The sequence below is a fragment of the Cimex lectularius genome, unplaced genomic scaffold (genome assembly GCF_000648675.2).
Source record: "Cimex lectularius strain Harlan isolate CLEC.00 unplaced genomic scaffold, Clec_2.1 scaffold77, whole genome shotgun sequence".
NCBI lineage: Eukaryota > Metazoa > Arthropoda > Insecta > Hemiptera > Cimicidae > Cimex > Cimex lectularius.
This window is the reverse complement of record NW_019392836.1, coordinates 274,772-544,999: the sequence shown is the minus strand read 5'-3', so window position 1 is coordinate 544,999 and position 270,228 is coordinate 274,772. Positions and strand designations below refer to the sequence as shown.

The 270,228-nt window shown below is 35.1% G+C and overlaps 2 protein-coding genes and 2 non-coding genes across 9 annotated transcripts; 2 read left to right on the top strand and 2 right to left on the bottom strand.

Annotated features, from left to right (window-relative positions):
• Positions 1-36,900: 36,900 nt before the first annotated feature.
• On the bottom strand, positions 36,901-167,739 carry LOC106669170 (protein vein). 3 transcript variants are annotated; one of them, XM_014398473.2, is made up of 7 exons: positions 166,399-167,739; positions 61,455-61,617; positions 52,694-52,842; positions 43,245-43,350; positions 39,882-39,940; positions 37,437-37,547; positions 36,901-37,238 (listed from the first exon to the last, which is right to left on the bottom strand). In XM_014398473.2, the coding sequence occupies exons 1-6, from the start codon at positions 166,988-166,990 to the stop codon at positions 37,489-37,491; spliced, it is 1,128 nt and encodes a 375-aa protein (XP_014253959.1). In that variant the 5' UTR covers positions 166,991-167,739; the 3' UTR covers positions 36,901-37,238; positions 37,437-37,488. The 3 variants fall into 3 exon arrangements, with proteins under 3 accessions (XP_014253959.1, XP_014253963.1, XP_014253958.1); XM_014398477.2 differs by lacking the exon at positions 37,437-37,547; XM_014398472.2 differs by lacking the exons at positions 36,901-37,238; positions 37,437-37,547 and having other exon boundaries at positions 38,760-39,940.
• On the top strand, positions 113,740-234,242 carry LOC106669169 (vitamin K-dependent gamma-carboxylase). 4 transcript variants are annotated; one of them, XM_014398470.2, is made up of 12 exons: positions 113,740-114,459; positions 221,813-221,981; positions 222,033-222,188; positions 222,241-222,406; positions 222,460-222,645; positions 222,700-222,863; positions 222,921-223,079; positions 224,010-224,125; positions 224,182-224,313; positions 224,380-224,500; positions 224,560-224,775; positions 233,817-234,242. In XM_014398470.2, the coding sequence occupies exons 2-12, from the start codon at positions 221,822-221,824 to the stop codon at positions 234,188-234,190; spliced, it is 1,950 nt and encodes a 649-aa protein (XP_014253956.1). In that variant the 5' UTR covers positions 113,740-114,459; positions 221,813-221,821; the 3' UTR covers positions 234,191-234,242. The 4 variants fall into 4 exon arrangements, with proteins under 4 accessions (XP_014253956.1, XP_014253955.1, XP_024084360.1 ...); XM_014398469.2 differs by lacking the exon at positions 113,740-114,459 and adding an exon at positions 219,514-219,643; XM_024228592.1 differs by lacking the exon at positions 113,740-114,459 and adding an exon at positions 219,514-219,643 and having other exon boundaries at positions 221,800-221,981.
• Positions 185,129-185,201, top strand: Trnas-acu. The gene has a single exon. It is a non-coding gene; the product is annotated as a tRNA-Ser (tRNA).
• Trnai-aau lies at positions 225,451-225,523 on the bottom strand. Its single transcript has one exon. It is a non-coding gene; the product is annotated as a tRNA-Ile (tRNA).
• Positions 234,243-270,228: the final 35,986 nt, after the last annotated feature.

Below are 270,228 nucleotides of genomic sequence, written 5' to 3'. Positions count from 1 at the left end.
ATGTATTTGTTAAATTTAAATAATGTTTGTAAATACCAGGCCCTGAAGATGATCTCAATAAAGATCGAAACGTTGGCACGATAAAGAAAATGTTTTTCTGAAACCTACATCATACCAGACCGCATCTCCCGATTTCTGAATAATAAACCAAAATCCATGATTCTCAATTTTCAGAAAATAATGTCGAAATTCTAAAGCCTGAAATTTTATGGAACCGGTTTATTCTACCCAAGAAATGTACTTCAATTTAATAAATGGTCCGAAAAACGGTCTCTACGCTTGATTAGTAAAGTTTAATGATTGAAGCAATTGTTTACTTACTACTTATACTAACAGATAAATTGTATAAATTGATAGATGTCGTTTTTTTATTCAAAAATTGTAAATGCTTAAAAGTCCGCCGCTAATAGAGCAATTGTTGATATTTTTCCAAAACTATTATTTTTCTGTATGTACAGAGAAAAAGTTTGAAATAAACAGATAACTTTCCAAAAAGACTATTTGCATGTGTATATACAGAGGAAAAGAGATTGTTCGAAAAATAACTATGAAATTGGAAAAAACAAAATGTAAATCATTCTGACATAAAAGTTCTCGAATTGACGAAAAACAGAGGTATAGTTTGGATGTAAACCAACAACAATTAAAAAGGTATTATATCACTGTATGTAAGATGGAAAGGCAATCAGATTTCAAATCAATTTCAAAAAAATATGCCGTGCACTTCAAAATCAGGTAATCCCATGGGACCAGTTTCATCCTTTGCAAAAAAGGTTGTAGTTTAATTTCAAAAATATTTCTAAAAAAATGGTCCGAAAAACGGTCACAACCATTGGCTAATTAAGTACCACATTCAAATGGCTAAAAATTCGCCGTTAATCAATTGTTGTTTTATCACTAAAGCCATTTTGGGGCGCAACGCGTCTTTTGATTCGCCAGCGCAGAACGGGGGTGGTTTTACGTGGGTGGGAGCGTATGCGGTCTACCCCTGGGAGCAACGTTCCATCCACCTCGGCCTAATATGTTCCGCGATAGCGAGATTATCGATCTGGGAAAACAGGATCTACATATAGGTAGATAACTTGAGGAGGCAATTGCCCTGGGACGTGTTAGACCTTATATATCAAAAGGGGTGGGTTCACCCCTTGAATTTATTGCCGCCGACAGTATCGCGAGGCAGCGATTCTGAACATATTAGCGGGAAGGAATATTCAAACATGCTTGTGTTAGAAATTCTGTAATATTTAATACAAAAATTCAAACCTATCGAAACGTTTTGGTAAAAAAACCCTAAAGAACAACAATTTGTATTTCAAAACATAACGTTTTGATCTAATCACCAATTTGTACAGCATCAGATGACCACTGAGGTTGATACATAACAGACGATGTTTAACAACTTATCTAAGGATTTTTTTAGGTTCTTTAACGTGTCGGGATGTTTGATCCTACATGTCAATGACGGTATATTCTATAGTGAGGATTAGCAATGCCACTAGTAGAATTGAGCTGACAAGCCAGGATATTTGTAAATTAGTAGGTGAGTATGAAAAAAGCAAACTTTGGTTTTTCCTCCCTGCAGAAACTATAACCTATCCCTTCCTTAGACCATTCAACAGACCTTCAATAATCAAAACTTTTACAACAAAGAAGCAGTAGGTTTGCTGTATGTTTATTGGATGTTTTCTAACATACGTCGTGCCATTTTATATGCAAAAGGATATTTGGGGAATCGAGGTCTGGTGTACATTAAAAAGAAACCTTTAGTTTCCTCCTCTTTGCAGAAATAAAATATAATCTGTCTATTACTTTGACCAATCTCTTTTCCTGCTTTGGTGCAGCAGCTCGGATAAAAGTCATTGCCAAACTAACTTCACGTTTTAGTCCCACTTGACGAAGTCGTCTGTCAGCACCACCCTCGGTGTTCAGTAATTTTCTCGTAACGGATCATTTATCTGTATATCCTTAAGATGCTTGGTCGTCAAAATACATAAAACGATTTTTCTGAGGACTTTGTCGATTTAATCGGATAGTATCATCACACTGTTTAGCGCTTTCCGTATTAGTCTTGCCGAAGTGAGCAACACTAAGGAAAAGAGGTGTAGATTGGTCCTGGAAAGATATTAACGTATAAGATAGGACGAATTATACTCCCTTGGCTAGTTGAATTACATAGATGGGAAATAACATGGGAATAGTAACATTCTTAGGATTAGTGAAGTACGAGGTGGGATGCTCTTCAGCATCAATAAGATGCCGCGGAGGTAAGCGCTAATGAACTGAGCTTATGAACGAACTAGGTCAAGTAAGGCACACGCGCAATCCTATTTCTTGTGAATTTCTTCATACGGTCTGCGGGAGTTCTGTAATGTCTTCACATTGCGCCATCTGATGCTTGATGGACCGAGTCGGTTACGACCAAGTTAAAAATAGTGATGATGACTATTAGATTACTGCATTGTGGAGTCAAAAGTCTTAGTACTAAGTGATGTGATAAAAGCGTTTTGACGTCAGTTTCTCAAGCATTTTACTCATTGAACAAAGGAAAAACAAATCAATCAATGTCAAATTAATTTTCTTTATATATTGATGGATCTGTTTCTAGAATTTTTTCCTTTTGGTATATTTTGATTCCAAGTGTTGGACAAAAGGGGTTTGAAAACTGTCCTCCCTGCTAAACTGTATGTTAATCGCGCTCGTCTCCGCTGTCCGTTGGACAATCGGCCCAAATCGCCGGCCAGAGGAAAAGGTGTGAATGTGCAAATGTTTGAATTAATCAGCCCCCGGCCCGTTCTGTTAATAACCGGGTTTCGTCAGCGAACGGCAAACCGGCCGGCATATGCAAGTGGAAAAGACACGGTGTTGAAATTAGCTCGGGCAATTCAAATGTGTCATTATGATAATTTTATAACGTTTGTTGATGGTTTTCCGCCCATGCCGTTTATCCAACTCTGTTTCAGCAAAATCTCGCCTATGCTACTCGTTTAGGCTGTCCGATCGTTAATCCCCGGCGTTGACTAGTGATTATGGCCGAACATCTCCAGTCCCGGCTTTTTTTCTCACGGCCCTTCCATAAATTAAGTCCTGAACAATTCCTCCGTTTAAATATTCCATCTGTAATATAAACATTTTTCAATTCTCTGCGCCTCCTCGAACCGTTTTGTGTTCGTCTGACAGATATCTTCAGTAATAGGGTGTAGGTTAGCATATAGAGGGGTAGGCGTGGCAGCCCTCGGGCTATCTGTAATAGGAACTGGCACGGAGATTGAGCTACCCTTCAGCTGTTCCGCAACAGGAAACAATCCCACTTATCCCCAATATCCACGGTGTAGGTCGCCTGCGACGGAAGACGAAACTAAAAAAGCTCGAACGTTTCTATCCTGTTTTAGAGGATCGAACTTATTACGCAAGTATTAACAATTTTTCTTTTAGAAAAAAATGCCGTTAAACTAACACTTCAATAAAAAATCATATTTGCTTATTTGTATATACTCTGCAGGTATAAGAGTGAAATAGATAGCTTATGTACAAGAACCTGTTGACCTTTGACTTGTTGACAATTATTGATGAAGTGGAGCGCAAATTTTAGATTTGTCTGAAATGATAGGCCATTTGACTATCCAGCGGTATCGAGACACAAGAGTGAATACTGGGTGACAAGAATTTGTCTGCCGAAGGGATAGACAACCAATAATATGTATGATACGGTTCCATACTCTTAGAAACTGCTACTTCACTATTTCTGAAGTGACCCAGGAATTTTGAATGTTGCACGACCCTTTAGTGCCGAAACTGCTTGAAGGAAAGTTGCAGAAATGGATTTACACCCTAGAAGTCAAGAAAGCGCTTAGCAGAAATCAACAACGCGCTCGTGACAGAACCCAGCATTTGTCCAAAACGGAATATATGTTTTAATAAGCGTCTCCTTCATTCCACAGATGGACGTTCTCAAAGGGTCGACTTTATCGAAGAGGTGATAGAGGGCTAAAGTACCGGCAATACTGCAAGAGCGCCTGAAGAAGATGAACGATTCTTGATTTTAGCAGATCTAACTGGGCTAAGTTCAGATTCATTCCTAACAACAATGATAATCTCCTCTCTAAACCACAACACAATTTCTAAATTGAAGATGATGGTAAAAGGTTTACCAGCTTGCATATTCATCCTCATTTAAGCTTTGCAATCTGCTGAGAGTACTCAAAATTATTATGTTATTCTCACATACGACTTTCAGTTCAAAAACAGCATAAAAGATGTTTTTTCAAAAACACAGGTCTCGCGATCTCAAGACATTACATAACCCCCTAATAACAATAATCCTGCAGTACTCCAGTCATCTCAAACAACATTGCTGCACACTGACCAAGAAAAGTCATATTCTCAAAAATCTACCACAAAAATAAAACGTCCTAAATCCTCAATCGTTACTTGCATCTTGAAACGTGGTATGTCTTCACCTGACTCAAACAGTAATTGACCTCTTAACTTACTTAGCTCTGTCAGCAAGATTTGAGTTACTCATCCGCTCTGATGTCACCATAAACAAAAACTAGACAAGATATTAGATGACTTGACGCTAGCTTTTAATGTAAGGATACATGTTGGCATTTCATTGATGTACGAAAAGCCTTTGACATTTGACATTGTTCGGCAAAATGGTATAGTCAGAAGGATGATGAAATATAACTTCACTCCACCCTCTAAAAAAAAGGTGTAATGTTGTGAACTGAAACAAATATCTTGGGGTAGTGATGGACCGTAAATTCACCTTTACTCCTCATGTTAATGATAAAGTTAACAAGGGGGGCAAAGCATCCGCGTACTTACCCCACTGCTTTGTCCCCAGTCCAGGCTGTAACTGACTTAAAAAAGCAGCTGTACAGGATGATGGTCTGGCCAATATTCCTTATGCCTGCTCCTCTAGAAGTCTCAAATGCAGCGCTAACCTCGCCAGGGTAAAGGTGTGTGATAGCAATGAGTTTACACCCCAGAAGTCCAGACAAAAGTCCACTGGTGCGACGCTTACCAGAAATCACCATCAGGTTTGCCTTGAACTGACGAGAGTACGCCAACGTTAGTCCAAAACTGAATAGAGAAGGATGTCTTTAGAGAAGTCTTGTTCTCTCCATTCCCCAGACAAGCGTTTTTCGGTTTATCGAAGAGGAGGAGAGTACATTTTGCCATGATGCGATTTTGTCAGGGGGTATGGAATTGTTTCAGTGATGGCACGTCTTTGGAGGCTAAAATGTGATGCCATACGAACGTTTTATCTATGAATAATTTTTATTTACGCAGGAAAAAGGATAATAACGGTGGCGTATTAGTATCCGTATCCTTTGATGGTCCTTATCTTTACCTTAATGGAACGGGGCGTCTTACAAGATGGCGATGTAATCTTTGTGAAACCTTATCTGATCTAAAGTTGCTTCAATAGAAGTTTGGGATGTATAACAATTGGTTACTAATCTAATCATCAGAAAGCTAAAAAGATAAGAGTTGTGGTAAAAGCGAGAGGCAGACCAGGATGATAGGTAACAACCAAATTACAGGTTCATCACCCCGCAAACCATACTGAGACATATTACCAAAAAAATTAAGTTAAAGTGTGTGGTGTTTAGTGATAGTTAATTAATGATTATTTGATTATAATGATTTTGAATCATCTCACGATCTCCAAATAATCATTACGTTAAAGGCTCATCATTAATTATATCAGAGCTAAGTTAAAGCGAATCTAGAAATCTGTTATAGATGTCATGTTTTGGTTGGACGTGGTACCCTCAAAAAATTATTTTCTGAAAATGGCACTGAGAAGATTAAATGGTAATCCAAGGGGATGTTTTAAAAACAATCGGGGTAAATTACGACAACCCCCTTCCCCGTCGGTTTTGAATAGAGAATGGGCGAGGCCTCTTCCTATTGATGACATTTAAAACACATTACCCCGTCCCCTCCTTCCGGTGTGCATCAGATATTAGGGTCGGTGTTTCCCGTTAGTTACAAGTTTAGGCAAATATAATTGCGGCTTCACCCGCCCAAGGCGTCTGCTGGGATTGAAAATGCAAAAGAGGCCAAGGTAATGGGGAGCTAACCGACACCAAAACACAACTCAATTTCCACCCCCGAAACGTCGCCCCTCTCACACCCCCTATTGTGCTCCGACATCTAATTTTTCCGCCAAATTACTCCCACTCTGCCTAAGTTTAACCCCGATAGCGTTTCCTTTTCACGGGCATTAAGGATCGGACGGTTAAACGATTCGGTCCCGCCTCTTGAGCTGGCATTATTACCTGCTTATTTTCCTTTGATCAAAAAGAAAATTCAATGACAGAGGACTAGAATGCCCGTATGATATATCTATGTCGATATACATCAATATATTACTTCTAATTCAATAACTAATTGTGCCTTATTAAAAATACAACTATAGCCAAAGAGGAAAGAAAAAAATAGGTCGGTTTATGAATTATTTGTATTTTAGTTCATATTTAAACTGTCCAATTCAACTGTCATATCTCGATGTAGTGATTTTTATTCACATCTCCGGATGGTCCTCCGTGAAAGAGAGAATACATAAACACCTTCCTTCTGCTAGAGTGCCTGTATATGCACCTGTCCTAAATCTAGCATTGACCAATGTCTGTAGAACAAACCTAACCATCCCTAACCAAAGTCATTATTAAAAAAAATTGTAATAATAATTTTATGATGTTTTTAAATATTTTGCAGGCGAATTTGGCTTCTGCGGCATCTGCATGAAGAGAATAAATATTTGACTTTATTAGTATAACTGTGTGGTTAAAATAATGTGTGGTTAGTAAAAATGGAAACGTTGGCACGATAAAGAAAATGTTTTTCTGAAACCTACCTCACACTAGACCGCATCTCACGATTTCTGAATAATTAGTATAACTGTTATTTTGCCAGGCTCGACAATCGACTGAGTTCTCTATGTACCTCTCAGGCTGTCAACGACTTAATAAACATAAGTTAATAAACGTTACTTAATAAACTTCTTTTAGATCAAAATATTTCTTGCATTGAGACTTAGAAAACGTAATATTATTACTAGACTTAAATTCTGCTGACTTGAAAAACAAAATAGATTAAATTTTCATGTTCTGTACACTAAGTTTCAAATTAAAGAGTCTCCTCACTAGTTAAATGTTACTTGATTTATTATTATATTTTTTCTTTTGCTACTTTATTATATAGTTGGTCCTATTTAACAAAAGTGCTAATTTGAATTGATTTAAAATAGTAATGTAATGTATGGCTGAGTTGAAAAATTAGTCACGAATGGGACTCAGACCCACGACCTCCGGCTGGTTTCGAGTTTTTGCTTCTGGATTTTCGTCTGCAAAGCTAGTCAAACATCACTTATAACTAATTGTGCCTTGTTACAAATACAACTATAGCCAAAGAGGAAAGAAAAAAAGTAGGCCGGTTTATAAATTATTTGTATTTTATTTCATATTTAAACCGTCCAACCTCAGTGAACATGAAACGGAGTCCCATAGCTGTTTTTTTATTTTAGGGGAGCAGGCCAACTCATATTTGTCGCATTTTTCATCCCATGCGGACCATGCTCAGAATTTATTGTTTTCGTACAATTTCTTTGCGCAGTCGAACGACGCTTTAAAGCCTTCTGATTTCAACAAGTCTGTCGGAGAAAACAACCATTTGAGAACAATGCTTTCAAAGTATTTTCCCGGCGTTGGGCATGTTTCATGGCCGCATATTTAGTTTGATATCTAAACGGATAAAATAATTTTAAAAAAATCATAGCGCATTAGCACTATAAATTATAAATTTGACCTGGAAAATGCCGTAGTACGTAAAACTGCTGGCGGTGGGTTTGAGTGCTAATTGAGATTTGAAGTTACTTGCACCTTCTGCGATGCAAACCCCTTAAACACAAAATCAATGCATGGACATAATGAAATCACGCCATTAAATACGATGTACTCTTGCTGGTTTGAAATATTTCCATGTGGAATATATTTCAGGAATTTGGTGGTTTCCACATAAAACCACGCTTGAGTGGTCTGTCGGCATTTCGCCGTATTCAGTGTTTGGTCTGAGTGATTCCTTTGAAGTAATGGTAATAAACGATCTGGCTTCTTAGGCAATTCATTTGGTTATGCGTTCAGTGGACAGACACATTAACGATGGCGAAAAACCAAAACCCGGTAAAATTAATCACCCCGCAGACGACATGAAGAAACCTCACAATACGTATTTCGCAGAGTTCATGTTTTGTAATTGCATTGTTTTAGAATATAATATGCATACAGACATATCAATTGGAGATGTTGGTACGATTTACTCAGAATTAAAGACAAATTCATTTTGGACCAAAAAGCTTCACTTACACCTATTAAGAATTTCGGGATACAATATCTTGACGTCGCCGCATAACTCCACATTGTGTTGACGGAAGGTGAGGAGAATGTCACCCAAATCGTGTTGATGTTTCGGGCCACTGAGGAGTCGATCGTTTAATGAATGACCAGAAATATCGGGAGTGGAAGCGTTGAATACCACACGCAATTTAGTGGAAGAGGAACTTTCTTTCAGTACGCAGTGGTGCTGCATTATGTAGTTAGAGGAGGCCGGTGCAGTATAAAATAAGATAAGTGAAATCATAAACTAACGGTCACTAAACACCCCACGTTTTTCTAAACCTACGTCACACCAGACCGTGATCTCGCGATCTCAAAATAATTATTAACATAATTGTTTACCACTTTTATCAATAGATAAACAGTATAATTTGTTTGCTTTATTTATTATTTTAATAAATTAAGTTATTAAGTAATTTTGTACTTGTAAATTTTGAAATTTTATTTACCTGGGACTTGTGTAGTTACGCAATAAAAATTTTTGATAGAATTAAAATATTGTTTAAGTTTGATAAATAGTTATGAAGTTGTGACAGAGTTAATTAGTCTTAACTATTACGATGTGCGACGAAAAAGTTAAGAAAACCGGATAAAGACAACAAAAGAGATTGATGGCCAACCGACGTCGGCGCGAGCGGGCGTGACACGAGGATCAAGTTATACTAGGATGTTTTAGGGGTTTTCTCGTCTTGAACTGCCCTAGAATCTTTGAGCAAACGAAAAAAAAATAGGACACTTGGATGGAAATAAGACGAACACTTCTGATGTGTATGTGAAGTAATAACTCAAGTAACGTTCCACTATACTCACAGTGCATATTATAATGGCCAAGCAGAGATGTTAGCAATATCTGAAGCACGATCTGATCCATAAATTTCTCTGAACAATGCCAGATTTTTGCTGAACAAACCACAAATAGAACGTGTAGATGTTTTCATACGGTTTTATGGCTAATTGATTTAATTTGTAAGCTTTTATCTCTTATGCAAATATACGTGGTTCATTTAATGGCTTTTCTACTAGTTGAAAATCGTTAAAGAAATTATTATCTGCTTTCGCAAAGTTCTGGAAGCGGTGAAAACCGAGGGTCGGACGATAAACATTTGGATTTTTACAGCCCAACTTCGAACGTTTACGCTTGTTTTAATTACAACAGGCTATTAACTCGGAATCAATGTAATTGAGATTGTCAACAAAACAACCACATTTCTCATTTTTAATTCCTCATATTTTAATTTTGTTTCATCTATCTTTAAACAACAAAAGAACTGAAGGCGTTGATTCATTTCATCTAGGAGAGTCGTGTCGGATTTGATCAAGGAAATAAAAGGGTTCTGTGAAGTAAAAGAGATTTTACACAGATTAAGCAATCCCCGAACACAAAGCAGCTTCTAAACCACAATAACATAATTAACAATAAAATAACAAATGGCAACGATGTGGCCAGAATGGAAAAGCTTCGTAGCAATTTTCCTGACCAATTAATAATCTACCATATAACAAACTAATTGCATAAATGTTTGAAAATATATTTCATCTGAAATATTTTTGTTTCTTGATTGAATATAGTCGAGATTCTCACTCGCTCTTTGTCTCTCTCCATTTCTTTTTTGTAATTTTCGTTTAATCGTTGTTTTGAAAAACTCCAATCTATCCCTCTTTCTCTCTCTCTCTCTCTCTCTCTCTCTCTCTCTCTCTCTCTCTCTCTCTCTCTCTCTCTCTATCTATCTATCTATCTATCTCTCTCTCTCTTTATTTCACACTATCTTTCTTTCACTTTGTGATTCTCTTTATCATTTTTCTTTTTGTCAGGCAGACTCAATTTGTCTCTCTTATTTATCTTTATTTCTTTTTTACAATCGCTCTCTCTCTCTCTCTCACTCGCTCTCTCTCTCTCTCTCTCTCTCTCTCTCTCTCTCTCTCTCTCTCTCCCTTTATTTCACACTATCTTTTTACATTTTGTCTATCTCTTTATCATTCTTCTTTTTGTCTGGCAGACTCAATTTGTATCTCTTATTTATCTCTATCTCTTTTTGTACAATCGCTCTCTCTCTCTCTCTCTCTCTCATCCCTTTTTGCGTTACTTTCCTTTTCTCTTTTCGTTTTTAAAATCCAATTTTTCCCTATACATTTGCTTTTGTGTTTCACTTCTTTTCTCTACTTCCTTTAAATTATTTTAGCAAACAACGTATCGATAAAAATATTTTGGTATCCATTGTTTTTGGATAAAGTTTTAATTGTTTGTAATACTTTTTATAATTAGGGGGGTGTTAATGGGAGTTTCGACATACGGTCTATGAGCAAAATAAATCTAGCAGCATGGATGTGAAGAATCAGCTATCATGGTTTTAAGTGTTACATGTGTGTTTTATTAAGAAGCGAATTCAATTGTAACTGGCAAGCTGTCGACCTATTTTAAGGTCATAATCAGGGCAAAACATTAAATATCTACAAATTGACATAATTAAATTTTTCGCAGAATTTATTTGAAGACCAGCTCAGACTAAACATTGCCAAGGACTCAGTGGTTTTATAGAATCCGTTGCTGTGGGTTTTGTCTACTTTAATTAGGCTATTTGTTATGGGCACTTTTAAGTCTAAAATGTTAAAACAACCTTTTTTTATTTGTTTAGAATGTAAAATCTATATTAGGGTGTAAAGAATCTATCAGTGAAAGAAATTCTTTTTGTTCCTGTAGGGTTCCGGACCATATACATAAAAGTCGTCATAGCTTTCCAAAAGACCATATATTTAATTTTTTTGATATTTGATTTAAGCAGAATTTTTTTCAAAATGATTCATGAATATTTCGGCACAGAGTGGGGTTGATGAAAATCTTTTTATGTCGTAATATTATTACTAAATTCACAATAATTATACTGTACAATATTACTGTCGATTAAGATAGTCTAGCCAATGTTTTTCTATGTATGACTATTTTGTGTTATAGGGTGTTAAGAAAAATTATTTGGTATCTTTTCTTAGTATACTTGTATGAGAATGTAATAAATTAGCATCGTGTTAATTCACAAGTTAATAAAATGCCTATAAACATGTGTCAAACAGACACACTTATAATTACAATAGTTAATTGTTTTTGATATGTTTATTGTTCATCTGCTTTGGTATTTCCTTGTGTTCGTTTATTAGTTGTTTTAAGTAATTACCCAGTGGGACAAGAAATTCATGTTTTATTTACAGTAAGAACGTCCTAAAGGGTAATAAATCAAAATATCATTTCCAAGTAATTGATGAGAGGGTAAACAAACTCGTTGTAAGACCGTCGCTCATGCGGGGTGAGTGTATGTGACCAAGGGGGTGCGCATTTCCATAACTTTGGCCGCCATATTGCCTTGGCCCGAGGCAAGATTGTATCCAATACAAAAGCTACCTCTCCTTGACCACATAAGGGACCGGCTCTGGATCCCGGCCAATATATTCACCCCAGTCCAAAAATCACCCTGTATATAAACTCCCTTATGAATATACAAGCCGGCCCCAAGGCTACTTATTGGCCGAATGATGCGAAAACTCATAACCACCCTTCCCTATCTCGGTGGTGTTATAAAAACCGGGGCGATATTATTTACGGCCCCTCCTTGATAATGTCATTCCGTGTTTATCGATTCCTGTTTTTCTTTTCATTAGAGGATTTCCACTGATTGTCATTTATTAGGGTTTTTAAAATAAAAATAAAAGTTACAAAAATTCTTAAATTGTCACTCATTCTGAAAGGACAAAAAGGATCTCAAGTTATTAATGTGTGGTGATTAGTGACCGTTAATCGATAATTATTCAGAAGTCGTGAGATGCGCTCTGGTGTGATGTAGGTTTCAAAAAAGCATTTTCTTTATCGTGCCAACGTTTCGATCTTTATTGAGATCAAAGAGTTCAAATTCAATATAGATAACATACATATATCACATTACATTCCACACATCAAATATTTTTCACATAGTCTAATTATCCAACAATTTAGCTTTCCTTTCTCTATTTATCCCTTTCTATGTACTCCTGAAAGGATAATCTGGCCGAACCATTACCAACATATTTTTTCCCTTCGTCGACTCTTTTCACCTCAAAGAAGCCGACGCCTTTTACAAAAATGTCTTTTCTATACCGACTTCCTTCCCCACCCCTTTAAAATACAACATATATAAACATAAAACAGCAATATCTCACTGGCACTCTCAACACGACACGCAAGAATGGCACAATTGCACAGAAGACGAACACTTTGAGTGAGTAGAAATACTTTGATTGAATATTAAAAAAAAAATATATATTTTGCATTGTATAAATTCACTTTTCCACAACCTAAATGTGTTTGTTAAATGTAAACAATGTTTGTAAATCCCAGGCCCTGAAGATGATCTCAATAAAGATCGAAACGTTGGCACGATAAAGAAAATGTCTTTCTTAACATATGTCACACCAGACCGTATCTCATGATCTCTAAATAATCATTATTGACTTATTTCACGTGCCGTGTTTCACTCTGTTCTTTTTTATATGATTATTTATATTTTTTATTATTGACGCTCCTACTCTCTACAAGCTATTTAAGTTTGATTCCATGAGTGTTCATTATTCCATTTATTTATTTTTTATTAAAAAAAAGAAAGAAAGTGAAATTCGCTACATTGAAACTGTTTTTGAAATTACAATGTTCTCTCCAAAGGTAAAAATTAAAAAAATCTCTAAAAACAATACTTCCTTATTCCATACATTTGGAATAATACGTTGGCTAGTCATGTTTACTAGATAGAAATTTAACGTAAACAAATAAAAATAGATAAAAAAGGAGTGAGTAAGTGAGTGAGTGAGTGAGAGAGAGAGAGAGAGAGAGAGAGAGAGAGAGAGAGAGAGAGAGAGAGTGTGTGTGTGTGATCGTAAAAAAGGAAGAGAGTGGATCAGAGAAAAAGAGAATGAAAGGGAACTTGTAAAAAAAGGGAATGTTGGAAATAATAGAAAAAAAGAGTAATAGCGATAAACCGTGTACAGTTCTGTTAGAAATAAAGGGTAAAATACAGAGCTAAATTAATAGTTAGTATTGTAATTTGTGTGTTTATGACATTTTTGTTATATGTGTATTAATTAACAAGAGGAGCTAAATAGAAAAATACGTAGTTAGATAACACGACGAGTTGCAGAAGGCCTTGTGGCCGCCTCTTTTATCCCTATCCCTATATTCCTAGATAAGTAGATGAATACATGGACAAAGAAAATGATAATTTACAACGATCAACGTGGTACCAATGTCTTGCATAATCATAACACCAGGAGAAATCTATTACAATATTTGACAGGAAAATGAAATGAATCTTTATAATTTTTACCAAAAGCTGCGTATATTTATTTTTTTAAATATATTTAAATGTAGATGAATCAAACTTGAAATACTATTGTACCATAAAAACATGAGGATTTAAAATTTAAAAATACGATTTTTTTTTTTACAAGGCTGATTACGTTGATATATTGACGATAATAGTCTGTTGTAATTAAAACAAGCGTAAACAAACATAATATTGCCGTAAAAATCTAAATATTCATTGTCCGACCCTCAGTTTTCACCGCTTCCAGAACTTTACGAAAAATGTGCCATAATTTCTCTAACGATTTTCAACCAGTACAATTATATAAACTACACGGCGTATTTTATTGTGACTATAAAGTTTACTGCGTGGCCAAGGAACTGAACGGTTCTGGGGATCTTCTGAGGAATTGAAGTGGCCGGATTATAAAACGGGAAATCCGAATTATAGCTCGTATATGTTATGGTAGTTTAGGAGGAGCTGTTATGTGCAGGGAGATTGCTTAGTATTAATCTAAGTGAAATCCCCTCTCAGCTTCTACAGATCTCTCAATATTTTCTTGATCCAATCCAATATAAGCCTAATATTCCAGGGGGATTAAAATTACTAACGCCTTCAAATTAACGCCGTTCATGTTTAAAAAAGAATATTGCACCATTTGAATATATATGTTAAAAATAAATATTACCTTGCATAAAGAAAAAAGAAAAAGTCTCAATTAATTATACTTTTTCATCTCAACCAAGACCTTAGATAAAAAGTATAATTAATTGAAATTCACTAGTTTTCGTGGTCCGCTTGACCAAAAAATACCTTTCAATTAATTAATACCTATTTAAGGTATTGGTTGAGATAAAAAAGTCAGTATCACAAGCTGGATTCGAACCCACGACCTTCGGCTAAATACGCCGCTGCTCTACCACTTGAGCTATCGTGACTTCGATCCACTCGGACACCAACTTCCCATCTCAACCTCATCTAATTAATTCATTGAAATAATTAATACGGTCAATTATGACTGCTAAATAAATAAAGATCAGAAAATGTTATAAGATTTTATATTAAACCGCAAACGTAACTGTGAACAGGACCCCCGGAAATATAAACTTTTTAATCTTCAAAGGAATACACCGATCAACTCTTTCCGCTGCAGGTAAATTCTTAAGGTACTTAAGAAAACTTGGCGCAAGTCGAATGAAGTACCGGTGTACAATAAAAACAGGTATAATAAGGACTAGGTTTTTAGTTCAAGTGCAATTTATTAAAATTTCTGACCCTCTTGATTCCTCTCTCTCCTGCTCACTCTTTCTCTCTCTCTGTCTCTCTCTCTCTCTCTCACTCACTCACTCTCTCTTTCTCTCTCTCTCTCTCTCTCTCTCTCTCTCTCTCTCTCTCTCTNCCCTGAAGATGATCTCAATAAAAGATCGAAACGTTGGCACGATAAAGAAAATGTTTTTCTGAAACCTACATCACACCCGACCGCATCTCGCGATATCTGAATAATTATTTGTAACTTTACCTTCTTTTTGTACTCGCACTCTCTCTCTTTTTACATCTGTTTTCATTATTATTCTATCTAGCAGACTAGAAAAGTCTAGTCAATGATTATTTGCAGATCGTGAGATGCGGTCTTGTGTGATGTAGGTTTAGAAAAACATTTTCTTTATTGTACTTACGTTTCGACCTTTATTTATACTATCTTCAGGGCTCAAAGTATGTGTTTTCTTTGTAGATGTGTCACGGTTGTGTTTCGTGTTACGAGTCTAGTCAATGTTTTATTACGAAAATATAGAATAAGGAATATGGTTTTTAGTGAAGTTTAGATGACTGGTTGATAATTTAGTTGTTGTAGATTCTATTGTAACTTCAAAAACGGTTTCATTGTAGCAAATTGAACTTTCTTTGCATTTATTTCTTAAAAAAATAAAAAAACTGTATCGAATCAGGCTTAAATGGCCAGTAGAGAGTAGGAGCGTTAATAATAAAAAATATAAATAAACGAATAAAAAAGAACGTAGTGATACATGGCTTAGGAGAAATAAAACCCATTTTTGGACTTTTTCGCTTATTCTCTATCTCACATCTTCTTTTTAAACTCCCTCTCCCTCACTCTCTTCCTTTATAATATTTCTTACTTTATCTTGCGTTTTTACATCTCTCTTTCTCTCTCACTCTCTCTCTTTTTCTTTCTTTCTTTCATACCGTTTCATTTCTTTCCTTCTCACGCTCTCTCTTCCTTTTTTAACTACTTCTCCTCTAACTCCCTTCCTTTATATTTTTCCCACCTTTCTCTTCCTTTTTTACAATCTCTCTCTCTCTCTCTCTCTCTCTCTCTCTCACTCTCTCTCACTCACTCTCACTCACGCACACCCACACACACACACGCACTGATCTTTAAACTGATTTTATCGAAGAACTTCATTGGAGAAGTCTTTTGTGATTTTTTGATAAACCTTTTTTTATCTAATCCACAGTTTTTACTAGTCCAAAAAATTAACCCCTGGCAAATCTACAGTTACGCAAAAAAAAGCTAAAATCATGAAATTTAAATAGCTATTTTATCTAAGGGTGTACGAAAATTTTTTGACTTAAGCTTCAATGAGCGAGGAGTAATTAATTCCTACATGCAGAGTTCAGGTTTGACTTGATTTTTGTCCCTGTAGTCATACTTGTAAAATTGGCCAAAGTCTTGGCACATAGATTAGAAAGATAGATATTAGATAATCTAATCATTAACATACATTTCACAAGATTATTTGACTTAAAATGTAGAATTTATTTAAAAGTCAATTTTTCACTTCTACTTTTTTATTGGAATAACGTTTCATTCAACCTTTACATTTTTCATTTTCAGGCAAATCTGATCTGGACTTATCTCGGCGTTATTGACCGCCGCCCACCCCCGGTGGGTCCCTTTTAAATAACCCGTTATTATATTATTTTGGCAAAAGCTGTATAAAGTTGTCAGAGATGGCGGGGATTTGTTAGGGAGTAATGTGTCGCCGAGGCGGCTATCAGAAAACCATTGCCGGGTATCGTGCCACGCCCGCTCCATCTGCGGACACGATAAGACACCGCGGAATCAATTCAGACCCTGTTTTTGCATGCGTCATTGAACCGATGATTTACAGGGAGGCCACTCCGGAGAGTTTATCTCCAGGCCGCGAGAAATAACAAAAATGTTCAACTTTCCATGTTTAAAAGGCGCTCTTTTTTACCCAAATCTTCTAATTTTCCCTTCGCAACATCCCACTAGCGAATGTGAACAAACGGCAATTCAACGACCTTATACAAACTAATAAAACTGACTAAACAGCAAATAAAATTGTAAGAACGATATTGAATAACCATCAAAGAATGTGTCCATGATACAACGTTTAACTTATAACCATATAAAATATCAAATAAAATCACTATTTCTTAGCCTTCAAGGTCTAATAATATACTAAACATAAGGATTTTTTTAAATTATAATAATTTTCTGTGAGATTTCTCCATGGGGTATTCGTAGTGATAACCTAAGTGTTGGTAGTTTCCGTGGTCTGCCTACTGTATTGAATCTGTCTGATTTTTAAAAAATCCAGTATCTTTTATAAGAGCGTGCGGAGTGAAGTGCATATAATCGGTATTATCTTTCCTTATCAGTACCTTGGGTAGATTTTTTTCTTTTTTGGTTGAGGGAGAAAGTGAAAGTGAAAGTGAAAGTGAGAGAGAGAGAGAGGGAGTGAGAGAGAGAGAAAGTAGAAGACCAAGCAAACAGAGACAGATTGAGTGAGAAATTTAAAACATGGAGAGAGTGGCACATAGACAGGGTTTGTAAAAAAGAATAGTATTGTATTAAAAGAGAGAAAGAGGAAGAGAGCAAAGGATGATGATGAGATTTCTCTAGTTGGTTAGGGCGAGAAGCCGAAATACATTTGATAGATGAAAAGAGAAAAGACAGGCGACTAAACGGTAGAAATCTTTTAAATCAGAGACTCGTCAGCTTTCAGATCCAAGCAGAATATCTCACAAGATTATCATTAAAGTTTTGGTCTGGGTGCCGATGAACATGCGTTTTGGCATTGCGCATATAAATCCTTAAATGGAGTTCCTCACTGAAGATGGAGCAATGCCGAAACGGGTTTGAGTAATTCAAAAATCCGCCAGTGTAGACCTAAGGCAGACCCCCAACTGTATATCACCAGAGCAATTTTTAATGCTTTAAAATGTTTATTCGGAGATCGTAAGGGACTCTCAACACGATTCACAAGAATGAAACAATTACGCAGAAAACAAACACTTTGAGCCCTGAAGATTATCTCAATAAGATCGAAACGTTGGCACGATAAAGAAAATGTTTTTCTAAACCTACGTCCCACCAGATCGCATCTCACGATTTCCGAATAATTTGGTTAATGTTTACTGTTAAAATATTATAGCGGTTGCCTATTTTTTGAGTGGATTTTAAAACTAATGGCGTGCTGATAATTCATTCCATAACAACGTTAAATCAAAAACATTTGCAACTAGAAAATATCTCTCGGAAAGATTATCATGAGTTTGATTGTTTTTGACTGTCTGATTTCGAGAAAATGATACGCGTATGACAGCGAGGCTAGGCGGACCAAAACGATCGGAAACAAACAAACTCTCAACCTGCAGATCCCACGAGGAAATCCCACAGATTATAATTGTTCTATTTTTTCCTTCAGGCAGATTTATTTACGATTTATCCTATAGTACTGTTTAGTATTTGTCTGCCTATTGTTGCAGTTTTGGTCTATCAGACGGCGGGAAGCGTAAAATGATATTACAGACGACAACAGTGACGGACCAAGTAGGCGGACCAAAATGCTAGAAAACCACAAACACCGGTCGTAAATCATGCAGTCGTCAAGAGGAAATCTCTTTAGATTCTCTATTTGAGTTTTTTTATCACAAGACGGACTTCAAAAATATATCCCACAGTATTTTTTACCTTTTCGGATCCTTCTTTGAATATTCTGGCTATTTGGATCTGTCAGACGGCGAGAACTGTAAAATTATAATACAGACGGCGAGGATGGACTAAAATATGAGAAACTGTCACTCACAGGTTCGTCATCCTGCACACCTAAGAGCAAATTTCCTGAAGATAGGTAGACTAAATTAATGATATACTACTGAAGGCAAAGAAATCCAATTCTTAATGTTTTTAAATTTCAACAACTACCTTGCTTGTATCTTGGTGGGCACATTTGATTGTTTTATTTGCACGAGGCACAGTTTGGTTTATGATTTACTGTGAAATACTACAGGGTTTATATATTTTCTGACTGATTAGTAAAAATGACTGAGGACTGATCTGCTGAAGATTCCAGATTTATTGTAGATAAATATCACTTGCATGTTTAAAAAAATTACAGTTTTAAAAAATTTTATTATACGTTTTCAACCCCTGAAAAAGTAAACCGATAAATCAGTAAAACGCCATGTCGAAACAGGGTTGGCGGGGTTGGGTCACATAAGGTCAGGGAGGCGCCGCAGACGGTCCACAAACTTTAAATTACACTGTTGGCAATAGCGGACCGCAGATTGGCGTCGACGCCAACAATCCCCGCCTGCCAACGAGCCACAATCAAATAGTTGTTTGTATTTTCGCGACCCGCTCTCGAGGGGAGCCAAAAACCCCAATATGGAGAGATTCGGGGTAAAAAAAACCAACAGACTTTCGATTTGAACGGCGGCAATTGTTTGCAACATATCATGTAAAAAAAGTTAAGACATATCTACTTTCGCATATACTAAAATGAAAAGACTGATATAAATATATCGTACAAATGACCACGTTATTACACGTAATAATGTTTATTTTAAAAAGAGTATTTAAAGAAAAAGAGTATTTAAAGAATATAATAAATTTGATTATTTGAAGATCGTGAGATGCGGTCTTGTGTGATGTAGGTTTAGAAAAACATTTTCTTTATTGTGCCAACGTTTCAATCTTTATTTAGATCATCTTCAGCGTCTGGGATTTACAAACGTTGTTTGGATTATACAAATACATATAAGATGTGAGAATGAATTTATACAATGTTATAAGCAATATAGAAATTTTAGGTTTATTCAAAGTATTTGTACTCACTCAAAGTGTGTGTTTTGTTTAGATGTGTTTGTGTAGATGTGTCGTGTTGTGAGTGTTAGTAAGTCACTAAATACTATACATAAATAATTTATACAATATGCGGGTGATGATGTTATGGGCTCCATCCAATTTTTTTAATGAAAGCAAATTGAAAAATAAATAAAAACCCGTATTTCGTGGTTTCTGATGTACTTTATTTTTGCTAATGCAGATTGATTTTTCTCTAAATATTGCAGAATACACCAACCAACTTTTATTTCAAATGGGTCCCTATAATTTTTTTCACATTTTTGATAGTGTTTAGTCACTTGGAAACATTAAACAAATTTGTTGAAGTCGTGATGAACGGTCAAGAATCAGGTAATTTAGAAAAACACTTTTTTTCATTTTTTTTGCCAAAGTTTCGACCTTTATTCGGTCTTCTTCAGGGCCTGGGCTCGTTACAAAATATATGTTGATTGGAAAAATACAATTTAAGGTGTAAATATAAATTTTGAACCAAGATTTCATACCCAGATAAAGTGTGGTGCTATTCTTGTGGTGTCATATTGTTGCGTTGTGTCTTGACCGCTCCTCACAACTTCAACAAATTGTGAAACAACAGATCACAAAGAAACACAAACTTTTGTTTAAGTAGGACATGCCTTTCAAAATTTATGCTCAATTTTGTGTGAAAAACAAAAATTGTATTTCTAAATTACCTATAGTTTAAAGAAACTGTCAAACTGGGCACCATCACTGGCTACCCAAGCCGAAGTTCTGGTCATCCAAGCTCAGCTTGCAGCTGTCCGATTTAAAAAAATCGTTTTTTGATGTTTTGACGAGACTAAACACTATCTGAAGTATAGACAAGTAATAGGGCCCCATTTGAAAACAGAAAGTTTATTTAGAGGCAAAAAAATCAGTAAGTATTCGCCAAAATACCAGAAACCATGAAATAGTGCATTTTTATTTTTTTAATTTGCCTTCAATAAAAAACGTGGGAGGAGCACATAACGCCGTCACCTGCATATTGTACCTGTATATACATCATAATAATAAGAGTACTGACAGGGTTTTCTAGGAACCACACAAGGAACGTATTGTTTAATATTTTCTTTGGTGTTTGATCAGCCTTCTCAGTTTAAATATACTTTCCTAAAGGTAGATCGGGGATGAGGCCAGGAAGACAGAAACAACATTTATTTCCTTGTCGAGCTTTCGGCAGAATATATCGCCTTCATCAGGACTTCGAAAAAAAATCGTTATATTATATGAACAGGTACATGTGTGTAGATAACGGATAGCCGGTGAGTTCCTGAGGTTCCATGTCTTCCCAACTCGACGGAAACTACAGCGAACGGCTTCATCGCTTTACGTTGAACTCTATGGCGAGCTCCTGACATGTTTGACTCGAATCAAGTTGTACAGCTTACTTTAATTGTCGTCATTCAAGACAGAAGGTCTACCAGACTGTGGTTCCATTCGTTCCCCGGGTTCCCAGAAGCAAATTTTTTGAACAATTGTTGGGCAGTGCGCTCCCTCGTTGTTTTATCACTTAACAAAGTGGAAAGTTTACGACCATCCTATTACCTAAAATTCATAAATAAGAACAAAGCTATCAATTTTGAAGCCTGAGAAAGAAAATATTTTATAATTTTCGATGAACTGTTCAAGACACTTTGTCTTTATGACCCTTAACCTTCCTATTTAAATAGAAACGTTGATTAACGCTAATAAAACAATGTCAAATGAAAAACCGCACTTTATTTTCTGGTTACCTCGTAGTTAAGTTAAAATCACTGGCTGGTCGTATTTGTTTGCTATGAAGGATTGTACAATGATCGATCCATAGTTCTTTTTATTCATTTCAAAGTATTTTTTTTAACCCTTCGGGGTGCCGGTGTTTTTGAAAAAAAGCTCATTTGTAAGTATGACGGGTTCAAATGCGGGCCGCTGGATTCGAACCTGGGACCTTTACCTTTAAGCTTAGTACGCACTGAGATTCTTTGTATCGATTCATGTTGCGGGACAGAATCGGGACTGCTAGATTCATAGTTGCGATGCAGCCCCGACTCTGCTCCGCGACAAAGAACCGTGTCCAGACCAAGATTCAGTTCACATTCATCAGTGCCTGCGAAAATGACGGAGGAACTAACTCTCGCAGAAATTTCCCTTGTTCTTTTTTGCATTGTACGTAGTGAATCCAATCGGAGGTGCATTAAAAACGCCCAAAAATATAGTGGGTTCAACAAATATTTCTCAGCGGGAATCAGCACGGGAAAAATCTTTTGGACACGTTGAGATTAAATGATGGCGCAGGGTTCAGAAATTTTTTGAGGATGTCGCCGACCGATTTCGAAACCGTTTTAATGAAAGTTGGAGGTCAAATTTCCAAGAAAGATACCAACTTAGGGAATCTATCTCTCCGGCCAACAGATTAGCTGCCACTCTCCAGTTCCTAGCGAGTGGAGACTCGTATATAAGCCTCATATACACCTTCAGGAATTCAAAACAAACGGAACTGTCCTTTTTTAAAGTGTGTATTTTTTTTCAATTTCGGAGACGGAAACACAGAATTTTTGGGCTAAACTGTTCAATGTTTGGCTTTTCAATTCCCGATTTCTGTATTCCGTGAATGATACATCCCACAAACACCGATGGGAATGTATGTCTTCAATAAACTATAAAGTCAACTCGGTACTCCACAACATACCTTTAATACAAGACATCAAAATCTTCAAGAAAACACTCAATAGAAAGGCAACTAAACAAAAAGCAAGAGCGCTTGTTCCGATTCACCTCCGCACTGTCAAATGTTGCGCAACATTGAGTCAAAGAATCCCAAATCGGTGGGATTCAAAAGAGTATGAAAATGCTAGCCCGCAATACACCAGATTCGTCGCTGCCCGGACTCTCAGTGCGTACTAGACCTTTACAGTGATGAGCGCCGTGTCAACGCCTACCGTTGCAGCCACCAACGCCCACTAAAAAAAAATTATTATCTAATGTAATGCTGATTATAGTTGGTAGTGATATTAAAAAGTAATAGATATGGGTTTCTGGCAGTGGCATGTAAAGAACGTGCCCGTTCATTATCTGTTAAACCTCCGGTGGGCCGGGGGCCGGTGTAAAAAACCCTTTGGGCTTGAAATGTGGGACGATTAAACTAACTGCTGTTTTGATGACGATGCTAATTTAATATCTGCGGATTGTCCGCCGTTGCGGGCCAAGTGGAGCGGATTTAACCACAATCAGGGCCCCCGAGGGACACCTAGACGGGTCATTAGCGGCCGATGCGGAGCAAGCACTTTTTTGTCAATCTTGCCTGGGCTCATTTGATTAAATCGATGAATTATCGGCGAGGCCGCCCCTGCCCCGGGAAGCCAGTTAATTCTCAGCTCCTGGCAGAGCTAATGTGCTTATCGACAACCGCATATTTACAGGATGGACGCGGCAGAGTTATATGGCGGAAAGAGATGCCGTACAATGTCGGGTTTATTGCTCCGGCGACGTCCGCCCAATTTCAATCCATTAAGTTGCAAAATCTGAATTATTAACTAGTCATCAGAATAAACAGTCTTTTATTCGAATGTCTGTCCGATTATCCGTTAAACACAACAGATTAGCTTTTTGGAGACAACCGCTATGCAAAATTACAAAATGTTACTCAGCCTTTCAACGTTTACTTCTCCCAAATAAAAAAAATCCACATTCCGTAGAATTGGGTGGTGTTTAGTGACCGGTTGCCAATGATTATTTGGAAATCGTGAGATGCGGTCTGGTGTGACGTAGATTTTAGAAAAACATTTTCTTTTATGTTTTTCAACGTTTCGATCTTTATTGAGATCATCTTCAGGGTCTGGGATTTATAAACATTGTTTAAATTATACAAATACATGTAGGATGTGAAAAAAATGAATTTATACAATGCTAGAATTTTTAAATTCAATCGAAGTATTTGTACTCACTCAAAGTGTTTTCTGTGTAGATGTGTCATTATTGTGTTTCGTGTTGAGAGTGCCGGTGAGATATTGATGTTTTATGTTTATATACGTTGGATTTTGAAGGGGTGGGGAAGGAAGTCAGGATAAAAAGATATTTTTATATGAGGAGTGGGCTTCTCTGAGGTGAAAGGAGCCGACAATGGGAACAATGGTTCGGCCTGATTATCCTTTCAGTATTATATAGACGGGAATAATTAGGGAAAGGAAAGCCAAATTGTTGAAGAATAACACTATGTAGAAGTGTTTTGATCTGTGGAATGTGATGATTGTTTTATATGTTATATTATATGTTTTGTGTGATGTGATGATGATATATGTATCGATATTGAATTTGATTAATTAAAAAGTTACGTTTATGTTTGTTTTGTTCTGTGTGTAATATTTTCGGATTGTTGAAGTCGAAATTGTGTTGGTGTTAAACCCACAACATGAACACCTGTGACCGGTATGAAATCCCAGGCCCTGAAGATGATCTTAATAAAGAAAACGTTGGCACAATAAAGAAAATGTTTTTCTAAAACCTAAGACCGCATCTCACGATCTCCAAATAATAATTCAGTAGAATTTTCTTCCAATTTCATATTACAGTAATCACAAGAACCGAAATGCAGATATTTCATTTATTCAGCCTTTAAAAATACAATCTAACAACCACTTAGGATAAACACGTACTTCATACAGGTTTATATTTTATAATAAAAACCTTCTCGCAAATGTCATACGGGTACAACAACAGGAACTATTTGCAGACAATTGATCTTCAAAATTTATTAACTGAGCCAATGAAAGCATCACAACAATCTATCAAGACTTGCATTTTTATCACAAACGGTATGTAGCGCCACTCTTCAATGCTATATCTACTTTTATTCGAACAGTAAAACAAATTTTTTAGTTAGGCCTGTTTTACACCAGTGTAAATCTTAATGAATAAAAATTACTTTGTATCATTACTTAGTGTGATACGTATTAGTAACTTAATTACATTATTTAGTTGGACAATCGAACGAATACCTCAAACATCAGATATACATTTTTAGAAGAAATAGTGGTTTCCAAGGTAGAAAACAGCAAAGATCAACAGATCCTCAAATTTTACTACATTGTTTAGCTTATTTTAAAACGAGTACAAATACTCTGATTGAGCCTAATATTTTTATCATTGTATAAATTCATTTTTTCACATCTTACATGTATTTGTATAATTTAAACAAAGTTATAAATCCCAGGCCCTAATGATGATCTCAATAAAGATCGAAACGTTGGCACTATAAAGAAAATGTTTTTCTAAAACCTACGTCACACCAGACCGCATCTCACGATCTCCGAGTAATCATTAATTCACCACATATCATTTTATAATGAGTACACTCACATAGTTATCATACGGATGTAATAGATATTATGTGGGTGTAATATACTGCGACCTTTAAGAATTATTGTATCATATCTTACGGATAAACTATAAAAACTATCGCTGAAGAATTGTTAACATTTCTGATGGCGGTTTTATCGAATTGTATTAAGCATAAGTTCTTTTTGTGTTAAAACCGATTCAACATGAGTTCTTAAAGGACGGAAAGGAAAGTTTTATGGAAAAGCTGCATTAGACATACGGAAAAACTACAAGATCCGCCGCTAAAACATGGAATGCAATTGAATCTCATGAAAATGCAGGTCAATTCTTCTAACCTAGATGACATAGCTTTACGGTCTAAAAAAATTGATATCCAGTAGTCATTAATGTACAAATACATGGATGCAAAATATTTATGAACTCACAATTTAAAATTATTTACATTTTTTAATTTCCCTGCTTAAAGTTGTACTATTTCAGCATCTAGTGCTGATCGGTCTCAACTATCCTCAAACTTGTGACCGTAATATACGTTTAATTTTTTTTTTTCAGTTTAAGTTGCATAGAAATTCTGGTTTGTTAAAGTATTTACTTTTTTATGAAGGTACATTTAAAACACGTAAATAAACATGGTTTTTTAAATTACATTAATATATTATTTATAACTGCAGATATTCTATTAGGAGAATTTACCCAGTGACTACACTCTTTCACCCTGAAATCTCGTCATTCTTCACTTGTAAGGACTCGGGGCCACTTTTGCTTCAATCGTCTTGAAGGTTCCTCTGGGAGGGTTAGATGTGATAATTGTCGTACTTTTTATACACAGATTATTGTAGACGCTTATTATATCACGAAATGTTTTACATCGGGTTTTGGTGACGTCATGTACAAATGGGATGTGAATGTCGTTATGAATAATATGATTTGAAGCATAAAAATGAACATTTATAATTTGATGGAGAATTTTCGACTCAATAGATTGAAGATGTTGGGAATTGGAATCCTCGGTCGAGCCCCTCTACCCCCAGGAATAATATTCAGTTATGAGCAATAATCCTGGGAAAAGTATTTTTTCTAAAATTTAGGCAAGGGTAGTCCTATAGGAGATTCATCGGCCTATAGGAACTAGGACGATCTTATCTTGGCTTGTAAATCATTTTAATTATTGAGTATTTCCATTATAATTGAAAAACTTAATCCTCATTACTACGTTGTATACGAAAGAAAAGTAAACTTATGTCGGGCAAATTTTGTTACATTTCTGTTGTAGTTAAATCATATACTGAAGCTTTTTGCGGTGGAGATTAGATGTGTCTGATGGAGTAAATGTTTTAGGAGGAGAAGAGAGTTGTAAGGGGATATTCAAGTCGTGTTCAATGTTATGCTGGTGATTCTGGTCAAGTTGCTCTGAAATCAATTTAGCTATGCCGAAATTGGATTTGGCCCAAGGGTTATCAGAATGATGGGGGAGTGTGGTCCTTATATCGCAGGATCTTACGGGTACAGTAACGCAAGGATTTGTCTGTTTTATTAAGCGACATAGTGTATTGTTTGTACAGTTCAGCCCTACATTTGGCCAGTTCTTGTTTAAGTTTTCTCGTCAGTTGGTTCATCCGCCGGTTTATACTTTCATGGAGGGTACGTTTAACTTATGTTCTCCCCTTATATTTTTTCATTGTTTTGCGAAAAACCCCGAGGCGTGTAAAATTTTTTCTAGTATCCCATGAGCCAAAAACCTATGATCTAACTCTCTAGAATAGCGGGACACGAATAGGATTAACAATTTCAAATGGTAAGATACTCATGTACATTGTTTCACAGGTTTTGATGCTAAATCCAATGGAGCAAACGATCAACTTTTTTCAAGTCATTTTCAAAAAACTATTTCCCAACCTTGTTTTTCGATTTTTTTTTCTTTTTCAACTTCGTCAATAATTTCTGGGTGTAGATTATCAAAGCGCGGGAATTTCGCTCCACAAATACAGATTTAAAGGAAGTAGTGGTGGCCAAAGTGTTATTTAAATTTTTTATATTGATATATATTTTTTATTTATGTCTGGGGATTTTTTCCGAAATCACCCCAAAAAATATATTGAAGGAACAAAATTAAACTCACCCTGTATATTAAAAAAATATTATACAGATTAGTGTGTATAAAGAGAAATGTTTATGATTTATTAGCCATGCTATGTTTTCTAGGCAATTTTTGTAGTCGGGTTCTATGTAGGTCTTTAGATACAAATCTGGCCCTCCGAGTCGGATACAATCGTGTACAACTGTTTGATGAAATTTGATCATTAGCTTGAGGCAAGAGCTTATCAAAGATCTAGAGCAATTAATTTGTTGACAATTAAAATTAAGTTTATGATTGGTTGAAGAAAAACAATGTTCGAAAATAGGTTCTTGCCAATATCTTGAGAACAGTTGTTCCAAATTAAAATCCATTTGATTCAGCGTTAAAAAATCCTTCCAAAAAATGTTTTTGTGTATCTTGCTATTAGTTAAGCACAATCATATTCGGGTATCCTGTAGAGTTAGGTCAACAATTTTTGGTCCATGAGAAACTAGAAATAAGTTTACGTATCTCGAGTTTTTTCCTTATATAATGTAAATGTTATGAAACAGCCCAGCCTGTCAATTTTATATTTAAAAATGAATGAATGAAAAATAGAATGAGTCCCAGAACAGATCCCTGAGGTACATCTATTTTCACGTATTGTAATTACCAAGAATCTATGCCTGTATTTACACTTTGTTTTCTGTTTAATAGGTAAGATGGAAGGAAATTGAGCCATCAAACAATCCATACTTACCACTTTTTATTATTGTAGAAAGGGGTATGAAACAGAATCAAACGCTTTACTAGGATCTAAAAACAAAGCAATACTATAAAGACCTCTTTCAAAACATTCCGAAATGTAATTCAAAACATCTTGTTTACACTGCCATATGGTGATTGAGATCTAAAGGGCTGAAATTTCGACAATGCATTCCTATAATGACATGGATGATGGATATCCGCTAACAAAGGATTTTTTGCAATTCCATCCCTAAGGGGGTCATATGGATGATTTTTTACCACATATAGACCGAAGTGAACTGAAGAAGAGAAGAATTTGAGAAGTGAGACATTATATTAGAACGCCAAAATAACCCTCTGCATCGCATTAGAAAGGTAAATTATAACTGAGTCCCATGGACGAAGTCGCGGGTAAAAGCTAGTTATGCACATCAGCTTTGTCGCCCTTCTTTTACAGACGTGGAACGACTTCAGACATTATTGAAAAATACCAAAATTAAGAGTTCAAATTCGACCGTCAGTAGAACATTTATAACTACTTCCTGCCGTCCTAGACGGTTCAGCAATTTTCTTTTTACGAAACTATCAGTCGAAAACAATCTTAAATTTAATAATTATCATTTTTTAGTTTCCTCCTGAAGATATTGGATCTATTCTCGTCTAAATGGATTTTGATAAAATTCAAGACTGTTGGGTGTTAAATTTTATTTTCGATCTTTTGGTTTTGTTTTCTTACCTGTTACAATTTATATTTAAAGATGTGCTGAATATATGTTAATAAGATGCGGTTGCACATACACTCACATACGCTCTTACACACGGAAAACAAGCTCACCAAAACAAGAACATCAAACACTCAACGGCGAAGATATCGAATCCTCCCCCACTGTTCCTGTCCACAGAAACCGAAAGGAAGAGTACAACGACCTGGCAAAAAACACATCCGCCGATTAGGAGGCAGAGAGCAGAAAGTTTGTGGACAAACCGGAGGAAATAGGAAGAATGTGTCTGTAATGACAGATTTGAAGACCACGCAACTTTCAAAAATCAGCACTATGTTAACCTGGAATTCCTTAACACTTTTATTTTTTATAAAATAATCAGAAATTGTATTTAAAAAAATGACTTTTCGATTTAGAAATTTAGGCCAAATCTTAGAGGATTAAGAATTTTTTATCTTGTTCAAGAAAAAAGGTTGAAGTTTATCCAGTGTTCAAATTCAATGGCATTTGGACGTTTTGTCTGTTAGCTATTAATGTTAAATTTGGTTTTAAAAAAATGTTTGACTTGTTAAGTATGATCGAAATATTATGAAATCAATCACGTAATCATCTTTTGTCGGTTATACTTGAGTATTTTGGGCTGAACACACGCCGGTAGCCAATTTTGACCAATTTAGCACCAATTCTGGCCATTAAAAGGAAGCAGGTTGCAGCGAACTTGGTGGAAATTTGAACCAAACTGTGGTCCGCCTAGCGTCGCTGATTTTTATTTGGATTTTTTTTTTATAAAGTGTAACCACAGGGATTTCCTCTCTGTTATACTTATGGGTTTGCAGAATGGTCGAGAAGGACTACACTGCAGTACTAATTCTTGCCAATAAGAATGAAGTTGGTGGAAAAATCAAAATGAGGCCCGCCTAACGAGACGCTGATTTTTACCAGATTTTTTGATTGACGATTTCGACCAATTTAATGCCAATTCTTGTCAATAAAAAGGAAATAAATTGCATCGAACTTGGTGGAGATTTCAACCAAACACTGGTCCGCCTACGTTCCCCCGATTTTTTGTTTTACATCTGTGGTGGTTAATGGCCGTTAGTAAAGGATTATTCGGAGAGATCGTGAGATGCGGTCTGGTGGAACGAAGGTTTAGAAAAACATTATCTTTATCGTGCCAAAATTTCGATCTTTACTGAGATCATCTTCAAGGCCTGGGATTTATAAACATTGTTTAAATTACATATACAAATACATGTAAGATGTGAAAAAATGAATTTATACAATGATAGAAATATTAGACTCAATCAGAGTATTTGTACTCGTTTTAAAATAAGCTAAACAATGTAGTAAAATTTGAGGGTCTGTTGATCTTTGCTGTTTTCTACCTTGGGAACCACTATTTCTTCTAAAAATGTATATCTGATGTTTGCGGTATTCGTTCGATAGTTTTAGATTTTAAAAAAATGAATATATACCATGATAGAAAACTTTAGATTTAAAAAAAGAGAATGCATTTATACAATGGTAGAAAAAAATTTTGGATTAAAAAAAGGGAATTTATACAATAATAGAAAATTTTAGATTTTTTTTGCTCTAAATGTGTAACCGCATGGTTTTCCTCTCTTATAAACTTGAGGGTTTTGAGCAGAAAGATCGGGTAAAACTATTTTGACCCATTTAGTATCAATATATGCCAATAAAAATGAAATAAAGTGCATCGAACTTGGTGGAGATTTCAACCAAACTATATTACCTAACTACACTGATTTGTACATGGATTTTTTTTGTTCTAAATGTGTAACGACATGGTTTTCCTCTCTTTTATACTTGACCGTTTTGAGCTTTCATGGACATGGACGATTTCGACCAATTTAGTGCCAATAATTGCCAATGAAAACGAAATAAATTGCTTCGAACTTGGCTGGGATTTGACTTGTGGTCCGCCTAACTTTGCTGATTTTTACACGATTTTTTTTGCTCTAAATGTGTAACCGCATGGTTTTCCTCTCTTATATACTTGATGATTTTGAGCAGAAAGATCACGGAAGACTATTTTGACCAATTTGGTCCGTCTAACATCGCTGATTTTGATCTTATAAGGGTAAGAACATCCTTTAGCAGCTCTATACAAGAAATTAACTTAAATATTAATATATAACAAAAACACTTACTTGTTCATTTGGTTGTCAACTTACAAAAGGATGAACTGTGCAGTTATTCACATAAAAGTATTTAAGAAAGTATTAAAAGTGTTAAAAAAAGGATGTAAGTCGTTACAGCTCTAAAAACTGCCAGTAGTAACCTGCTTTTACCGCTCGTTCTCCAGTGTTGCCATAAGGAGACTGACCTAATGATTTTCATTTATGTTTTTGCTTGACTTGCAGCGATCTTTACCGTCTTCGGTTAATTATCTAAGATTAATCAAATAACACAGAGTTAAAAAGATTAAATCTGATTGACTGTACGTCAGATTTGATAGTATTTTAAAAATAATTGAACAAATAAAGAAGGCCATGTTTTTATGCCATGCGCTGTGGCAGCTTCCCTGGCATTTTAACTATGCCAGAAACTCGGTGAGAATGGCCTGAGAATGGTGCGAAACATTTTTCGGGAGTGTCAACGACAGGAGAATAAAGCTCGAGGAGAGCTTACATTCTCAAAGTGGTGCTTGCCAGAGAAGGTAGGTTGTGCCAGTTGTCGGCCCACCAAAGTCATACTAAGTTTTTACATTTAAAAATACAATTTTTTGTTTTCATTTATAGGTTAACTTTGTTAAAAGTTACAAAAAAAGAAGCTTTCATGAAGACTGGTAAGTTGAAACTCCTTTATATTAAAGTTTTTATCAACCGATTTTCAAATTCGCAATATTTCTAAAATCAAACGGATTTGATGATTTCACAAATTAAAATTTAGGTTACCATTTGAAAAACAAAAATTACATTTTTGAAATTAGAAAAATAAAAAACCCTGTATTTATTGAAATTTTTGAAATTAGAGTTTATGCTAAGAAAAATACTGTTTAATTTTTCTTCCTAGATGTAGGGAACAACCTGTACATAAATAATTAATTCTAACACACTAATCAGTTCAAATACTAATGCCACAATACAAATACAAAATAAATTACACTTTATTTTAAATCAGGGCCTTTAACAATCGGGGTCTCTTCCTTTTTGTTCCATGTTTCTTTTTCTTGTTTTCAGTATTAGAAGTATCGACCACTTTTTCCCTCAGGAACACTTCGGATCAACATATCATCTTGATGAAGAAAGCAAAGTCAGTTCTTACTGCTTTCGACCTATTTTAAGGTCATCATCATCATGGCAAAACAACCTTAACTATGTCTACAGATTGACATATTTAAGTTTTTACAGTTATCTCAAATTTTCTTGAAGGCTGACTCATTCCCAGCATTGCCAAGGACTGTAAAAATATTGCCATATCTACCATATCTCTGACTCCAATGCAACTGTATGCACTTTTTATGTTACTTGAGATAAATGACAGAAAGACGCCATGTGTCCTGTATTTTAGAAGGAACCACCTCTGGAAATACTGTAACTGTGCTTGGCTGTAATTGGGACTGAGTCGGTAATAAAAATTTAAAAAATTAAAATTGACATTTTTTACAACAATTTTAAATTTCCTTGAAGACCAACTCACTCCCAACATTGCCAAGGACTGTATCAAACTCCTGTTACGCTATAAAGTAGCGACAATGTTGGGACTGAGTTGGTCTTCAAGGAAATTTAAAATCGCCTGTAAAAAACTAAAATATGTCAATGTGTAAACATATTTAAGTTCGTTAGCCCTATTGATATCCTTAAAATAGGTCTAAAGCTTGGCAGTAACAACTGAATTTGCTTTCTTTTCCAAGACTGTACCTTGATCCTGAGTGTTTGGCTCTTTCTTGTGATAGATATGTTTATTTTTCTTGAAATTTTTACAACACCCTCATTCCATTTTTTAAATTGGCTGTCTCTTTTTTTTTGCTTCATGCAACATGCACTGTTTCCATCTGAGGGTTATTACATTTTTTCACGTGATATCTAGGGGACTTTGTATCATCACCCTCTGCTACATGTAATCACTTTTCTGCTGCACTTTTTGTGATCCAAGTTGGTCCCCTACAGTAGCCAAGTGGTCAGTGTGATAGACTCTTGGCTCTAAACCTTGCAGTCATGGATCTGATTCCCACCGTCGCCCCTGGCCCCTTTTTTTCACTCATTCCAAATTTGTGCCCCCATATAATAAGACTAGAATTACAATATCTTTGCAGTGCTTTTCTTTATTTTTTACACTTATTATTTTGTACCTAGACGTAGCACAAGCTTTATAAACTTAAGCATTTACTACCCACTCCTTATTATCTTACCCTGAAATCCTACTGACAGCTACTTCAGAGTGAGGTGCAGCAATGAGTACTCGGAAGACAATAGATACAAGTTCCTGATTACATCACCAGCCCCACTATCCACAACATTCCTTTTGTCAATGAACTCATCCATTCCCCATTCCAAAAGTTTCATGGCAACCTCTGGGTCTCTCCTAACCCTACTGCCTGAGCCCTCTCTACACATTGCCATTCCGAGAACCACCAAGTTGTCTTAATTGATGGTGGCCTCAAGACTTCCTTGCGCCTTAATCCCTCACACTGAGTGCCAGCATCATCTTTCATATCTGTCAACAAACATTTCGTTCATACATTCTAAATCTAAGACCGAGTTCTGACCCCAGACTGCCAACATTAATGGTGATTCTGGAGAAACTATGGAAAGTGCGTATTTTAAGGATTGATCCATGGAGATCATCCTTAAAAATTGATGTGTCAATTGGCAGTATAATTTTTAATTTTTTACTCTCAACCAGTTCCAATGAACAGTTGACTCGCCATTTTTCGACCCTCTGTCCAAAGGCAGTAAGCTCCTTACCATTTAACTTCTATAGTTTCTTGAGATATAATATTTACAAATTACAGGGTCTGTGCCCTTCAATTTTTCACAAATTGTACAATCCATCATGTCAACATTTAATTTAAAACTAAAGTTAATTACATTTTTAGTAGAAGGCTAAATCAAAATGATTTCAAATTTTGAATCATGAGGTTTTGTTGTTATCCATTTTTTAGCCTTTAGAGTCAGTTTATTTTTATTAGCAAGCCCAGTTGAAAGTTTGAATAGTAAAAATAACTGAGAAAAACAAGGTTTTTATCACAGAGAGAATAAGAAACAAATCAACGTACATATAACTTGCTTAAAACATACAAGTGTGTTTCTGCTTGACAGAAAATTAAATAGTTCCAGTTCTATATCTTAGTAATTATTAATTGAAATTTTGTATAAAAAAATTAATGCTAGCACTACTAATAATGATGAGAAGGATACTAGAAAGCAAGGGGTTTGGTATTCCCAAGCATTGCACACTTTTGGCTTATTGTACATTTCGTAATTCCTTAGTTCAGTTTAATTTACTCGATTCTTCTTTTATGAAGTAGTAGGTCATTGCTGCAATTCTTTTTCCCTGGTCATTTTGTAAAAAATGCCAATACTTTCACTGCATATTTCTATTGCATGTTCCAATGAAGTAGTAAAAGTGTAACAAGATTATACATTTAAATAATCGTTTTGCTGATTCAGCATTTTAATCTGTTTGGTACATATGGTCAATTTTTGTACTTGCAACAAAATTAAGATATCAAAGTAACGATGCCAATTACTGATTTGGCAGTTGCGCTGGGTATGGAGCATAGCCAAGGTGATTTGGAAGGTTTAATTAAAACCCTCCTAATTTTCTTATTTATTTGAATGTCTAAGGAAAGCAAAAGGCAAAGGAACCTTAAGGTCTAATTTTGTAATGTACAATTTTTTTACAGTTGAACATTGCTGATTATTCTTCACTTATCTGCATCCACCTTATTAACCTCAAACTTAGTTTGATACTTATATAAACTTAACCATTTTTTTAATGGTTATCAAAATGTTCTGTTTCTTGTGCTTTTATCAGTACACTCAAGCAATAACAAAGGTTAATGAATCTTATCCATTTTAAACATTTCAAATTCATTTAAATGATGTAAGATATGACAAAATGAATGGTTATGCACATAAGCTTGATTATTGATGTACAAGCTTATAAATTTTATTATGGATTTTTCAATATACTTCTCTCTATCTCTTTATCTCCTTCTCGCTTTCCATATGTGACTTTTCCACATCGCAGTGGTTGAGTGGTGAGGTCAGACTCTTATTTGCCTAGCTGTATTGGGTTTAAATCCGTTAATTTTTAATTTGGACCTCTGATTTGCGACATACAATGGGTAGTTGGACTGGTAGGCTTCTTTTATAGGAATTATTTATTTACAATTTCATAACAATTTCTGTCATTTCTACCTAAACTTACTTCGCTTAATATTGCAGTATTATCTAGTTATTTGAGGAAAAAAGGGGATAAAATCATTACATGATGACAAAACAACAATAATATGACATACATGGCTTTCTGACCGGTGTTTCATTATTAACTTTATAAACTTCATTATGGAACCAGTCTCAAAGTCGGACTGGCCAACAAGCATGAAGACCATGCCCCCAGCGACAAGCGACGGATGCAATACTATATAAACCCTGCTCAGACTAAATGACAGACAGTTCTTCACTGAAGATGGCATAATGCCGAAACACGTTTGAATAACTCAAACAAAACAACCGAGCGAGTGAAGACAGACCCAGTAGTGCCCATGTGCTGGTTCAACACACTTATAAATGGGCTTTTTCACCAAAACACCGGCACCCTGAGGGTTCATATAACATCATAGTTGAAATGCCCATACTAAATATAAATAAATAAATAAATATATATATATATATATATATATAATATTATATATATATTATATTATATATATATATATTTTTTTTTTTGGTGCCAAGATGTAGGAACAAGAGGTAATCAAAGAGGAGATATGTTTTCAAGACAATTATGTCGTTTATTTCAATAAACGAGAAATATAAAAGAAATAATAAATATACATGGGATACATATATTACAAAGTATAGAATTCTTATTTACTACATTGACAATTTTCATTGAATCGTTTTCCTAGATTTTGTATTAATGTGTTGTTTGTCATATAATATTGTTATTGCAATAAGTCGTGCCTATCCACATTTCCAAACTATAATTAATCAAATATTATTTGTTTTATTAATGACTATTATATTTTTCTGTATTACTTGTATTTAAATTTGTAAATTCACTATTTCTACAACAATTCTAACTGTTTTTGGACTAGATATTGCTAGAAGCAATGACTTAATGAATACACTTCATTTTAAGCGATTACAATATAAATATAATAATTTACACAATTGCTTAAAATGAGTGAAATAATATACACTAAAATATACAAATATTTAATATATCTATATATCTACAAATGTTTTTCCTCTCTTTCGCCATACGTAGGAACATAAAGTAACACTTATAACAGGATAAGTATGTAAATTTTTCCATATCCTATCATTATTGTAAATAAATTTTTTGTTTTAAAAAAGTCATATACTTGAGAAATGAGCGCTCCACAATTTTCAATTTCCTATGCTATTTTAAAATCATTTTAAGAAAACACTGGTCTATAAACTAAACCTAACATCTTGCCTGACAAAAAGGCAGATTTTTTCTTTTTAATAATTGATTTATTTTCAAGAGAATGATTTCAACAGTTTGTTGTTGTTTATAAAACAGTGATTCAAATAGTTAGAACAATTTAAAAAATATATATATCAATACAGACATAATTATAAGTCCTATCAATTTGTCCATTATCGTCTATTTCAGCCTTTGCAATATTACATCAACAATTAACATCTATAAACATAAAAAAAAATACAAATAGCACCAATGATTTTACATTTATATTTCTCTTTAAACAAAGCACCAGTTAGTGTATACTAATTTAATTAATTAATTAATGTTTTTTAAAGAGAGCATTCTTTCCTTATAAGCACTGGTTAATTTTTACTAAATTAGTAAACAACTATTTTAAATTTATTATATTATCTTTTTTTTTCAAATCTCTAAGGAATTTAGTTCTAAAAATCTATTAAAAATAAATTACATCATGAACTTTAATTTTGTAAATTCCACAATGTTAAATATTTAACAACACTACTTACACAAAAAGAAGGGGAAAAGGGTGGCATGTTAAAATTGAAAATAACTAAAATACTCATCCAGTCTTAACAAAATCATAAATATACTTATAAAAAATACAATTATAGCCTCAACATTAATACAACCAGTTTTGTTTTCATGATAATAATTTAAAAAAATAAGAAACAGGGATTTGTTCTCTAAATGGTGAAAAACACTGAAAATATGCAAAGGGAGGGAAAGACTGAAGCAACGACAAGAACCTGAATTTTATAAGCGCAACACAGACAGAAAAAGTCGAAGCAGTGGTACAGTGTAGATTTTCAATTCCGCTGCAATACAGTCTCCGCATACAATTCAGCAGAGCCATTTAAAATATCACCGAAATATCTGGAAAAAAACAAGTGATCAGTTTTGTTTTTCCCTTGCTTATTAATAAACAATTAAAGAAATTCAACAATGAAAAACAGTATCGGGCCTTGATTTCCCTATTCTTTTAAAATATACACATGCAAGGGGGTCTCCACTTTTTTTTTTAAACTAAAAAAAATCAATCGTTAAAAAAATTTTACTTTAAAAAGTATGTACCTTTTTAGTTTATACTCATAGTCCTAACATGTCTATCTTTGTTTGATAATTTTTAGTTGAAAGTCATGATTCGAGTTGGGGGCCCCCTCTCCCACGACTCCGGGCTGGAATCTGCACAAAAAAAAAAAAAACCCAACTTTTCTCTGCAAGTCCAGACAAGTTAGCAATTATTTCTAAATTGTTATTAACCAAAAGCCTGTTATTTACAAAAAAACAATGATTGTACAAATCCAAAAACTGTGGTCTTGATTTTTTTTTTTTTTTTTGTACAAATCGGCCTTTGATTTAGAACTTAAGTGGTTTTCGTTACAGTCGTGTTAGGTTTTTGTGTGTTAGAAATGAACTTTTTCCTTTATATTTATAATAATAAAATGTACAAAGCTTTAGCAAGGTTAGCCAATGTTAGTTGAATAAAACAAAATTATAAACAAAAAAGGCCCAAACCGTTTTACTTGGAATTATTATATTTTTAATAAATAAAAAAAACTGCTTAACAAAAAATAAAATAAAATAAAAAATAGACAAACTTTAGAGAAGGAAAAGAAATCATCAGAAAATTAAAAACAATAATATTGTTAATAAAAAATGTTACATAAATCCATCTCACAACATATCATTTTTTAAAATTAAATAGTAACATAATGCTTTGAAAATGAGTTGGTAGGGCCTAATTTGTTGGGTGGTTAGTGGTACAACCAAGTATGAACTTATATTTGAGAGAAAATTGAAGAACGAAAGATATTCCAAGCCTAATCCCACACAGTTACTCTATTTACACACTACAAAAATCTATATTATCCTACAGTTAAAAAAAGGTATTAAAAAAAATAAAAAAGGGGTTAAGTCTGAAGGGTAGGAGGAATAGTGACAAACATACATTGTTAAGCTTCTTCCCTCATCCTTCCATTCCATCCTGAATCTCCAGCTTTGCCATCATCCTTAGCGATTAATTTCAGTTCCTTGTCAGATCTAAACGCCAGTGAATCTGCCAAACTTGGAATGCGCCAAAGGCTTTTACTGTTATTGTGTGAAGTTTTTTTAACTACTTTTTTTGTGTGCTTTTAAATTTGTTTATTGATGTAGGTAAATAAAAATGTGGGACCTTTTGCCCTGAATTGGCATTTACTCTTTATTACTGCCATTTTTGTTAACGTATATTAGTCAATTTGGAATGGAAAATTTCATTTAATAATAGACAAGATTAATTGTTGTGAGTTGGATTTATTTTTGTTTCTTTTAAAAAATAAAATGGATTTTTTTAAATACAATTTTATATTGGAAAAAAAAGAATTGATGTACAAAATAAAAATAAAAAAATAAATAAATAAAAGAAGCCAAATAAATAATCGTTCACTATCTACAAAAAATTTAAGATTTATTTTCTGTTAATTTCTCCTCCTTCTGTCAGGCCTTCACCAATTAATAAAAAGCGGTTTATAATGATAAAAACCAAAATAAATAAATAAAAAAGACATAATCCTATTTAACATGCAAATTAATACTTGGGCATCTCCCTGTTCCATTTTATTTCCAAGACGATTTACAATATTCATTACAACAACTCGATAGTGAACGATTATAAATTTATATGCATAAATAATTAAAATTTTGACAATTCCGAGGTACGTTTCAGTTGATCCAAATAAAAATAGTCACAATTCATTGTTATACTGAAAGTTAATTTAGACCCTGAAAGTTAATCGAGACGCTTTCTCTTCATATATGAATTTAATTACAAATACAAGATAATCAGTATTAGGAACTATGTTACGGAAAATACATTAATACTAAATAATTTACAATTATATGAAACTTTAATTACATATTCAAATTAATAAATTAAACACTGTACACATGACTACTAACGTATTAACAAGATTTATTTTTCTTTATTATTATCAATTGGCGAACCCTAAATGAGAAATGCCTTTGGCTTATTTACACTGAAACAAATCATTTCTCCTTGTTGTAAACTATACACATATTGCACTTCAGTCTGAAGATAATACGAGTATACAGAATGTCACTTCGATTATACTCTTAAGTCAAGTAAAAATGGAGAGCAAAAAAAGTCTAGAAAAACCTACAAGTTGAAATAAATACCATTATAATGTGGTAAATATATAAATATATGTTATATTTAATTGAAAAACTTTTCTTATATGCAAACGAAGCAAGAAAAGATTATTGCTACATAAATTAAGACTGTCTTATCTTTGGCTGAGAATAAAAACATTTGTTTTAATTTACACCACGTCTCCTCCTTCTATCATAAAAAAAAGTAAAAAGGCAGTTTTGACATGAATTTTCAATTGCAAATTTATTATTTTTGTGTGCGGAATCCTTGTCCAATTTTTCAATTACACAATCTATTTGTTTTTACTTAGCAATAATAGGAGGAGGAAATGCCCAGTTTGCAGAAGTAGGTCATAGGCCTATACATACTACTGCGATTGTAGACATCTTTGCTCTCGCACCTCTGCCCCTTGAATCCTTCAGCGCACCTGAAAAAAAAATCTGTGCTAGAGTTCCATAAAAAAATCATAAATTTATTTAAGTTAAATGATTCAATGAAAAACTATTTACTACTAATAAATAGTAATTTGATTGTTACTGAACATCCTGGTCTGATTATCCTCTAGAATGATCGGTGAGGACCGAAAATCGAAAAATTTAATTAAAGGGTCATCCCCCCCCCAACATAGAGAAATTGCATCAAGATAAAAAGTAAGAAATTTTTATTTAAGCTATAAGGTGATTGTTTAAGTGAAGAAAGATAAAGCGTGCTAAGTATGAACATATTATTTTTATCCCTCTTGTACAGGGGAATATAAAATCTATATAGAAGCTGGAAGAGATGCATGAAGTATTTGTTTAAATGTGAATGATAAGTCTTTATCTGAGGAATGCCAGTAGTACAGTTACATTTACATGAGAGGTCCAACAATGCTCCCTTGTGGGACAATAGCTTGGGATAGATAGGGAATATCACTATGAGGTAACATTAGATTTTTTAGCCCAGTTTTTATGTCCACATAAGAGCTTGAAGAACTCTGTGAAGTATATTGAAGTATAATTTGAAATATATTGCTATATAGTGGGAAGTATTTTGTTGTTGTGAATAGTAAGTCTTGTACCTGTAGTTCACTTATGTCAGTTTAAGTTGCATATATCCATGCCAACCTTTTCTTCTATATAAGGTCTCAATTATTTGACAAGATCTGCCACAGGAAATGAATTGATTTAGATAATCAGGCAAGGAGTATTTTACGTTTAAGGGTAAAGGACAAATATTGGTGTCAGGTTCTAAGGAAGGGGGTCCTGGAGGGATCAGACTGCTAGGAAAGAAACAAGGTTTGTAGAGAGGATTGAAACGTAGTGGACCTAGGTATATAAAAAAAGGAGCAACAATTTTTCTTAGGACATTTAATTGGAATTTTTGAAAGAAAGTTTGGATGCTTCGTTGACCCCCAAGTTCACGAGTCCACATAAGTTTGAGAGCCATGTTTATCAATCATTTATAGTTTAGTGGAAGTTTGTTTAGCTTGTTACACTTAAGTTTTGGTGAAGTATGTTGTGAAATTCTGTTAAAGTGAATAGGTGGTATGAGGAGTTAATGTATTGCCACTTTGTTCCATTTTTAATTTTCCACTTTTTGCAAAACATGTTGAGGCAATGCAAATGGTTTAGATGGTTTCTGAATATGGTGAAGGGACCATTATGCAAAGAAAGGATTGCTGGAAATTAGTGGAATGCTCTAGGAGGATATGAATGTCAGCAGTATGTACTTGTAAAGGATAGGCTCAAGAATGCTTCCTTGTGGGTCTCCAATTTATGAAAAATATGGGTAACACTATGCCCTGTCTAACTCTGAAATAACGGTCAAGCAGGTTTGATTTTAGGATAGGTAGTTGGGTGGATGCCCTTCAGCTTCCATGGAGGTTCAGTGCCTTGTCAAAGCATTGAGAAATATTAGTAGTATATATTGTGCAAAAGAGAGGTCCAAGAATGCTCTCTTGTGGGATGGCTTTCTAATTCCAGAGAAGGCCTAGGTGCTCTATAGAAGACTTGAGGAATGTCAGTTGTACATATCATGTAAAGGATTAGTCCAACAATGCTCTCTATTTTCTATTTTGATTTCTGATTTCTACCTCAGAAGTAACGATGAGGCAGGTACAATTATAGAATTAAGAATTAAGTGTGGGTATGATGACCTTTAGCTTACACAGAAGGCTCGGATGCCCTGTTGAAGGCATTGAGGAATGTCAACAGTATATATCATGTTAAGGAGAGGCTCAAGGATGCTCCATTGGAGGCACCAGCATAGTGGATATCGCTATGTCTAACTCTGAAGTAACAATCGGAAAGGAATGATTTTAGGATAATTTTATGCCATTCAACTTCCACAGGAAGCCAGGGTGCCTTGTTGAAGGCTTGAGAAATGCTAGCAGTATATATTGTGAGGAGGAAGAAACAGCTACTCATATCTTCTTCGAATGTGAAGTAACCACTCAATGAAGACATAACAAGGGATTGATGGAAAAATACAATAAGGGAGAAGGCTGCAGTGCTTAGGGAATATAAACCCCTCACTTCATATATTGTGTAAAGGAGAGGTTCAAAAATGTTCCCTTGTGGGATACCAGTTTAGAAAAAACCGGGAACATTGCTAAGCGTTGACTAATTTTGAAGTAGTGGTTACATGTATGATTTTCAATTAGGTAGAAGGTGTTGGATATGATGACCTTTAGCTTACACCGGGTGCCCTGTTGAAGGCTTGAGCAATGTCAGAGAGCACACTCAGAAAACACTTCTTCTGTTCAAGGGATGGAATGATGTCCACAACTAAATGAACATTGATGGACTGCCGAATCTAAGGTCCTAAATCTAAACTGGTGACTCAGGATTATTAATTGTGTTTCAATGATAGGGTACAGCCATACAAAATACTGACAGAGAGGTAGGATGAAGGAAGGTTGACAGATTTGGTTGGTTTACGGAGAAGAATGATAGAGGAAAATTTCCAAAAGGCTTTAAGAGGGAAAGAAAGTGGTAAAAATTTTTGTTCTATTTCATTTCCGTGGAGATGGTTATGGATGTCGCTGTAGAGTGGGAAGATGGTCAAAAAAACTTTTTTTCTTCTTTGGACATGGACCTATCATACTTTTATATTAAAAATCAGAGATAAAGCCAATTTGAAATAAAAGAATTACTCAGTTCCTTCTTTGAAACTGTTATTCATAATTAAAACGTTTACAAATATGATTTAAAATTATATAAATCGTTTGTTTTATAGTAAATATATGCTAGATATATAAATACAATTAAGCCCTCTTGAATTCAATGAAAAGTGATTATGCAGACCCAACCCGACTACATAAAAATTAACGATTTTTCTGGTTGCTTTGCGTAGGCAAAAGAAAAAATATATATAAGGCTGATTCTTCTTTCCCGAGGGTCGTGTTTATAAACTTGAATAAGTTTTCCAAGACGGGGCGGGCCAGAACGGAATTAGGGGCAAGGCAACTAATATAAGGGGGTTGGAAAATAACATAAAATGCTATCGTAAAAAGAAGAAAAAAGGAGGCAGACGAAATACATTAAATGGAACTAGTGAGGTCAACGGCCGCTTTTCTCGCTTTCCGCGGCCTCCAGAGTTGCGGACTTGTTTTTTCCCGTCTCTTCCCGAGCAAACAGACCGTAAAAGAAATGCCCTTCTACATGGGGTTTTGTATCAGGGAGCGAAGGTGATTTATGCGACCGAAGTTTTCCCGATGAAACCGTGTGGTTTGGCGTTTTTCAACTTACTGGCAGACGAGCTCTCCGACTGTATCGTAAAATGTACACGTCCCTCCGTTCAGGCAGTACTGTTCTATAGGGCACACCCCTCCAACAAGCGGCCACAGCGTCGTTGCTGAAACAATAGAAGTCATATAGAAAAACTATTTTAGAAATACATTCATAATCAGAAATAGGGGTTTAATAATAAAGACCCACAAAATACATAACTTAGCCTTACAAAAATCAAGCGTAACCCTCTATATTTGGTTTTTAAATAGTTCTAATTTAAGAAAAGTTTTAGTTAAAACGATGGAATTTGGAATTTTGGATTACCAGTTAAGTTAATCTAATGACCCAGGACCTTCTTAGCCAATTGGACTTCTTGACCAAATCTTAGGTAGTTAAATAAAAGGCAGAAAGATGTCTTCTTAGTTGGGTCTGTGCGTTATTTTGACACTTCATTCCATGACGATGTTCAAAACGTTCAATGACTTCAGTTCAAGTGTTCTTGTAAAAAAAATTGGCATATATCAGATAGGTCACATTGTACCGTTTATGAACTAACTGGTTCGAGTTCAACAATCGTACAACTCGTTGCGGTACTTTTTTTTGAAACAAGACTATTTAGGAAACTTTACGTGACGGTTTCTTTCTTTTTTCTCTCGCACTTCCTAGGGAGAATTTGCTTTAATTATAGAACGTCTCTCGGCTAAAGTAACGGTAAGCCGGGAGTCGGAAAATAAAAGAAGAGCGTCGTCGAATCGTCTTAATTAGTGCTGATACGAGATTCATATCGCGGATGGCTTGAGATAGAGACAGAGAGAGGTCGAGTTTCGGATCGCGAAAGCACAATGACTTGTCCTTTTAATGGACGGCTAACCCGTTGTTTTACTTCCATTATTTATCTATTGTGTTCCTGTGGCCATTCAAACCATGGTAATAGATCTGCACAGCTGAGATCAACCGGCATTGTAACGGCGGACGCCTTTGATCGGTTTTCATCTCCGTTCGGTCTTCATATTTCCGTGATCCAATCGCAAGACGGAGTCAATAAAATCGTAAGTGTTCGTCAGTGGTCGGAGAAGACTCGGCACTTAACTCGGCTGATTCTATAAAAGAAGCTGCCTATTAATAGAAGCATTGATATGTAGGGAGTGGTATTTTTAGACTGAGAAAGGGTTGCCGATTAATATAAACCCTTTAAAGTTAAAAACCGTCTGCCCCGAGAAGTCAAAACGTTTATAAAAGAAGCCCTTTGTACAATTATCGCTTTATCGTTTTTATGACGCTCATAAATCAAAATTTCCTCCCCCGAGGAAGTGCACTTTTATCGTTGTTTGCCACTTTATCACCTTTATAAACTCTTGTTATCTCAGTCTTAGGAATTTCCGATTCCGCAGTTGGCAAGAAGCGAGCTTTTGTTACTAAGCCGTATTTCAAAAAAGTACAATTTCTCTTTGTTTCGCCCTTTAGTCGAACGAATATTTTCTTCCTGGTGTGTATTCAAATATTGACCGACCCTTACCAAACAAGATTACAGAAATTTATACGAACACTCCATTTTCAGCAGTATAGAGGAAAAAATGTGCTACTTCAAACAACTAACTGCTTAACAAAATGTAGAACACAACTTACTGGTTGAGGAATATGTATTTAGTTTTTTCCGTCAAATGAATCCTTTTTAACATCAAAATAACCATTTTTAATGTCAAAATTAACCCTTTTTGCCATAAATTAACCATTTTATTTAAAATCGATACATTTAACTTTAAATTAACCCTTTTTTAAATTTTAAATTAACTCTTCCTTTTGACCATTAAAAAACTTAGGAGATAATTATGTAAAATACAATTTCTAAATTAATGATAATTTAATTAATAATTCCTAAATTGGGCTTCTAGAAGACCATATAAAAATTAACGACAATTAAAATTAAAAATTAAGTATAAAAATAAAGTATTCTTCTTTAAATTAAAGAATTTAAAAAAATGAAATTGGTTCTTATCTAAAATACAAGATAACATTTAATACAATTTAAATTAAAATTAAATAAAATCAAATATAAAAAGAACGGATTATTTAAATTTGAGAATTGGAAGTATGAAATGCGTTCTTATCAAAAATCCACATAAAATTTAATACAATTCAAAATAAAGGATTCTTTTTTTGATTTGAGAAGAAATAAATAAAATGTGTTCTTATCTCAAATACCACGTACAAAATCTAATAAAATTAAAATTAAAAATGATTATGAAATATAAGAATAAAATATCTTCTCTATTTTGTGAATTTAAAAAATTTATAAATATATGTACACGTAAAATGGAATATCTAAAATAAATTAAAATTTATATAAGACTGAATATAAAAACAAATAAATGATTCTTCTATTAATTCGAAAATAATTTAAAATATAAAATAATTGGCCTATAAAATAATTTATGTTTACAAAACTTCTCATGTTAAAAGAAGAATCCTTTTATTCTTGTATTTAATTGTATATAATTTTTAATTTTATTTCATTGCACGCATTAAAATTCATTAAAGAAATCGTTAATTTGAATAAAATGGTTAATTTGATATAAAAATGGTTAATATGAAGTTAAAAAAGGTAATTTAGAAATTTAAAACAATTAAGATTAAAAAAGGTTAATCTGACGGAAAAAAGCTATAGAAGGATTTTCTTCTGATTCAACTAGGGTAAATTTTATATTTAATGTTGCCTTTCTCTTCTTTTTACTGATTTAACCCATATCAAAAATTAATGACCCAACGAGTTCAAATTTGCAAAATAAAACCCATATTATTGCTTAAAAAGTATGAAAGTTTTTTTCTATTTCACCCGTATTAATTTCAACTAAGGTTTCTTTTATGTAGCTTATTCTTTCTTTTACCAATACTGGCCTAAACCATATCAACTTATAATCTGTTTGTAATCCTCCAAAATCTGAAACCTCCTAAAGAACGAGCGAGACTGAGCGGACCTACAGTGGAAAATTGCACTCCACGAAAATTTCCAATTTTGAAGAGAAAATTATACTGCTACTGAAACGAAGTAGCCTAAGTAAGATTTTTTTAAATTTCCTCTTTAAAACAAGTTCTGTTTCAACTAAACGTAAACTATATCAACGTACATTCTGTTACGAATGACCCTATGAGTTGAAGGTTGTAAAATCAAAATTCAATCCTCTAAAGAACAAGCGAGACCAAGCGGAATTGGAAAGCGCTACTCCACGAACAGACCATTTTGTCCTTAATTAAACCAATTTTTTATTAGCGTAGGAGTATAGCAAATATAGGAATATAGCAGGAACTGCCATGATGGGGATTTATTGCTTGAAAATCTAGAAAAAATTATTCAACAATAACAAAATAATTATTCCCTCTGATACTGACGTTTCTACTTATTTAAACTCGTTTCAGTTAAACTTTTCCATTTTAACTTAAAACATATGGATCATCAAGTTTTAATCTGTTATGATAAAAGTTTAACCTTCCAAAATCATAAAATACATATCAAAATAGCGAGACTATGCGGACCATGAGGTTTCTCAAATAGGGCGATACTGACGTAAAATGATAACTTCTATATGAAATGTTTTTAAATAAACATGTAAGTTGAAAGTACGTGAAATCAATACAACATAGATGATAGTTGGGTCCGTACGTGCGAGCTGTTTTATAAAAAAAAATGTTTCTATTCATATTTCTTCTTTATGTACAAATACTGGAAAATAAGTCTACTTTCGGGCTAACTTTCCAAAATAAACCTTGACTCATATTGTTTTAAGGGATGTTATGACACAAAGCCAAAACATCTGACGAAGAGCCATCATTAATCATCGTCTCAGGACTATTCTTATAAAGAAGAAAATATTCTAAGTACTATTTTTCTTCATGGCACCCAGTTTTACCAATTTTGGAGCCTTTTCATGGTCATTACCATTGAGTGTCAAGTTTAAAGGGTCAGAACTGAAAACAATTAGGATAGAAGCGAATGATGGAACTTTAAAAGTTCGTCGGAAAGCCGAGAACATGCCTTAAGTTACCGAAATGGTGATTCTATAACTTTCGCGCCTGTATTTTAAATATACCTTGGTAAAAAAGGCCCACTAAAATTAACCGGACCGGTCCGGGAGTTTCTTTATTCATGAAGTTGAAGTTATTCTTACAATCGAAGAGAGCGGCCTCATCAATTTAATGTTTTGTCACGAAGCCAAAACGACAGGCCACCTAATTTACTTCCCCCGCTGGAGTGACGGATATATGGACTTCTTATATCCATTTCAACATATCCGCTCCTCTTTTGTGCCCTTTTGAATGACTGTACGATTTTCTTTTCAAAAATGCGACCCGTGAAATTCAATCCCTTGTGTTCGTTAATCTGTTTGATATCAAGGGTTAATCTGTTTTTTAAACACGCATTTCATAAAAGACCTTTCACCTCTTCGAGAATAGTATTCAAAACACCAAATTAAACACAAAAATGACAAATATTAACAATAAACAAAGGATCTGGAAAACAAACATCCCATTAAAGGAAATAATATTGATAGCATAACTATTATAATGTGCTTGTAATATCAGATCAAAATCCATAAATTATTTCTTAATCTTGCAAGGTCTCATACACACTCATAAAGAACAAACGACAAAACTGTGCTCCATGAACGGACCACTTTATCCTAATAGACACAGAGATTTATACTCACAGGTTTTTAACATTTAGCAGTAAAAATACAAAACTATGCTGCTACTAACACAACTAACTCCTTATAAAGTTTTCAACTAAGGTATATTTGGTCAATTTTATGTGGCTTGTTCCTTCTTTTTTTGGAAATCAAAACTAGTTTAAACTAAATGAACCTACTTTTGTGCGTGATACCATGAGATTAAACGTGCAAAATCGAAAACTAATCTCATGAAAAAGGAGCGAGACGAAACGGATCTACATCGGAAAGCGTTGCTTCACAACAGATCATTAACTCAAATGAACCCTTTTTAACTTTAAATTAACCTTTTATATTTAATTTACATTAATACGTTTAAATTCAAATTAACACTTTCTTTAAACCATAAAAATATAGGATGTTGTATGTAATAAACTTAAAAATGATAAACAATTAAATATAAATTCTTTTTTTTAATTTGAGATGCATATAAAAATTGGCTTAACTAAGGATAAATTGGTCTGTTCGTGGAGTAAAGCTTTCCGATGTTGGTCCGCTTAGTCTCGCTCGTTCTTTAGGAAAACGGGGTTTCGATTTTGCAAACTTCAACTCGTAGGGTCAATCACAAGAGTATGTAAGCTGATATAGTTTAAGTTTAATTGTAACAAAACGAAATGAAAACGACGAAATTAGGCGGATCAGAAGAAAATTCATTATCTTAAGTAGTAAGTCACGTAAGTAGTAAGTCATTTTGGTTATATTTTATATTTAATTTCAAAGTTGGAAATTGAAAATCTGCGATAATTGTTTTAGGTGAAAAAGGTTTGTTCGTGGAGTGCAATTTTCCACTGTAGTTCTGTTCACTCTCGCTCCTTCTTCAGATAGTATCAGATTTTGCGAATTTAAACTTCTACGATCATTTACAACACAAGAAAACTATTAAAACTTTTCCGAGTTGAACCGGAAAAACAATCTTCTATATCTTTTTTCCGTCAAATTAACATATTTTTTTAGTGTTTTTCTTTTCAAATTTATCTTTTTTACCTTCAAATTATTAATTTCTTAAGAGTTCAAATTATTAATTTCTTAAGAGTTCGAATTAACCTTTTCCCTTCGGAGGTGCTCTACTTCTTGTACAATGGCAAAAGATTAAAGACAAAAAAAAGTTGGTGCCCGAGTGGATGAAGTCACGGTAGCTCAAGTGGTAGAGCAGCGGCGTTTTGGCCTAAGGTCGTGGGTTCGAATCCCGCTCGTGACACTGACTTTTTTATCTCAACCAATATCTTACTTAAAGATTAATTAATTGAAAAGAATTTATTTGGTCAATCGGACCCCACGAACCTAATCGATTTATTTTTTATTTCAATTGCAATTAGTTTTCATATGGACCTCTAAGAGTCTGTTTTAGGGAAGTGTATACTATTATCAATTAAATAATTATTAGTTTAATGAATTGACTCAATACAGTGAGTACATAAAAGATTGCTTCCTACCATTTCGAAAACACCCTGGTTCCCTCTTAAAAAAGCGACATGCTGGATTATGGTGAGGCTTAGATCCAACCAAGGTGTGTGTAAATAATAATAATAAAAAAGAGAAATCAAGTACAAGATGAAATGTGCACGTGAGGTAGTATTGAAACATTGGAACACATAATTATTGTATGTCCACTCTACGAACAGAAACGTAGGAAGATGCTGTGCAATGTTAAAAAATTTATGGGAAATATGGTAGAATACGGGAATATCATAACACATAAGCTCCTGTTGGGGGGGGGGGTGTTCTCTGCAATACTTTTTGATTGGTATAAGCAGGACGGTGTAATTTCGCTTATGTGGGGATGCGTAGTTGCAGTTGTTATATTGTTAATTGACAGTATTACTATGGTGAGGGTTAATTTATCTTCAAATGAACAGTTAGTTTGAAATTAAAATTGGCCATTTGAAAATGTTAAGTAGAAGTACATATTTCTGTAGTGCAGTTTAATAAATTCACTGGTTCGAACAACGAAACTTTTAGAAAACAAGATGCAATTTCGAAAATGTCCAAACCAAATTGGTCCATTTACGTCTTATTTATCCATTATATAATAAACTTGTTTAATTTTTTGATATATGAAGTTTAAAAAAAAAGACTTTAAAAAAGAAATCGTACTGAAAAACTTTTGACCGACCTTATCACAAGCCAGGCGCTATTTTTGCGCACAGACCTCAATCGGCCAATATATAGGTGTTAAAATGTATGCATGGTTTTTGACACATTTCTCATGCATAATTGGAGAAATCTCAGCACAAGTCGAAATGATCAGGTGAGGGAGCTGTCTCTTCTTAATTAGGGACTAAGTGAGGTGCTTCTGAGTGTTGGGTTTCAATGTTGCTCCTAAGGCAAGTCAAGTCTCTGGCATGTGCCGACCACCGCCTAAAATAAACCTAGGCCGACACTACACCATTTTATACATCAATGCCAATTCTCTCTCTCTCTCTCTTTCTCTCTCTCTCTCTCTCTCTCTCTCTCTCTCTCTCTTTCTCNCTCTCTCTCTCTCTCTCTCTCTCTCTCTCTCTCTCTCTCTCTCTCTCTCCCTCTCTCGTCTGACCAATTTTTTCTTTTGTCGAGAACGATGCACTGAGCTGGCGATGCACATGTAGAAAAATTTGAAATTAACAGTAAAATTAATCATATAAAAATACAGAACAATGAAAATTTCAGTTTTCTTTCTTGTACAAAATGGTCGAAAATAAGATTAACTTTTCCCAAAATTAGAGCTTTTTTAAAATTCATTATTTCTCCTGGCGACCCTATTATAAATGTATATTTAAAAACAAAATTCTATTAATTTACCCCAATCATCGAAAAGTAACACTGTAAATGGCCGAATGGCAAAAAGAGTGTGACGACCATCCCATCGAGGATAGGCAGGCCATAATAATCGAAAACGACCAAAGAACTCCATAAATTTAAAATTAATCAATGTTTATACAGGCGAGGAAATCGACATCGGATAATTTTGTCTTTTAAACATCAACATGAATCTGTAAAAAAATAAATGATGGCAGTGAACAGAAAATATTGGGTGATTTATAAATTTCAAGTTCCTTTATTAGTAGAATTGAGAAAAAAGCTGAAATACGTCAAAGAGTAGGAAAACTTGAAAGACTGTGCAAACGAATGATATTATTAGCGGCAGTCATTTGTAGAATAGGATCGTTTAAACGTTAGTTGTTTCATTTGATGAGTCTGAAGCTTTTTTGAGTTTTTCAGCCAGTGTTCCACGTAGTCTTTAATCAAAATTGAGCCAGTGGGCGGCTTGTGAGGGATTCCGTCAGATCAGGGCGCCACTTCTTGTAAATAAACAGACCGGCGGAGAGGTCGAAGAGGGCTGAGGGAAACCAGACGAGAGGAGCAGAATGAGTCAACCCTTTGACACCGTGCCAAAATATTTTGGTTGAGACCTCGACTTGGCATAGGAGACGTCTGTTTACCCACGGAACAGTGCTTACATAAGGGAAAGCAGCGGCTGGGAACCGGTGGACAATGAGTCCTTCCTGGCCAAAGTGACTGCTAACCCGTGAAAACACCTGCCGCGGCAGAGCCACTGTACAAGAAAACAGGCGGAGGCCTTCACGCTGCACAGTCGCTTTTTTGTTTGCGGCCCAACACAAATTAAACATCTCAGTGTGCGGAGGCAGGCTGTTCTTCACGGTTTGTTCCGACTCGTTCCGACGGGCGGAAAATATAAAAAAAATTGGGGCTAATAGCTCTTCGGGTTAAATTCAGCTAGTGGTATGATACGAAGAAATATGCTCATGCGGAACCTATTGACATTCCAAAATATGCACCTGCTCTCTCTCAATAATCACACCATCGTTTCATCCTAGAATAAGCAACAGATCATTAATTCCCAAAGAATATGGATATAACCATCAATAATGATCTGAATTGACCATACTCTTCTTTCTTGCCCACTCATGATCTCACTCTATGGTATACATATATACCTACTTATTTCTTCATTTCTGAATATATCTACCGTTCTCATTACGTCCCTCACTAATTAAATAATTTCCTGTCTATCTTTTTTCCATAAATCTAACTTTCTGTCTACTTATCACGTTTGCCATTTTATGCAATCACACTCCCCCTCCTCTCTCTTTGTGCACTTTTTTGCCTTCCGTCACTATTTAACTATCTGTAAATGCCAAGTCTTCATCCTTTTACCCTACCTACCTATGTACCTACCTATCTATGAATCTATCTGCCCACATCACCATTTCCCTTTTTTTGCACTTCATCACCATCAACCTGGGCCCTCTCATCTCGCAAATTTCAATCAATATTACGTCCAAATCTTTGAGGATGTGCAAATTCCAGTCAAGTCGTTACATCCAGGTCGTTCAGTAAAACCCAAGAACGGGTTTGTCATTTGGTCTGTGAATTGAAAAAGGGTTCGTTCGAAGTTGACTGTGAGTAACACAATATTCTGAGATCTCGTAACACAATCGGTTCGGGAAGCGGGACGGGGCAGAGTTTAAACAATAATCTAGCTTTTGTGGCTTCACGGATCACTTGATGGTTTTCTGATTAAAGGGTGGAAAGCCAGCCGGTTGCTTTACCGTCCCGCTCGGCTTGCTCGTCCCGACAAAGAAATGGTCCACGCGACCGTGCGCTCTAATGACGCGTGGCGGCAGGTGTTCCGAAGCCCATACCGCCACCGTTGTTGGGCCATTACGTAATTACAAAGTCTAATATTAGCCTTCTAATTCCATCGGGGCGAATTGTTTGAAATACCCTCTGACAAAATGTACTCACTGTTGTCCGTGGGAGGGTTGTTCGGCTGGGCGGAGACGGTTACGGTGGCCCAGGACGAGGAGATCGCTCCGTTCACGCTGGTCGCTCGGCATTCGTACCGGCCTGCGTCCTCCACCCTGACTTTTGGAATCACCAGCGAAGACCTCTTTCTGCAAGAAAAACAAATCAAAACTTACTACAAGAGTAAACAAAATCATGAACATTTTTTTAACATTAGTGTGAAAAAGTGATTCAAATATGTAACAACGTAACGCAGAGAAAATAAAAAGTAAAAAAACGTCGAAGAGAAGAGATAAAGCAAACGAGGGAGGAAAAAAAGAAAAAATACAACTTATATTTGAATAGACAAATAAATAATTAAGAGATCTGGTGAATTTGACCTAAAAATGTTGATGGCTAAATAAATGGATATTCAGATTAAGAGATAAAAAGGCAAATTGTGAGAAAACAGATTCTGAGTATAAGTAGAAAATTAGGTAGCTTGATATATTGGTTAATTAATTGATTCAATTCAGTGAGTAGTAAAGTAGGCAGATAAATAATTGAATTATCGAAACTATAAGTCGATTATAAAAATTAAAACTGGGGGGCTTCGGTGGCCGCAACGGTTTAGGCGTTGACACGGCGCTCATTACTGTAAGGTAAAGGTCCAGGGTTCGAATCCAGCGGCCCTACGAATAGGCTTTTTATCAAAAATACCGGCACCGTGTGGGTTGATACGACCTCTGATGTTGCGAACCCTCGTAAAAAAGTAAAAACATAAATAAATAAGCAAAATATATTTTTTGTAAACTGTCCGAATTTGCCTAAAACTGTCACTATTCGTCAATTCATTTGCAAATCAAGCATAAACAAGGATCGTATGTTTAAAAAAGTGATCCCTCTTCCGCTAGGTCCCAAAGGCAAAAAGAAAGCCTTATCGGCCCATAAAAATTCCTGTCCATACGGCCGGGGAAGGCGGATGAAATAGGAGCAGAGTGCGTGATGTGCTTATGGTAATGCGTGAGGTCGGAAGTGTGTTGTAGATGGCAGGGAGGTGCATCCCGAAACACCTGTAGCCAGCCACCTGCCGTTGCACCTTGCACCGCACGATTTACCGGACACGCTTTTAACACTAATCTCTCGCTTATCCCCCTTCCTTTCACATCCAACCCTAGTAATCTCCATATAATTTGACCATTTTTACCCAATGTAAACGCCATTTTAATATAATTAACTTTTCTTTTATTATTGTAAAGAGTGTTTCGAAAAATATCAGATGAATCGAATAAACATTCTAGGATTCCAAGTCCAACACAATTAGAGAAATAAATCCAGCGTTCAAAAAATTCAGCTGAAAATTCCCAGTGGGATTTTTCCCACAGTTTGTCACAAGGTTAAAAAGAGGGAGATCGTATGAGAAAAATAAACAATTAGAGTGTGTATTACAAATGATAATTGCTTCTATAATTTTAATTAACGTCTTCTCCCCTTTTATTCACGACGTGAAGACACTTTTGTAGTCTAAGTGTTAGAGATTAATTTATTTGCCATTAATTTTAGCCAATAAATAAAATTTTTCAAAAGTTAAGTAAAAATTGACCAAAAAATTAAATTACGTAAAAGTAAATTTAATGGCTTTTTGAGCCTTCCTTGAAAAATGCACCTAAAATAAAAAAATCAATTGTTGTTCATATTATAAAATAATATTCCATACGTCGTATATAGATAGGCTCAAAAAGCGAGTAGGCTAAACCGGCACAGCTGATGTGTAATGCGGTGTTTGCGACCTGAAAGCTTATAAGGCAAAGGGGACTTCGAATTTCATAAATCATTCCAAGTGGAGGAGAAATGTCAAACGTTTCCGGTAAAGGGAAAATTTAAGAACTGTCCACCGACCCATATTATAGACAAAGAGAGAGGGGAGAGAGACGGAGGGAGAGTGAGAGAGAGAGAGAGAGAGAGAGAGAGAGAGAGAGAGAGAGAGAGAGAGAGAGAGAGAGAGAAAAGAGAGAGAGAGAGTGATAGGTAGGGAGGGAACGAAAGATTAATGTAATTAACGGTTGCCTTATTACATATTTGTATAAAGTACGTATAAAATGCCTGATTTATTCAACCGGCGACTATTCTATACACGGTTCTGCAAACGTCAGTACATTAAACTCTCCCGGTAATGGCGTTGTCCGATAGGGTTAAGTGACTTCAATACCTCACTGCATCTCACAGGTGGTAATGTCCATCTGAGATGTTTGTTTTGTTTTTAGAAATTAATTATCTTTCACTTTTTCCATCTTTGCTGAAAATAGAGTTAAAAAGTTAACTTTGTAAAACCTTCGGGTAAAAATATATATTTTATACAGAAAACACGTTTTTTTAATAACAAATTTGCGTAGAACAAGCCGTCGAAATTATTCAATTTTGATCTACTTAATATATAAAAAATTCATTTTTAGTAAAATTTAAACACAAAAAAACTCCACTTTAGCAACTAGAGTTTATCTTGGAAGAATTTAGTTTAAATAACAGTCATCTCCGCCGGGAAAACACCACCTTTGTTTTTGTTAAACGAGAGCTCATAATATTTTTTTCTACATTTGCCGTTATAGCCATCGTTGACGATCCGAAAAAGGCATCCATGATTGGCCATGTGGTTAAGTTGAACATTAAGTCGACAGGTGTAAAGCTTAAGGGAGCTTGAACTCCTCTTATTAGAATTATTGGCTGCATCACAGGTAGTCACAGTTAATGATAGTATATCAAGTTGTCGAAGATTTACAAACAAAAAAAAACACTTCACGGAGTGATCTACCATGTCAGACCACCTGGTACTGCTTGTAATTGGTGTTAGGCCAATTAACTCTGAAAAAGTACACAATTACAAGATGTTGAAGACGAAACATTTAACAAACTCAGCATGTGTTTTATAAATTGGAAGGCCCATTGGCAACGTGTGCACAATAAGAAAGATGATGACAATTTCAGCTTGAATGGTTTAAGAAAAGAACAAGCCAACGTACCACATGAAATTTGAGTATGTTAGCTTTCTGTAAGTCTTATTTGTCAATAATCGATCATTCAAGCCTTAAGGCTAGAATAAAATGTAATACGATACTATTCATTCTTTGAGTTAAAAATTGAATACAAAGATTATGAAGTATTAATAACGTCAATTTTTGTATACATGAATAACAGATCGGAAAATTTTACCTCCAGAGCGGCAATTTTCTTATATCAATTGATTTTGTTTTAAATGCCAAATTTTTTGTTACTATGGTTCCAACAAAATCAAGTATCGGCTGTTATCTGGTTGTAAACACATCAGCACATTGTTTACACATCCGTACTAGATTCAATAATTAATTATTATTCAAAAGTTATAAGTGGCTTGTGTTACTATTTTCTAGTGTGAGACGATTCTTAAAAAGTTGCTTTTATTACTATCAACCTAATGCTCATTCCAAGTTTGGTGTTACTATTAGACAATTCTTAAAAAAAACCAAGTATGCTTAATTGCGTGTATTGCTAAGAAATCAAGTAGTTGCTTTTATAGTAACGAACCCACGTGTTAGCTACTTGTTTGTTTTAGTAGCAACTTTTGTTTTTAAGATAGCCGAAGAATGTAATTGGTTCGTGTCACTGTATATACAAATTTTGTTGTTATTCTGCTGCATTTTTTCTAATATGAGATAGTTCTTAAGAAACCAAAATATAAGTTGCTTTTATTGCTATGAACCCAAGAATTAGCCACTTGTTTGTTTTATCAATTTATTATTTTTAAGAGAACCTAAGAATAAGCGGTTTGGATCAATGTAAACACATTTTTTTTTTATATCTGCTGCTTCTTTTATGTTGTGAGATGATTCTCAAAACAAGTATAAGTTTTTTTTTTATTACTATGAACCTAAGTATGTGTTTATTTTAATGGGTTATTTAATCTACTGCCTGGTTTCTATTATGGGATGATTCTTAAAAAAACCAAGTATATGTAAGCAGTTTGTTGCTAAGCAAGTATAAGCTGTTTGTTTTCTTAGTAACAACTGATCTTTTTCAAAAAGACCAATGGTAAAATGCCTTGTGTAACTGTAATCACAAATTTGGTTTGTTCAAATTGTCGCTTATTTTCTGGTATGGGATGTTTTCTACTAAAACCAAGTATGAGTACTTATGCTGCTAAGAAGCCAAGAAGGATAAGCAGGTTATTTTCTTTGTAGCAATTTTTTTCCTGACAATCCAAGTATAAAATGGCTTGTGTCACTGTGAACATGAATTTGGGTTGTTCAATTTGCTTTTTATTTTCTGGTATTGAATGTTTCCTAATAAAACGAAGTATGAGTAACTTTTGGTGCTAAGAACTCAAGTGCAAGCTGCTAGTTTTCCAATATTCTATTCTTTTATAGAAAATATTTAGTTATTCGTGATGCAACAAGCACAATTTTTTCAGGAAAAGACAAATTTAAATGTTTTAATATCTGTTGATCCTTTAGAAAAACAAATTGTTTATGCTTCAGATAACACAACTATCAATTACTTGTTTTCCTCTATCAGCTGATTTTAATTATCAGCTATGGGTTAAAACTTCTTTTTTAATTTTTTTATTACATTTATTTGGTATTTACAACTACAAGTGATGTATTAAGTAAATATGTTCGTACATGTTGAATTATCATTGGAGGCTCTTGTAGGAGAAGTTTCATTTTTATAAATTCAAGTTTTTTTAACCTTAGCTGGTGGTCTTTTATCAACGGATCCTTTTCAAGTGAATTGTGAATCCAACTATGTGGCTTATGTGTGTTGATTAGTGACCGTTAATCGATAATTATTCAGAAATCATGAGATGCGGTCTGGTGTGATGTAGGTTTCAGAAAAACATTTTCTTTGTCGTGCCAACGTTTCGATCTTTATTGAGATCATCTTCAGAGCCTGGGATTTACAACCATTGTTTACATTTAACAAATACATTTAGGATGTGGAAAAGTAGAAATACTTTGATAGAATATAAAAAAGTATATTTTGCATTTTATAAATTCACTTTTCCACATCCTAAATGTATTTGTTAAATGTAAACAATGTTTGTAAATCCCAAGCCCTGAAGATGATCTCAATAAAGATCGAAACGTTGGCAAGATAAAGAAAATGTTTTTCTGAAACCTACATCACACCAGACCGCATCTCGCGATTTCTGAATAATTATGTGGCTTATGTTTACCATAATCAAATATCAGCTGATGGTTTTTTCGAATATAGAACTTCGAATAAAATATGAGCAAATTGAGTTAAGAAGAATTGAATTACTGGAACTTTTACCCTAAGGCCGCTGGATTCTAGCAATAACGGACAGGTTATATGATAGATAGGCGTAGAATATCGTATCCTAAAATATGCTAGTGGAAGATAGGAAAATCAACGCGCGATATTTTGAAATTGATGCCCGAACAATAAAAGGAATTGATTTATAGCCAGTGCAGGGGTCATGGGTTTGATGGGAAGCGTAGTTATGGATATTAGGAGCCAATAAAGAAGGCGTCGGGGTTTATTATTTATTCATTACTTTAATAATGATCTCGCTGATGATCTAACAGATGCGTCAGACCCGCTGACAACGAGACCGGAGGAATATTTCAGCCGGCGAGATTCGTTCTAGGCAATGACTCACGGGCCTGTTTAACGTGGGAAACAGAAGCCCATTCAAACGCCTCCGGCCTGTTTTTCAAGCTTTTTAAATGTCCATTTTTCCACCTGGAAGGATTTTTCTTAAAAGGGGCGACATTTGTCTTCCATTGTGCCCGTTTTTCCAGGCCGTGGCAACCGTTTCACGCCTCCGATCGCCCCGGGAGCAGAGTTCTCGACGAACCCTTTGATCCAGGGTTTCTATATAATTGTCGCTTTTTATTAATGACATTCACGGTATTCCCACGGTTTGTTACGTGTACCTTGAATAAAAAATTCTAACTCTTGGATAAAATGTCTATACATGGAACATTAAGCTTCAGATTAATAGGTCAGAAAATCTACCGAGAAAAACCCAGATATATCAAAAAATTTTGTTTTGTAGCAAACACAAGTACAAATTGTTTATATAACTGCCAATACAAGTACTAGCTAATTGTTTAGTAAAAACCAAGGGTTAAATAGAAGGAACATGTGCACCAGAGGAAACCTTCTCTGACCATGAAAAAATAAAACTAGTTATGATTTGTTGTCTTTACAATCGCTTTTATAAGCTGTAAACTGGTTTTAATAAATTAATAAGCTTAAAAAAATGTATGTACATCCAAATGAAATATTGTTAAAAACCTAACTGCTTGATAACTTATTAAATGGATTTAACAGTGTGTGGAAAAAATTTACTGAGCCTTAAAAACAGAATAAACAAATGTACATAAATTGGCGTGTAATGAACGATGATGATTTGTCCGACGGAGCAGAAGGATGTATGGAAAAGTAGCTTTGTTTATATTTTAGGATTGAATGAGGATTTGAACTTTTATGTAACTTGACCTCTCAGGCCCGCATATTCTCGTTGGTTTTTCTCTTTAAATCACGGTTTACATTTAATAGGCCGAATTGGGGAAACTATGGCTGACAGACTAAATAAACGAGAATATTTCTATTTTCAGTATTAGAATTATCACTACTTCCTTATTTACGAACTCTCTGGATCAAGGTATGTTCTTGAAGAAAAAGAAAGCAAATTTAGTTGCTTATTCCAAGCTTTCGATCTATTTTAAGGTAATCATCAGGGCTTATATTAATTTCATATTATGAAAAACATTTATACAATTGATTTAACAATCAATATAACTATATAGAACTGTGACCGTTAGTCAATGATTATTCGGAGATCGAGAGATGCGCTTGGTGTGACGTAAGTCTTAGAAAAACATTTTCTTTATCGTGTCAACGTTTCGATCTTTATTGAGATCATCTTCAGGGCCTGGGATTTATAAATATCGTTTAAATTTTACAAATATATGTAGTATTTGAAAAAATGAATTTATACAATGCTAGAAATTTTAGAATAAAAAAATAAATAAAATGAATTCATACAAGGCTAGAAAATTTTGATTAAAAAAATGAATTTATACAATGCTAGAAATTTTAGATTAAAATAAATAAAATGAATTTATACAATGCTAGAAAAATTGAGATTTAAACAATGCTAGAAAATTTTAGATTAAAAAAATGAATTTATACAATGCTAGAAATTTTAGATTAAAATAAATAAATAAAATGAATTTATACAATGCTAGAAAAGTTTACATTAAAAAAAATGAATTTATACAATGCTAGAAACTTTTAGATTAAAAAAATGAATTAATACAATGCTAGAAATTTTTAGAATAAAAAAAATTATACAATGTTAGAAAATTTTAGATTCAATCAGTATTTGTACTACTTTTTTAATCTATCATTTTTAACAATTTAATATATCATTTTTTTAATCTACAATCTTCTAACATTGTATAAATTCATTTTACTTATTTATTTTATTCAATTTATTTTTTTAATCTCAAATTTCTAGCATTGTATAAATTCATTTTTTCACATCCTCCATGCATTTGTAAAATTTAAACAATGTTTATAAATCCCAGGCCCTGAAGATGATTTCAATAAAGATCTAAACACTGGCACGATAAAGAAAATGTTTTTCTAAAAGCATAATTATATAGAACATACAAGACAACCTTAACTATGTCTACAGATTGACATATTTAAGTTACAGGCGATCTCAAATTTTCTGTAAGACCGATTCAGTACCAATATTGCCAAGGACTGTAACAGACACACAGGTTTTCGTATAGAGAATGTCCAATCCAATAAATACATTGGCCAAACCAAATAAATAATAAAAAATAGATTTTATGGTCATGTTTCTGATTGTGATAATAAATCCAGAAATGGTATCGAACTATAAAAACAATCAATATGAAGTAAGCATAAATTTGACTTTTCGAATGTTGAAATAATTGACAAAGAATCTCAATTATTCAGAAGAAGAATAAAAAAGATTCTACATACTAAAATGGTACATTCAAACAGATACTATGGACATAAGTTCAATTTATGAAGGTCTTATTAATTTTTAAAAGAGGTCTTTGTTAACAAGAGGAGGACCTCCGGGATAAGGTTTCTATACTGTTCAGTCCTTGGCAATATTGGATCTGAATCGGCCTTCAGGGAAATTTGAGATCGCCTGTAAAAAAGTCAATCTGTAGGCATATTTAAGGTTGTTTTGTAAGTTCTATACAATATTGATAGAATCAACTGCACACATATGTTTTTCATAAAGTGAAATTAACATAAGTCCTGACGATGCCTTATAAAGGCCGAATGCTTGTCATTAGAAACTAAATTTGCTTTCTTCTTCTTTTAGGCCATACTTTGGTCCTGAGTGTTCGTAAACAAGGAAGGCCAAAATGATCATGGAGTCACCTAGTTTCATAACGTCGCAGACATAATTAAAATTCACAAAAAATGTTATACATCCATTAAATACATTATTTATTTACGAAAATCGGTATTTTTTCCTCTTTTAAAGGGGTTTCCTTTAAGATCATTTTTAAAAAACCCTGAGCATTTTCATATTGGCGCGGATTTAGCGGTTTTTCCGAGATCAAACACTTTAAAGGGTGGTTTATTTTCGTCAGAGAACGGCCCCGCCGGGTTTTCCCCCCGCGCCTTTTGAAGATCGAAACCCAAACAAATTTGTGCCATCAAAGCTTGGAAGAGGACGCGAAACATTTTCACCGGGAAAAAAAACAGGAAAAGAAAGAGTACTCACTTCTTAAACTGGATCCTCGAGGCCCTCGAGGCGTTGACAGGGTTCCCGTCCTTGTACCAGGATACGGCAGGAAGCGGGTTTCCTTTAGATCGACAGACTAACCGCAGTCTATCCTTAACTTTAACTTTCGTGTCCTTCAGGCCTGATATACTCGCTGGCCTCACTGGAAAAAAAGAAAAACAAACAAAAACATTAGAACATTTGTCAAATGAGAAAAATGTTGAAACGTGAGGAATATTTTGGATTTTTCCCAGGATGAAACTTGGTGGTTCATTTACAAACAAATATCCCTTCTATCTTCTTTTTTTAATTAAAAAGTATAAAAAGTGTTAATACGGGTTGAACTAAAATCCAAATAATTAAAAATTAAACTAAAAACTAAACAGAAGAAATGGATTAGGGCGACATCTACGAAGACGATACAAAAGATAGATATATACGCTAAAAAATTGTCAGTAAGATTAGGAACATAATAGAACAGAAATCTGAAAAACAGTAGGAGCAGGTTATCGGCACGTTTTGGGACGAATTCCAAAAGTATAATAACAAGAAAGAAGATGACTGTCATGAAAAAACTTCTAGTGCTGCAATAATACTTGTTTCTTCCAAATTTTCTTTCTTTCTCTCTACGACCGTCTTTAGCCACATACTTTCTGCCTTTGTGTGTATACCTCTAGCTTTCCCTTTTAACCTGTCTTTTTCTCACAGTCCTTCTCTTCTCTGCCTGTCTGTTTGTCTGTCTATCTGTCTGTCAGTCAGTGTCTGTCTGTCTGTCTGTCTCTCTTTCTTTCTCCCACTCTCTTTTTTTCACATTCTCTCACTATCCGCTCTCCTTTTTTTTATCATTTTCTTTATCTCTCCAATCGTCCCTCTGTATATCTCACTTTCCTCTCCCATTCTCTTCCCCTCTTTTTTCACATTCTCCCACTCTCCGCTCTCCCTTTATATATATATATATATATATATATATATATATATATATATATATATATATCACTATCTCCCTCTTCTTTTTCTCTTTCTCAAGCTTTCTTTCTTCTTTAACTCTTTCTCTCTCTCACTCTCTCTCTCGCTCTCGCTCCCTGATACACGTTCTCGGGCAAACACACAGGCAAACGACTATCAGACTGCCATTACGATGGTATAGAATGGTTTTTGTTTTACTGTGTGTCATGATTGATGATTTCGAATCGTTGCTTTGGCCCCATGATAATCTTAGTAGTGAATTTAAAAAAATGAAAAAGGATGGAATTGGCAAACATGTTAAGAATGTAAGGTTTGCCATGAAGGAGAAAAAGGTCAGGTATTTTGAAATAAGGAGATCTCGATAGGGTAAGAGAATTTATGAGGACATAACTTGTCAGATGAAGACATTAAAGAAGCCTTTTATCAAATGGGAGTGGGCTTTCTTTTATTCGTTTTTATCTCGAGAGCAATATAAACAGTGTGCTCGAGCGGTGAATGTCAGAAATGTTCAGTAGTGTCGCGTGGCTCCAATTATGGGAGTATTCCCGGTCATGTCCGAATTCTCCGGAAGCCTCAAAGGCAAAAACGTCTGTAGTTGGGGAGTGTACAAAGTTGTCGTTTACGGTTGATATTTGATATAATGGGACGGACCAGATGCCACGGATTGTTCCAGTCTCATTTACAAGGACCACGGACACTCCATGTTCTCACTTATTGGGTGTTTATTCTAATTTGACATAAACATTCATTCTGGTGGCTCCAACCGGTCTTTCGTCGCTCTTTGGTTGCATACCGCGATTTTACCCCCAGGCCAGTTTCAAAATTTTTTAATCTCTTTGTAGTTTTACAAGGGAGTTAACGCGCCCACCCATGGATTCACATTACAATTTATTATACCGGAGCAGTTCAACCGAAAAACTACTGCTGCAAGGCACCTCATAATTATGTAAGCATGTGAAAGAATGTTTAAAATCGTGGGACAATATTCTTACATGAACTTGAACATTTAAACAAAACATTAAACATAGGTAGCAAGCCGAGAAAACTCTAGATGATTATCGGTTAATTCGTCATGGACGATGACAGACAAACCTTACTCGTGTGTTTAATAATAACAACATACTTTACTTATCGATTACCACTTTAAACTTTATATTATAGGATGTAACTCTTTTATCAATATTATAGCAAATATTAATATTGAATGTAACAAGAAGAACACAGTCAGTGATAATGAAATAATATCGAAATTTCTTAAGAGTTTTTCAGGGAAATTAAGAAATAGAAAAATACGGATTGCATGAAAGAAAGTTGTAAAGAGGCAACAACAAGCCTGAACAAGTAGATTTGTTAAGCGATATAAGTACAAGTAAGCAACAGTTACATCAAAACGTAAAAACCCTCCTTCCTTTAATTTTTAAGTGCTTCCTTTTGAAAAAGCACAGACCATAAATCGACTCGCCACGGTGGTAACGGCACCGATGACAGGGCGAAGAAAGCGTAAAACATCATTGTGACCGGGTTCGTAGGGAAATTATTGACAAAAAGAGTACGACTCCTTGCTCGTCCAAGCGGACGAAAACGCTATTAACCATTAGGGAATAAAGAAAAAAATACCCATTCATAATGATAAAATAAAGACATATAACACATGCACAGAACCAACACTCATACAAACGTACACAAAAAATAACAGACATATGGACACAGGGTCTTGAATAAAAACAAACTCACGAAAAGATTGTTAGGCACGTAAGTGGCTGAAACATGGACTAACTTTTGCGTGGAAAAAAACCATATCATCATCATCATCAGAATTTCTTTCTCTCTCTCTCTCTCTCTCTCTCTCTCTCTCTCTCTCTCTCTCTTCACACACACACACACACACACACACACACACACACACACACACACACACACTTTATATTTCTCCCACTCCTTTGTTGTTTAATTAAAACTTTGCAACGAAAGTAAGAAGCTGAGAATCAAATTTTTCATTCTCTTTCTCACTCTCTTTATCTCTCTCTCTCTCTTTACCACTCTGAAACACACAAACAAGTTTGCTAGTGAATTTTGACGAACAGGCATTTATTGGCATGGTAATCAGAGCGTGCCAGAACTCCCAGGGAGTTTGAACGACATTTGGTGAAGTCGTTGACATTTCCCGTCGAGAGACACACTCATCCGGCTGACCCAATTAAAATAGTATCATAAAACGTGCGCGTATGCTCGGCCCGGGCTCACATAACATTAAAAAACAACACCGGCCTGGTGGGGATCCGCAAAAACGAAAAACCTCGCTTCCTAAGCGCCTGACCACACACAACGGAATCTCCGTTTCCCCAGACCTGCCCCCTTCTTCCTTTACTGCTGAACAACGTCCAAGAGAGGACAAGGTGTTGTTTTTTAAATCTACATTCCGCGGCGGAAATTCGCGGATAGCCATCGTGCTATGAACCACTCGATCAGACAATCAGGAAGGACGAGTCCAGAGCTATTGGGAAATCTATTGTTTTCCCCTTGCCTTATCTCCCAACTGTTTGGAAGAGTTACGCAAGGCTTGTCACGATAAAAATTTTAAGCCGCTATTGTCCGGATCGGACTGCGACACCAGATTTGGTGAAATATTTATATAATAATCGAAGGTAAAAGAAGAAATACTTTGTCAAATCTTATAAAAGATAATTACTGTAACAAGGTCGAGAGGTGTTGAACCTACTGTCTGATCGTCTCCTGTGCGCCTATTTTTGCATGTTCTATAGTATATAATAGTTAATAACGTGAAATAGGGCAGCCATGACAAATATCAACATGTAGAATTTGAATAAAAATCTATTTATACATATTGTTTCACTAGAAAAAAACTCAGCGAGAAAAACGCCCGTCTCTCATTTCATCGTTACAAATGTCAGTAGGATTCTTCTTATTTCGCTTTGTATTCCACCAATTTATTTGAATTGAAGCCGTTTCAAGGATCGAGGGTATCGAAAGAAAAAAATACACTCGGTGTGAACGCGTAATCGGTCTCTGTGGTCGTGCTGCGGTCGCCCCGGTGAAGCAAAACCCACGAAAATTTGGAAAATGCGACACCGATATGGGTTTTACGACTGTAAGGCATTTGTGCAAAGAGCTGAAGAATTGCTGGGAGAGTAAGACTTTTCATACTCGATATTAACTAAAATCTACATTGAGAACCTGTTCTTGTAGCTGTTAATTGTTCATTCAAAACAACGGGACTTAAAATATGCATTGCTTCTTTTTCACATTTGTCAACTTTCCGACTCAATAAAAGTACCTAATGTTAGGACAAAACGAGCAGGGATTAAACATTCTAAACCATAGCACTAGAGATAATCAATAATGATCCAACAAGAAATTAAAGAAAGATGGGCCGTTTCTTTCTTACCAGTTGTAGTAAAAATTAGGTACAGTTATGAAAGTCAAACAAATTTTACCAACGATGAAAGTGCCGACAAACACACACAAAAAAGAACAGATTAAAATAAATAAATAAAAAGCAGACATCTACAAAACCACTGATCGACAGACACCAATAAAAAACATATACCTATGGGAAAATTGAAGTCACAGACTTAAGGCAGATATTGAACAAAGCATTTATTCACAACTAACAAAACTATATAAACGCGAAAACAAACAACGCATAATTTTACTTAAACACAAACAAAACACACATATTCAAACAAATACAGATTCAAGGCAGACAAACTGACGGACACGTAGATCAAAAAGAGACACACACATGTAAAAAAGATGACAGACAGCAAAACATTTACTCACAAACGACATATAAGAAAATTAAACATATAAATATTACTTATAAATACGCACAAACATAAAAACAGTATACAGTTTTTTTTTTCAAACATTGTTTCTCCGTCCAGAATTTCAAGACTTAACCATTTCTTTCTCACACTGGCAAGCTTTCGACATACAGCTAAGAAGTACACCTAAGACATACACCAATATCCCGAGTCATTATACCGCTTAAAGTTTAATTTAAGCAGTTCCATGTATCGATTTTGAATCAAAACGTAACTGGCTATTTAAATACCTTTACAATTGTCCTCAAAATCCAATTCTCGATAAAATAAGAAATTATGATTTTATTTAATTTTATTGCAACATGTATTCTTATAAATCATAGGTAAAAGCTCTATTATTTCATGAAAGAACGTGGGAATTCATTGTATTGAATTCCACCCCACACCTGCACCATATAACAAACTGATGTCTGGGCTGTTCTAAAAAGTGTCATTTTAGAGATAAACGATATTTTTGGTTATTAAAAAAGGTGTGCCACGAAGTATGGTCCTTGATTGGCTTTGTTCAGTTTCTCTTTAAGACTGTTTACCAGCGAAATTTTGGAAGTCAAAGTAACCCCTGGGTTTTTGTATTTACCTTTAATTTAACACTTTTTGCTCTCAAATTAACAACCCTTTTGCATCAGATCAACTTGTTTTAATTTCAAATAGTCCTTTCATACTTTCAAATAACTTTTGTTAAATTTCAAAATATTTTTTTTTAAATTTCAAATTAACTCTTTTTTACGTTTGAATTAAACTTTTTTAATTTCAAATTAACTTTTGTTATTATAACGTGTTAATTTTAATAAGAAAAAGGTTAATATGAGGTTAAAGACGGCTAATTTGACAATATAAAGGATTAATTTGAGATTGTTTCAAATATAAAATAATTAGGCTCTTAAAAACCCAAATTTCTTACATTTTTCAAATTAAAATGATCTAAATATCTTTTATTCTTATGAACTATTTGAATACAATTATTTGAATAATTTTTGTAAATTATTAATGCTAATTGTAACTAATTTTCACAGATTTTTAAAAGGCCAATTATTTTAGATTAAAAAATCTTAACTTAAAATTAGAAGAATTTGTCTTTTCATGTAATTTTGTATAATTTTTAATTTTGAAAGTAATTAATTTTCATATGATCTGCTAAGAGCCCAAGTATTTTATATTTAAAAAAATTCAAATATACAGGAATTTCGCTTTTCACGCCTCTAATTCACACAATCTCTCAACTCCTTTTAATCCTTTAACTAACTTAAAACAAAGACTAATACAAAAACATAAACACACAAAAATAAACTGACGTAATATTGACAAATAGCCCGTGAAGAACAAGTCTCATTCGTATAAACGAAAAAATACAAATACACCTACAAAAACAGGTTCACAATGTCAAAAAAAAGTACTGGATAAATTATTTTCAAATAATAATACATGGGGCCAATTGTGTGAAAAGGCAAATCGTAAAATTTTTAACGAACTTGAATCCTTAATTCAACCACAATTAGCAAAGAAAACACAGATGATACAAAAGATCACAAATAGAAAACCCGTTTAGAAGGGTCAATTCTCTTTCTCGACATGCCCAGGGAAAAATCCGCCTACCTTTTGTCGGTTGGCAAAATTCGAAATTGCTAAATCACGATCCGCCGGTAAGCTTGGTATAACCACAAATCCATTTTTCCAGGCTTGTCAAGTTGAATTGATTCGATCATAGTTTTTCCGCGACATTCGATACTCGAACGACGGCGGCCACATTTGATGGGGGCCGACTCCTGGACACTAAACAGTGTGTGGGGTCTGCTTTGCGGTTCAGCCTGAAGAGCAAAACAAAGGCGCAGACTAGAATTAACGAAACGTGAAAAAGCCAAAAGAAATTTCATTATTTCTTCACATTATTCATTATTAGAAGGCTTCAGAGCTTGTTTATCGAAACGTTAAAAAACTATAACAAACTCAACGAGTTTAAATTAATCGTAAAACAGATCAAACGTTACTTCTAAATAAAATAAAACTCTTCTAGAAACCACTATTGGACACAGCACCTAGTCAACAAAAAATATGCTTGTTTTTTCTTGTTGAATACAGAATGAATTGACAGTAGTTTATATTTTTAAAAAGTTCATGTTATAAAGTTGCCGAGGAGAGTATTGAAGATCAAGCGCGCCACATTGCAGGAAGAAGTATGCATACATATGTATGTATTATTCCAAGGCAAATTTGTACAATAATAATAAGCGCTATAAAGACAAGTAAATGTGATAATAACTGTCCAATATTGTTACTAAGCGGTTTGTTTATTTGAACATAAATTCTGCATTACCCCGGACATTGATGGATCCAAATATGACATGTATTTTATAAATATCAATATTATTTAGCCGTTTTATATGAAAATTGATCAAAATTTAAGTTGTTATTTTTACTCACATTTATTATACTGGACCCGTTTAAACTCGCTGTTTATATTTGACACTCGGCGAACCTTTGACAAATTCCATGAACTAAGATATAATATTTTTCATTCAAATTATTTAAATAATATGAGGCTTTGGTTCATCTAAACTCGCTGTTTATGCTGGAAATCCATCAACATGTGTCTTGCCCCTTGCCAAAATATGCCTCTTTTTTTTTTTAAATTGTGTTTTATTCAAAACGTATGATGGTCCGCTTCTTTTTTTTATTCTTTCAAATCAGTGAACAATTTACACTTCAAGAGAAATCTGTGACACCAATGAATCAAATAAAAAAATTATATCTCTTGCATGTAATTCTGAGATTCATCAAAATTTGTCCCCCCACACAAAAAAATCGATTTAATTTTTCCAAAAAATAGTAATTATGATATTGATTATTCGAAATGAAAGCTGGTCCGTTGGTTCTCGCTGTTTATTTTCGAGATCTAGCGCATAACGGAGCAAGAAGAGTTGGCAAATCAACAAAACACTGCACAGCCCAGAAACGCTTGTATATATTTTACTATTTCTGAGATATTTGTTTGTAATCGGATGGACTAAAGAAAATGTGTAAAAAGTAAAAAAAAAATTCTGCGAACTGACCAAATAGATGTATAGAATCGGACAATTTTCACGAAATTATATCTTTTTATAGATATCTATATACATAGTCGTCCGTCTTTGTAATTACATAAATCGTTCTATTTTAATATTAAATCTTTTTTCCGTTATTTTACTATGTAGGCACCTAGTCCGTCTATTCTGGAGAAAAAGGAAACAGTCTCTTGTGATGCCTTGAACTTTGTAATTTTTAAAAAATAGTTTATCTTTTCCCAATATTTTGATTAATGATTATTCGGAGATCGCGAGATGCGGTCTGGTGTGACGTAGGTTTTAGAAAAACATTTTCTTTATCGTACCAATGTTTCGATCTTTATTGTGGTCATCTTCAGGGCTCAGTGTTTGCTTTCCGTGTAGGTGTGTCATTCTTGGTTATCGTGTTGAGATGAGTGACGACAGCCAAGAATGACACATCTATACGGAAAACAAATACTTTGAGCCGTGAAGGTGATCTCAATATAGATCGAAACGTTGTCACGATAAAGAAAATGTTTTTCTAAAACCTACGTCACACCAGACCGCATCTCACGATCTCCGAATAATCATTAGCGAACGGTCACTAAACACCACATATTTTGACTAATATATAATGCCAGTCTATTCTCGCTGGTTATTCGGAAAACTCCCAGGGAACATAGCAAAGTCCTTAGACTCTTGCAGATAGCAACTTTTTGTGAAACCTTTTTTCTCCTTATGTAAGTAAATATTATAAATAAGTATAACAAAATGACATTTTTTGCAATTGTGTTATTTTACTTATATATGTACATGCTTTTTTATAAGGCAATTATAACACAACAAGGGCATGGTTGGGCAAAAATATGTTTATTAATGGATAAACAAGAATGATTTATAAGTGCAGATAGAAGGTGAAAAGTGATAAGCAATCTATTAATTCCTCTGTCAGTATAGACAAAACCGATTTGAATATATTATCAACTTCTGGGGGTTTAATTAAAGGAACAGGGCTCTACGGGCCATCCAGTATTAATTAAAATCGAATAGATGGAACTTAAAAGCCTAGATGGAGAAAGAAAAACAGTTCGGTCGGTTCGGTTCAGGAACGGGAAAGAGAGACAGAGGCCGAAGAGCTTGTGTGGCCGGTAAAAAAGAATAAAAGCCGAGTACATAACTCGAACCATGGGAGATTTAGACATAAGACATTATGCGCTGGCATAAAGACGGCCGGTGGCTCCTCCCTCACTCTATCTCACGGTCTCTCTCACTCTCTCTCTCTTCTTCCAACTCTACCTCGTCCACCGACGGTCCCGGCCTCCCACAAATGCGGGCAAATTTACGACGGATACTTGTTTGGTTTTGTCTCGGCTCTCAGTGCAAATTGAGCAGTCAGCGCTGGTTTGTGATGCCGCCCTAAGCACCATTATCATCCTCCTGTAATAAACCATAGCCGCTCTGCCCCACAGATCGCCAAACACGCCCACCCCACAAAGGATAAATGAAAACCTTATTAAATTCCTTCTACCACACGTTCCTCAACCCTTCTCATTCTCTCTGAAATATCTATCTACATAAAAAAAAATAATTTTATATTCGTTAAATATACCATAACTCTACGATTATAAACGTGAGTTTAATTGAAGAAAATTGATAAAGTGAATGAAAGATAAACACAGAACTTTTCCATCATAGCTGTCCAATTAGTGGATGATCAATTCTAATGAAACCACTAATTGCTAACAGTCTTCTCAGACCACCCAGAGAACTGCTGAGAAAAGTCAGTCTCAATTTACATTTTGGTACACTAAGAAGCCAAACAAGAATAAAAACAACTAACCTAGACGCGAAATACTATTTTCAAAAGGGTTACAACTATTCAATATTGCAAAATTGATCCGACCTGCTCTTAGAAATTTACAATGTTGAGTTATGACTAAATTAAGTTCATGAACGGACTTCAGCTGAGAAATTAGCTAGAAGCCTTTAGAATTTGTTGTAATACCAATATATAAATAATTATATATCAGCCCTTTTTTTAACATATACCATTCAAATTTTAAGTTTATATAGCACCAACCAAGCTGACAACAAGTGAATTAATTAAAATTAAATAATCCATCTATTTTACACAAAATCTGCCAAGCCACGATTTGTCCGAAATTGGGAATTTTCAAAAGCTTGAATCATCAACATATTTCATTAAGTGACGATGTGGCTGAAAATAGTAATAGGGGGCGTCGGTAAGGTAAAGGTCCCGGGTTCGAATCCAGCAGCCATGCATTCGAACCCGACATACTTACAAATGCCATATAATACCAGTTACATTAAAAATGATAAAAAATTGGTTAATGTTAAAAAAAACTGTCTAATAACAATTCCAGCTTTCCCTATACTGTAGGTGGTAACAAAAAGGGTTAAAATTAAATATTGTGCTATTTATCAATCTTCGTGTAAATTTCCAATTTTGTTTCCAAAAAGATACAATACCTGAAACAGACAGGCATTCTGCAATAGGCCAGCATAAACTAAACAAAAAAGCGTTAAAATAAAAGAGTTTTTTCCACAATAGCTGCCAAGCAAAAAAATAAAAGAGCGATAAGAGTAAGCAACAGATAAATTAGGTACTACAGTGGCATAGTGACCAGCTACTAGACCGGAAAAAGTTATAATGAAAAAATTTCTTTTTCCGCAATAGCTACCTTGTCTAAAAGATTCAAGATTCAGCCAGGTTTTGGCTGAAACAACAACAGTATTATAGTGCAGCAGAGAAATTAAGTTAAAACATGATTATTTAGAGATCGTGAGATGCGGTGTGGTCTAATGTAGGTTTCACAATCTCTAAATAATCTATAAATAATTAACGGTCACTAAATACTACATGCTTAAGTTAACACTGACATACACTCTGCAATATGACCAGTTTAAACTAGATGAAAAACATCAGGTTGGTAAGAAAAAAGGATAAAATTATAAAATTGGTCAACTTCAGACAGTTGTACTGCATCCCTCTTCTAATCCACTTGATCTCATTAGCCCTAAATCTTTCCAGATATATATACAATCTGCCGTTGTAACATAAGCTAGTTTGATTAAATTGTTTATATGTTTATTACGAAGAAGTAGATTAATGTTGTGAAAGATTTTATTTATTTAATAATTTCCGGAGACCTTGAATTCGCCTAGGGAAAATTTCCTCGAAGAGGAAGAAAGCAACCCCGCCGCGTAGGGTCACATATTAAATGTCGTACTCGCGAACGACGAAATTGCCCTGTAACGAGATTGAATTTTCTTAAATTACAACGTCCTTGTACTTGATAAATAGATATCTAGGGCAACCCTATACTGTGAACCCCCCACAGAGACCAGCATTTCACAATTTCCACCCCTCTATGACTTGTTACCGCTGTTGGAGACGCTATAGAAAATTTGAGGCAATCGACATTCAATGGGCTTGTTTACTATTCGAGTCGTTACTGGTACAATTTCTTTTTGACGAAAATTACAGGTGACATTTACATACTAATTTTAATCATGGCACGCTAAGATTTTGAGTAAATCTTTTGGTATGTTCTTAGATTATAGTGAAATCTTTTGTAGCCGATGAATTTTCTGGATAAAAATTGTTTCCTTAATGGAGATTTGTTTAAAGCTTCAAAATTTCGTTGTAGGTTCAGAAGGGGTACATCCTCACTTGTACACACTGTGGGTAAAACTTTCCCTGGTCATTGTTAAATACAATGCAACATCTCTCGATTTCTTATTATAAATTTCACTAGAAAGCTCAAGAAGGGTGGCCAAATGGGAAATATTCAGAAATTTCACTGAGAAAATATTTTTGAGAGCCATAATCATGATTTTACAGACTCGTTCTTTTATTAAAATTTCTCAAGAACTTGGAATTGGTCAAAAAGAGATGGTAAACACACACTAAACGATAAATGTCCCAGAACGGAAAAAACACAGATCAGTTATTAGATTTGATTATGATTGATGTTTACAGAAAAAAATTAATATAAAACCGACTAAATTCTTTTTATAATGATATAACTTTTTTTATATCCTCAACCATGTTATACATATTAACGGTAGAACCATCTACAATTTTTAGAACATAACGTTCAACATGTCTATTGTGGAATAGATAAATCGTACCCGGCGCGTTTGAGGAATGTAACCCAATGGAAATAAATTGTCGCAAGTTGTTTACTGTAAAACAAATATCCCTTCAACACGGTATTAACCGTCACAATCTTTATATGCTCAAATATGGTCAGCGTCGCGCATAAATTCCCTCTCGATTTATTGCCGGGGCGATCACATTGTGGTGATAATTAATCCCCCCTAAGGAAATATTATTAAGGATGCTAAACAAGAAGAATGACCCTTGTCCGAGAGACTAGTCCTCGGGACGGTCTATCTCCCGGGATACTTTTAGGACCTTTGGCTTACATCCAAACTCCCCGACTTAGCCTGATCGTGGATGGTTAATTATCCGTTGATTAATTTTTTATTCTATTCTCCCATTGGTCAAATAATTTGAAGCCTCCAAATTTGTTTTGACACTAAATCAATTTTTTAATTAATACAAATTAATTACTTTATGCTCTAAAGTGTTGTTGATTGTGTCTCACTTAAGAAAATTTATCTTTCCACTGTTGAAATTAGATAAAAATTAGTTTTCAAATTTAATATTTTTTATTTGCAAAGCAATTTGTAAAATTGGGACCATTTGGTCATACAAGAGATCAGCATCGACCAGCTGGTGAGAAAGACAAGAGAAAAAATGAGAAAAGAAGTAAAGAAGGAAAATAGCCAAATAAGTGCTATGACACATTGAAATCTTGAACGTAGTTTTCATTCGTTAATATGTAAGCCATCACGTATATTAAACTATTAAGACAACAAAAAGAAGAATAAGGAAGCCATTTAGATTCTTTTGGTGAACCTCTGGGAAGAATACAAAAGTCACTAAGGACACAATTCTCAGAGAAATCACGCTTATGACTGAATAAAATCCTAATTAATATGGTAGAAAGAACCAGCAATAAACGCTCACGACAGCAAGGGAAAAATCTATATTGTAATACAAAAAAAACGTTGTAGAAAAGGTCCAGTTTGGGCAAAAGTCATATGAAAGCTATGGTTTTTCATGAGCATGTTTATTAAAGTCGTAGCCAGAACCCATAAACGCTTACTACACCAAAACAATTAATATGGTACCTGCTTTTTTGCATAATGATTCATCACTCAAAAGCCCATCAAGGGCATGTATAATTACTATATATATCACGAAGACAACTTGACCAATAAACGCTTAAGATAGCCAGGAGGAGGAAGAATTTATTGTTTCTTCTGATTTTAAGCACAAATTTAAATGAAATTAACGCCAACATGACCAATAAACGCTTAAGACACAAGAAAAATTAAAAACCTTGTTGACTGCTCTTTTACAAAAGATAACATTTTAAGATTAACGTGAAAGCCAAACTAGTGTAACTTTTGCGGAAGGTATAGTTATATTTCATGAGGATGTTTGTTAATATGGAAGCCAACGTAACCAATAAACGCTTAGGACACTAAAAGAACTATAAACCTTGTTGATTGATCTTTCTTCTTTTAGAAAAGATAAACATAGGATGAAGATGACAGCCAATCTAGTGTAAACTAATTGCAGAAGCTATGGTTGTTTCATGTGATGTTAGCAATATGGAAGCCAAGGTAACCAATCAACGCTTAAGACTTAAGAAATACTACAAATCTGACTTTTCCCTGCTTGAGTTTGGAGGAGGAAATGGAACTGCTATGGTATACAATATTGCTCCAAAATTTAAAAAAACAAATATGGTGATTAGTTTATTGTGAGTGATTATGCGTAGTAAACGAGATTAGCGGGGGTGAGCTGTCAATTCAGGCATGAAGACTGTAGAAAAAGGCAATACGAAGAATGTTGCAAAGAGTATGCAGGTCAATGCATTCCCCACTCCCATGGCGATTATGTATATTAATAAACTCTCATGTTGATGTCCACCGCCGGCAGACCTTGCTTGTAGAAACAATGTTGAAATTCTCCAGGGAGCGACTTCATTTGGTCATTCCTAATCAGTTGCCTTATCCGGACCAGTGGTATTGTGTCCCTTTCTCCGCGCCGCACTCGAAGAAAGAAAAAAACGCCGGCATCCCTTCGGAATGTCGATTTAACAATGCCGAAACGGCCACCGCTTCACGTCTCGATTGACTGACGCGACACTAAACGTCTCCCGAGCATAAAACACACCTCGGCTCCCTTATAAAATTCAAATAAATCCCCTTTTAGTTAACCCGATCTGGACTTTGTAGAAAGAAACTTTCGCCGGCGAATTCCGATCACTTCTTAATTGCTTCGAAGGGCAGGGCGTGCTATAAATTATTGGACGGCGACCCTTTCTTTCGGCCGCTTGTATCCCCTCGCGATTAAATTTGGCAAACACGTTTGTAAAACGCACAAATATAATCCTATAGCTCTAAATAAAAACCTGGGCGTGTCTCGAAAACATACATGATTTATGAGGTCTTAAGAAATGAAAATTTAGATGGATATAGACGAATTTAATGAGCACCATTCTTTTATATGTGTATTGAGTATGTGATTATATATTATATTTTGGTAAATGTATATTTAATGTTATTACTATATGTTATTAATTACAAATTCAACCTCCCGACACGGCGAATACTATGAAATGCGTGTGACTGACAAAACTAGGTTCCAACAAAGAATGGGAACGAGAGGGAATCACCTCTTTTAAGAATGGCACCATCCTTTGGTACACAGATGGATCTAGAACACAGGAGCAGGAGTATTTGGTCCTGGAACCAAATACTCAGAACCCATGGAAAAAACACCACTATCTTCCAAGCTGAGATTCACGCAATCGAAAGATGTACCCAACTCAAGCTGAATAAAGGGTAGAAAAACAAGAATATAGCTATCATGTCACATGGCCAAGCAGCCTTCAAAGCACTAAGCTCAATATCATTAGTTCAAGTATGGTGCTGAACTGCAAAACCAAATTAAACATATTAGGTACGCAGAACAGTCAGCCTCTGCTGGGTCCTAGTATACATGGGAGTGGAGGGCAACGAGAAAGCGGACACCCTTGCAAGGCAAGGAGCTGCTACACCGCTGACAGGACCTGAACCCTTCTGTTACAAAAAGAAATTGGAATCACTCACTGGACACAGGCAATTCAAGAATCTTTTAACCAATTTCGGAAGAAAAGAAATTACAGAACGTGTCAAGGGAAGCAGGAACAAACTGCGAATCCTACTAGGATTCTTAACAGGACACTGCAAGCTAAATGGATACTTAAAGAAGATTGGAATAATCCAAGACGGCGCGTGCAGATTCTGCAAAGCGGCAGAGGTGACACCAACACATCTACTGCCAGACTGAGGAGCTACACTTGCCCGCAGGAGGAAGTGTTTTGGGATGTATAATGTGACCATAGAAGAGGTTCAACCTCTGAAACCGGGCAATTAATTATTAATCAAGTTTCTTGATGAAATAGGACTCACCTATGTGCTTTAGGCAGAGAACGGGGGATACAATAACTCTTAAAGGGTGCAGTATACTACATCCCGAATATTACATCTACATCTACAACTGACAAAACCCGCAAGTAACAACCTATTGACCATAATGATCGGAGGTAATAGCTTCATATTCCTGCTGTCCTACAATCAGTCATTGCCGATCGTTATTTAAGTCATTTAAATTTTTAATTTAAAATATTTCGTTTTATATATTACTGACTCGACGAGTGAGGAAGTGGAAATTTTAAAAAGTGCAAGACAAATAAAACAAACTGTGTTAGTCAGACCAGAAAACCGGAAATTACCAAACTAAAGGTTTATCAACCACCAACCCTCCAAAGTAAATCTCATAATTTAATATCAGTGGGAGATCGTGAGGTGCGGTCTGGTGTGACGTAGGTTGTTTGATAAAAACGTTTTCTTTATCATGCCAACGTTTCGATCTTTGTGTGTGGTGTTTAGTGACCATTAGCTAATGATTATTTGGAGGTCGTGAGGTGCTCTCTGGTGTGACGTAGGTTTTAGAGAAACATTTTCTTTATCATGCCAACGTTTCGATCTTTATTGAGATCATCATCAGAGCTCAAAGTGTTTGTTTTCCGTGTAGATGTGTCATTGTTGTGTGTCGTGTTGAGAGTGCCAAAGGGAACTATCATCATGATCTAAACTTCAATACTGCTACTTTTCAATCGCGCGCGCGCGCGCGTGTGTGTGTGGTGTGTGTGATTGAATAAGTAATCTGTGAAAATATATTAAAACCTGAATCACGAAATTTTGAAAGATTTATTTTCTGCCAACATTTTTTGCTTTCGAATATGAAAAAAATGGCAAGCCCCCAAATATTCTTGAACTCTATTCATAACATTGCACAGTTTATATTTCATAATATGATAAGGGTAAGTTAAGAACGGCCCTTAAATAAGGTCGTACTTCCTTGTTTGGTAAAATGTTTGGTGGTAAAATATTTGAGAAACCCAAATGTGACCCTAACACGAAACCTTTATTATTAAGTCTATGGCCAGGGAGACAATAAAAACTAGAAAATAATAGACGCTTATTATCGTTTGTAGGGAAACCGCCAGGCATCTGTTCTTTTGTGCTCATAATAACCCAAATCAACAGAAAGTATTGGTGAAGGGGGAAAAAGGTGGAGTGGGCGCGTGCTTCGGCGTCCATTAGCGGATAATAAGAGAGCTGCATCTGCTGCGTGTCTCGGGAGCCAACTGGGCCGTTTTGATGGCCTTCCTATTTGCCTCTTTGGACATATTCACGCCAAGAATAACAGACGAAAGGAAAGAGAAGAACAACGTTCCACTGTTGGCCCATTGCAAATTAGCCTTATGGAAATAAACAAGCCGGGATATTAATTCGTTTTAAACAAGGGTGTCAATTTTCTTTTAAGAGGAATGCTATTAACATGTGATGATGATGATAGGGATGGATCCTAGGAGGTTTGTGCTCCCCCAGGATCTGCATCCTTCTGGCTCATTGTACCTTCTTAGTTCCCTAGTTCAGTGCAATCGACTCAATCCTTCTTCTCTTTGTCGCTGCTACAATTTCATTTTTTGGATTTTTTTTGTATCCTAGGTAATGTCTCCATTGAGCCGTTGCTTCGCATTCGAAGATGATATGGGTGCTGAATGTGTCCATGTTATGTAGATGTTTCTTCAGATGACAGTCACAGGTTAATAATCCTATCACTCCTCTAAGTCTAGCCCTCTCCAATTGCATCAGTGAGTTTGCCAGTCTTGGTGAGGGTGGTTTTAGCGTATGCTTACTGTGTCTAGCGCCCCTAGCGTTCATCCACTTCTCTTTTTTTATCCATTCTGTGATGGAGGACTCTGAAATTGTTTTTTATCTCAAGCTTAGTTTCAGGACTTATGTATGGTCTTTCAGATCCTCCTGTGATCAGTGTGTCTGCTTTGTCGTTACTCAAAATTCCTTTTGTCCTGGCACCCTAGATATCAGGTTGTTGGATTTCCCCAGGTTTTGGATCATGACTATTTTTGATGTTATTTTTTACACGTTAATGCTTTAGTAGCCGCTTGGCTATCCGATCTTATGGGTTTTTATGCCAATATAACCTCTTTTACGATTTTCTAGTGCACAAGCATTGATGGCATGTATTTCTGTTTGAAAGAAAGAAATGTACTTCCCTAATGAGTTTGATTTCTCACATTTTGTTTATTAACTTGTAAAACCATGATTATAAAAACCAAAAGACAAATTAAATATTGATATATATATGACTGAAGATCTTCAGTCTTTCTATGGAATATAATATCGAAAAATAAATGTTAATATACAATTTCTCTTTTGCTTTTTATCATCGTACGTTTACAAGTTAATAAACAAAAATGTGAGAAATCAAACTCTCACTATGTAATATATATATANTACTTCTATTCTTATGTATATATATATATATATATATATATATACATAAAATACGATATTGTAAGAAATTGAACGCCAATTTTTTTTGTATTTTTATGTATTTGCCTACGATTGATAATCGTTAAAAAAATTAATTAAAAACAATAATTAAATAAAAACAGCGAAAGATAATAGGTTACGGTGGCGTGAGGAAAGTTGAAGGTTGAAAAAGGTAGAAAGATAAACAGACATATAAATAGACATATGCAAAGATATAAACGTAACGAAAAGGATCAACAAGAATAAGAAAACACGGATTGCCATACAAATAAAATCAAAATCCCGATGTTTTATTACTACGTTTTTCTGTTATTATACAGAAATAATCACTAAATATATAGAGTCATACATTAAGATAAAATTCCCTCTGCTTTTCCCCCTTTCATCCATGCTTGATACCTAGAGACCTCAGCGCCAATTAATTTCATTTATGACAAAGAAGTCACGGTGGCTTTTTGGCAAAGGGAAAAGGAGTTAAAAAAAGCAAAAAGTTATTTCGATAATATAATCTCTTTTGAGGGACACGCCAAATATTAATGCTGTCACGTTGTGCTTCCTTGTTTCTAAGCATCAACGTAAAAAATAAATATTTATTGAATAGTCAGTAAAACATAAAATTTTTTATCCCCCTCAGTAAGATATACAAGATGAACACTAATACAATATTTATTATCTTGGAAAATTTCTAAACTGTTTGGTTAGTTTGGCTGTTCAGGGTTAAACCTCCTTTTTTGAGAGATAAATTGAATTCTTTAAAATCTTATTATAAAAATATATTACATAATTTCATGTGTGGTCTCATTCTTGTTGTTCAAGAGGTCTTCAAGTGACACAGATAGAAATGGTCCGATTAGCAATGAACGTAACAGGGGTAGTTAACAATAAAGAGTAACGAGCCTGTTGAGGATGCAAGTCGCCCCAGAAAACCGGTTTTAAAAGAATCCCAATGATGTTAGTTACCCAGAGTAATTATGACAACGTTTCACACTATACTAACTCAGGCAACAATTGAATTCCCTCATAGCCACTTCCCAAACTATTCTTATTTTCATAGTTTCAACAATGGGGGCCATTGTTAGCCGGGTTCACATTGCTTCCAGAGCGGGTTTTCTACGGCAGAACCGCCAATTAGAACTTATAGAAAATAATTTTCAAAAACGGTTCTCTGCCAAAAAAAAACAACAAACAAAATGATTTTCAACAAAACTACCTCCATGTACAGAAAGATAAAGTTAAATCCCAGAATTGCAAGTATAATTTACTATCTTATACGTAATATGTACTATAGTAAAAAATCAATTATATATCTCATTAAATTATGGTATTCACATTGGTGAAAGTATTTTAGCCTCAACCTGAATGAAAGAAATCAATTCTTTGATAAAAGTTATGTTTAGGATAGTGAATAAGATGGGAGACATAGTAAGGAGTTTGGAGGATTCTACTGAGTACTTTTCATTGGAAAACTAGGATTCGTTGGATGTCAGATGGCTGGGTGGCACCTCAAAGTTCTTCTCCGTAGATCCATATAGGTCGAAGTAATGTTTTGCAATTTAGTTCTTGTCGCTTGAGTCTTGTATGAGGATCTCACGTCAGTATCCCGTCAAAGTATAGCCCTAGCTATTTTATTTCGGTAGTAGTCGGTAGTTATTTATTTTTAACGTTCAGCCGTGGGAATGGCTGTTTGTTTACCGTGAACGTAAATGGGGTGCATTTGTCCTCGTTTAGTTTTTCCCTGTTTTCCGCCAGAATTTAGGAGATAAAATTGCAGTATCGTCCGCATAGGTAAGGATGGATTTGCAGGCCAGTAGTATGAATTGTAAATAGGATGGGACCAGGAATGTTCCTTTGTGAGAGATCGGCCTGGCTTTCGAAAACTCGTTGCCAAATCTTACAAAATCATCACCATGTTGATACTCGCTGTATGCTCCATCTTACATGAAAGTCGTTTCAACCTAAGCAACAGTGCCTAGACTTGAATTAATCATCGAGCTAAAATCACAATGTGAAATTAATATAGGCCCTGATGATGACCTTAAAATGCGACGAAAGATTGGTTTGATTGAAAGATTTAGAAATCATGCTTTTTGCTTGCTTACCGAGATCCAGATTATTCTTTACTTTTATATTATTTCATAAATTTCTTTTTTACTATTGTTTTGTTGTATACATTAACTTCCGGAAGACAGAATTTTCCATACTGAACAATACTTAAATTGTATAGTTAACATTTTAATCACTTTTGTAACAGTGACTAAATAAATTCTAAGTTGCCAAAGTATTTCTCTTCTTAATTGATATTTGACAATAATAGTAAACATTTGATGAATATCAACCCTTTCATGAAGTTTACATTAAAAAAAAAGTGAAATATGTCTCATCTTGGCCATAAAAAGAAAAAATGCATTTTGATTGATTTTAAATTTCCACAAGTTTTTATTTACAACAATTGCGTTGTTTTAGCATCTTTCGTATTAAGTTAAGGAAAAACATGTGCCCTATTGATTTGCATTGAAACACATTTGCCCCAATATCTTGTCAAAGTAAAACTCTCCGACCAAATCTGTCGATATATGGAGTTGAGCAGACTTTCTTGAGCTAGCAACACGTCTGACGCTCCTTTCTTTGAAATCTTGTCAGTCCGGAGTATGACTATTGTCAGGGACAGTAAGCAATTTGTACAAAAATTATTCGAAAGAAATCTGCGTAATTAGGTACAGGCAGATATACAAAAAAAAAGTAAAAGAAAGAGTCACCGCACAGAAGATAGCAAGAGAGGTTGCCAGGTTTCACACTGATCATCGGCTGCCTGTTCTTGCTGAGATTTTCCTTTCAGACTTTTGTACTGACATTGCGACATCTTTAGTGGTTTATCAAAAAATCTCAAACGACGATTGGTTGTTGAATTTTTAAATGAACCGAGATGTTTCGGAAGAAAATTATTTGAATTAATTCTAGTCTGATTCTGTATGACAAACTGGTTGCACCTGGCTTTTAACCTCTATTAATTATCAATTTATTATACTATTTTTTATTCCTTTACTATAAAAATTCGATCCTGCGTTACATTATAGGTTGACAGGAAGACTCGCGCCTCATCAGCACCGTCCATTAGCAGGATTTATTGCAGATTTAGGTCGTGATGGTGGACCCCGTCCCCCGGGGTACTTGCTATTCCAGTCACTCATCTCACTCCGAGCCCCATAAAAGAGAGCATTCCTCCTGGACTCCTTGCAGCTTCAGCCTTTTGAACATGGAGAAACAAGAATCCACACGGACACACACACAACGATCTTGACAGACTGACTGACTTTTGACAAGGGCGCTCCCCGCAATCCTAAACGGGCACCGCGCGCGGTACAGCAGAACGAAATCCTTTTTTTCAACATCTTTTCAGCCAATTATTGCAGAATATAATCAATCGGTGGGTTCTTTCTGGAAAGAAATTGGGACTTTTAAGTTAAACACTTCGTCTTCTTGTCGGTACTTCATGAATGAAAAAACATTCAGGTTTGAATCGTAAAAACCAACGTTTTACCCTCTAGAGGTTTCTCCTGCGTGTTCATTCTTTGGAATATATTGAAAATTTATTTCTGATTTACCCAATTAAGGCCAATAATAAAAGTCACATGAAGTATATCCAAATGTAACACGAAATTCTATCAGTTTTCTGTTAATTTTCCTTATCCTGCTTCATGTTACTGTTGACATTTCCTACATTTTCTTTCATGTATCAATACAAATACAAACAGTACAAATTCACTAGTATTAGATGGACCCCCATAACAGATGCTCGCATCTTTGTCGATAAGCAAAGTTTCCACTCGGTTTTCGATTTACAGTAAATTTCTCTTCAGTATCGTAATGTTTTTTGCGAAAAAATGGACCATGCAAATCCTATTTTTTGCGTCATACAACTCCGCTAGAAGACATAATTCTTTAAAAAAATAGTCAAAAATAGAATACATAAACCAAGAACTTAGAATATAGAATTGATTAAGGTTTTTAGTTGAGATGAAAAAAAGTCAATGGCACGAGCGGGATTGGTCAAGCAGACCACGAAATTAGTGAATTTAGAATATAGAATTAGTTTCTACTAAAAAACAAAACAAAAAACTACCAGCTGGCCCTTAAGTTCGCGTGAACAAAAGCAAGTGTTCATTGTGCTAGAAACTGGAACTGCAAACTGCAGCAACTCACACTTTTTTATGAAGTATCATTTCATATTAGAAATGTAGCAGCAGATTAAAAACAAAATTTGTGTTTATTAGTTATTCAGATATCGTGAGATCTCTCTACACATTTGTGTTTATGTTGACATAAAACATCTAAAGTGCGTTCTCTTGAAAAAATAAGTTGCTACTAAAACAGGCTTGGTTTACTCCAATAAAAGCCATTCATATTTTGCTTAGTACCAATAGAATTAACTCATTGGGGGGTTCATATCTGGGTTGATTTATATTTTTGGGTTCATTTAATCTTAATACACCAACAGAAAAACAGACCGGGGCCAAACGGATATTATCAATCGAAAAACTTTGAAAATCTATGGGCTTACATATCAAGTTACCTGGAAAAGGAAAAATGCCAACTACCAGCCAAACAATGATGATTTACATAAAGGGGAGATTTTCAATCGAGAAGTTCAATTTATAACAAACAGAGACGCTACAATTTATCTTTTGAATAAAGAATAAATAGTAACAATAAAAATTTTATATATTGGGACAAAGAACTATATATTAAAGAACGACCTGTCGTCATTTATGAGCTTTAACCTTCCCCGGTAAATAAATATGGAAGACAGTAATAAGCGAACTTTAAATAAATTCTCAATATAAATGGAAAATTTTGAATTTAGACTTCCACTCGCGTTTTAAGCACAAAAATTAGACCAGAAATAGTTTAGTCAGATCGGACTGCTATAAATTTTGATTTACCTTTGAAAAGCATGAGTAATATCTTCTGAACCGGAATAGATCCGATATGTTTCGTGTGAAGTATGATTTTTACTGGGTTTACTATCTTTTTCAAACCTAAGTGGTAAATGTTCATGATCAGTTTGGAATTAGATGAAAAATACATAAAAATGAAGTACAGCTGGTTCCTTTTATGCAGGTGAATGAGAGTAATTTATTTACGCAGGAACGGTTAATTGACTAAGTGAGGACGAGGCACAGGACAACCTTTCAATATTTAGATCATTTTATATTAACGAGACTCAAAAGTATGTTAGGAATTTTGCGAATAGACTTGCTAATCGGTTTGTCAAAGAACCAAAATAGCCCATCTACGAGGGCCAGTTTGAACTGAATAATTAAGTTCAATGTCCTAAGATTAATAAAAATTTACGACTCAAAAATATATAACATGTAAATATTTATTCAATACCAATTTTATGACGTAGACGAGGGGAAAATGAATATTTATTATACTAATAAGGGGTTTGTTGACGATAAATTAGCCATTACAGGTAGCGGAGAGGCCTAATGGCGGCGTGTTTCGGCCGGCCTAGGTTCGGCTGGTGGTTTTTCTATCCGCCGCTCTAACCATTAAGTATTCAATCAATATGTTAATAAGAAGTCCTCTTAATTACAGAAGCCCGTCGAGGCATATCCGACTGTAAATAATCCATCTGTCTCCAGGAGTAAAGGGGAGACATTAGCCAAGCATTAGTGGAAGGTAGTGGAAGGTACCTTCAAGGAAAAAGAAAAAGGGGGATCATTGGAAATCCTAGTAAAGAGAAAGGAAACTAACGGTATGAAAGATTGTCAAAGCAATATTTCAAAATTTGCACATTTATTCAACTATAAAATTTTAAAAAATTAACAAGACGGTCATTAGAAAGTGCCATATCGTTCATCAAACGATTCCATCTTGATTCTATTTTTTTATTAAATCAAAGGAATAAAATTTCTCGGTAGGATTTTTTTCTCGAAATCGATGTATTCCATGTTGAATTATGCTGGGTGGTCTGCGAGTCGATGAACTGTTAATAGAGGCTTGATCGAAACCGATCATCTCTGGTCCGTCTCCTTTCGCTGTTAATTGTAGAGTGAGACACGTTTCCGATTAGCGCTCTGTTCAGTGAGTTTCTGACCTAATAAAACCATAATAACTGTACAAACTGTATCTAAACTTTCTTGACGAAAAAGTATCTCTCAGCAGACGAAATAACACAGTTAGCATGGCAACATAGTCAAGCCATGAAAACCTGATACTTTATTAAATCAAGCAGTTTTCTATAGACGTTTTTTACTGTTAGTTTAGATATCGTGAAAATATCCAATCGCGTGGATTAATTTGCTGAACAACCACGAGGTCTTTAGTGACCCTTTTTGTACCACCTTTGAAAAAGAGCGGTTTATCTGGGAACACGTTCTGAACAGTTGGTTAAATTTTGTATCATAACTCGACTCTCTTCCATTTTGTCGAGCGAGCGGAAACGTAGATGAGTTCCAGCCTCAGGCAGACACACAGACAGCTGTCCCGGCCACAAAAGAAACCAGATCAATACCGGCCGACAATACTTCACCGGCCAAACAGCTGACACCGAAGCCTACTCAAATAGGCCCAAACGAAACGGAAAAGCCCATTATGGATTATTCCCCAAAGCTCCCCATTTGTTGTCACTTTAAACTATATTGACAAAGGGGAGAGTGAATGGAGTCCTCAAAGGGCCCAGTGGCAAAAGTAGCGGAAAATCGCCCCATTTAACACCGGACCGGTCCCTCCAGGGTTATTTACAACCCTTCTGCTTCAATTCTTCTGGCCAAATATTTTTAAACTGCCCGGTATAATCTGATTTTTCGAATGGGGTGGAACACAAATGGGGAAAAGCGACAACGGATTGTTTTCGAACAGGTTATCGCTAAACTAAAAGGATCCAAATCCAAATTAGAAATTAGAAAAAATAAAACATATAAATCAAATTTAAAAAATTAAATCGTGAAATTTGACGTTAAATTATCGTCAGGGATTTAGGATAGGAAAGCCTGACTCTTCCTTCTTGTGCCAAAATTGAGATTAATGATGATAGCTTCTTTTCTAATAGCAAAAAAATTGTAATCTATAATAATCAAATTCCCACGTTTAAATCCTAGTCCATAAATCAATAAGCAATTTATACATGAACACATGTTAATTTCTAGTGCACATAATCAAAGATTTCTTCCTATTAACTTTGTGTATATGTGTGTGCGTTTTTTTTTTAAGTTTAAGTTAACGTCCTTAACAACCCGTCGATTTTGAAAAGAAATCGAATATAAAATATACAGCGTATTATAAATATAATACACAGCCGATAACAATATAAACGTGCAAACGCAAAAGATACAACATACGCGTTTGTAACAATTTGCAGTACACTTATATACACAAACGAAACAAAATTTTATAAACAAGACAAACCTACTTACAAACATAGGACGAGAGAGAGAGAGAGAGAGAGAGAGAGAGAGAGAGAGAGAGAGAGAGAGAGAGTGAGTGAGAGAGTGAGTGAGAGAGAACTGAACTGATTTTTTATTTTTTATGTGTACTAATTTAGGACAATACTGCCCTCTATTACAATTATGCACACTGCATTAGGTGCTAATGTTTTCTCATATTTCTTAGATTCATTATAAGTATAAATTATTTTTAATTGATATAACATTTCTTTTTTTGTTAAATTCAATAGTGAAAAATGATATACATAAAACGAATTCAATTCTACTTAATGAACATGCATTATTTTATATTTAAATTTTTTGTTTTATAAATAATAAAATCAGTTCGATTTTTATTACCTACTATTAATTTAAACATTTATTTTTCAAGTTAGTTGATCTTCTTTTTATTTTTTTGTAATCAAATTAATATTGTGTGGTGTTTATTGACCGTTACTCACATCGTCTCTTTTTTCACATCCTACATGTATTTGTAAAATTTATACATTGATTATTGGGAAATCGTGAGATGCGGTCTGGTGTGAAGTAGGTTTCAGAAAAACATTTTCTTTATCGTGCCAACGTTTCGATCTTTATTGAGATCATCTTCAGGGCTCAAAGTGTTTGTTTTCTGCGTAATTGTGCCATTGTTGCGTGTTATGTTGAGAGTCTCAACGCATGACATTATATTATTATATTACAGTAATATTATCAATTACACTAACATTTACGTGTTTAGATGTACGTTTTTGAGTTCTGAGATTAACTAATAATTTTTATTCATATGATACCAAAGCCAAAAGAACACACGCAAATATTTAACATTTCTTCTTTTTATACCTGTCTTTCTCAAAAAAATATTTAATTATTGCTATGTTCAGTGAATCTGGAGCTAAAGTTGCCTTGAAGGTCCACCTTTCGTAAATGATGGTCATTAATTTCTATTCCTTGAAGGTTGTTTAGGTTAACTAGGCGCGTGATCTATAAAAGATCGATTGAAAATTGACGCTTTGTGTTTTCTAATCAAGTAAATGTTTTGAGAATCGTGTGTTATGATTGTGGATATAAATAGAAAATAGATAGAGGGGGTGAGCGGGTGAGACAGAAAGAAGATAGGTAGAATGAGAGAATGAGAGTGAATGAATATAGTTTTATTGATAAAATCTCGCAAATTCCGGTCGCAAATGGCCTCTATTACAATTATAAACAGAAGCTCTTTCATTTAAAATTTAAGGTATTTAAAGATAAAAAGAAGAGAGAAAAAAAGAGATGGAGAGAATGAGAGTGAGAGTGAGCGAGAAAGTTTGTACAGAAAAATATCCAATTCAGTTACTTAATATCGTTACAAACAGCTTAAATGTGAACTTTTTGTTGGAGCCAGTGCAAAATATGTCAAATTCAATCTCGAAAATATGCCATTTACTAATAAATCTTATTCTCAAAATCTCAGATAATTTAAATTCATCTCAAGGGTTCGGTGCGATGCTTATCATTAAGTTATTGTATAGTACATAAACAAATTTCTTTATTTTGGCAGAAAAACTAACCAAACGCTAATTTAAACACTAATAAAAAAAATTTAATAGTTGTTTTTCGTGTTTACTCTTACTGTAAACCATATATCAATGTTTTTAAATGTACTAATCTGATCGGTTTCTGGGATAAAATCTTTTAACAAGGCTGACTATTCCTATTTGATTTACGTAGATCTCACGATTGAGTAATATACCTTTTAAATTTATTTGTATGAAAATGTTCTATGCACATTTTATTATATATGGAACGGTTATTACGATAATAAAGAGACGATTTTGAACCCTGATGTACTTTATTGGACTTCTATTATCAAGAAGGTTTATTATTAATAAAATGTTAAAAAATAATAGTTGGACCATTGGTATATGATGATGAATTGTTTATTTAGGTGTATAAATAAATCATGGAATAAGATTTTCGTTATATAACTTTGAATATGTAATTCAATTGAAAGCTATTCGCAAAAGGGTCATTATGTACTTAGCCAGGGAGGTGAAATTGGCTCGAAAAGAAGAAAGAAAAAAAGCTGTACACAGAAAGTTCAACAACTTAAGCTTCCCTTCATCCAATCCATTACTCAACGAGATAATGTTAAATTGCCGGGATTGACATTATGTAACAATTTAATCTGGCGACCTCGTTTGGAGCGGCTTTGAAATTCTTCGGCCCGATATGCCCGGCCGCAACTGTAAACATTCCATCCTACGACTTCTTTTCCTCGTTTTTATTCCGTTTTACATAATGACATGACTTTGTGTACAAAACTGCGTTTTAGGCATGTTTATTTTCCATGGGGGGTACAAAAAATGTAAAAAAGTTAGAAATGACGACTGGGATGCAAATGTTCAGGTTTTTTTCTCGAGCCCGGTTATGCATTTACCAATCTCCAGTCTATTGATGCCGTTCAACCTTGTAATCGACGCCTTTTTCCCTAAGGACCGCTGTAAAATATAGGATTATACAGAAAATACTGGCCACATGAGGGAGAGAGACGCATACGTTGGCAAAATGATTAAAAATCACAGCGGGCTAGACATCAGTAACTATTCAATCATATTACCGAAATTGGCAAGGCTGATGTATTATTTAGTTACCAATATATCAAAATTTAACAAGGTGGTAGATCGGCTACAACGATCACAAAGAAGAACAAAAGCAAAACAAGTAAAAATTAGAAGATTTCCAACAGGTTCATAAACCAAAAACAAAGAAAAAAATGGTGACTGACTATGGGTGCCAGAAGAATTATCGCTAGGTAAAATAATATTTAGAATAAACTCAGGCATCATCCAAACACATTTTTTCTTCAATAATGATAAATATAAGGTAATATAATTAAATATGATTATTTGAAGGTCGTGAGATGCCTGGTACGTAGGTTTTAGAAAAATATTTTCTTTATTGTGCCAACGTTTCGGTATTTATTGAGATCATCTTCAGGGCAATAAGTGTTAGTTTTCCGTGTAGATGTGCCATTCTTGTGTATCGTGGCACACTCAACAAGGCACACAAGAATGACACATCTACTCGGAAAACAAACACTTTGAGCCGTGATGATGATCTCAATAAAGATCGAAACGTTGCCATGTTAAAGAAAATGTTTTTCTAAAACCTACGTCACACCAGACAGCACCTCACGACCTCCAAATAATCATTAGCTAATGGTCACTAAACACCACACACAAAGATCGAAACGTTGGCATGATAAAGAAAACGTTTTTATCAAACAACCTACGTCACACCAGACCGCACCTCACGATCTCCCACTGATATTAAATTATGAGATTTACTTTGGAGGGTTGGTGGTTGATAAACCTTTAGTTTGGTCATTTCCGGTTTTCTTGTCTGACTAAGACAGTTTGTTTTGTTTGTCTTCCACTTTTTAAAATTTCCACTTCCTCAATTGTCAAGTCAGTAATATATAACACGAAATATATTAATTTAAAAATTTAAATGACTTATATAACGATTGTAGATGTGACATTCTTGTCTGTCGGGTTGAGAGTGCCCATAATTAAAAAATATCTTAAAGGGTAAAAATATTTATGCATTTACTCACAATACAACTTATTCAGCCCAAAAATAAACTTACCTGAAACAAAAACAACAAATTTCATTAAACTTAATATCCGAGAGATAGAGTTAGATAAATAGATGGTCATATAGACAGGGAGAGATGGAGATAGATATGGATGAATAGGGAAGGAGAAAGGGGTGAAAGAGAGTGAGAGAGAAAAATTGTAAAGTAAAATTTTTAATAAATTACATTTTATTAATTAAAAAACTATTTGAAATGAAATTTCCAGTTTAATAAATAAATAANGATATCACGATTTTCCGACGCCAGGACGTGATATCTTTCAAAATCGATAAAAAGCGAAATTACTCTGAAATGGTTGAGAATCGGACCATGGACAATATGAACTTTTTTGTTCATTTTAGGGTGAAGAATCTACTGGAGAAGTTTGTAGCACGAGTAGCAATTCACCCTGTATATATATATATATATATATAAATAATAAATGCATTGAATTATTTTTTTAATTTTAAAGGAGAAAAATATTTACGCATATATCTAATCTATCTATTGGTGTAATTGTCTAGGCATAATTGTGTTCTTCGAAGTTTTCAAGAAAAAGTCCAAAATAAAAAAATAATATCAGGAAAAAGTGCGAGAACGCTGATTGACTGTCATCAGCCGTAAAACAGATAATTTAGCTACTGATTTATTTTGGATTGATTTTTCGCTTAAACCACCGGAAGGTGGAAATAGACGGTCCAGGAATGATCGATTATGATTTATCGGCAGTGGGTTGTATATTTGCAAAACCGCATATTCCGAAAGTCCATTAGGTATGGTGAAAGATAGTGCAGGAAGGAAAAAATAAATAAAGATAGATGCCAAATAAAGATAGTGGCCACGGATAACCGACAAGCTTTGAAGACAATAGCTGATATGATATTCAAAAAGATCTAGTAGGTAATAAGAACGTATAATAATAAATCGTAAAAGGCTGGATTTATTTATAGCAAGTCCCACGAAGTATAAATATCGAGAAAAGGCGTACCCAGTGATGATCAGTATGATCAAAACGTTGGTATTAATTAACCAGTTTATTGCGTATTATGAAACTTAAATGGTTATTTTAGAACGGATAATTGTTGGTTTGAAATGCTGTTATGCCGTTATTTCAAAACGGTCTTTTAACTGAACTATGCTGAGGGTTTAAACGTCTTCTCATATTTACAGCCCTTGAAGTGAGTGAAAACTGTCTTTTAAGGGGATTCATTTACCTCAAAACGGATGAGTTATTTCTAGTAAGTTTTCCTGGCAAGGAGGAGAAAACATCTTAAAATAAAATAGCATTGTAAAGTTGAGGGAGGTGGGATGCTTCGCATTTATAAATAGACACAGGGGCGGGGAAGACTTGAGTAATTAGGGTTGATGGTCCGGGGAGGACTGCGTGGCCCGATCTCGAGGTGTTGATTTCCATGAAATGTAACATATGGCCACGCGGCATATGTCCCCTGGGGTGCCATGCTGGTAAAAAGGTCGGAATTGGAAAAGCGGCGCCTAAATACTAAACATAGACGTTGAGCGCCACCCCCAGAAATCCAAACACGGGGTGACAAGTGGTATCCTATATGAGGATGACGTGGCCGAAAGTCAACACTTGGCTATCGGTCGAACAAACAAATCTGCCGGAGAGAAGAGATTACCTTCGAACAAATTGGGCTTTACTAACAGTACGAGGCACGATAAACAAACAAAAGTACAATACTTACTATAAAGTATTGCAATAACTAATTTTACAAATTAATTAATGTTTCTTCCTACCATAGTATTAGTAAGTAATTCCTACCAATAAACCCGGTGATAAAAAAAATAACCGTAATATTCTAACAGAATATTGTTTATTGTAGTTTAGCTATAAGTGAATTTTTTATACATCTTACTATCTGTGACTAACTCTCGTGCACTCTCTTCTAGTCTTTTTCTTTTCTTACTCCTTATTAGGAGTGTTTTTGTTCCTCTTTCGTTTTCATTATTTTAATCTTTTTCTTTACTTCTGTCTGCGATACTCTCTCCGTCCCTGGGCCTCTCTCTCTCACTCACTCTCTCCCTTTCTCCTCACTCACTCTATTTCTTTCTCAACACCTGCAATTTTTCGTTCCTTTTCATTTTTTTTCTTCGCAACACTTTCTCCCTCTCCCTCACTCTCGCTTTTTTTCTCGAACTCACCCTTTGTATTTTTTCGTTCATTTTCTCTTTTCTTTTGTTTTGTACTCTCATTCTCTCTTTCTGTCTCCTCCCCCTCACCCCTCACTCGCTCTCTCCCCCCCTATCTCTTTTTCTATATATCTCTATTTATTTAATCTATCAATCTGTTATCTGTCTCTCTTTCTCCTTTTCACCCTCTTTCGTTTTAATTTTCTTAATTTCGTACTTTCTGCTTACAACTCAATCTGTCACTTTTTCTCTTTCATTGCTTTTGTTTTTCTCTTTCATGGCTTTTGTTTGTCTTTTTTCTTTTATTTATCTTCATGTATGCGAGTCATAAATAACAAGACATAGGGATTGTTAAAAAGACTTCCAAGACGTGGTTAAAAAGCTTAGAATCCTTTATTTGAAGAAAACGCCCACTTTTGTCTGAAGATTTTCAAGGCTAGAGTGTCGAGATGGTGTGGATTCACGTTTGGACTGACAGTGAATCGCTTTCAATTTTACTGCATTTAAATTTTTTTAACAGCGAAAAAAATCAGTGAAATTTCTGAATTCCTTCTTTAGTCGGCGTAAGTTTGGCCAAACAGATATTAAAATATGTTGCATTTCTATAATGACAAAGAGTTAACCTTTAGCGTAATACCTGTGACATTATAAATTTCCATCCTGATCAGAAATTCACAAGTGGATACTGACATTAGTGACATGTCGTCATATCAAAATCGAGAGGGTTATTCATTAAATCGATAATAATCACGAAAACGATTTGACAATATTCTGCATTCTAACTGAATAGGCTAATTTTTCTAAGACGTAATAACCCGTTAAACTGGTGTAATGTCGGTATAATTTCTTTTAGATAATTTATCGGTTTATGACTGCCATTTGCGTTCAGAATCGTTGTAAGTAGAATTTTTTAATAATTCACTCTCCGGACTTTTTTCTACGGTAGATGGACGTTAGACGTGTTTTAGTTGATTTGACGCGTGAAGACAAGAATGATCAATGATGGTTCCACCGTTGATTATCACCTATCAAACCTCTCGTGAATTTTTATCGAAGTGGTCTCCCAGTCGGGGTAATTTGCTTTTTGATATCTTTGACAGGCAACACTGACAAACCAAACTATTTCAAGAATTAATTACTGTGAAAATGATTTAGTATAATGTAGGACATCAGCAGTCTTTCTGTCTGAACCTGTCAGGTGTACGGTAAGTAATTTTTCTCCATTAGGCCAAATTTATCGACTGTTTTGGTTTTTATTGGTTATAAATTATATAAAACGAACCCAAATGTGAATTTTGAAACAAACAAGTCCCATATAAGATTTGAAGGTTATATCAATCTTTTTCATATATATTTATTTTTTACGGCGTTTTTTATCGAATAACGACTGGCCGTGTTTTGACAACGATGTCGATTTTTTACCGGTCATGATTCAATGATCGACAAAGTAAAAGGAACGAGATATCGAGGAGTGAATGACATTTAAGCCAGGCGACCGTGATTAAAGGAAGAACAATTGTCGCGTGGGACGGCCGACTAACGAGGAGGGTGGCCCGATCCCCGTCCGCGCGATTCCGACGGCATTCCTGCCTATTATTTAGCGATAACCCGAAGCACAACTGGACTCCAGCTGCTGGAACGCTTCCGAAATTGCTTATTTAGAGAGATAAAATATGAAATAAATTCGAGACCGTCTGAGGTCAAATGACAATGTCCGAGGGAAAGTGTCGTCTGCCCACCCTTCACGAATCTGATATGGCTACTTTGTCATTTGGTATTGACAGAATTAATTTTGTGGAACCAACGGACCAATTAAATAATGCCAATAATTACTATCTAAGATAACTTAAACTTTTATGTCCGCGATAAGAATCTAATAAGTCAACCATATCTTGATCAACTAGATAAAGGACAAGATTAAGCAGATAAGAACAGAATTTAAATAAATGACAAGATACTAGTCAATAGTTTTTCAGATATTCATAGCAAACTATCAACCATTTATTCGAAAAGTCTCCAAAGGATAAGTCCAATGTGACGGATGAGGTCAATCACTTCAAAAACTAAAGATCAATAAGACTAGCTGCAAAAAAAAACCTGGCATCAGTTTGCAACGAGGAAAATAGACCATGGTAATGAAGGATGAAAATACAACGAAACATGGAACAGAACTGTATGAATATTCTATAAGCGTCAAACGTAATAAATTACATAAAACTCCTTCTCTTTTATCGGTTGTTTTTATAATAATTTTGATGAGAATTTTCGTGAACTGTATAACTCATTTTATTGCCGGTACTTCATGTTCAATGCAGGTACACTTTTTCGAGGCTCAAGGGGAGCTGGGACCAGCTAGGAGGAAAACAAATAGTGGTAATGACGAAAAGTCAAAAAATAAGCAAATGGACTCTTGGGGTATATCCTATTAGCGCACGTATAAAATGCTCTCTAGCCATGTCAAAACCTAAAGATGAGAAGACAGCCAAGACAAATACTACTTATCTAGAAGCAAAATTGAACAGTAAACCCCTGAGATCAGTTTGCACCGAGGATAAATGGATCTTTGTAATGACAGGATGAGAAGAAAACAAAACATGGGACAGATGGCCTACAGGAATATCTTTTAAGTAGAGGAGTATAAAAGGCTCTCCAGCCACTTCAGAAATTAAAACGCGATAAATCTAGTCACCAAAATTGAACAGTAAACATATTAAGACCAGTTTGCAGCGAGGGCATATGGATCCTGGTAATGGCAGGTTGCAAAAGTACCAAAACATGGGATTTCACTGTTGGAATATCATATACGGAGAAATAGAGAAATAGAGAGAGAGGTGTAAAAGGCTCCTTAGCCACAATAAATTAAAACTCGATAAATTGTACTGTGAAAACCTCAGATCAGAATGCTCCTAGGACTTATGCATCCTGGTAATGGCAGGTTGAGAAAACATTAAAACATGGTGAAATATCCTATAAGCAGTGGCACATAAGGCACCTCAGCCACCTCTAAAACTAAGAGTAAAAATCAGTTTGCACCGATCATAGGTCATGATAATGACAGGTTGAGAAACCATCAAAAGATGGGACAGATGTTCGATTGAAATATCCTAATTGAAATATATATTTAAGTACAATCCAGAAGTAGGTATAGAAGGTTCGTTGTACAGAACATGAATTAAAACTCGATAAAACTATTTAAAAACTGAGCAGTAAAAACTTAAAAACAGTCTGCACTGAGGTCATATGAATAAAGACAAGATGTTAAAAATTCTAACATAGCATAGATGGACTACTGGAATATCCTAAAAGTACAACATAAAAAACTTCTCGTCCTCTAAACTGGAGAAATCAAGGCGCAAAATTGAACAGTAGAAACTTGAGATCAGGCTGCTCTGATGTCAGGTCGTTCGACATTAAGTGCTACTTAAATAAGTTGAGATTTTAATTATTTTTTTCTGTATTAATCACACAAAGGAGTTAAAGAATGAAGCAAACTGGCTACGAAGTGGCAGCATCTGCTTGTTCGGTCTCAGTGAAATTTGAGACGGTCCGTTCATACCCGTTAAAGGGGCAGATGTATTGCGGGGAATTATACACTTTGTTGTTGTAATCAGTGTTGTCCGTGCGTGGAAACGGGTCATTTCACAATCACGGCCTCAGACTCGAAGAAGTCTTGAAATGCAATTAACCACACCAGATAAGATCTGTGGGAATACTTAGCACACACACTAATGGATGCTTACCAACTGTTCCATATCTCCACCGCACCCGCCCTTATTCCTTAAACAGTTGGCCCTGGGGTCTAATGTTTCTAAAGAATTTCTTTTCTTTTTTTTTTTCTTTATTTTGAAATAATTTCCGCCGATTTGGAACGACCGCCCGCAGGAGCGGTGCTCTATTGAAATCCGAGCAGGTATAGGAGAGAGAGTGGGAACATCATAAATCCTCCCGAGGTGATATTAATCCCTTCCTTTCGGCCGCCTAAGTCCCCGGCAATAAGACGAAAGCACGACTCACTCCGTATAAAAAGGAACCCGAGAAACTCACCCAAACATTAACAGCCTTAAATACACAAATGACCTTTTTTACATTCTTAGAACGACTGATTTGTACTGGAGTACGATACGGCCCGGAGGACTGTTTCTTAACACTAGCTAAACTAAATACTATTGACCAAAAAATCATATATTTATCGTTCAAAACAGCAAAAAGTGCAACACTCACTTCGTACAAAATAGAACCTGAGAAACCCACCCAAACATTCACAGTATTAATACACAAATGACAGTTTGTTTACATTTTAGAAAACTTGACTTGTACTAGAATCGATCCGGCCCGTAGGGGGGGGGGCGCTAGCAAAAATTTTCATAACAATCAGTTATTTTACTTTAAATAGACACATAAAATGAATGAAAATAGCAAAAAGTGCAGGAATAACTCTGTACAAAATCGAACCTTAGACACGCACGAAAACATTGATAGCTTTAAATACGCAAATGAAATTTTGTTTAAATTCTTAGAACGTTTGCTTATCTACATTGTAAAACCATTTATTATTTTAACAAAATTATTATATTTAAGGTTGCATAAACATACAATATAAACAAAATTGGCAAAAAGTACACGACTCACTCCGTGCAAAAAAGAACCTGAGAAATCACCTAATCATTAGCAGGCTTAAATACATAAATGAAATTTCATTACAATCATAGAACGCTTAATTTGTACAATAGTAGGATCCGGCCCGGAGGACCATTTTTTAACGCTAGCGTAACTAATTATTATTTACAAATAATGAACTTAACGTTAACTTAAAATAGCTAAAAGTGCAGTACTCACTCCATACAAAATGGAACCTGAGAAACCCTCCCAAACATTAACAGTATTAAATACACAAATGAAAATGTGTTTACATTCTTACGAAGCTTGATTTGTACTAGAATACAATCCGGCCAGGAGGACCGTTTCTTAACGCTAGCAAAACTAATCATTATTTTTCATAACAATCATATATTTACCTTAAATATTCACATAAAATAAATAAAAATAGCACATACAAATATACTACTTCTTTGGGGAAAAAGAAACACACAAACCACATCGAAATAGAAGTTTGACTCATAAGCTGCCGATATATATCTGTCTCATTTATTTCAAAATGACTAAACAGTCAATGTCACATTTTTAATTAATATAATAGCAAATTCTTCCATTTATTATTTGATAAAATTTAATTTCTTTGTTATGTTTCAGGTAAGTTAGAAAACTGAAATATCTATTTGAACCGATTGTGAGTAAATTCTATACATTTATTTGTTATATTTTATAGTCAGTAGATGGGTTTACCCTGATTGTATCTTCCTTCCTGTCTGATCAACATAACATTCTTTCTTCTCATTATCGGTTTTTCTATCCCTTCTATTTTACATTTTTTGCTTTACAACATTACCTTTACCGCCCAGCTAGTTTAAAATAACCTTGTAAAATATTAGCAAACCGTAATTTTTGACCGCATGCCTAAATTCATTTGTGGACGTCCTGCTTTGAAGGTTCTAGACTAAAGAAGTTACGTGTATAGTTTTCTTGACGCTTATCGTACCATTTTATCACTTTTATACACTTTGTTCTTTAATTACCAGTCTAAACAGTGCGTTTTGTTTTTTAAGAGATACTCGGAATTTATGCCTAGCTAAATTTGTCATATAGCTTTGGTTCTTTTATTTACGTTTAGTTTACAATACGACACTTTAGGGGGTTATCCTATACGTCTAATTTAAAAAGTCCCTATTACCGAAAGCCTCATTCTCAATTGTATTCCAACCTTAACTTTTTAGGTTCCTTCAACCCTTGACAATTTTTTTTTACACCAGACCGCATCTCAAGTTTTCTGAATAATCCTTGACAATTTTATTCCATAATTTCTATCCGACTGTAAATTTGATTCTAGCAATGAAAAACGTTGAAAACCCCCTGAAATTATTTGTTTGTAACCTTAAAAATACAAAATCACATAGAACATAAACTTTTACGAGTTCAAAATTTCTTGTGTACAGATTAAGTAAGAATTTTTGGTTCTGTAAATACTGCCGGATTTGGCGTTGAAAAGTTGCCTCTACAAATGAGCTTTAAAGATATGTGCTTAATTTTTCCGAAGGCAGTTACAACCCACCTAAAATTATCATTATTTTGTTAGAAGTTTGATTTTTCGATTCCAAACTGTTTTAAAAAAAATAGACACAAAGATTTTGAAACTTCCATTAAAAAATAATTAAAGTAATAAAAAATAAACAATAAAAACTTTTTGTTATCAAATAGAATAAACATATGAAAAAACAAAAAGCTTCTTAAGATAAACGATCTCAGACTTGCATTCTTCAAGAAGGTGTAAATTTTGAAATTTTATTTTGTAAACCTTTGTTTGTTACAATTAGAAACTGATCACTTTCTTAGATTTGTCAATGCTATTTTGATCGGTATAACAAAATACTGTAATATAAATATTTCATGAGATACGAAGGGCTTTATTTTTTATTTATTTTATTTTATTTTTTTTTTTAGTGGGGCTTCCGACATCTAGGTCATTTGAGCCACCAACTAAGTTTATATTCTATTTACCCTTTCAAACACTACATTCATACAAATAAATACATTCATACACATAAATACATCCATACAGTACACTCATTCCGTTTGGTCAGTGGAGTACTTGATATTCCTCCACCGACCCTATACTCGAACCTTTATTATTTATATTCAATTTATCACGGCTTCCATCAGCATTGACTTTTTTAAAGTTCTGCCAAGACCATTATATTTTATTAAAATTGAGAAAAATTGACGTAACCTGAAAAGTGTCAATACAATAACCAGACATTGGCCAATAGGTACTTTTTAGTCCAATTTGATATGTAGAGTACCCGTCTTAAGTATTGACGGATCTTCACGGCCACTGTATATTATTAGATCGTACACTAAAGATGGCGTAACGAAAAATCCGAAAAACGAAACAATGATCTGAGAAACCTGAATTGAGATTATCAAATTGTTTTTATCCGTGTTGTCTGTTATTTTTCATTTAATTTAAGTTCTTTTGAACATTATGAGTTTATGAGAAATATTTAATTATTATTGCTCTGTTTATCGTAAATACCGTTTTGGTATATTCATTTTATCATGGCTTCCATCAGTATTGACTTTTTCAAAGATCTGCCAAGGCCATTATATTTTATTATTATTTCCTTCGTAAGGCAGACTTTTGAATAAATAAACATGCAGAAATTAACAAAACTTTCTTTTTCGAAATATTGCTTTGCAGTTTCAACTTCTTTTTGAATTTTTGCCATGTTAGTTTTTCATTTTTCTTTTTCTCACCGCGACTATTACATTTACATCTAGTTTTTCACGTAGATCATGCTTCGTTTTTGTTTTGTGGAAGAACTTGTTCTTTTTAGACTTGTCTTTTAATCAATTATCAGAGGGGGAGGATTGTACTATCATGTCGGTCAGGGTGGCTTGATTATATCCATCAACGGCCGACGAGGTCTCCAGAGCCGCCTGGACAAAGAAAACAGTAATTTTCTTAAACTTCTCTTAAGGCCACTTTTAAAAAGTACTCCGCCGGCTCGGGGCACGATCCCAGGGGTTAAGGGGCATTAGTTGCCTTGGTTTTTGTCGCGGATGGGAAACAATGAAGCCGGTAATTTGCCGTCGTACCCGGATGTAAATGAGTTAGTTGCATGTCGACTGGACACACCGGGAGTCCTACATTATAATGCCTGATGAAATATTTGAGGCCAGGCCTATTCTTCTCCCATGCCCTCTGTCCACTCCCCCACCCGGGTGGCTCGGCTGACCACCCATATTGCCTAGGACCGCTCACCGGGTTACACCGTCCTGCACCTCGGCAAATATTTATTTTTATTGCGTCCTCAGACGGTTTTCTTTGTCTAAATCCGAGGTCCGCCCTGATGTCGATATCGGCTCGGCGGTATCGCTTTCAGATTAAGTATTGCCGAGTAGGCGTCTGAGCTTCGATTGCGCAATCCTTTCCCTTTTAAATGGCTATCTGCCGCCTTTGAAAATCCAATATGTTACCCGTGGAGGGAGGACGAGTTCGTTACCCGTTCCGGATAAAATATGCGAAAAAAAAGTTGGGACTATCTTCGTAGAACGAGGCCCGCTGATTGAGACTAATATATGGTCCGTCAACATTCCTCTTTGTTCTTATTCTCACGCAGGGACCGTATCATATGTATAGTGGCTAATCTTTTGATAATGTGTCGAGAGGAAGGGGATTATTGGTAACGGGAATCGGCAGTCTAAACAAAACTGACCTTGGGTCCGTCTATTCTCGCAATGTTAAAAAACAGGTTCAAACATTTATTAGGTGATAAGCGCCTGTCGGGGTTTGCCCTAGCCAGCCGGTTCCGATCATTCGTAATAGCGTAGGCATTCCACCTTCACCCAAAAAAAGTACTACGAGTAACCAAAGAATTTTTCAGGGCCCCTACAAATAAACATTTGTACAACACCAACTGCTAGTTGATTACAGCCAAAGAAACTTGTTATCAGTATTCTAAAAAAACCAGGCTCCTGGTGATGACAGAAAAGTCTGCATTGCAACCGGAATACGTATAGGCAAAAAAACTAAAGAAAAAGTGTTTTCATATATTAGTTGGATTAACACTTACAGGATTTCAAATAGTCCATCTGTCCCATGTTTGATGTTTACTCAAGTGTCTTTCGGGGATTCTCGATGCTAATTACACGGTTTTACTGTTCAATTTCGAGACTAGATTTATCAAGTTTTAGTTTCTCTAGTGGCTTAGAGCTTTTTATAACCTTTACAGTAAGAATATTTCAGAAGTCTAGTAGTTCCATGTTTTGGTATTTTGGCAGCCTGCTATTACCAGGATCCATATGTCCTTGCTGCAAATTGATCTCAGGTGTTTACTGTCCAACTTTGATGACTATATTTATCACGTTTTTGGTTTGTGGGAAGGATAAAGTGCCTTTTATAACCTGTACTTATAGGATAAATACGTTTTTCTGTATCCTCATTACCAGGAGGTCCTTATTCCCGTAGTTACTTCCGAGCTCCAACGAGCCTTGAAAAGGAAGAAATTTTTGTTCAATGCTTTGTTGTCTTCTCATCCTGTCATTACCAAGCTCCATGTCCTCGCAGCAAACTGATCTTAGGTTTTGTACTATGCAATTTCCCGACTAGACATATCGATTTTTATTTTTTGTGGAGGCTGAGGAACCTTTAACACCTCTCACATTATACGGTATTCCTTTAGTCCATTTGTTCCATGTTGAGGTTTCTTCATTACGCGAACCAGAGAACTTTTATGACCCCCTAAGAATAAATATACAAACCGCCAGTTGGCTACAGCCAGTGAAGTGAAATTTTCAATATAGTCCACGGACCAATACTAACCAAGAATCTTTCGTAAAGAAGTTATCTTTTTATTTACAATATCATCTCATAGACTCTTGCAAAACAGCTAAAGTTATCCTATTCCAAAGGCAGAGAATGTTCGTACAGTACCCACAAACTAATCCTGTATGCTTAATCTACACAATTGCTAAAATAAGACGAAAAATAATCCTTGCCGGACTAGAAGAATTCTCTAAACATAATAATATTAGGAGTGCCTTGCCTTGGCCTCTTACAGGGAGCGAGTAGGCATGACACTCGATATAAAGACAGTCCTTCGGCAAGAGAGTAAGTTGTTAGGCCTCATGTTTTTAAAGAAAACGAGGTCACTTTTTTTGACTTGCTATTTCTGTTGATTTAGCTGGGCGTACTCTTGATAAAATAGATCTTTAGTCTCGTTTGTTGTGTAAGATCGTACAAATTAATTTATAATGCTCGTTTCTCTAAATCGCTTGGATACTCTGATCAAAAATTTTCCTAATTTTGGTCTTTTGTGTGACGATGGGAATCAGTCGTCTCCATTGTTCTGGTGCTGTCTTGGAAGATAATACCACGATACACATTTCGTCTTTTGTTGTACTCTTGTCTTACACGATCTACTGGGCAACGTGAGGATTTCGGTAACGCGAGTTGGCTGACTGACGGAAACTGATATCTGGTGTTTGTATTTTTGCAGATATATCATTAAAGACAAATAAAGTTAGAAACGTCATTTATATAGTGTGAGAAAGATTTCCATTCAGAGTTAAAAGTGTTAGAATTTTTTTGTGTATGTGATATAAATAAAGATGAAACAAAAAGCAGATCGAGAAAAATTTATGATTATTGCTATGCCGTCTGTTCAACATCAACCGTGCCAGAACGTAAGGTTGATGGGCATAAAAATAACTGTTTACCTGAAATATCAGAATTTCAGTTCAAACGAAAAGAAATGTATGGGTAGTAAAATTGTTGAAAATTAATCTGCATAGGATTCAGTAGATGTAGAGCATAGTTTAATACAATATAGATAATAATAGTGTCACACTGGCATTGGGAGATGTAGAACAGGTCTTCCCGTGGGCATTATAAATATTGGCACCACCACCAGTTTAATTTTAGATTGCAAAACTGAAGAAATTCTCTCTAGTTTTTCCACACTTCTTTCCCTCCGGTTCTCATTAATAATTAAGACACCCTGTGATCCCATAAACAGAGCCGATAAAGGCGTCTAAACAGTCTCCCTCCCTCTTGCCGTCGTCGTGGACCGCGGGGGAAATTAATGGAATTGTAAAAAGCCCTGTACAATAGATGGTTAATACGAACTTTATTGTGGGATTGTCTCGGTGGGAGTCCTCCGGAAAACTTCCCGGTGGGGCCCCACCTTGATTGAGACATAAAACAAGTTATTTCACACGACCTGTCTTCATGTTTTTGCTGAGCTGGCTTCCCTTGTCGCCTAGCGGACTTTCGGTACGATGTAAATATGTTGCGAATAATTTTCATCTTATACAATAAAAGTTCAATTGTGCTGCTGATTATTTATTTCGGTGACTTTGCAATTATGCATGTTTTCTCTGTCATCACAATGAGGCCAGTGCACCAGATCTTGTCTGCATAGACGAGGGAGGGTGTATGGCCATCTGTACCACGGGGTAACTTAAATGTTCCAAATTAGTCCAAAGTTACACTGGGAATGGTTTCGTGGTGGTACGTGGTGAGGGATGCCCCTGGCGGGAACTTAGACAGAGGCCGTCTTCTACTTGTGACCTTCGTGCAGCTTACTTATGGCCATCGTTATACACCCGGCCTCACGGGATACAGTGGACCGGACGACAGCGTATAGGCGTTGAGGACTCGATGATTATGCTGAACAGTCCCTCGAATGCGTGAGTAAGCGGACGGAAACGGGTAGTGAATCGGTTTCTCCTACTCTAGTATGGTTTGCATTGTTGTGCGTATGACCGGCATGTGTCCACCCTTGGGGAAGCGAAGGATCGGACCACCTAGGCTGAGCCTATGGCGTCCCTCGAATGCGCATGGCATGTGTAGGCTGAGCTCGAAAGGAGATTTTTACAGGGTGCTCATCTAGGGGGTGGTTAGCAATTCTTAAAACAAAACCGCGTCCGGGGCGGATCCGGAAGTTTCTACGCTTGGGAAGCCCCAATACTCTGGGAGATAGAGTGGCCTTCTCTATCTAGGGAGTGCGCGGGAGAGCAGGCTGATGTATTTCGGCTTGTTAGCCCTTTGCGCGCGGCATACGACCCGATGCACAATGCGGGCCCGACTATTCGGAGTGGTTGTTTTGGCCCTTAGAGGCTGGGACGCCTCTACACCAATGCTGCGGTGGTAACACTCTTCAGTCGTATGCGGAGGTGCGTCAGCTCTCATCTTGAGAATCAAAACGTCCGATAAGGCCGAATAGGCCAGGTGCGGACGCTAAAGCTCCTCAAGTCTTGCGACGACGAGTACTCGGGAAAGACATGTCATCACAATGATCCTTATGTCCACCCTGCAAATTGATTGTGTTTACTGTTCCATTTTACAACTATTTTTATCGTTTAAGATTTGCCATATTTAACCTGAAAAGAAAATCAAGATTTTCAACCTTGACTCAATATATTTGCCTAAGAAAACGATCGCCTGGCGACATTCGTCACGTTTCATAAATTAATATCCACCTTTTTATAAAGAAAGTTCTACTAAAAATTTACTTACATATATGACTTGGCAATTCTAAAATGGATAGCTATGCCCAACTGGCTCATGTTTCTAAGTTTACAACCTATCATTACCAAAAACCATATGACTTCAGTGCAGACTATCTCGGGTTTTTACTGTTCAGTTTTGTGACTAGGTTCCTCCAGGCTAGAGGATGATAGGCCTATTACAGTCGAACTTACTGGATAATCCAATATGCCATCTTTGCGACATTTCGATGTTTTAACAACTTGACATTATCCAAATCCATACACAGGTTCCTCAAGAAGAACAAGAGGAAGCCATTGGACAAAACAACATAAACGGTCTTTTTATATAGTACTTCTAACTTTTCAAATAGAAAAAGAGATATGACAAGGCACAGATAAAAACAAATAGAGATAATGCAACAACTTGGCCAAACTGAGAACTAATCATCCAAACGCCATATACAAGAATAAAACGACTATATTAAAAATATAAAAAAATACTTGTGAAATACTATCAGCAGTTTGATCGTTTCTGGTAGGCTAATTTTTGTTGAACGTTTTGGTCAAGCGAGTCCTCGGCCATCTTCTGTGAATCTCATGGATGGATGCGCATCAACTAAAAATGGCGAAATTCAGCACAAAGCTTCCTAAACCCAGCGTGAAGGGTCTGACCAGTTTGATCATAAGAGAACAAACCGATGAATATTTTTCTTAGATACTTTGATTAGAATTAACTATCCACGGCCTAGTTATTATAATTAGAGCGTAAAAAGATTATAGATTTCTTGGTTATATCTAAAAAACGGCTATAAAAATCAAAAACGTCCTGTCAAAGGATACCGGTTAAGGGTGGCCGATGATTTCTACAAATTCTCCACGGCCAAGGTGAAAATTGGCAAAGGCCGATAAATAATCCATATACGGATTACACTATTCAAATAAGGCCGGTTCGTAACGGGTCAGGTGTCGTATAAGTCAGGACCATGATTTACAGTATAGCTCCGGGCACTAGGCCTTTTATACAATACTGATCTCTCTATTAGCTTCGAGCTGATCCTGGATTAGGACTGACATTTATTTTTGTCCGGGCTTGAACGTAGAACTAAGAAATGGAAAAGGATTTAGGTGAAAAATGTTATAGTAAAGTAATCATCGAAGAGAAGAAAAATATGGCAAAGTGGAGAAATTGATGAAATTACACAGAGAAATGGAAGGGGGATAAATCAATCGCATGCAAAAAGACCTTCAGGAAATGTCAACCCATAGTCAATGTACATTTTATCCATCATGACAATAAACATGCAAACCTTTCACCAAAATATTAAGAAATAAGAATTTTACCTTGGCTGAAACCAAACCAAATCAATCGCAGGCCAGAAAACCTTCAAACGTTTTTGATATACTTAGTTGAATTTCTTTGGTAAAAATCTTCCGGGAACCCATAACAGTAGTTAAGGCAAGTTTTGTTTTATCCACTATATGAGGTGTTTAGTGACCGTTAGCCAGTGATTATTTGGAGATCGTGAGGTGCGGTCTGGTGTGACGTAGGTTTTAGAAAAACACGTTTCGATCTTTATTGAGATCATCTTCAGTGCTCAAAGTGTTTGTTTTTCGTTTAAATCTGTCATTCTTGTGTATCGTGTTGAAATCCATTGTGACAGTAAGCATCCAAATCTTTCGATAATATCTTACGAAATAAGAATGTTATCCTGATGAAACAACAGCATATCAATCGCAGGCCAAAAAACTTTAAAAATTATTTGTTACACTTGAACTTCTTTTGGTAAAAATTTTCAGCAAACCTACAAAGGTTTGTGCTTTATTCGATATGACAATAAACTTTCTAAACATTCACAATACCACGTTATTTTGGCGAGACATCAAATCAATCGCAGGCCAGAAAACATTCAACACATCTACACAGAAAAACAAACACTTTGAGCCGTGATGATGATATCAATAAAGATCGAAACGTTGACATGATAAAGAAAATGTTTTTCTAAAAGCTTCGTCACACCAGATCGCCTCTCACAATCTCCAAATAATGTACGTATTTTGTTGAAACGTTTTCGATAACTATAAAAATCTGCCTTTGTTTTATTCATTATGGCAATAAACAACCAAAACATTTGCCAATATCTGAAGAAATAAAAATGTTGTATTGGCGAAACGTCAGCAAATCAATCGCAGGCTAGCTAACCTACTAAATTATTTGATAATGTATGTACTATATTGTTGGGTCGACAAACATCACGTTATCATCGCCAGCCCTCTGAGCTTTAAGGGAAAATTCATCGTTTATTTTTTCCTTTAGAATTTTCTTTTCTTTCACACATCTTTGTCACTGACTCTGCCATATTTTGTCTCCTGTTTTCTTAGTTCGCTAGTTTACGTCAGGTTGTCAAGATACTATTAAAATGACAAGAAAATAAAAACACCTAACACATCAAGATTTTCACCCTTCCCACCCCAATAAATAGGATAATAATTAGCAAGATAATTATGTTAAAGTTTCGTTAAGCAATTTTTCGTCTAACAGGTAACAAATTTGGGTTTTTTAAAATTAAAATATATGTGTTGTGTTTAGTGACCGTTAGTTAATGATTATTTGGAGATCGTGAGATGCGGTCTGGTGTGACGTAAGTTTTAGAAAAACATTTTCTTTATCGTGCCAACGTTTCGATCTTTATTGGGAACTTCTTCATGTCCTGGGATTTTATAAACATTGTTTAAATCCCAGGCCCTGAAGAAGTTCCCAATAAAGATCGAAACGTTGGCACGATAAAGAAAATGTTTTTCTCAAACTTACGTCACACCAGACCGCATCTCACGATCTCCAAATAATTATTAAAATATATATTACTCATACCTTAATAGTAAGAAAAAATCCTCTTGCTATGAAACTACCCACCCACACAGACCTAAAAATTCCTTTTATCATGTCAAGTTTCATAAAACTGAAATAAAACTGAATATTACTAATGCCTTAATAGTAAGAAAAAATCCTTCATGCTCCAGTTTGTGACAATCGTATTTACGTAACAGACCTAACAACTCTCCCAGCCACAAAAATCCTCAAATTCAGAACACTCATCCTCATGAATTCCCTCAAACCTTCCTTATGGAAGTGACACAATTTCTTTATTAAATAGGCATAGTATGCATCATTGGAGTACTGCCAATGGGTTATTTTTCTTATCTTCTTTTTAATTGTATTTTTTAATAAGAAAATGAAAGTAGTTATAAGTCTGGGTCAGCAAGACAGTCCCTTCTTTGAGAAGAGTTTGTGAAAATTACACTAGTATGTAAAGTTTTTTCTCGAGGCGGTAAAAAGTAAAATAAAGATGGTTTGTACTACTAATTTCTGTACTGCCGTTTTGGTAAGTTTGCCCTTGTGACAAGGCTGGCATGTTGTAATCTAACGGTATAAATTTGAAATTTCGGGTTGTTATGTCAGTTAAATTCGTGGTTCCAAACGGAATCCTCTGTGATTTAATCTTTTCTTATTAAACTGCTAATTGATGTATAATAAGTGAAGTTTCCCCTAATTCAAGCCTACTCCTGAGTGAGTTTTCGTTTTTCTTTAGTCACAGACGGAAATTAATGTAATTTTCGGTACGTTTAATAAGGGGCATTAAAAGTTTATTCCATGAATAATTTATAGGCTGATCTCTAAATGCATACTCGCGTAGGAGCTCTCACATATCATTCGGGCCGCGGCCGACAGACACGGCCATCAGTAGGAAAAGTCTTGAAAAGTCTAGAGGACTACGAATTCCGGCAGGCCGTAAAAGTTAACTACGGACTCTTGATTAATGTAATAACAGGTCATTACAGAGCGATCCTCTTCTGTGACAATTAACGATAAATATTTAGACGACGGGAATCGCCGGAATTCCACGGCAGGTGACTCAGATCGTCGATTCGAGCCCGGGCAGCCCGGAGATGTTTAATTGTACGGTGCCGCCGATGGGTTATCTGTCACATTGAGATGCATTGTAATTTCATAATAACAGGCTACGGAGTGGGACAAATGTGCCTGGCTGATGTCACTCCCGGCCGCAATCATCCCGGCACCGGCTTTACATCCTCGAAAAACAAGGCCGGGGGTCGTAAAGCAGTCGGGATTACCGGTAAACATTTACATCATCCTCCGATGGGATGCGACATTCGCCCGCATTTAAAATCCACCGTTTACTGAACTTTACATCCAATCACAGTTAATTATCTATTTAGGGTTCTGACTCGGCACTACGGTCTGAGGTTTATTTAAAGTTTCCCTCCCCTCGCTCGAGCGATACGCAACATTTATCATATTAATGTGCCATGCACAAAGCAAGGTCAGACAACCCGGTGGCCGCTTATAAATACGTACAGAGACGCCGAAACGTAAATCGTTTTCCTTCTTAACTGGAATTCCTCAATCTTGTCGCTACATGGGAGCCTCCAACTCCGAGGAGACGCTAAGCCGATAAAGTTCTTATATGTAAATCAGCCGACGCGATTTGGCTTACAAGACCGACGACAATAATTTCACTCCATTTACAACTTAACTCCTTCTCAGACCTTGTTCGTATAGACAAGGTCTACATTTCAATTATCACTCATCTACCATTTCATCCTTTGTCACTGTTTTCTGAAGACAAGGCACAATAATCTCCTTGTATCGATCTTAATCCGTTTCAAGATTTGGGCAAATAAAATGTTAGCAGACCCACGCATTTTCAACTTGACTGCCAAGCAACAAAAGCAATAGACACGATATGTAAAAGGCATGATTGACAAAGTAACAAAATCTGAAGAGACGAAACGTGTCTGATAGAGCTAAATAACAGACACAGGCAGGCAAAACATGATGTTTTTCGTTCGACCACCCCTACTTAACGGTTAGCAATCTTAAACCCAGCGATAGAGGGTTTAGGTGAAAATCAGCCTCAATCTCTTCACTGACAGTTCACATTATACTACAAATGTATTATAGTATAAATAGCCTACCCTATACATAGTGGCTCGTGAACAGACTTTGATTGTCCAGACGGTTATTCTACATGACAAATTGTATGAAAGAAGGGGTATTCACGATGTTTGTAAGATTAACTCGTGTTAACGCGAATAGAGAAATGTCCAGTAAGATCGTGAACAATCCTTCTTTTCTTAGCATGTTAAACATTAATTTTTCCGTAACGCTGCGCGTGGCAATTGGTAGAACCAAAAATAAAGCTACAACAGTCCTTGAAGACTTGTTGTGGTTTGTTATGGTTTTGTTTTGTGTTAAATTGTAAGATGGCAGAAGTTAATAAAAAAGGAAAATTAATCAACTCTTTCATTCAAAATGCTATCTATGCACTCGAAAAGTACTCACAAATGACACGCTTCAATAGATGCCGGCATACCTAACTTGTATCCTAACCTCTAACTTCCTACAATTTTTTAGGATAGGGGATGTATCTACTTGAATGAGAGTATAAGGACAGGTCAGAAATTAATAAAAGAAATGTATTGATCTGATTTAATTAATGAGTATTTGAAAATAAAAATACGTGTAAACAAAAAATAGCTGTTAAATTCATGGCTGCCATGTTGGTTGCCTACGCCCTAACGGATAGCAATGTGACTGACTACATTTTCGGCCATCTAAGATTGGCTCTGGCCTGTTAGATCGAGAATGTTAACTAGCCGATTCTAACAAGTTTACGTCATCATTTTTCTCGATCTAACAGGACCTAACAGAGTAAACAGGGTTAACACAAAGATGGTGAATACCACTAGAGTCTTTATTGTCCAAAGTCTGATTCTCAATTGTATTCGAGATATTTCACTTTTCGGGTAGATTCAACCTTTCACAGCTTTATTCCATAAAGGCTCCTTGTAAAATGTTAATCTTACTGTAAATTTGAATAAACCATTGGAAAAATAAGTGACAACGCCATAGATTCATTTGTTTTCATCAGTATTACTTTAAGCAAAGAAAATTCAAAATCAAGTCACTCTTAACACGACACACAAGAATGACACAAAAACATTTTCTTTATCGTGCCAACGTTTCGATCATTATTGAGATCATCTTCAGGGCTCAAAGTGTTTGTTTCCATGTAAACAAAATTGTACAGGGTATTTTATTACAAGCGACCCGTTTATACACAAAAAAATCTACAATTCTGGCACTCTTTCCCGAAAATAATGGGATTACAATATTACATGTGCATTCACCTGGTTGTCCATCAAAAGTATGGAGATTTCAACTTTAAATTTCAAAGAGAAGAGTCAAGGGACTCAGTCAGCCTTAAATTTCTGGCAGAAGCAGTGGCCAGCTGCAAAAATTTATGTTGAATCTATTGTAACTTATTAATGTTTGATGTGTTACTGAAATTACGTGCTGGACACGCATATAACATCGGCATACAGACTGTCAACTGAGCAAAGGAAAAAGTAGCCATATTACCGCTTGGCCTTTGACTATAAGATTGTTTATGTGTGGACCAAAATTGAAATTTGAGTCGAGTGTTATACACATATACGTTTCTATACATATGTAGGTATTGGTCCTTGAACCAATTAACAGACTTTTCCCCAAGTGAAATATTGTGGGATAGCTGAGGCCTACGTTTAGTGAAAACAATGCAGCTCATTTTGGATGTATTAATTTTTACCTTCCATCTAGTTAAAAAAAAATTAAAAACTATCCTGTAGGAGGGACATTCGTATTATAAACAAATACTAAAGTTTATATAATTTATCTATTTTATTTACAAAGAATTTAAAACCAATTGTTGTCTTTGCTGTATGAAACTGTACGTCAAATTTATTTTAATTTTGTATATATGTATTGTCAATACTTTGCATGTTTTATTCTCTTCTTAGGGTGAAGAGAATGTTGAGAATGTTTCGTTCCCAAAGGAAAAAAAAGAAATTTAATTACTATGGACCCTATCCCACCTTTATCTGCATTCCTGACTGCTCTATATGATACCTTCCTTTCTGGGTCCGATTGTTCTTGCAGTGCCTAAGTTTTGACAGAGACATATATGGCTACGTATTTGATAATCTTCGCCGATGAACTGTAAATAAATTAAAGTTAATATTTTTAGTATATAAGGATGATACTGCGAAGGTTTATGGTGCGGGCGTTAAAGAACGCGTCCGACTTAAACAATCGCGGAAAAAAATGTATTTCGAAAGTTATTTTATTGCGTTAACAACGGAGTAAAAGTAAAAGTTAGTTTCCCACATTAGCTATTCAGTACAATGACAAGTAATCTTCAATTTATAAACATCTCGGAGCGGTTCCCAGGGCGGTATTAGGCGGTCAATAATTAAGAAGCTACCAATGATGAAATCAATTTTCTAAACTACACACCGAGGAAGCACCCCGACCGCATTCCAAAGACTTCCTTTTAATTATACGCATTATCATATATTTATACGTGGAGCAGTACATCAGCCTTAATTTGGGAGCCGACTTGTGCTACAGCTCAATCCCTGTCCCGGACGGCGTTACCACTTTTATCTTTTACCCTGTAACCATCATTACCCTATTCTACGGATCATTCATCATTGCGTTTCCGCTTCCTCGAAACGATTTTCATAGTACCGGGAAGAACGGACACGCCCGGGTTATAAACTCGGTGTGAAGTGGGTAAGTGTGCTTCCCATTTTAGGAGTCCGCGAGACCACGGACAAGGCTAGTCGGCCGTATAGGATTTACGGAAATTCCTAGTCCAATAAGGGCAAAACCCACCGTAAATTATAATACATTAACCTAATCATGAGCTATTATGATTTCAAAGACCCCCTGGTTTTTTTATACACTCCACTACAGTTCTATCAGCATCTTTTATATTATCTCAGTTAACGGTCAGTAGTTAACACCAAATGATTAATTTTTCTTCACAAACAAGAGCAGTACAATTACAGAGAATCGGTGAGTTTCTTTGATTAATGTATATATAACACTGTGCAAATACAAATGGGTTTTACACAAAGATGGAGGTTTTCCAGACAGTCTTGATTTTACAACCTCCAATTATAAAGTAATCCAAGTATTTAGTAAACGTGGGAAAAACACGATGACGACAGATTTATGTGCAAAGAAAGAAATCTTCGTGGGACTCTCTTTCTCCATGACTTATTTGGGAAACAATGAGGAAATGACAAAACCTAGCCACTTTCAGCCTAGCTGTTGATATATAGCACATCGACCAAGAATAAATATACAATTTTGACTGAAAAAATTAAGTAAATTTTTATAATTCTTTGGTATAATCATAATTAGTGAGATTTTCAATTTGCTCCAGATCTCACTAACGATCATATTATAATATCCATTTTTTTAAATAATTAAAGTGATCTACAGATATGCAAAAAAAAAGCATAAAAGGGGGTTAGTTCTTCCCTAAGTACATACCAAATGAACGTACACTTAGGTACGGAATGTAGGTGGGTGTTGGGCGTGGTGTGTACGGTATTTATAGAACTATAAAGTAAAGAGGAATAAAGATAACAATTTTAGTGTGTGTGGTTTGTGCGTATGCGCATGGTTGTGTGGGGGGTTTACCCATCCATTCTCTATCCATATATCTATTTAACTATCCATGCCTCTCTCTCACCTTCTTTATGGATTTCTATTTGTTACGTAAGTGCATCTTCTATCCAAAATATCTAAATTTACGATAAATATATGTCAATCTGTCTATAAATACATTTTGCCTAGTATATCGTTCCATTCAACGAGCTACTGCCTGATTTATGCCTGGGAGAGAGGTCCCTAAATCCTATGGGATTTGGTAAAAAGCCTTAAGCCTAACGAGGAGCTCGAGACGATGATGGAGATTGAACAAAAGAAAAAAATTGTTCCACTGCGCAAGGTCATAAAGAAGCTGATTTATGGTATCCTAAACCATCATTGTTCACTACGTAACTTTAATGAAATTGAAGGATAATAATATTCGTGTAGTTTATTGCAATGTTCTAGTTTAATGTTGCCCCCATATATCTCCACATTACAAACAATTATATCAAACTGTATTTAGACAGGGAGAAATGTCTAAGTACTCTTCCATCAGGTGCTCGATAATAGTGCTAGTTATGCTGACTGAGCCCAGGATGTAAAGAGCCCAGTTATGCGAAATGTTTCGTTTTTTTTTCGAGAATCTTGACCTCCTGAGTCGTCTACAGCTTGACATAAATAATAAGGAAAAATCTTTACACCGGCTTTAAGTGTAGCGAGATATCGCCATTAGAGATAGACATCGCGGGTTATTAACCCTAGGTTGTCCTCCAGGTACTTGGCTTTTATTTACGCGTTATTTATGATGCAGTAAATAACAATTGCCGGGGGTTTGGAAACCTTGTACGTTCCGATCGCGGACATCTGTGGGACGGCCTGGGACCTCTGCCGGGGGGTCCCGGGGGAATAAATCAAACTCGAGGCGGCCGAAAACACGTTGTGAGTCAGTCGCTTCCTTCTGCTCCACCCACATTATTTTAATCGTCATCGGAGGAATAACAAGGTCAGTGGCTATAACCTCGAGACGATCCCTCCTCCTTCTCGTCGTTGGTGGCCGGACGGCAATTAACAGGATTCAGATCCCCCGCTAGTTAATACAGGGACTCTGCAAGTGTGTTGGTGCCGATTCTGGAGGAATGGCCGTCCATCTGGGTCACGGGCCCCCCTGGAACCACCTTCCCTTTAAATTGCCCTGCGCCAACGAAAGGACACATTCGACATCTCATCCTTGAACTTCCGCATAGTCGCCGAGTGATTCAGTACATTGTGACATACGTGTACTGACAACAGAACTCATTATGAATCACTGCGCTGCATTCCTACGATTCTTCAGACGATTTTCGTGAAGGGTGAACCATGTAAATGCATTATTAATTTTAAACTACACAAATAATTAATTAGATACGGAAAACAGCTAAATGCAGAAAATAAATGAACAGGCAAGACTGTATGTCAAGATGAGTCAATACGTTTAAGTTAATTATATACAGAAATAGAATCTAAGTTGGGCCAACATAGGTATAGATCGATAAAGTATTTANTCTCTCTCTCTCTCTCTCTCTCTCTCTCTCTCTTTTCAGTTTCTCGCTTTCTCATCCTCACTTTTATACATCTATATCTCACTTTTATAGATCTATATCTCATTTCTTCCTGCTATCTTTATCTTTCCTCCCTTTCTCTATCTCTATCTTTCTCTGGTGTGTTTCCTGCCTCCCTATTGCTTCCTTTCTTCCCACTTCTCTCTGTGTCTCTCTCTCTCTCTCTCTCTCTCTCTCTCTCTCTCTCTCTTTTTAAACTCTCTTTTTAAACTCTCTCTAATTAAAACTTTTAAAAACTCTCTATTTAAAATCATAATTATTAAATATAATTGGGTTATTACAATTTCATTTTCAATCTAAATGAATGACTTTGGTTGAAGGATTAAATAATTAATCATTTTATTTGAACTGTTATTTTTGTAGATGACAGACATTGTTTTCAGTAAGCTTTTGGTGAGGAGCTCCTTGGTATTTAAGACAAGCCTTTTTCTCTTTTTGAAAATATTAACCTTTTAAATCTGGGTTTCTTGAATCAAATGTTAACCTTTCGTTTGTGAACACATTAGTAAAGCGGTATTTTTTTATTTACATTTTTATTGATTTTGTATATGATGGAATCCGAGAGATCCTAATTTAGGAGATAAGGAAAGATCGAGACAAGAAATTGTCAGGCACTGTTAGTAATTTGTTTTATTTTTCTAGTTATATTTCTATTTTCCCCCTATAGGATTTTTTTTATCGTGAAATGAGCAAATTCCTACTTTCAAACCTTGGCAATAATTGTTAAATGTGTCTCAATTGTTTAAACTATACAGCTATAATTTTTTTTATTATATACACATTTATTTTATATGAGCGATATAAGGTTGTGATTTATTTTTCCAGTACCTCTTTGTTATTTAACTCAGTTTGATATGCATAATTCGTATTTATGATTTAGCCTGGGCGTGGCATAAAAGATTAGGACCAACAATAAGCTGAGAAAACAGAGGGTCGAATTACCGTTACGGGATAAATAGAATGATAAAAAGGGAGGCAAAATAGACATAGCCCTCCTATGAATTAACGCCCGTGTTTCAGTTGATATATTATTGCACGTGTGTACGTAGGGTAAGGATCGTGGGTAAAGGCGAGGATCAGCTGTTTTCGCCACCCCAAGAGGGCTAAATAAGTAAACACCACCCCTATCGGCCTGGTGGGACACCCTCTTTGCCAAGATAGGGACAAATACATCTACCCTCTTTCACCAGTGTCACAACAGTATTTGTCACAAATAATCTCTCCCCGATGCGACGGTGAAAGTTGAAACATTCGCCCTCTCTCCTCTCCCATCTCACGTCTAGACGGCATCGATTTTACTCCCTTTTATTTTTCCAAGCTGCCACTATAAGTTGTGAGAATAGCGACAGTAGTTTTGGTGATAAATTTCTATTCCCCCCCCCCTATTGGAAGTTTTTTTTATCGTGAAATAAGTGAATTCCTACTATCGAACTTTGGAAATAATTGAAAAATGTGTCTCAGTTGTTCAAACAACACAACTATATTTTTTATTATACATACAATTCTTCTATTTGACATATAAAAGGGAAAATCATTTTTTTTTAATCATGAACCCATTGATCTATAATGCATAAATGTGTGGTGATTACACTTTTCTCTACATCCTACATGTATTTGTTAAATTTAAACAATGTTTGTAAACCCCAGGCCCTGAAGATGATCTCAATAAAGATCGAAACGTTGGCACGATAAAGAAAATGTTTTTCTGAAACCTGCATCACACCAGACCGCATCTCACGATCTCTGTATAATTAATGCATAAAGTTATCAAATCGTCCTAGTTTTAAATTAATTGGGTAATAAAGATTTAATTAAACTGTTTAGACTAAACCACCTATTATAAAAGGTATATATATATGTATCTGTCGATCATCAATGTCCTATCTTCACAATCACTGTCCTTGCATTTTTAATTTATCGCTCGTTTGTCTTTTTTTACTCTGACACTCTCTCTTTCCCTCATCTATCTATCTGTCTGTGCGCGCACTTGTATCTCACTTTCCTTTTGCGCTCTCCCTCTAGCTATCTATACATCTCTCTCTCTCTCCCTCTCTGTTTCTCGCTTTCTCATCCTTACTCTTACAGTCTATCTATATCTCACTTCTTCCTTCTATCTTTATCTTTCCTCCCTTTCTCCATCCAAATATCGTTCTCTATGCCTGTCTCCTGTCTTCGTATAAATAAAAGGGAAAATCTACTATATATATTTTTTTACGTAGATACGTAGTTGTATGTCAGAACAATTTAGTGACAATGATTGTGATTAAATGTAATTAGTGTTTATTTTTAGTAAAAAATGGTCATAATCACTAGCATCCCTGCATTTCTATCGCTCGTCTGTCTTGTTTTGCTGTCTGACACTCTCTCTTTCTTCATCTATCTATCTATCTATCTGGCGAGAAATTGAGGGGAGAGAGAGAGTGAGTGAGGGGGAGAGAGAGAGTGAGTGAGGGGGAGAGAGAGAGTGAGTGAGGGGGAGAGAGAGCGCGCGCAAAAGGAACGTTAGGTACATGCAGGCGCACACAGATAGTCAGAGAGATAGATGAAGAGAGAGCGAAAGACAGCAAAACAAGACATTGAATATTTGGGAAAGCAATGTGTTGTTTTGCGGTCTTACACTATCTCTTTCTTCGTCTATCTATCTATCTGTCTGTCTGGCTGTCTGTCTGCCTGTGTGCGCGCGCGCATGTATCTCACGTTCCTTTTGCGCGCTCTCTCTATCTATCTCTCTCTCTCACTCTCTCTCTTTCTCTCTCAATTTCTCATCCTGGCTCTTCTATCTGTCTATCTAAATCTCACGTTTTCCTTCTATCTTTATCTTTCCTCCCTTTCTCTATCCATATATCTTTCTCTATGTCTGTTTCCTCAACTGGAAGTTTTTTTAATCGTGAAATAAATGAATTCCTACTTTCAAATTTTGGTAATAATTGGAAAATGTGTCTCAATGGTTCAAACAATACAACTGTATTTTTTATTACATATAAAATTATTCAATATGACATATATAAAAGGGAAAATCTGCTGTATATTTTTTTACGTACGTACGTAGTTGTATGTCAGAACAATTTAGTGACAATGATTTTAATTAAATGTAATTAATGTTTATTTTTAGTAAAAAATTAAATTATTTAATTAAAATTAAAAAAAGGATCCGTATCAATTTTTCAACATGGAACATTGGGCCAGGATATCTATATAGATTGAGCATCTTTTATCATGAACCAAAACCCATTGATCCATTTATGTATAAAGTTATTAAGTCGTCCTAGTTTCAAATTAATTGGGTAATTTTTTTTTAAGTTGAAAAGCTACGTTTTTCATTCCATTGTCAGAACATTTAAAGAAATCAAAATCCTTTGAACAAATAACAGTTAGAATAACCCCAATGATATCAAATGATCTGAGATCTTGGATACGTGTAATGCGGCAGGTTTTGTCATTGGTCAACTCCGTTTATTTTGTAGAACCTGAGACGACACCGGCCAGTCATAATTTCCGAGTAGAAGAGCCGTTTTTACAGAAGGACGGCCCGAGGTGAGGTGATAACAGATGGGCGAGCTGAGGGAATGAAGTAATAATTCCCGAGACGCCCGGGACCCAAGCTACTCGTGACTGCTACCGTTTGCTACCATCTCACGGAGGAGCCGGTACCTGTTTGCCACTGAAACGGCCCCTTCGCCACGGCCTGGCTTTGGATTCGGAAAAAGAGCGAAAACCATGACCGATCCGCATAACAGCGGGAATTAAGAATAGTAGAATATCGTCACTTATCAAAATAAAAGAAGTGAGGATAGGTTCTTATCCGGAATTATCCCTTCTTTTCCTTAAGATTTAATCTGAAAGCAAAATTCGTAAGAGAAATTTGATGCAAAAGTCTCGCTCTGCCTTACTCTGCCTGCCTGTCTATCTTCTTCACATTCATTCTTACTCTCACTTTTTTTGTCTATCACTACTTAACAGTTTCGCTCTCACTTTACCATTCTTCTTCTCAACTTTCATTCCAAGATTTTCCTATCGTTGCATTTTATTTTTTTCAAAGCAGGCCTGGATCGAGTGGAGAATAAGCTACCCGCGGTGAATGAAATCGTCTGACCGTAATCGGCCAGGGAAAAAAGGACGGCGATTGAAGAATGTCGGGCAGGAAAAAATCGTCAATTCGGATCGACAACGTGAATAAAAGAGTTCATTAAGTGCCAATAAAATATACAATCAAGTTTAAGAAATATAAGAAAAAGTGAGAGCTAATGATTCGTTCTTCCTTATCGGGAGGAAAGTGTTCCGGCTCAATTTTCACACACGCCCGATTTATCGACGAGGCCTCTCTTCCGCTCTTACGGGCAATCCCTCTTTCCCCGTCATAATAAAGATCACAGTTGTCAGATAAACGGATTTATCCCACTCCGTGCCGAATCCTCCCGGCTTTAACTCATCCACCGTCCGGCACATAAACTAGTTAGAAATTTGCTACATTTAGCCGACGGCCACTCTATAAAGAGTGCATAACACACTTCGACCCTCTAGAGGCTATGAGTTGGAAATAGTCCAAAAAAGAGGGGGGACCTTTTGGCAGACGTATTTTCTACCGTCTTCTCCCTCTCAAAAAACAGTCGATACCATCTCCTTTCATTGTCTTATATTAAAAAAAAAATTACTAAATTAACACAATGGTTTCTTAAAAATATCTAAAGTTAGACAGTAACGTGCACATGGTCGTCCGTTGATCCTACGAGGGTCACAGGTTCTCACTGATGATAAGAAATCTTACGATAACACAACATTACATTATCACTATAGAACTGTATGGATGAAATTTAATCAAACAATTTTCACGATATGGTTGATGATTACGTGGGAGGCGCTGTAACCGCAAGAAGGTTGTCGGTAGGCGTTACCGGCAACCAAGTCGTCGTCACCAACATTGGGGTGAAAGTCCTCGGACTACCATACCCCATCCTCGTTAGAGTTTACTGGTTAAGTTTCAAATAAATAAAAGAAGATAAAAATTCACAGATGGAGAGAGAGAGAGAGAGAGAGAGAAAGAGAGAGAGAGAGAGAGAAAGAGAGAGAGAGAGAGAGAAAAAAAGAGAGAGAGAGAGAGAGAGATGGATTGACAGGACTGAGATAAAAATAAAGATGTATAGGTAGGGACAGAGAGGATTGAATAGAAAAATTCATAGATGGAGAGAGAGATTGATTGATTGATCTATTAATGATTTATTTATTCTCGCAAAATCGGGTTTACATAAACCACTCTTCCATTTAGCGAGAGTGAGTGGGGAGGGGGAGAAAGAGAGGAGAGAGTGATGTGTGAGAAGATGAGACAGATTGGATGACATAACGGCAGTACCATTGGGTAAGCGTGAATTAGCTTATAAAAATGAAGAGATGTATTACGAAGAAAGAGGAAGTGAGATGAAGATCATGGACGAGTTAGATTGCCATTCATTCACATATTGTCTGATCGTCCTGCATATGTCCGACTGTTAGTATGTATTTATGATGCATGTAATTGTAAAATTGGGAGAGTTAAACTTCCGGTTTGCATCAAGTGTTTATCACCGTTAATGCCACATGTGATATATTAAAATTATGTGTTCTATGAACTGTCATTTCTATCAAAATCGTTCGTATACCAGACTAAACATAAGTAAAACGGAATTGTAATCTTTTTTTGACTGCTGTGCACACAGGAAATTAATCATCTCAAGCATGTCGTTCGTAATCGAGTGTAATTCAAGGTCTGGTTTATTATATTTTCTCTCTTATCGGTGACGTGTGTGTGGACTCGGTTGCGTGTCATAACCGTAAACTAAGATAATTGTGTTTCAATGGCAGGGTTCTGTACCTAGACAGCGGCGTGGGCTTGGATTCTATTACAATTTCTCGGATTAACTGGCCCAGTTTGCAATTAAGGCATTATTGCCACAATAGGTTTGACTTTATCAGCGAGATTCCAGTCTTCCTTTCATCTGCGTAAAACAATTCGTCACCAAATACGGTGGAAAAATGCCGGACAAGGTGGAAAATTTGCCCCACGGGTATTTATGGGACCTCGAAAACGGTGGGACAAAGGAAGTTACGGAAAGGAGACGCATTCACAAAAGGAAAGCATAAAAACCTTACTAAAATTATTTCAATTCTGGGATTTCAGGATCTTTTTTCTTCCCTTTTCGAATTTGTCTACCAACAGACCACATACCTTGATCAGTTTAGCATGTGTTCGTACACTCGCAGACAAACAACCACCAGATTTTCACCTCAGCCTGATACCATTGGGTTTTTTTAACAGGTTCTTAAAACCAATTCATGAGTTTAATCATGTTTTGCACGAATCACTACTTTCGATATGTTTCTATTCCCTGTATCATCATCAAAACTGATTAAGCAACCATCACAAACTACAAAATACATACTAAACCTTAGTTAATTATAATGTTATTAAATTATTTTACTTTTATGGTATACGTAATTTAATATACAATCGCGCTGTTTTGTACCTGGTAATTATTAAATATTTTGTATAAATTACTCATTTTGCTTATCACTCTCACTCACTTACTCTCTCTCTCTCTCTCTCTCTCTCTCTCTCACCCTCTCCCTCTCCCTCTTTCTTTCTGATATATATTTTAATCTAATTAAGCCCTAGTTTTCCACTCTTTCTTCTACGACTCTGAAGTTCTCTCTCTCTCTCTCTCTCTCTCTATATATATATATATATATATATATATATATATATATCAATCTATCTATCTCTGTTTGTTTGCGCTCTTCATTTGTTTATGCGAATGGGAGAAATATGTTCTACTCACTAGGTTCTCACTTCTCCCTCTTTCAGATTTTATTCAGAAGAAATTGCCCGAACGACTTTCAGTATTCAATTTGATAATTAAATTTTTATCCGTTTGCGATTATTTTTTAAGTGTAAAGAAGGTAAAAGAAGACCTGGGATCTCAAGAGTTCTGAGTAAGCATTATCCTTTCGCAAACGACAAATAAAAGTTAAGGATGGGTCAAACACGGCGAAAACAAAACATTTTCCGAACAAGATTGTTGTAAATAATATATATTGTCTTTATAAATAATCAAAATTAATTGGATAGTTTGATAGGTGAAATCCGATTGTTTATCTTAGTATAGCTTAATTTGTTTTAACTATTGGATGGAAGGTTTTACGGATGATTGTGAATGTGATTTCAAGTTTTTCGAGGATATATTTTCATCAACTGTTTCATAAAAATATGTAAATGTAATGTTTTTTCGTTTACCTTTTCGTTGGGCCCATTTCAGTCTCGAGAAATAACAAGCCAGCGTTCCCAAGACATGAGTAGCTCGTATTCGTTATTATTATTTCTCGTCGTGTGTTTATCAAATGGGAAACCGAGAAAGGGCCCGGCTGCAATTGTTTTTCTACGGCTGACCGATTTGGTTATCGGTGGAAGTTGAAGGACGCACCGCGAGATCCGAAGCCGTCGTGACGTCTGGTCCGTAAGGTCCCCGCTATTTACATCCGGACCCGATATAGATCACCATAATGGCGATTGTTCCGAGCCTCACCTTCCCCTAGTCAATAGCCCGAGACACAATGTGAAACCGTATTATTAGAATTACGCGATTCCGACGCCGTGAACCTCGTAGAAGGATTTCCCTGAGAAGCAAACTCTTCCCTACCTATTTTCCCAAGTGACTTTCCTCGTGCACGATCGGGAATTTTCCGCTTATCATCTTCCACATTTAATCGGTAATTTTTGTTATTTTAATGGATATATTTTTCTCACCACTATATTAATTTAACATGAGAGTGAAATTTTTTCTTGGAGCCTGCGGGGTAATTAATCTGTAGTAAGGTCATTTATTCCCCTTTATAAGGGGTGGAGCCAAAACGAGTCTGACAGACCAAAGCAAAGAGGATAGGCGGACCAACATTATCAGAAACCATATAGTTATCTACTTGATTATCAAAACACAATTTTTTGAAATTGAATTAAAAAATAAATTTTTTAGGTGAGATTAATAAATATATAAGGAAAAGTATAAAGATGAGATGATGGATCGACCTGCTGTTGAACAACTTGAAAAAAGTATTTTCGGTGAGGTCACGACTTTTTTTTTTAATGCGTTGTGACCTCACCGAAGATCTTTTTTCTAAGTTGATGGTAAAGTTTATAAAGTGATGAGGATCAAACACTCGGTTAGAGATCGATGACTAAAATATGCTCAAATCATACGATTAAAAGAAAAATATAAAAAATGATAAACAATAAAATATCTGCGTTAAAAACTCTAGAAAAAATTGTTTTAAGAAGGAAAAACGGTTTATTTTGAATTTTAAGTACTACATAGATGTTTAGAACCACATCGGTTTTGTAGATAATATGGTTTATACCAAGCAACCAAAACTATTTTTCAAAAATTAGAGCGCAAATTCCTTGGAATAAATAATAAATAATCCTCCTCTAAGTCCTAGAGAGAGTCCTAAAATGTCTCTCTCTCACTCTCTCTCTCTCTCTCTCTCTCTCTCTCTCTCTCTCTCTCTCTCGTTTCTTATTATTATTCTTACCTTGAAGTAAACAATTTAATTAATGAACAACAACATGGGTACAGATCAGCACACAGTACAGAAACTGCATTAATAATGGTAAAACAAGAAAAGAGACAAAATATTGATGACAGCAAAGTGACAATTATGGTACTTTTCGATTATAGCCATGTATTCGATAGTGTAAATCATAAAATTTTAACATCTGTACTTAATGCAATGCATTTTTCTAAAAAAATCAATAGAATGGTTTCAAAATTACTTAACAAATAGATATCAAAAAATTAAAACAGGTGAAGATTTAAGTATAGATCATGGTATGCCACAAGGCTCTACTCTATCTTCACTGATCTTTTCAATTTATATTAATTATATTAATAATGCATTTGAAAACTGTAAACTTTGCCTTTATGCAGATGATCTAAATGTAATAAATGATTCAAAAATTGATAAACTTAAAGATACAATAAATACAAATATATAATGAATCACGATTTATGTCCATTAATAGATTGAAGTAATAAACATGCGTTAAAAATTAATCCTAAAAAATTTAAATCTAACTATAATATTAATTGTGTATAATAGGTTGAGCAGAGTTTATAAAATCATGTTGCTGTAATTTCACTTTAGGTGTAAGAGTGGTCCTAGAGACCAAAACATGAGTGATCGTTAAATAAAGCGATGCTCAATCAATCAGTTTCTCTCTCTTTCTCTCTTTCTCTCTCTCTCTCTCTCTCTCTCTCTCTCTCTCTCTCTCTCTCTCTCTTTTCACCCTCTGTCCAGTTAAAATTGTATTATATGTAAAATTATATTTGTATTCTATTAATTCAATATTAATTTACTTATCTGTTTTGTTCCCCCCCCCTTTTTCTCTTTATCCATCTGAAATCCTCACAGTAGTCTTACTCGAGAAAGCTTTGGAAAACCAAGGAAAAAAATGCTAGCAGTACATTTTTACGTTAACGGGGTCCAGAAATCGCAGCTTTACAAAAATCATGCCCCACATACACTCACATACTCAGCCAAACTTTCTACCAAAATACATTGAACAGTGCTTGGTATTTAGTGGCCGTTAATCAATTATTATTAGGAGGTCGTGAGATTCTGTGTGACGTAGGTTTTAGAAAAACATTTTCTTTATCATGCCAACGTTTCGATCTTTATTTAGATCATCTTCAGGGCCTGGGATTTACAAACATTGTTTACTTATAGCAATTACATTTCACGATTTCAAAATAAATATTAATTGTAAATCTTGAAGTTTTGACAATTTTTAGCAGTTTTGTCGATGCTTTGCCTGCAGGTTGACAAATAGGGAATATATACCGGGTTGCAATGTACTTTTATTTGGTGTGCCTATTATCGCTGTTTTTGTCCTAAAATCACTGGTTGTTAAATCTTTGTAATGTTACTAGCACGCATAGTAAAACTATTGTGGTTTATGATTTGATCTTCTCAAATTTTCCTATCCATCGCCTTTTAAAAACATTCCAAGCACCTACAAGAATAGAACAAGTCGAAAATCGCTGACCACATTTTGACTTAGATATGCCAACAGTCTGTATATAAATATTAGAATTTGATTCGTAAACAGCTTGTATTTGTACGACACCGACTTCTCCGAATTCCGACGGCGTCAGGGATTTTCGGCTGTTCCGCCCTATCGGAAGAGCAACAATTCCAGGAGAATCCGCCCTTTCGGCCGGCGAAAAACAATAAAGGGGCGAGGGGGATTCTTCCGATAACGTTGACCCCTCGCTCTCTGCACCCACGTAAGAACCGTCAAAAAGCAGACCGACGATAATTGACCGAGTGAATCATTTACATGTCTTACAAGCCGGTTTGGTCCCATTCCAAGCCTCCCGCATAAACAATTCAACAATATTCCCGTCGTCCGTTTTTGTTCTACACATCAGAAAAACGGGAAAAATTTCGATGAAGATTTATTTCGGGAATTTCGAATTAAAAGAGGCCAGAGTAACGAGTCGGGAAAGCTCTTGGCTATAAATTTAAATTCAATCCGGGCTCTGTCCTGTACTCTGATTTTCTTACTTTTATTTTTCTTTTCTTCCTTCGCTCTCACGGTTTTATTTTTAATAAAATATAAGGTGGGCGAAAGAAGAGGCGTTTCTGGCTTACGTCGGCCACCTCAAGGACGGCTACAGCAAAAAAAAAAAAAAATTATCACGCGGAGAAAAGTTATCGATTAGGGTTAGTCACCTCGTTTGAAATAATACATTCGGCGTAAACGCAATTGTCCGTTTTACTGGTAAACACGATAATTTTAGTTGCTCCTGCCCATATGGAAAAGTTGTTAAACTGTCAGGTTTAGCCGGGTGGTCTGCGAGTCGATGAACTGTGAACAGAACATCTCAGGACTTCTTTATCCTTAGTCATCAGGTCAGATTTCAATTTTCAATACGAAAGCTTCCAACCAAAGGGCAAAGTCGACCAAATTTAAAAGGTAAATAATCAATTGTCTTTGTACATTTAAGAATTTACTCATGAGCACATTCCTTAAATGTCTGTACTGAAGGTTGAAAATCTTCTAACACGGATTCGTATAATTATTTTAAAGAAAATTAATAAATCAATACATAATCTATATTCGGTATAATCAAAACTATGACTAGTATTTCTCCTCTTATAAAAATATAGGAAATTGAGTAACTTGTTATTTTCTGCAGTCTGATAGATACAGTCTCCGATTACACATTCTCATCACCAAAATATACATTCAATCGTTACAGAACTTCCACAAACAAGAAAAGCATTAATTTGTTATGTCCGTTTTATGAGAGCCATGGGATTTCACGACGGATGAAGTTATTAGAGTCTGGTGGATAGTTCATCTGGTGAAGACCCAGAAGCAATTAACGGATGCCGACGGAGGACGCGCCGTAGGCTGGGGACAGTGTCAAGAACATGTTGACCTAAATGCGGCTTAATCGCAGCCCTAACAGGTAATAATTTGTCTCTTGTTAGTAGCCATTTAATTTGGTAGCCGGGTTTGCTTTCGGAATTCCCCCGGGGGCCACCCAGGGCGTCCCAGCCCTCCTGCCCTTTGGCACACCGGGCACGTTTCAATTTTCGTGTAAACGGCACACGGGATTCAAAAATTTGAGCTTTTCATCCTCAGGAGCTCCATAAAACACGCCCAACCTCTTTCTTCGTGTAGTCTGCTTGATGTTGATGAACCTGTAATTTGGTCGTTACACAGACACACGGATAGATACTTGATTGTCAATAATGGATTTTGGCGATTTTCGTTTAGTTAGGTTTTGTTTCATACGTTTTGAAAGGTCAAACACAGACGCGCCAACTGAATAACCCGAAAGGCCGAAGGGTGACTGACAGACCAACCCAACGATGATAAGGATGCCGTAATGATGGTAATGACCCAATTTTTATGTTAAACGACACCATCCTTACCCATTACACATAACAAAACAACGTTAAACATCGCAAATCCTAAACGCCTCGTCCAACAAAATTGAATATCATTGGCTTCACATGAGGCAAGCAAGTAAAAGTGCCAATGAATTGAGGATCAGTTGAACACAGCGATGGTCCATGAATATCATGATTCTATTTTTGGAAGAAATAGTGTACTTTCACTATACAAAGTAGTTTTGTTGTTCTAGTAATAATGTCGCCAGGAAGAATAAGTCATTGGTTTTTCATACCCTAACAACTCAGAGCACGTCCAACCTAATTGAAGAAAGTCATGACATGGCCCTACGGACACAAGATTATTCGGAAATCGTGAGATGCGGTCTGGTGTGATGTAGGTTTTAGAAAACATTTTCTTTATCGTGCCAACGTTTCGATCTTTATTGAGATCATCGTCAGTGCCTGGGATTTACAAACATTGTTTAAATTTAACAAATACATGTAGGATGTGGAAAAAAGTGAATTTATACAATGCAATAAATATTTTTTATGTTCAGTCAAAGTATTTCTACTCACTCAAAGTGTTTGTTTTCTGCGTACGATAAAGGAAATGTTTTTCTGAAACCTACATCACACCAGACCGCATCTCAAGATTTCCGAATAACCATCGGCTAACAGTCAGTCACTAATCACCACACATAGGAAACAAGTAGTAATGCTAAGCAACAAGCACACCTTTTTAAACACAGCAAGTAGTCTCTAAATACCCTGATCCTATTTTAGAAGAAATAGGTTGCTTCCACTATATGAACTATCTTTCAATTAATTAATCTGTATTTAAGGTTTGGTTGAGATAAAAAAGTCAGTGTCACAAGCGGGATTCGAACCTCCGACCTTCGGCTAAATACGCCGCTGCTCTACCACTTGAGCTATCGTGACTTCGATCCATTCGGACACTAACTTCCCATTTCAACCCCACCTTTTGAATTTTCCCTCCTTTTAGCCATTTTTCAAATGTCGTGTAATCTATTTCATTCTCAGAGACAAATGAAATGCCCAAGGAGAGCTTTATTGAAGATATACTTCATTTAACTTATTAATTCACTAGTTTTCGTGGTCTACTTGACCAAATAATATCTTTAAATTAATTAATCTGTAATTAAGGTATTGGTTGAGATAAAAAAAGTCAGTGTCACAAGCGGGATTCGAACGGGATTGAAAAATGGCAAAAAGGAGGGAAAATTCAAAAGGTGGGGTTTAGATGGGAGGTTAGTGTCCGAGTGGATCGAAGTCATAATAGCTCATGTGGTAGAGCAGCGGCGATTTAGCCGAAGGTCGTGGGTTCGAATCCCGGTTTAGTTTAGTCAAGCGGACCACGAAAACTAGTGAATATATGAAGTATCTCTGATGTTCGTGTTAACGTCGCTTTGAAGATTAGTCCATTACGGTTCATGCACGTCCAGCTCAACCCAAAACCCGCTTTCAAATTAACTGAAGAATGAATGCGAAGGCTTTGCTTCGGGAGCAAGTTGGAATGACACCAGAATAGTGTACTGTTTGAATCTCTTCATCTTATTTAAATAAATAGTATATTTGGATAGTTGTATAGTTTTTATGTGATAGTTTTGTGTTTAAAACTAAATTTGAAGATTTATATAGCCTTTTATATTTTATTCGAAGGTCCGTTTATTCCCATTGTCTGTTCATTATATCCAGTCTCCATATATAAAAAAAACTTAAGAAATTACGGAAAGACTACATAATTAAATTTTATACAAGATCTAAAGACTTTAGACCTTATAAAGCAGAGGGACTTTATTTTTAAGAAATAATTGTTGTAATTGTAATGCTCTGTATTCAATTTTTCTATAAGACGGTTGTCTTTTTTTAATTGAAATTGATCAGTAAAGTGAAATTTGATGGTTTTGAAGAGTAAACAAAAAATTTTCATCATCACACTGTCGATAGATGAAAAAGTTGAATGAAAGGTCTTCAACTCATGGGGTTTATTGGAGGACATGAAGAGATTGAAGGTACTAAGAAGACGGATGGGCTGTTAATTTAATTAACTAAAGATAAAGGGCGCGTAAGCAGTTTTAATCTTTCGTTGTTTTTTTTTTGTGTGTGTGTGGTGTGTGTGTGTGTGTGTGTGTGTGCGTGCGCGCGCGCGCCTCGGCCTCTTCTCGGCGGTCACGAGCCCGGAATTAAGACATAAATGATGAGTGGGTGAAGTGAGCCTATTTAGATACTTGAAGGGCCTCTTATGAGACTTATCTCTTGACTCGAGAGGCCCTTAACTGGTCCACCTGACCCCGGCCAGCGTGGATTTTTGTATAGGTTGTCGACTGACATGGGTGAGGGGACTTGTGACCCTGGGGACCAGTAGTCCACGAAACTCTTCTTGCATCATTAAACATCGAGTCCCGGCCCACTAACCACAGCCACTATTTCCTTAACTAGACGCAACTTTAATTGAAAATCAACCTTGAAACAACATGGACTTTTTGGTACAATATTTCAATAAATAGGGACGAAGGACATGTCCACCGGAGGTAAAAAAGGTGGATCGCAAAGCGCGTCTAACCATCCAAAGAAAATATGACAATTTGAAAAAGAAAAGAAAAACGAAGAACAAACTACAAAATGCTTAAGGCACAATAGACAATCAAGTTTAATTCTCAATTACAAAAATAAACAAGTAATATTGATCCATCACTGGTTTTCCTGCAGTACTATCACCCTAGAATTAATTTTGTTTATTTTACACGGGGCTAAAAGCCATTTTAGACACAGATAGACATAAAAAGGCAAGCGATTTTAGTGGATATTATGATATGTTTTATTATTCAGTAATCGTGAGATGCGGTCTGGTGTGATGTAGGTTTCAGAAAATGTTTTTCTGAAAACTACATCACACCAGACCGCATCTCCTGATTTCTGAATAATTATCGATTAACGGTCACTAATCACCACACATTAATCAAATTCGATATGTTTTATGTTGTTTCATCTTTTCGCCATCTTCCACATAATCTGTGCTGATTTGCGCTATTTGTGTTCATTCAACAGCAGCTAAACCTGTAAATAGATATTTCTTCTTGTCGTCTGCGGGGTGATGAACTTGTTTGGTCGTTTCTTATAAGTTTTTTATACTTGTCCTGGTTGTTTTGGTCTGTCAAGCGCGTTTCTGCTTCTCGCAATCTTCGGTTCATGGGGGTCTGCATTTTTACCTTTCAATAACTTACAAAAGAGGACGTAACTAAACGAAAATCAAACAAATCCAATTAAGGTCAAGTAGTATGTGATATTGTCATTTTAGTACGAACCATGAAGTGAGGTCTATAACCTCCGTCAGAATCTACCCTGTCTAAACCAATCTTCGTTCTATTATTTATAACTGTATGGCTGTATCAGATAAGCCTGAAGGAGACGACCTTGCCACATTTATCTTGTAAGTCACGAGTATAATCCTTCGTCCTTGTCGGGGGCGGAAGAGCAATACTGACGTCATTACAATTACATATCAGTACTGACCAGATGGGAAATAGTAATACCAAAGATATAGACATTGGCCAGGATGATCTTGATAGGGTGGACCTCCCCATTGTTCGCCGGCCCCCGATTGTTATTCAGTCCGGGTCGGGCGAAGGCCAAGACCAAAGTTGGAATCCTTCCCATCATCTCACTCCTATTTACATTGTCATGCAGCCGCTTCGAGGAATACCCTGCATTCCCTCTGATCCACCGACCTCGTACATATTACATCCAGGCTAAGTCAGAAGAAAATGATATATCAAAGAATACGAAAAATAACCTACAACTGGGCTTTTTTCTCCTCTTTTAGCCTTGCTTTTTCGTCCATGTCTGAAGACTTGGAGGACTTTTCTTTTCCATGTTATTTTTAAGGACTACTCTGAATTATGGATTTATTAACGCAAACAAGTAAAGATGACAGAAATGCATAAAAAAGATACCATGGCGAAAAAATTAATAAAATATGGAGTGTAAGAAAAGCCACCATGTTAAGAAGAAATTATCCCTCTCTGGTCCGTCGATCTTCACTGTTCATTATTTTAGTGTATGGCCCACACATTTTCTGTTAAACCCCGTCATTGGCATTTTTAGAAAATTAATTCCATTTTTTGATGCTACAACACGCGAAAGGCACAAGGGGCACAGCATACTTGCTATACTAAAACTTTAAAGCCGGCATCAATAAAAATTATTTAGTGAAAAAATTGGGTATAAAAAAAACTAACGACAGGCATTCCAAAGATAAGAAAAATCGTTCAAACTGATTTCAAAAATTTAGTCTTTACCTTATTTGTATTTATTGTTATTTTAGACTTATCCCCGATGTCACAAATATGCCAAATAAAATTATTATAGTGTATTGAATTTAAAAAAATGGTATTGAGGACAAAAATTCAAGGAGGCCAGAGAAAACAATATTCCAACTTCAAACGATAATTTTTATAAATTTTCATGGATTATTTTTGTAGAGTATGATACATATCATCTATTCGGATGAATTGACAAAACAAAGTAAAGATTATTCATTGAAAAATTTGAAAGTAATTTTTTGACGCCTAAAATACAGGGAAGCAAACGAAAAGCATTGCAATGGCATCCAACTGGTTTCATTCGTTCATCTTTCCATCTTTGCATCGATTATTATAACAACAGTTTATCTATTATGTATCAATAAAGTGCATACAGACGTAGGAAAGCTCGTTTTCTTAATAAATAATAGTTTTGTCAACATAAAACCAACGAAAATTAAGAAAGAAATATTTAACATAAAACGGATCCTATTTAATTTAAGTTAAAGTATATTGTAATTGTATAAATGCGATAATGGATATTGTAGAATTTTGTTTGCGATTTTCCTGGCCAATGGGGCAGAAGAAAGTTCGACTTATTTTGTGGTTAAGCATTCGGGGCAAAATTGAATGTATAGGCTTGAAATTGTTTGACTGACATGGCACACAAGAGAAGTAGATCAATCCGCTGTAATAAAATTTGTGGGAAAAAAAGAAGCTGCTTCAAATTCAGAGGTCTTAATCAGCATGCCGTTGCCATAAATAAAGTTAATACCCGAAAGGGGCTGATGAAGTGTGTGGACGATTGCGGTAGATAGAGTTGTTATAAAGTGGGTGTACGATGGACCACCGTGGAAAATGTGATTTAATTCCGGATTTAAGTGATTAACTGCGACCTTAGGAGATATTGTGTGGACCTCACAGGCCTCGGGGCTTTGATTGTTTTAGGAGAGAGGGGAAGAGGAGTGAAGGAGGATTTCTGTGGGAGACGGACGACCATTCACAATGCTAGTGGGAGAAAAATCTCTGTTATGACACGACCATTGACCATTGTTTATCATATTATTGACTGAGTGCGCACTGCCGCCACCCATGTTGCCTCCCAGCCTTTTACTTTTTTTACTGAGCTTTTTTATTCGCTTCATCGGGCTTCAATTAGATCGATTGCTTCGTTTCATTTTCATGGGAATTTCATTAAGCACCTACGTGCATTAGAAGGGAGGGAAAAAAAGGCCATTATATATATCTTTTTCCCGAGCGGTGAAAATCTTTTCCCACATAAAGTTAGTAGAGTCAAATAAACCCTCTATTGATGACACCCTAAGCTGTTTATGTTAATTACCATATCCATCTACCCTTTATCTGTAAGATAAGACTGCTAAATACAACATATTTATTTTTATCGAAAGGATTCAAAATCAGTAATTATTCTGAAATAGAACAAAGTCACTGGAATGACCAATAAAAGCACACTGAGATTATGAAGGAAAGTCAGTCAAGCGAGAAATAGCGTACCAGAGATCAAATTCGGCCAAAATACCAAAGTACATTTGTATAGTCATACAAAACTGTCCCAAAGATTTAAAGAATATATTGAATTAATAAAAATATCGAGGAATATAAGTCAGGAGAGACAGCCTTTTCCTCGGAAGCTGGAGAGAGAAGAAAAGCGAGGCAAGTGAGAATAAGCGGACCAAGAGATCCGTCTAAAACAGAGATTGAAAAAGTCACAACAATCGTATCAGTGACAATCTCCAACTCAAACAAATCAGAAAGACGTTTTTCTTCAAACATAAAGCAAGCAGAAATTTAACAAAAAAATCATAACTTGAGATAAACCTGACAAGAGAGAACTTTCGACTCATAAACACTCAAAAGACATTTTTTTGCAATCTAACGAGAATCGAGATCGAAAAAAGTCACAACCTCAACAACAATCATATCAGTGCCAATCCTCCAACTCAAATCAATCAGAAAGACGTTTTTCTTCAAACATAAAGCGAACAGAGATTTAAAAAATTCATAACTTGAAAAAACGCGTGACGAGAGAACTTTCGACCCATAAATAGTCAAAAAGCCATTTTTTGGAATCTAACGGGAATCGAGATCGAAAAAAGTCACAACCTCAACAACAATCGTATCAGTGGAAACTCTCCAACTTGAACAAATCAGAAAGTCGTTTTTCTTCAAACATAAACAAACAGAGATTTAAAGAAATTCATAGGGGCGTCGGTGCCGCAATGGTTTAGGCGTTGACACGGCGCTCATCACTGTAAGGTAAAGGTTTCGGGTTCGAATCCAGCGTCCCTGCATCCGTACCCGACATACTTACAAATGGGCTTTTTTCAAAAACACCGGCACCCTGGGGGTTTATATGACCTCTGCTGTTGCGAACCCTCGTTTAAAAAAGAAAAGCGTGATGAGAAATCTTCCGACTCAAAAACACTCATAAAGCCATTATTTGGAATCTAACGAGAATCGAGATTGAAAAAAGTCACAACCTCAACAACAATCGTATCAGTGAAAATCTCCAACTCAAACAAACCAGAAAGACGGTTTTTTTCAAACATAAAACGAACAGAGATTTAAAAAAGTCATAACTTGAAGAAACGCGAGAACTTACATTTTTGTAATCTTACGGGAAAAAAGATTGAAATAAGTCAGAATCTCAACACAATCTCCAACTCAAAAACAATCATAAAGACATTTTTCTTCAAATTTATAAAAAAAAATATCTATCGTAATCAGGAAACGAGGAAGACAGAACAAGAACACACAAACAGTGTCACGAGATGTCAGAAAGGTTTAAGATACCGCCTGTTAGAATATCAATATGTATATTGGAAAAAAAACCGATCATGTGGAATCATGCGGCAATTATGGTCAAAGCGTTATCCAGAAAGTAATTAGGTAGCTCCTCACAAGAGACGGAAAGAGACGTAATAGAGGCCACGGTGGGGTCCGGGGAGAGCAATTAGAAATAAGATGGGCGAGATAGGCTGGAAGTTTCTCACAGATCCTAAATCCAATGTAGAAAGGCCACTGCATATGCAAACTAGGTCGCCCCACACACGCTCCGGGGCTCGGCCACACACACCAAAATAAAAGAAAAAAGAAAAAACCACTTGACACATCTTCGCCGACCGCCCACCACCAGACAGTCCAAACATTTACCCACTTCATTATCTTAATCTCTCCTCCCTCGGGACCCACTCCCTATTAGATATTCCGACCACTCATTTAATCGTGAACATTTCCCTTCATTTTCGAAAACTTGTTCTTTTAAGAATTCGCGTGAATTAATCGATTAAGGGAAATAATAATGAAAAAATCCCTTACAACATTCATATATTATTTTGTGTTATTATAAAAGAATTACAGTTTATAAAAAATCACCAGTTGCGAAACACCCCGGGTGGTCTGCGATTGGAAGGCCTCTTGTCAGCAGTTTTATTACCGATTATTGGGACCTCCAGTCCTCCGTCTTTATTTTTAGTGACGCACGTTCCAATTGGTTTAACTTTTAATATAATGGGTTTTAATAAATACAATATTTATTAAAATTAAATAAACAAATTCTTATAATCGACAAAAATTGAATTAGATCAATCTCGGACTATTGGGGGCACATCTTTACAACAAATCAAAATTCGATTTGATTTTAAAATAACGGGCGTACAATGATTTATTACAGAGCGGTGTGTGTTAGCTTGTGTGAATGACTCTATCAACCTCACGCTGTCCCTCCTCACTCGCTCGCTGTCCGTCTGTCTCTCTATCTGCCTGTTTGTCTGTCTCTGTCTCTCTCTGTCACTCTGTCACTCTCTCTCTCACTCCCTCTCTCTCTCTCTCTCTCTCTCTCTCTCTCTCTCTCTCTCTCTCTATCTATCTATCTATCTATCTATCTATCTATCTATCTATCTCTTTCTCACCCTCTCTCTTCCTATCTCTCTCCCACTATCTTCTTTTTTTGGCAACTTACGCTCCCTTCTCTTTTCCCTTTACCCATCTATATTATTAACATACTAATTTTCTTTCTTGCCTTCTCATTCATATTTTACAATAACCTTGTAGATCATTTCTCCCCCCTCACACACNCACTCTCTCTCTCCCCCTGTCATACACACACTCTCTCTCTCTCTCTCTCTCTCTCACTCTCACTCTCACTCTCTGTCGCTCCTTTGTAGTCAACCGAGAAATGAACTCAAGATTTTACTTCCTCCTTTTTATAGATGTTAATAGATTGTAAATATTAAAAGAATCAACATCTCCAACAAATATTTTTTACCATATTTATATACAAGTAATTCGGGTGAGTGAGCCTGTTGAATAGTAGAAATGAAAGCGTTTTATTTTCCCACTGGTTTCCGTTAGGTCAGGATAAACGCTTTAATGGTCACAAGGTTAGAGTTAATTTACGATGGGATGTGCAAAAAGGAAGAAAAAGATTTAGAAAATTATCGCGTACAGGATGGAAAAATGCGAAACATTTCTATTGTGCGTGTGGCCCATTGTTTCAACAGGTGTAACCTAAGTGGTATATTCAACTGCTCTCGGGATAATAAAATAAAGTGCCATCAGGATCGGTTTATACTATAAAAGGGAATAATCACGTAACACTATGATGGACAGTTGTCGACCAAGGTCAGCAGTGGTCATCACCCGTGTAAACTATTCATATAAACATCTGACGTACAGCCAGTTTGGTCATTAAATGGTCGGAGTTGATGTTACGGCTATTACGCGTTTTAATCAGTGTGAAACCTCCCATCATTAAATCATCCGGGCGGGGGTATTATGTAATTGTAGACCATCGACAGATTTCCCTATTGCACTCGTCAAATAACGGGTTTAAAAAATGTAAAGGGGCAATTTGGCATTATTTAGAATGCAAAAACCACGTCCATTTTATCAAAGGGCGTAATTGACACCCCAATTTTTAAATGACTATTTTTAAATTGTTTCAAATTAGATAGCCCCGTAGTTGGATAGAGGGAGAGGCACTGAGGAGAAAGAAAATACTATAAACATAGTAAATGTAATAAAAATAAAACTGAAAGGATGGGTACGCCAAGATTAACTATAATCTTGGAACGGCAAAGCCTCAGATTCAGAACAGTGTTTGTGGGGGGGGAGTGAGAGAGAGATATCGAGAGTGTGAAAGATATATAGCGAGTGATGAGATGAAAGATATATNGAGATATATATATATATAGAGAGAGAGAGAGAGGGAGAGAGTGTGTGTTAGATAGCGATAGTGAGTGAGAGAGAGAGAAAGGCTGTGACCGATAAAGAGAGAGAGAGTGTGCGAGAGAGAAAGGCTGTGACCGAGGAAGACAGAGGAGAGTGTGTGAGAGAGGTAGAGTGAGAGAGCGAGTGTGAGAGGGAAAGGTTGTGACCGAGGAAGAGGGAGAGTGTGTGTGAGAGAGTGAGATAGCGAGTGAGAGAGAGAAAGGCTGTGATAAAGAGAGAGATACAGATCGAGTATGAGAGAGAGAGAGAGAGAGAGAGAGAGAGATGTATATCATCTCAGTATTATATTATTTAAAATATAGTCATTTTTTATGATAATGACGTGAGACAAGAGCATTAACGTTTGTAAGAATGCTTGGAATTTTTGAACGGCGTCCGGTAGCTTGGAGAGTACGTTAACGGGGTAAAGTCGGCAAAAGCGCGTTCCCCACTCATCCCATAGACGGAAGTCGGCATAAATCAAGGAGCGTGGCCGGCTGCCGCATGCGGCCCTTTTTTGTTTTTATTTAATTGTAAGGAGCTGGCCACGGGGATTAGGGTCAGGAGGATCACGACCGACACCTGCAATTACCTCCTGGATCTAATTGTGCGCCTTTACCCGGCCCTTCTACGCCTTATTTCAATACCTTCCCAGAGATTATCTCTGAAGTCCGTTTCAGACTTTTGCCTACACACGCCACACGGTTAAATGCCTGGGAGGTCCTGCGTCCCCGTCTCCCAGGCCCCCCTTCGAGCCCAGGCCTTCTTATTACATCTCGTCTCGTTACATTATTACATCTCGATTACAAAATCAAAACTGTCAAGTCATCACAGCCTCATTTCAAATGATAAGAGATTATCTTAAAAAAATACAAATAAATTAATAAAATACTGTGAGATTTATTTGTGGGGTGTGCGTCCCGAAATAAATTACTACACTGAGAGGCAAAAAAGTGGCCACCCTTAATATTTTGAATTATCTAGACAATCCTCCATTGATTATCTTACAACAATATTTAATCCATTTTAAAGGATTAGAGAGAAGTAAAACACAGATGAAATCTCCCACTAGAGTTTACAATTGGATTTTGTAAATATTTTTTTTAATAATCAATCTCTTCTATGTTGGCTTTTTGTAAATGTTTCATTTTTTAAGCCAAGTTTTAAATTTGTACGAATGATGGTTTGTGTCATTGTGTCACATCTCAGAGCCGATAACATTCTTTACAACATCCTATAAAGTCTCGACGGACTATAAAGAAGTGGAAGAAACAGGAGAGCATCAGATACATTGATATGGTAGACAGATGGCTCCAAAACAAACAAAGGAACAGGATCGGGCATTTTCTGTACAAGCCCAAAACATGAGCAATCAAATTCATTAGAAAAGTACACGTCGGTCTTTCAAGCAGAAATGCATGCCATCAACGCTTGTGCCCTGGAAAATCATAAAAGAGGTTGCACTGACAAAAAAATTCCTCTTAAGATCTGATAGCCAAGAAGCCATTAAAGCATTAGCATGTAAAAGAATCACATCAAAATTAGTCAGTGAATGCATCCAAAATCTCCAAAACCTGGGGAAACGCAACAACCTGATGATATCTTGGGTGCCAGGGCACAGAGGGCCAGAGAAGATCTACAAGACCATACATAGGACCGAAGCTTATACTTGGGATAAGAAAAACAAATATAGAATCTTCCATCGCAGAATGGATCCAAACAAAACAAAAGTAGAAGTGGATAAACTCTAGCGGCGCTAGAAATAGTAAACGTCTGATGAAACAACCATTACCAAGACTGGCAAAATCACAGCTACAATTGGAGAGGGCTAAACTCTGAGGAGTGGTAGGACTACTTACTGGTCACTGTGGCATCTGAGAAAACATCTACACAACATGGGTATATACAGCGATGATCCCATTTGCAGATTATGTAATGAGGAGGAGGAAACAGCCACCCATATCATCTTCGAATGCGAAGGAACATCTCAATGGAGATTCAACCTAACATTCGAAAAAAATTGTAGCAGCGACAGTCAATGACCTGATACTTCTAAGAAGAAGGATTTAGTCTATTGCACTGAACTAAGGAATTAGGAAGGTACAATAAGCCTGAAGGCTGCAGTGTCTGGGGAGCACAAACCACTTCCTTGTATCCTTATTACCATACGATACCACATCCCAGAGAGATTTATTGTTTCGAATGTACTGCGTAATTGACATTCCACAGCTGTTGAGATTGAGTAACGATTTCAACAAGTTAGAAATATTAATGCCAGTTTACACGCTATAAGGCGAAGGAGCTAGATTACGAGATAGGCGAGAAGGTCTGCCACTGGTCCAGAACTTCCGACAAGGCATAGAACAGCTCGGCTAATTTTCGCAAGAAATAACATCAGTTGGTTTGAGCGAGAGTGGACACAAATTTTGTTTTCGTATGTGTCAAGTTTTAGATCTTCTGAAGGCCGCTGAGAGAGGGTTTGGAAAATAATAGGAGACCGATATATCCCACCCCGATATGGTTTGGACAGGCGTTGCTACAGAAGGAAGCACAAACTTGATCTTCATCGAGGGTTCCCTAACATCTCCGCAATAAGTTGAAGATACCTTGTTATTCCTTAAGGCTATGACACACGTACGGTTATGACCGAAGTTCACTAGTGGTATGGTATCGGTTACTTCAAAGCTAACCAGTCTTATTCTTGTCGTTTTCCTATATTGTCAACTGTTATAGTGCACTATATTCTATTATTGTTTATTAATGTAATGGATGATAATAACAAATACCCTGCTAGGATAGTCCATGCTATCCTAACAATGGAAAAAAGATCCAAAAACAGTTGAATATGGGTTCACCCGATTGTAGGAAAAATAAAAAAAGATCACATCAATAATTTGTGTTTGGTATTGGGATATAATCAAGATAAAAAGTAGAAAATTTCAAAAGGTATTGATTCTCTATATAAAGGCAAGACTGACGGAGATTCACATTCATTCAAAATAAATGCAAGGTAAAAACAAAATCGAAAACAGATGATTTACGCGTATTGCACGCAAAACAGAAACGTGTGGCAAGGCTGAAGGAATACTATTCCTTACACAACTATTCCAGAAAATATGGTTTCCCGACTCTGGGGAGGGGGTGTCGTCTCGTTGACCCACCGACTCGGTTTCAAAACCGCCAGGTGATACGCACCGCACCGTCTGTCATGTCCCACTCTCAACAAAGAAACTACCCACCGACTCAATTTTTCTGTCGGTAAACGATTCGATGAAACTTCTCGTTTGTCGTAACCCTTATATGTCACTAATTGGCGACGGTTGGATTGTTATGCACGACAACCCCGCAGAGCTACGATAGTTGGTAACTGCTTGGAATGGGCTTCAATTCAATGTTTGGAATGGCAAGCGTGTATTCCCGATTTAAACCCTACCGAACAACTTTGGAACGAGTTATCAAAGAGCGTAAAAGAATTTGCAGTTATTAAGAAATTCTCACTGCAGTTTTTTTTTTTTTTTTTTTTTTTTTTTTTTTTTTTTTGGGCAGGGGATAATCTGTACAGGGCAACAGTTAGCGGTATATTGTTGATAAACAGAAAATTTCGCTTGTATTCTCACCCCCACTCACTCTCTCTCTCTCTCTCTCTCTGTCACTCACTCTCTCTCTCCCCCTGTCATACACACACTCTCTCTCCTTCTGTCATTCACACTCTCTCTGTCGACGTCTCTCTCACTCACTCTCACTCTCTCTCTGTCACTCACTCTCTCTTTCTCTCTCTCTCTCCCCCTGTTGTACACACTCTCGCTCTCTCTCCTTCTGTCATTCACCATTCACACTCTCTTTGTCGACGTCCCTCTCTCTCTCTGTCTCACTCACTCACTCACTCTCTCTCTCTCTCTCTCTCTCTCTCTCTCTCTCTCTCTCTCTCTCTGTCATTCACTCTCTCTCTCCCTCTGTCATACACACTCTCTCTGTCGAATCTCACTCTGTCCACGTTTCTCTCACTCTCTCTCTGTCGACGTCTCTCTCTCTCTCTCTCTCTCTCTCTCTCTCTCTCTCTCTCTCTCTCACTCACTCACACTCTCTCTCTCCCTCCCTTTACCACTCTATCCTTAGCTATATTCAACTCCAACAAACTTCAGTTTGGTGGTTAATTATCTTTCTGTTTTTTCTCCCTCTTCTTATCTCTTACTTAATTCCTCTCCGTCCTCATTACTATGAGAAGTATTTATTATAATTAGGATATAATATATATCAATTTATACCTATATAATAATCAATTAATTAATATACAATAATCAAGCTCTTCAGTGTGTTTTTTAAACTGGAAAATTCTCTTTTATGCTATATACATCACAAATATTTATCTAATCATTTTATTTATTTATTTTTTTAAATAAAAGAATATTTAGAAAAGAAAACAAAATATTATATTTTTTTTACAAAATAACAAAATAATACTTGTAATGGCATGATCTAGTCGTCTGCCTAAATCTAATCATTTTATTGTTACATTAAAAACCAATACTATGTACATAAAACGGTATATTTGTTGGTAATACGCTTAAATTGCTGACTGGTTATTGCATAAATAAAATTATTTATTGGCGTGCTAAGCAAAGAAGAAAATAAAAGAGTCAGATTCTATAATAATGCCAAATGTGGTATTAGAAAATAAAGAAGGAAAAATAAATGATATCGGAAGAATAAAGAGGACCGGGAGTCCAAGTATCGGTATTATTTATTGTTCGCCCTTTATACGGAATTATATCGACAATAAATAGACGATGAAACAAATGGTACCAGCTATTTGTCTGGAGGGCGAGCCCGCGTCACCGTTACAGGTTGCCTTTTTGTTCTGTTTATGCCCATATAGGATGCAGCAACATCTCTCACTCGGCAGTCTCTCATTCTCTTTTTTTTTCTTTTTTTTTGTCGGTTTGAGTAACTTGATAAATCAAGCTCCCAGGGGTAAACGAACCGAGTTAACTCCCCTCGGGATAGATAGGCAATAAATTGCCGTGTAAATACAGTTGTGAAGAACGGCGGTCCGACTGCCGTGGTTGATTATGACATTTCCCTGGGAATAGTATTGTCCCACAATAGAAGCCGGCTAAGTTATTGGTGTATTAGCAGGGGCCCGTTCGAGAGATTAGTTCGCCTTATTCGACTCGTGAAGTCATCGGACCCTAAAGCAATTGGAGTTTTAAATTCAAAGTGGGAAATTTGTAAAACAAATAATAAACTACGCTGGGATTTACAATGCGTTTCCGGGGTCTATGTTCTTCACGCCGTCCTGATTTGGGACGCTTTCGAGAGCAATTAAACGAGCCAACCGTCGAAGTTTCATTAACCGCCTCAAATTTTTTACTTTTCTTGCTCTTCACTGAAGAAGAAGTTTGATCTTCCTTTTGCGCACAAAAGACCCTTCGGTTTACCGTCTAAACAGGGTGGAAAGGTTCGATCAAATAAATACATTCCCCTTATCAACAGTGAAATCATATTAGAAAATTTATAAGAGTCGTTATTCACAATAAACATATAAGAGACACTAATAATTTATTCATTAACTAGCATGATGTATAATTATTTGGAGATCGTGAGATGAGGCCTTGTATGATGTGGGTTTAGAAAGACATTTCCTTTATTGTGCCAACGTTTCGAGCTTTATTTTTATCATCTTCAGGGCTCAATGTGGGCCCTTTCTCTGTAGACGTGTCACGGTTGTATGTCGTGTTGTGAGTGTTGACGTATACATAAACACACACACTTTGAGCCCTGAAGATGATCTCAATAAAGATCGAAACATCGACACAATAAAGAAAATGTTTTTTTAAACCTACATCATACAAAACCGCATCTTATGATCTCCAAACAATCATTAATTAACGGCCACTAAATACTTCACTTAATAATATAATATATATTTTTTAGCTGGTATATATAATTATCAATTATCGGTCACTAACCACCACACATTATATATAGAATTCTATATAATTTGAGCCTGTCAACTGTTCGTTTGTATTTCTAGTTAGATGTACTTTTAGGCGAGTTTTGATATTTAAATATTCGCCACAAAAAAATCGAAACATCCATAACTGCATTGGAGACACACTGCAGGTTTTATCTGTGAAATTACATTTTTAAATTTCAAAATAATCCTTTTTTGCACCAAATTAACCTCTTTTAATTTGAAATTAACTGTGTTAAATTTCAAATTGAATTTTATAAGCTCGTGAAGTGCAGTACTTGCCATTAAAAAAACTTATTATTGTGATCTTAAAACATTTATGAAAATAAATTTAATTTCAATTTCAAATTAAATATATAAACTTACGATCCTTATTTTAATTCCAGTTTTTTTTATATAAAATAATTAGACTCTTAAAAACTATATGAACATTAATTATAAAATTCCTTTTATATATAAAAATATAGGCTTCTTCTTTTCGTTTAAGAAATGTGTGAAATTCTGTTTTTTAAGAGCCCAATTAAAATTAAACGTTAACGTAAACTTAATGGAAAATTTGTAATTCAATTTTCGATAATTATTCAGTCAACTTATTTTATGATATGATTAAGAAACAATTGTAATCAAAAGAACATGTTATAGAGAGAAAAAGAGCTCAATTATTTTATATTTAAAACAAATCCTAAATTAAAGGAACTGAGAGAATAAAGAATTGAGGTAAAAATAGTTAATTAAAAAAAATTGAAATGAAAAACTGTTAATTTAAAATGTAAAAAAATTAATCTAACCATTAATTTTGTCCGAAAAAGAGTTCGTTTTTAAATTAAAATTTAATTGAACGGCAAATAACTAAACTTTTAATTGTAATTTATTTTTATATGATCTTCTAAAAGCCCTATTATTTTATATTTAAAAAATTCTCGATTAAAAAAAATTTTACTTGCATACCATCTTGTAAGTTTTTTTAATGCTTTAAAGAAAGGGTCAATTTGAAATTAGAAGCGTTTACTTTAATGTTGAAATGGGTTAATTTGAATATCAAAAGGGCAAATTTGATGGGAAAAAGTTATATAAACCATAGGCCAGAATGAAAGTTAGAGCACAGTAGAAAGGTGTAAATATCAATTACAATAATACGCATATAAACCTTTATCTGTATAGAATGGTAAAAGTAAAATAAAACACAATAAAATTACATGTTACCAAATTTTTTTTGAAACCAGGCTGAATAAAAAATATGTCGAAATAGTATCTATATATACGAACAAGATCTTGTAATACGATCCAAAACTTTTAGATTTGACATATATTTTTATATGTATTAATATTGATGTATTTAAGATTTATCGATCTATATTCGATCTTCTTTGCGTCTCTTTTTCGCTCTAACTTTCCCTCACGCTCCCTCCCTCTCTCTCCACACATATCAAAAGAGTACTTACTTCGAATGATAAAATGTTCGGATTTGAGAACTTTGTTTCCGCAATGGACTTCGATTAACTATAGTTACAAAGTTTTATCTCAATCAATACCTTACTTAAAAATGAATTAATTGAAAAGAATTTATTTGGTTAATCGAACCACGAAACCTAATCGATTTAATAAGCAAAATGAAGTATACTTCACTAAAGCTCTCCGCGGCCGTTTCATTTTCGCCGAGAATTAAAGAGATTACACGACATTTTAAAAATTGGACAAGAGGGAAAATTCAAAAGGTGGGATTGAGATGGGAAGTTGGTGTCGAGTGGATGGAAGTCACGATGCTGAAGTGGTTGATTTAGCCGAAGGTCGTGGGTTCGAATCCCGCTCGTGACACTGAATTTTTTATCTCAACCAATACCTTACTTAAAGATTAATTAATCGAAAAGAATTTATTTAGTCAATCAGACCGCGATATAGTTACAAATATTACCCTCTTAATTGTCATTGTTATAAACCTTAGTTTCTATTTCTATATTGTATTAATATAGAATATATTTTTAAGTTTTGTTAAAAATATGAACAAGGAAAATACTTAGTTATTTAATTTATTTAAAAAACTGAAAGTGTAAATATGTTTGAGTACAATCATGTCGTCTTATTTTCTCTTGTTTTGTATTTTATTCCTTTGTAAACGAAATGCACGTAATATTTTCATGGAGCATGCTTAATATATAAAATTTCAAAAAATTGAAAATATAAAAACCCTCACTTTCTATAAGTCTTCGGTTTTATGCTAAATTGTTTACAAGCAATTATCGAGTGATTAAAAGTAGTTTTGACTTAAATTAAAGGCGCTTTTAGATAATTATTATCTTACAGAAAGGGGTGGATCCATCATATTTAGCTCCTACCCAGGTACGTGATTGTGCTTGTGTCAGCCAGTTGAAATTATAATCTCCGTCGGATGGTAGTGGAAGATGGTGAAAAAGAGAGGGGGAGAATGTCGAAAGCTGACGAAATATAGTGACCGAGAATAGTCGGTTTTTTTGTAGGGCGGCGTTGACTATTTTAAGTTTGAACCCGATGAACGGGGGTCAATTCCGTCCTCCCGGTGGTATACACAATAAATCCCTCGTCCTAAAAGTGCGGATGTGTCATCGGCCTGGCTGAGAAGGGGGTAAAACAAGGACAGCGTATGACCTTAGAACCGGATCCTCTGAGAAATTGCCAGTCCTTATGTTACCCTGCCCCCGGTTGTTCCGGGACACTTGATCCCTTTACCAATCCTTTGACGCCTGGCGCCGATCGGTAATAGGTTTAGCGATAGTAAAATGCAAACGATCAAGAATGCCGATTTGCATATAAGCTATCGGAAAGGAGTGACTAAGACAGGAGGACTTATTGTCCCGTAATCCGAACGTGATTCACAATAGGCACATTCCTTCGTACCCGAGATTAGCCCGGCGAAAATTCTGCAGGGGACGTACCTGAAGACTATGAGCACTCTTATCTTACAAAAGGTCTAAAGTTTTAGGGAAAAAAGTGAAAAAAATTTCAATGGGTGACAAAATCCAACTTAATAACAAAGAGGTACCCGGTTAATAAACCTAATTAAAAAATAAAATAACATTTCTCAGGACATAATTGAAAGTCAATATCCAGAACACACAGGGAAAAAGTTCTAGGGACGGAGACTGTTCTTAAATGGAAAAATAAACCAAACTTGTAAAGCCAGTGTTTATCAGAGATGCTTTCCCATGTAGAAACATATGGGTTGATCCTAGGCGACCCATAAGTCCAAACTGCTATGCTGTCACCGCTTTCACAATTGAACGACTTTCGAAAATTAATGATTGATAACGTGAGCAACGAAGTTTAGTTAAGTTTATGTCCCAAGTCTAGCTTGACTTTGGAGAGTGAGTACACGTTGCTTAAAATTCTTAAGAAACCACCTTCGAATGTGATGTCGGACCGACCTTTGCATTGCAGCCTTTTCCTCGTGTTTTTATTCAAAACGACCACATGAAAAGTTGTTATTTATAAATTTCACAAATTAAAAACACCGTCGAAAGCATTGAGTTAATAAAATTAGGTCAAAAGCGTGATAGACAATTTTTTAAAATAATTACTTACAGTTACGTAATATTAACATTACCTTTAGATTTATTATGCTTAGTATCACGCGCGTTATAATAAGTGTGAGAGGTCATGTTCACCGCCTGGAACTGATTAAGTTGTAGAAAGAATTATTATGCTTGTTGCATAACATCTAAATCTTTTGCACAGGTAGAAGAAGAAAAGGAAAATGGAAAACCTCTTCTTCCAACAAGCTTGTTTAATCAATATAACTATTTTTATTCAATTCTTATAAGGCAAAATTTTATGCCGAAAAAACATAATTACGACATGTTAAAGCTTAAGCTTAATACGATATTAAACAAGTAATGGTTTAATTTTATGTTATTTTTGAACGCGTATAAAAATACATTTCCGATTTTCCGATCGGGAGATTTTTTTTTCTCGGCAAGCCTTAACTTAGTAAAAAGCCATAAATCAACAACTAGGCACAAGTTCATAAATAAAGTTATGTCAACGTAAATGTTTTAGGCTTCAACCCTGTCTGAGTTATTTCCAAGGGTTTGCCTTTCAATTTAAAATAGAAAAATTTTGTAATTGTACAATTTATTCTAGTATATGTGGAAATCAGTAGGAAATACTCCATGTATTTCGTGTTTATTAAATTCACTAGTTTTCGTGGTCCACTTGACCAATTAATATCTTTCAATTAATTCAAGTTTTTAGTTGAGATAAAAAAGCCAGTGTTACGAGCGGGATTCGAACCCACGACCTTCGGCTAGATACGCCGCTACTCTATCACTTGAGCTATCGTGACTTCTATCCACTCGGACACTAACTTCCCATCTCAACCCCACCTTTTGAATTTTCCCTCCTTTTTGCCATTTTTCAAATGTGCAATCTATTTCATTTGTCGCCGAGAATCAAATAGATTACACGACGTTTGAAAAATACAAAAAGGAGGGAAAATTCAAAAGGTGGGTTGAGAAAAGTGGAGCTAAAAGGGACAAAATAGCTCAAGTAGTAGAGTAGCGGCGGATCTAGCCGAAGGTCGAGGGTTCGAATCCCGCTCGTGACACTGACTGTTTTATCTGAACTAAAAACCTTAATTAATTGAAAGGTATTTCGTTTATTTTCACCTTTGATAGATAAAATATCTTTTATAAAATAATTACATAAAATAAATACTTTATTAATGCATTTTTTTAAAGTTGGTTTCGTAACCTTTTCGTGCTGTCGAACCTACGTATGACTAAATTTGACTATTCTACATAAATTATTTTACCAAACTGTTTATTTTATAATTAAGAAGTGACGTTTGGAATGAAATAAGGAAAAAACAGGACTATTGGACGTTTCGACCATTTTTGGTTGAGCTCTTCAGCTGTGGCAATTGACCATTGACTATTAACCATTATAAAGCATGCAATAATTTCAAAAGGTGTTTAATTTAGTTTAAAACTGTTACCTGTTTGTTTTTATGTTTACTTGTTGTATTTTGTTGTAAATTGTCGAGTTGTCAAGAAAAACTTAAAAAATATTCTATCTTGGATAAAATGACGTATTTTCCTATAAAATATGGACTAGTGGCTGTAGAATGAAAACTTTTAACGGATCGATACGCTAAAGAACCACCTTAAACCTTGTTCTCTTTTTTTGCCAAAACTGCACAGTTCGCCATAATTTGTCATTTAAACCTAAATATACGTGGTTTTTATGCTAGATAAAATTGTCGAAACATTAAGGGACCACCTGAAAAATTTCCTTGCGCAATAACGAAAATAAATAGGAACTTTAAGGAACTATGTTAAAAACCGTTTTCTTTCGCCAAAACTATGCCTAGTTTAGTAGAAAGCACGATATTGTAACAATAAAAAATGGCCCAATCGTTACAGGTCAATTTTAAAAATCCCCGTTTTTTCAACGACAAATATGAAGTTTTTATTTATTTATTTGGAAAAGACGTCATTCTAACCTAAGAACAAACTGCTTTTAAATAAAAAACGTATTAAATTGCAAGGAACCACCGTGAAATGCCCTTCATTGCAACAGAAATTGTACCACGTTGTAAGATAATTCGAATCATTAACGTAAGAACGAATGGATTTTCACTGTCTACGAAACAATCGTCGAAACCTTAAAGAATAATCAGAAAATTTCCTTCTTTTTCCGCTAAAAATTAATCATTTCAGTTTTAAAATTTTAGGATTTTAGGAAAATATGTCAGATTAATTGAAAGACGAACATCTTTGAAATTTTAAGGAAGCAGTTTGTGAGAATGTTCCTAACCATAAAATTACCCCTTTTTTTCTGTCAAAATATGCGTGGTGCTATATTAGTTGATTAAAACTCATCATTTTAACTTAAGAACCAACGGCGTTTAAATGGTAAGAAGAATGGACAAAAGTTATGGACACTGTTCAAAAACTCCTGCTTCCCGTAAAACATAGGCTTTGAAATCAAAAATCGTCACTCGTACATAGTAACAACCATTTTTTTAAATCTACGAAAAATGGTCGAACGTTATAAAATCATCTGAAAAATGCGGGCGAATTTTCTTACAACTGGCCATATTTTTGGTGGAATGAAGATCATTCATTATCAAGGTTGTTCCTTAACGGTTCGACCATTTCTCCTAACATTTACAAGCTATTCGTTCTTAGGTTAAAATGACGTGATTCCCTAAATTATTGTGCGTAATAAATTATATTGCACAAATTACTCTCCGTTTTTAGGGGGAAAGCGGAGGTTTTGATGATGATAACTTACGTTTCGCAATTTTTTTTTTTTTGTAAATTTTGAATGGTTTTTCTTGTGTAAAAATAGCGTGTTTTCCAATAAACTATGGATATCCGTGGCGGAAGAAACGGGGCTTTTTAAGACGTTTCCTTAACGTTTGGACCATTTATCTTAGATCTTGAAAGCTGGTGGTTCTTATGTTAAAGTTACGTCTTTTCCAATAAACTGTGCACATTAGTGGCTGGAAGGAACAATGATGATTTGTAATATTTCCGCGATTTTTAGTATATCTTAAAAAAATAGTTGTTCTTACATTAAAGTGACGAATTTTCTTACAAATTGGTCATATTTTTTGCAATGGGAAGGTCTTTTCAAAGTGGTTCCTTAACATTACGACCATTTCTTTTAACATTTAAAAGCTATGTGCATAGTCATTTTAACCGCAGAGCGAATAACTTTCGTATTTAAAGAAAAATTATTGAAACATTAACGAAGCGACTTGAAAGTGCCCTCTTTTTCCCGCCAAATTATGCTCAATTCGTAAGAAAACGGTAACTTAAGGAAAATGGTAGAAACGTGAAATAATATTTTTTATTCGTTTATTGGTTACTTAATCTATTCATTCGAATGACGAATTTTCTTACAAACTGGCCGTATTTTGGGCGAAATGAAGGACATTATCAAGGTAGTTCACTAACTTTTCTACCATTTCTCCTAATATTTAAAAGCTATTCGTTCTTACGTTCAAAGAGTGTTTCCAAACAAACTGCGAATGGTTTTTGCGGAAGAAACGGACAATTTTAAGGTGCTTCCTTAACGTTCTTAAAAGCTGATCATTCGGAGATCGTGAGATGCGGTCTGGTGTGACGTAGGTTTTAGAAAAACGTTTTCTTTATCGTGCCAACGTTTCGATCTTTATTGAGATCATCTTCAGGGCTCAAAGTGTTTGTTTTCCGTGTAGATGTGTCGTGTTGCACAAGAATGACACATCTATAGGAAAACATACATTTACATTACATATTACAGACTAACAGTCACTAAACACCACACGTTCTTAAAAACAATGACTCTTACAAACATTTTTGGCGGTAAAAAGGATGATGATGTTTAACATGTATTTATACGTTCCGACCTTTTTCAGCAGTGCTGTTTACTCATGTTGTAATAAATTGAACTCTCCCACAACCTTTGCCTTCGCGAGATCGGGACCAAAAGACAAGTAACAAAACCCGTTTTGGGGCATTTAAACTATGAAGATCGTTGACCTAGCTTTCAAATACGTTTATAATTCAAACCGCCCACTGTTTTGACTGTACCATTTCATTCTATCCCTATCTCTCTCCTTTATATGGTCGTTCCATTCTAATTTCAATGCGATGCGAGTCCGCCCCAGAGCGGAGGAACGTTGCCCTTTACATTACTGGTTACTGAAATCCTTCAATATGAATATAAATCATTCTCGTTTAATATTGGCTCTGCTTAGCATATAATGGTGTCGCCTCTTTACTCGGATGTTTCCATTTGTCCTGCCTCACCCACTCTCTCACGCGGATACCACTAATTTATTGTACAAGATTATCATAATTATTTATCAACAACTTTCATTGTTAAAAATATTTTCTCAGCCGACTTCGTGTCCGTGTGCACGACATTTAATTATCCTGCCATGTTAATCTTTTTTGTTGGTCTTTTTGTATAACTATCACACAAAGAGCTCTGAAAGATTATTGACTAATGGTTTTATCTATGTCTTGAAATTCTTGTATCTAGACCACCTAGGGGTTTCTTTGGCGGAGATAAAATGCAAAATCTGCTCCGTACGATTGAGATTAATAGTATCGAGGCGACCAGGCAGAAAAAAAAAAACGAGACAAACGGCCTCCTTTTCGCGATGAAAGCATCCAAACGACTTTAAAATTGTATTTTCAGTGTAAAATCGGAACATCGGGGCCTCGGTGTAAGCACGGTTTAGGCGTTGATATGGTGCCCCATCAGTGCAAGGTAAGGGTCCAGGGTTCGAATTCAGCGGCCCTTCATTTGAATCCGACATGCTTACAAATGGGCTTTTTTTTAATGTTACTGCCAATAAAAGAAAAACATTTGTACATACCAATTAAGCCTCCTCTCGGATGAATGAAACAACATGATAAAAATAAAATTTATTTTAATTCATTGATGATGAATGATTGGTTTCTGTTATATTTTACAATTACCTAAAGCTCAAGTTTTTGTCGATCTTGGGTTGATTGATCTATGTACATCGTGTTTATGCGAGTAGACAATGTATTGTTTATGTATAGACACATCAAAGTGATATAAAGGGTGGTTTATTTTCACACTAAAATAAAGACCTAAGGGAAAATAATGCACCACCTTCTTAAATACTCTGTGCATTTTCTTAGTGTTCTAATTAAACAAAGAAAGAGAGTAAAAAAAGAAAGTGAGTAAGTAAAAATAGAGGAGTTAATTAATTAAGCTTATACAATGGCGTTTAACTAGTAGTACTATAACTTAGACGGAGAAACAGAGGGAAAATCAAATATAGAAGGAGAGAAACAAAGAAACAGAGCGAGAGAGAGAGAGAGTGAGAGAGTGTGAGAAAGAGAGAAGAGAGGAGGGCGAGGAAAAGAAGGGGAGAAAGTGAGAGTGAGAGGGGAGAAAGTGAGAGTGAGAGGGGAGAAAGTGAGAGTGAGAGGGGAAAGAGTGTGAGTGAGTGAATAAGAGAGAGGGGGAGGGAGGGAGAGAGGGAGAGAATATATATCACATAATATATGTAATACATATTTGCTCGCGTGAAAAAAATCAATAAGACTTATTATTAATACTTGAAGACATTACATGTATAATTTACTATCGATAAAAGTAATTAAATGTATATACTAGTAAAATAAAAGTGAGAGTGATGTACTTAACCACATTATATATTATATTGCCATTAGCTGCAATAAATATATTTTCTTTATAAAAATACAAATTTTATAAAAGTTTAAAAAATCAGTAGTTCAAAGTTTAGATAATTTATAACCTCTTTAAGACATGATATATACAATTTAAAGTTACTCTAAATAGATGAATTTATAAAATATTGCCTATTTTTCAAAGCCTTGGCTAAATACATTAATTACAATCGAATCCGTAGACACGTACGCATTGTATTTACATATGTGTATTATGTATTTGTCTCGTTGCATATTCTTTATTTTTAAGAGGGGGAATTGATAAATCGATGGAATATATATGTTTCATTATTTATGCCTACAATTGTTTCCAGCCTAGACTTTCTTTTGTGTGTGGATTATTTGACTAGCTAACATTTTATAAAATTTCGTACATGTTTAAATAACATAAATGACGCTCGGGTAGTTCCTATAATTGAATTTAGCTTTCATCTCTTGGCCAAGGATAATTTAAGTCTTGTTTAAGCAAGGATAATGCGTGATTAGCGGCGTATTGGTGAGATGTGCGGTGGGTGACAGGTAATAGACTGGTCAAAGCCTGTATGGGAACCACCCCATGCGATGGACGTCCTGTGGGGCCTATCCCTTATAAAATGCTTTTCGTGTCCACACTGATAACCATCGGAGGCACCCCACCCCAAGATCCACTCCCATCAACTTCTCTTCTCTATTACTACTAATTAAACACAACACATTCGTCTTGTCTCGCGACCGGCTCCCAAATGAACAATTATAAAATACTCGGTCACTATTAAGCCGCCGGTTACCTCGACCAGAAAGATAAATCAGATAGGGGACGCTGGTATTTTGACAGAGATGTCTTACTCTTTTAGATACTTTTTTGTGAGTGTAAGCGTGTGGGTGTGCGACGAGCTAAAATCGCTGGAAAAAACCGTCTCAGGAATGTTTTTTGAACGCAAACGTTCAACGGGAGCAAATGGGTCTGGGAGAATAGGATTGGAATTTTTCACTATCTATTCTACACAGAAACCTTTTCAAACAGCATTATGACTAAGTTTATAGCTTTTCTGAACGCTTGGTGTAACAGCTATATCCAGTTGTTGGGGGTCTGCAGAATGTTGGTGGTCCCATGTGATTCTGTAATTTTTGTAAATATTCATTTTACTTGTATACCTATATTTTTTAACTTATATTTATCATTATAAACTAAATAAAGACTTAATATCTCTCCCTGCCTCCGATCACTTTCTGTCTATCTTGCTCTCCCTAACTCTGCTTATATACATCTATATTTTTAATTCTATCGTCTGACAATCTTCCATTACATATATTTAAATTTTCGTTTTTTTTTACTTTTTCTACCTTTATATAGCCCATCATTTTTCGCATTTCGCAATCTTTGTATGTAACTTTCTACTCATCAAACTCAGGGAGACAATCAAAACGCTCTATCAGACTCATAAAACTCACTATATCAGCTTAACAACTTCTCTATGCCTTCGTATCACTCTCTCTCTCTCCCATCTCTCTCTCTCTCTCCCCTCTTTCTATCTCTCCAGCTCTCTCGAACTACATCTTATCCCTCATTATTACGATACAGACATTTCTTTTTCTCTCACTCTTTCCACCATTACTATCTATTGGCCCTTATTCTTCTTCATATTTCTTTATATTTACCTATTTACTTTTTGCATTTAGAAATCTATAGATCATTGTACCAGTTAAACCCAGAGAGACAATCAAAAGATCTATAACACTCATAACAATGTAACAACTTCTCTATTTCTTCGTATCTTTCTATCCTTCTCACCCTCATTCTCTCTCTCTCTCTTTCTTTCTTTCTTTCTCTCCTCTTTCTATCTATCTTGCAATCTCGAACTCTGCTTATTTACATCTACACAGGAGGGCAAAAGTGGACACCCTCAATATTTTTAATTATCTCTTACAGTTAGACAATCCTTCATCAATTATCTATTACCACAATATTTGGTCCGTTTTACAGGATTAGAGGTAAATAAAGCAAAGGTAAAATCTTCCCCTTGTGTTTATTGGATTTTGTAAATAAACCTTTGAATAGCCAATCCCTTCTTTGATGGTTTTTCTGTAAAGTTTCTTTCTAACGTTGCGGTATTTGATTTTTTTTTAAGTTGTAGCATTTTTAAGTTTCAAATTTGTTTGAGTGATGGTTATAAATGATACAGATTTGGCTAGCATTGTTGGATGATGTCAAGAGGCTAGCAAGATACTGGAGGTACTCAACAAGGAATGGATCAGGTCGCCATCGTGTCACATCTCAGAAAGAATATCGTTTTATTGTTTCAAATGTACTCCTTAATCGACTTTCCACCGATGTTGAGATAAAGCGAAGACTTCAATAAATTAAACACGTTAAGGTTTAGTTTACACACGACTTTCAGAAGCTGCATCACATGCGAGAAGGACTGCCACTGGTCCAGAACATCAGACGAGCCTCAGGCTCAGACGAGCTCGGTTAATTTTCGCAAGAAATCACATCAACTGGTTTGAGCAAGATTGGACAAGTTTTAGGTCTTGTTTTGTTTGAGGTCTTCTAATGGCCGATATAGGGTTTGCAGAAGAACGGGAGATCTTTATTCCCCTAAATATTTTCACTCCGGAGAAGTTATGGAGGTGATGGTATGTTTGGGCAGGCATTTCTATGGAAGGTCGCACAAACTTGATCTTCATCGAGAGTTCCCTAACAGCTGGGCGATAAATTGAAGATGCTACAAGAAGTTGTTCCTTACATTCCATCTACGATCGTTGGTGACACTTAGAACGGGTTTCAATTCAATATTTGGATTGGCTAGCATGAAGTCCCGACTTAAACCCTTATCGACACCTTTGAGACGAGTTGTCAAAGAGAATAAAGTCGCCCAGAAATTCTGAGAATTTGCAGGAATTTTACTCAACCTGTCGCCATTATAAGGTAGTGTCGTTATCATTGAATTGCAAACGTACTCGGGGAGGAAATTATGAGGGAGAAAAAAAACTGAAGTATCTAATTGTCTATAGTTGTTTTAAAATATAACCATGCTCTCTAATTAGCGTTCATCAGATTGAAGAGGCGGGTATAAATATGAAAGACGGCTAGATTGAGAGGGTGTTCTGCGGAATGCCGCTCTTGTATTAATAAATGTTTAAAGGCTTTATTTCCTTTGCCCGGGTACCGGGGTGGGCGAAATAGATCATCAGAAGAACAGGTTCTCAGTCATGGACGTTCTAGGAGTTTTTAACTCCGCTATTTAGCATACCAAAACAAAGGTATGAAGCCTGTATATTTGCCATATGTGTAAAAACAACGAGGACAGACGGGATTATTTGTGGTATATAGTTAAAAAATTTCACATCATGGCCGAAATTAGTCTTGAAGTCTAAAGCTATTTTGAGAAAAAAGGCACTATTCTTAATCAAACAGACTTTAAGGCCTTTTAAGTCTGTGAATATTTCTGTGGATCCACCCTGGTGAGGGTTCCGGAGAGTTGATCCCACTCACGATAAACACACTAATCCGGGCGCTTATTAAAATAATTAAACAGTTTTGGACCAGGGTAAATTATACACATGTTTGGTGTAAAATGGCGTTCCGCCAGTCATTAGGGTAGTCAGTGGTGCAGGTCCCTATTAGGGGGCAGGGAGCATTATATGCTAATAAACATGCGGCGGACTAAAAGCACGCATTACCCGGGCGCCCGTCCCCATGACCAGGAAAGTCATTTTCGTTTTTATCGGCCGAGGTGACATAATTTCCCTGGCCCATCTCATGGGGAGTACAGACCAAACATGGAATGGGCCATCAACCGGGCCGAAACTTCAATCCTCACGATGGCCACTTACTTTTCAAGAAGCTTCCGGCATTCCAAACGTATTTACAAAATTGTCTCCCTATTTAAGAAAATTGCCCTCCCCTTTGCTTTTAATTCTGTTCGCAAAGTGCTTGATCTACTTAAGACAAATATAATCAAAAAAACCTTTATGCTAAGTCCATACAATTTAAATAAAAGTCTATCTATGTACCTTTCTGTCTGTTTTCTGTCTCTCTATTTTTTCCTCACTCCCTATCTATCTATTTTTATTCTATTATATATAGATAAATTAAAATCGGTCTAAATAAATCCATTATCTTTCTACCTTGTGGAGGTAATTAGGAGCTATCGGTAATCCAAATAAACAGTAACTTTGTTTACTTTATTTGTTTACTTTTGTTGTACTGATTAGTCCCATATGTACAAAAAGTAGCATTATGCTCTTCCATTCTGCTACACCTAAAGATTGCTTTCATATAACCTTTTTCCTGCCTTGATTTCATTTGATATTATTCTTAAACCTTTTGTCATTTGCTCGACTAAAGCATTTGAGTGACTATGACAGTGTCAAGGTCATACCATTATTAGAGGAAAGATACAGCCAGCGCGAAGTCGTCAGGGGGCTGAGTGTAAATCGCTTTCCAATAGACAGGGTTCTTCAGAGTAACAGGACGTCACAGTAGAAGGCCAGGACAGAGTCGAACTAAGTCTACAGACGAGAGAGACGATCGATTCATCAATGATCTACAGAGGCAGAGGAAGAGGGAGAGAGAGAGAGAGAGAGAGAGAGAGAGAGAGAGAGATAGAGAGAGAGAGAGAGAGACGGAAAGAGAAGAGAGAGTAGAGAGAAGAGAGAGTAGAGAGAGAGAGAGAGAGTGAGAGAGAGAGAAGGAGAGAGAGAGAAGGAGAGGAGAGAGATAGCGCATATATACCACTTAATATATGTAATACATATTGTTCCCATGAAAAAAGAGAGAGAAAAGAGAGCGAGCTGATCTTGTTTCCCCTTTTTAACTCATTTCATTTTTCATTCTATTCTCATCCGAAAGACCATTTGTGAAAAAAGATAAAATAAAAATTTCGAAATTCACAGGACCAGGTTGAAAGATTACTTTCAATTGAGAGCCCACGAATAGTGCCAGGTTAAAACCGATTCGTTAAATACTTAAAAATAAGTAAGAAGATTGCATAAAGATACTTCAATCTTTTTTCAATTAATTAAGGCTTTGGTTGAGATAAAAAAGTCAGTGTCACAAGCGGGATTCGAACTAACGACCTTCTTCTAAATACGCTGCTGCTATACCACTTGAGCTATTTTGGCTCAAGTGGTAGAGCAGCAGCGTATTTAACCGAAGGTCGTGGGTTCGAATCCCGCTTGTCACACTGACTTTTTTATCTCAACCAAAGCCTTAATTTATTTGGTCAAGCGGACCACGAAACCTAATAAAATAAAGATACTGTAAACTTTAAACCTTTACGTAATATGAATGATTTATAGTTGATGAAATGGTAAGAATAAAAAAAATGGTATATTGTTATAATTTTAATAGTTAATTGTCCGGAGGTCGTTGGATGTTATAGAGGCTGGAATTGAACAATACCGACTATTGAGGCGAAGCACATTGGTTAATGAGGAATTCGCATAACTCGCATAAAAGCCGCCTTTCCACAACAACCTTCTTAATCTGTAATAATATTATAGAGTTAAAGGGGAAAAATTATCGATATAACCAACAGTGAAAATTTTCTGCGTATGAATCTGGGAAGAAATTAAATCTCTATTTTTTCCTTTGATTTGGGATGAATAAAAACATAGAACCAATTTGTTTAAAATACTTTAAAATTTAAACGGGTATTTGTTTTGAATGAAGCGTTTTAAATATATAGACGCATTCGGTGGGGTTGTCGCAATTTTCAACATGGTATGTCTAAAAGTTTGTCGTTTCCCACAGCTAATTACCCCAATTTCGCAATCGGCGATGCCAATTTCGATGGGAAAGCGCCTGATATGCCGGTTTTAAAAACATTGAAAATTTCCCACGGATTCGTTGAAAAATCGTTGTGTAACACGTTTTGGTACATCTTTAACCATGCTTTATTCCAGCCGGGTTTTTTTAAAGTCGGAAAACGAAAAATTAACTTTTGATTCCCCTCTCAAACTGGGTTTTTCGCTTATCTCGGTCACCCCGTTTATTAATAAGTTGTCCATTTGGCAGAGCGTCTTAGCCTCCGGCTCAACCGATGTCTGTTTGAGGAGGCGCAGTTATAATATTTTGACAATAAATAATAGTAGAAAATAAACCGTTACGCTCCAGTTATGAAGACGGCGGATAATCATATACAACCGTGGCCCTTGAAAAACTAAAACTGAACGACTCTAAACAGTTGGTAGAGAGTAACAAAACGGATTTCCTTATTATTGAAGTTAGACCGTGAAAAAACTTGACAAATAAATGAAATTTATACTGTTCTAGGAGAAAATTTAACTTTAAAACAATTATTTCAGCCTCGATTTTAGTCCGACCTTGTCAATGATTTACATAGAGCATTATGATAATAAAACTAAGACATTTTTCTAAATTAAACGTAAAACAACCTTGCCCTTCTTTCTGTCTGTTTTTCAACTTTAAAATACTGTATGTACATCATTAATATGAATAAATATACAATTTATTGCAACGGTTTTTAACCAGAAAACTGATAAACGCGGTGTGATTAAAAACAAACTTGTGAAAGAAGAAAATTTAAAATTACCACATAAAATATAGGTACAGTGGAAGAGAGAGCGAGTGAGATTNAGAGAAAGAGAGAGAGAAGGAGAAAGAGAAATAAGAAAGGGAGGAAGAATTAAGCAAATTAAACCAAAGAAATACGTGCTCACTCTTTCATACTTTAATTACGACAGGTTTTGGTGATTTTTTTGTTTGTTGAACACACAAAAGTCCCCCTGCAGTAAAATTGACTTATTAATAGGCTCTAGGTGTCGATTTTTACAAATAGAGGCTTTTAAAACCCCTCCCAAGGGTAAGATTGGGATAGCCGGCGTCGAGATGATGATAAAAGCCGGGCTTTTTTCTTTCAGGATTTATTACCCCCTGATATACGGCCCGATAGGCACCCCATAGAAGATGATCGTTGATGCAGGCGTACAACAGTCCAAATGCCAATTAGTAAAAGCAGACTAATTGCTGGCTATTTTTGTGTTTTTCACCCCTCGCTTTCGACGTAAGCGAGCAACCCTTTCACCGTTCGGGGGAAACGGTCTGGAGTGGTTTTAAGCCTAATTGAGCTATTCTCGTAAATAAGACTTTTAAAATGGCTTCCTCGAATATTTTTGAGGCGGGGGTTTATAGGGGTTGTCGCCGACGGCAGGATTTTTTTTAACTATCAACAACGATAGTAAATAGTGACAAATCTATCCCTCTCCACTTCGAATAAAGAAAATAACATTAACACCAGCAATAATCTAAGATATCATCTAAAAAAACTCACTTTAATCGTAACAACATTACTACCAAAAAGCAGAAACAGAAAAAAAAGAAAACAGCAAGAACATGCAGATCAACAGTTGGAACGAACAAAAGACCAACTAGATTTATTATAACGAATATTAGGTTTAAATAATAGGCTAATAAAACATACGAACAATATATTGTTACAAAATCCCTAAGAACTAAAAACGTAAAATTGTTGAAATATATATATAAATTGGAAGAGAAATAGTCAATAGTTCTCCGACAGAAATTCAAGATAGACAAGTTTCATATCTAATTACTTTGTTTTGCAATAATAAAAATATTCGAACAAAATCAAACAGCTTCAAAAAATGTCTTTAGAATAGCTATAAAAACGAAAGAAGACGTCAACTGATATAAAACAAGCAAAGGAGAACAGAAATCAACGAGAACAGGCGGATCAACAACATTGAGTTGACCGAAATTACCACCACACAGGTTTACTATCGAATTTAGTATTTGGTTTCATAATAATCTTATGATTTTTCCTTCTTGAAGGTGGGATAATAGGTCATCTCAAAAAAACCACAACCAGTTTTTATTCATAATAATAAAAATATGCAAATAAAAATCAAACAGCTAAAAAAATATATTCGCATTTGTTGTAAGGACGAAACAAAATGATAAATTATATAAAACCAACAGGAGAAACGAAAACAACGAGAACAGGGGGTCAACATGCATGTTGACCGAAATTACCACCACACAAGTTTATTATCTAATTAAATATTTAGTTTCATAGAAAAAGAAATTGTATTTGGAATAGCTATCAGAACAAAACAAAACGTCAACTTACATAAAATAATCACGGAGAAAAGAACGCAGCGAGAAAAGGTAGATCAACAACATTCGGTTGACCGAACTACACAAGTTCATTATCTAATTACGTATTTTGTTTCAAAATAATAAAAATATTCAAATAAAAAACAAATATATTCGGATTTGCTATAAGGACGAAACAAACTGTTAACTTGTATAAAACAAACATAGGAGAAAAGTAAACAGCGAGAACAGACGGATCAACATTCGGTCGATCGAAATTACCACACGTTTTTAATAATTTTTTTATGATACAAATATTCAATAGAAAACATATCTTCCGAAAAAAGTATTTTGAGTATATTTTTTTAGGAAAAAAAGGCTAATATAATAGCCAGCACAGTGGAAAAGAAAAATAGCGAGTACAAACTGATCATTAGTCGTTCGGCCGAAATTCCACCCAGTTAAGTTTACAATTCAATAATTTTGTCTGATTATTCTAGAAATATTAAAATTAAGTTAAAATATAAAAAGTATATATTTGGAAATCTGTAAGAGCAAAATAAATCCTAGCATGGAATAAAAATAGCGAGAACTGCAGATCAACGTCCTTCGATAAACTAATACGTTTAAAATAAAATTATTCCGCCTGATTATTATAAAATAATTTAATTAAACGAAAAATGCGTATGAAATATCTCAAAGAACAAAATAAATCTTAAAACTACTCGCCAGAACAGACACATCAACGAAATCCAAACTGAATAAGTTTAAAATTGAGTTATTTTACCTGATTATTGTAAAAATAGTAATACATAATCAAAAAAATGTATTTAGATTAATTATAAGAACAAAACAAAACGATAAATTACCGAAAAACAACCAAGGCAATTTCGACTTCGCACTTCGACACAAGTACCAACCAGATGTTAAAAATTCAATAATTTTGTTTTATTATGGTAATAATTATAAATGTAAATTAGAAAAAAAATCGCGTTCATTGTATACAAAGGCTATTGTGGCATAAACTGCTAGAAGTATCGTTTTTTTTCTTTTTTAATTAAAAAGAATCACAAATCGAAAACTTCTAGTCCGAAAAACGAATTGTTTCATTTTGGTGGTAAAATGACTTAATTTCAACACCGATCAATTTTTAGCGACTTTGACCAAACGTACGTCAAAACATTTTTTACGAGGTTTCGCAACAGCAGAGGTCATATAAACCCTCAGGGTGCCGGAGTTTTTGAAAAAAAAGCCCATTTGTAAGTATATCGGGTTCGAATGCAGGGCCGCTGGATTCGAACCCGGGACCTTTACCTTACAGTGATGAGCGCCGTGACAACGACTAAACCTTGAGGCCACTGACGGCCCCCAACAGCTTATATTTTGAGACGTTATTATACATATAATAGGATATCCAAATAATTTTCAAAAGAAATATTGAATTTATTTATAGTTTAGTCCGAATAGAGGAAAAAATAGAGCATGATACATCAGAATTCGATTTGTTACAAATAATTATGTTGGATTAAGAACGAGAGAGCAAATGGACAGGTTATATTATAAAATAAATAAATGATTAAATGAATAAAAATGCAAATAGATAGAAACGTACACCCGCATCTTTATCGAGCGCTTGTGTATTTGTTGAACGAAAAAATGAGATCGTTTGGATACAAAAATTTTAAATATTAAAGTCATAATACAATAATCCTTTAGATGTTTATACAGTTTTGTAAAACAGACAATTTTTTTTTTTTAAATCTCGGTTCTTCATTTAAGATCTCCATTCTCTGATCTCCGACAGAATCCGTCCGTTCGAAAAAGGGATCAATCCAGCGGAGAAATGCCCCGACTGGCTATAAATCATTATCAGTGTTTAATTGTATATTTTTTCCGGATTAGCCGGCAATTAGGGCAGGTTATCGAGTCGTAATCAATTTAAATTATAGAGCCCGTTCAATCGATGTGTCAGTCATTGCATAACTCACGTTGTCATGAACTTGATAAACACTCAAAACCGGGAGGATGTGACTCATAAATTTTTAATGCATGCAATTTTTGTTTTTGAAATTTTTACGGCCAAAAAGGAACGCCTGTTGCGACATCGCGAAATGATTCTAATATTTGGCTGATTTTGTAATTTCTATTTAACTATTTTTTTCAACTTGTGGATTGGTTTAATGGTCTGATTTATTTATGTATTTTTATTAATAAGGGGAAAAATTCTTCGAACCCAGGATAAGTACCACTAGCTGAACCAGGTCAGCAATTCCTTATAGAAAATTTAAAGTTGGCGATTATTATGAATTTTTCCTAACTAAGTGGAAACAGGACACCGTAGAGAAAAAACGATAAAAGCGTCAAAAAGCGATAGCAAATTTAAATAGTAAAACGTTTTTCAAATAGTATAATATACTTCTTCCTTTATCATAATTTTGATGATTTTTTTAAATCATAGAGGTTTAAATTACCGTCAAAAAACGAATTGTTATCTAATGTTGAAAAATTGGGTCGATCGTTTCATTTAAAAACGAACCTTGGACTTTTGGAATAAAGAAAAACCCCTAAAATATTGAAAGTCCGTAACACTTATCGATTTAAACTACATTAAAATAATTTACCTGAAATTTGGTCGTTACGGGTCTTTTTGGTCTACCTTCCTCGCTTGGTCTGCCCGACGCGTTTCGGTTTTTTCACCAAAGAATGATCAGTAACGACCAAATTTCAGTTTCATCAGCTAGCAATCTCATAGAAATATTTTACATGAACGTTTAACAGCGTACAGTGAACAAAAGTCCGCGTTAAGTTCGCACTAATAAATACATTCACGGTCCAGATCATATATGCATTATAATACTCGTTTCTCGTTGTTGATATTAATTATATATGTTTGAAAAAAATAAAATAACCTATTTGAATTTTATTTTCGACCTGTTTTATTAGGTCCACCGTACACTACCGACTTTTATTCGGCCTATCGTTAAGTTGGCTGCTTATTCAGCATTATGTCATGTTTGAAGGCACTTTGCGGACTAACCATTTGACGTGCAATTAGCTTTTTGTTTTGTTTTAAAGAAATTTATTTACAATAAAAGTAAATAAGTAAAAAGAACCCCGTATACCTTTGTTAGAATATTAATATGTAGGCAAAATGTAAAAAAAAGATACTAGTATCATGGTTTTAAAAAGCCCATTTCCTTCTTCTTACATAGCCTGGAATTACATATAAAGACTTAGTACAAAGCTTCCCGGTATTTATAACTTTAATTTACCCTTTTGAACAAACTGTGCTTTGCTGCTAGTATACGAAAGTAGGAGAATGGCTCTGAATAAACACCCTCTTTCTAGCGAATAAATACATTCATTATTGTTTTTATTATCAGGTAAACTAAAAAGTTCTTCTAAATAATCTATGTGTATTCTTATCGTGAAATAAGTAGAAAAATCTAAGTTTCGTCGTATTGCGGACATTCACCGTCATGATAATAAAAAAAGATATATAAAATTTTTAAGAGTGATTTGTTTAATTTTAATTTTTTGGTTTATGTTAGATGAATGTTCGTTTAAAAAAACCACATGGAAATATTTTCCAACATAAACCAAAAAATTTAATAACATATTATTAACTATTCAGAAATAGTGAGATGCGTTCTGGTATGATGTAGGTTTCAGAAAAACATTTTCTTTATCGTGCCAACGTTTCGATCTTTATTGAGACCATCTTCAGGGCTCTATAAAGATCGAAACGTTGGCACGATAAAGAAAATGTTTTTCTGAAACCTACATCACACCAGACCGCATCTCACGATTTCTGAATAATTATCGATTAACGGTCACTAATCTCCACACATATTATTAACATTTTTACTCTTTCTAATTGTACTGCGTACGTTACAACAAAACAGATTATTTACGTAAAAAAATATCCTTTAAGGATTTAAGGACAAAAGGACCTGCGGTTCGTTCCTGTTTACGCTGGTTGACTCTGATTTCCATTTGCGTGATATGGTCGTTCCCGTATTTTTTTATTTTTTATTTATTACCAACTCGTCGATTTGAAATATTTATCATTTTACAAAATAAATAAATGGATCGTCTATATACCTACATAAGGATTTTTTTGAATACACGTTGAAACAACACACTTGGATGTGGAAAATGTTTCAACATTTATGATTTTTCATTGAAGATCCAGTACCCATAAAAGTAAAAATATTGTGCATTATTTGTAAATAATTGTTTAAATCTGATTTGTAACAACGATTAAATAAAATTAAATAAAACATTCTATTTAGTTAATCCTTAGATAACCATGAAAATATAATTTTTGCGTGAAAAGTAATCTTTATAAATTATAACCTTGTAAAATAATTTTTATGAACGATTAAAAATAAAACTACTAACTAAATAAATAAAAAAATAAAAGTTTTCGAGTAATAGTACAAACATAAACAAGTGTAATGTATACTAAGTAATAAATAAGATAATTATTTAATTACTGTTAGATATTTAAACAAAATACCTCACATGAATAATAAAAACATATATCTATTAGAAATTTGTAAAAACTTTCTCTAACGCCAAAAATTTATATATTCGATTTCGCATTATTTATAAGTAATTGTTTAAATTTCATTTGTAACAACGATTAAATAAAATAAAACATTCTATTTAATTAATTCTTAGATAACCATGAAAAAAGTAATTTTTGCGTGAAAAGTAATCTTTATAAATTATAACCTTGTAAAATAATTTTTATGAACGATTAAAAATAAAATACTAACTAAATAAACAAAAAAATAAAATTTTCCAAGTAATAAAGTAAATAAAAACATAAACAAGTATAATATAATATAACAAGTATAATGTATACTAAGTTTCGAAGAAGTAGTACTAAGTAAGATAATTATTTAATTACTGTTGGATATTTACACAAAATACCTCACATGAGTAATAAAACCTATATATCTTTCAGAAAATTTGTAAAACTTTCTCTAAGGCCTTAACGTTTTGACCAATTTCACGCCAAAAGAGAGAAATTCATATTTGGCCAATTTCGTTTTGCTTAATGTTGCAATAAATAGTCCAAAAAAGACAATTGTCGTTTTTCTTGCACAATTTGTTTAGTTGGCTGATAAAAGTAAAACAAAACGTACCAAATACGGCAAATGATTATAATTTTTTTTAACGCACTTTGTTCTTTTTAGTTTATTCTATGCCATACAGTTCTGAAAGGGTAATTCTTTTCTTAGTTATTATTATTTTTTTATACAGTAGATATTTTTCTTGGCAGAAGTATCAATTTTATATTGATAATCCAAGGAAACCCTACCTTACTGTTTTCTGGATTAGTCATTCACAATACATCGATTATCACTCTTTTATTTTATATTTACAGCCACGCATTAGTTCAGAAGAGGGCAGAATTTTCTTTTGACTCCGGGGCTCAAACTCTGTTAATTAATAACAATTAGTTAATTTACTAATTGACGGTTATCGTAGGTCTAAGTCGTTCCATTGACAGCGGTCTTAACTAGGGGGCTCCGACTAAAGGGGAATATAATAATTTCATCCTTGAGGTGACAACGGTTATTATAAAATAGTCTCCGTTTTTCGTACACCTACGTCGTCTCTGCCTTCACGTTTTTGAAGGTCGTCGTCCGTGCAAAACGTGAAATTCTTTGATCGTCAGTTCATTTTTTCTATATATTCAAATGTTTCACAATATAAGTAATAATAGGCCTCGCGAGGAATTTCGATGATAAAAGAAACATAACAATAATAAAATTCCAAGGTACTTGACTTTATGAAGATTAATGACCACACGATTGATATGATATCGTCAATTTCATTGGAATGCGGAATGTGAAAAAATTTCTTGTTTTTCGAATTTTATTTAACCTTACATATAAGTAACAAATACTTATTCAAACTTTTACCAATTTTTTTTTAATTTCACGAATTCTGGATCTTTATGGTCTCGAAGAAAAAAACAAATTCAGTTGTTACTGCCCAGCTTTCAACTTATTTTAAGGACATCATCAGGGCAAAACAATCTTAAATATGTCTACACAGTAGATATTTAAGTTTTTTACAGGCGGTCTCAATCTTCTTGAAGACCGCGGTCCGACCGACTGAGTCGGTCTGCCAGAAAATTTGAGGTCGCCTGTAAAATATATATATGTATGTCGTCCATTTGTAGACATATCAAGACCGTACCTTGATCCAATGCTCGTGATTAAAAAAGAGGTCGATACTTCCAATACTGAATTTCTTTTTTACCCGTGCTTATTTTAACGTTTAGTCTCATTATGATGAAGATAACCATTGATCACTCTTCTAGGTCTAGCGTCTCTCTTCGCGAATTTCAAAGAACTAATAGTCAATTTTGACTTCTTTGCAACTCTATTGAAAGGATCGAAGGATTTAAATTTTTAAAAAAATTTTCTAACAAAATAAGTGTCACAGAAGATTGATCAAGGTGAATGTCACGATCGCGTATACACTGAGAGAGAAAATTATATCCTTTTTACTCAGTTAGAGAACTCAGTTCACTTAGTAATTTTGCACGTGGGATAAGTCAAAAATCGCTTAAAATTGTAAATACATTATTGAGATTTTTTTAAAAATCCAGTTAGAGATGTACTGGATAATTTTGTTAGAGAAAGAATATTCAATTTTCATTTCATTCAGTCTATTGAAAAGAACGAACTATTTTATACTTATTAACTTTCGTCAGAATCTGCTCATAAGTAATGCTTTCTAACATGAGTTTCTGAGAAAATTGCCCGAAGTGAAGATCATGACCGCAAAGTTTAAACGACAGTAAATTTATATCCATTTTGTTACAAATTTACTGTTTATTTGTAACAAAGTTGAAAAATTGAACTCAGGATAAAGATGTTCAAGGAATAATTGTGCAACGTTAGATCAGTCAGAAATCACAAGCAAACAGAAATTTCGAAAAAGAAAGTTTGTACTTACGACAATTTTTGCAGAGGACATCTTTCACGGCCTGAAGGTTTTTACGGCTCCTGAACACTGGTTCACCGAGTGTAGTAAAGTTATGAGGTCCGACACCGTTCACGAACACAATGTACTTGCCGCCTCTCTTGATATTAGTTCTGACCACATCACCGGGCCTCCTGGTGAAGTTGTAGGACTGGCGACAGGGGCCCTGCGTGTCGAGGCCTTTCCTGTCACGGAACAGGAGTCTGACGGGTGAGCCTCGTTTGAGAGGAGAACTGCTTTTGTCCTTGTGTATCCTCTGGACGACGAAGGTGACCCCGTAGAGGCCTCCGGGCTCCCGGGCGACGTTTCTGGACCTGGCCTTCCCTTCGAAGACGGTCCCGGCCATGACGGCCCGGGCGGACACGGCGTTGGTCGCGTCGCCGACGTGGGCGCACGGGGAAAGGGACGAGCCGGAACGGAAACCGCTCCCGGAGGCGAGCCGGGAGAACCCCGCGGTCCGGACGGTCCTAGACGGGGTAACGCCGCCGAATGCGGCTAAGAAGGAAGACGCGAGCGTGAGGAGAAACACCGGCCTCCACGCGACTCTCCCTATACAGACCCTCATATCACTCAGCCGGATCGAGTCAGCAAGGCTGCCAGCAGACACCCGCCAAGGGAGACCATAACGACAAATCCCAAACGACTCGGATCCACCGACAAATACTCTCCTATCCGGGCGAAAGGGATTGAGCGCCGGATAAGCGCATCTCTCGGGCAAACAATCGTCCGACGATAGTCTATTTTTACCGGCCGGAGAACGGGGGAGGTCGTCTGTTCTCTTTTTTCCTTTTACTTTCCAGAAAAGCGTTTCCGGCTATTTTTAGCGAGAGGACGAACGCGAGGACTCTTTACTCGCGTCTTCGAACGGCGGTACCGACGGTGGCCGCTCTATTTCTGGAAAAGGCAAGACGACAGACGAGGAGGGAAGAGAAAAAGAGATAGAGAGAAAAAAGCCCGATTCTCCCTGCTGAGATTTTATCCGAGGGTAGAGTCGATCCCGCGCTCAAAAAGGGGTTGTGAAAGTTAGTCCGGGTGTTGGAAAGGGGGTGGACTCGGCGGCAGTTCCGACGGAGGATCAGGCCAGGGGCCGTCACGACAAGACATGTCAGGAAAGGGTGCTCGCACAACACTCAACACTCACTGCTCATCACATACACGACTAGAGCCTCCTCATCACTACTACAGCTCGCTATCCTCCCCTTCCTGAAGACAAACTGATCTTTTGTTTTTCGCACTCTAGAGTGTGAGGCGCTACCTAGCGGTCCCACTTCACAACTGGGTAGCTGCGGCCCGTGTGGTGGGGCACTGCTACCGCTTCTACCCCTACCCGAACTCCCACCGCCCGACCAACCACCACTGGCCGATTTCAGCCCCCACCCGACCGCACATCAACTTACACTTACTTAAATTTATCGTCCTATGCTACATGAATCAAGTCCGACAGCTTTTCCCTCGCTACCCTTCGCCCGTCGTCCACTGGACTTACGCTGCCCGTGTCTTAAGATATACCACAAACCACGGTGGCGCGGGCGGCCTCCCTCTCCGACGCACAACCCCCTCGCTTACTGAACAAATTTTTAAAAATTAATAATTATTTCAAAAATACATCGACATGAAAACTAAAACTATAGTAGTCCTGTCTAAAATATTTCTTTAAAATCTATTTTTTTTGCGTTTATTCGGCTAGTTTCCAGTTAGAAAGCGTATTGTTTTACTTTTTTTGTGTAAAATATGAACTATAAAATAATATTAAAAAAAAATAAAGTCAGTATGGAGAAAAGAACAATTTTAAAATAAACAAAACTAAATTGAAACTAATTTCATTCTTGTCATATTATTTTATTGTTGATTATAAAAGATCGTATTGAAGACAAAATAACGACAATATTATATATATATTTCAATATATTTATATTATTTATTACATATTTATTATTTATGATAATATATTTTTTAAGTTATACATTATTGTTTAGGTAAATTCAAAAAGCTCTTAGTTTCATCAGATTTTCTTTATTTGTGGAAGACGTCTTTCACTCACCTTGTGAGCATCATCAGCCTTCGTTAAAACAAAACAGATTTTTTTTCAGTTTCAATGTTGACAGTTTGAAAAGAGCAGTTTGTTTTTTATTTTGTTTTGTTTTAACGAAGACTGATTACGCTCACAAGGTAAGCGAAATGCGTCTTCCGTAAATAAAGAAAATCTTCTGGAACTAAAAGCTTTTTGAATTTACCTAAACAATAATACATAATGAGGTTCCATCGCAAAGGGGTACAAACTTTAAAAAAAAAAATTTAAAGGTCACATTATCTAAAATTGTCGGGAATGACACGATATTTTAAATTGTCAAAATTCAGCGATCAAGCCTTGAAATGGATTTGTATCTACTTAGGGAGTTATTAGAGCGAATTTAACACTTGAAATTTCATTTGGGTTTAAGTTAATTTTTGGCCCTGAAGGTTTTTTCGATTCCCTTGCAAGATGTCAGAGGTGTTTATCTTTTTATATCCAAGATTTTTAAGCTTTAATAGTGGTTCAACTAGACCAATATGGACATCTCACCGAAAGAAGACCAAGGAAAAGTCCTTTATGAGGCGCACAAGTATCTATAAGGCACATATTAGCAGAATGCGAGGAATTAGCGTCGCAAAGGATGAGGCGTATGTCCTCCCTGCAGATTTGCTTCTAAGGCCCAGTAGTGGTTATAACAAAATACTGTTTCGATACCTGAAGCAGATAATGTATACAATGGCATATAGAGAGCCCTTTTTAGCCCTTAGCCTAGGTTGAAATAATACGATTGAGTGAATGCATGTATTAGCGTAAACGTTGAAGTATGTTTGTTATGGGATATGGAGTACCCACAAACACACCAACGTAGTCTAGGCTATTTTAGTTTTATACATATTTGTAGTGTGATAGGTGGTAGTTACTTGCGTAAAAATCGTGGTGACCACTCTATTGTGTGAATGTATTTATTTGCGTGAGTGGTGGACACGGTCTGTGAGGAATAACGAGTACCCAGATATCGGTCGAACCAATTAGGTTAATTTAAGTTTTTTTTAAATTAGGTTTGCAATAAAAAAAATTATGATGCCGAGCTCTTAGTCTTATGACGCACTAGACAAAAACAACAAAACACAAAAGTTAAAAACTTAATTGTTGGAGGATCTTTCCCCGTCCGAAGAATAGTGGCAAAGGAAGTAAAAATAAGAAGTTTGAGTACAAATATCAAAAAGTACTTTAATTTAAAAAAATGAATGGCGGCTTTGCCACCAATAAAATTAAAAAAAAAAGCTCAATGACATTACAAAGATAATACTTATGCGAAGCCGCAAAACTGAAGATTGATAGCGGTGAATCCAAGTTTATATCCTCAAACTAGTCAAAGTCCTCAAATTTCGATCACAAATTACTAATTATTTAATACGACTATTTAATTAATCATTAATTACATTGCTTGAATAAAATATTGTTTCCGTAATCTTTCATGTTCTGATATTGATCGGTACCCAGTGATTCGTATTGAAACTAGCAAAAATTTGAAAATACATATAATTTCTGTTTACTTGAATTGTTCGTCAGAAGACCTGGATTTTTCTAAACTTACCCAAATTTTATTCGATTAATGATATAATTAATTAATTAATAATATAATTTTTATAAGAAAATTGCCGACTCTCAGTCCCTTGCTGAAGAGCTTGTTTTGAATAATTTTAATTGTACCTTCCTCAGATCTTGAAAGGACTTACTACAAATAGCATGGGGTCTAGGTTTCTCGAATTATGTGATGATAATGGTATTGTAGTTTTGAACCATCGCTGCAGAGGGTACATAAATCGGGCGCTTACATATATTTGAGTCTGTGAGCAATCCAGAGCTGAATGTTGAGAAATCCAGTCAGTCCTCCTCAGATTTTCTTCATATTAAAAGTTTTCTTAAAGCTCTAATGTTCCTACAATACTCAACTTGATGTGCCCCTTACAAATTCAAGGAAAACCAGTAAAAATTGCTTAATATAGAAACGCATAATATCACAACAACGCATCAAAATTAAAAACGGAAATGCTTAAGGGGAAAAAAATACAGCGAGAATAGGCGGGCCCAAAAAGAAGAGAAAGCGATCAGACTAATCCAAATGGACCGGCCCACTCAACAAACCCTTGATCATGAAGAACCTTGGGCTAGTTGGAATGTTTTCGAATAACAACTCGTTGCATCGCACAAATTTATTCGTACAGACTTACCCAAGTGCAAATAACAGAATGAACAAGAAAGTTTGCCTTTAATATTATATTTTATTTTCTAAAGCATTTTTTGATTTTGAGTGAATGATCATTAATTATAGGACAGTAATTGCAACAGAAAAATATAACTGAATTTTTGAAGAAATGAAAGTTATTGGAGGAAACGAGTTTATGAAAAGCAATCTCTTCTGGTATGCCTCTGTTTATATTTTTTTCCACCGATAAAAGGATAAAAAGCACATTCTTGTAAAGTTGGAAATCTTGGAAATTTTTTTTCCTCATTTGAAAAGGAACATTCATAAATGCTAAACCTGCAACACACTCCATACGTGCTGGGCCTGCGTTGTACAATAGAGTTCCAGTTCTAACTATTAGGACCTACCTGTTGGCAGAATGGAATGGTTCAATCCCGCCCCGGAGAATATCTAGTATTCTGGGGGTGGATGTGAACAGGATCTATGTTTGTGGTGATGTATATGTATTACATATAGCCATTTGAGCGTCTCGATCTGGGTATTTACTCTCTCCTTGCATACTGTGTTTCATTTTTCGTCGCAACAGCAAAAAATACCTGTTGTGGTGATTATTGAAACGGCCAGGCAATGTGACGAGGTGTTTCATTTTTCGTCGCAAAAGGAAAAAATACCTGTCGCGTTGATTATTGAAACGGCCAAGCAATGTGACGAGGTGTTTCATTTTTCGTCGCAAAAGGAAAAAATACCTGTCGCGTTGATTATTGAAACGGCCAGGCAATGTGACGAGATGTTTCATTTTTCGTCACAACAGCAAAAAATACCTATCGCGTTGATTATTGAAACGGCCAGGCAATGTGACGAGGTGTTTCATTTTTCAGCGTAACAATTTGAAATTATTTACTCAAATTCCAATAAGATTGTCCCAGGGAAGAGCCATGATAATATGTGTTTTGTTTAAACAGAATCGTCTGAAACGTCTCAAACGTCTGAGTTGTTGTTACTTTTATTTCAGCGGAACCTACAGACAAAAAAAAATTGACAATACCACAGTTTTTGAATTATTGTTCAAGGGAATGTAGGTGTCTGTAGGGTCCGCTGAGGGTCGTTGTTGGGAAGGGAAACCTCAGACACCCTGAGGGACGCCTGACTCTGGCTTGTTCAAAATGTCCCTCCTGGTAACTGAAGATGAAAAGTTCTTTCAGCCATAGTAGTACTGGAAAAACGACCCATCGTTGACAGCTGAAAAATACATACCAAGAAGTTGGTGCTTTATATTGGGAGCTTTTTGTAACCGAACAAGCCGTTATTTGTAGTGAATAAAAAGTGAGCAATTGGCCAAAAACGGCATCGGTTCCAATTTTCCACCAGGAGAGCAAGATGTGCTACCCCACCCCATTCTGATTAGGACTTACTTGGGGCCCTATAAAGCAGTATTAATGAGAAAACCTTTTCCTCTCTTGAGTACCAATAAAAGCCCAACGATTTGATTGTTAAAAAATCTGGGAAGTTCTGGGATAAGGGAATTACAAAATTAAATTGAAGATAGCAACAAGTAGTGTTAAATTAAATTTTTTAACAAATAACTGAAATTTTTATTGAATATATTCAAGATAGCTATGGAATTGAGCCGAGCTTTACTTAATTGCTTCAATGGAAATTAATTTGAACTTTTTTAAAAAATTATTATGATTTCATCGCCAAACAAAATTTCGAACACAGGAAAAATCAATTGACCCAAATTCACACAATATCAGTAACTTCTTTGTCCTTGGCCTAGCAATTAAAGAATTCGATATCGGTGAATTGTTTTATGAATGAATCACTTGAACTTTTTTATTTAATCTTTGACAAATTCAGATCGTCAATTGTAAAAAGCAATTATGATATCAGCCTTATTTAAAACCGTTTACATTCCGGGGAAATCCGTCGTCGAGTGTATTGCAATTAATTGATAACCTATTTGAAATTTATTACTGAGAATTATATGAGAAACACTATATTTTTACGAAGATAGGGATCGCTTCTGGTCATGTGAGCGATTGATAAGAACTTTAATGAAAGTGAGTGATAGATAGATAGATAGATAGTTAGTTAGAGAGAGAGAGAGAGAGAGAGAGAGAGAGAGAGAGAGAGAGAGAGAGAGAGAGAGAGAGAGAGAGTCGTAATTACTTAAAAAACTACTTCAAAATTATTAATGAAATTATATTACTTGCATAATATATTACTATTTATTTTACACTACTAATCTGTTTCGAACATAAGGGCGATTGATAAGAAAATTTATATCGAGGAAAGTTCAATAAGAACACACAGGGTAAAAAAAATCTATTATGAACATCAGTGAAGTTCTCTTTATACGACAAATATGACGAGATTTGCGCGTTTCGCATAACATTTTTAACTACAGTTGACAGAAATTTCCAAGGAAATCCAATTTTCCAAATTGTTCAAAAACATCGATGTGAAAAAATTGAATCATAATATCGATCGAATCAGTAAATCAATGGTACAAAAATCAATGGGGAAAAATTCTATCAGATAGATTGTACAAACATCAATTTGCAAAAATCGGTCTAAAAGGTCGAGATATAAGCATCGATATGGAAAAATCGATTTGTAAAATCAATGTTACAAACATTGTTGTATAAAAATTGAATGATTTATTTATTTTACGAGGGTTCGCAACAGCAGAAGTGCCCCGTGTTTTTGAAAAAAAGGCCATTTGTAAGTATGTCGGGTTCAAATGCAGGGCCGCTGGATTCGAACCCGGGACCTTTACCTTACAATGATGAGCGCCGTGTCAACGCCTAAATCGTTGCGGCCACCAACGCCCCCATGAAATTGAATGATAAAATAGATGTAAAATATATTTGAAAAACAAACTAAAAAAGTTTGAACCTAAATTGCTTTCTTTTTGTTCTACAATTTTCTTAGTCTTTGTGGTATTTTAAGTCTTAAAAACAATTAGAACACAAATTGTTCGGTTAGCAGAAAGCTCCGAAGGTAGGTGCGTTTGTAATTTTGTTAATAAAATCAGACCGCATGTCACGATTTCTGAATAATTATCGATTAACGGTCACTAATCACCACACATTTGTTAATAAACTTGAAGAAAAAGGATTTAGCGTGAAAATTTAATTTTAAGAACAAACCTAGTGTGAAACGATCCACATGAATTCAGTAGTAAAGGGAAAAATTAAAAAGCCGTCCCCAAAAGTCTTTCAATAATATGTTAATTGGGATTGAAGAGGTATGCTGCTTCCGTGCTGGCCGACAGCTGCCCCAGGAATCTAAAATATGATAATTATTTCCCCCGAGGTGCTATTAAGTCATTAACCGCACTAGGTATCACATGTTAAACAATTTTCAAAGAAGAAACCTAACGAAATTAGGGCAGTTACTTGATAATAGGCGGATTTATATCATGTGAGTGCCCCCAGGCCGAGTCCACAATCCATTATGTCGGCTATGGCTTTCAACCACTGGTGCAATGAACCCATGATGAGCGATTTTGCCAATGAAGTCCCAAAATCAGAATGTTGAAGAATACATAATAAAATCTCCCCGACATTTCGAAAGTGGATTAATTTACCGTTTACTAGGAGACATCAGACAGAAGAAGGAGAGCGAGAAGGAGTGAAGGGCTGAGCGTAAGAGGGTGATGGTGAAGAAAAGAAAGAGAAAGTGAAGGAGAGAGAAGTTCAGAGAAAGAGAGAAAGAGAGAGAGAGAGAGAGAGAGAGAGAGAGAGAGAGAATGTATGAATGAATGTAGTTTTATTTAAAAATGCAGATTTAGGACGCCAACGACTATCTCACAATAACGTTAACGTTACAAAAAGAGAAAACGAAGAGAGAAAGGAACGTAGACACTCTAAGTGAGAAGGAGATATGGAAAGAGTGAGAGAGAGGGAGATGGAAAGGGTAAGATTGATTGATTGGTTGATGGGTTTATTTAATCACACAAATTTATATCTCTCCCATCTTTCTTACACTTAACGTGAGTTGTACAGTTTACGTTATACATGTATTATGATTTACACTCCTTTGGTCTTTACAATGTATTTTACAATTATCAGATATGGATGAGAAGGCTATTAAAAAAAAATGTTTTGTTTTTAACTAACAATTTACAAATTTACTAAAACAACATATATATANTTCGGTGCACCATAGGAAAATCAACGTTTGTGCGTCTAATTACGACTCGGCACATTTTATTTTGTTAGTCTCGTACCAAAAAATAGGCGAGTCACTTTTCGACACACCATTCATTACAAATTAGTTTTAGTAGGTTGGAAGGAACATAAACAAAACGAATATTATTAAAACATTATTCAAACACAATGTAAAAATTAAAAAAAAAAATATTAACAAATTAATTTGATTAAGGTTTTTAGAGTATTTTTTTCAGGTAAAGTAAAAAAAGTTTAAAAAAAGTCTATCGTAAAACGATGATTGGACGTTAAATAATTGTTGGTGTGTAATTGACTAGGCTACTGTGTTGCAGCAAATGGAGGTCTGGTCAACCAATTATTATAATGATTTTGACAATTTTTGGTTTGCTAACACAGGAGATTGTTATATTTATTTAATTTTTTTACTTTACCAGAAAAAGGATATTGTTACATGTATTTAATTTTTCTACTTTACCAGAAAAAAGGATATTGTTACATTTATTTAATTTTTTTACTTTACCAGAAAAAAGGAGATTGTTACATTTATTTAATTTTTCTACTTTACCAGAAAAAAGGATATTGTTACCAGAAAAAAGAGATTGTTACATTTATTTAATTTTTCTACTTTACCAGAAAAAAGGATATTGTTACATTTATTTAATTTTTTTACTTTACCAAAAAAGTACTCTTAAACCTTAATCAAATTAATTTGTGAAGAATTTTTTGTAATTTTTACATTGTGTTTGAATAATGGTTTAATAATATTGGTTTTGCTTATTTTCCTTCCAACCTACTAAAACTAATTTGTAACGAATGGTGCGTCGAAAAGTGACTCGCCTATTTTTTGGTACGAGTCTAACAAAATAAAATTGCCGAGTCATAATTAGACGCACCACCGTTGATTTTCCTATGGTGCGTCAAAAAATGACTCACCCTGTATATATATATATATGCTTCTTTTTGTTGTAAGTTTATAATTTTGGAGAACATACGTGTCAATAAAACAAGCAACAAAACGTAAAATAAAAACAAATGGTGCGTTGGTAGGTGTTACTTATATAGGTCAACCTTTATCTCTATAAATTACAATGTGGGACAATTATATTACTAAAATGCAAAAACTTAATCATTTACAATACTTTTTTGAATAATAATCAAACAGCAAACAAAAGTTAAAAAAAGATAGATAATTGTTTATAATGGTGCAATGCGTTCGTCTTTGTTTTAATTGGACGCCTATTTGAAAACAAAAGGGGTTCAAAATAGTCAGTAGGATTACCGTTTGTTTCACCTCCGTTAAGACGAAAAAAAAATATAGCTCGCATACATCATTCAAGTGAAAAGATGATTTCTATAATTCTAAGTGATACTATTTATGATATAAACTGATAATTGATAACAAATAAACTAATTGGCAACATGTATAGTAGCATACAAGAAAAAAAAATACGATTGTAAAATCTCTGAACATATGTAGTCAACAAGAGACTCGATTGTGTTGAATCAATATTGACTCCAACTGGTACACAAAACCTTCTCAATCTTATTCTTGTCAGTATTTATCCTTTTGTTTCTGTTCTATCTGGTTTCTATGCTAATTTAATCATGAAATTTTAAAAAACCAATTATCTTTCTCCTCTCTCTCTCTCTCTCTCTCTCTCTCTCTCTCTCTCTCTCTCTCTCTCTCTCCCTCCCTCCCTCCTCCCTCTATCTATCGTTTTCTCTCTCTCTCTCTCACTCTCTCTCTCTCTCTCCCTCCCTCACTCCCTCCCTCCTTCCATCCCTCCCTCCCTCCCTCCTCCCTCTATCTCTCGTTTTCTTTCTCTCTCTACTCTCTATCTGTCTATCTATCTCTACCTATCAATTGATCGATCTACCTATCTATTTATCACTATTTATTTATTTTTCTCCTATCTTTCACTTTTTTCCTGTTTGTCTATTTTTCCTTTTTTCTATCCCTCTCTCACTCCTCTTTCTCTCTCTGTCTATTTTTCCTTTTTCTCTCCCTCTCTCACTCCTCTTTCTCTCTCTCTCCTCTTTCTCGCTTTATTTATCATCTTATTTTTTTCTTTTAATACAATAACTTTTGTTTCACCTCAATTGAGACAATTTTAGATCTAAAAAAAAAAAAATATATATATATATATATATAAAGACCAGAAAATACATCATATCACAGTTTAAAAAAATACATTTTATAAATGTATATACATATTTACTAGTTTCTGGTCTGTTTATTTTCTCTTTGTAATGCCTGATAGTAAAAGTTATTTTTCCCTTTTTAGGTTAATTTAACGGTTACATTTATATAGGGTGGTCACGAATAATAAATGATACATACCCAAAATAAACTATTTGTATGTTTAGACTGAACACACAAATTAAACATATTTGACCAACTTGATCGTTAACATCATTAGATAGTCACATTAAAAAATAAATAAATAAAATGAAAATAAAAATAAAGCCAATTAAAACAAAAGAAAGCTAACTGCGGTCTGACTGTACTTGTGGAGATAAAAATTACAATTGTCATTTTTTAACGATTTATATTTTTTAATTGATAAGAAATTTCATTCATAAATATCACAACCATATATATCGTTATAATAATAAACGGAGATTATTTTCTTGGATTCTACGAAATAAAATTATTTAAAAATGCGTCATCGCGGTATCAAAATGTGTGAAAACGATTAGCTGGGTTTGTCAGTCGTTGGTGATCGATCAGCATTTATAGATAACCAACAATTCTACTTTTACAAAAAAAAGACATAATACTCATTTTTTTCTTCTGAGGGAAGTTAGTATCGTGGATTATTTGTTTTCTTGCTTCCTAAAAGCCCTTGCACGTTTCGGTAACTAGCTAAACTGTTCAAAGGTGTCAGTTCTTGCCAAAGAAGGAAATAGGGATTCATTTATCGGTTAATTGTGTTACGAGACAGGTAGAGAAGTAGCGTGGGAAGGAAGGCGTTTGTGCCAAATAAGACCCTGCCCTCCGCCGATATGACATATATGATTCGGGGAACCACCCCTGTACAAGGAAAGATCATATCTTGTGATTTAATGCGCTATTAGTCACATAGGAACAATAGTTCGCAACAGAAGGGACATCCAATTAAATCTTGCACAATCCCTTCTGGCTTTATTACGCAATTGGTGGACTTGTTCCGTAAATAATTTTTGGTCTTGGTGGGTTACGGTCAAAAATGGTGTATTACGTTTTTCAAAGTCAAACGAGATAAGATTGGGGAACGAATGGTATAAAAATAAATCATTACGATACTTCTTAAGACTAATGATGACGACTATTTACGATACAAAACAACTCATTTCTGTTATCCAAAACTCACTTGCATCGTTGACGCATCCATGCGGTGTATGTGTCTTGGACTCACGCTATATTCTTCATTTTCTCCTTCATTATAATTGCCTCTTTCTTTCTCAACCTTTTGCATAATAATATCTTTTCATTCGCTCTCTCTCACTCTCTCTTTTTCTCTCCCTCTCCTCCCTCTATCTCTCGTTTTCTTTCTCTCTCTATTATCTATCTATCTGTCTATCTATCTATCCATTTATCTCTACCTATCGATTGATCGATCTACCTCTCCATTTATCACTATTTATTTATTTTTCTCCTATCTTTCACTTTATCTTTGTCTATTTTTCCTTTTTATCTCCTCTCCCACTCCTCTCTCTCTCTCTCTCTCTCTCTCTCTCTCTCTCTCTCTCTCTCTCTCTCTCTCTCTCTCTCTTGCTCTCTCTCTCTTGCTCTCTCTCGCTTTCTTTCTATATCTATCTACCTACCTACCTACCTATATATATATATATTTAATTTATATTTTCTGTCGTCTCTATTTTTCCTCTTTCACTCCTTCTCTAATGTATGCTATATAATGCGCTTGTATCTCTCTCTCTCTCTCTCTCTCTCTCTCTCTCTCTCTCTCTCTCTCTACCTACCTACCTACTCTCCCTCTTCCAATCTCATATATCTCTATCTGTCTATCAGTACATCTCTACTTATCATTGTACCTATCTATTTATCACTATTTATTTACCTTTCTCCTATCTTTTACTGTTTTGTCCCTCTCTCTCTCTCTCTTTCTCTCTCTCTCTCTTTTCCCTCCTTCTCTCCCCCTTTCTAGTTCCTTCCTTTTTCTATATATGTTGCTCTATCACGTACTTCCAGCCTCCCTATGATTTTTTTTTCTTGGATTACCTATGAATCTAGCATTATAAATACTCTTACTACTCGACTATTCACTTATCACATCTTTTTTTCTGATTCTCTTGTCTGTCTCTCTATTTCTTCCTCTTTCTCTCTCCCTCTCTTTTTTCCCTAAACAGACTAAGAAAGAAATAAACAGAAATGCTGACTTGAGACGCTATAATGTGACTATAAACAGGCCATAAATGGGACCACATTTTTAAAAGCGTTGTCAAAGAAAGACATGTCTGCTTGACATGTACCAAAAGTTATTCTGGTGTCGGTCGCCGTGAGCCAATCATCAGATTAATTCGAGCATATGATTCATGATTCCCACCTTGTTGTTTCACTGCTCAACTTGTAGCATTTCCAATATTTATGGTTTCAATAACAACGACGAAAATAAACCAATCCGGCGATTTCGGACCGGATGGATCAACGGGCAAAGGAGTCACGCTAAATCCAAGCATTATATATAGAACTGAATAAGCTCTTAATGAACGGTTATGGAAGGTAGTGTTATGATTAACGGATTAGGGAACAATCTTCTGCACGAATCCTTACGATAGTTTCCTACGAGGTTCGTGATTAGTGATGTAGCTCCCAGTTAACTTTGTTCTCTGTTTGTTTATATCGCTCTTCAAACCCAACACTTGCCTTAATTCGAACAGGTTTCTACCGCCTCTAATTCTATTTTTACTGCAGATTTCAAACAATTAGAACACGCATTTGCAAGGGAGAGGATTTTCCTATGCTAAACAACGTTGATGTACTCTCTCTCTTTCTTTTTCTTTTTTCTAAATCTGGTGTTACATTGTATACTTGCGATTTTGTAGACACATCCTGATGAAAGATAATGAATTATGTACATTGGCAGTATGCCACAATCGCCTTAGGATCTTTTAAACCATCAATCTTTTATCAACCTGTGTATTTGTCTTTTATATGAAATACAAAAAGTGGTACATTTCAAGTAAAATACGTATGTTTTTCCATTTATATAAAATATTATATATCTTTGTTTTTTGTTTTTTCAATAACCGATGATTGGAGCATCCATTTTTCTTGCTCTTTTGCTAATTAGTTTCATTTTGCTGTGTTTTATCGTTTATAATTTATATTAATCACTTCTATTTTTTCAATAGAAACCGTTTCAAGCCAGTTTCAAGCACGTACTGGGAGATAGTACGATAATCATCAATGATTCACATGTTCAATCAATATAAACAAACCGCCTGCTAAATATGAACAAAAAGATTGTTTAAATGACGTTGACGGTGATTAACGTTGATGATTATGTTTGGATGAATACTGATTTTTGTTTTAAGGAAGGGGGAAGCAGATTGAGCAGACCATTACGGCAAGGCAGTTTGCAAAAACCACAGATTTATTATTTAGTTCAAATTTGATCATAACTCTGTTTTTGCAGAGTTTCAAACGAATAAATCTTATCTAAAAAGATTTCTATAGTAGAAACAAAAGAGATACGGTTTCTAAAATGCTGGTTGTTCTTATTTGCTACGTTCTTGTTCTTTTCTCCTCATAATTTACGTTTTTTAAATAAAGAAATTATTTACCTCTTGTCGACTGATTTTAGTGAATGGGGTAGAATGAAACTCGGAATATTTCTGAAGATTTGTTTTTTTGAGAATGAGCACTGGATCAATTGCATAGAAGAGACGCACGGTAGTTTTCAAAAAAACAAAAAGTTTAATATTAGGGTCAAATTTGATTGGAAATCTGTTTTTTCAGTGTTTTAAATGAAAACATCTTAGCTACAAAGAATTATGATCGAAAAATCCTTAAAAACTGCACTTTCTGAAATGCTTTTTTGTTCTTATTTTCTATGTTCTTGTATTCTTTTCTCCATATGCTTTATGTAATTTTTCTTAATGTTTCAAATTTTCTCATAAAGTTTATCTTATATACTTTTCTAAACTAGTTAACATGAAATTTGGGTCTTTTGTGTAATAGTTAAATCTTGATTCATGTGCTATATTTTTGATTTTAATGGTTTAAGAGAAATCCACTTTCAGGCAAAAACATGTAAAAGTCCCTACACATTATTTTTCCTAACTTACCAAAAATTCAATAAAACCATCGAATTTTGATGACCTTTCTACTTTATAAAGTGAAATCTTCATTTTTTAATTTATTTATCATAATATACTCTTAATATATACTTTTGTAGGTCGAAGCTACATGAAACTTCATAACATGAACGTACTTAGTAATCAGGAATGATTGTATTTTGTTATTGATTGTTCTTTTTGCAATTAAATTAACCCTGATTAGTGAATATTCTAACCTTTAAGTTTTTGTTATAGAATTTTAGGAAGTAGTTATATGAAATAGATGATTATGTAATTAAAAGTGCTGATCTTGATTCCAACCATGTTCCTAATTAGTTTTTTTTCTCGTTCATCTACTAATCATAATTCGAGATCCGGACCTATATATAAAACCGGCATTAGTAATGGTGTAGGGTCGGAATCCGAAGAATCCCTTGTCACAATCTATTCCAGGAGGTTATTACATTTAAAGCAAACGAAAATATCCCGGAAAACTTATTGCCCCTTCCGCCTCGGCAAGATATCACCGTTATAGGCTGACAATGAGATAAATTAGTTAGAAACCCAGTTCGAGAATAAAGTGCTTAGTGTTGTTTTTGATGAAGGATGACATGTTCGGAGCATGTTCGTTCCCGGCCACCCAGACATTATACCTCGAGGTAGGGATGTTCCGATACCGCCTATGTATCGATACTAATATCATTTCAGTTTTTAAAGGTTAGGTATCGATATCTGAAACGATACTATTATCTAAAAAATAGTATCGATACCAATATTATATCAATCTCAATATTTTTACCCACCCCTTTTAATACGCCTACCTTTTAAAATTTGGTGTTTATTTTCTAAAAATATAATTGATTTTTAAATTGTTAAAGTAGAATAATTGTAAATTAAAAAAGGTTATCTTTTAGGCTCGCAATAAAAAATAAAATAAATTTGTTTCACAAGATGAGTAACACATCTGTTGAAATATAAGTACTTGATACCGATTTCCAGTAGTATTGAAATTAAAACCGGATTGCTGTTCTTAAAAATTAGCTGAATGCCCAATTTTTCAACGCATAAATAAGTTACTATCGATACGACCTAAATACTCGGTATCGAAAAAAAGTATCGATATTAGTCAATATCAGTCAATATCTAATCAGTAGTATCGGAACATGCGTACCGCGAGGTCTTAGCGGTAAACCGAATAAATGTCTCTTTGCTGTAAGTTCAAGGGGTTCCACAAAGAAGATCTGCAGATAATTGGCTAAAAAACATTGGCCAAACAAACTGAAAAACATTGGCTAACAAAAAGTGGTAAAACAAACTAAAAATTAAAATGATACCTTAATAATAGATTAGTAGGGGCGTCGGTGGACGCAACGGTTTGGCGTTGACACGGCGCTCATCATTGTAAGGTAAAGGTCCCGGGTTCGAATGCAGGGCCGCTGGATTCGAACCCGAATTTTTTAAAAAACACCGGCACCCCGAGGGTTGATATAACCTCTGCTGTTGCGAACCCTCGTAAAAATAAATAAATAAAATGAAATAACAATAATCATAATTAATTAATAAGATTATTTTGCACGTCTAATATTATTTATGTACATATTTAAAATAGGAGGTAGATCAAAATCCACGAAATTATTAATGCATTTATCTTCATGTTCAATTTTACATTTTTTAATTTCAATTTTCTTATACCAATCTAGCTCCCTCCCTTTGTTGACACTATGTAACAGTATTGTATTTAAATTTAAATTGTATATTGTTTCTTTTAGATGGTCCTTAAATTCCTAAAATTTGGTCGATTTGGTGTTCTTGAACTCTCGTTTTTATTTTTCTACCGCTTTGGGTAAACCCCGCTTTTTGCCAAGTTGTCTACCTTGTCTTTAGGTTTTGAAAGGATGTTTCTAAGTGAACACGTACTTATAAAAGCTATTTTCTTGTTTAAAAATTTTAGTAACTTTTTCTGATAGTTCGCCAATAAATGGCAAACATCGGAAACCTAATGATTCAATTATGGTGGGGTGGTTGAGTCCTATTGTTGCTTCTTTTATAGTTAATTTTTTTATTATTTTATCGAGCAACCTATCAATAAATATTTCTTGATATCCATTGTTTTTTATTAAGGTTTTAATAGTTTCTAATTCTTTTCTACATAGCGTTTCCAAAAAAAGAACAGATTTAATTAATTTGTTGTTTGATTTTGAAAAGATTTTTTTCAAAATTATCCATGAATATTTCGTATTAAGTGCGGATAATATAGAACCCATTGGTAACCCTTTCATTTCATAAAGGGTTAACACTCACTTAGATAGTTTTCAAAAGTAGTGTTTTGATAAGAAAAAAATTATAAAAAGAGAAACCTCAAATACAATACAATATACAAATAAATTATTCGATTTTATTACAAATTGAATTAGTGTTTTTTAATAAATGCTGGCGAATGTTAAAAACGACACTGTATATAGCTGTGATAGAAGTGCGAACACTAGTCATTTTAAAGGGGGAAAAGAAGTTCTATCACCTGCACAAAACAGTTTACAACCCATCAGTTAACATCATACACCAACTCGCAATTAATATATCGGGAAATATGCATGGTGGTATAACCCCAATAATTAGTGTATGTATTGCGCCTAGGGTAAGTGTTTCTGTTGGTTGATGGTCTTCTTTAGTTGGTCCTTTTGTCTAACGAGTATCTTCAGGTGATTCTTTGTGGTGACTTCAATCTACTGAGACTCTACATTTTAGTCTATAGGCCACCTCATTAACCATCTAGTTCTTTAACAGATATACCGTCTGATATATGTTCTTTTCATAAACTTCACCAAGTTAACGTTCAACGGAATAAGGCTAATGTTATTCTGGACTTTGTCTTCACCAGCACGTAAGTGGTATCAGTCACCAATGCCATTGATACTATTGTTGATGATTATATGGAGGTCGTGAGATGCGGTCTGGTGCGACGTAGGTTTTGGAAAAACATTTTCTTTATCGTGCCAATGTTTCGATCTTTATTGAGATCATCTTCAGGGCCTGGGATTATAAAGATTATTTAAATTTTGCAAGTACATGTAGGATGTGAAAAAATGAATTAATACAATGCTAGAAATTTTAGATTTAAAAAAATACATACGTAAATAAAATGAATTTATACAATGCTAGAAAATTTTACATTAAAAAAAAATTTATACAATGCTAGAAAATTTTAGATAAAAAAACTGAATTTATGCAATGCTAAATCTAAAATTTTCTAGCATTGTATAAATTAATTTTTTTATTCTAAAATTTTCTACCATCGTATAAATTCATTTTATTAATTTTTTTAATCTAAAATTTTCTAATTTCTAAAATTTAATCTAAATATTGAATCTAGTTTGCGAAATAAAGGTCAGATTTGAATTTTAATGTTGCTAAGTTGAGAAATTACGATTTTATTTTTAAAAAATCTGATTTTAGACTAAAATGACAAAAATGTTAATACCTCAAGAAAGAGTCCAAACATAAACCTCGTTCTGGTGGCACTGAACTAAGTTTTATTTATTGAATTCTCTAGTTTTCGTCGTCCTCTTGACCAATTAATATCATTCAATTAATTAAGGTTTTTAGTTGAGACAAAAACGTCAGTGCCACGAGTGGGATTCGAACTCTCGATATTCGGCTAAATAAGCCGCTGCTCTACCACTTGAGCTATCCTGACTTCGATCCTCTCGGATACCAACTCTCCATCTCAACCGACAACCGTTCGAATTTTCCTCTTTTTGGTATTTTCTATGTTTTTATCTCAACCAAGACCTTATATAAAAAGAATAATTAACTGAAAGAAGTTACATGGTCAATTGACCACTAAAACATAAATGTATTAATATTTAATAAGTAAAAGAAGTTTCACTTTACTAACAGCTCCCCGTGGCCACTTCATAAGTCGCTGAGAATCGAATCCTGATTACACGACATTTAGAAATGGCAAAAAGTGGGAAAATTCGAACTGTTGTACGTTGAGATGGGGAGTTCTTGTCCGAGAGGATCGAAGTCACGATAGTTTAAGTGGTAGGGTAGCGGCGTACTAAGCCGAAGGTCGTGGGTTCGAATCCCACTCGTGACACTCACTTTTTTATCTCAACCAAGACATTACATAAAAAGAATAATTAATTGAAATAGGTTTTAATAATTTTTTTAACAACTCTATCAATAAGAACATTCAAAATTGACTTACTGAAGCGGTTGTCTCTCACTTAAGTTCTAATTAAGATTGATAAATGACTTGGACCTGACGGAATTCCACCCTTACTTCGAAATCAATATAGATTTAGATTTGTACTCGCCCCCTAATCTGCAACAACTTCGTAATTTTTCCCAGGAGCTATGGAAAATGTGGTTTATTATCTCATTGTATAAACATGGAGAGAGGAAAAATGTAAAAAATCTACCGCCCAATATACATTTTAGCGCACACACCTCTAAATTATTTGAATCAATTATAATGCAATGTATATCCCCTATGTTTTCACATCTCAGCGTAATTGATTAAAGTCCGCTCCTCCCTAATTTTCTAGAAATGACAGATATAATATCCAAGGTAATAGAAAAATGGAAAGAAGTTGATATCAATTTTTCACAGATTTCTCAAAGATATTCGACAGAGTTGCCCATAAAATAATAATTTCAAAACTTTAGGAGTATCAATGATATCTTGGACTTCAAATTATTTGTCACATCGTCTCAAAGTAAAAATTGGAGCATATCAATCTAAGCCAATAAGATCTTCTGGTCTTCTACAAGGTGCTCATCTCTGCCCATTATTGTTTAATATTTTTATTAACGATCTTCCTTCTGTTATATGTAGTTCCATTCCTCTCCTTTTGTCGACGATTTAAAAATATTAAGAACAATTAAATCCAATGAGGATTGCCGACTGCTTCAAACTGATATGCATTGGAAACTAATCTCTCTCTCTCTCTCTCTCTCTCTCTCTCTCTCTCTCTGAAAATTAAAAATATTAAAAAAAGCTTCATCCATTCATTTTCTCTCTCCGACATCTCATCGATTGTAAGATCGATGTTTCAGGGTCGATGTCCCAACTAGGGTCTTATTTATAGACATTGAAAGATATAGTAGTCTGGTGACAAACAGTCTGAAAAATATAATTAAAAGTAACATAATGAAATTAACATGTATAAATTTAGTTAATTTTCCATTTGTTTAATTTATGTACCTTATTATTTATTATAGAAATAAACAATCAACAGCTGCTGAAACCTGTGACAATAAACTAATATTCCAATATCATAGTAAATTTTGAAATAAATCTACAGAGGACGATTCTTCTATTAATTTTATCGTTTATTGAATCAGAATAGCGCTAAAAGAGTTACAAGTTGACCGACCGTGGTCAACTTGGTCCGTCTAATCTCGCTATTTTTCGGCCTGAGTTTCGGCAAATCGCCATCTTCAGAGGCGATCGTCTAAAATTATTCTTCAGACTGATTAAAAAACATTCAATAGCAAGTCTCAACTGTTCGACACTCTGGCCAAGTTAATAATAATTGATTTGGAGAAAATCTAATTTTTGTATATAAACATTGATTTAGAGGGGAAAAAATTGGTTCAAATTGGCCTACAATTAAAATTTATGTGTTTTGTGAATAAGTTGACTTTATTATCATAATTTAGTGGTTTATGATTTTATTTTATTGATAGTGAAATAATATTACAAAACAGTTTTGTTTAGAGTGGTTGATCAATGTTGAAGATCAATGAATTCTTGGTAGAAGAAAGATCAGATTTAACCAAATCTTTCGACGAGGTGAAGTAGTGAAAAGTAAGAAGGGCCCATCTTTTATATATACACCGCTAACGATAGCTCTTTCTCTCTCCTTTCGCCTCTCACTCCGGTTTAATTTTAGAATCATTTATTTCTCAACCGAGATGGGATCCCCGCCCCCGACTTTCCTCCCAAACTAAAACATTCTCGTACGTTCAACAGCCGTATGGACGTAAACCAAGCTTCTTCCCCTGACACAAATCACATGGTTACACCGATTGGTCCAGTTTTGTAAAAAGGGTCCCAGACGAACACGAATCTCGACCGAGACACCGGCGACTTCATTCCTGAGTAAACTGTTACGCCACGAAAATAAAGTAAAACATCAATCATTATCATAAACGGTTTGTCTTCGTTATGAATACAAAGGGCGTACAACGACTGAAAAATTGAAACCTGTGGCTTTATACACAATGTTCATCATCGGCGAAAGTAGATCAACAGTGACAGAAATAATAAATGATATGTCTACCTAGTTGCATCACATTAATGAAATCGAGTGTTCCCAGAAATATTTATAATAGAACCGCTTATTGCACAATCTTTCACTCGGGTTTGAACGAGCCAACCATTTAAGGTAGAGTTGTGATCAAAAGGTGCAAATTATTATTAAGAATAAAGGTAATAGTTGACAATTTAATCCCTTAGTCTTAGTTGATAATTGCATATATATATATTTAGAGTTCTAAGCCCCTTATACCTTTTGATAACTCAGTTTTGTAAATGCTTTTTATTTAATAATGAAATCCTTCAATTATAATTGTAATAATTGAATAATTTATACTTGATAATTCAATATCATATAGATGGTTTTTGATGATTTTCCATCCGGAATTTAAAAAAGGCCTACCTACTACCAAAATAACATTTAAAATACCGTTTTATCCGATCAAAAACGGGTACATTACGCGAAATGCATAGGCGTTAAAAAGTGAAGAAAGAGGGTGGTGGAGTACATAAATATTCTCCTTGCCGGATATTTCAACGAACAATCGAAAATACAAAACCTAGGATTTGTAGTAAAAATGTAATTTATAATAGAAATAAAATTAAGGATTCGTAGGAATGGCTTTTCTACTACTTCTTCCTCTCTCTTTCTCTCTTTCTATATCTTCTTTTCTCACATTCTTTCTTTCTTTACCTCTATTGAAAAATTAATGTACCTATGCTTTCTTCCTCCCTTTTTCTTTACTTCCAAGCTCTCTCCCTCCCACTGCCTCACTCACTCTCTCTCTCTCTCACTCTCTCTCACTCTCTCTCATTCTCTCTATCTATATCTTCTTTTCTGAATTTCTTTCTTTCTTTCTTTCTTTACCAATATTGAAAAATTAAGATACCTATGCTTTCTCCCTCCCTTTTTCTTTACTTTCAAGCCCTCTCTCTCTCCCTCCCACTCTCTCTCTTTCTCTCTCTCACTCTCTCTCTCTCTCTCTCTCTCTCTCGCTATCACAATTTATATCTCTCATATATCTATCTTCCTTTCTCTCATTCTTTTTCTTTTTTTATTTCTATCTTTCTTTTCTACTATTTATCTATTTTATCTATTTACTCTCCCTCTATCTCTTCACACTATCTAATCTATTTTATTTTCTCTCTTTTTTATCTCAAGGTACTTTCTCTCTCCTTCTCTTTCTCGCGCTCTCCCTTTATCTCATACACACACACACACACACACACTCACACACACACACACACACACACACACACACACACACACACACTCCTCATCTCTCTTTCTTGCTATCACTCTTTATATCTCTCATATATTTATCTTCCTTTCTTTTTTTTAATTCTATCTTTCTTTCCTACTATCTCTCCATCTATCTAACTATCCCTTTATCTCTTCTCTCTATCTATTTTATTTTCTCTCTTTTTTATCTCTAATTCTATCTACTTTTCCTTTCTCTCCTTCCCTTTCTCGTTCTCTCCTTTATCACTCTCACTCTCTCTCTCCCCCTTCTTTTCTCGCGCTCTCCCTTGGTCATTCTCTCTCTCTCTCTCTCTCTCTCTCTCTCTCTCTCATTTTCTCTTTAAGAGAAGTCGTTCACGAATCTAAATTTGTGAGCGTTTTTATATAAAGCGATATTCATTCTTTTTATCTATCTCGTTTGCTCTATCTTTTTTTCTACACTTAGGTACACATAGCAAAATCTGATTTTTTGCCATTTTGGAATATATATATTGGGTATAAACCATTTAAAAAGACTACTTGACAATAGAACGAAACTCCCAAAGCCTCATCTAGAAATCATAAAAAACATAACAACATGACCATAGCTTGGCCAGGACACATAGGAATTCTAAACTGCTAAAGGCCCAGAACCTATAACTGGGATAACACGATAAAACAAAGTCCTTCATTTAAATATGGCCCGGTAAACTCACGGGTAATGTGACTCTCACCAAAACTGTCGACCACATGAATACAGTTAGACGGGGTAAAACTAAGGAAGGACTATATATACCAGTCACTGGCCTCTAAGGAAACAACGAAACAACTATAAACTAAACTAAACTAGTAAATTTTAGGTTATGTAATAAGGAGGAAGAAACTGCCACTCATGTCATCTTTCAATACAGCAGCCGCTCAATGGTGACAATGTACCAAGGTGACCTAGGAACACAATTTTCGGTAAAGACCTGGTGTTTTTTAAAAGAAAGATCGAGTTATTTGAAAAGAAAGTAAAATAATCTAGAAGGAGGCAGTGCATGGGGAATACAAAATTCCCCGCTTACTAGTTTTTCTTATAATCATCATCATCAAATATGTGCATATTATTACTACAAAGAGTTGAACTGTGCGCTAAACCATCATCCAAAGAATCCAGTCCAAAACCCTTCAAAGCTTCTCAAGCTACCTACTTTGTTACTATCGTGAAGGGAAAAACGATCACGATTTTTATTATATTTGTGTGCACTGGTGTTTTAGTTAAATTGTTTTTTAATTTAAAATGAGTGGATTATTTTGTTTTACCGAACGCCTCCGGTGGTCTTAAATATATTCGGTCGCACACATCCGGAGGAAACTATCCGGGAACGTTGGAAACGCGGACTCTGCCGAGACAGCACGAACCATGGGCACCTTTTATCCTTAAATAAGGACATTCCGAGTCTATGCTAAGGATGGTTTTGACACGTCGCTTAGCGTCCCCTTTGAAGTGAACTGACGTGTAGAAAATTCGGCCAGTGGACAATGGTAAACAGGGATAGGTGTGTGGCCCCGTGCTACCTGCGGCCACCGGCCTCCTGGGGTGAAATCCCGTCGCCTACTGTGCCACGGATCCTTTGTCGTCCCGATGGCTCATTTAAATGCGGTGTTTTCACTTTTGCCCCGATCCAATTATTTTTATGGACGGGTCAAATGCTACAAACCCATGCGACAAATCATCAAGGATAACAGAAGGTTCAGTATCAACGATACTTAGGTATAAATTATATGCGAATTGATGGTAAATAATATAAGGCATGTCGTAAATAGTACAGCTGGAAATATAATAAAACTTTATTTCATCAAGCTTGGAAGCATTGCAGGATGTTTATAAGCCAATTAGAATCTCATGCCTTCTCCCTTATCTAAAATTTCATTCCTTATTTTATTACTAACATAAGTATTGAAGTGAATAACCTTTAAAAAATGACTTATGTAAGCGTACATAAATATATGCTTAATATATAATGTCAATATAATTTACATAAATTATTTATAGGGTAAAGAAAAATGTCATAAATTATGATCTAATCTTGAAAAATATTTTGAGATTTGTTTTACAGTTGGATGTTGTTTTTCATTATTCAGCTGCTAAAAGGAATATTTATGCGCTCCCTAGTTCGAGATAATTTAAGGATGTCCTGAAAGGATCATGTAAAGTATTATTCAAGCGTGAAATAATAAAAAAAAAGAATAAAAAGATACTAAATAACGTATTAACGAAGTAACCTTTTTTAACATATTTACATTAAGGATATAAGAGTTAGTGGGCTTGAGGACCTTGAGTAGTTCTACGTTTTTCTGTAATCCATTCGTCGTAAAACGAATAGGAAATGAATATTGATCGGGGTAATGAAAATGTCCCACATGAAGGGCAGGATGTCCTTTTCTTACAACGATCTCCTTTTCGTTTCGTCGTGCTGCCTGGCCTTTGTGCCAGTTCTACCTCTCGGGTAGGTAATGATGATTTTCCTGATGCGAAGGCCCCCAGGATCTTCCAGGTGGCCCATTTATATAATGCAGAGTTCCGGTGACCGTTCACCTCCGATCTGGAACACAGACAGTTACAAACAGTTCCCATCTCAACTGTAGAACCGCTTGCAACTCCGATCTGACCAATTAAGGAAACCGACTAGCCTCGATGCCATCCATTTTATATCAATTAGTATTACAATTGATATAAAAAAACAGCTAACGGTCACATATCAATGTCAATCATATACCATATGGCTACTACAAAAATAAAAACTCATGTAAACATTTTTTACTTCATATTAAGCAAATACTTTACTAATGAATAAATTTATCTACATATTTCAGCAACATATCTAGTTTTATAATTTGCATTTTTGCAATTATTGCAAAATTCTATTTTTTTTACACGAGGGTTCGCAACAGCAGAGATCAGGGTGGCGGTGTTTTTGAAAACTAAATTTGTAAGTATGTTGGGTTCGAATGCAGGAACGCTGGATTCGAACCCGGGACCTTTACCATACAGTGATGAGCTCCGTGGCACCGTTGCGGCCACCGACGCCCCCGATTCCGTTTATTGACATTCAAAATCAATAAATCACATCGTTCCGTAAATTTTTTTTCTACATATTCGTTGAGCGCTGATAAAAGTATTTGTCACTCCCGTTATCTTTTATTTTGATAAAACGCGTCAACTCGACAATTCACGTCATCGTCGGTGAAATATTCTTGAAAAGTCGCTGTTTGTTGTCGATCTACGTAAGTTTGAAAGAATGATTATGTTTTCTCTAGAGGTAAACCTTTGTTAGTAGACGGTTCGAGTTTTTCTGTCCGAGAATAGCAAGATTAGGAGGACCCTGAGTTACAAATCTCTATCAATTCTCCACACAGAACACAAGAATATAATATTTTTAAATTAATAATATTCATTAACTCTTATTTTATACTTAAAAAAATGTATATTCTATGTATAGTTCAGGCTGACATAGATAGAAGAAAGTAATGATATTCACCATTAGGATGTTTCAGCTTTTCTCCAAATTAACCCGTTTTTATTCTACATTACCTTTTTTAGCACCAAATTAACCATTTTTAATTTCAAATTAACTCCTAGCAAAATTAATTTCTAAAGATATTTTTAAAACTTTTCTAAAGTTTATCTGATGACAGAAAATTTGATTAAGTGATCGGAAATTATTATTAAGAATTATTAATTATATATAAAAGTTTTTTTATGCCATTTTCAACATTTTGTAAACGTAATATAAAGTAGGTATTTATAAAAATGTATTAGACATTAACTGATTTTAACCCCGTTAACCCACTTTAATTTCGTATCACCCCATTTAATGTAATGTAAGCACATAAATAAAAATTCATGTATGAAATTTGTCATTGTTTTATTTAACGTAATTGGATTCTTAAAAACCACAATTTCTCCACATAACACAAATCAAAAAAAGATTTTTATATTTAATTATACAAAATTTTTAATTTTCATGTAAATAAATTTCCATATGAACTTCTAAGAACTCAATTTTTTATTAAGGAAGAATTTTACTTTACGCCCTTACATTTCATGCATCTCTTTTAGGGTTTTGATTTGTTATGGAAGGGGTTAATTTTAAATTAAAAAGAGTCAATTTGTAATAAAAAGGGTTAATTTGTAGTTAAACTGGGTAATTTAAAGAGGAAAAAGTTTACTTTGAAATTGAAAAGGGTATATATTTTACTTATATAAAAGGTTTAATCAAATATAAAAAAATATAATGGATTCTTCTTGTCATATGAGAAATGTGAGAAAATGTCGTTATTAAGTGATAGTTTTATATTTAAAAAAGCTTAAATTTAAANTTTGGAAAGGCTTATTGATTGGAAAAATGTAATTGTTGTGACTGATAGTCAAATATCTCTCGACATGGTCGCCAACACCACATGTCGAGAGATATTTGACTATCAGTCACAACAATTACATTTTTCCAATCAATAAGCCATTCTTAATAATTTATTATAACAAGTGACTCAAATGACACTATCGGCATATATGGAAAATATTTACTTAATTTGTAATTATAAATAGCAAATAATTGTAATTGTAAATAATTCTTATGGGGTTCTAAGAATCCGATAAATTCATATTGAATTATTGTTTCTTTTTTAAATGAGGTAATTTTATTTTAAATGCTTACATTTCACATCTATAGTTTTTCATATTTTAAAAATTAAAAAATCTACTTTGAAAATAAAAAACCTAATCTGAAGTTGAAAACGGTAATTTAAAAAAAATTAAAAAACTGACGAACTTATATAAAACGTCAAAAATGCCTATAATGTCCACTTTTATCGTTAATCCCACGGCTATTAATTCAAATATTTCTGAGGATAATAATACTATGAGGTGAGTTATTTCCAAGTCTCCAGTAGGCTTAAAATTGCTTCCCATTGAACACGAAATGCTCTGGCAATAAAAAGTGGTGAAGGCCACCAGAACCTAAATAATACACGTAATATATTAAAAAAGGGATTTTTCCTTGTCCATGGCAGGCAGATTGGCGGTGAAAAAGAAATACACCCGAAGACAAGATAAGTGGGAAAGCAAAGAAAAGAAACTGAGCCAAAAAGGGCCAGCCAATAAAAATAATGTCGGCACAGTGAGTTAGGAACAGCTAAGAGTCAAATGCCTCATCGTTAAAAATAAATTTAGGGCGAAACCGGATATCCCATGGTAAAAAAGGACAAAATTTGAAAAATAGAAAGCATTTTTTCTTCATATATATAGTACAGTTTAGATAACATCATTTAAAATAATGTGTGTGTTTCTGTGTTTTAAAAATATTCTGAAATTACTAGTTGATATGAGCTTTTGACATTTAATGTGTTTTATCAAAACAGTGTGCACTATAGGAGCGATTTTAGTTGTTTTATAAGATGGTCTTCTTGTGAGTTGTAATGTAACAAAGAACCCGTACCTAAACAGCCGGGAGCCCCCAGATTTAATTGAGCAACATGTGCTAGCGCGTAAAAAAGTTAACCACCCCGTCCGTCCTCGTAAACGAAGCAGTTGTCGTTTAGAGGACACAATGGGCGTGTGATTAGCCGCAGGAACGATATCTCTCGTCGGCCGGGGACCACCAACCACTCGGAAAGGTGGTACGGGACCGCCTGGAAGAGGGGAATCTTTTATAAATTGCTATCAGAAAATGTCTGGGCGGCTTTAGGAAAAGGCCAACTGGCGGGACACAGCCCTGTGATCGTCGCCTGCCGGCCCCGGCTTCTTTATTTACTCCTCCTTACACGGTATTAGCTGACAATGGCACCCGGCGGACATCTCTTCACAAACACGGACCGACCTTTTTTCACTTCTGCCCACTAATGTTTCAATTCTCGTCGGTTGAAAATGGACTCTCGCCGTCATATTCAAATAATTTCTAACATGTAGGATTTTTCAGTCAATTGTGGAACAAATTATTTGCCTTAGTAGACACGTTCTTGCTCTAATCTGGAATTCAATATGCTGTTCATTATAGTCTTGTCATATTTCCAGAAAGTAGTATATTAAATGTACATACTCTTCTAATAACATTTGTTTGTTAAGTGCCTTTCTTTCTTTCAATCTCTTTTTTTTATCTCTTTCTCTCTCTCTCTCTCTCTCTCTCTCACTCACTCACTCACTCACTCACTCTCTCTCTCTCTAATTTCTGTATTTTACATGCACAGTATCTCTCTCAAAAACTTGTACACTTTATCGAACTATCTGTTTTTATTTACCTATATATTTATTTATATTTATATCTCTCCTTATCGCTACATCTCACTTTTCTCTGTTTCTATACATATATATCACTGTTATGTTTCTCATTTCTTTGCTTTTTCTGTGGTGTTCATAATTCTTTACGTTTCCTTGTTTCTTCCCTCAGTCTCAGTCAATCTGTTACTTATTTGGCATTTCTAAAACTTGGGTAATCGTGTTGTTTATGAGTATTCACTATCACCCATTCACTCTCTCTCCCACTTTCTCTCTCTCTCTCTCCCTCCCACTCTCTCACTAACTCACACACACGCACAGAGAAAGAGAGAGTGAGAGACAGAGAGAGAGAGAGAGAGTGTGTGAGAGAGAGAGAGATGGAGTTTATGCATATTTTGCTGTCGCACCCTAAATAAAGGTTTCCGAATCATCGAATCATTTCGCATGAGGCGACATGCATTATTGCCAACGTAATATCTATAGAAATCATGACAGAAGAAATGTATAAAAAATGTAAAATAATGGAAAGTTGTGATAATGATTTTATACTGAAAATTGACGTGCCTTCACAACTATGCTACTGGATACACCCTGGACTGGTTAATGAAATTAAATTAGCAGAAATTTCAGTTTGAAAAAAATTTAGGCTATGCATCTATACAGTTGGCAGTAAGAAAAATAACAAAGTTGGGTGTGCCTTTGTGGCTTGTTCATCTTCCGAAGCTTTTTTTCGCCAATAAATCAGCTCTTTAGTTATCCACTTCACCAGTGTGAGCCTGGACCTTACTGAATACTATATTGCATTTCCGCTGATGAAGACTCAATAAGGCTAGCCGAATTCTATTCACCAAGGACATGTGGTGTTGGCGACCATGTCGAGAGATATTTGACTATCAGTCACAACAATTACATTTTTCCAATCAATAAGCCTTTCCAAACATTTCAATATAGCCAAAGTTCAGCTTGATTGCTTCAAAAACGTTCTGCAAGGCGAAACTGTCTCTCCAGAAGTGTCTCTTCCTCCCAACAAGCCACAAAGGCACACCCAACTTTGTTATTTTTCTTACTGCCAACTGTATAGATGCATAGCCTAAAATTTTTTGTTGGACTGGCTTATTGATTGGAAAAATGTAATTGTTGTGACTGATAGTCAAATATCTCTCGACATGGTCGCCAACACCACATGTCCTTGGTGAATAGGATTCGGCTAGCCTTATTGAGTCTTCATCAGCGGAAATGCAATATAGTATTCAGTAAGGTCCAGGCTCACACTGGTGAAGTGGATAACTAAAGAGCTGATTTATTGGCGAAAAAAGCTTCGGAAGATGAACAAGCCACAAAGGCACACCCAACTTTGTTATTTTTCTTACTGCCAACTGTATAGATGCATAGCCTAAATTTTTTTCAAACTGAAATTTCTGCTAATTTAATTTCATTAACCAGTCCAGGGTGTATCCAGTTGCATAGTTGTGAAGGCACGTCAATTTTCAGTATAAAATCATTATCACAACTTTCCATTATTTTATACATTTCTTCGGTCAAAATATAAAAATGATTCGATGATTCGGAAACCTTTATTTAGGGTGCGAGAGCAAAATATACAATCTCTCTCTCTCTCTCACTCTCTCTCTCTCTCTCTCTCTCTCTCTCCCCTACCTATTTTGTTCTTCCTCTTTATTATCTATCTGTAACTTTGTGTTTATGTCTGTCCATTTCTCTCTAGCATCAATTATATTTCTTTCTGTCTATTCCTCGTCGTTTTATTTTCCTTTTTGCACTATTTATTGACATAGTAGTAAAGAAATTTCAGGCATAGTAAAAATATTACAACTTTTTAACACTGTTCTCTACGTTTTCCTTAAATTTTTTAACAACCAGAACAAAAAACAGTGCATAATTTCTGCTAATTTGTATAGACATAGTAATTATCAGATAAAACAAGACGAGAATTAAGGAACAACAACATTTATTGTCTCCATATTTATACAGAAAATAATAATCTTTCAGTTGGGTGTCATATTGGGGTTGTGTTTGTTTCGCTGATTATGTTTTCCTATCAATAATGGGTTAATCGAACGTGGCCTATGCCAAGCCTTTTTTTTTATTACTTTCTCAATCTATAAGTTTACCCTACAGTCTTGTGTTATCTTTATATCTTATTATATAGATTTTAAAAATTTATCTTGATGAAAGTTTGAAAAGGGATTTGTGCTTCGGTACGAAAGGCCACGGTCATAAACGACAAAGTCCTAATGAAGACATTAACATTGAAAAATAAAATTTCCTCTCTCCAACTCTTAATAGTGTATTAAGTCAAATGGAGTAATTACAAAACCTATTAACGGCGTAAAAGTTTATTGTGATCTTGGTGATTTGGATTCCCCGTCGTAAACAGTGGGAACGGTCTGCGTTTCAGACGAGGGCCCGGACTGTGTGAGGCCCTAATTGTTCGGACGGACCTACTGCAGCCCACGGTAATAACAGGCCGGCCCCCACCTTGTTTACCACCAAACATAAATATTAGTTTTTTAAAGTAACAAGTTAATTGTGCTCCTAGCGGAGGAAGCGTTCCATCTCTCTCACTCTAATGGAGCTACAATCGGGAGATGTTCACAGGCAGAGGGGCCTTTTACCATCACCAACCATTCTTATTGATGTGCCGACATTACCTTCGAACTTATGACTGGGACCTTCGTTAACAAGTTAACCAACACCAGTCAGACGTGCTCAGATACTCGGTCCAGTTTGGGACCACCCGCAAATTACGACAGTCTAACTAGTCTCTGTAACAAATCTAACCTCAACCTTTTTACAAATCTATCCTAGTACAAATATTATCGAATAACAGTACATTGAGTACATGTGATTTAGGGTACAATCTATTTGTAGTATTGGTACCAATCAGAGAAATCAAGAACTTTTATAAATAGTAACGCACAGCACGAAGATGAAGTATTGATTGAATAGAATGTGAAGTAAGCATCAGTTTTGCAAGTGTTTGTGTTGTTAGTACATTCAAAGAAAGTTAAATCCAATCATAAACTAATTTTTGAATCAATTAAATAAAATAATTAATGGACGTCCTAAAGTGTTAGCAATAGAACTGGTGGTTTTGCGGTCTAAGTGGTAGAGGCTTAACTGTTTACAATGTTTTCATTGCGAAATAAAATAGTGAAAATCGGAAATATAAGTAATAGTGTGTCACCTGAAATTTGGTCGTTATGGATCATTTTAGACAGCGTACCCTCGTGGGGTTGTTTTGTCAGACGCGATTCGGCATTTCGTATCTTCAGCTGTCCTGGTCTGGAAAACCCGAAATCAAAATTTACACCATCCAGAATACCATAACAATTATTAAAAAGGAAAAGCGATCATGAAGACCGACCAGAACAATAAATAAACTCAAACATGGTTCACTAAAGGCACCGCGTCTAACAAAGAAAATGCATATAAACGCACCCCGCCGCTCACGAGTTTATAAAAGAAAAATCGTACTAACACACTAATGATGGTGAGATGTGTTTTAAAGGCTAAGTCAGCCAGGATAGGCAGATAAAAATGATCTGCAACTGCCAAATTTTCTAGTTATTCTATCTAGTACAGTAGAATAGTAAAAATGGTACAAGTCACAGCAGAGATAATCGTGGATCGTCGTAAACTTAATAATTCCCCTCCCCCCGATTTGGGTCGTAAGAATTTCTTACTTTAGCATTTAAACTTTCGTCTATTGTGGCGAAATAATTGCAGTACTTCTAGTAGTGGTAATAGTAGTAGTAGTAGTAGTAGTAGTAGTAGTAGTAGTAGTAGTAGTAGTAGTAGTAGTAGTAGTAGTAGTAGTAGTAGTAGTAGCAGCAGCAGTAGTAGTACTAGTAGTAATACACTAGTAGTAGCAGTAGTATCAGTGGTAGTAGAAGTAGTAATAGTAGTGGAAGTAGTAGTAGTAGGTAGTAGTAGTGGTAGTAGTAATATAGTGTAGTAGTATCATTGGTAGTAGAGGTAGTAACAGTAGTAGTAGTAGTAGTAGTAACATTTTAATAGTAGTGTCAGTGGTAGTAGTAGAAGTAGTAGTATAGTAGTAGTAATAGCAATAGCAGTAGTAGTAATAGTAGTAGTGCTAGTGGTAGCAGTAGCAGTAGTAGTAGTAGTAGCAGCAGCAGCAGCAGCAGCAGTAGTAGTAGTAGTAGTAGTAGTAGTAGTAGTAGTAGGTAGTAGGTAGTAGTAGTAGTAGTAGTAACAGTAGTAGTAGTAGTAGTTGTTGTTGTTGTGCTAGTGGTACTAGTAGTAGAAGTAGTATCTTTCTCGATCTTTAATCTATTTCTCTCACACAGTCTCCCACTCACCCTCCTCTCACTCTCACTCACGCTGTCTCTTTCTCTTTTTGTATCTCACTCCCTCTAACTATCGTTTTCTGTCTTGAGAGATAAAAAATTGCGGCTGAAGGACGTCGAGAGGTTTAGTGAGAATTGAGAGAGAGGGAGTTAGGAAATTGAGTAGGAAGCCAAATACACCAAAACACATAGTTTGCAACAGTTTTTTTAACACTTCTTAAGCTACGAACCTCACAGGACCAGATTCATTTTGGGCATAATTGTTTTTTAATACCATGTGGTATAAAATAATATTTAATAAATGCACTTTTTGTTTAAATCACCGGTCGCTACCTCTTTAACTTTCAACCTACAGCATGACATCAGTGTCAAAAACTTTATTTAAAAAATAATAATAATCTATCTGTATCATATATAAGTAAGTGAAACATTTTTAGATTTTGTCTCCATAATAATAACGAGAATGTTCAAAAAATATGAATGTTAATGAGAATACAGATTTATGTCTTCTTAAAATGGCGTAAAGCGTCTGACATGGAGCTAGAATAGCCTGATCAGGATGATCATTTTCATAATTTAAGCTTAAAAAAAGATTAATCCCTCTCATATAAACTAATCCAAAGGAAAGAGAAAAAAGATGAGAAGGGGAAACAAGTGGGTAACCGCATTAGACAAAACATTCAAGACAACCGACACAATAGGCGCCTTTGTGGCTTATCCAGCTTAAGCAAAATAGGAACTCGGAGGTAAATATTTACAGTTATTCTCTTCTGCGTTTTTTTCATCTTAGTTTTTCCTTTTACAAAGTTTCACAATCCAGTTGTCATACGCTGATGGTTTAGTCTGGTCAGGCCGCGGTTTGGCACGGAGTCAGGTGTTGCATAAACAGTGTTGGGTTGGAGGTTTTTTTCTTTTTTCCGCGACCTGTCTAATATTACCTGGGTGCCACCCGGGCGATACAGACGCCACTTCCTCTGACGAAATCAATGAATCATTTTCGTAATAAGCCGAATTATGGGGATCAAACGGCGGCCGGCTCTTCACTTCCGGTCGAGCCGTCGGCGGATTTACGGAGGATGACGCACTGGAAGATCCTCTCGGTTCTTTTGATGCAGGATTTTTTTTAAAGAACGAAATTGGGTCAACATTGGGTTTTACCGATAAAGTCGAAGCATAATTTTGGCCGGTCCGCCTATTCTCGCTATGTGCGGTCAGACGACCTTCTCATCCTTCAGTTGTCGCCAGTTCCTCTTTTTTTTTGTATATTCTCTTGAAGACCGTGGTTTATGTGTTCTATTATTTGACAGATTGGAAAACTGAAAAATTTTATCTTATTTTTAACAATCGGCATTAAAAAAAGTTATGTGCGACAATTACAACTTAAAAAAAGGCTGTATCTCTATTTTTCCTGTGTCCTCATCAGGCTACTCACTGCTTTTTTTGGAAGTAGATTATTATGAGATTAAATAGATTAATAATTTTTTTCTCAGAGTTTAAATTATGACAATGATCACCCTGATACTCATTTTCTCACAGAGTATGGTTAATCCGGCATCAATCTTAGTTGTACCCGGTTGTTCGAATATTCTACCTTACAAACAATTTTTGCATTTTTCGTTGTAGTATTTAACTAGGATTGTTTGCTAGACGAAATACAGATCTCGAAAGGGTCGGATTTTCAAGGAGGTTCACCGACCTCCGGATCCACGAGTCTGGATCGATCCTCTTGGGGAGAAAAACTCCAAGTCAAAGTGGATGTCGATTTGGTGCGGGGGTGGGAGTCGATTTGTCAACGTGTGCTTCGACCCTGGATAGTAATAAAGTGCGGGGGCGGCGCCTCGTTGTCCTCATGAATAGCCAAGGGTAGGACTATAAAGCCTCCCGGCGCCGACGGCTGCCCCCGCCGGGTTATTGCACCCCGATGGCATCGGATTGGGCAAAATCGGACTGCCGCGGATTAAAAATCGGGGATTAAAGGTGAAAGGTTAATTCCGCTAAGGATAACTGACCTGCCTCACAACATTTTTCTCCGACAATTTGGATTTGATCCGATAATACACAGATAAAATGAAAAAAAGTTCTGTAGTTTGTTCATAAGTTATAGTAAAAATTGCAGATTAAAGGTAATTATCAGGTTTTAAGTCCTTTGCTTTAAATAATTTTAAATAGTTAGTTGATGTAACGAGTGAACTGTACGTTTATAGGTTTTTATAGCTTCATTTGTTTACAGAAGTGGGCAGGAAAGGCGAGGTTGGACCGTCAGATTAACCTTTTATGGTCATCCATAGGACTTTATCTTCTATTCACAAAATTCTCCGTATTGTCATATTTTCCTCATGGAAGAGAGCGTGTATTTTTTCCTCTCTCTTCTTCCCTGGACGGCAGGTCGTAGTCTCTCTCTTTTCGTTTCGGACCCAGTCGGACTCTTTGTCGACGCTTAGTCGTGACAATTGAAGTGAACCAGGTGGTTGGATGATTGGTGGAATGGCTGGCCATTAGTCGGGGCAGCCCTTGTTATTGTCGGATCCACAACAGCTACCGCCCAACCTTTACCCACCCACGAACCACCACTCGACTCGCATACACGCCCAATCAAGGACGTGGACGTCCCACAATTTTTTCTCTTTTTCCCTCCGCTTTCCCACCGCGTTTCTTACAAAGAAATGCAAATTCAATTTCCGCCATAACTGACGAAAATATGGCTGATAATATTTTTTATCATAGTAATAAGCCTCATTCTTACTGTTTGTTACTAGCCTGATAAATGAACCAAAACGACCTTTCTTTTTCTTACTCCTGATTAGCAGTAGTCGTATAAGTAAACCAGCTTCTGCTATCACAAAAATAACATAAACTGGTTTATAAAAAGAGGAAAGAGAGAAAGATATGAAACAAATAAAAACACAAATGGATGCAAACTGTAAAACAAAACAACTGATGTGAAGGCTTTCTAGACTAACAAGTTATTTTCCTGTGTATCCTGCCGGATCAACATCTGTTTGAACAAATAACATTATCGTGTAAAACAGGGACAAAGTTTCAGTATGATCTTCCTCGGTTGCTGTTAACTTTAATTGAAACATTTGATTTTAAAAAATCTTTAGTAAAAGGACTTTTATTCCCCTCCTTTCTACTCNCTCTCTCTCTCTCTCTCTCTCTCTCTCTCTCTCTCTCTCTCTCTCTCTCTCTCTCTCTCTCTCTCTATTTATCTATCTATCTATCTCTATGTAACTGTCTATCTTTCTTTCTGTATGGGTGTTATTTAGTTGCTCTCTGTCTTTCCCTATCTATTAATTTGTATTTCAAATTATTTTTCTTTCTAGCACTATATTTTTCTTTCCTTCTTTCCTGCTTTCTTTTTTTCTTTCTTTCTGTCTTTCTCTCTCTCTCTCTCTCTCTATCTCTCTCTATTTATCTATCTATCTGTCTATCTATATATCTATCTATCTATCTATCTATCTCTTTCATTCTCTCCCTCTGTCTCTATAATCTCTAGTTATCTATGTATCTATCTATATCTCTGTATATGTGTTTTTTAGTTTATCTCTGTTTCTCTTTCTATCTTTTTTTTTAATTTTTTTTTCTATTACTATATTTTTTTTCATTCTTTCTGTCCCTCTCTCTCTCTCTGTCTGTCTGTCTTTCTCGCACCCTCTTTCTCTCTCTCTCTTCCTCCCGTTCTCTTTATCTCTCTCTCTGCCCTTCTATTAGAGAGAAAGAGAGAGAGAGAGAGAGAGAGAGAGAGAGAGAGATAGAGATAGTGTGTGTGTGTTTGTTTGTTTTCCTCTGTGTCTCTCTTTCTTTCTATTTATCCTTATATCTTCTCATTATTTTAAAAACAAAAGTGAAACAATATAAAAACGTAATATAACAAACTCACCAAGCAATCTTACAAACAAATAAAACAGTGAGAGATTTGTTTATGTGAACTTCGAGGTGATCAACCTGTCATTTGGTCGTTACCAATCATCGTGATCTCTCAAATCACAAAGACCCAACGCTTAACATGGCGAAATACAGCGAAAATCGTCAGACTAAATGATAGGTAGAGGTCTAATTATACAAACCAGCTTGTTTATGAAATAATTTATATATTTAATCAAAAAATTTATAAATTTAATCAAAATTTTATTATTAAAAACCATAGAAAATTTTTTTAAAGAAAACAAAATCAGTTTCTTCATTGGGCTGTTTAAGGAATAAAATTATCAACTTCACCACGGCTTTGAAACTTTTACAATTTTTCCTAAATTAACAAAATATATGGACTGAACTTGTATGAATATATATCTATATAATAAACAGTAAAGAAATCTTTGTTTACTTCCTTTATTTTCTTTTGTACTGATACCATATGCACAAAAAGTAGCATTGCCACTATATATATATANAAAAATAGTGAAAAAGGCTGAAAAATTAAAAGATAGAGAGAGGAGAGAGAGAGTGAGAGTGTGAGAGAGAGAGAGAGAGAGAGAGAGAGAGAGAGAGAGAGAGTGAGAAGTATAGTGAATATAGTGATAGAAAGAAAATATGATGATAGAAAGAAAAATATAATGATAGAAAGAACAATAATTAGAAATAGAAAAAGATAGAAAGGGAAATACATAGATAAACAAAAACACATACAGAGAGATATATACATGGATACATAGGATATATAGAGATAGAAATAGAGGGAGAGAGAGAGAGAGAGAGAGAGAGAGAGAGAGAGAGAGAGAGAGAGAGTGTGTGTGTGTGTGTGGGTGTGTGGGTGTGTGTCTGTGAGGGAGTTAGAGAGAGAAAGAGAGAGGGAGAGAGAGAGAGAGAATGGGTGATAATGATTAGAATCATAAACCACACGATTACCAAAGTTTGAGAAATGGCAAATTAGTAAAAAATTGTAGAGTCTGAGGGAGGAAACAAGGTGACATAAAGAATTGCGAATTTTTATTTCATTTTACCACAGTTTATTTTGTTTTAATTATACGTAAAAACGTTGACAAATTTGAGTAACAGCCGTTGGAAAATCTTTAAAGAAAGTACCCGCTAATCAGCATTATTTTCCTCTTCTACTAATGACTGCGTTTAGTCAAGCAATTGGACGAATGCCTGTGCATAGACGTACTGAAGATGGCAAAATGCATTTGACAGATCAGTACAGCGAAGAATGGCAGACAGATCATTCCACAGAAGACGAAAATTTGGGGAGAATCTCTTAAGTTAGGCAATTTTAGCTAAACGTATAAAATACTCTTTCCCAATTCAGGTTTGTGTCAATGTGGCTGAATTATTAGTAAAATATTAATATTATTAAAATGAGGTTTATTTTGAGTAAATACCCGTGGAATATGTCCAATTCAGGTCCCACCAGTAGGGTCATAATTTCAACTGAATTACGGCTCCATTTAGCAGCAAGCCTCGCGACATTAGGTTTATTTTTAAAAATCAAGGAAATCAGCGATTCAAAACGCCAAAGTAATTACTTATAAATAAGTCTTAAAATATCAGGAGACTCTCTAAACTATTTCGAGTACAAGACAAGGGAGAAGGATAAAAATCCATTTGTAAAATACATAATACGACTGTCTGTTAATCAGCGGTCTGGGTCCGTCTATTTTCGCTCTCTGTGATTGTTTCTTTTTTCACCTTAAGGACATTGTTATGTATAAATACGATAAACTTTCAAAACGACCGTGTAAAAGAATGCATGTCAAAAACGATGATTTAAAATTAGAGACAATGTAAACCATGGCGAATAATTTTTGAAGTCTTGAATTATTCAGGAGGCGTTCATTGTTCGACCCTTATTTGTCGGAGAGTGGACGCTCGCAATTATATTTACATTCCATAATTACCACTTTGCCTGGAATGCACGTTCGGGATCACAAATTCAGTCGGATTTCCCGTCAAATTTAATAATGTTTCTTATACTTTGCCTATAAATTAAAAAAAATTATGAATCAACATTCCTGGAAATAAATTGTACAATTTAAATTGGGCTTGCTATAACGCATAACGAACAATGATTGGGAAGAACGTAACTTTTAATACATAAAAAATCAACAAGGTTTGAGTTCGCAAAAAGTACAGCTAAAAATGAATGCTTCTGCGCTTAAATTTCATTGCACTTTTTAAACGGCTTAACTTGCAAAAAATAATGTTGGATAAGGAATAATCAGCGATAACGAGTGGATAAAGAGAAAAATGTCGAACAAAGCTCTATAATATTGCAATTTTTAAAGTTTCTGAAAGCCTATGTGTTCGATCCATTTCACAAATATATATGTAACAACCGAAATTTTTTTTTTGTAAGGTTAGTTAACAAAAAAATTTATTATAAGCAGAGAAAATTATATTAGTAGAAACAGTCCATTAGTGGAAAATGCTACATGACAGCAATAGTATACCATATTTTGAAATTTACAAATTGTTTACTTGGTAAAAGACAAATTGCTAAAAGAAAAAAATAGTCTAGAAAAGTATAATCCATATAAAAATAGAATGATTCAAAAGTTTAAGATAGCTCTATATTATCACAATGATCCAAGTTTCTACACCCACTGGGCTTCGAATTTATTTCATTTTTGACTAATTGAAAAATTTTCCCTAGATGTATTTCATTTTTCATTAAGTCTTAAATAAACTATAGACAGAAAAAACAAAACATTAACAGTGGAGTGAAAGGCTGAATGATATTACAATAATGTCACACATTTTTATGTTCATCAACTCGTGTTGTTAAAATCAATTACATTTTTGAGATTGAATATTTTTTCTAAATGGATTTCATACTGTAATCAATTTTCTGATATATTACAGGCAACAAAGAACAATAGAAGCAGGATATAAGGCCCAGAGATGAAATAATTGATAATAATAAAATATGAAATATTTTGAAATTTCTGAATATCTGAAATGTACCCTGTTTTGTGGTTTTCCAATTAGGCGTTTTTTTAAAATAGATTATAAGCATGGAAAAACTGTTTCAGACTATCCAAAAGTGATATATTTGCCTTATCCACAAATTTATACCTAATTTTGTTGCTTCTGAATACTTCAGCATACATTCAGTCTATTCATACAGCTGAATAATGTGTTTCTGATGTATTTAATTTCCCTAAGCATTAAATTAATTAAAGGCAAGATAAATAAATCCAAAGAGTGAATTATTTGACGGAATATTACGGAAATATCACAAATTTTTAGGTTTCTGAACTATTGTGTTTACTATCAATTTAATTTTTCAATTAACTGAAAAAAAAATAATTTCCCGGTATATTTGATTTCTTATAGCCATAGAAGAAACAATTAAACTATAATACAGTCTAATGCTGAAAGGTTTGTTAAAAACACAAATTTTAAATTTTCCGAATGCGCATGCGTACAATCAATTTCATCTATAACTAATTAACTGCTGAATAATTTATCTCCAATGTATTTTATTTTTCAATAATGCTTTTCAAAAATTTTCGGCTAGGAAAACATGGCCAAAGAGAGTAATGTTTAACGAAACTAAATTTATATAGCAAAATTTGGGGATCTGATGGCATGTGTGTACACTAGAGAAATTTTACTAATTAGGTAGAATAATATTTTCCCCATGTATTGATTTTTCAGTAAATCATTTGATTAATTATAGCCAAAGAAAATGTGGACAAGGAGGGAAATGTTTAAATCAGCTACAGTATATCACAAAATACGACTTTTCTCGATGCCTGTCGCTACAATCAATTGAAATTATGGCTAATTAAACACAACAATATTTGCCGATCTATTGGATTTTATAATAATACATTTACTAAAATACAGGCAAAGAAAAGATTACAAAGATTACACAAGTGTGAAAAAATTTGATAACTCTACAATAATATTTCCAATTTTAAAATTTCTTAATGCCTGTGGGTATAAAGAATTTCATTTATGAACAGCTAGCTGCTGAATTGTTTTTTCGTGATATAGTCGATTTTTCAATTAAGCTTTTAAGAAATTAGGAACAAAGAAAGTACTGCCAAAGTGAAATATTTTACTCCAATTTTGATGCTTCTGATTACCTGTGGACACAATTATTTTTATTTTCATGTATTTAACAGCTGAATCAATTTGTTCAATCGTATAGTAATTTCCAATAATGACTTTTAATAAATCACATCATACAGCAGATTATACGAGCCAATAGTAAAAATATTACAGATTTTGAAACGCTGAATACCCGTGCATGAGGTCAATTTAATTTTTGTTTAAATATCAGCTGAATAAATTTTTTTAGAAATGTGTGGTGCCTAGTGACCGTTAGTCAATGATTATTCGCAGATCGTGAGATGCGGTCTGGTGTGACGTAGGTTTTAGAAAAATATTTTCTTTATCGTGCCAACGTTTCGATCTTTATTGAGATCATCTTCAGGGCCTGGGATTTATACATATTGTTTAAATTTTACAAATACATGTAGGATGTGAAAAAATGAATTTATACAATGCTAGAAATTTTAGATTAAAAATAAATAAATAAAATGAATTTACACAATGCTAGAAAATTTTAGATAAAAAAATGATACAATGCTAGAACATTTTAGATTAAACAAACTGAATTTATCCAATGCTAGAAAATTTTTTTTAATCTAAAATTTTTTAGCATTGTATAAATTCATTTTAGCACATCCTTCTACTCACTCAAACAAATACTTTGATTGAATATAAAAAAATATATTTTGCATTGTATAAATTCACTTTTTTCCACATAGTAAATGTATTTGTAAAATTTAATCAATTTTTATAAATTCCAGGCCCTGAAGATGTAAATATTTAGTTTTTTGGTGTACATTGTAGGAAGCGTCTCTCGGTTCTTGTAACTTGAAATATACGATCTCGGTTAATCTGTTTCTGCATATCTTTTCTTATCCTAGGTAAAAAGAGCCGTCTGTTATAATTGGCTTTAAATACATGCAGTACAAAGGGGAAAAAATATTTAATAATTATGCAAATTACAACGGATCTCAGGTGGCAGTGGCAAGAACGCTTGGAGACAACATGTCTAACTTATTCACGAAAACACCGAAAAAAAATTGCTGAGCACACGTTCATAGTACGTGGACGATCATTAAATTTACACAGTTAAAAGGAAGTGTGTAGTATTTATAGCTCTAGTTATAGTATGATCGTTAATTAATGATGATTTAGAGATCGTGAGATTAGGTCTGGTGTGACGTGGGTCTAGAAAATCATTTTCTGTATCGTGCCAACGTTTCGAACTTTATTGATATCATCTTCAGGGCTCAATAAAGATCGAAACGTTGGCACGATAAAGAAAATGTTTTTCTAAAACCTACGTCACACCAGACCGCATCTCACGATCTCCGAATAATTTTTTTTTGTTTTTAACAAATTATGTATAAAGAAAATACGCCCAAAGAGTTAAATGTTTGATAAAACTACCATACTATCACAAATTTCAAAGTTTATGAACAAAATTTAATCAAATCAAAATCTTTTTCGTAGTTCTTCCAGTACATTTTCTGATAAATTATATGGAGATATAACAGAACCGAAAAGAGTAACATCAGAACATTAGTCTGAGCATGAAATTTGTTTTAACTACTATAATTTCAAAATTCCTGAAAGCCTAAGCGTTTCAATATTTTCGTTTTTGTATAATTGCCAATTGGAAAAATTATTCAAACATCTTTTACACTAAAATAAATTAAGCAAATTATCAATAAAAAAAGCCAGTCGATGGACAATATTGTTATTAGTTTTTTAATACTTTTTTTTCACAGAATTTTGAGATATTTAATTTATACGGAATTTCATAATGCCATTTTATAGATATTAGTTTTATTTGAAACCTATTATAGCAATGAAATACCAAATTACATTTTAGGATGCAAATTGTTCTTGTAATAGTACAAAAATGGAAGTCGTTTGAAAATAAAAAGTGAGAAATCTGAAATTAGATGATTCATATTATTGTTCTCGATGCTCAAACGGAAAACATAGCTCGGATCGATTTAGGAGAATAAGAAGGTCCAATAATTATAAAGACCCACACACACCATGCAAATCGGGCCCGTAGAGTCTCGGCATTCCGCCGGTGATGAGCACGACTTTAAAATATTCTCATTTGTTTTGTTAGACTCGACGCTGAAAACACTTTCACGGTCTCTTGATGAATGCGAAGCGAATCCCCGGGTGTGGATTCATAAAATATGAAAATGAACTTGTCAGGTGTGCATGATGCATAGTGGCACCGGGCTATGAAGAACACGGAATGAAGAATAAGATGATCGACCATGTGTAATCGACTTTGGATTTTTTTAAGTCAAACATTAACAGGATTAATTCAATATAAAAATATATTAAAGCAAATTGATCATAATCAAAAATCCATCAAGACATTGTCTGCTCGTGCAGAGAAGAAAAAACCGTCTAAGTCCATCGAAGACCCTTTTCTAATGGAAAGAATTCCGACTTGATCGTTATAAGAAAGGACCTTCCATGGGCATGGTTTCTTCGTATATTTAGCGGGTCGTAGGAGGTCTGAGGTAACAATAACGCCCACGCCGACATCACAAATATTAAACGATAATCTCACATAGGAAATTCTTCGCACGTGTGTCACTCCTGGCGCCTTCTTCATTATCGGTTGAAAGCACTTTTATCTTTCGACCCGTGCAAACATCCTGATTGAAGCCGGTTATCTATCGTTGATCATCGGATGTGCCAATTTCCCATTTGTAAAGGAAAATATTCAAAAGAAAGACTAAATAATACGCCGTAATACGTAAAATTTACCCCGATGAATGCACGGATGTATTGACGCTTTCTGAAACGAATAAGCGTTATAAGCGGATTCAATTAGAAGCCCTGAGTTGAAAGTAAATCCTGAAAAGAATTTGTCAGTGATTTGTAACGGTAGTCCGAGTTTGGGACATATAGAACATATTGTTTGGGAAGCTAAACGGCCGACAATGGTCCCGTGGGGAGTCCTCACAAACAGTGTCCGTCCGCCTGTGAAATTCGATGACAAAGCCCTTCTGGGCCCGTGTTGAGGTAATTCTCTTATTTCGGTAAGACAGGCAGTCTACCCGTCGTACAAAAGCCCCTCGGCCGATCGGTGCCCAAAGTCCCTTTACGGGGAAATTAGGCGGAAAAATCTCAAAAATCTTCTATTCGGCCTGGCCAGTCGTCGAGGGAAAGGATACGACGAGTTCAAAGAACCAGAACTAAAATGCTTAAGTTATTCCACTATTTTCTCCTCTTGTCATTGTTTCCGAACATTGAATGACACAAGGATTTACATAAGTATGAGAAACGGTAACGAAACATTGTTTGTTTGTCGACATGTATAAATCAAACAACAGGTAGTTAATTTACCGTCTAAGTAGAAACACGAGAAAAGCTCTTTACGAACACATTCAGCACTAGGATTATTAAATATTTCAATAACGTTTTAATCTAACATTAAAAAAATTCGTTAACAACAGATTACAAGCAGCAAAAATATCACATTTTTCATTATTACACGATTTCCTCATGTTTCTTCCTATTTGTATACTATGTACAGACAGATCTAAAATAAAATTTAGATATATCATCTGTCTACAAAAAAGTCTCTCTTTCTGTCTGTCTCACTCCTCTCTTTCTCTCACTTCCTGTAATTCTCTTAGTCTCTGTCTCTCTCTCTCTCTCTCTCTCTCTCTCTCTCTCTCTCTCTTTCTTCCTTTATATCTCTCTCTTTCTCTCGCTCATAAAAGAGGACAATATTGTCCTAAATTTATACACATGAAAAATAAAATTTCGCTTCAGTTCCCACTCACTCTATATCCTTCAATTTATTTTTCTCAATTCACACTTTTTTTACACTCTGTCGCGCTTACATACACAAAAACACACAAATTCTCATTCTACCTTTATCTCTTTCTCAAACACGCTCTCTCTCTCTCTCTCTCTCTCTCTCTCTCTCTCTCTCTCTCTCTCTCTCTCTCTATCTATCTATCTATCTCTCTCTCTCTCTCTCTCTCTCTCTCTCTCTCTCTCTCTCTCTCTCTCTCTCTCTCTAAAGTACACTCTCTCCTTCTCTCTCTTTCCATTTCTACTGTTATTTTCTTGTTAACTATAACTCAATCGTTTTTGTCTCTCAAACTCTTTTTAACACCCATTAACTTTCTCTATTTCTCTTAGTCTCTCCCTCTTTCTTTCTCTCGCTCATAAGAGAGGGCGATAATTACAATAAAATTTCCGTTCAGTTCTCACTCACTCTATCACCTTCACTTTATTTCTCACACACTTTCTCAATTCACCATTTTTTTACACTCTCTCGTGCTTACCCACACAAAAAACACTCACACTCATGCACATAAAAGAACCCACACACATACATTCTCACTCTCTTTCTTCTCTCTCTCTCTCTATCTAAAATCCACTCTCTCCTTCTCACTCTTTCCATTTCTACTGTTATTTTCTTGTTAGCTATAACTCAATCGTTTTTCTCTCTCAAACTCTTAACACCCATTCCACTCTCTTACTTTCTCTATTTCTTTTAGTCTCTCTCTTTTTCTTTCTCTCGCTCATAAGAGAGGGCAATAAATGTCAGTTCAGTTCTCTCTCACTCTATCTCCTTTACTCTATGTCTCACACAGTTTCTCAACACACACTTTTTTTACTCGGGTTCTCTCTCACACATATATGCACACGAATTATATCTATCGCTCTCCATCTATCAGTCTACAAATAATCTATTGTACATACATTTACTGAGAATCTACTTTTGCCCTCTCTCGCTTTCTCTTTGCGCACAACGTTTTTTGTTTGTTTGTTCCTTTTTCCTGTGTACCTGTATTGGAATATTATTTTTATATTTACTATAGGTAAAACATTAACATCATAATTATTTGAGATACAGATGATTTTTAAGAAAGAGGAGATATGAGATATTTGTAGCTCCTTGCTTTACAGTAATAAGTTTACTTAGTTAAAAAAATAATAATTCATTTAATTATTCAGAAATCGTGAGATGCGGTCTGGTGTGATGTAGGTTTCAGAAAAACATTTTCTTTATCGTGCCAACGTTTCGATCTTTATTGAGATCATCTTCAAGGTCTGGGATTTACAAACATTGTTTACATTTAACAAATACATGTGGGATGTGGGAAAAAGTGAATTTATACAATGCAAAATATATTTTTTATATTCAATCAAAGTATTTCTACTCACTCAAAGTATTTGTTTTCTGTGTAATTGTGCCATTCTTGAGTGTTGTGTTGAGACAAGATGTTTGTAAATCCCAGGCCCCGAAGATGATCTCAATAAAGATCGAAACGTTGGCACGATAAAGAAAATGTTTTTCTGAAACCTACATCACACCAGACCGCATATCACGATTTCTGAATAATTATCGATTAACGGTCACTAACCACCTCACATAATTCATTTAGTTTAATTGATCATAAATAGACTTTAGTAGTTCAGACGTTGTGGGAACAAAAACAAGCAAATCTATCTTCGAAGTGTCTGGTGGAATTGCTGTCAACTGTTCTTCGGCTTCCTGACCACCCATGGAAATTTAGAAATAAGCATTTCCAACAAATTCCTTTCCTCACCTGTCTGTAACTGGATGAATGGGACAGCATACCTGGATTTTCGGCATTGCCCTTCTCAAAAAATGCCTATAAATTTTTCTAGACGGCTGAGGACTTTTGGACGCAATTAGCCGTAATCCCCGAAGTGAACAAAATTCAGCGGTCGGGCCGCGGCCAAGACAAACGTTTCAATCTGAGTATTTTTTCTATATGTCAATGCTGACAAGAATGGCCAAGACAAAAACAGTTGGAAAAAGGGAAAAAAATCAATTTCACGGAAAATAATAAAGGGGGAAAACAAGCTTTGAGGGAATTAGGACGGCTATTAGGAGGCGGTGAAGGGCCTTTCTTCTGTCGGCTCTTTTTCTCATAAGAATGTGTCACTAAAAAAATTAAGAATGAACGTAGTTTTTAGAATAGATTGGTTAGTTCAAGGGTGGTCATAGGTAAGTGGGGTGGGGGTGGGAAAGGCTGGAGAACGTGAGGTAGCACAAAGAAATGAGGATTATAACCGAGGGGTTGTGACACTTTCACACACCTGTACCCGGGCTTACCACCGATGTCAATTCTGGACAAACATTTAAAACATTACCGTTAATTTCGGGAATTCTGCAAATAATTCGACAGAGTCACTGGTTCGGATTACTGCAGGTTTATAGAACGTTGGGTGTTCAGAAATCCATCTGCTGATTCTATAACCCAACTTCCCGCGTTTATTTATTTTTTAAATAAATGCTTGGTACTAAGAAAAATTAAATTTGAACAAAAACCATAACAGTATTGTCTATATAATCGTTCAAACTATAATAATGCCTTAAAAACATCGCCACAATATAACAACAAACAGCGCGAGAATTGGTCGACCAAGAATGTTAATATAAATTCATTTACGTTCTAGTGGTCCATTGACCAATTTCTTCTTTCAATTAATTATTATTTTTATGTAAGGTGTTGATTGAGATAAATAAGTCAGTGTCACGAGTGGGATTCGAACCCACGACTTTCGGCTATATTGGCCATCGGACCATCGTTGAACATGCCAATGTTGTGTGGACGTTTTCTCAGATGCCAGTGACCGGCTAATAATCTTACTAATTCTCTGAGTCCGACCCTCTCCATTTGCAACAGACAGTTTGCCAGTCTTGGTGAGAATTTTTTGTAACATACGTTTATTGTGTCTAGCGCCTAGAGTTTATCCACTGGAACGGTTTAAGCCACTAGAGTTTTGTTTAATCCATTCTGTGATGGAGGATTCTGGCCAACGTCCATACCCTGCTGAATACACCGGTTCTCGTCCGATGGAGGATTCTGTATTAGTTTATAAGTGAAGCTGAATGAACTGGGAATAACTACTAAATAACTATTGGAGAGGTTGCAGGTAAAATAGGATTTTAAAATAAATTTGGCGGGGTGCAAACAACGAATGCCAACAAGTGACCAGGCGTCTTAGCAAAGTATAATAAAATGTTTCTGTTTTATAGAAAGAAGCAAAGTCGATATTAGATTTTAGTTGGACTCATCAAGGTGAAGCTGAAGATTGAACTGACTTTAAACTTAAGTAAATACCCTACAGTTCTCCAGTCTGAAATCATAGCAATTAAACAGTGGGCTAGAGAAATAAAAAACTAGGAACACATTCCAGGAAGCTAGCCATTTTCTCTGACAATCAGGCGCACTTGAGCCTTTAGCCTCGAGCGAGGTAAATCCAAAAAGCGTATGGGATTGTACGGAATCCTAGCAGATGTCAGTGACATCAATGACCAGACATTCGGGATATAGTGGCAATGAGAAATCGGACATGTCGGCCAAAAAAAGCCAAAAGAATTCCCTAGGCCCCGAACCCTCCTATGATCTTTTCTTAAAACACCCCCTGCACCATATGGTAATGAGGACAGCACATAAAACTATCATTAGTATTATTAAAAAGAAACCTCCAACAGTAATAAAACTAAAATGGAGACACAGCAACAAAATAATGTAAGACCATCCGATACTCATGGCTCCAAGAAACAACATGAACAGGATGTTTGAATTTAATCAAAACTTCCAAATAAGCCTAGGAACCAAAAAAGAATGTGAACGAGAGGAAAACACCTCCTTTAAGAATGGCACCATCTTTTGGTACACAGTTGGATCTAGAACACGGGAATGTACAGAGGCAGGAGTTCAAACCAAATACTCAGAACCCATGGAAAAATACATCAGTATCTTCCAAGCTGAGATTCACGCAATCGAGAGATGTACTCAACACATCTTAACTAAAGGGTACAAATACAAGAACATAGCTATAATGACAGATAGCCAAGCAGCCATCAAAGCTCTAAGCTCAAATATCATTAGTTCAAAGGTGGTGTTGAACTGCAAAACCAAATTAAACATATTAGATATCCAGAAGAAAGTCAGCCTCTGCTGGGTCCCAGGACACATGGGAGTAGAAGGCAACGAGAAAGCGGACACCCCTGCAAGGAAATGAGCTGCTACACCGCTGATAGGACCCGAACCCTTCTGTGGCATAGGAACCCAAACTATCAATGAGAATCTCAAACAGAAGGGCAAAAAGAAAATGAAGCAGCAATGAAATTCGCTCGAACACAGACAATCAAAGAATCTCCTAACACATTTTGGAAGAAAAAAATTACAGAATGTGTCAAAGGAAGCAGGAATAAACTGCGAATCCTAATAGGATTCTTAACAGGACACAGCAAGCTAAATGGACACTTAAAGAAGATTGGAATAATCCAAGACGGCGCATGTAGATTTTGCTAAACTTGCTCGCAGGAGGAAGTGCTTTGGGAAGTACAATGTGACCATAGAAGATATTCAACCTTTGAACCCGGGCCTACTAATCAAGTAACTTGATGAAATAGGACACCGATGTGCTTTAGGCAGAGAACGGGGGATACAACAGCTCAAGGGCGCAGTATATTACACCCTGACTATTACATCTACATCTTCCTTAAAAAAAGATACATCCAAAAATGGATGTGTATGAATCCAAACAAGTAGCAACACTCTAGGTATGAGATACGAAAAAATGTTCATAGAAGGGCCTTAGCAAGACTTACAAAAGGATTACTGAAAGGCAACCACAACACAACTAGGATTCTGGTTTGGGTCTTGACAGGGCACTGCCGTTAAGAAGGCATATACACTGGATACGAGTATATGCCAGAAAGAAGAGGAGACCGCAGAACATGTTTTTTTTTTGGGGGGGGGGCTATGTATGTGTAGATTCTTGCAATTAGGAGAAGGAAAGCTGCAAGCAAGGCTTTGGAGCCTCTGACAAGGCTATGGAGATTGATTAACAACCTGAAGCTTGCCAACAAGGTATAAAAAACTAGAGGAGCACAATAGATCTCAGATCGAGGTGCGGAAGGCCGTGTGGACGCCTCAGATTTTTCTGTCAATTTACCTAGTGTTAGAAGATTAAAACGGAGATAAAAATAATCGAACGTTTGTAACATTTTTGATCATTTTATCCTTACTTTTGTAGCCTATAATGACGTACAAATAAAATAAACAGGAGTGATGAATTTGTAAGTGGAACACCTGGTATTGGAAAAAATTGCCCTTGTTGAATATTATTGCATTGAAAATTCGTATCAGAGTGTTAAATGATGCTTAGCCGGATATTTTTTTTTCAAAATATTTAGTTTTTTGGTGTACACTGTCGGAAGCGTCTTTCGGTTCTTGTAACTTGAAATATACGATCTCGGTTAATCTGTTTCTGCACATCTTTTCTTATCCTAGGTAAAAAGATCTGTTATAATTGGCTTTAAATACATGCACTACAAAGGGGAAAAATATTTAATAATTATGCAAATTACAACGGATCTCAGGTGGCATTGGCAAGAACGCTTGGAGATAACATGTCTAACTTATTCACGAAAACACCGAAAAAAGAATTGCTGAACACACGTTCATAGTACATGGAAGATCATTAAATTTGCACAGTTAAAAGGAAGTGTGTAGTATTTATAGCTCTAGTATGATCGTTAATTAATGTTTATTTAGAGATCGTGAGATTAGTTCTGGTGTGATGTGGGTATAGAAAAACATTTTCCGTATCGTGCCAACGTTTCGAACTTTATTGATATCATCTTCAGGGCTCAATAAAGATCGAAACGTTAACACGATAAAGACAATGTTTTTCTAAACCTATATCACACCAGACCGCATCTCACGATTTCTAAATAATCAGTAGAAAGCAAGACTTAAAATTCCGGACATGCCCTACCATCTGTTGGTCCAGCGGTGTACTCGAAGTGTACGATTGTCCCGCCAGGATTCGTGAAAGTAAGATAGTTCTATTTTATTATATATTCATCAGTACATAACAAATTTGTATAATTAAACATTATATATGTTGTTATATGCTTGTAAAAAAAATCTGATGCAATATTTCTGAGAAAATAAAGAAAAGCTATCAGAAATAGACCAAAGAAGACTATATAACCTATGTCCTTTTAATCTAGATGGCCGAGTGGTTAAGGCGTCCGACTCGTATTTACCACGCTAGTGGTCCTGAGTTCGAATCCCGGCAGATTACAAGGAATTTTATTTTATTTTTAGTTTGAACCCAAATCCGCGATACCTAACGTGTAATTTGTACATTAAGTACTCCAGTATGACTTTAATTTTTTTACTTTAATTTACAAGTTTAACTATTTTCAATTATCACACTTTATTTGTTTCATTCTACATACTTTTCCAACTTGTAACTGTTTTTTAATTCCAGAACAGAAATGTTCGCGGTTTTGAGGACATACGTACCTAGAAAAATCTTTTATGAATATAATTATCTGAATTTAAAAGTATATTTTCTTAATTTAAGTTGTGCAATTCATAAAACAAGAGAAAATTTGTTAGAAACATGAGTGTGAAAGAATTTCGTAGCACAGCTGTTTTAACATTTTCCAAAAAAGATTAGGTGTGACTTGGTTAGAACCGATTTAAAAATTGAGGTTGAGTTTTTGGTGGATTTGCTCAATTGCAATGTAGGTTATAAAGGTCATTCCATCTTTGGCTAAAAACGGTAGTAAATGATTCCAAACCACTATAGTCACCATTAATTTTTTTTACTGAAAATTTTGTGTTGGCGTGTATTTTTGTCTAAAATTAACCACATACCTTATCAATGTCAGATGTCATGCATTAATCATTTGACATTGGAAGTCACTATTATTCAAGAAAAGGCTTGGTTTGTGGCTTAGCATTGTATTATGGCTCTTCTACTGCTGCCACCCAGTGAAGTGACATAAATCATGCCTTTTAACCTTCTCCTGTTCTTTTACAGTCTAGAAACTGTGGTACTTGTACCAATGACATACAATAGTTTGTGCACAAAGGAACAAAAACAAGTTGAAAACAAACGCCGAAGTCTTGGCAAGCCTAAAACTGTTTCTTGTATTTGACCACATCTCTGATTCACATACAAACTTGAGAACTGCTGATCGATATCTACATCCTTCCCGATTATCTCATATCCAATCTCTTTCTAGCCAATATTTTAGGACTATCCAATTGAATAAATGGTCTCGATCTTTGTTAAGCATTGATAACCACGTACCTTCAGTACTTCTATTTTTGCAATCAGCATGATACTGGTCTGCCTGCATAATGGTTGTTTTATCTGACCAATATAGTGCTTTTTTGGATTCAACTTTACAAATTAAATTTTAGGTAGATAAAGGCAATGTAAAATTGATAATAACCAGAGTTTTTAAGATTTATTAAACAATAATTTACGAGTTTGTCTTGCGACCCTGCGCTCTATCAACGGAAAGCTTTTATCCTTGTTGGCTGAATAAAACAAAATGACGTACAGTCCTCATTGAAAATCATGGTGATAGGTGAATCCTTGATTTTTCATACGTTCAACCGCGAGCCTGTAGCCTAGACGGAAGGAAAAGTTTTAAATATAATTCGGCTTGTCCATCGGCTTGCCAGCTGGCTTCGATCACCGGCCCCATTCATAAATCCCGAGGTGGAGAAGTCGCGATTTAAAATATATACCAATGCTTTTTCTTAAGGTCATGGGATTCCGCGGGACTTATCAGAGTCGGTCTCGGTAAATAAAAACAACGATGGTAGAAAAATGAGGGACTGACAGATGGTTATTGGTAGAAGAGCAAGGATCGTAATTTTTCACTATCTTAACACATTATACTAAACAACACAGGCAATTTTTATTCCGTCATCATAAACCGATACGTTTAAGTTTACATGTTTAAATTTATGTAAATTTAACAACATGGATAATTAAACGGTACAAGTAAGGGACAAGAGTTAATCTCTTTCTTTCTTTTTCTCTCTGACTCTTCATATCTATATTCATTAAACAGGTTAAATAAGTTGCTTCTTAATTTGTAGATTGATTTTTCTGAGCTCCTTTCTCCCATCTTTGAACATGATTTTTCTCCGTTCAATTGATCCATAAGGTTAAACATTTGCCATCGGTTTGAATTTACCCTTTATCATAATGATTATTTGGAGATCGTGAGATGCGGTCTGGTGTGACGTAGGTTTTAGAAAAACATTTTCTTTATCGTGCCAACGTTTCGATCTTTATTGAGATCATCTTCAGGGCTCAAAGTGTTTGTTTTCTGCGTAGTTGTGTCATTTTTGGGTGTCGTGTTAAGAGTCCCCCAGTGCAAACACACACACACACCAGTTTATCATAATATATACCTTCAATGAACATTCTTTTGACATTTAATCGAACATCCCGATTAACGTTAAATTAAGCGTTGGTCGTTGAAAAGTGGCGGTACGCAGCCACGGAGGTGTCTATCGATCGATGGCCGAAGGGCTAAGGGTCGGTTGTTACCATGGGGAGGAGAGAGACGTCTCTTCGCATCATTTCCACTCGTTTGTGGAGTCCACGACGCAGATGTAGGAGCCAGGAGGTCCATGAACACGTGAGTAATATAATTTGAGAAATCTATATTGAAAACCACCGTCATTGTGTCCCGCCATCGCCTTAAGCAATCAGGACCAGGCTGACAGCTGTTTACCAAAGACCGATTATAAATATTTCGAAAAATAAAACACATTTAAATCTGTTTCACAATATTTTATAAAATGGCAATGTGAATTTTTAAAAAAACTGACCCATTGGAGAATGCATGAAATAGGTGTTCAATAGAAATGACCATTTGTCTTCCAATATTATTTTACCGGCATTTGAATCACGAAGTGCTATTTGTGTGTCGGCTTAATATGTTTCGTAAAGTAAATAACTTGAAAATATTTATTTTTTATTTTTCCTCACAAAATTATTTTACCTTATTCTTTAAAAAAGTCAAATAATAAAAGGTTGGTAATAAAGCATCAATTGTGTTAAATCTGCAAATCCTGAATGATCTAGGGCTTCGCTGACTTATTAACGTTTTTAGAAAAAAAAATCTTGACAGTAGGGACTTTTGAGTGCAATTCGAGCCCTTAAACAAACAATACATCCAAAAATAACGAGATATCGTAAGATCTACACCTTTTTCACTGTCCACACCATGCTTTACGCGGACTTACCTGTCCTTTTCAGCAAATATAAAAACACTTCTCTTTTATTTAAATAACCTGTAGATGTAATTTATTCAGGAAGTATACTGCCATAGTACCATTGTATAATGAGTCAAAATTCATCAAAATGTTTTGTGGTTATATCTCGTCGGAATTTAATAATTTTTTTTTGGTGATACTAGGTCGAGAAAAATTGTTTTATGTTACTCCAATAATTTTTTACATTTGTATATCTGCTTTAGTTGTGCATATATTTCAAAATTATATATCAACTGATTTATTTTTTTATATAAGATAAGAAAATAAAATATAAGATAGTATTAAATGAGAATAAACCTATAAAAACTTACAAATTCAAAAGGTGCTTTCAGTAAGGAGGTTAAAAAAATATACTTTTGAAAACCCAATCCCGATTCGTTTTAAGCACTCAATATAACCATTAAGTACGAATTTTTATGGCAAACAAAAGATAAATTTTTAAGCTGGATTCGCCAGGAACAATTTTTCTCCAATTTACACTTGGAAACTTCATTCACTCACTTAAAATTTCACAACTACTCTGATCTCTATCCAAATTGTACGTTCGATTTTCGACAAAAAATAAATAAATAAACATTATTAAATAAAAAATAGATTAATTAAAAAAATAGGGGGCATTGGGAAGATGAAAATTGTGAGAAAAAAGTATTGTTTGATTTTCCCCAAAATTTGTATTTGGGGGTTTTGAGGAGTGCAAAAAACGAATATCAACTTTGTTTGTAAATAGGTATATGGCTAATGCCAAGAGGTTAGGAAAAAAAACTTTGTTTGTCGCTTTAAAAAAATGTTCTTTTTAAATAAATAAAAAAGAATTTAAAAAAATTAACCTACTTTGCTCATTTTAGTACCCTATTTGTAGATTAACCAGATTTTCATATAGGCCAGATACAAAATTGTTTTGAGGGGTGCAAAAAACGAATATCAACTTTGTTTGTAAATAGGTATATGGCTAATGCCAAAAGGTTAGGCAAATAAAAAACGTGTCCCGCTTTAAAAAATGTTCTTTTTAAATAAATAAAAAATAATTTTTAAAAAATTAACCTACTTTGCTCATTTTAGTATCCTGTTTGTAGATTAACCAAATATTCATATAGGCTAGATACAAAATGAATGAGAAAATGTACCTCAGCCAATTTCCCGACCATACTCTGGGATAAAAAACCATTTTCTTGCCCTCACAATTTGGCATTGAGGATTCATAATTTTTCCTTTTTAATTTTTTTCCATTAATATTTTTGTTAATAGACATTTTTGTCATTCTTGTGTAAATATGCTATTGTGCTCTTAATTGGTTATTCACCGTGAGTTTAACGCCCAGAATAAATTTTATTTTTTCAATTCATTACTTGTAAAATAAATATTTAAAAAGAATTTAATTATCTATAAATATATTAGATTTTGTGGGTTATATTAATCAATTTATCTAGCCAGCAAGGGTGCCTTAAAAAAACCCAGCTTATAATCAAACATATGCATTTTTTTAGTATTTTTTATGTAAGTAACAGACTGATTTTAGTTTTGTTCTGCAGTGTTAAATCATGGCACACTCTTCGAAAAAGGTGAGGCAGCAGTCGAAATCTTACATCGAGAACATCCTAGGCTTTCCAGTCAGACATCTGCTCGACTGGAATTCTTTTGTCCTGCTTCTTTTCAAACCGGTTGATCCTAGTTCGATAGCAGTTTCAAGGATATTGTTCGGTATGTTGAATCAGTTAGATTAAGACATATATTGTGTAAGTGTTGTTCAAGGTGCTTTAATGGTGCTTGATATACCGGATGAGAGAGGACTTAGCGAAGCTGATTTACGCTGGGGTAATCAAGATGAATGTAGGTTTCCTTTGTTCGATTTTCTAACACCTTTACCATTGGAATGGATGTGCATCGTTTATTTGATTATGTGGCTTGGTAAGTCAAAATAGATTTGTTTATTTATTAAATCTGATGTTTGCATTTCCAGGTGCTGTGGGTATTATGCTGGGTGCATTTTTTAAGTTCTCCTGCTTAGCTTTTTCAATTCCTTACTGGTATATTTTCTTGTTGGACAAAACTGCATGGAATAATCACTCATATTTATATGGACTTTTGTCAATTATGTTCATTTTTTCCGATGCTAATAATTACTGGTAAGAGTTTTAAATTTATGTGAATATAATTTGCATTGACAGAAATTCTTCAGGTCAGTGGATTCACTCATCGGAAGAGTAAAGCATAATAAAGATGTGCCTCTTTGGAACTATGGAATTTTGAGGTTTCAGTTATTCCTACTTTATTTTTATGCAGGGTTGAAAAAATTAGATTTTGACTGGCTCGCCGGTCATTCTATGTCATCGCTGTCCACACATTGGGTCTTTGATCCATTTAGGTAAAAAGAAGAAATTTTCTTTTCAATCAAACATGCCTGAGTTTTAAATTTTAGGGCGTTTCTCACGTCACATGAAATTGACTTGTGGATAATACATATAACTGGGTTTCTACTCGACCTTACTGTCGGTTTTTGGATCTATTTTGACTCGACACGACCAATCGCTTTCCTATTCCTGGCAAGCTTTCACTTGATGAATTCTCAAATGTTTCATATAGGTATTTTCTTTAAATGGATTAATTACTTAAAATAAACTTAATATTTATGTGTTTCAGGGATGTTTCCATATGTCTGCCTTGTCACAATGCCATTATTTTGCAGTTTCAACTGGCCAAAAAGTTTAATTGCCAAGTTGAAATACCCATTAGCTTGCATTAAACTTCAAACGGAAAAAAATGACAACTGCTATTATATTGAGCCTAATAAAAATAAAAGTAATTATTTTTATAAATTATGAAATTTGTCTAGGTGGTCTGTGAGGTTTGTATTTACTCATTACCCATTCTATTAGTAAATGCCTCACCCAACTTATGTCCCTTAAAATAATCTCCCAAATGAACCACTAGCCAATCGAAAAGGGCCATGCTGAACCTAGTGAGGATTCTTCTTGTTTAGCCAGTTATCGAACTTGCATTTGGCAATATTAGCAATAATTTTGGTCAGTCTATAGTTGAAGTTTATGATAGAGAATTAGTACCAAAAAAATAAATAAATAAAATAAATAAATAAAAATAAAAAATAAAAAAACAAACAGCAAGAATAGGTTGCCAAAACTGACCCATAATAGTCAAATTATAAATAAAATTATAAACAATTCAGTTTGGTGACATAAATAAAGTTATTGTTATATATATTGATTGATTTGTATAAGCTCAACATACACATACACATCTGTTCAGAATTGAACTTATGACTTCTCAAGCCCTAAGTGATTTACCCTATGTGCTAGCGAAGATAGGCTCTAGGGGCTTTCAACACTAGATCATTTCATCTCCATGCAGCTTTTAAAATTAAGTATTAATAAATTTCACTGGTTTTTAAATACATTCTGCCCTATGTACATACCATTCACACTAGAAAGGTAGTGGAGTACTCAACATTCCTCTCATTTATTTGCCCTTTAGATATTAATGGCCATTTATTACTGAATATTTATTATAATTACAGCATTTATTTATTAACTTGAACTATAATTTAAAATATGCATAAACATTAACATAAATTCTCAATAAAATATAACCAATTACAATTTATATTGTGATAGAATAACCTTAAAAATAAATAATTTAAGTATAATATTATTCTCTTTAATTGATTGCGATCTTAATTGGATAAAATAGAATAATTAAATTTACACATTTCAGGTGGTACAAATTTCAAGGCGATTAACCACAACTGGAGAAAACATTTGGTAGGCGCTTCAATTTGTGTTCATGTATTGATACAGTTGTTTCTCCCTTATTCTCATTTCATCACACAGGTGAAAAATAACATAAATATTAATTTAATAATTTTTCTATAAGATTTTTCAATTAGGGTTATAACAACTGGACGAATGGATTGTACGGGTACTCTTGGGATATGATGGTCCACACCTGGGATCCGGTGTTGGTTATGATAAAAGTGGTGGACAATGATTCCGGTGAAGAAATGTTTTTAGATCCAGAAGTACTTATTGAAACTAATTTAATTTTTATAACAGTTCATTTGTACAAATAATATATATTTTTAAAGGCTTGGGTTCAAAATGATCGCTGGCAAAAACATGGTGATATGGTCATTCAGTATTCAAAATGTGTTCAGAGAAATATTCAAAAATCAAAGAGTAGAGTTCAAAATATATCTCTTTATATCGGTAATTTCTAATTAATATTTAAAAAAAAAATAGATATATTATTTTGAATTTTGATATAGACGTTTGGACCTCACTCAATAAGAGATTTCAACAGAGGATGTTTGATCCCGGAGTGGACCTACTCAAAGCGGAATGGTCGCCTACAAAACCGATATCATGGCTTATGCCACTTCTGACTGATCTGTCGAATTGGAGATACGCCATAACGGAGATAGAGAAGCACGTCCGGTCTTGGTCAAATTACTCGGATGCTCTATTTTTCGCTGATTTCCCTGGTAAGAAAGTGCCTTCTCACACATTTTGTATAAATACAATGAAAATTTATTCGAGTCTATACCCTAAAACATATTTCATTTCCTTCCATGTGCTTTTGATGGATACACTTGTCTGATCTTCATATGGAGCCTATATTTCTGATATGAATAGTGTGTTTGATCTCATTCATTGACCATTTAATTATGCTTAAAACCATAGGTTTTAGTATTTCAAATAGTGTTCAGTTCTTATATTTAGCTTAGTTAAGTATACATTTTGTTAGTTTTGTAAAAATGATAAAAGTTTCAGAGCCCAGATGAAGGTGATAATTATATATTCCTGAAAAAGCCGAACAAAGGAAGTTATTGTTTTCTTTCAGTTTTTTTTTTCTTTGGTTTTTAATAGTAAAATGATTAAATATATAAATTATTTCATAAACAAGCTGGTTTGTATTGGGTTGTCCGGAAAATAATGCAGGGTTTCATGTATTCTTTCAATTACACTTCTATACAGGGTGTTACACGGTTAACTATTAGTACTGTCATGGTTAATTCAATTGAATTAAGGTTTTTAGTTGAGCGAAATAAAGGTCAGATTTGAATTAATGATGCTAAGTTGAGAAATTACGATTTTGTAACGCTTGACCAATTAATATCTTTCAATTAATTAAGGTTTTTAGTTGGGAAAAAAGTCAGTGTCACGAGCGGGATTCGAACCCACGACCTTCGGCTTATTACGCCGCTGCTCTCCCACTTGAGCTATCATGACTTCGATCCACTCGGACACTAACTTCCCATCTCAACCCCACCTTTTGAATTTTCCCTTCTTTTTGCCATTAGGTTTCGTGGTCCGCTTGACGCCATCTTTTGAATTTTCCCTCCTTGCGGTTGGGATGGGAAGTTAGTGTCCGAGTGGATCGAAGTCACGATAGCTCAAGTGGTAGAGCAGCGGCGTATTTAGCCGAAGGTCGTGGGTTCGAATCCAGCTCGTGACACTGACTTTTTTATCTCATCTAAAAACCTTAATTAATTGAAAGATATGAATTGGTCAAGTGGACCACGAAAACTAACGAATTCAATAAATAAAACTTAGTTCAGTGCCACCAGAACGAGGCTTATATTTGGACCCTTTCTTGAGGTATTAACATTTTTGTGATTTTAGTCTAAAATCAGATTTTTTAAAAATAAAATCGTAATTTCTCAATTTAGCATCATTAAAATTCAAATCTGACCTTTATTTCGCAAACTACATTCAATTTTTCACAAGGTAACAACATTTTCGTTGAAAAATTCCCGCTTCCGAATACACAGTAGTTGCTCAAAGAATAAGTAATGGCAGAACCTATGTTTTTTTTGAAAATACTCAATTATGGCTCGTGCAATAACTTTTCCATCAAAATTTTGGGGGATTTCACCAATGTTGCCTTATCTCACTTTCACAATTTTTTAGAACTTTTCTTACTTAGTGAAATCACTTTGCAAGGCTGGAAACGTGATATCGAACCCAAGAGAGCAATACAAGAATTAGAACATTCTTCTCGTGGCCAGCGAAGAGCCTATTAGAATTTGACCCCATTAGACTTTTGGGATAGTGGATTTTTGGGATACAGGGACAGTGTACATCATACCCCGTATACAAGGGATACAAGAAAACCCATAGAGAAAATTGAAATCACGTGCTATGAAATGAGGGAATGTAGGGAAGAAGTCTTCCATGTAGTCATATCGGTTGCTCTATCATTTGTACATCCAATACGAAGGAAAGCATTTAGAACAATACATCAGTAAATTTGCAAAAAAATTCATAAATTAATTAAGCTTAATTTTCATTGTAATTTTTCTTCAATTATATACACATCATTAAAAGAATGGATATGATTTTTGTTACCAACTAATAAATGTTTTCATTAAAAATATGACGTGTACCATGTTCTTGAGGTTGCTGCTCTCCTTGGGTTCGACATCACGTTTTTCAACCTTGCAAAGGATATTTCACTAATAAAAGTTCTAATAAATGTAAAAGTATGTTCTTAAAATACATATAAAATAAGGCAACTTTGGTGAAATCCGGAAAATTTTGATGAAAAAGTACAGAAATGATAAATTGTGGAGTGAGTGTGTTGTTAAATCTTTTTAAAAAGATTTACAATTGACTATTTCCAAAAACATTTTCTGCCATTTGTTATTTTTTGAGCGGCTATTGTGTATTCAGAAACACGAATTCTTCAAAGGAAATGTTGGTATCTCGTGGAAAATCGAAGGAAATAAAGGTCAGATTTGTATGTTAATGGCGCTAAAGTTGTGAAATTACGATTTTATGTAAAAAAAACACACCCTGTTTTTAGACTAAAATGTTAATATCTCAGGAAAGAGTCAAGATAGAAACCTCATTCTGGTGGCACTTAACCGTTTTATTTAGTGAATCCACTATGGCAGTATAGTCAGCTAACCCTGTAACACCCTGTAAAATACACTGTTTAAGTTTGATGGAGTAGACTTTTCTATGAGTGACAACACTTTTTAATCCTCTTCCAAACAAAAATGTTTGTTTTCTACAGCAGCGTTTCGTTATTTAGGAATAATTCAGTCTTTACTTTGTTGTCTGTTGATTTTCCCTTAATTTCGTTTTATGAGTATAAACTCAGTAGGAACTGTGCCTAAATGACAAGGAACATTAATGAAATCTGAGGTGATGGCAGTGTGAGTGAGAGCACCGTTCAGAGTTGGTTTAAAAATTTCGAAAAGGCTTGATTATCTTACCTGTAAACTCGGATGTCAAGTGAGGAGTAATAAGCCATTCAGTAGAGTCAACCCTAGAACCTTTCTTAACCTCGGAAGAAAGAGATCTTAAAAACGAATTAAATGTCCTCAATGTCGTTGGGTCAGTGGAAGATTCTGTGAATAGCCCGTAAAATGTGAAATGTGTGATCGAGGTGTGTGAAGTCATAGTGATTTATGTAGATGGATCAAAATCTAATGATAGTGTCGAAGGGGTGTTTTTAGGTGTGGTTAATAATTATTCTAAGCTTTTGAAACCGCCTAACTTGTGGTCAATATTTACAGCTGAAACCATGGCAATTCGCTTTGCGATATGTTCACGGTTTCACTGATAAGGACGTAGTAATCATATCTGACAGCCAAAGTGCTCTTAAGTCCCTTAAATCCAATAAACACTCTAGAACCCCTATCATACACGACATCCGCCATGATGCATTAATGATTAGGGAAAAGGGAGCGGATGTGTACTTTTCATAGGTTAAGAGACAGTGTGACAATCGGATCATTACAGGTTGAAATTTTTTTTTAATGAAACTTAATCGAAAATGGAGTAGAATGCCGCCAGAGCGGGTGTCCTACGGAGATATGATTTTCTTGTGTTTTTCGAAAAAAATCGAACCTTATGCCGTTAAATCGCGTTTTCCCACCTTTATCTAATTTATTCGCAGTTTTAACTCCTTTATCGGAAAGAGAGATAAATTCCTATAGGACAACATAATTTTCATTTCGACGAGATTAAATGCCATTTTTAATATAGAAAATGTAAAATTGATCAGAAATCCGGAATTCTCAGAGGAATTTAAAAAATTGCCTCTCTTTTAATAATCTTAGAAACTGTCGAATCACACAAAAATTTCTTCATTTATTAATCTTTCTAACCATGTATTCATTACTGTGATTGATACTTCTTTGAGAGGAGAAATCAAACTTCAGTGGTGAGAAAACGTGGTTTCGGTTGATGGAAGAAGTGGAAGTAGTTTATCATGTTCGCTTTCGTTTTCTTTCTTTTCATTCTCATTTTAGAAAAAAATAAACAAAACTATAACGGATTCAGGATAAAATTTGTTTTGAACTGTCTTCCCCTGATCCTGACGCACAACCTTGGTCGTTTCAGAAAGCTCCCACAGTAACTGGATGATTTAACTTCTTCCTAAAGGTGGCCATTCACGATTACTCCAAATGGAACCGCGTCAAGCCGTACAGCTCCATTTGGAGTGCCTGAAATTGGACGGGGCATTCACGACCGCTCCACTGCCAGTCGCTCCGAATGTCAACCAGTGAATTACCTTCTCAAAATGGATGACGATCTCTTGTGCTACTCTTCTGTTTATTTACATATTAAAAGCAAAAAATCGAAGAGGAAATGGTGTAAGAAGTGGCTCCTGAACAGAAGCCGTAATACCCACATCAATTTGATGAAAGATCTTTCCCTTGAACCCGCTGATTGGAGGAACTATTTAAGGATGGATGAAACGTCTTATTTATTCATTATATTTAGTGTTCTATTGACCAAATTACTTCTTTCAATTATTTACTCTTTTTTATAAGGTTTTAATTGAAATGAAAAAGCTAGTGCCACGAGCGGGATCTGAATCCATGGCCTTCGGCTAAATACGCCGCTGCTCTACCACTTGAGCTATCGTGACTTCGATCCTCTCCGGCACCAAAAATTGGCAAAAAGAGAGAAAATTCGAAAAGTTGTAGGTTGAGATGGGGAGTTGGTGCCCGAGTGGATCGAACTATCGAAGTCAGGATAGCTCAAGTGGTTAGCGCAGCAGCGTAGCCGAATGTCGTGGATTCGAATCCCCTCGTGACACTATTTTTTCATTTCAACCAAAACCTTACAAAAAAAAGATTAACGTCTTATTTATATTTACTCCAGCTTGTTACCCCCTTGATTAGAAAACAAAAGACAATCATGAGACAAATCATCACTACATGAAAGGTTGGCAACCACATTACGATTTCTCGCTACAGGAATGAACTACAAAGAACTTAAATTCTCTACTACAATTTCTGATCATTGCTAGGGGGTTATCAATACTCCATCTCTCACTGCATTTGTATCCATCATTTTGAAAACGTCGACCACTGGTTGAGGATCGAATTTCTTTTATTTCTATCGTGGTAATCATTGTCCTCCACTTTCCATACACATGGTAAACTTTCATACAATTCAATCACCTCAACAATAAAATTTCGAATGGACGTCATTACCAATAAAGAATAAACGTTTTTGACTTTTTGAGAATGTACGACGGAGATGTTTGCTCAGTGACAGAAAGACAGAGACTGCGCCAAAAAAACGAGGGTTTTCCCATTCACGACCAGGCCAGCGCGCCAAAATGCCCACCATCCACGCCAGGTTTTCCCATTCACGAACGGGCCATGCCGTCATCGCGCCATAGATGTTTGGAGTGGCGCGATGGGTTTGGACCGGTCGAATATTCGGCACAGCCGGGCACGCCAGTTCAGCTTTGCCATTGACGTGGTTTTTGGAACGGCGTCGCTCCGTTTGGACTGCTAGGAGCGATCGTGAATGGCCACCTTAAGTTTTTGTGCTGCAGCAATTATTCTTCTCTTTAACTCTTCTTTGCTGTTGACCTGTATCCTGCAGACTTCTTGTTTGAGAATACCTCAAACGAAGAGGTCCAAGGATTGAGATCTGCGGATCTCGGTGGACATGGAATGATACCACCTCGCTCTATCCACACAGGGAACGGTTTAGACTTCTCCACCCTTCCCACAACAGTTCAAGATAAATTTTATCCTGAATACATTATTGTTTTGTTTATTTTTTTTAAATGAGAATAAAAAGAAAGAAAAGGAAAACGAATATGATAAACTACTTCCACTCCTTCCTTCAACCGAGACCACGTTATCTCACCATTGAAGTATGATTTCTCCTCTCAAAGAAGTATCAATCACAGTAATGCATACGTCGTTAGAAAAATTATTAAATAAAGAAAGTTTTGTGTGATTTCACCGATTCTAAAATTATTAAAATAGAAGAAAATTTTTGAATTCCTCTGAAAATCCCGGATTTATGCTAAATTTACATTTCTTCTATTAAAAATGACATTTAATTGAGTCGTCAAGAAAAGAAAATGGTGCAGTACTACAGGAAATTTATCGCTCTTTCCCAAAAAGGAGTTCTATCTACGAATAAATTAGGTAAAAGTTGGGAAAACGCGTTTTAACGGCATAAGGACCTATTTTTTTTTCGAAAAACACAAAAACAATCATAACTCCATATTAAACAGAGATAGAACACCTGTTCTGGCGGCATTCAACTCCATTTCAATGAAGTTTCACCCCCCCCAAAAAAAAAAAAAAACATTTATCCGAATGTACCCTATATAAAAATTGATCTGGCAAATAGAGGACGAAGTAATAAAGTAATAAGATGTGGTAAATATTACGACAATCATTTTATCTCTCATGTAAAACATATTTTAAAAACCGTTGTCAACAAGTATATGATCAGGAAAAAACCAATGCAAGGCGATAATATGCAGAAGTGCAACCTAGGATATCCTTAAAGTCTTGGTTCAGCCGGATTAACCGGCCACTTCTGTTTTCAGTATATTATGTACACTCCATTTAAATTTAATCATAACGGGCTCCCATACTACATACATAAAATCTATTTTATGAAAAATCTATGTATGAAATTTAGCTGACTATAACATCTGCTATTGTGATAACAGTACCGTAGCAGATACCGACCACTCTTTTCTAACATGGCCGCCACTTCACGAGGAAGAAGGAAACTGTTCGAAGTGGTGGTCAAGCAAGGAGGGCCACAGCCTACAAAAATGTCTCTTCTATAGAGAATTTCTAATTTGGATCTGCTGGATTCTAGTGTAGGGATGGCGTGCAAAAGTGACATTCCGGTATAAAGAATTAATAAAATAATCACATTCCTTTCCGATTAGCGGGATCTGACTGGTAAAGCAAAAAAAAAAAAAAAATTACTTATTCTACGGATTTCTCCCCTAGATGATGATATTCTATGATATCATTTGTCGAAGAAAATCCCAGAAAACTGTTCGATAAGATGCAGAGAATTTTGCAGTCCTGACCACCTTAAGGCAATTGGAAAGGGGAAAAATCTCAAAAGTTGGTTTCCTCAAGATCGCCAAAAAGTCGCTATCAAGTTTGCGCAACATTTCTTTGCGGAAACAGAAACGAATCTTTTCTGGATAGAATTGTTACTTGAGACGAAAAATGGATTCTCTACGATAACAGCAGACGTTCTGGATTATGGCTCGACAAATGGGAAGCAGCACCACATTTTCCAAAGCCCCCAACTCATCAAAAAATGGTGTCTCTCTCAAATTGAAGAAATGCACCAAAAATTGAAATTATTGAAGCCATCTTTGTTCAATCGGAAAAGGCCGATTCTGTTATATATGCTCGGCCGCATGCCACACAGCTGACAACACGAAAAGTTGGTGATGAGGTTCTGCCTCCCATCCCTATTCTCCAGACGTCTCGTCTACCGACTACCATTTATTCAGACACCTGGACAACGTTTTACAACGTAAAAAATTTATTGCTTAAAAGTCGTTAAAAAATACGTTTACAGAATTTGTTAATAATAAAAACTCAAAATTGTATTCAGAGAAGTTGCCATCACGTAGGGAGAAGTGTATTGGGAGTGATGGAGGGTATTTTAATTAATAAAAAATGTTTCAATTCATTTATTTAATTGTTTTTGTTTTATAACGATAAACCTGCGTTATTTTTAGGACATCTCAATATAATTAGACCTCTACAAGATTATTCACCAGGTCTGACTATATTTCGTTTTGTTTCGCCATGTTAAGAATTGGGTCTGTGTGATTTGAGAGATCAGGATGGTTGGTAACGAATTTGGTCAAGCGTGCAAGAGAGAGAGGGAGAGAGAGAGAGAGAGAGAGAGTGAGAGAGAGAGAGAGAGAGAGAGAGAGAGAGAAGAGAGCGAATGAGAAGGAGAATGAAAGATAAAATGCAAATGCCTACGTTCGGACGCTCTAAACTTTTTTTTAATATCATCATTATTGTTCCGTTGAGTTTTAATAACAATGCACTTCTTTGAAATATTCCACTGAATCTATCTAAAGTTGATATAGACTGGAGACGTTTATCCTACCATTAATTATTGCACATTTCGCTCTTTCATTGCACCACTTCTTTAAGAAACAATTAATTCAGGTTTTTAGTTGAGATAAAAAAGTCAATGGCACGAGCGGGATTCGAACCCACGATCTTCGGCTTGATACGCCGCTGCTCTACTACTTGAGTTATCGTGACCTCGATCCACTCGGACACTAACTTCCCATGTCAACCCCACCTTTCGAATTTTCCCTCCTTTTGGCCATTTTTCAAATGTCGTGTAATCGGATAGGATTCTCGGCGACAAATGAAATGGCCACGGAGAGCTTTAGTGAAGTATACTTCATTTTAATTCATTAAATTCACTAATTTCGTGGTCCGCTTGACCAATTAATATATTTCAATTAATTAAGGTTTTTAGTTGACTTTTTTAGCTCAAGCGTACCACGAAATTAGTGAATTTAATGAATTTAAATGAAGAGTATTCTTCACTAAAGCTCTCCGTGGCCATTTCATTTGTCGCCGAGAATCCAATCCGATTACACGACATTTGAAAAATGGCAAAAAGGAGGGAAAATTCAAAAGGTGGGGTTGAGATGGGAAGTTAGTGTCCGAGTGGATCGAGGTCACGATAGCTCAAGTGGTAGAGCAGCGGCGTATCATGCCGAAGATCGTGAGTTCGAATCACGCTCGTGCCATTGACTTTTTGTCTCAACTAAAAACCTTAATTAACTGTAATGTATTAATTGGTCAAGCGGACCACGAAATTAGTGAATTTAATGTCTTTAAGAAAGTTTATTTACACTTACACACACTCACAAATAGCGGGCCAGAGAGATAAGGATATATAGCGAGAAGAAGGGCGGGAGGGAGTGAGGAGAGAAAGTGAGAGAGAGGGAGATGGAGGGAGGGAGAAAGAAGAAAGAGAGAGAGTGAGATTGATTGATTGATTGACGATTTTGTTTAATCGCGCAAAAGGATGCACAGCGAATAATGAATAACGCAAGAGAGAGAGAGGAGAGAGAGAGAGAGAGAGAGAGAGAGAGAGAGAGAGAAGTGAGGGAGAGGGAAAGGTGTAGTGATAGAAGAAAAAGGAAGATATAAGAAACAACAAAACACATAACACACCCACCAACACACCAACACATGCACACTTGGATTGATTAATTTATGTTCCATTGCAGGTTTAACACTTGAAAATTACATTCACAAAGATCTGACGAATGTTTCGCTGACGGTGCTCAGAGGGGATGTGATAGTCGAACAGAGTAACAAGACGAACGCTACCCTTGGAACAGGTGATTACGTTCCGCTTACCACAGGCGCATTCCATAAGGTTCATACGGTCTCGAGTACGCCGGCATGTTTTATGTACACATATTACAACATGTCGAAGACTTCTGATACAGGGAAGAAGAGTGTCAGCTTGGACAAATTTCATAAAACGGTTAAAAACCGTATCGACGGCGTACTGAGTTCGATCGCGTTAGTGAGCAATTCATTCTTGAACATCTTGTACTCCGTTCCCATGGTAAGAAGAGTGAGGATTACAGGGTAAATTAGGATATAACTGTAGTATCATTAAAAATAATAAATATATATTAACCTATTGTTTTTCATGCTATTTGGACTGTTTTTTAACCCATCTCCCAAGAGAATTAGTTAAGGTCAAGCAATACTGCTGAAGAATCACCAATCCTTTTTCAATAATTGGGCAAAATTAGGCAATTCCCCTTGCTATAAATCGACAACTACTGAACGCAGTGAGGATGCTTCATCTCTGAGCGTCCAATGATATATCAAGTGATCACCAGGAGTTAGGGGACGATCACAAAGGAAGTTGATGTTCTTCTTAGGAAGGACCTTGAATAGATTAACCTATACATGACAGATGAGTCGTGTAGGTTTAGCATAGCAAAGCGCCGTACTGGTAATATCCAATGAAAAATCTCGCTCTCTCCTTCTTGATCTTTCTTTTTTTTCTCGCTCTCTCTATTTATCCCACATCCTTACATACTCTGTCTCTCTCTCTCTCTCTCTCTCTCTTTCTTTCTTTCCTCTCTCTCACATAACATACTTTCTTTTCGGATTTTGTTGGAGACTGTTTTTCCCTCCATTTTATTTTCTTGTTCTTTGGTACTTTCTCTCATTTTGCCACTGTCTCATTCTGTCTATCTCTCCGTCTCTCTCTCTCTTTCCCCCATTTGTCCCACATCCTTACTTACTCTGTCTCTCTTTCTTTCTGGTTCTCTCCCAAGCTCTCTTTCTCTTTCCTCTCTCTCACATAACACACTTTCTTTTCGGATTTTGTTGGAGACTGTGTTTTTCCCTCCATTATATTTTCTTGTTATTTGGTACTTTCTCTCATTCTGTCTATCTTTCCGTCTCTCTCTCTCTCTCTCTCTCTCCCCATTTGTACCACATCCTTACTTACTCTGTCTCTCTCTTTCTTTCTGTGTCTCTCTCTCTATCTCTCTCTCTCTCTCTCCCCATTTGTACCACATCCTTACTTACTCTGTCTCTCTCTTTCTTTCTGTGTCTCTCTCTCTATCTCTCTCTCTCTCTCTCCCCATTTGTACCACATCCTTACTTACTCTGTCTCTCTCTTTCTTTCTGTGTCTCTCTCTCTATCTCTCTCTCTCTCTCTCCCCATTTGTACCACATCCTTACTTACTCTGTCTCTCTCTTTCTTTCTGTGTGTCTCTCTCTCTATCTCTCTCTCTCTCTCTCTCACATAACACACTTTCTTTTCGGATTGTATTGAAGTCTGCGTTTTCCTTCCATTCCATTTTCTTGTTCTTTGGTACTTTCTCTCATTCTGCCACTGTCTCTCTCCCTATACCACTTTCCTACTCACTCCGTCCTTCTGTATCTCTCTCTCTTTCTTTCTGTTTTTTATTATCCCTTTTTCGTTTTCTTAATTTCGGTATTTCTACTTTTTGTTACTTTCTGTGACTGTACCTTTCATACGTTGTCTGCTTCGCTCCCTCTCTTTCTCTTTCCACTCTCTCAGCTTACACCCTTTCTTTTCTGACTTTATTGCACTCTGTATTTTTTCCTTCATTCCGTTTTCTTGTTCTCTGGTATTTTCTCTCATTCTGCCAATGTATTTCTCGGTATCTCTGTCTTTCTTTCCTCTCTCTCACTTCACACAGTTTCTTTTCTGACTTTATCGCCTCCATTCCTTCCTCTCTCTCTCACACTCTTTCTCTTTCTCACTCTCTCTCTCTCTCTCTCTCTCTCTCTCTCATCCTATATTTCTAATCGAACATATCGCCTGACGACCTAAAGACATTTCAAAATGAATTTTCATCTTGGGGAAACTATAAACCATGGAGTTCTACAAGGAGCTCTCAGCTACACAGTTCATTTTGTATGTCAATAAAATTAACAGTGCCATATCTAAATGTTATCATGGAGAAATGTGTAGTGTTTAGTGACCGTTAACCAATGATTATTTGGAGATCGTGGGATGCGGTCTGATGTGACGTAGGTTTTAGAAAATGATGTTTTTCTAAAACCTACGTCACACCAGACCGCACCTCACAATCTCCAAATAATCGTTATCATGGAATGTTCGCCAACGATCTTAATATTTATATGAGCTCAAAGTTAGCAGATATAAATGAACCAGTTATTAAAGTTAACCAGGATCTACTAACTCTAAATGAATGTATCTGTAAATTGGAATATATGAATATTGATCTAATAATACTAGAGAATGACATAATACGATATGAAAAATGTGCAAAAGATACTATTTGTCTCAATAGACCATAAACTCAATTGGATAAAACAAACCAGACTTGTTGTTAGTAAAATCTACTCACTTTTGTACTGTTTTAATAAAATCATATCATCTAGTAGTGTATTTGTAAGAAAGAAAATAATTAATAGTCTCTCTCTATTTTAGTAAATTCTTTTAGTAAATTTTTTAAGGAAGTGTATTTATTGCTATGTTAACCATTTCTTGAAACAGTAATTAATTAACTATGACTATTCTTGTTTTCTGTGGACATCGTACGAGCTATAAGGTAGTTAAAGTAAGGAGTTTTTTTCTAGCACGCCTTAATTGCATTGTTGTGGTTAACTAATCTGTAAATATGTGTTAATATATAAAAAAGGCTAATAGAATTCACAGATAAGATAATAATAAGAAACCCCTTTATTCAATAATTCCGTAACATTTTCATGTTTTATTTTTTGATCTCATTCTGTACTATAATCCACATTTACTAGATATTTGTATATTCAATACTTTCCTGTGAATATTAAAACATTTAAATATGAATAATTATTTATTAGGGTTCTTGTTAGTCGTAAAATTTTACAATTTTCAGGCAATTTAAAAGAGTGAAGATCAAATTGATATCCCAATTGGAATTATCTTAGTAAACAGATTCGTAACATAATGGCAAGCTGCCATCCTCCAAGTGCAGTTTATTAAAACAGACTAAAGGACATCTTTGTCTAAAAATTTAAATAGTTTCTGATGAATGAGATATGGGACCTGAGATAAATTTCATTTTAATAAATTATATCTTAGAGTTAGAAACAGTTGGTAGTGAAGTGAAATTACAGCGGGCTTAATTCGGGATGAAGTACGTTGTACGCTCATTAAAGAAGATGCGGGTAGGTTCAAACACTTTGTACCAACAACCACTTTGATTTGTCTGTTGATTTTTAGAAAGAGTTTATCTTTTTATCTCATTTCATTAACTGGTATAACAATGATTTCTTTTCTGGATTATGATTAGAAACCTTTCACAAAATTACTTGTAATGTCTTAATTCATTTGAAAAGAAAGTTTAGCATTTTCTATTTTTTTTTAAAGATTGTTCCTTTTTTCATCTGTTTATGGTTTTAGATTATTTTCTCACGCTGGTATATTTCCAAATAACAGAAAATATTGAATAATTGTTAGGAATAATTTGTACTCTTTTTAATAAACTCTTTCTTTCTTTTGTTACAAACCTTTTACAATTTTAAAAGTTAAAAATAAATTTAAATGTCTCTAAGTAAAAGTCGTCTGAAAGCATTAATCAGAGAGTCCGGCATCCACACAAAACCAAAGATCAAGTGTTCAGATGTTTTACCACTTTTTCCCCTTTAACCACTAAGGGTCATTTAAGCTGGGTGTCCAACTATTGTTTTGTTATGTATGTGGGAAGGAAAAGAGGAGCCAACGTTGGAGCACCATCCTCCGGGCGGACCAGCACCTCGGCTTTTAACGGAATCATTCTTCCTTGTATTTACGGACCTTTTGTGAGGGATGTGGGTAAAAACCATTTACGCACGTAGTTTGCTATGGAAAAGTCCATATCAATCCAACTGCCCGGGCAAAACGTACCCTACGTGCTCACCCATCAGACCCGCCAGGCACACCCGACCGGACTACCCGCCCGAGAGACAGGTCAGTGCATACACTAACACATTCCTAACTCAAACTTCAAGACTAACACTAGCCATAAACCTACCAAATCTAACCTAACCCTAAGTCTTGCCTAACCTAACCATAATCCTATCTGTAACCCTAACCATCATCGAAAATTACAACCACAAAAATTCACCTACCTAACCAAACTTAACCTTTCTTTTTCAAAAGATAGTTCCTACTCACAATTAGTTGTTTTCATCGTTTCAGATTTCAAGCTTATAGGTCATCATCAGTTTGAAGGAATTTACAACCACGTCTCTCGACATGAATTTTAAAAGTGAACCCGCCGATCCCCAGCCAACGCGACGCTCCAATGAGAAGCTGATTTTTTTAATGGCGCTCAATTTGAACGTGCGGAACGCGGAAATTATAACACAACACATATTATATTAATAAATACTGTAAAAGAAAAATTACAAATTAGTGATTTATTTCTACGTTTTATTTATTAGTTAATAAAAATTAAAATAATATATTAATAATAGATTAGAAAATTAGTGATAAAATTAAACAATAAAAAATAAATAAATTAATTAGATCTGTCAATTAATTAATCTTTTTGTATGGTATTGGTTGAGATAAAAAAAGTCAGCGTCACGAGCGGGATTCGAACCCACGACCTTCGGCTAAATACGCCGCTGCTCTACCACTTGAGCTATCGTGACTTCGATCCACTCCAATTGATATACTTCATTTAACTTATTAAATTCATTAGATTTCGTGGTCCGATTGACCAAATAACATCTTTCAATTAATTAATCTTTTGTGTGGATCGAACTCACGATAGCTCAAGTTGTAGAGCAGCGGCGTATTTAGCGGAAGGTCGTGGGTTCGAACCCCGCTCGTGACACTAACTTTTTTATATCAACCGTTTACCTCACATAAAGATTAAATAATCGAAAGATGTTATTTGGCTAATCGGAACATGAAATCTAATGAAGTTAATTAATTAGATTAACATGTACGTCTAATATTATTTAGGTACATATTTGAAATAGGAGGTAAATTAAATTCTATATTATTAATGCATTTATCTCTTACAATTCATGTCGAGAGACGTGGTTGTAAATTCCTTCAACCTGATGATGAGCTATAAGCTTGAAATCAGGATCGTTAAAAACAACTAACTGTGTGTACGTACCATGTTTTTAGAAAGATTGGACAACATAGTCACTCCACCATTTATCATTTCTAACCTAACCCATTTCTACTTCCAACATCAACCAGTAACGTCTAACCTAACCTAATCAAAACCATCCATAGCTACCTTATTTTAACTCAACTAACCTGAACTAATATAACTCAACCCCAAACCTAAATTTTATAACAAAACAAAAGGGTAACACCCTTCATTAAAAATGTGCATTCAAAAAATAGAATAAACACAAGAACACCTTGCAATGAGATGTACATACTTCAAAAGGTAAATTAAACCACTCAAACACAATACCAGACCACACAATGTTTATTATCGTGAAATAAATAGATACACAAATAAGACATCAAGAACTTCACAACATAAACAGGAACCCATATTTGAAAATCAGAATATTGACATCAAAAAATAAATACAAACACATTTATTATCAAATAAATAAAACAGCAATAAAGACAACTAGGCACATACAGCATAAATAAAGAGGAATAAACTTCAGACAAGAACGTATATGCACAATATAATAAACAAAATAATAATAAGTATCCAAGTACTAACCCACTCACGATGTAGTCCTAACACCTTAAGATGACCTAACCACCTTTTCCATCAATTTTTTTTAAGAGGGTTCGCAACAGCAGAGGTCATATAAAGCACCCTTCAGGGTGCCGATGTTTTTGAAAAAAGGCCCATTTGCAAGTATGTCGGGTTCGAATGCAAGGCCGCTGGATTTGAACCCGGGACCTTTACCTTACAGTGATGAGCGCCGTGTCAACGCCTAAGCCGTTGCGGGCACCGACGCCCCCTTTTCCATCAATTGTCGATTTTCTTATATGGAAAACCGATTCATACCTTAGAATGAATAAAATATATACCGTTAAGTAAATTACCATTAACTTGACATTACAAAATTCGAAATTGTTCAGCATAAATAATATGTTTGTTGTTGATTGCCTTGTTCAGCAGTAAAGTAGATCAATATTTTCTTTTCCCCCCACCTTTTCGTAAGTTGCAGTAATAGTTAGTGAAAGGTGTTAAAAAGAGCTATTCATCCTTAGGTTTTTCCTACTTTAATATAAGATCATCGATTACTTTTCTCTACTGTAACACAAAAAAGAAAGGAAAAAAGAACAAAAGAAAGAAGAAAGTTTTATACCGTAGAAAGAGAGATACAATAGCCGATACATCATTGTATCCAAGGATTACCCCTGTGACGTCATCATGGTCAAAGGGTTGATAAATGAGCTCCAACCCCTCCCAAACCCTGTTTTTCCTTGGGTCTAAGTTAGAAGAAGTCGCTTTACTTTAGGGGACGTCCTTTTTACCCCTCTACATTTCAAAAAAAAAAAAAAGTCAACAACCTCATACCCAGCCATCGAAAGTGATTAGCTCCGATAGTGCAATTTAGAAAGTGTAAGTTAAAACTGGCCTCGAAAGTAACAGCTGTACGGAGTTGGCAGTACAAACGTGGCCTGATTCCAAACGTGGCACCTGGCCAAACATTTAATAGTGATCATAAAAATCTCAGAGAAAGCGCGATATTTGTCGGCTTTCTTCGGCTTTTCAGGCCAATCCTCTTAAACAATGGAACCACCGAAAGGGAATAGATTATAAATTGTTATTTTAAAAACAAATACGACTAATATTATCTGATTGAGAAAAATGAGCCATCCAGTCCGATACATTTTATTTGGCAAATAATTTGACATCCCTTTCAGACTCTCAGTCAGGATATATCTTGCAATATGGTCACTAAACAAATCAATACATAAAATCAGATATCTAATCAAACCTAACTTTAATACAAACACTTACTCTAGCTGTACCTACCTATTGCTACTTAACCTAACACTAACTACACTTAACCTAATCCATCCCTAATCAAACCCAAACTAACCAAACCCATCTCTATCTTTAAAAAAATCAATACATAAACTACAGACTGATCATTGGTATTTTTAAATACAAATCAAATATATACTGGATATTAAGGATGATAAGAGGACTTGAATTGTCTTGATATACTGCTTAAATTTTCCTGCCAACGAGGAGTATTTCAATGTTTTACTGGCTGTCATAACTGTATATTATTTTACATTAATGATATTATTTATAATTTATATTTATAAAAAGCAGAAATAAATGATTTTATTTAAATGTCTTTATTAAAATTAAAAAAGTATACAGGGTGTCCCAGTCCCTTCTGACGAAACTCAGGGAATCCATTCTACTCGTCGTTTGGAAAAAATGCTCAGGAGAAAATTTTCGGAGAGTTCTCTATTTTGAAGATATTCGTCAATTTAGGTTTTTCAACTTTTCACTACCTGACCACATAAAAACGCATACAACTTCCAAAATGTTGAGAATACAACAAATTACAAATTCAATTACACCATTTGAAAGAACGCTAAATTTGCTGTAAGATACTTCTATTTGCAATAATCTGAATGACATAAAATGCTAGCAAGTATCAGCTGGAACATGTCAAAATTACAAAATTAAAAATTTTGGTTATGATTGCACGTTCTACTGAGGTTACAAAAAAATACCTACAACTTGCCAAATTTCACCAAAACTTCTTCATCTAATATGCTTTACGTTGATATATCCAGGTTTTTAAATAACGTTCTAGTAGAGTTGAAAAATCAACGTAAAGCATATTAGATGAAGACGTTTTTGTAACCTCAGTAGAACGTGCAATCATGACCAAAATTTTAAATATTGTAATTTTGACATATTCCAACTTATATTGGCTAGCTTTTTATGTCATTCAGATTATTGCAAATAGAAGTATCTTACAGCAAATTTAGCGTTCTTTCAAATAGTGTAATTGGATTTGTTGTAGTCTCAACATTTTGGAAGTTGTAAGCGTTTTTATGTGGAAAGGTAGTGAAAAGTTGAAAAAATCTAAATTGACGAATATCTTCAAAATAGAGAACTTTCCGAAAATTTTCTCCTGAGCATTTTTTGCACCAAATGAAGAGTAGAATCGATTCCCTGGGTTTCGTCAGAAGGAACTGGGACACCCTGTATAACAAATTCTTCAGTTCCACATAGTTATCATTAAATAGGTAATTATACAAGGTTGATACATTAAATGAAATGTTATTTTTATTTATTTCTAATTATTTTTAAGACCTTTTAATCACTGTATTAGAATAATTTTAGGTATAATTTATGAATTATACTGGTTCAAGTAAAGATTAAATACATATAGAAAAGTAAGGAAATGACAGGAAACTCATTTAAGTTAATCAAAACTTGTTTGTGGAAGCTTTAAAATTAATTTTTATGAGTTTATTGTTTCTTAAAATGATAAAATTCGGTGTTTTCGGATTCGTTTTTATCTATTATTTTTTGGGCATAAGTTTCAGGGATTTTACTATCCGAGTTAAAATAAAATGTAAATTTTTGCAAGTCCTTTTTGTTTACATTTCGATTTTTCTTTTTTTTAATATTTTGTCTTCGGGTACGCAGAATTTCAACATTTTTGTTTATTTTATTTTATTATTATTTTTTTATCAGCGAGTTACACTGGTCCGATTGATTTGATGACGGAATTTTTGTTAAGTTAATTTTATTTATTAATTATCTGGAAATGACCATGTGGTGTTCAAATTTCTTTTTTGAACATCTGGAAGAATTCCTAATCAAATTTGAAATTTATGTTTCTTTATGATCAGAGAGGGTCGCCGTATCGTAGACATTGTTTTGGTTTAATTTTTTTAATGTTACCTTCTGAGTTATAATTCTGATTTTAAGGTTTCATTTAGTGTCAACTTAATTTTTGTTTTATCTACATTTTTATTTTATGATTATTCAGAAATCGTGAGATGCGGTCTGGTAGCAATACAACAAGCAAACGGTAACAAATACTTGTAGGATTGTTTAATTTAGGATTTTGTTAAATTTAAACAACGTTTGTAAATCCCAGGCCCTGAAGATGATCTCAATAAAGATCGAAACGTTGGCACGATAAAGAAAATGTTTTTCTGAAACCTACGTCACACCAGACCGCATCTCACGATTTCTAAATAATCGAAGACTAACGGTCACTAATCACCACGCATTTTTATTTTATGGTTATTTTCGGTATAAAAATTCGTTTGCAGCAGAATGGTATTTAATCGAGGCTTTTGGTTCCGCTGTTCTGGCTATTTCTCTGGGTTTGCTGGGGGGGGGGAGGTTCATGACTTATTTAATAAAATATAATCTGGCTGTGTCTGGTACGCTGAGGCAAAAAAAAAATCGTTTTCCTTTGGAAATACACCACACCCACTGGGCTAGAACTACTTTTCGTGTCGAAATCAATTTCGTCACGGAAAATACTCCCCCGTAATAAACGTATAATGGGGCTGTTGTTTAAAAATCAAGTTAACGAAACAACTTTAAATGGGTACTTACCGACTTTCCCTCCTTACTGAATAAATTGGCTTATAGATATTTTGTTTACTAATGACGTCTTCTTTTCAGTTTTTAAAACTTCTGTATGAGCATAATATAAACAATAATTCGTTACAAAAAAAACTGTTATAAAGAAGCGCACACGCACGCACAGACAGAAAAGCCAACATACTAAGCAACAGCTACAACCATACAAAAAAAACTATTGAGGGGGAGAGAGATGTACAGGGTGATGGGGAATAAGTGTTAAAAATTTCAGGTGTTTCTGCTCACCATATACATTGAAGTAAGTTTAGGTTTTGGTTTTTTTTTGTTGTCTTAGGCCCACTAAATTGCTTTCAAACTTGAGGACAACTGACCGTAGAAAAATCTTGTTTGTGCCACCTAAAAGAAGGTTAAATTTGTTGTAAGGAAATCTATTTACATTGCAGAATTGATGAAAAAATTCTGCAGGAGTTCTCCATTCAATTAGCTTCCGGCGGTACACCTTTTTAGATTGGGTTTCTGAAAGGGCCGAAAATATTGCATTTTGTTGAAAAAACTGGTGTCGATGAAGGGGGCACGCTCAATTTTTCCAGGAAATCCGTCTGGCTCTTGAGTATCGTGTCAGTTCTTTATTGTTCAATTAATTCATCAGTTTGCTTTATATTATCAGCTGACACTTCCTCAGGTTGGTGATTTAAATTATGTCCTTATTTCCTAATGAACACCTTGCTGATATGGCTTTCATTTACGGTTACTCCAACGATAATGCTACTACTGCAAGGAGAAGCTTGGAAAACCACTTGTTTTCCCCATCGAGACGTTCCATCAGATGGCACCTTCCAACGACATCACATAGGCTGAGAGAAAGTGGTTCTTTTGGTTCAACGAATCGAAGATATATATATATATANAGTATACTCTTTGTGCCAATCCGGCGTTCATTTCCTAAGAACGTACATATATAAAAAATAAATAATTAAAAAATAATTTTTTATCCACAATTTTGGTATTGTTAATAGTTTCTTTTTATAAATATTCTCTTTGTGCCAATCCGGCGTTCATTTCCGAAGAACGTACATATATAAAAAACACATAATTAAAAACAATTTCCCTACAATTCGGGTATTCTTATTAGTTCGATTTCATAAATTTGCTCTTTGTGCCAATCCGGCATATTTAGTAAGAACGTACATATATAAAAAATTAAAAACATTTTTCCCTACAATTTTGGTATTAAAAATTTTCTTAATAATTCATTTTATAAGTTTGCTCTTTGTGCCAATCCGGCGTTCATTTCCTAAGTGTGTAAAAAAAAAAGAATTAATTTTTTATATAAATAAACAACAAAAAATAAGCGAATAAAATGTCGTTCAATGGTAAAAAGCGAGAATAAAACGGACCGGTGATGATCTTCAAGGATACAGGGTGTTTAAGAGGGTTCCAGGCCTGGTGACAGCCGGCTATTGTCGTCCAGGTCTCGCCCCATTACATCAACATTCATCTTGCCCGTTCCTTACCAGATTATCCCAAGTGGGATACAAAGGAGCTGTCGACGACATACAGATCATATCCATTCAGATCATGTTCCCGTTACATCGCTCGAGTAGCCTTGGGCTTTTTGTTTAAATCCGTACACAATGAAAGGTTAATTTCCCGTAAACAAATCTATATCATAACGTTATTATAAGTCAAGCCTTGTTATTATAAATAATTAAATTTTTTGAAGAACCTAACCAGGAACAATTTGTATTAACCCGAAAATGAACGACCTAACTTGTTAGGAAAATAAACCTTGGGCTTCAAGCTGAAATTATGCTAAATGTGTATTTTTAAAAGGGATTAAACTGACAAATAACCTCATAGGTATAACACGCCAGAGAGCGCAGTTTTCACCATTTCAAACAGCTCTTTCTGCCCGGTTATTTTGTTTTCTCACTGGATAATTATTATGAACTATGCATTTTAAAGTGAACCAAGACCTCGGTATAATCCAGCGCAATAATTATTTTTATATTGTATTCAAGCTGTATTTATTTTTTTCTGAGGGTTCGTAACAGCAGAGATCATATCAATCCTAGTGGTGTCGGGTTTTTGAAGAAAAAGCACATTTGTAAATTTGTGTACAAGGTGCTGGAATCGAACCCGGGACCTTTACCTTTCAGTGATGAACGCCTTGTCAACGACAAAACCGTTGCGGCCACCAATTTGTAGCTATAGAATTCGTATTGAAGGGTTTACCCGGTGCTTAAAATGAACTCGATTTGCTTCTTTGTTTTTGAGAGAAAGAGACGACATAAGCTACAAGAACATATTTTTTTTAACAGCCCGAGAACTAGGAGAGATGTTAAATGTTTCCCGTACAACCATTGAAAACCAAATCGAAAAATTTGGATTTGTTTAAAAGTATGCTCCATGGATACCACACGAGTTATCAATTACATAAGATTTGGTCTCAAGGACTATTCTTACATCTAATGTGAAATACAATGATTTTATTAATGTGATATTACAAAGATTGGGGAGGGAAAGTGAAGAAAAGAGGGAAAGAGAGAGAGATTGATTGATTAATGATTTATTTATTCTCGCAAAATTTGGTTTACATAAACCACTCTTACATTTAACGAGATTTACACATATTCAGTACAATTCATTATTAGCACACACAGACACCTAGTTGATACCCTAAGTTATTAATAGTTATTAATTCTATATAAATTATTAATAATATCATTGGCTTTTTTTTCGGTATTCTTAATTACATTTCCTTCACAAATTCAATTATACCCATTTTCTATCACAATTAAATATCACAATCGATCTTATTAATTATGTACAATCATTTAAATTAAATTACATTATATCTAATAAATTAATTATATTATATTTTTTATTTTTATTAACATATACTTTAGTTAGTAATTGTCCAACAACCTTAGTCTATATCTATTTTTAAATTTACGGTGGCTTGACAAACATATATTTTCGTTTAAATCATTATATAGTCTTATGGATTTCTGGTAAAATGAGTTATGATACATTTTTGTTTTACACAACGGAATAACTATTTTTGAATCGGAATGCCTGCTTTCATTTCTAAAAAAAAATATATTTATTATACAGACTTTCAGGTACTTTTAATCTCAGAATATTAGACAACATGCTCAATATTTTGAAATCCTGCATTTCTTTGACTTTTAGTACAGACAAAATCTTGTAATTTTCGTACACTCGATCTTGAAATTTTCATTTCAGTATATATCTTAAACACATATTTTGCGTAACTTGGAGATCTTTCATGTTTTTGCAATTCAGGTTCGACATTACCTGTAGGCCATAGTTTAAATAAGGAAAAATAAATACTTTTACAATACACTTTTTTATGTTTTGTGAGTAGTGATTAAATATTTTTTTTATTCTGTACATTTTAGAATATATAATATTACAATTTTTTTTTACTTGCCGATTCCATGATAAGTTGCTTTCTACAATTAAACCTAATATTTTCACGTTTTTGGCATAAGGGATTTTTTCATTATTAGCTCTTACGTCGGGCAATAAGTCATACTTAACCTTGGATAATAGTCTTTGATTACCAAAAATTATAATTTTGCTCTTCCTTGGATTCAAGCAAAGAATATGGTTTTTACTCCAATCATCAATTCTTTTTAAATCCTCAATAATTTTTCCAAAACCATTCTCCAATGCACCCAAACTAGAGCTTATGAATATATTAAGATCATCAGCGTACATCACATGCTTGGAATGAATTATACACTGTGATATGCCATTAACATAGACAACGAATAGCAAAGCAGGCAGTGTTGATCCCTGTGGAATGCCATTATCATTCAAAGTCCAGTCAGACATTCTCCCACTGTCCACCTTAACCCTCTGCCATCTTTTACTTAAGTATGACCTTAACAACATTAAGGTTTTATCAGAAAAAATCATTGAATCAAGTATGGATAGTAGCACTTCTCTGTTTACTGAATCAAACGCCCTTGAGTAATCCAATGATATCAAAATGGTCAGCTTCCTATCATCTACATTTTTTTTTATTTCGCCCACAACTTGAACCAATGCAGATTCTGTGCTGTGTCCTTTTCTATATGCATGTTGATTACAATTTAGGATGCCGTTTTTCTCTATAAAGTCAACTAATTGTTCGAATATTAATTTGTCAAAGACTTTGCTTAATACTGATATAATATTTATAGGTCTGAATGATGAACGATTTTATTAATATGATATTACAAAAATTGGGGGGGGAGAGTGAGGGAGAGAGGGAGAGAGAGAGAGAGAGAGAGAGAGAGAGAGAGAGAGAGAGAGAGAGAGAGAGAGAGAGAGGGGGGGGGGGGGGAGCGAGAGAGAGTGAGAGAGAGAATATGAGAGACAAAGAGAGTGATAGGGAGAGTTAGAACAAGATAGAATGAGAGATGATGATGATGAACGCTTTATTTATCAATTACATAAGATTTGGTCACAAGGACTATTTTTACATCTAATGTGAATTGCAATGATTTTATTAATGTGAAATTGCAATGATTGGGGAGGGAAACTGAAAGAGAGAGAGAGAGAGTGAGAGAGAGAGAGAGAGAGAGTGCGAGAGGGAGGGAAAGAGAAAGAGAAAGGGGAACGAAGTTAGAAAGAAAGAAAGACGGATGAAAATAGATAGATGTGTAGGGAGGGGAGGAAATGTGAGTGAAAGAGAGAGAGAGAGAGAGAGAGAGAGAGAGAGAGAGAGAGAGAATATAAAAGGGATCTTAGGGCAAAGAGAAAGAAATACTGATAGGTAGAAACTAAAAGTTATCAACACGGAAATCACAAAGAGAGATAGGTAGATACATACATACATAAAGATAGATAAAGACATAAGGAGGGGGGAACGTGAGAGAGAGAGAGAGAGAGAGAGAGAGAGAGAGTGTGAGAAAGAGAGAGAGTGAGAGAGTTTAAAAAATCATGATTAGAGAAAAAATGTCTCGACTAAGTGGAGTTGTTTTGTTAACTGTTCGTGTATAATGAAGAGGTAAGGGAAGCCGGCTCTTGGCGGAGCATTGTCTAAAGGAGTCGGGTATCTCGTGACATTGTCTCCAGCTCATTAATAGACCAGATGCTCTCCCATTAATTATACAAACTGTTCATTCTTCCAGAGGTCCCGCCCATTGTTTCCATCGCTAGCAATATGCCCTCGGGCATTTTGTTGTTTGTTAATACGCTGCTCCACTCCGACGGAATCGGAATTTATTTTTTCCACGCCCCTCGGAGAGCCTATTGTCGCCCAATGCGAGCCTCGGTTTATATTATATTTCCCGAGTAATTTGCATTTGCACTCGGAGTTTTACAAATTCGCCCTTTATAAACGAAAACAAGACTCCTCGACACGTGGCCTTAGGATAAAATATACGTAAGCGGTTTAACTGCTAACAAGACGCCCAAAGACTCATTGAAGATGAGTGAGAGTCCTTTTTAAAACGTGTCCTGCTTGATAATTTTTGTTTTAAAACATACATTTATGAAAGAAATTGTCTTTCTCGGCCAAATTACATCCACATGAACAAGAAGTAGATATACTTGCCACATCAGTAAATTTAATTTAGGACAATCATAATCGGCTAAAAATAACAGAGAAAACGTTCCTTTTCGTGATAAAAATATATAGAATGCTCATAAGGGAACAAATTGGGGATTAAGGGAGAAAATAAACATTAAGATTAAAAAAATACATTAGCACATCAGCACGCATTCTGCGAGAAGAAAAATGCCGGGCTTCAAAACAATAATTAAGGCCTTAGAAATCAAAGCACCGTTTCTAAATTTTTGAATTGAAATTGTAGGTAAACTAAAAAGTAATTTGTAATTGAGGTTTAATTATAACCTATTTACGTTTTATCGGTCAATTGACCAAGTTACTTCTTTCAATTAATTATTCTTTTTATGTAAGTTCTTGGTTGAGATAAAAAAGTCAGTGTGTGTGAAGTCCTTTTCACCACCAGAAAAGTGGTTATACGCCAACTAGCAAAGCGCTGCTGAAAAATGGGCTCCACATAATGCACATAGATAGTAAGGTTAATATTTAGTCTGATCTTTTTTAAATTTTTCTATATGGCTAATCATCTGAGTTTAAAAATGTAGGATCCTACATAACAATCGCTACCCTAAACACACAATCAACACAATAATCAACAACTACAACTCAACACTAACACCATTTACAAAATCAATTGTTTAAACTGTCCGGCAACCTACATCGGGATTACTTCCCAATATCTTGATAAGAGAGGAAATCGACATATCTATGACTGCAAAAAACCCGAACAAAATCTTACAGCACTAGGTATCCACCATTTTGAACACCAACACAATTTCGACTTCAACAATCCAAAAATATTACACACAGAACAAAACAAACACAAAAGTAACTTTTCAGAAATGAATCAGCAGGGATAAACACAGCATCAATTGCAGAACAGACACATGTAAACTCAGTCACAGCTACGCTAATATCATTAATCAAATTCAATATCGTTAACGTAAATTTATAATCATCACATCACACAAAACATATAATATAACATATAAAACTTTATCACATTCCATACATCAAACATTTCTACATAGTCTATTTTTTATTTTTTTTGACTGGGGCTTCCGACATTTCAGCCCCCCAACTAAATCTATACTCTATTTACCCTTTCAAACACTACATTCATACACATAAATACATCCATACAGTACACACATTCCGTTTGGTCGGTGGAGTACTTGATCTTCCTCCACCGACCAATATTCAAACTAATCTAGATTGGGGTCGATGGAGTACTTTTATAAATATTCCGCCATCGACCCCGAACACATACGCTCTGAACGTTCGAGAGGCGATGATGACGTTATATTTCACCCCTTGCCATTCACGCTAAGAAATACATGCATTCAGGCAAAACATATAGACACAACACAAATTATATACACTAAAAAACCCCAATTTCCCCTAAAAAGCGGAACAGGGGACCCAGAAACTCGCTGCAGTGCTCGAGTACCATTTTCAGATTGGATGGCATGCGTACACGCTCCCTGTAGGGAGCCAATGCATGATATGGTTCCAGTATGTGGGACACATCGAGCAACCTTTCTCTGCATAAGGGGTACCTGCGCGGGCTTTGGCCCAAGAGCAGGTGCCCGTGTGTCAGTCAACCGGGAATGGCCTATTCTTAATCGCATTCCGGCTCAAGTTCTCGGGTGGGCCATCTACGGATCGTGCTCTTGACGCGCAAAAGCCTCTCGGACGACCCGGCCAACTCGCGCTGCCATCTTTACGGTGGTTTGGAGATTCTTCAGAAAATTGCGGTAACGGGGAGGATTTCATCTTGAACGAAGGGACTACTCAATTCTGTATGTATATTTAGGTTGGATACATAAACTGGAGCACCTAGTATTTTTCGTAAGAGTAAGGATTGGGCAGTTTTGGGTGTTAGGGGATGTAATGGCTTTTGAACAAAATAAACTGACTTCACAGCGTATCAAGGGGGACTATTTCTTTGAAGGGAGAAAAACGTTGATTTTGGTTAGATATCAAGCAGAACAATGCGCACCGGGCAGAGAAAAACAATATACTACTAAAAACCCACTGTCTCATATTCAAAACATAGACCATCACTTATCTTCAGATCGTTAGACTGGCCAATCAGAGGTCGGGGCGAAAAGTCAACGGAAATAATTTTAATTTTAACGAAAAATAAATCATTTCACTTGTCGTCAACATTTGCAATTATTATTTGGAGGTCGTGAGATGCGGTCTGGTGTGACGTAGGTTTGAGAAAAACATTTTCCTTATCTTGCCAACGTTTCGATCTTTATAGCAATCATCTTCAGATCTTGTTTGGCACACGACAGACAAGAATGACACATCTACACGGAAAACAAACACTTTGAGCTCTGAAGATGATCTCAATAAAGATCGAAACGTTGTCACGATGAAGAAAATGTTTTTTTAAAACGTGCCTTCAAACCAGACCGCATTTCACGACTTACAAATAATCATCACGTAACGGTCACTAAACACTACACAATTGCAATTATATCTAACTTGTTTACATTATTTTTTAGCTTATAATGTCAGCCACTACCACATCCTTAGCGGAGGATATAGAATTCTTCCGTGCACCCTGTCACCATCCCCGCGACCATATTGTGAAACAGTTCAATATATTCCTGCTGTTTAGCATAATTTTTTATCTATAGGCAGTTTCATCCAATTCCATGATGCAATACTTCGGACATTAATTAATTAATTTTTTTTATCGAAATCTCCTTCAATGTCGAAAAAGGGTATTTTTGCTTGTGCAAAGTCGTATATAGTACTTTTTTTTATCTCAACCAATACCTTACATAAAGATTAATTAATTGAAAGAAGTTATTTGGTCATCGGACCACGAAATATTTAATGAATTCAATAAGTAAAATGAAGTATATGTTCACGAAAACTTTCCGTGCCAATTTCATTTGTCGCCGAGAATCGAATAGATTACATGACATTTGAAAAATGGCAAAAAGGAGGGAAAATTCAAAAGGTGGGGTTGAGATGGGGAGTTGATGTCCGAGTGGATCGAAGTCACGATAGCTCAAGTGGGAGAGCAGTGGCGTATCTAGCCGAAGGTCGTGGGTTCGAATCCCGTTCGTGACGCTGGCTTTTTATCTCAACCAATACCTTACATAAAGATTAATTAATTGAAAAAAATTATTTGGTCAATCGCACTAGGAAAGTGTGTATGGTGATTAGTGACCGTTAATCGATAATTATTTAGAAATCATGAGATGCGGTCTGGTGTGATGTAGGTTTCAGAAAAACATTTTCTTTATCGTGCCAACGTTTCGATCTTTATTGAGATCATCCTCAGGGCCTGGGATTTACACATTGTTTACATTTAACAAATACTTTTTCGATGTGGAAAAGTGAATTTATACAATGGAAAATATATAAAAATTTTTTTTATATATTCAATCAAAGTATTTCTACTCACTCAAAGTGTTTGTCTTCTGTGTAATTGTGCCATTCTTGCGTGTACTAGGAAATTTAATGAATATATACATAGTTTTATTTACATGTTTTTTTAATAAATATTTTTCCTCCTTATTTGTGTATTTTAGTTCACTATGTTGTAGAAAATATGCTTGTGAAACTTTTAGCAACCAATTATTTTAAGCAATTCATCGCAAACGATTTAGAGACTACACTTACGTTATCTTCAGCAAATTTTCATGTGGAGTCTGTCGGAAATTTTAGGCTTTAGAGTGATTTGTAAAACTGATTTTTCTTTCTTATAAAGAGGTTCCGTTTTAAGAGGCAATACTTTAAATATTTCTCAACCAGCTTCTAAAATAATTAGAGTAGGTAGGACTGAATGGTCTGTAAATCTTTTTTAGTGAAAGCATAGGCTATGAATATGACAAATCGTCAAAATATAGATTTATTATTGCATACTTCAAATTCCACATAAATATTTAACTATTATATTATATAATTTCGATGACGTTTGTGTTATAAGAATACAGTTATGAAAAACATTCTGACTTAGGTTGTTATTATTTTCTTTATATTACTTATGAGTGAAAAACGTATTATTAGGAGGGAATAGGTGGGCCTGATAAAGGAAACCGCCCCTTGTGTGAAACGCACCTGTATTTGTACCGAAGGGAATAAGGAATTAATCTGCTCATTAAATTTTCGCCCTCGTAGAATAAGTTCTGGTAAATGAGGGCTGGAAAAGGGCGAGGGTTGAAACGGGGCGGTGGTGAGCGTAAGGGGTAATTTAGGAAACAAGTAGAAAGAGGAAGCCCACAGCGTATTAATTATGGCTTGATGTAAACTGAAGCCAAGCGGGCGTGTTGCCGCGTTGATGCCCGTTCAACCAGTTGAGTATGCTACCCTTGGAAAGGGGATGACATCAAAAAGGGGTTGCGCCTCGGCCCCTTTAAACAACACGACACTCCGGGAACGTTTACTTCTTACAGCAAATAAAACTTCCACCCCATCCCTTGTCTCTCGGCAAATGTTATTTTTTTTACCCTTCACTTTAAGTTCGCTTCCCTTTGTAGCTCCGACACCTGGCAATTTAAACCTAAGATCTTTGACCAACCTAATCGCTTGTCTTACTCCCTTTCAAACGGGAGAAAATTAAATTTCTTCTTAAAGTCAGTTTATTTTTATATTTACTTTTTTTTAGAATCTCTGTCTTCCTGGTGTATTTTTCCCCCTTTTTTAAGTGAGGGTTAGGTATGATGGTCATTATAGCAGAAATACTGCTATCAGTAATCTGTTAACTGCAGACAAGGAAAAAGGTTTATACTGTAGAAATGTACAGAAATATGTCCTTTGAAAGTTATTCTAAATGTACTTGACACTTTCCCCAGCTCAAGAATTGTTATGTTTTCCATCCAAAACTAATTTGCATTTTCCACTAAATGTCAGAGAAATATTGACAATAATAGGATAGAATAAGTACAAAACATCGATAGGACATATTTATTCTCGCTAATCTTCCTGACGTAATAAAACTATAATAAATTATCGCGCACAGGTCTATCAAAAATATACCAAGTGCAATCAGCTTCGTGTCAATAAAAATCAATAATGTCCTGACAATGATAACATTCTCATAATTCATCCAGTTAAACGGTTCATTTGACATTCCCTGTATTTTCTCCTCATAAGAAACATCGTTTATTTACTAGGATTAATGCAACGGTTATAAGAAACAATAATAAATTAGAACCGGCAATTATTCCAACTGTTTGTGCAAGGTACGTCTATTCATATTCATAAGCTTTCCGGCATCGGGATTGGTCTTTTATTAACAAGTCAGATGAAATTCATCACCTTGCCAGCCGGGAACCCTCTCAAGGATTCATGTGTGAGCGTTTAGCATATCAAGACTAAAATGAACGGTGTGTTGGTAAATGCGTGAATAATAAAATTAATTTAATTAATTATCTTTTTATCTAAGGTATTAGTCGATATGAAAAAGCTAGGGCTATGAGTGGTATTCGAACCCACGACCTTTGGCTCAATACGCCTCTGCTCTAACCACTTGAGCTATCGGGACTTCGATCCACTCGAATACCAACTCCTCATCTCGGCCCTCGTGACATTAGCGTTTTCATTTCTACCAAGTGCTTAGATAAATAGTATTAATTACAAAAATTATTACTGTCAATTATGACTACTAAATACATATTTGGATTAATATAATAATACATAAGTACTAACTTTTAAATATTAAATATTTTGTCTCGTTTTTTCATTTTATTTGAGACGTTTTTAGTTAGCTCGGGAGCATGTGATGTTGTTATTCTAATTGCAATTTTTTTATAATTTTTTATTATAATAAAATATCTGAAAATAGTATAACATTTTCGGTATCTCTTTCTAGTAAAACATTATTAAACTTACGTATTTTGTATATCATATTTATTTACTCTCATCAATGAGTTTATTAATATTTTTAGTACAGTTAGGTTTCATACAACAAGTTATAGTAACACGATCTGAAAATTGAGGTATTACAAACAGAATTGAAGTTTTGTTCTTTATAATAAATAAATTAACTAAACAAAGTGGATCGAAGTCACGATAGCTCTAGTGGTAGAGCAGCGGCGTATTTAGCCGAAGGTCGTGGGTTCGAATCCCCCTCGTGACACTAACTTTTTTATCTCAACCAATACGTTACATAAAGATTAATTAATTGAAAGATGTTATTTGGTCAATCAGAACACGAAATCTAATCAATTTAATAAGTTAAATGAAGTATATCTTCACTAAAGCTCTCCGTGGCCATTTCATTTGTCGCCGAGAATCAAATAGATTACATGACATTAGAAAAATGGCAAATAAGAGGGAAAATTCGAAAGGTTGGGTTGAGGTGGGAAATTAGTATCCGAGTAGATCGAAGTCACGATAGCTCAAGTGGTAGAGTCGCGGCGTATTTAGCCGAAGGTCGTGGGTTCGAATCCCGCTCGTGACACTGACTTTTTTTTCTCAACCAATACCTTACATTAGATTAATAGAATAGAAGATTAATTAATTGAAAGATGATATTTGGTCCATCGGACCACGAAATCTAATGATTCATAAAAACGTTGGCTCATAGGATACAGAGATCGTTGAACTGTATCTAATAGTTCCTTTTTACACATCAAATGGGAATTAATTTTTGAATTAAAACCTCAGGAATTATAGAATAATAATAATAAGTAACAAAATTTTCATTTTTCATAAAATACTCAATAAGACATCCAGTTTTAGGGGGGTGATAATCTACACTGGAATGCACCTTTCCAAATTTTGTAGTTATACATAACATGTAGTTATTCTGTCTTTTTTCTATAATCTTTATCGAATGTAGCTATAGTTTTAGTATAGTTTTAATGAGTAATTGTTGTTAATATTTTTACTCCACTTCCTTCTTATTTTATTCTATCATCGCGATAAAAGTTATAATTTTGTAGCATGAAACGGGTGGAGTTCAGATTAGGTTTTAAGCATGTTTTTGTTATTGCAATTACATCATAAAAATTATCTTAGAAAAATATACTACGTAGATAAAGAGAAAGAAACCCAGAAATCATAAAAAAAGCGAGCTATGCGATTAGGCCAAAGCTGTCTTCATTCTTTCTTATCTATTCTACTTTCCTTCCTGCCTAGTAGCACCTAATATTTTCATACTACACAAACGCACGTATTTTTCTTGTGTTGGTGTCGTTAATGGTTAAAAAAATGTTGATTGTGTCTCCATCTGTTGAGACCAATTACAAAAGTCCAGGATTTATAATTGGAACTATTAAAGACAGTCTGTATTTATACATTAGTAACAGTTACAACAACAATGTACATGTCTGGTTTTAGAAGGAACGCCATTACGGATCAGCGAATCGTAAGTTATCGCTGTATTTTTCTCCATCAAACAAATGTTTTCGGACAAGAACAAAAATGTATGCGGTCGTAATTTTTTCCCTTCGGTGAACAAGGGGATTACGCCGTGGGAGAATCTCGAAAACCTTTTACCGATACCTCTAAGGCTCTCTTTGGATCAGTAGGCCACAGTGGGGGCGGTGCGAGAAGGTTTGAAGAATCCACTTATCTCTGGCGAAAATAGGATGAGGCCGAGAAGGGTGAAAAGGGGGAAAAACTCGGAATCTGCTGATAATAAATTCCAGAAAAAATGGAGGGGAAAGGGAACCTGTTTTCCTTTATTGTCATTAAAGCCAATCATTTCGGAACTACCACCGGCCATGGAGAATTATGATGTATATATCGCCCTCCAGGGGCGGCATGCTAATTTCTTGGCAAGGGTTGGGACGACTAAATTCTCAATAAAACTCGTTAATGATGGGAAGGGTTGCCAGGAAGAGTGTGATGGACCGACCCTGCTTCCCGTCATTAGTACGTCCCTCTTTCTCGGTCGTTGGGCCCCTTTAATTACTAAACCTCTTTTCCACACTCACCCCCTTGTCAAACGCATACATTTTATTAACGTTATTTGTATCAATATTGATCCCTCACTTTCCAGGGCTTTGTGTGCGTTGCATTAAGCCTTTCACGAAAGTCAAATAAAATATCACGGCTTACGACAAACAAACGTTTGTGTAACCAAGGAATGCAAGGTAAATTTAGAAGGAGAACAAACCACGGGAGCTTTGTTTAGTCTACACGCTTATTTTGGTAACTTGAAACATATTGTAATTTGAAAGAAAAATGATTTATTTTCAACCAATATATATTTTCATAAAACAACCTGCACATTTTAGGAATTATTTATACAAGCTCAAATCTACACTCGCATTTACACACGTACACGTGCGTACAGGGTTGAGCCTGTCACTTCTCGCAGTTCACCGGCAATTTTAGCTATCATAATTTATAATAAATTACGGGTAGGCGTCAAGAATCACCCACGGGTGTTGGCAGTTTGGAATCAAACCTAGTCTTATCCGTCCAGCCTGAGGTCGGGCTCCAGGGGGTATCAACAGCTAGGTCATTTCAGACCCCAATGCAAACTTTTTTTTTAGATTCAAATCGGCTCACACTCTCACTCACTCCAAAATGCAATCTATAGAATAAAGCGTTATTCTCTCTCTCTCTCTCTCTCTCTCTCTCTCTCTCTCTCTCTCTCTCTCTCTCTCTCTCTCTCTCTCTCTCTCTCTCTCTCTGTTTCTCTCTCTCTCTCTCACTCACTCTCTCTGTTTCTATCTCTCTCTTACTCTCTCTCTCGCTCTGTCTGTCTGTCTCTATCTCTCTCTGTCTCTCTGTCTGTCTCTCTCTCTCTCTCTCTCTCTCTAAGTATATATATGAAATTCCACCCAATAATTTTTTTTATTGTCTCGATAAAAGAAATTCTGCTCTTAATTTGTTTCATTGTTTTTGCTAATAAATATTTGTTTATGGTATATTTTAAATTGGCAATATCAATTAGAGGTAAAAACACTTAATCCTTAATCCAAAACAAGGATAAAGAATTTTTCAATGTTTAGGTTTTACGGAATTTAAAATCTTTTTCAGTCTCATTTGAATTGTGAAGCAATTAACTGTTTAGTTTTCATCTTTGTGTTATTAATTTCAATTTTTAAACTTAAGAAAGTCACTTAGTGCTGAGGATGTTGAGCGTGGTGTGTCACTTACTGATGATGGACATTCCTTCAGGTAAGCAGCCTTTGCCATAGGTGTTCCCAACAAAACTCTGCGAGACGTTAGACGTTTTCAAAAACACGAAAAACTGGGTCCTACCATAGAAGGCCCGGTTGTGGACGTTCTAGGGTAACAGAACCACAGGATGACCTTTTTGACTTTGAGAATTTTGCGAAACCGGCACCTTACTGTCGTTCAAGCGATTAATTACTGTTCCAAATAAATTAAATCAGTATTGACTGACGGCTTTTCGCTCCTGTAAGTGGACCAGAGCAGACCGAGTTGCACGGCTCGCATTTGCTCGATAGCACAGCCATTGGGCTTTGGACGATTGGTCTGCTGTACTTCTAACCGATGAGTGCAGATTTGCTATACGATCTCCAGATGGGCGTGAAAGAGTGTTGAGAAGGCGAAATGAAAGGTACGAAGTATATTTTTCCCAGAGCCGAACTCAGTGATGGTTTGGGCGGGAATTTCAATGGAGAGTGGCACGTTGGTTGTTGTTCGTGGAGGTTCTCTGACGGCCATTCCCTATGTGGATGAAATTTTGGAACATCAGGCGTTGCCTATCCTCGATGAAGTCTGCGATAATCCTATTCTTATTGTACGATAATACCCGTCCATATGTCCCTCGCATAGTCAAACGTACCTTCAACATCAAGGTCTTAGCCTGGCCAGCCCGTTCTCCAGACTTGAACTCCATCGAACATTTATGGGATGTACGGCGGTAGCCGAGTGGTTAAGGCGTCAGACTCTCGGCTAGTAGATCCCGCGGTCGTGGGTTCGATCCCCACCGCAGCCTCTGGACTTTTTCTGACGCCTAAGGGTACCGGTGGCCGCAATTGAAAGAAATTGACACGGCACTCATCAATGGAAGGAGCGGGATCAGATCTCAGCGACCCTGAATTTGGTCTTCAAAAATGGGTTTCTTCGATGGAAGAACACCGGCACACCGGGGGCTCAAATTCACACTTGTGTTGCGAGCCCCCAAAAATATGGAGCCAGGGATAAAGTACAATAAGCTGTACAGCTGCAGTGCTCAGGAGGGAACTCCTCCAGTTGGTTGGAGTTTTTTTACAATGGTATCCATTGTAAAAAAAAATAAAATAAAATAAATACGTTCATGCTCAACACACGCTAGGTATATAAAAGTATCACTATTATACCATGCTATTTCCAGTAGGGAAAAATATTTTATTTTTAATTTTCTAAACACAAGTAGTGTTTTACCCTTTTTAGTTTTGTTTTTGTTTTTGTAAAATCCTGCTTTTATTAGAGTCCTATATATTATTCTAGTTAAAAATATTTAATTAAAAATTAATTAATTTTAAAAATTTAAACCATTAATAATAAAATACATAACAAAATAATCTATAAGCTGACAAATCACAATATTTCATTTAATTAGCTTGGGAAAAGGTAGTACAATTCAAACAACTTGAGTGTAATTCTTAATTAAGTAAGGACTTTTATTAACTCGGATAAAGTCCGAGCGGGAAAAAAGGAGAAAGGTAATTGAAAGTCTGTTTAATTAAAAGTAACGAAAAAACCCAAGGAGGTTTAAATTATTTGTAGAGTTTTCGCCGCAAGAGAGCCGACATTTGCTGGTCGAGACAGAAAAGCTCGATGAGGCGGAAAAGGCGAAAAAGAAAATACGTCAAACCTGTGAAAACATTCGACTGGGGAATGCAAAAAAAAAAGAGATGTGCGGAAAGAGGGCAAAAATATATCTGCTTCTGGTTGTACAGCTGTTTCCAAAGGCCAAAGCGTATAAATAATAATTTCAGATAACAGATTGCCGTTTGGATAATGAACATTGGGACCTCCGGGCCCCCTTTTCTCCAGGGACGTCCCCCTTTCTGAATATTTCTCCAGTAAATTCTCCAATCCTAAATTAAGTCCCGGCCTCGGGTTCCATGTTAATTGCCCTTTTCCCTGTTTATCTTATAAACCTCTCTTTTGTGAGTTTGGCCAAACTCTTACTTTTCGTTAGCCTGCCGACTCGCCACCTGCTGCCGCTTATTCCTGAGAGCAATTCCGAACTCTCAGGGTAAGTAAATACAGTAATGAATCGTTTTAGTAAAGAGTTTTTCCATTTTAACGAAAGCTTACACGTTTATCTCTTATAATTTTCAATGTGATTTACAGCTAAGTGAACAACTTCCATCTTTACAAAACCCAGTTCTTTTTTTTTTAAAGGGTACGACAATTATTAAGTAAAAAAATTGCCGTAGTTTGTTTCTCTATTATTCAATTTGATAAAATAATAGTTTTTAATACGTTCAAAGCTTTTGGAGGAACGTGTATCGAAAGGTGAAAAAATACCACTTTTTTATAGAGTTCAAATTCCAAAAAAGAAAGGGAAAAGAGAAATAGATAGATAGACATAAGGAAAGAGGAAAGATTAAAGATTAATTTATAAAAACACACGCAAAGGTTAGGTCTCTAGGAAATTTCTTGCACTTTACATGTAATTCCAACTATAATTTTTTTAATAGTCGCAACAGTCTTAAAATAAATATAACAAGTTATTGAAAACTATTAAGTAAATTATGAAAGTGAGAGTAGGTTCAATTTATAAGTTATGTTTTTAGGCCGAGCGTATTATTATTAAATAACATTGCATAAGAATACATTGATTTGGGCTAAATACAGTTAAACTTAATAATTTTATTCTTTTATTATATTATAAATTATATAACCAAAAATAAATATGAATTTTTCTTAATACATCTTAAAATTGGATTAGGAAACTTTTATAATAGAAACATACTTTTACGATTTAATATGACATAAAATACTAATAAAATGTAATTATTAATGTTTTACATGTTAATGTAAAAGTATATAATATGTCGTTAACTGACAAAATATAAATTTGAAAATAGTCTCTTGAAGATGAATACGAAAGTATAATACAAATTATATAAATAAGATTGGACAGAGAGTTTTCGTAAAATTCTTAAAACGTAGATTAGGAACCTTCTATAATTATAATGTCACGATTTAAAAATGAAATAATATGATTAGTAATGTTTTATTTGTTATTGTGAAAGTATATAATATGTCGTTAACTAACAAAGATTAAATTAGATAATTGATGATTAGATAATAGTCTCTTGAAGATGAATACGAAAGTATAATACAAATTATATAAACAAGATTGGACAGAGAGTTTTCGTTAAATTCTTAAAAAGTAGATTAGGATCCTTCTAGAATAGGAACATAATTTTTCGATTTAAAAATGAATGACTGTTAGTATGAAAGTATATACAGGGTGACTTGCTACTCGTGCTACAAACTTCACCAGTAGATTCTTGACCCTAAAATGAACAAAAAAGTTCGTATTGACCATGGTCCGATTCTCAACCATTTCAGAGTAATTTCGCTTTTTATCGATTTTGAAAGATATCACGTCCTGGCGTCGGAAAATCGTGATATCTTTTAATCTAAACATTTCTCTTAAAATCTATAAGCACCGTTGAAATCCCCGTTAATTTTTAGAGAGAATCAAAATCATAATTCCATTGAAATTTTTTAATTTAATTTAATGCCCATTTAGTATGTAATGCTTAAGAAGTTTACAAACAGCTAGAAGGTCAAGGAAGAAAGACCCAAACGTTTTGCCACCTTCATCTTCTTATTGAAAAATTAACGGGGATTTCAACGGTGCTTATAGATTTTAAGAGAAATGTTTAGATTAAAAGATATCACGATTTTCCGACGCCAGGACGTGATATCTTTCAAAATCGATAAAAAGCGAAATTACTCTGAAATGGTTGAGAATCGGACCATGGTCAATATGAACTTTTTTGTTCATTTTAGGGTCAAGAATCTACTGGTGAAGTTTGTAGCACGAGTAGCAAGTCACTCTCAAACATTAGCAATCCTTGAACCACCATTTTTTCTCTTTTTGTCATCAACATCTTGGTCTCACAACCACTAAATAAGAAAATGACGAGTGCGTTGGAAGCGTTATTAAATCAGGTAGTTTTCCTCAAATTTGCTGCCTTCTGAGACTAAAATTAGAAACTCTGGATTACTTTATACACTTTCCGATTTACACAATTTTCCACTCTTTTTGTAGTTCTGGCTGAAATAAAACACAAAAAATTAGCCCAAACATTTTGCCACCGTCATCTTCTTATTGAAAAATTAACGGGAATTTCAACGGTGCTATTAGATTTTCAGAGAAATGTTTAGATTAAAAGATATCACGATTTTCCGACGCCAGGACGTGATATCTTTCAAAATCGATAAAAAGCGAAATTACTCTGAAATGGTTGAGAATCGGACCATGGACAATATGAACTTTTTTGTTCATTTTAGGGTGAAGAATCTACTGGAGAAGTTTGTAGCACGAGTAGCAATTCACCCTGTATATGTCGTTAACTAACAAACGATTAAATATATAAATGATAATTTATAATATTATATTCAAAAATATTTATATACTAAGTAATCTTTAAATTTTACTTAGAATGATTTTAAGCTTGTTATTTCTATCATATATTTCGGTTTTAATTTATTAAAAATTTTTGAAGCTTTTATTTTAAATAAATTGCTAAGCGCTTTTGGTCTGTGTTTTGTTATGTGAATTAAATGAGTCGCTGTTCGGGTATTAATGTGATGGGTATTACATTGCAATTTAAAATTATGAAACATGTATGCAAGAGTTTTTGTTTCTAGTAGTTTGTATGTAAGGGTTGCTATGAAATAGAATCATAACTTTAAGCATTTTTAATATGAAAGATTTATCATAGTTTCTGGAACCGTATTTTCGGTTCTTTGTGCATTTTGAAATTTATTTTGCAATGTACAGTTGAGATCACTCCTGACTCCTACATAATACTGAACGTATGTCACAACCAAAAAATGAACTAGTTTAAAGAAGATATCGGGTTTTTATAGGCTAGTAATTGTTTTCCTAGCATGCATATTTTGTTAAGTATTTTGTCAATTTGTGGTTTCTATGATCGTGTATTACTTATTGTAAAACCGAAATGATTAACATGGTTTTCAAAGGGAGGTTTATACTGCCAATAATAACACTTGGAATATTTGTAAGCTTAGTTCTGCTAATGACTGAGCGTGATCGATTATAAGCTCACATTTTGAGGGGTTAATATTAAGACCATGTAAAACACTCCTCATTTTCATTTTGTAAAACACGATTAATTTTAGCAATATTAGGAATAACAATTTTAATTTAAGTTTTGATGTAGATATCTAAATCATCTGCGTACAGGTAGTAATTAGTACATGTAGTAATTTCAGTGCTTTATTCATTACTATACCATGTTTATATGTTGTGAAAATAATAGTGCAGACATTGTTGAATCTTGTGGGACTTTTTGTATTAGAATCCAAACAGACGTATCGTATTTCCATTTATGGTTTTTGGTCGATTTATTAACGACGAAACGAACCATTCGAACCGAAAGGATTTTTTTTGCCTTGCTATGCATACGTCCAATGACCCTTTTGCCGGTGGCATGGCACGCCCAACCCGCGGGAGCCGACAGATGCTACCCCCGGGAAGGAGAATTTCATATTTTGCATCATAGATAGCAGCAGTCGGTGATGGATTAATGACCATCATAATGACATTAATGACCTTAATTAAAGATTAATTAATGGAAAAAACTTTTTTAAGGTTAAGTAAATTCATTGTATTAATATTTCCAAGTGTTCAGTTCTTAACCTGATGATAGTGGGAAGCCGAAACGCGTTTTATTTGAAAGTCTTTACACATTGCTTAATTTTTGAGTACAATGTTATTTCTAAACATTAGTGAAACATGTGTGAGTTACTAATGATTTCAAAAAATGGCCACGGAGAGCGTCAGTGAAGATATACTTCGTTTTACTTATTTACTTATTATATTTCGTGGACTGATTGACAAAATAACTTCTTTCAATTAGTTAATATTTTTGTGACTTTTCCATATCAACCAATACCTTAAATAAAAATCACTAAAGCTCTCCGTGGCCATTTCATTTGTCGCCGAGAATCGAATCCTCATTACACGACATTTGAAAATTGGCAAAACGGAGGGTAAATTCGCAAGGTAAGTTGATATGGGAAGTTGGTGTCCGAGTGGATCGAAATCACGAGCAGAGGTGTATTTAGGGGAAGGTCGTGGGTTCGAATCCAGCTTGTGACACTAACTTTTTCATTTCAACCAATACGTTATATAAAGATTGATTAATTAAAACAAAAATAAATTAAATTTTTCCTCCTTCCGTGGCTATTTCGTTTGTCGCCGAGAATCAAATAGATTACACGACATTTGAAAAATGGAAAAAAGAAGGGAAAATTCAAAAGGTGGGGTTGAGATGGGAAATTGGTGTCCGAGTGGAGTTCGAATCTCGCTTGTGACACTGACTTTTTTATCTCAACCAAAACCTTAATTAGGGGACCGCAGTAGCCGAGTGGTTACCATGAGAGACTCTCACGCCGCGGTCGTGGGTTCGATTCCCACCGTCGCCTCTGGCCCTTTTTTCACAATAACCCCCCCCCCCCCAAATCTGAACACACATATATGAATTGTCACATGGCTAATATGCATAGTTCATAACGCCAAAAAAACCTTAATTAAAGTTTAATTAATTGAAAAGAATTTATTTGGTCAATCGGAAACCTAATGAACTTAAAAAATATCTAACAAATGGCCCAATAAAAATTATATTATTCAAATATAATCTTAGAAAATTTAAAGATGAACTAAATAGAACATTGACAAGAATAGACCATTCATAGGGAAGATATGCGACTTAGAGTAATAATCGGCTACCGTTGAAATTCGTTGGAAAGACAGCCGTAATATATCATCAATGGAGACGTGGGCACTAATTGGAGCGTTCCCTTGAAACCCATGAAAACGAATCAATTACTGGTTAATGTGCAGTTGTACTAGTCTACTAGAGTTTACACGGTCAAACAATTCACATTGTACTCTGCGTCGGCTTCTATGCCACTTTTGCGACTAAAATCGAGCTTTTCTATGTTTCGAAAGATTTCACCAAAGTTAAAATTTTAAAACAAAGGAAAGAATATGTAATGCTTGCTATACTGTTAAAAAGAAATTATTATAATAATTTATAAGGTCTCTTATAAACGGACAATGCTCGTAATTAACAGAGACGGTTTCAGCTTTTTCTAGAACAAAAGGTTTTCCTTTTCCCTTAATGCACACATATTTCTTTTGTCACGTTTTATCACATATTTTCAAAGTTAGTCTAGGCTTTACCAGAGTATGTCAGAACATGAGGTTATTTCTCAACTCAAACTTTTCTGTCTGTTATAAAAATATGTACATACCTAAATATATGTACACATGTGTAATATTCATGTATGATAAAATCGATGCATGGCTAATGAGTGTTCCCATCTACTTATTTAAATTATTATATTTCCTCTTTAGAACTAGGTCGGTCGGTCGTATCTCTCTCTCTCTCTCGATGGCTCAAGTAGTGGAGAAGAGGCTATTTAGCCGAAGGTCATGGGTTCGAATCCCGCTTGTGAAACTAACTTTTTCATTTCAACCAATAACTTATATAAAGATTATTTAATTTAACATTTAGAAGTCTGCTGTTTTTTCTTATTTTATAATTATTTTTCAATTTTTCACTAATAAGTTTTTTTGTTTATTTGTACTACTTCTTTTATTTTTTAATAGAAGTTTCAACATGCTAATGACATTTTTAAACATTTTAAGCGAAAAATTACTTTTTTAACGCTGAAACGTTAATTTCACGCTGATGACTGACCTTTGAAAAATTAAGATCGTTTTTGTAATTAGTAAGGCCAAAATTTTTGTAAGCCTCATATTTGTCAGTATTTAAAGGGTAAAGAAAATATTACTTAAACTTTAGTTGTCTAAAGTAAAACTTCGGAAAGTCGTAAAAGTTCACTTTCTAACTCATCTTGTACTTCATTACCTTAAACCTACAATAAAAGAAATAAACCTTTATATTTTTGCCACTGAAATCGCACTGCCAGTGCGATTATTATTTATGAGATAAGGGGGATTTATTGGAAAAAGATGGGAAATGTTGAAGTAACTTGAATCATTTGAGAATAAGACTATGTACATAGAGGACGTTTTAATACCATTTGACATGAAGAATAACCCCCTGAAGTATTTAGCTTTGTTCCAGGAACATTGTGTAGTTAAATACCATTTATTTCACTCAATTTAGAGCAAAAGCACCCTTTTGTTTGTCGTATTGAAAAGGTTGTGCCAAGATTTGGTTAAGTCGTAAAAAAAGACGGACTCCTCAATGGGCACGGAGGAAGCATAAAAAAGCGTGGAGTAAAGCTCCATAAGTGCAGCCCTCTCAAAGAGAAGAGATGTCGAAAAACTCGATCGCTCGGAAAGCTCAAGTGCCATACACACCCTGGTGGAAAAATTTTACCCGAGAGCTTTCTAGAAAGTTTTACCGGATAAAGTGTAACTATGGTGTTTCATAAAGTCATTCAGGTTAAATGAAAAAAAAAAATTGAAGCCTTTATACTTTAAGGGAGAGTTTCGCTTTATAAAAATACAATTTTCTCGGATAAATATCTTAGGTTCTGTTCAAGATATCATCAAAATTCAAAATGGAGGGAGGTAATGTACATGCATCTTTTACAAATTCAAAATACCAAATTTTTATTTTTCCCAGTCCTATTAAAAGGACTTAAAAGATCCTCAGGTCAGCTCAGATCCTCAAGTTTTGACCTTTCTTGAGGATACTGTCCCTCTTAAAGCAGGTGATTCTCTTGAGGATGCGTCACAATATGAAGAACCAGGTGTACAAGTTTAGGACTATTAGTATTTGAAATGTTTGTCAAAGTTGAAATGCCTAAATATTGCATAAATAATTGCCATAAGCGAGAAAAAAATTCAAAAAAAGCTCATAAAATGAAAGCTTCTGGCGTCAGAGCGAGCTGCTCCTTGGTTTTGCCACAGAACTTCCTTTTGTTAAACATTTTTCTCCGACATTTAACACAAAACAAAAAAAGAGTTAAAAGAGAGAGAAAAGGGGAGTTTAAAAAAGAAAAGAGTGATATTAATTTTCCTGGCTCCCTCTTTAACTAGAAATTGTTTCTCTTTTCTAAAATTTATAAAAAAAATTTAAATTTTAAATTAGGTATACAATTCTGTTACAAACATAGCAATTTTCGTCACAAATGGGGATTTTATTATTTTTGAAATTGTTGCTGGATTCGTTTTAATTGTCTTTATTATTTTCTTGGGAATTTGAGGGAATTTTCTTTATTATTTGTTTCTTTCACTATTTGTTATAATCTATCAATGAATGTTTTTTAAATAATTATTTTTGTGACTTTTATTTTCAAAAATCTATAAGCAAAAATGAAAATCTGTGGAGGGAACACGCAGAGGTCAAGTGTCTAGCGCGTCACGCTCGTAGACCACGAGGTCGTGGGTTCGATTCCCCCGTCAACTCAAGAATTTCTAACCTCTCCCCCAAGAAGAAAAATAGCTTTAGATTGGCTGAATATGAAAAAACAGAAGACAATTAATAATAATAAAAAAAAGAAGTTACCTGATTCTCGTATTTGTATTGTATTGTCACGTAGGTGTTCGATTTCCGTCATTGAGCATATTTATTTTTATGTATTTTTAGATGGCCCGGCTCAATTTCTCTTGAATCAATAACGCTATAAAGAAAACAGAAAATACCAGTTTAATATTTTTTAGTTTAATTTCAAATGTGTGGTGTACTTTGATTGAATATATAAAAAATATATTTTGCATTGTATAAATGCACTTTTCCACTTCCAAAATGTAATTGTTATATGTAAACAATGTTTATAAATCCCAGGCCCTAAAGATGATCTCAATAAAGATCGAAACGTTGGCACGATAACGAAAATGTTTTTCTGAAACCTACATCACACCAGACCGCATCTCACGATTTCTAAATAAATATTAATTTCAAATTTTCACCTTTTTTGGAGAAAAATTATAAAGGGTACCTCAGGCCTAGTTCAACTTCAAAATTTCAAATACGACCCATTACATCCTGACACATAATTTTAAAGGAATTTTTACTCTGAAAACAATGGTGCAATCGGTTTTTAAATTGGTCCAAAAATTATAAAGTTACGGTAAAAATAAAAAATAAAATAAATTTCGACGAAGAGCTGAATATTTCACCGTATGTTCGCGAAAATCCGAATTTCTTTCTACAGAATGTCGGAAGGGTTTTCGGTTTTCCAGCAAATAAAATTAGAGATGTACTCCGGATTTGCAATTTCAAGCCGTATCGCTCTCGTCTTGTCCAGGGACTTTGGGATTCTGATTATGACAGGCGTTTAACGTTCCTTGCAAAAATGTCGATTGGAGGCTGGAGATAACGTTCTTCCATACATCCTACGGACTGATGAATTCAAGTTCACCTCTGATGGTATACTGCACTATCGGAATTTTCCTGGGCAGAGGAAAATCTGAGAATATCGCATTCTTGTCATCAGCAAGTTCACAGTATCAACTTTTGGTGTGACCTCAGTTCCTTAATTTTTTGAGGGAATGATGTTCCTTTGCAACAACCACAAAGACTGATTCTCCAGCTTGGTGGATGCCCTGCGCAAAATTCTTTGCAGGTGAGGCGTTATTTGGATCGTAATTTCCGGGATAGGTGGATAGGAGGACCTCCTCGGTCTCCAGATTTAACTCCACTTGACTATTTTCTGTGGGGCCATTCAAAAAACAGTGTCTATCCCAATCATAACAGATCAACCTCCGTTCTTGAAGAATAGAAAATGCTTGTCAATCCATCTCCCCTGACTCTATCGCTCTGAGCACCTGTGAAGAGTCATCAAAAAAGAAAAATTGTGTATCTTTACGCAAGGCAGTTTAAACATGAAATGTGAATAAACTGTATTTTTGCAAACATTTTGTCATAACTTTGTCATTTTTTGAACAATTTAAAATCCCATCGCACCATTGTTTTCAGCGTAACAATTCCTTCAAAATGATGAGTCAGGATGTATAGGGTCGTATTTGAAATTTTTAAGTAGAACTGGACCTGTGTATAATTTTTCTCCAAATAAAGGTAAAAATTTGAAACTTGAACTAAAAATATTAAACACGTATTTTTTTAGCGTCATTGTTTCAGGAGTAACCCTGTATATTCAGTGTGGTCTATGTATAGATATTTGCTTAGGACGTTAAGAGTGTTATTTTTGATTAGGGGTTAGTACGAGGATGCAATGAAAGTTTTCTCAGGAGAGCAAAACTACAGGATGGTACATAAGTACATTTTACAAATGACATCTGCTGAAAGGGGATGGGGGCCAGGAAAAGGAGAGAGATGGGTCTTAGTTATCTTAATTCTGTAGCAGTTCCCTCTACGACTCGTAATAGCCCTCGGAGAGCGATATATCAGTGTTAAGTGCTCCTCCATAACTGGCGGTCCGACATTCTCGAAGAACAAACAATATCAGTTATCCAGTCCTCGGCCGCAGGCCACACACGTCTTTTAATCTATTTATGTGCGTGTTTCCTGGAGGAAAATGCGATCCGGATGGCGGTTCCATGTTTAATGTTTTGGAAGAGCCGGCCCGGGTTCAGGGGCGGCGTTGGATAATTTGGAAAAATAACCGACTCGGGCAATAAACCCGGCGTGTGACCCTGAAAGAGTAAAATATGGAAAGCGCTGTGTGTCTACGAGGAATCGTAACGAATCAATCAACCTGAATACGAAAAGAACACTAAAGAAAATTTTATCCTTGTACTTCTTAAGTCAGAATTCATTTACATAAATATAAAAATTAATATTAGAGTTTAAACCTCCATAACTAGTTACTAATTAGCGTATAATTTTTATCGCCGTTCCAAAAGGCTTCAAATTATATATATATGTATATATATATATATTTCACTCACACACTCTCTTTTTGTCTCTCTCTTCTCTCTCTCTCTCT

What these genes read in the sequence shown, in the direction of transcription:
- LOC106669170 (XM_014398472.2), bottom strand. Translation starts at nt 166,990, where the DNA reads ATGAGGGTCTGTATAGGGAGAGTCGCGTGGAGGCCGGTGTTTCTCCTC. An exon ending in TGTCCTCTGCAAAAATTGTC is followed by an intron (nt 61,618 to 166,398) that starts GTAAGTACAAAC and finishes CTTTTTTTCCAG; the next exon opens with TGAGGCCAGCGAGTATATCA. An exon ending in GTCGGAGAGCTCGTCTGCCA is followed by an intron (nt 39,941 to 43,244) that starts GTAAGTTGAAAA and finishes TTTTTTTTTCAG; the next exon opens with GTGCGCTGAAGGATTCAAGG.
- LOC106669169 (XM_014398470.2), top strand. Translation starts at nt 221,822, where the DNA reads ATGGCACACTCTTCGAAAAAGGTGAGGCAGCAGTCGAAATCTTACATC. An exon ending in AGTTTCAAGGATATTGTTCG is followed by an intron (nt 221,982 to 222,032) that starts GTATGTTGAATC and finishes GTGTTGTTCAAG; the next exon opens with GTGCTTTAATGGTGCTTGAT. An exon ending in TCCGATGCTAATAATTACTG is followed by an intron (nt 222,407 to 222,459) that starts GTAAGAGTTTTA and finishes GAAATTCTTCAG; the next exon opens with GTCAGTGGATTCACTCATCG.